This window comes from Pygocentrus nattereri, chromosome 22, assembly GCF_015220715.1.
Source record: "Pygocentrus nattereri isolate fPygNat1 chromosome 22, fPygNat1.pri, whole genome shotgun sequence".
NCBI classification, from domain to species: domain Eukaryota; kingdom Metazoa; phylum Chordata; class Actinopteri; order Characiformes; family Serrasalmidae; genus Pygocentrus; species Pygocentrus nattereri.
Window position 1 is genome coordinate 33,235,439 of NC_051232.1, and position 215,000 is coordinate 33,450,438.

The 215,000-nt window shown below is 43.2% G+C and overlaps 5 protein-coding genes across 8 annotated transcripts in view; 3 read left to right on the forward strand and 2 right to left on the reverse strand.

Moving 5' to 3' along the window:
* The window catches only part of efemp1 (EGF containing fibulin extracellular matrix protein 1), a 64,311-nt gene extending 60,050 nt beyond the window's left edge, over window positions 1–4,261 (forward strand). For all 3 annotated transcript variants that reach the window (XM_037533088.1, XM_017715245.2, XM_017715247.2), the window contains 2 exons: window positions 558–750; window positions 1,951–4,261. In XM_037533088.1, coding sequence (XP_037388985.1) covers window positions 558–750; window positions 1,951–2,112 — 355 coding nt within the window. In that variant the 3' untranslated portion in view covers window positions 2,113–4,261. The remainder of the gene's footprint in view (window positions 1–557; window positions 751–1,950) is intronic.
* A 27,002-nt stretch (window positions 4,262–31,263) lies between these two features.
* Window positions 31,264–129,135, forward strand: LOC108414040 (serine/threonine-protein kinase MARK1-like). Of its 2 annotated transcripts, none has more exons than XM_017686808.2 (18): window positions 31,264–31,651; window positions 46,037–46,240; window positions 62,106–62,159; window positions 91,352–91,400; window positions 91,809–91,874; window positions 93,703–93,773; window positions 97,644–97,700; window positions 98,002–98,238; window positions 99,648–99,767; window positions 99,890–99,989; window positions 102,360–102,472; window positions 107,580–107,757; window positions 111,352–111,533; window positions 113,695–113,783; window positions 114,393–114,548; window positions 121,160–121,411; window positions 123,154–123,198; window positions 126,893–129,135. In XM_017686808.2, exons 1-18 carry the CDS (start codon window positions 31,601–31,603, stop codon window positions 127,233–127,235), a joined length of 2,367 nt encoding a protein of 788 aa, XP_017542297.1. In that variant the 5' UTR covers window positions 31,264–31,600; the 3' UTR covers window positions 127,236–129,135. The 2 variants fall into 2 exon arrangements, with proteins under 2 accessions (XP_017542297.1, XP_017542298.1); XM_017686809.2 differs by having other exon boundaries at window positions 107,580–107,736.
* A 4,819-nt stretch (window positions 129,136–133,954) lies between these two features.
* lgi1a (leucine-rich, glioma inactivated 1a) lies at window positions 133,955–148,801 on the reverse strand. Its single transcript, XM_017685712.2, has 8 exons — window positions 148,436–148,801; window positions 147,595–147,666; window positions 144,431–144,502; window positions 142,790–142,861; window positions 136,588–136,659; window positions 136,324–136,493; window positions 136,066–136,230; window positions 133,955–135,437 (listed from the first exon to the last, which is right to left on the reverse strand). The coding sequence occupies exons 1-8, from the start codon at window positions 148,621–148,623 to the stop codon at window positions 134,620–134,622; spliced, it is 1,629 nt and encodes a 542-aa protein (XP_017541201.1). The 5' UTR covers window positions 148,624–148,801; the 3' UTR covers window positions 133,955–134,619.
* Window positions 148,802–168,519: 19,718 nt separating this feature from the next.
* LOC108413271 (centrosomal protein of 55 kDa-like) lies at window positions 168,520–184,556 on the reverse strand. The gene is made up of 9 exons (XM_037532815.1): window positions 184,386–184,556; window positions 183,989–184,261; window positions 180,800–180,865; window positions 180,457–180,607; window positions 178,528–178,832; window positions 176,745–176,816; window positions 175,775–175,900; window positions 170,006–170,137; window positions 168,520–169,599 (listed from the first exon to the last, which is right to left on the reverse strand). The coding sequence occupies exons 1-9, from the start codon at window positions 184,554–184,556 to the stop codon at window positions 169,240–169,242; spliced, it is 1,656 nt and encodes a 551-aa protein (XP_037388712.1). The 3' UTR covers window positions 168,520–169,239.
* Window positions 184,557–191,325: 6,769 nt separating this feature from the next.
* On the forward strand, window positions 191,326–212,414 carry cilk1 (ciliogenesis associated kinase 1). Its single transcript, XM_017685713.2, has 14 exons — window positions 191,326–191,457; window positions 194,689–194,911; window positions 198,744–198,798; window positions 200,211–200,332; window positions 200,430–200,509; window positions 201,625–201,757; window positions 202,732–202,903; window positions 203,707–203,874; window positions 205,450–205,803; window positions 207,751–207,956; window positions 208,033–208,169; window positions 208,704–208,820; window positions 210,145–210,243; window positions 211,507–212,414. The coding sequence occupies exons 2-14, from the start codon at window positions 194,811–194,813 to the stop codon at window positions 211,662–211,664; spliced, it is 1,902 nt and encodes a 633-aa protein (XP_017541202.1). The 5' UTR covers window positions 191,326–191,457; window positions 194,689–194,810; the 3' UTR covers window positions 211,665–212,414.
* Window positions 212,415–215,000: the final 2,586 nt, after the last annotated feature.

The following is a 215,000-nucleotide window of genomic DNA, read 5'->3' on the forward strand; positions in this document are numbered from 1 at the left end:
ACTTATCCATTGGAGTATCTTTAACCACGCAACAGTAGCCAGTAAACTAGCTAGTGGTTAAATTAAAAGTGATTAACTTTCTGGTTAAACTTACAGTCAGATATCACTTTGATTACGGTTACACTGTCAGAAAAGTTCCCTCAAAAAGTAAAAGCAAAAGTTTTAAGGTTCAACTGTGCATCTTAAATACGCTTTTCTCAGGATATTTGTATCTTATAGAACCTGATATGACTGCAGTGGAATCGACTCAACTCGCTTTTGGTTCCAGCTACTTTGTTTTCCACTGCAAATTTACTGCTGCAACTCTAAACAAACATTGACGCAGTCTGATCTGAAAAAATTAGTTATGCACTGCAGTTTCTCATTAGGCTGAATGGGATTTTTTCCAGTGTCAGGCAAAGCCTGTCCAGCACTATAACAGTCAACTACGAAAGAGCGCCTTTGCGGGTGGTGCAGGGACAGATCAGGTATCTTGTGCCTTTGGGAAGGTGAAGAGGGGGTCAGTACAGACTGCCAAACATGAAAAAAGGTTAAAGTGTCTTCTCTCTGTCCTCTAGCCGATGTGTCTGCCAGCCCACAACTGCATGTCGCGGAGGTCCACAGTCCATCGTTTATAAGTACATGAGCATTCACTCGGATCGCACTGTACCAGCAGACATCTTCCAGATCCAGGCCACCAACATCTACCCCAACACGCACAACACCTTCAGGATCAGAGCCGGCAACGAAAAAGGAGAGTTCTTTCTGAGGGTTAGTGATGCATTTTAAATAGTTTGAAATATTACCTTCCGCTGTTTCTGTTCATACAGTAAAGCAGTTTTAGACCCAGGTCTTGACTTTTAATGAGTAATTATATTGACACACATATTTTTTTGCTTCTACTACCACTACCATGGCCAAAAGTATGTGGACACCCCTAGTTAATGGGTTTAGCTATTTCAGCCGCAACCATTAGTAACAAGTGTATGATATCAAACAAAATGCAATGCAGTGGTTTAAAAGAGCGCATTAACTAAGGGGCCCTACCATAGGCACCGTCATAGACGCTGTGGGTAGCACTGTTGCCTCAACTGCCAGAAGGGGCTGGGTTCGATTCCCCGTCCGGACAACCAGGGTCCTTCCTGTTTGAAGTTCCTCTCATGTCTGTGTGGGTTTCTTTCCAAAGACCATGTAGTCAGGTTGGCTGGGAGATACTAAATTGGCCCTACGTGTGAATGTATGTGCCCAGTGAGCAGGGTAGTTTCCAACCCCCCCTAAGTTTGGTAGAGGAGCAATAATGGGTCTGGGGCTGTTAATTACGGTTTGGAATCCTTATTTCCAGTGAAGGGAAATCTGCATGCCACAGTGTCCAGAGACATTCCAGAGAATTGTATGCTTTTAACTTTGTGGCAACAGTTTGGGTGAGGCTCTTTCCTATTTCAGCATGGCCATAAAGAAATAGTTTATAAAGAAATGGTTTGTTGTGTTTGGTGTGGAGGAACTTGACTGGCCTTGACTGCCCTATCCAGCACCTTTGGGATGAACTGGAATGCTGACTGGGAGCCAGGTCTTATCCCCCCAACATCAGTGCCTGACCTCACTAATGCTCCTGTGGATGAACCTAAGCAAATCCCTACAGCAGTATTCCAACATCTGTCGGAAAGCCTTCCCAGAGGAGTTCCCAGCAAGGAGGACAAACTGCATATAAATAGTCCATAGTTTTGGAATGAGCTGTTCAGCAAGCGCATATGGATGTGATTTTCATGTGTCCATGTACTTTTGACCATGTGGTGTCCTATGTAACGCAGTATCATTACTGCAGTATTCTAAAGAAAGAGTCCAACAAGTGAGGATAAGTGAGGTTTAGAATAAAAAAGAAACATCAGGCAGCTTCGGGTTGGTTTATCACTAGCTATATTGGCATCGAATGACTGAATTATGCCTTTAATTTGATGACCTTGCTTCTTGCAGCGTTCCAGTAACGTCAGTGCAATGCTGGTGCTGACCAAGTCCCTAGAGGGCCCTCTGGAGCTGATCGTTGACCTTGAGATGATCACTCACCACACCGTCGCAAACTATCGCACCAGCTCGTTATTACGGCTCACCATCATCGTAGGACCGTACGCCTTCTAATGGTCACCATAACCGCCGCTTCACATGTTTAAACATATCCAGTACGCTACATTCTAGCTCCCCACTGCAACAATGGCGAGACATTACGAACTGCTTCATCGGGTGCGAGTTGAGAGTCTTTACGGTCTTAATGCTGAAATCCAAAGACAGCTGTAGTTGACCCCCCAGCTACTTTGGGAACAGCTAAACAAGTATGTTGATCTGGAAGCGGCCCACAACCGTGTACAAGTTAGAAAGCTAACCAAAATAGTCTAGAAACCTCCATAGTCTTAATGGTGGAAGCGCATTGGACAGGTCCAAGACAGGATAAGTAAGTTATGAACTTCTGTCAAAGAACGTAAGGTTGTGTCTCCCAGGCGACAGGGATTGACGCTATAGTTGAAACCCAGCCGCAAGGTATAGCCGTTAAATGGTGTAGGTGCTTGTTTCCTCATTGAAGTTCATGCAAATAAATCATACAGGTTAAAAAACATTTTTAGGTTTTACATTTACGTCATTGACTTATTGGCAATAAAATCGACAACACCAATATTTGGCTAGTCAGAGCGTCTCATGAAAATGTGCCACCAAGTCTCCTGCTTGTTATGTCCTTTGAGCTATCAGTAATAGGAAATGCATGAATATGAAATGAATAGTAAACCCATGGATAACATATTTCAAAAGACAATTCCACCAATTTTTCAATCGTTCTGTCCAGTTCAGGCATCAAAACAGCCATTCAGAGTGGTTTGATGTGCAACGGTTTACTGTGGGGAAACTTACTGGTTTCTTTACAGTGGTGATAGGAAACACGTCAAGATATCTACGCAACACGTCTTCTGAGTGTTTATGTAAAGTGTTGATGATGGTAAAATGGTAAAGTTTTCCGTGGGCACTATTTTTGCCTTATAATGCCCTACATGTACCTCCCCACAATAAATGGAGGCCAAAATCTTGTCTCAAAACTATCGTGAAAGGCATCAGGCCGCGCATTAGTTACCATTTAATTTAGTGCCTATCTGTGAGGAAGCTTTTAGAGGTGGACGTCTGGTTCCTATCACCGCCACTGGTGAACAATTCTGACTCTACGACAACACATTTCACATCAAACCAGTCTGATTGACTTTCTTTACATCTTACAAATGGACTTATCCAGAAATGCTGGAATTTCCTTTTAAGTTCACCCTGTTTAGGCATAGCGCACTGGACATGAGGGGGGGGGCTAACTCTTCAGCACCCCCTGTCAGTTCCAGTGTTTTTTGCCCCGTCACTATTGAGCAAGACGTTGTCAGTCATCAGGACTAATAAGGCGAAGTCGTGTTTGGGGGACAAACTGTTAGTGTTGAGGTATTCTCAAATCTACACAAGCGCTTGATGAAAGAGTTATCCGGAGCTGTTTATGTGCTTGGAAGATTCCACTTTAATAAACCCAGATTAGTTTCCTATTCATTTGAGCGCCGCTCTTTAACTACCCTCAGTGGCAAACAGGCAACAGAACAAAAAAACAAAAAAAAACGGCCAGGAAATGATGGCAATGCCGCGGTCTGGCAGAGCTTATGAGTATTTCACACAAATGGACCGAATGGGCTAATGCAGTGGAAAGCGTTTGATATTGGTTCCAGTGGGGTTACCCTGGAAAAAGATCTGCTTATGTTCTTGATCCAAGACGTAAAACATAGCCAAGCATCGTCGCATGCACTTTGAGTGTTTCTATTGACGAATCCAGTTCAGCACAGCCATAACCCACGCAAGAGTCCATTGTTTTATGGCTATATTACAACCCTTTTCATGTACAGCGCTGATGAAGTGGAAATAACCTACTTCAAGTAGTTACATTCTGTTTTTCGCTTCTAAATCCATAATAGCCACTGGTCTTCAGTCCTAACATGAACATAAACACATTTTGTCTTTAATCACTACTGTAGAGAACATGTAGCCCAATTTCCACAGTCTAACACGCCGTGTCTTATATATGACTACATTAATAACTGCAATAGCTGCATTTTTGTATATTCTCAGTGCCATTCAGTTTAAAAAAAGGCTCTATGCAGTTGATCTTCTGAGATGCTCTCTTTATTTAAAACTGGTTTCTTACGTAATCATGAATGTTTTGTATTCTGAAGATGGATGAGGATTGTTGTAAAGAAATAAAGATTATATTTAAGATTAATATTGAATTTTTTATTATTTTTTTTGGTGTCTGTTCAAACTACAGTTAATGAAAGTCAGGATCTGTCGGTCTTCATCTATTGTTGGCCATGCTGGTAGTCTTGGATCACAACTATGTGCTGTTTGAATTGTGCCCAAGCAAAGCTTCAAAGACTTCAGTCACGACTGGGTTGCTGACATGCTGGAGCTGTTTAGGTGCTGCAGAAGACTTACGTGTTTTGACACGTTTTGCACCGGCAGCCAAATCATAATAATCTACAGGCAAAATTAAAGCTGAACTCTCAGGGGAACAAAATGCCACTTCAGGGTTTTTTTTTAATCGCTACATGCTTCATGTGGAATCATTTCCTTTTGGAGATCTTAAGGGTTTCAACATAGGGGCACAGCAGTGTTGATCACTGTGAACAAACTACAGATCAGTTTGTCTGCATCCACCAAATGATGGCTGGAACTGAGTTTATTTAACCTGTTTTTCCAGATGTGACAGCACATGTGTTTTACTCTTAGGAGAGTCCCTGTGCAGTACTGTGCAAAAGTCAGAGGCCACCCTTTGTTTATTTAATTCCCAATCAAAGCAGGCTTTAAGTAAAATCAGAATTTTCTGTTTAACAGAAAATTCCTTGATAATTGAATGTATTATCCCTATTGTTAGTCTCTGTTCGGTCACTCTCTACCTTCATACCAGCTCCCATTCTTTTCAAGAGCCTCACTTTAGTTCCTCAAACAATCTGCAGACACGCCTCCAAAGCTCAGTCTGAGAAGCCGGTTGATGCTTCAAACCCATTCATTGGTGCTGAGGTCTGGACTCCGGGGCACTCAGCCCATCGTCCAGCTTCTTTGTTTGATGTGTCCGTCTCCTTTTCTCAGTGAGGTTCTTCTTGATCAGCTACACGTCCTTTCAGACCCACAGCGCTGAGTGGTCTTCTCACAGTGGAAGGATGGACAGAAACACCTGTGGATGTTTTCAGATCTGAAGCAGCTTGATCTTCTCCTCTCCTTTAGAGATCAAAGCTTTCAGTGCTGTTTATCTGATGGGGGCAGTTTTGGTGTCTAGCAACTCTTCCAGGTGATTGTTAGGAGTCACATCTCCTTTTGGAAACTTCTTTCTCCTTCCTAGAAATTAAAATACATCAGAAATGAAAAAAAGGCAGCTTATTGATATTATGATGGAAATGTCTCTTTGAGTCATGATGTTCTAGCATGTCCTACAATTCAGACAGAGTCAGGCTATATGGATGAAAACAGTGAGTATGGAACTTGGATAGCATAGTTGCACTCCAGTATTCGAACCTAGAACCTTTACAAATGTTTATCTCAACCCTGCAGAACACCACCTGATTTGGTAAGTAGGTTCTTTTCTTTGCTAAGGAACTTGGTCACAGAGGTACTGTTGCTCCTCAGGTGCTGTAGCAGAAGAATGGATGGATATCTGTTCTTTCTATGATGCCATAAAGAACCTACCTTCATAAATAACATCTGAGTCTGAAGATCCTTCTGAAAGTTTAATGAACCCCCACAAAATGTTGAGGTCCTGAGAAGCACACTGAAATAGGTGCAGTGTACACTCTTAAAAAACATGGTTCTTCAAGGGTTCCATATAGAACTATGAACACTCAAAGAACCATTTGCATGCTTAAATTGTTCTTTGTATGGAGAAAGGATTCTTAAGACTGTCGGAGACTGTGATGTATATGATTCTATGAAGAACCTTTTTAAAATGTATCTATATAGCACCAAAAAGGGTTCTGTTATTGTTAGGATGTCAAGCTTGTTTACAATAGAAGAACACTTTTTGGTGCTACATTAAGCCCTTTTCAAAAACGTTCTACATAGTACCATCTACGGCACATTCTGCATACCTGAAAAATGCTGTCATCATGCAAAGGACCCTTTAATCATGCAAAAGGTGCTTTGAGTGGTATTGTTTCTATATAGAACCATTTCCTTCACTAAAGAACCACTGAAGAACCATAATTTTGAAGCGTGCCCCAGTCTAAAGAATGTTCTTTGAGTGCTCATGGTTTTATATAGAACCATTTTTTTTAGTAAAGCACCACTGAAGAACCACAAGAACAATCATTTTTAAGTGTGCATCAGTCTGAAGAATGATTTCACTACAATTTTACTTTGAACCATTTAATCATGCCAAAGGTTCTTTGAGTGTTCAAGAGTCTATATAGAGCCATTGTCTTTACCCTTAAAGAACCATCTTTTTTCAGGAGTGTTGGCCTGGATGAGCGCCGTTAATGGAGCATGAAAGGTGCTAGATCAGTAAACGTGCCTTGCCTTGCCAACAAGAAGAACAAGAATGATCCCCGACATTTGTTCCAGAGTCCCTCGAAGATCTCACTACCCTAACAATCAGATGTGAAAGTGGTGAGGCCTTTCCTGGAAAGGCACTTGGTCTGTTCCTGGTCACCAGGAACGTGGCTCGTTAATGTGAACCAGACTGCTGTCAGCTCTGGGTGATGAATACCTCTCTGTTCCATGTCATGATGAGTGGCTTACTCACGGACACCCACTGGGTCTGCTCGGACTGAGCTCATGTTCGTGGCAAAGAGAAAGAGAGCGCGAGCAAGAGGCCGATCTCTGCTGGGTGCAACTCCCACGGAGGAACGGCTCCAGATCACACTCAATCATGCAGGGCGTGTCGACCATCGCGCTGCTGCGTTGTGTGAAACGTGATCAGTCACTGCCCTCTTAACTTCACGCTGCGCTTCTGCTTGCCAAGCATTATTTGGTGCTCCTGAGACCGGGATGCTTGTGCGCTAGGTCGCAGGAGAGTGGATTCCTTCTGAATCATCTCCTGCCCAACTGTATTTATCTGAGCTAGGACTTGACAGATCCTCCAGGTCATAAATAGTGGGCCAGGAGGGAAGAGGCCGGGTTAACCGACAGAACAAACGATGTACTGGAAGCATACATCACTGTTATGCCCAGAGGAGTCGACTCATACCTGCAACAACTGGCATATCTACAAAAACTGGAGCAGGTTTAGTCCGATTTGCGATCCCAAATACCACATGCTGAGGTTGGAAACCTGAGCTGGGTGTTGATAGTGCGATGGCGTCTTCCTCAGATTGTGTAAAAGACGCTGAGCATCCAGAGTCATAAAACATGGAAAAAGTACACTCAGAATTTCCATAACAACGCAGTTTGATGGGAATCTAGAAGAAGTCTCTGAAGACCCTGTAATGCTAGCACACAGTGAAGTTTAGGGCTTTTTGTAAGCAGGCAGGAAAGACATGGTTTTCAATTTGTCTTGCCCAAGACCTGCTCTAGACCTCAGGGGCTGAGCTACACACCATGGAGCCCAGGTTTGTACGTATTTGTCAGCGAAGTTTCAGGGTAGCAGCCACCCTGTAAAGACACTTCTAATGCGCAAAGTAGGCAGTTGGATGCTTCAGTAAGCGCACTAGTGTAATGTTAGTGTACAACTCACTGGAAGTTGTTCCACCAAGATTATTTTGGTGCCCAGATTTTGGGTCATGAGGAGTATATTTCTGACAAAAAATGGAACACAGACTTGATTTAGGACACAGTATGACCTACTGTGATCTATGAAAATAATCAAAAGCTCACCATGTAACTGAAACGCTGTGGATGAATCCAGTTCCCCTTCACATGCACCCACATCTCGCAGGCATATGGACACGAGATTATACACAAATTATGCTGTTTTGGTCTGGAAATACATCAGGCAAAGAAGTTTTGTTTTAGAAGAACCAAACATAACCTGAAGTGTACACTGTGTATCCACCACAACACCTCTAGTTGCCTATGGCCTTTGGCTACACCAACATACGTCTCTTCTACTGCCCTGTTGCGGCTCCAGAGCTGAATTACAACCCCAATTCCAATGAAGTTGGGATGATGATTTGCAAATCCTTTTCAACGTATATTCATTTGAATACACTACAAAGACGAGATATTTAAGGTTCAAACGGATAAACTTTATTGTTTTTTGTAATTATTCACTCATTTTGAATTTAATCCCTGCAACACATTGCAAAGAAGTCGGGACAGGGGCAACAAAAGACTGGGAAAGTTGAGGAATGTTCAAAAAACACCTGTTTGGAACATTCCATAGATGAACAGGTTAACTGGAAACAGGTGAGTGTCATGATTGGGTATAAAGGGAGCATCCCTGAAAGGCTCAGTCGTTCACAAGCAAGGACGGGCGAGGTTCACCACTTAGTGAACAACTGCGTGAGCAAATAGTCCAACAGTTTAAGAACAACGTTTCTCAACGTGCAACTGCAAGAAATTCAGGATTTCATCATCTACAGTCCATAATATCATCAGAAGATTCAGAAAATCTGGAGAAATCTCTGCAGGTAAGCGGCCAGGCAGAAGACCAACACTGAACGCCCATGACCTTCGACCCCTCAGGCGGCACTGCATTAAAAACCCACATCATTCTGTAACGGATATTCCCACATGGGCTCAGGAACACTTCGGAAAACCACTGTCAGTGAACTCAGTTCGTCGCTCCATCTACAAGTGCAGGTTAAAACTCTGCCATGCAAAGCGAAGCCACATATCAACGCCACCCAGAAACGCCGCCAGCTTCTCTGGGCCGAGCTCATCTGAGATGGACTGACGCAGAGTGGAAAAGTGTCCTGTGGTCTGACGCGTCCACATTTCACACTGTTTCTGGAAATCATGGACGTCGTGTCCTCCGGGCCAAAGAGGAAAAGGGCTGTCCGGATTGTTTTCAGCTCAAAGTTTTAAAGCCAGCATCTCTGATGGTGGGGTGGGTGGGGGGTGGGGGGGGGGGGGGGGGGGTTAGTGCCCATGGCAGGGGTAACCTGCACATCTGTGAAGGCCCATTAATGCTGAAAGGGCCATACAGGCTTTGGAGCAACATCTGCCGCCATCCAAGCAGCGTCTTTTTCAGGGACGTCCTGCTTATTTCAGCAAGACGATGCCAAGCCACATTCTGCACGTGTTACAACAGCGTGGCTTCATAGTAAAAGAGTGCGGGTACTAGACTGGCCTGCCTGCAGTCCAGACCGTCTCCCATTGAAAATGTGCGGCGCATTATGAAGCTCAAAATACGACAGCGGAGCCCCCGGACTGCTGAGCAGCTGAAGCTGGACATCAAGCAGGAATGGGAAAGAATTCCACCTACAAAGCTTCAACAATCAGTGTCCTCAGTTCCCAAACGCTTATTGAGTGTTAAAGGAAAGGTGATGTAACACAGTGGGAAACACGCCCCTGTCCCAACTTCTTTGGAACGTGTTGCAGACATCAAATTCAAAATGAGTGAATATTTGCAAAAAACAATAAAGTTTATCCGTTTGAACATTAAATATCTCGTCTTTGTAGTGTATTCAATTGAATATCGGTTGAAAAGGATTTGCAAATCATCGTATTCTGTTTTTATTTATATTTTACGCAACGCCCCACCTTCATTGGAATTGAGGTTGTAGATCAGTAGGTAGTAATAAAATAATCCTCCTCTAAAGTAAAATAAAGCTCTGCTGATCCTTCAACACAGTTTAACAGTAAATGGTCTTAAACGCTGGAGTTAATGTAGAACTGCTGATTCACCCTTTAACCCTGAAGATCAGCACAGACGGCTGGTCACCATAGCAACAAAGATAATGATCTCGGCAAAGAGAGAGATTTAAGATGAGCATTGATCATTTGGAGACTTATTTGTGTTAATATTCACTCCAGTCACACTCAAGTTGCGTGTTGACTGACTTGCGACTCAACTCAGCTGCACCAATGCAGTTAATTAACAAAACCTTTTGTTTAATTATTGTTCAGGATTAAAACCTGATGGTTCCGTTTCCTAATGTGAATTGGCCTAATGATTACTAGTGGTTAGAGGTCACTAGTTTCCTGCAGGACACTTTTAGATTCCATTAGGAAGCTATCAAATGCATCTAGAATCAGATCACCTGTTAAACCATTGGCATCATTTACACTGTGATATCAACCCATCAGGAAAACGTTAAATACCATTACTGACTCTTGGACACCACAAGGAACCCACACAAATGGCTTCACAATGTTCTCCTCAGCTCACAGTGGGTTCATTGAGGTCGGATAAAAAAAAAAGCTGAAGTGCTACAAGCAGAAAATTGAGTGCTGAAGGGAAAGAACAGCAACTTGAAAAGGTTGGTAAGTCCGTTAGCTAGCACAGCTGGAGGTCAGGGAACCAGCCCTGCGACCAGAAGGTCACTGGTTTGATCCATGACTGAGGTGCCCTTGAGCAAGACACCTAACCCCCAATTGCTTCCCGGTCGCTGAGGCAAGTGTGCTCACTGCCCCCTAGTGTGCATGTATGTGGTGTTTCACTGCACGGATGGGTTAAATGCGGAGGTCTAATTCCACAGTGACAAATAGCTCTAAATTCTATGATGTGCTACTATCAGCTGAAGCTGTTAGGTAATCTATCTTAAGTATCTTAAGGAGCTGGATTGGCTGTTGCACTTGCTAGCTGGCATACATGTGGTGTAAACAGACTAAGCAACTGTTTCAAGTTGTAATGGGTTCACTGAAGTCAGACATTAAAAGAGGCATCAGTTTTAATGTGGAGATCCACAACCGAAATCGGAATCCATGAACAGGCCAAAACACGGAAAAGATCAAAACACGGAAAGGTAATGACGGGAGCAAAACAAACCAAAGGGGCAGTCCAATGTCGTCGCCGTGATACACAAATGAGGGTCAGAGCACAAAAGCGAAATCTAAAGAGAAAACTAGTCCAATGGAGAAATCCGAAAACAGAGTCGTAGGAAAACAAAGCGCAGGTCATTCACCGGAAGGCTGTCCGAAACACTGGAAGGCTGTCCCAAACACGCTCAGTGATTGCCATTAAACGACCAACACCTCGCGAAGGTTCTATCTGAAGCCCGGGGCTTAAATACTAACTCAAAACATCAGGTGATACACACTGGTGGAACCAATCAATAATCAGGTGATTGAGAACACTGATAGGCATGTGAGGGAGACTCTGGAGTCAGCTGATCTCCCAGTGAGTGTCTTGGGAAGAAGTAAGAACTCCATGGCGACTGTGATTTCCCAGGTGATTCTGGGAAAGTGAGTTTGTTTCCTTTGCTGATTTGCTTTTAACACCACATTTACTGCATGTAGCGCTTAAGTTTAGTCCCTCATACTGAGGGCCGTTCTTCAATAAAAGGCCCAGTATCTGAAGCCGTACGGAGCCTGACAGGTTTTAATGTTAATAATGAGATCAAGCTAAAAAAATCTCTGCTAAAGACTCGACTTTGCTGGTTCACTGTAAGTCAGTGTGACCTTAATGAACACTTGGATGTGAGTGAAGTGGGAAGTTTTGAGAATGTACGCTGAAAAGATTTGGCTTCTGATGTTTGTTAGCGACGTTAGCCTCATAGCTCCAGCTGAATTGGACGCCAAGCATGACTTGGCTGATTAACTACATCTGGGGTAAGTGGAAAAGTGTGTTTTTCACTTTGATTTGTCACCAGATTGTTCCTTTAGCGAGTGGACACAGCGTGACACCATTTAATGTTACAACATCATAACAGAAAAGGGAGTGGCGTATCACTACTTGCCAGCCCTCAGCTGGAATAATCTGTGAACTCATGAATGAACACAGAACGTATGTCCAGTGCCAGCTGGGCAAAGTCAGGAGAGGGCTTGTTTAGAGAAACAAAATACAGAGAAGGTGAGAAATTGCTTTATTGGATGGTATTTGAAACCAGGCGGTTGGGGGGCGGGGGGGGTTAGATGAGGTCACTCGTTACTTTTGGCAAACGTGGCTTTTGAAAGTGGCACACAGGCCTTCTCGCTCTGAGGAAAAAGGCCTATTTATCAAGCTACTGTTGTGCCAGTATGAACTCCCTTGTCTACTGACGCTATGGTGTATTGCTTGCATGACATACTACTACCACTGCACATAAAAGAACAGCTTAATATGAGCCCGATTAATAGCACTCCCTGCCCGGTGCTTGAATCTGAGGTATATAGCTATCCAATTATCTACATTTGCCTAAATGTACTTAATTTGGTAGTTCCTGGAACCTCGTCGCACAGTCACCTGGAACATCTGATCAAAGAATCTCAGTTAAAATGAAGTTGTGGTTTTTCTGAAGGTGTCAGGCCACCGTGACCTGCTAGAACACCTTAATAAAGAGTCTACAAGTCTCTGGAACTATACTGGAGGGATGGAACATCATTCTTCTGAGGGATTTTCCCTCAGTTGGGTGTTTTGATGATGGTGGTGGAGAATGCTGTCTGATGCATTAGCCCAAAATCTCCCATAGGTGTTCAATGTCATACTCATCAAACCCTTCAGTGACCCCTCGTGCCCTGGAAGACCTGATCGACTTGTACCACACACCACCACCATGTCATTGTTACTGCAGTGCTGAGAATGACCCACCACCCAAACAGTACCTGCTCTGTGAGGGTCCATGGGGGTGCTGACCACTGAAGAACAGGGTAACAGAGTATCAGAGAAACAGATGGACTACAGTCTGTAACTGTAGAACTACAGAGTGCAGCTATACGGTCAGTGGAGCTGATAAAGTGGACAGTGAGCGGAGAAACGAGGAGGTGGTTTTAATGCAGTGGGTGGTCAGGGCTTATATAAATGTACCGAACACATAAATGAGGCTCCTTGAGAGAGCATCAAAAACACAGCAGTAGCTACAAAATCTTGAGTTTGGGTGGTGCAGTGACTAATACAGAACGAGTAGAGATCAATGTGTGAAATATGCAATCCGTCATATTTATAAAAGGCCTAATGTCACATGCATCAAAGCGAAAAAAGACCTGTGGATGTCCTTTTGTTGTGCACTCCATTGAAATCTCATGACAAACGGCTTGCCTTTCAGACAATCGTCCAAACATCATGTGCATGTGCCTTTCCCCGCAAAGGATGATACTAATAGCCCCCCACCCCCCCCCACCCCCCACCCACACACACACACACACACACACACACACACACACACAACTGGCCTGGATTTTGAGTGCAATGCAGCACTTCTTCAAATTTTCCACTCTCTCAAAGCCCCGAGCCCCGGAGGGGAGCTGGAGAGTGATGGACAGGCTGGCAATACCGGCTCCAGAGTGCTTTCCCCGTCATTGATTATTTACTTTAGTCAGGGGTGTGTTTTTCGGGCATGTAGGACTGGCGCTGTAATAGCGGGATCACTTTATCCCTGATTATATTCCTCCCCCACCCTTCGCGTATCTCGCCTTCCAGAGATGTTCGGCATACCAGCGGGTTTTATTGACTTGTTGGAGCAAACAGAGGAAGCAAGCTCTGCCTTGTAAAGTGCACTTCAGTGGAGCTTACATTCAACCACTGGCGTTACCACAGTGCGGGGGGGGGGGGGGGGGGGGGGTTAGAGATACAGATACCGAAACCTCGTGTATCGGCTGATACCGATACCAGCGCGGTGCTTTTTTCACTTAAAGCTTTAAACCGAGCCGTTTTTAACGGAATCACTTCACATTTGTCAGAAGTATGTGGACGCCCCTCATAATTATCCAGTTCATGGGAGTCAGCCACACACATTGCTAACTGGTGTGTGAAATCAAGCGCAAAGCCATCTCCACAGACAAACAAAGCCAGTAGAGTCGTTTGATTAATGCATGCTGGGTACTGTAGTGAGAGAACATTTATGAATGAAAATTTTGAAATATACATATAAAAGTGTAAAATCTCTAAGGATATAATGCTGTAATACAGAATACTGCATAACATGACAAAAGTTACAAATAATTGACTGGAATTTCTGACTGGAATGCCCCTTTACCAAGCTCAACCTGCTCAAACAACCCATCTACTACACTGCAGGATGGAATACATGGCCAGTAACATGACTCATATAAAAGCCTGGTTATTTTTATATATACTGTATTTAAATACCAATAATAAGACTAAAAAAGAAAACAAGGATGACACTAATAATTCATGCACATGGCACTCCAATACAAAAGTGCTTATTTTATTGTATAATATACAATATACAATATTGTATATTGTATATTATATACAATAATCTATTGTATTAATCACACAGTTACATTGTTTTGCTCTCTTACAAAAACTAAGCTGTTTTGTTTCTTTCACTTTCATTTCAATTTTAACACTATTATATTTGGTCACTAGGGGGAGCAGTGCACTCACGTCTTGACCTCACGCCACCGACACGCACAGCTGTTGGCTCATGAGCAGTTGAGGACTGCTGCTTTATTGGCTCCTTACTATAGCATCTGCATGGATTTGGCTGTGCCTCATGCAAATGATATGCCACTGAGGTGCAGGGAGGTCGGCGCTTGATTTCACGCACTGAAGCTGCTTCATCACTTGCGCTTAAATCTCTGCTCATTTCTACACCGTACAAAAGTTCCAGAGTAGTTAGTATATCATTAAAGGCAAATCTGTCAAACCTGTGCTCTTTTTTTCACAACTTTGGTGAATAAAAGCAACTAAAGGTAATGAAGTAAGGTTTAATATTTCTATATTGGAATCGTGTACTAAGGGCACTTTCAGTGGCCTGTAATTTGTGGCTTTTTGGAAAATGAGTTGCTTTCCTAGCTCACTTGGCAGCACATAAATGACAAGGTTATTGGTTGTTGTTGGTCCACTCCATGGCAGGAACAGCAACATCCACACAGCCTTGAATGAAGAATTCAAGTCCAATCAAGTCAAAATCAAGTTTACACAATTTTCCCCTTACGCCGAATGAAGTTGATTAGCCAACATAGAGTCTTCTTTAGTTTTGTACTGAAGCCAGAAAGCCGATGTAAAGCAACAAAAGCACCAATTAGGGTCACGGAAACTGCAAATAAATCATCACACAGTTGTCTAAAATCATGTTATCTCAAACCTCAGACTTGCTTATGTGGCGCTGTATGACGATCGTCTACGAAAATGGCCAAAAGTATGGACAAGCTGGTGAAGTTCAGGCTTCAAGACGACTGCTACTACAGTTTTTGGCTATGCAACAGACCTTTTGACTACAAAAGCAAGTCTGTTAGGGATTAAATATGAACTTGGAGCACTTTGATTTCGGGATGGTGCTGTTGAGATGTCCAGTAGGTTTCTGTTAAATGTTAGCGATATTACCTTCATAACATAAGTGCAAAACTAGCCTGATATTGCCTTTGCAAGTTGGCGATATTTCTGTGGGAAAATTTTGCGAATTTTCTCCAAGCTATTGTTTTAAACTACCTCAAACTATCCCAGTTATAACCAACAGCAATATTCTGGGGTTCAACTGCATTTAAAGCTGCAGTCAGGCACTGAATCCTAAAGTTTACCCTTTTAAGTCAATGTGATGACAAGACACAGAACACCAGGCCTATTCCCTGACCGACATCAGTGAATTACAGCGCAAGAGCCATGTGGCTAAACCGCACAGAGCCTGCTGTGAAAGCGGTCAGGCCATTCCAAGGCAATAATTCTGTCAGGAAGGGCAAACACGAGAAAATAATCGCCTATTAGGCCGTATCAGCTTGCCTTCCATTCTGTTTTATAAGGAATCTTACAGGTTGAAAACGCTTCCATCACGATGGCTGGGTGCCATTAAGCTTCTAAGACTTCTCTGCTTGGTTCAAGTGAAAGTACAGAGCATTCTATGCAGCAATACAATGGTTCAAATGGTGACCGGCCAGTTAAAACAAGAAAGGAAAATGTTGCTTTATGCAGTGTGGCGATGCTGTATGTTCCTGATTAGTGCAATGAGCTAATCGTGGGAAGTCCTCACCTCAAATCTGGCAAAGGCCACCTGAGTATAGTTCATGTTATTGGAGACCAGCTTGTAATCCTTTTCACCAAAGGGTTTGGTGCTGCCGCTAGAGGAAAACGCACCGTGACTCCGTTTCGAGAGTCCAAGGTCTCATTTCCAGGGTCCTATTTTCCTAGGGTCCTATTTTTTCAGGGTCCTGTGCTCCCATTTGTGTCGATATGCGTCTCAGAAAAGAATCTTGTCTCTCAAGTTTGAACCACCGCAATCATACCTTGTTGTGGAAGGCTTGAAAGTTTGTGAACCCTTGTGAATTTTCTATATTTCTGCATAAATTTGACCTAAAGCTTCATCAGGTTTTCATAAAGTGCTAATAGTAGATAAAGAAAACCAAATTGGGCAAATAAGACAAAAAAAATTCACTTGGTCATTTATTTATTGAGGAAAATGATCTAGTATTACATATCTGTTGATAGATAGGTCAAATTTAGGCAAAGATAAAGAAAATTCACAAACGTTCAAGCACCACTGTACACACACACACACACACACACACACACACACACACACACACACACATATATATATATATATATAAGCACGTACAGTAATACTGTGATAGTTAGAAACCACCATTCATTTTTTCGGTTTCCAGTCATAACAGGCATTGAATGCAAGTTTCAGCCTCTAAAAATCAGGAAACATATTGAGCAGAAAAATGACTCAAAGCTCTCCAGCATTAAATATATCAAAGTATTTTATTTGTGCGCTCGTTACTTTTGTTCACTCTGCTTCCACTTTAACTCTCACCTACAGTTTTTAGATTTCAGACGACTGTTTGAGTGTATCTCTGTTCTCAGGGCGCTGGATTCCCAGGGTCTTATTATCCCAGGGCCCTATGTTTTCAGGTGTCCTATTTTTCCAAGGTTCTTAGCTCACAGGGTCCTATTTTTCCAAGGTTCTTAGTTCACAGGGTCTTATTTTTCCAAGGTTCTTAGTTCACAGGGTCTTATTTTTCCAAGGTTCTTAGTTCACAGGGTCCTATTTTTCCAAGGTTCTTAGTTCACAGGGTCTTATTTTTCCAAGGTTCTTAGTTCACAGGGTCTTATTTTTTCCAAGGTTCTTAGTTCACAGGGTCTTATTTTTCCAAGGTTCTTAGTTCACAGGGTCCTATTTTTCCAAGGTTCTTAGTTCACAGGGTCCTATTTTTCCAAGGTTCTTAGTTCACAGGGTCTTATTATCCCAGGGCCCTATGTTTTCAGGTGTCCTATTTTTCCAAGGTTCTTAGCTCACAGGGTCCTATTTTTCCAAGGTTCTTAGTTCACAGGGTCTTATTTTTCCAAGGTTCTTAGTTCACAGGGTCCTATTTTTTCCAAGGTTCTTAGTTCACAGGGTCTTATTTTTCCAAGGTTCTTAGTTCACAGGGTCCTATTTTTCCAAGGTTCTTAGTTCACAGGGTCCTATTTTTCCAAGGTTCTTAGTTCACAGGGTCTTATTTTTCCAAGGTTCTTAGTTCACAGGGTCTTATTTTTCCAAGGTTCTTAGTTCACAGGGTCCTATTTTTCCAAGGTTCTTAGTTCACAGGGTCCTATTTTTCCAAGGTTCTTAGTTCACAGGGTCCTATTTTTCCAAGGTTCTTAGTTCACAGGCTCCTATTTTTCCAAGGTTCTTAGTTCACAGGGTCTTATTTTTCCAAGGTTCTTAGTTCACAGGGTCTTATTTTTCCAAGATTCTTAGTTCACAGGGTCTTATTTTTCCAAGATTCTTAGTTCACAGGGTCTTATTTTTCCAAGATTCTTAGTTCACAGGGTCTTATTTTTCCAAGGTTCTTAGTTCACAGGGTCCTATTTTTCCAAGGTTCTTAGTTCACAGGGTCTTATTTTTCCAAGGTTCTTAGTTCACAGGGTCCTATTTTTCCAAGATTCTTAGTTCACAGGGTCTTATTTTTCCAAGGTTCTTAGTTCACAGGGTCCTATTTTTCCAAGGTTCTTAGTTCACAGGGTCTTATTTTTCCAAGGTTCTTAGTTCACAGGGTCTTATTTTTCCAAGGTTCTTAGTTCACAGGGTCCTATTTTTCCAAGGTTCTTAGTTCACAGGGTCTTATTTTTCCAAGGTTCTTAGTTCACAGGGTCTTATTTTTCCAAGGTTCTTAGTTCACAGGGCCCTATTTTTCCAAGGTTCTTAGTTCACAGGGTTCTATTTTTCCAAGGTTCTTAGTTCACAGGGTCTTATTTTTCCAAGGTTCTTAGTTCACAGGGTCCCATTTTTCCAAGGTTCTTAGTTCACAGGGTCTTATTTTTCCAAGGTTCTTAGTTCACAGGGTCTTATTTTTCCAAGGTTCTTAGTTCACAGGGTCCCATTTTTCCAAGGTTCTTAGTTCACAGGGTCTTATTTTTCCAAGGTTCTTAGTTCACAGGGTCTTATTTTTCCAAGGTTCTTAGTTCACAGGGTCTTATTTTTCCAAGGTTCTTAGTTCACAGGGTCTTATTTTTCCAAGGTTCTTAGTTCACAGGGCCCTATTTTTCCAAGGTTCTTAGTTCACAGGGTCATATTTTTCCAAGGTTCTTAGTTCACAGGGTTCTATTTTTCCAAGGTTCTTAGTTCACAGGGTCCTATTTTTCCAAGGTTCTTAGTTCACAGGGTCCTATTTTTCCAAGGTTCTTAGTTCACAGGGTCCTATTTTTCCAAGGTTCTTAGTTCACAGGGTCCTATTTTTCCAAGGTTCTTAGTTCACAGGGTTCTTAGTTCACAGGGTCCCATTTTTCCAAGGTTCTTAGTTCACAGGGTTCTATTTTTCTAGGGCCAAATGTTTTCGGTTCCCCCTCATACAGACATTAACAACCACACAAACAGCCACCCTCGCTCACCTCAGCTGCCTTGTACTTTTCTTTCTCATGTGCATCTAAAATGGCTAAAAGTAGACATTTCGGAGATTTGATATAAGATAATCCTCTTCCACAAGGAGAAATTCAAAGGAAAAATAGGATTTTCCGAAAGTCTAAGGTCAAAAAAGCCCACACAAACCGCCCCAGTACTTAAAACTCTCATCTTTGAGCCTAAATTTGGAATTGAGATTATTTGTATGATTGTGAGAAACAGAGCATGCAACCAACTTCTGAGACTGAACTTTGGAGGTGTGAGGAAATTTCCATGAAGAGAAACTGAGAAACACTAAACACTGAAAAGCTTCTGTTAATTTCCTGCTAAACGTGATTTCTACTTTTTGTCTGACCCTGAAAACTTGTCCTTAATGTGAAAGGTGGTCTCTTCCAAAACGCTCGCCTCTCAGAAACAACATCTTTCATTTAAGACCAAAGACAATTAACTGCACGCCTAATCACGTTCACAGCAGCCGTAACTCAAACGTCTTCATGTATATTTTGTCTGTGTCTGTGTGTTCAGACATGATTGCAGTTCATCTGTGGCTTGTTCTCCAACTTCATGAAGGCTTTTAAATGCACACTTTGGCGTGTCTGTGGTTTCTTCACTGATTTCACCTCACAATAAAACCTCCACCTCAGCTCAGGGCTGACAGGTAGTCTGTTTAATTTACATACAGGCTTAGATATTTCAGTGACTTACTTGAAAGGAATAGTTCAGCAAAAAAAAACATTCAGTTTATTTATTCTTTACCACAGATGTAGTCGATCAGCCAAGACATGTTGGTGTTGGCAGTTTGCTTCTTTATCTTTGTACTGGAGCTATGAGGCAAACTATTATGGAGTTGGTAAGTAATTGCAAAAAGTCTTATTATCTATAAATATGAACAAAACAACAAAAAAAATTAGAATTAAGACGACTGCTACTGCTGTTTGGGAGTGTATCGCTGTTCTCAGGGCCCTGGATTCCCAGGGTCCTATATTCCCAGGCTCTTATTTTCCCAGGGTCCTATTTTCCTAGGGTCCTATGTTTTCAGGGTCCTATATTCCCAGGCTCTTATTTTCCCAGGGCCCTATGATCCTAGGGTCTTTTTTTATAGGGCCATTTGTTCCCAGGGTCTAATTTACCTAAGGCACTATGTTCCTAGGGTGTTATTTTCCTAGGTTTTCTTTTCCTAGGGCCCAGGGTTTTACTTTTCCATGTTCCCATGGTTTTACTTCCGAGGGTACTGTGTTTTCAGGATCCTCTGTTCCCAGGGTCCCAGTTTTCAGGGTCTTATTTCCCAAGGTCTTCTTTTCGTAGGGCCTATGTTCCTAGGGTTTTACTTCCAAGGGCCCTATGTTTTAAGGATTCTCTGTTCCCAGGGTCCTATTTTCCTAGGGTCCTATTTTCCTAGTGCTCTATGTTTTCAGGGTCCTATATTCCCAGGCTCTTATGTTCCCATGGCCTTATGTACCCAGGGTCTCATTTTTCCAAGGTTCTTAGTTCACATGGTCCTATTTTTCTAGGGCCTTATGTTGCCAGGGTCTTATTTTCCCATGGTCCTGTTTTTAGGGCCTTATGTTTTTAGGGTCCTGTGTTCCCAGGGTCTTATTTTCCTAGGGTCCTATGATCCTAGTGCCTTGTTTGTCTAGGGTCATATGTTTCCAGGGTCCTCTTTTCCTAGTCCCCTATGTTTTCAGGGTCCTATATTCCCAGGCTCTTATTGTCCCAGGGCCCTATGATCCTAGGGTCTTTTTTTTCTAGGGCCATTTGTTCCCAGGGTCCTATTTTCTCAGAGTCTTATTTTCCCAGGGCCCTATGGTTGTAGTGTCTTATTTTCCAGGGCAATATGTTCCTAGGGTCTAATCAGGGTCATCAAAGGTCATACATGGAACAACAATGAAGAGCAGGTTTTACAATAGGGCCGCACTTTGCCGGACTGAGAATGATCCACCACCCCGATGGTACCTGCTCTGTGAGGGTCCTGTACGGGTCCTGACCACTGAAGGACAGGGTAACAGAGTATCAGAGAAACAGATGGACTACAGTCTGTAACTGTAGAACTACAGAGTGAAACTATGTGGTCAGTGGAGCTGATAAAGTGGACAATGGGTATGGAAACAAGGAGGTGGACTAAACATAGTGGCCATTCTGTGTATAACTGATGTGTCACAGGGAATAACGAGGGCAAGAAAAGGAGAGGAACGAAGTGTTTCCCCTGTGGAATTGCTGGTATCTAACCTTTCAAGAAGTGATCCATGCAGATCAGATGTAGAATTCCAGCAATGCTCGTCTCCCTGCCAAGCTGCAGGGTTTCTCACCATGATACCACTCTTTGTTCGCTGTTTCTAATAAATGCACGTGTCACGTTAATAGCAACGGAAAAAGGCAGCTGGAATCTGAGCTTTGAAATTAATACCTTCCCTGTAACTCACAATCATTATAAGTGAAAATGATCAGCGCACTGATAAATTGCTATTGCTGTTCTGTCCTCAATGGCTGTTTAGTTGTAGATGCTGTGTAGTGTGGAGGAATTTATTGTAGTGTTTGTGTAATTTTTTGGGATTTATGGTGCACCTGTGTTTAATGTAGCACCATGTTCTGGAGAAACTCCACTCCACTCCTCTAATAACAGAACTGTGGTGAGGAGAGATGACAACAAAGCTGACTTTGACTTCCACTTTGAACTGTAATACAAAGCAGATTGCTCTCTTTCTTTCTCTCCTACCCCAAAAATGTGTGAATATAATTATATTCATCCTCAGCTTCCACTAAACTGAATCCGTACAGGCTTCTGCATATGCTGGGGTTGGCAAATTTGTTACAAATACAGAATTTAATGTTCTAGTTTTCCAGTTCTCAGCAGATTCTTTACTCCTGTCCTCCTGTAAACGTCCGTAGCTGCTCAAATAAAGGCAAACTCTGCCACCTGGTGGGCAGTGCCAGGACATACCTATCACACAAGAACTGTGCTTGGAAATGAACCCAGGTCTTGTCAATGCTGTGACTTGACTGCAAGTGTCAAAAGAAGATTGAAAGAAGTGAAAAAGGTCAAGACGTCATAGATGAGTCAAATGAACAGTCAATGAAGCAGCTTCTATTGTGGCTGGGCGGAAATTTGTGAAATAATTATTATTTTTAAACCTCTATAATTATGTGTAAGTGAAGCAGAATGATTTAAATGTAAGTTGCTGTGCCACGTTTTCATGTCACTAGTAAAACACAAAGCTTTAGTCTTATTTTGGAAACACCCAGCAATTTACACACAGCAGGTAAAAGTGGCCCAAATCTGATCTTCTCTCCAAATCCGATTTTTTCTGTTTGGCTGTCCACGTTATACTTTAAACGTGATTTATACGCGACATCAGTCTGAACAGATCAGCTCCTAAACTGACCCTCACGCGCAAACAGAGCGTCACGCTGCGTCTCGGCTCATCCAGAGGTAAACAATCACAACCGCCAACCAACGCCAGTCAAGATCAGCTTCATCTTCACCATCATCACAGGAGCCACCATGAAGCTTCACTGACTGACAGCTGGGATCATCACCCAGAACGTGATTGAGTCATAAAAAGGGCGTGGTCACTTCTTTGATTCGTGTCCTTGAATTCTTTAAAAACTTCGCTTTCAGACTTTTAAGTGTTCTTTGATGCTCCAGCCTCGTTCTCCTGCAGCCGCGTTCTCCTGCAGCCTCGTTCTCCTGCAGCCTCATTCTCCTGCAGCCGCGTTCTCCTGCAGCCGCGTTCTCCTGCAGCCGCGTTCTCCTGCAGCCTCGTTCTCCTGCAGCCGCGTTCTCCTGCAGCCTCGTTCTCCTGCAGCCGCGTTCTCCTGCAGCCGCGTTCTCCTGCAGCCTCGTTCTCCTGCAGCCGCGTTCTCCTGCAGCCGCGTTCTCCTGCAGCCACGTTCTCCTGCAGCCTCGTTCTCCTGCAGCCGCGTTCTCCTGCAGCCGCGTTCTCCTGCAGCCACGTTCTCCTGCAGCCTCGTTCTCCTGCAGCCGCGTTCTCCTGCAGCCGCGTTCTCCTGCAGCCTCGTTCTCCTGCAGCCGCGTTCTCCTGCAGCCTCGTTCTCCTGCAGCCGCGTTCTCCTGCAGCCGCGTTCGGATATTTTTTTCAAAACCTCTTCAAACATGGAGCGGCTGCGATGAGTCTCCATCCATCCATTCCATCCATCCATTTTCTAAGCCACTTCTCCATCAGGGTCACGGGGGGGAGCTGGAGCCTATCCCAGCGGTCATCGGGAGGAAGGCAGGATACACCCTGCACAGGTCGCCAGTCCATCGCAGGGCAGACAGACAGACACAGACAGTCACTCACACCCAGGGTCAATTTAGCACGTCCAATTGGCCTGACTGCATGTCTTTGGACTGTGGGGGGAAACCGGAGAACCCGGAGGAAACCCACGCAGACACTGGGAGAACATACAAATGATGTAAAAAAGCTGCATGAAATCCGATCTGGCTGTTCAGACCGAGTTGCATCGCCGCAGGTCGGATACGGATCGGATTTCAGTCCCACACATGAAAGCATCTCAAATCAACTGAAAACGTCAGATTCAGTGTGTTTATCTGTTCACACTCACACACAGACACACATCTGTGCCACACATAAGGAAAAAGATCCGATTTGGGCCACTTTTACCTGCTGTGTGAACGCGGCCTCAGACTGCATCCCTGTCCCTCATGGCCACGTGGCGAGCAGTTAGATCCCACTCTTTTGAAGTAAATGTCTCAAAGTCTGAAAGTCAGTTCGGGACATTGAGTCACTACAGAAACGCAGATGTTCTGTGGTTACGTAAACTTTTTTGCGTTTTAGTAAAAGAAAAAGATGATTTTATGTGTGAACAGCTGTTCAAAGCTGCGTTTGTAAGTTAGTAAGTAAAATTTATTCATACAGCACTTTTCACAGACGTAGGTCACAAAGTGCTTTATAAACACAAAAACACAACGTTAAACAAAAGACAAACACAACACAAATACACATAGGATAGAAACCTAATACAGACCAATTACCCAAGTGCCTGTTTAAAAAGAAAAGTCTTCAGCTGTTTTTTAAAAGAAGCGATAGAATCGACAGACCTTGAAAGAGCAGGCAGAGCGTTCCGTAATCTAGGTGCTATAATCTAGTAATCTAGTTTACAAGTGTTTCTGAGTTCTGCTCAAAATGGTCACTATCAGAACAGTAACTACTGGAACATTTGGGAAGGTTTGGGTAGCGGTATGGAATGTTCAATCAAACTATTGTCCGGAAAGCAATGAGTAAAGTCATCCCATTACAGTGTGAGATGTAAAGATAATTAGTAATTGATTCTCTTTGTTCTAGGAAGTAGCCCAACACCACCAACAACAGACCTAACAGCTATGTATGATATGCTGAGTCTGAAACTTATAATAAATTGAACTTAGTTATTGTTTGAATGTTGAATCGGAATGAAATTAAATTCAAAATAAGAGGCTGTCAGAAAAGATTCGCAAAAAATGTTAAATTTCGATACTTTACTCTACATTTTGGATGTAATTTTCTATATATTTCTTAATAATGTATTGAAATTGTTACACTTTTAACTACAATTAATATTATTATTATTATCCAGGCTTTAAAAATACTTGCTACTTAATTCCCATTCTTAATCCATAGGGTTTAATATGATGTCGGCCCACCCTTTGCAGCTATAACAGCTTCAGCTCTTCTGGGAACTCTTTCCACAAGGGTTAGGAGTGTTTATGGGAATTTTTGGCCGTTCTTCCAGAAGCGCATTTGTGAGGTCAGACACTGATGTTGGACGAGAAGGCCTGGCTCACAGTCTCCACTCTAATTCATCCCAAAGGGGTTCTATGGGGTTGAGGTCAGGACTCAGTGCAGGCCAGTCAAGTTCTTCCACACCAAACTGGCTCATCCACGTCTTTATGGACCTGCTTTGTGCACTGGTGCTCAGTCATGTTGGAACAGGAAGGGGCCGTCCCCAAACTGTTCCCACAAAGTTGGGAGTGTGAAATTGTCCAAAATCTCTTGGTTCTGAAGCTTTAAGAGCTCCTTTCACTGGAACTAAGGGGCCGAGCCCAACTCCTGAAAAACACCCCCACACCATGATCCCCCCTCCACCAAACTTTACACTCGGCACAATGCAGTCAGACAAGTACCGTCTCCTGGCAGCCGCCAAACCCAGACTCGTCCATCAGATTCCCAGACGGAGAAGCGTGATTGGTCACTCCAGAGAACACGTCTCCACTGCCGACCACTTCGTGGCTGAGTTGCTGTCGTTCCCAATCGCTTCCACTCTGTTATAATCCCACTGACAGTGAACTGTGGAATATTTAGTAGTGAGGAAATTTCACGACTGGACTTGCTGCACAGGTGGCGTCCGATCACGGTACCACGCTGGAACTCACTGAGCTCCTGAGAGCGACCCATTCTTTCACTAATGTCTGTAGAAGCAGTCTGCAGGCCTAGGGGCTCGGCTTTATACACCTGTGGCCACGGAAGTGACTGGAACACCTGGATTCAATGATTTGGATGGGGGAGGGAAAACTTTTGGCAATGTAGTGTAGATTGAAAAAATCCTAATATGAAGACTTTTGAAACACCTTTTTGGTGTGCACCATTTTTAATGATTATCACATGCATACACAGTACTGTGAAGTCCCTATGCAGTACTGCTATTTGAAAAATGATATACAGTGGGGTCCTAAAGTCTGAGAGCTCCGGTGAAAATGCTTCTGTCTTGCATTCCTTTCGAATTTATTACTATGATTTTATTACACATGACACTATCAGCATAACAACTGAATTTCAGGATATCTTCACATTTGTTGGTGCGTCCCGCTTTTTCTTTAATTCCAGTGTGCCTCAAGCTGCATGGGTTCGCATTAAAACCCCCGATGAGCAGATCAGATCCGCCCGTAAGGCGGCTGAACACGGGCTTTACTGGGAAAGATAAGACTGCAAAAATAATCTGGCCTTTTTGTTCGCAATCAGTTTCACAGGTTTGCCTCAGAGCTAAAAATAGCGCAGAATTTTGAATATTTCTGCTTCATTTTCATCGACAGAACATTTTTTCTGAAACATTCTTGCTCATTTCCAGGTTGAAACTTAAACAAAAAAGGAAAAAACAAATCGATTTTCCATGTAGTCTCAGACTTTTGGGCTGTACTGTGTCTCTGAGGTCATTTTTAAGGATCTGATATTGTGATAACATCATAAACTGTGATAAGAGGTGAGATATTATGGTGCACTTTGGGAAATTTGTTTTAAATCGGCGCAATACTTGTTTACACTTTTTTCCTTTTTTTTTTTTTTTTTTTACAAATTTTATATCTTTTCCCTTGTTTTTGTTGCTTTTAGACACTGGTCAAAACTATGTGCGAGCACCAGTTTCACGGATTAGTCACCACCAAACACAGAGAATATGCAAATTATCTGTCAAAATGTTTACTTTTTACTTTTAAATACTAAATAATAACAAATTTCTTCTTTCTTTTTACTTTTATTGTATGTTCTTGGCTTCATTTGCCACTTTTTGTTGACTGTAAATTGAAATGGTGTTTTTTTTACTCATTATTTTTATTAAATCAGAGTTAAATCAGAGGCTGGTTCGTTTACTGTTCACTACACTGAAACAACTGAACTGGGCAGGAGAGATTAAAGCTCCAGTGAGGAGACATCAAAGCAGGCAGGTGTTCTCAGAGATGACAAAGGCGAGTGGGCGAGTGAGGACAGGGACCAGCCTATATCAAAGTAGGTGTGGGTGGTCATGAGACGGGCAGGTGTGGACAGGATCAACACTAGGTTTCATGGCTGTGGGCAGGTGTGACGTGGTTTAAGTGAAAAAGTGCGGGCATCAAAAATCGAGCCTGCAAAGGCCTCTATACTGCGCCCCCTGGGGGAGTTTTGGCCATTGTACAAACCCGTACAGGGAGGCCACTGTGACAATGCCTGTTCTCTCCTCCTGAAAGCAGCTCTAGAAGACTTCTTTTAATTCCTACTTATTTAAGTCATTTAGATGTAAACAAAGTCTTTCAGAGCGGTTGGGTTTAACTGGGTCATTCTAGAGAATGACCTTTAAAAGCTCCCTTGCAGAAAGTTCCTACATGAAATAGTTATGAATGCACTGCCTGGTGCCCGAGACACTGTTTTACCATAGTTTAAGAAGATTTTGGCCTAAAACCTGGGCCTGTTTGCACTGGCTGAACTGACTGTGTCTGCTGCACTGGGCCTGTTTGCACTGGCTGAACTGACTGTGTCTGCTGCACTGGGCCTGTTTGCACTGGCTGAACTGACTGTGTCTGCTGCACTCGGCCTGTTTGCACTGGCTGAACTGACTGTGTCTGCTGCACTCGGCCTGTTTGCACTGGCTGAACTGACTGTGTCTGCTGCACTCGGCCTGTTTGCACTGGCTGAACTGACTGTGTCTGCTGCACTGGGCCTGTTTGCACTGGCTGAACTGACTGTGTCTGCTGCACTGGGCCTGTTTGCACTGGCTGAACTGACTGTGTCTGCTGCACTCGGCCTGTTTGCACTGGCTGAACTGACTGTGTCTGCTGCACTCGGCCTGTTTGCACTGGCTGAACTGACTGTGTCTGCTGCACTCGGCCTGTTTGCACTGGCTGAACTGACTGTGTCTGCTGCACTGGGCCTGTTTGCACTGGCTGAACTGACTGTGTCTGCTGCACTCGGCCTGTTTGCACTGGCTGAACTGACTGTGTCTGCTGCACTGGGCCTGTTTGCACTGGCTGAACTGACTGTGTTTGCTGCACTGGGCCTGTTTGCACTGGCTGAACTGACTGTGTCTTCTGCACTGGGCCTGTTTGCACTGGCTGAACTGACTGTGTCTGCTGCACTCGGCCTGTTTGCACTGGCTGAACTGACTGTGTTTGCTGCACTGGGCCTGTTTGCACTGGCTGAACTGACTGTGTTTGCTGCACTGGGCCTGTTTGCACTGGCTGAACTGACTGTGTCTGCTGCACTGGGCCTGTTTGCACTGGCTGAACTGACTGTGTCTGCTGCACTGGGCCTGTTTGCACTGGCTGAACTGACTGTGTTTGCTGCACTGGACCTGTTTGCACTGGCATTGGAACTGACTGCATTGGCTTCCCAGAATGACTGTTAGATATCATGCTTTGCAAAGAAAAACACTTTTCAGATTCAGATTAATGGACTTTAATGAACACAAAGCCAAACAAAGCACAAAACAGGCAAAGCTTCACGGGAGAACATCATCACTGCAATACATTCAACCCACACCAGCATCACAATGCATTTTAATCTCATACCATAGCCACAGCAAGTGCTGACAGCAGAGTTGACCTGGTCCTCAAACCAGTGACAGCAGAGATGACCTGGTCCTCAAACCAGTGACATCAGAGATGATCTGGTCCTCAAACCAGTGACGTCAGAGATGACCTGGTCCTCAAACCAGTGACATCGGAGATGACCTGGTCCTCAAACCAGTGACATCAGAGATGACCTGGTCCTCAAACCAGTGACATCAGAGATGACCTGGTCCTCAAACCAGTCACATCAGAGATGACCTGGTCCTCAAACCAGTGACATCAGAGATGACCTGGTCCTCAAACCAGTCACATCAGAGATGACCTGGTCCTCAAACCAGTGACATCAGAGATGACCTGGTCCTCAAACCAGTCACATCAGTGATGACCTGGTCCTCAAACCAGTCACATCAGTGATGACCTGGTCCTCAAACCAGTCACATCAGAGATGACCTGGTCCGTAAAGAAATCATCAGATGGAATTCAATGTTGGCATTGCAGTGGCAAAGAAGCCGTTTTGAATCGGGGTATTTTAGAGATCTATAGCACCTCCCAGAGGGCGAAAGCAGAACAATGTAGCACAGAGGATGTGTGAGGTCAGAGATCATTTTCTTTCCTCTCTTTAACTGCCTGTTTGCGAGGATGTGATCTGGTTGATAGAGGAGGGGGGGGGGGGGGGGGTGACAGTCAGTGCTACTGTACCAGACTGTTATGGATGAGGTGAGAATGTGTTCTGTGATAGCTGAATAGTAGCAGAGCAGTATTTATTTGAGTTGTTGGAGGAAGTACAGTCTTTGCTGGCTGGTGCTTCCAAACAAAGGAACATGAGATCAGCTGTAATTACTGGGCTACGTCCATGCGGTGGCCAGTGAGCGTCAGTTCAGCCGATTAAAACACAAAGTTCAGCTTTTAATTAACGGGGGCAGTCGTGGGCTGGAGGTCAGGGAACCAGCCTCGTGACCAGAAGGTCGCCGGTTTGATCCCCAGAGCCGACAGCACATGACTGAGGTGTCCTTGAGCAAGACACCTAACCCCCAACTGCTCCCCGGGCGCTGCGGATTGGGCTGCCCACCGCCCCGGGCAATTGTGCTCACTGCCCTCTAGTGTGTGTGTGTGTGCTCACTAGTGTGTATGTGGTGTTTCACTGCACGGATGGGTTAAATGTGGAGGTGAAATTTCCCCGTTGTGGGACTAATAAAGGGTCTCTTAATCTAATTGCAATGCCTGTTCAGTTCCTGCCATTTCATTATTTATTTAGTTGTAGGTTGGAATATGTGCTCATGAATACTAATTAGGGGACAGTTAATTGACTTATTTAGACACTCAATTGTATTACATGGCTGGGAAAATGAGCTGGGTTGAATGTGTAAAATGTCAAGTTGAAATTTCTAAAGGCGACAATGTGAGCATCCTGCTTTATACGCCCGGGTACTTTTCTTCATAAGCACTTCAGGACCTGAGTGGACACTTCTCATGAAGTGCTTGCTAATCAGCTGATGAGTTAAAACAGGTTAGAAATTGTAAATGTAGAGGACATGGGGGTCTGGGATTAGGAACCACTGTTTTTAGGCCTGAACTGGGCCTAATAACCTGGAACATGGTACACTACATCACTGCTTACATCCAGCAGGTGGCAGGAATGTCTCTCTTTAAACCGTCACTTGTTCGTATCGGAGCGTTTCGGATGGTGACGAGTTGAACAGCCGTTAAATGCTAAAAAGTGTTAGGTAGAAGTAAAATAATGTCCATAGCGTCACACAAATGGACTAACAGGCCAAGATCCCACTACATAGTGTCCTGTTTCAGGGTCTTAAGGACTGAACTACAGTATGTCGGTGTGAACTGAAGAAGAGCGACCGGGGCTGTGTGGAGTCTGCATGTTCTCCCCGTGTCTGCGTGGGTTTCCTCCGGGTTCTCCGGTTTCCTCCCACAGTCCAAAGACATGCAGTCAGGCCAATTGGACGTGTTATATTGCCCCTGGGTCTGTCTGTCTGCCCTGCGATGGACTGGCGACCTGTCCAGGGTGTATCCTGCCTTCTGCCCAATGACCGCTGGGATAGGCTCCAGCACCCCCCCCCAACCCTGAAGGAGAAGCGGCTTAGAAAATATGTGTGTGTGTGTGTGTGTGTGTGTGTGTGTATGAACTGAAGAAGCTTGTGTGAAAACGCACTTTTGTAGGTTTATATACCAGAAACAGTCGCACCAAACAGGCTGTGTCTTTAAGACTGATGTGTGTAAAAGGCCTTTGTCCTGACAGGCTGTGCATTCAAAGAAGTCCTCCTTGTGACGTCAGTATGAGTGGGCGGGGCTTAACCACTGTTGGCTTATATATGTGAATACTTGGTTTTCAGGAAAAACAGGCTGCACGGACTGTGTGGACTGGGAGGTGAATGACTTTGACACATTAACAATGTTAAAATGATTTAATTTACAAAAAGGAGAGGGGAATTTCAGCCCTTTAAAACAGCCCCATTAAAGGGGAACTCCACCAATGTTTCCAAATTTCGCTTCGGTGTGAAATGCTCCGTTCCACAGACTAACAAGTCTAGAGAATCGTTCACAGAGGTGGTGATAGGAACCAGACGTCTTACTCTAAAGGCTCCTTCACAGAAAGTTATTACATTACATGGTTATGAATTCACCGCTTGATATCTGAGACACTGTTTTCTGATAAAAAATGTATTTTAATCCATTTACTTTAAGCCATTCTTGGCCAAAAGGTGCATGCAGGGTGTTGTAAGTCAAAGCAGTGCCAGAAGAAAACGTATTATTTTCAGATTTATGACTATTTTACCATCATCATTCCAGTTAAAAACACTCAGAAGACTCGTGTAGGTTCTCTGGTGGTTCTGGATGGTCAATAAAATGTCTATATCTGTGTTGTAGTCGTGGCGACGCCTGGTTCCCATCACCACCGCTGTAAAGACATCAGAGCCTCTACAGTCAAACATTTCACATAAAAACGAAAAAAAATTGTTCAGCAATTTTGAAAAGACGGTGGAATTCCCCTTTAAGACGCTTTTTCTTCTCCCCACCCGTGCTCTGACAAATCCCGCCCCTTTTCCAGGATTGGCTGATAGAATCCCATCATCTGCGCTGTGATAGGCTACACGGCGTTGACGTGTGTACTGTCAGCCAATCGCAGCGCTTGGCGGGCGGGTCTTGTAGGAATATAGGTGGGAAAGAAAACCTCCGCGCGTTGATTCGCTCCACCTCGGTTCGGTTCGTCGTCCTGGCTCATGAGATGAGCGTCCTGTTCTGGTCCAACACGTCCTCTCACCTCACCGGCATCTCCTCCACAGCTCCCCCTCGGGCTGGAGCCGTGTCCGTCCTTCGCGAGGCTCGTTTGGATAGCAGTAAGCGGCGATGAGCGAGTCCCGTCGGCGGCCCCGTCCGTCTGAAATGCCGTTAGAGATGTAACGGGCTGTGAGGGGGAGGAGAGACCCGCCGCCGCCGCCGCCGCCGCCGCCGCCGCAGTTTACACACAGTCCCTCGCCGCATCGCCTCCAAGCCCAAAATGTCTACCCGGACGCCTCTACCGACCGTCAACGAGCGTGACACCGAAAACGTAAGTGCGTTTTTGGACGGGATTTTGACGTTTGGCTCCGCCGCCTCTCGGCGAGGGGAGCCCCGCTACCGCGGCTGCTGTGTCACCGTTGGAAAAGCACGAGCGCGCGCGCTGCAGCTCGGTAGCTTGTGGCTAACCAAAACAACAGCGCGCGCTTGGGGAGATAGGAAAGCCTGTTCCCGCCAAGTGGTGGGCTTCGGGGGTCCGGGGGTCCCGGGAGGGGTGGGTGGGGGGGGGGGGGGTGTCTGTCGTCTTCTGACAGCAGTAACGCGTTATGTCAAAATTTTGACTTAGTGTCACAAACTCATGACATTTTCTCCAGATGTTTACTTAATATCTTGTAATACTGACTTATTTCCTGACGATGTCGACTTACCATGTCGAATCAGTGACTTTTGATTAATTTGACTTACTATGTCAAATTTATGACACTTGATGATTTACTCAGTATCTTGTAATACTGACTTATTTGTCATAATATTGACCTTGTCGAACCAGCAACCTGCTTTCTTAAGATTTGACCTATTATGTCAAACTATTGACATTTGTTTTGATAGGTTTACCTAATATCTCGTAATAATGACTTATTTTCTCATCGTATCGACCTTATCCTGTCAAACCAATGACTTATTTTACTCAAATTTGACTTACTATGTCGAACCAATGGCCTGTTTTATTAAAATTTGTCTTATTATGTGGAACGAATGACATTTTCTAGACATGTTTACTTATTTCTTGTAATAGTGACTTATTTTCTCATAATATTGGCTCACTACATCAACCCAGTGACTTATGTTTTTAAAATTTGACTTACTATGTCGACCTCAAGCCATTTTCTTGTAATATTGACTTACCATGTCAAACCAGTGACCCATTTCCTTAAAAGTTAAGTTATATCAAACTAGTGACATTTTTTCGAGATGTTTACTTATTTTCTTGTAATATTGGCATGCCATGTCGAACTAATGACCTGTTTTCTTAAAATTTGACTTACTATGTCAAAGTAATTACATTTTCCCAAGATGTGTACGTAATATCTTGTAATAGTGACTTACTCTCTTGTAGTATTGACTCATTTTCTCGAGCCGGTGACTTATCATCTTGAAATTTGACTCGCTATGTCCAACTCATGACATTTTCTCGAGATGTTTATTCAATATCTTGTAATAATGACTTATTTTCTCGTAACATCGACTTTCCATCTCAGACCACTGACTTTTCTTTTTTAATTGACCCACTATTTTCAGCTCGTGACATTTTCTCGAGATGTTTACATAATATTTTGTTTCACTCACTTTTTTCTCACAATTTCTCGGACAAACGACTCATTTTCTCAACGTCTGACTTTCTATATCGAGCTCATGATCTTCTCTTAAGATGTTTGCTTGATATCTTGTAATAATGACTCGTTTTCTCATGATATCAGTCTTACCATCTCAAACTGATGTCCTGTTAAAATTGATAGACTATGTCAAACTATTGACCGATACGATGGGGAGAGAATTTTCTCTGTGGCCACATCTTGGAGTGGAGGAAGCCGAACACCAGGCCTCTCGGTCTTGAATTGCATCATTTGTCCGGTCGGAGCCGGAGGGTCTTCCACAGTCAGGAGAAGTTTATGTAATGGATCTCGCTGTCATTTCTGGAACGTGGTAATGCAGTACAGGGGTTTGTGCCACAAGGGCCAGGGTATTTGTCATTTGGTGAGCGCTTCTGGGCCAGTGTCACCGTTTCACCTTGCTTTGTGCCGGGACAGGAGCGAGGAAACGATACCCGTCGGCATAAGTCGATCCCCCACTCGCCTGACGTACTCCCCCGGGAATGTTTGGGGAAACTCTGACCTCTTTTACTTTTTTAAAAACGGCGTTTTATCCTCGCCATGAGGCACGCAGCATCAAGGGCTTACCATGGGCCAGAGTGGAGATGCCCTGCTGAGCCTGTGAAGCTCCTGACCTGTGAAGTCTTGATCACAGAGCAAAAGAGAGAAGTACCGTCAGAAAGACTCAAGGCAGACAGATTTGGCCCCAACAGATCCCTCCTAGTGTTTCTCGTACCGGGAGTTTCATGGACGGCCGAGGTAATGCAGTAGGTCGAGTGTGGCTGCTTTGCCCTCTTCCAGAGGTTCTTGTCCTGCTATGACACTGGGGTCATATGAGCCAATTAACTTAATCAGCCTTCACTGATTCAGTCCCATTTAATTGCGGTTGGAAGGGAGCTGGCCACTGAGTGACCTCTTTGTGCACCACTGAGCCTCATGGAGGTAATGAAGGTCATGGCAAAGCTGTTGTTTGACCCCCTTAGTCTTTTTTTTTTTAGGCCACGTTTTTGCTGATTGCAGCACATAAACTGTGCACACAGGTTTAGGCTTTGGCTCCTTTTCGCTGACCGAGCATATCTGATATTCTTATTTATGATCGTGTTTTATTACAGTAGTTATTAGGACGTTCATCATTCTTGATCAGATGGGAATTTCTGTTTTTTGCTTAGAACAGAGACTCGGATTAACCGGCAAACCAGTTCCGTAAAGAACGATACGCGCAGGGTGATTCGAAGAGATGAATCTGATTCCCTAGCACCGAATCTTTACAACCGTGAGGCGTTTAGGAACCAATCACAATCCAATTGAAAGAGGGAGTCATAGAGTTTCTGGCTGTCCGTCTGGCAGTGAACCTCCAACAGCTCAGGAGTCTGTTTAAGTGGCACTCCCAGAAGAAGCGGATGATCTCCGAAATCACACTTGGGCTATGTTTACAGAGCAGGCGAAAGTGGCCCAAATCTGATTTTCTCACCAAATAATTCCGAAGAATAACAAACTTCCCGTGGCTCGTCCAGAGAACGCCTGCCACTCCCGGAGCTTTCAGGTTCGTCTTCGCCAGCATCACAGGAGCGATTATGACAGCTAGACTCTTCACCCAGAATGTCTTTGAGTTCGCCAGAGGAAGGGCACGTTAATCGGCCACGGTCACTTCTTTGGTTTGTGTCCTGGGATTCTTTAAACTCTTCCCTGACCCTGCAGCCTCGGCTCCTCTTCAAACACGGAGCGGCTGCGAAAATTAGAGTCTCTTCTAATTTTTAATCCAGAAACATCAGCCTAAATGTTTACGAGTCTCAGCAGCGCGAAATGATGGCGAACGTGGAGCTGGTTTGATGTGAAAGTCGGACTTCCGGTCTGGATGTTCAGACTGAGTCGCATCGCCGCAGATCGGATACGGATCGGATTTCAGTCCCACATCTGAAAGCGTCTCAAATCGGAACTGAAAACGTGAGATTTGGTGTGTTTATCTGTTCACACTGACACACAGACACACATCTGTGTCACACAAAGACCAGATTTGGGCCACTTTTACCTGCTGTGTGAACGCGGCCTTAAAGAGCCGTGAGAGCGGCGACGCCCGACACGCTCAGTCCAGTCTGGGATGAGTCTCACTGTGGAGTTGATGTCGTCCGTCCAGCTGGAGGAGGTTCAGACCGAGACCTTGTACAGTTACATAATAAACTTCATGCTCAGTTAAACCGTTTACAGCTCACTGCACTGATCTGTGATGATTTACAAGAGAAATACATCGTTCTGAAGTTGGACGAATCTTTTTGAATCACCCTGTTTAGTAGCAGCTCAGATATCAGTATAAACGGTTATCACAGATGGGCAAATCTGTGAAGATCTTGTTTTTGAAGTGTAAATAAATAAATAAACAAAACTGAAAATTCTGTTTGTGAAACACGCTGAACAAAAACATTCTGTTTGGCCTCTACACTGACCGCCAGACGAGCTGTAGCCCACGCAGAGGCCTTCATAAAGAAGCGTCTTAAGGATCTATGATAATTCATTTATTTTAAAGAGTAATACGCCTGTACTTCGGCTTTAGGCTAACCCAGTTAAACCTTAGTCGGTCTGCCGCACATCCTGTGTTACTGCACACTCCCTGAGAACAGCAGAACTGTTTCACACTCCTAAAAGCATGGTTCTGCAAGGGTTCTTTAGGAAAGAAAATGGTTCTATATGGAACCACGAACACTCTAACAACCCTTTGCATGCTTCTTTCCTCCTTCTTTGCCTCCTGAAAATGTTCTTCAGACTCATAGAGAATCTGCTGTAGGTTGTTCTGTATAGAACCTTTTGGAAGATAGTTATGTATAGCACCCAAAAGAACATCCCTATCTCCATTATAAGGGGCAAATTCGAAGAAGAATCTGGAGAATCTCTGACTTCAGCTTCATATCACTGAAGAATTAGGGGGGGTCATAATAAATAACTGCCCCCCTCTTTGAAGGCGTATGACCCCTAAATGTAACTAAAGCCCAGCAGTGAGGAGCTGAACTTTCCCCTCCTCTGCTGTCCCTGCAGACGGGCAGGGTCGCCTACAGGGCGGCGCTAGTAGCTGTTAATGAAGTGATGCTCTTTTTATTAGAGGGTCTCATTTCAGAGGGAAGATCTCAACCACTGCCCTGTAGCTCAGGAACAAGGGGTGAGGGTGACACTTGAAAACAAGGGGTAGGGGTAGAAAGAAGAAATGGGATTGAGCCGAAAGCAGTGGTGAAGATTCCCGGAGTAAAGCGGCCTGAAAAATACCGGTGTTCGTTTATTCGTGAGGTGACTTGCAGAAGGGATATCACTTTTCTCATAGCAGAACTGCTGAGCCAGTGTAATATGCTCCTTTAGCATATGCCTGCTTGGCCAGTTGTAAAAAAGCGAAAATACGAGTAGCAGCATCAGTATCAACAGATACAGACTCAGAAATATTGATTATTGGCCCGGGCCCAGTTTCCGTATTGCTGCATTCGTGGCAGTTAAAAGCTCTGCAGCACCTGACACGTCAGAGATGAGGGCAAATTGGTATTGATTGTTATGCATCTGTGACTGAGTGCAATACACTTTTGAGACTTATGCTGATAACTTGTCGCCCCTACAGACGTCTGTGCTGCGCTGTGGTGATAATCTAGTCTCAGGCGCTTGTGAGGTTTTGCATCTGGCGGTGTAGAGAAGATAAGGACCATAAAAAGTTCTCAAAGTGTTTTAGCCTCTGTTCCTGCGTTCTTATTGACCGTAGTAGCCCATGCGATTTTGGCTGAGGTGCTTCTGGGGCGTTTCACGAAAAGCCATTACATAACCAGCGCTGCGTTTTGTGATGAGAGGACTTAAATGGTTTTTATTTATTTATTTATTTATTTAAGTCGAGTGGATTTGCTTTTAGGCAGAGACGAATTCATTGCCTTTGGTACAAATTCAAAGATTAGAGGTTTCTTGGCCAAGTTGTTTATGTGAGTAAAACATGATGAACAAGATCACCTTAACAGCGGAGGTCGAAAAGAATGGCTGTATCACAAATCATCAAAGGTTCTTTCAGACTGTTCAGACAGTCCAATTAGAATAAAATGAAAGCATCACCAATCGGGGTGGGAATCACAGGGCATCTCACGGTATGATACTGTCACGATACGTTGCCCATAATGATGATACCGCAATACTGCCATTCTCTGATACTCAATGGTAATCATTAATTATGGTACATAATTAATAAGGGTCTCTTAATCTTAACTGTGCCTCAATAAAATCTTTTCTAACTATGTAATCTATTTCATTCGTCCCTTCAATGCTGTAAAATCTGAAGTGGCCTGTACGAATCACGCTTCTCCGTCTGGGAATCTGATGGACCAGTCTGGGTTTGGCGGTTGCTAGGAGACGGTACTTGTCTGACTGCATTGTGCTGAGTGTAAAGTTTGGTGGAGGGGGGATCATGGTGTGGGGGTGTTTTTCAGGAGTTGGGCTCGGCCCCTTAGTTCCAGTGAAAGGAACTCTTAAAGCTTCAGCTCCAAGAGATTTTGGACAATTTCACGCTCCCAACTTTGTGGGAACAGTTTGGGGACGGCCCCTTCCTGCTCCAACATGACTGAGCACCAGTGCACAAAGCAGGTCCATAAAGACGTGGATGAGCCAGTTTGGTGTGGAAGAACTTGACTGGCCTGCACAGAGTCCTGACCTCAACCCCATAGAACACCTTTGGGATGAATTAGAGTGGAGACTGTGAGCCAGGCCTTCTCGTCCAACATCAGTGTCTGACCTCACAAATGTGCTCCTGGAAGAACGGTCAGAAATTCCCATAAACACTCCTAACCCTTGTGGAAAGCCTTCCCAGAAGAGCTGAAGCTGTTATAGCTGCAACGGGTGAGCCGACATCATATTAAACCCTATGGATTAAGAATGGGATGTCACTCAAGTTCAGATGGATGTGAAGGCAGACGAGCGAATACCTCATGATGATGTTCTGGACGTTTGCTTGAGGATATTTTCTCTAACTGGACCTTATTGAATTTTAATTGAAGGCCTCTGGTTTAGAGCATTGGCAGTGCGTGCGTGTTTCAATAAATGTATTGATATTTGGTCCCAGTGCATCGATATGATGTATCGCCATATCAATATTTTATCCATCCCACAGTCTTGTGTATCAGGAGAGGTTGACGGAACCAATTGTTGGCAGTTTGAAAGAACACAGAGGTCTGCACCAGATCCTGGCTCAGAAATCAAGAAGTGGGCTGAATTGTGGATTTGGAGAGTTGTTCCACCCCGAGTATCCATGGGTATTAAATCTCTTTAACTGTTGTGACTGGGATGTTGGGCGTTAACTCTGGTTTACCTGACGTCATTGGTGATACAGTGAGAGTGAACAAGTATTCAGACGCTTTGTTTTGGTTGTTTAATGTACTCACAGTGCATATGCCCACTTCAGGTTTACACGCAAAGTATTTTGGCTTTCTGCTTATAATCATCAACAGAAAATATGGATCGAATTGGGGGGGAAATTCAAACACCGTGAATGAATAACATTGGGCCTCATTCATCGACCGTTCTCAGGAAGAAGGTGCGCTCTTATTTGGGTTTTGTTCTCAGGTAAGAACAGAATCTACACGAAGGTGTGAACAGTTCTCCGCTTTAATAATCAGACGTAGACTTTTTCTTAGGACCTTTTGCAAGAACACATTTAAGAAATTTGTGGTGAACGAGACCTACAAGTACTTCATCGCGAAGCCGCTGTTGACTTTGAGACGACCGCCGTAAGATATATTTAGCTTTTTGCAGTGTCGTCATTCAGTGGTGACCTATTGACAATTACTCGAGGTTATGAGGGTCTCTCTGGGCTCAAAACGATTCACAATTTTAAATGGGATTCACACCGGGAGATTGGCTAGGCCATACACCATATACCTCCACCTTCTCATTTTGGCTGCTGGAGGTCAATGTAGGGCTGGGCCGTATAATAACCTGTGATCAACTGCATGTTTCCTTAGAAAGAGAACATAATTATTAGAATAAACGCTCAAATGTAAACCGGCTCCGACCATACGTGGGTTTAATTGTATGGACACGAATATGGGCCAGTGTATGTGTAAATATGAAGCGGACATTAGTGTCTGAATACTTCCCCTTGCGTCTCATCCAGAGTCTTAAAATCTGGAGCTGTCGCTGTAAAAACACCCCGAGAGTGGACCAACCATGTATACACTCACCTTAGAGAATTCCAGCTGCTGTGTTTCCTATCACTGTGTAAGAGAAGCATTCATTCCTTACTGCATTCATTGTTGAATGTATTGTGATGGTTTGTAAAGTGTGCGCACACTTTGGGAGCAGAATTTAGATTTATTTTTCAGACTATAGAAGGGTGGGACAGAAGTGTGAAATACACTGTGGCTCAATCCCATTTATTTTTCCTCCTAGTGGATGAGATCTTCCCTCTGAAATGAGCCCCTCTAATAAAAGAGCATCACTTCATTAACAGCTACCAGCGCCGCTCTGTAGGCGACCCTGCCCGTCTGCAGGGGCAGCAGAGGAGGGGAAAGTTCAGCTCCTCACTGCTGGGCTTTAGTTACATTTAGGGATCATACGCCTTCAAAGAGGGGGGCAGTTATTTAGTATCACCCACCCGGAATTCTTCAGTGATGTGAAGCTGAAGTCAGAGATTCTCCAGATTCTCGTTTGAATTTTCCCGTTCCACCTTAAACGGAGGAGGAGTTCTAAAGCCTGAGGCGCCAGAAAGTAACTGCTGCACCTTTTAAGGTGGAACGGATTTTTTAATCGTGGCACTCCGTTTGGAGAGTCTCTGAAAAACCTCTGTTTGGAGGGTCATGTGGTCCCAACACTTCACCCTGTGAGGCGTATCTCAACGAGAATCAGGACACCCTTCCATTGGTAGGGGCCAGGAGTGAAATGGGATTGGGCCTTAGTGTACAAAAGTTTGTGGACACCCCTTGGTCAGCTTGGCTGCTTCACATGTTGCTGACCCAGGCGTTCAACTGCTGGAATGCTGCTTGTATAATCTTCAGGGAAAAGCATTGTTTGTAGATCTGGAGCAGCATGAGGTCAGTGGGCTGTAAAGCCCCCCAGTATTATGGAGCAGTGAGGATGTGTTATCTGGAGTGATGGAGCTCCATCGAGAACCTTTGGGATGAGCCTGAACTGACCGTCCAGCATCAGTACCTGACCTCGTTGGTTGATAGTGTTGGGATATTTTTTTATCTTAATCAGTGGCTGTTATTCTTTTTTAATTCGGTTCTCCAACCTTGCTAGATCGTGTACTTTTACATGTCGGATTTAATGTGTCAGCAGCCTTGAGTTTACATCCTTAAAGCCCAGCGAAAGGCAGAAATATCTGTTTATTTTGACTGCGTTAAACGGCTGGACTGTGCTGTCAGACGCTACAGCAGAGTGCGATGGCTGGGCAGCTCTGCAGGCCCACTCTCAAGGATTTCATCCACTAGGAACAGATCATAGACATGTTCGCTCATGAGTCATCCTGCCGCACGTCCAGCTGGCTCCGCTCCAGAGCGGCTAAATCACTGATGAGCTGTAAGCCGGAGTGGTGCTGGACACTCAGGTGATTTTTCCATTGGTCTGCCTGGCTAGTAGGGGCCTGTCAGCGTTGAGGAGCACCCTGATCATTTCCAATTAACACTTATATTTAATAACAATTAGGATAAATGTATAAAATACCAAGGGGTTTCTTTTCTCAACACTGGTGTTAATATATTGTCAGTTTCACAGGTCCATTATTGTGTCCGAGTCGAGTGTCTGGGATGCGAGGCTTGTGTTTTGTGTAGAGGGAAAATTATAGGGTGAACAGTAAACTTCACCTGAACTGGGCCAATGGACTGAAAGCTCACTGTCCTTAAAAGAGAGAAGCTCACAATTCGGCTTTGGTTTTTTTTGGTGGGATGAATTTGGCCCAGTCTTATTTCTTCTTTCTACCTCTACTCCTTGTTTTTTAGTGTCACCTTGTGCCTTGGAACTGAGTTATGAGAGGTAGTGGTTGAGATCTTCCCTCTGAAATGAGACCCTCTAATAAAAGAGCATCTCTTCATTAACAGCTACTAGCGCCGCTCTGTAGGCGACCCTGCCCGTCTGCAGGGACAGCAGAGGAGGGGAAAGTTCAGCTCCTCACTGCTGGGCTTTAGTTACATTTAGGGCAATACTGGCGCCGCATTATATAGGTTGTGTTTATATGTTGCATTTAGAACAAAAATTTTAGATACACACCAACCGGGTAGAACATTCTGACCACCTCCTCGTTTCTCCGCTCACTGTCCATCTTATCAGCTCCACTTACTGTATAGCTGCACTCTGTAGTTCTACAGTTACAGACTGTAGTCCATCTGTTTCTCTGATACTCTGTTACCCTGTTCTTCAGTGGGCAGGACCCCCATGGACCCTCACAGAGCAGGTAGGAACAAGGAGGTGGTCATAATGTTATGCCAAAACTTGCACAAGCACAGTGTTAGTAGACGACACGGATACACAGATGTGGAGCCACTCGCTGCTGAGCTCTGTAGGTCTCAAGGAGTGGGCTTGGTCAGCAGTGCTGTATGTCATTGGGCCTCTAGCCATACTCTAGTCAAGTCATAAACTGAGGAGTTTAGAAGAAACAGGGACGACTGGCAATTTCAGAATAAACATCTCAAGTAAATAAATGCCTGTGATTATTTAGACATCACCATAATTTGGATTTGTCAACTTGAGCTGTTGACCAGTACTGCCAAGTCAGCTCTAGCCCACTGACCCTGAAAGCAGCTGCAGCACCAACAGGCGACCAGGACTGGACTCAGTTTACATCAGCAGATCAGTTATTGGTGTTACGCTGTTTAGCGTCCAAGAGATCCGTTACCATGAAGCTGTGCTCTTACAGTGAAGCTCCTTGAGCTCGTCCAGTCCAAACCATGGAGAACATGAATGCTTAGGTGTCTGATTTACACTCAGAGGTCTTTCATGCAGCCACATTTCGGCTGTGTCGTCAACAGTTCGACAACAGTTCTTCCTCGTCAGATCGGAAGCTTAAACATGCCGTTTGGCAGGAGGGATGATGTGTTAAAGTAGACCCTCAGAGAGGCCTTACACATTGCTCAATCTCAACTACGTGACGTTTGTGATGACAGGCCATGTGTTTGTTGCCCCTCATGTAACCAAGAGTGTATAAATCCCGTCCAGGAAACTTGTACCTTAGTACCTTAAAGTCCCTGGCCATTACTTAAGCCTAGACTGAATATCATTAAGATGCAGGTTTAAGGAACGGAACCTGCCTCTGTGTGATTTATGGTGCTTTAGTGGAGAACGTAACGGCTCTGAGGGTGCCTGGTGATATGTGTTAATGTCGCCGGCTCGCTCAGGGCCATTAGTGTTGGGATATTAGCATTAATAGGCGAGATGCTGATTTATTCCGACGCAGGGACTTTCCTGCATTAAATCTGATCTCTCTCTCGCTCCCTCGGTCTCTCTCGGCCTCTCTCGGCCTCTCTCGCTCGCTCTATTGTCAGAGGCTATTAATCCTCCCAGAGGAAGCCGTGCAATCTCATGTTTCACTGTCATCGCAGACACACTGTGTGTCGTTCTCTCTAAACCTTTCCTTCGCTCACACACCCACCGGCGCTGGTATGCATCTCATAACAAAGGGTCAGATATGCACACGTCAACGAGGCACATCCCCACGTATGTTTTGACAGCCACCCCACTACCTGCGTCGTATCACATGCGCCACTATGTTAGTACTCTTGAACTTGCCCTATTCTGCGCTACAGGATTGTAGCTGAGATGCAGATATTTGCAGCGCACTGCTCGGTGTAGCGTTACGACGCAGCAGGATTGTGGCAGCGGTGCCGTAACCCGACCCAGGTTTTGTTCTGTGGGTGTGGCAGCTGAGGGCGCAACGGCCAGACGGACGGCAGCAGCTGCCCTGGCGGTTCTTCTGGCAGAAGCAGGCCGATCTTGTTTATCTTCCACCCTCTACTTCTACAGTTGGGCACCACGGGGATCCAACCTGGACTCATCTATCCCAGCATGCGCTCTGCTGTTCGACAGGCCTGTGCAGTGTAGCATTCCGCCTCTTTAGCTCAGTATCTTTTCCCCTCGGGCTATGGCGGCGGAGGCAGAACCGCGGTTTAGTCTGAAATCATCATTACGGCAGTTACGTCCATCAAAAAGTTTTGAACTCTGAGGACTTTGTGAAACTAGCTGTGGAGAGTAGCCTTTTCCTCTGGGCCTTTACTTCTGCTTTATGTCAGTGACACTCTCTGCCCAGATGTGGTTAAGTCTTAACTCATTCCCTTCTCTCTCACTGTAGCATTTTACATCTGGGCAAGTCCACACTTGAGCACTCAGGCTGCCGTTATTGGAGGCTGGAGTCCCAGAGCACTTAGACAGTTCCACTGCAGTGTATAGCATCAGGTGTTCAGCTTCGGTCTCTCTGTAATGCAGTTTACCCCATTTGGACTATTGGATCAGATAACGTCACAGTATTTCAGCCTGAATTTCAGACTGTCGGCTCCGGTAATGCTTTTGCAGTAGCAGAATTTCCAGTATGCACTCCTTTCCCTTTGCTTTTTTCTCAGAAGCAGCAAGTCAGCCTAGCTTTTGGCCTGTCCTGTAAACGTGTCCCTCACACAGTGAGCTGTTACTATTTTATATATAGTTTGGCTATATTTTGTGTGGAATGGTATCATTACGTGCTAGGGTTGCACGATAAATCTAAAATTAATATTTTTGTCTTTATCACGATAGGAGTTTCTACGATAAACACATCGTTAGAGCGGCGGTAACAGAACTGATTTAATTACCGAATACACGCAGGGCCAGAGAGACGTCACTACATTACCAGCACAAGCTGTTCCAAGCCTGCTTCTCTGCGCTGGGACTGAACCTGCTCTCCCACGAGTGACTTAACCATAAGGCTGAAGAGCCAACTACAAAACACACACCCTGAGGCCTTAAAATGTCCCCAGAACTCGCTGTCTTACACCCCCAGTATCATTTTGAGTCTCGGACCAGCATAAAACCAAGGTGCCTAGTTGCATGAAAGCAAGAACAATGTTATTTTTAAACTATATACAACCTGGTATATACGATACTACATTATCTAATACCTAAAAATTTGTGATTATACTAAAAAATAGTAACTAGTAGTAGTATTTCATATATGTTTATTTGGTTTGTAGCCTTTATAGTAAAAATGGTTTAGGTAATCCTGGCTGTTTCTCAGCCCTTCAGAGCACAGAAAATGTGCTGGCTGTTCTGATGTAAGTAGTTGGTAGTATTTCATGTCCTTTGCCACTATTTTAATAGTAAGTTGTCACCTCTCGTATTGTCATTGTGATACCTGACAGCTTTTTCAAACATTTCGTTTTGTTTTTAAATTTTTACCTTTTCTTCCCAATTTAGTCGCCTAGAATTCCACCCACTAATTAGGACTCCCCCAATCACACAGGAGGGTGAAGGCAACACAGGCTTCTTCTGAGTCCTTTGAAGCTCCACTGCATCTTTTTGAGCTGCCGCTCACGCAACGTCATTGGCCAGCTGGACACGCTCGGAGGAAAGTGGCAGCTGCCAGCTCTGTTACGTCAGCTAACAGATGCCTGCGCTGACTAGTGTCGCGTTGAGTAATAGGGGGAGACAGGGGGCCATCCTACCCACCCAGAGAGCGAGGCCAGTTGTTCTCTCTTGGACTCCTGGCTATGGACGGCTGTAGCATCACCAGGGATCGAACTCGTTATCTCCTGATGACACGGCCAGCGCTTAGATGACTGCACCACTCCGGAGCCCCAAACATCGCGTTTTATGTCCGGGTCACGTAGTCGTAGTGGTTTCTGTGAAAATGCGATCGAGTTCAGAAAATAATGGGCGACCACAGAATTTATCATATAGAAATGCCGTATTGTGTAGAATTAGTAAGTCATTCCTGCTTCAGTTTCAGCTGATAAAGACAAAGGTGCTTTTCTCTAATCAGTCTCTTGTCCTAGAGGCCCTTCCAGCAAACGATGCCAAATTCAAGTCAGCAGTAGTTTCCAGGTTTATTAGATTAATTCAAACTCCTCCTGTCATTGGCTAATGTAAGTAACAAGCATCAGCTAGACTTTCTTGGATCCTTAGACGTTTTCCCAGCTTCAGTCCTGGAGATTCACATTATCCTGCACCTGTTTGAACACACTTGATTCAGCCCACGAAGGTCGTGAAAGACATGAAAATGAAACTGTGCTATAGCCTCCATAAATCGGTAATGCTTTATTGGGTAGTCCACTTTAGAAGCTTTGTGAATATCTACTAAACTGACCATCGTTTTCTTTTACTCTAAACCTGGCTCTAATCCTAATCCTAAACCTAACCTTAACCTCAACCCAAAACCCTAACCCTCACCCGTTCTAGCCCAAATCCTAACCCCATCTGTAGATAATCTATAGGGGACAACGGTGGACCATCCAAATAAAGGTAAACGAATCTTTAACCTGCATGCTGTCGCCTCCTTGCTTCCTGGGGCTGCTTCAATGCCAGGGGTGGAATGAAAAAGCATTGAGGTCATTTATTTATTTGTTTGTTTGTTTGTTTAAAATAAGTGTGGACAGTCCCTTCACACGGTTGAAAAGTTTGCTGCATTGGTTTCCACACAGTAATCCGAAAGAGAAGACCTAGTCAACCAAAGTAGATGCAGATTCCAATAATGCTTTTATTAGAAGCCTCCCGCAACTAGGACACTTGTGGTAAAGTACGTAAACATGTATTACGCTGATATATAACCTCGTTGTCGTTGTTTATTTATGCACATTTTGCCTATAGTAGATCTTTTTGTGAACTGAGATGTGATGTTCCAGATCAGGAACTTGACACCATTGTCTCTTCACTACACAGCTCGGATTGGCAGAAAGGGTTTGAGGCTTGAAACAGCACCCACTAGATCGCGTTTCCAGATTCAAAGCCTGCCCAGCGGCCACTATCTCAGCAATGCCAAGGATAACTGCTGCAAAGAGCAGCTCGGCGTGTGAACCTGTGTGTGTCAGCAATACGTCCGTGACTAAGCAGTCTCTCTCCAGGTCCTAACCGCGCTCCTTCTTCTCTCGGCCTGTGTGGCTCTTTTCCAGCACACCTCCCTGGACGGTTTTCCGGAAGCGCCTGTACCACCCGCCAAATCGGCCAGCCGACAAAGCCTCCCACGATGCAGGAACTCTCTGAGCTCCAGCGTGGACGAGCACCCGCACGTCGGCAACTACCGCCTGCTGAAGACCATCGGCAAGGGCAACTTCGCCAAAGTCAAGCTGGCTCGGCACGTCCTTACAGGACGAGAGGTGAGAGCTTTATCATAATCCCGGTTCTCGTCCCCAGTGCATGTGGTGCCTCAGGGTACGATGGTCAGAGATTGCAACCACGTGGTCCAATGTGTTGGGGTCAGTCAATGAGAATGTTTATTAGGTTCTTGTCTCTTGTTTCAGATCTGTGAAGGACTAATGCACGATTCTGTTTAAAGTGATAAGGGTCTTCTTGTGTGGGCTGTTGTCTTCGACATTCTGTCCAGTGTTTTATGTCATACTTGACACTGTATGACTCTGAATCATTTCCAGGCACTGCCGCTCTCCTTATATAGGTACACTGCACACTCACCCTGACCCGTGTAAGAGAGGAATAAGTGAATGAAAGTGCTGTCAGTTTCTGCCACCATGCATAACTCCTTGGAGGGGTAGTGCCACAGTTCCATAAGAGGTCGCAACCCAAAAGCTGAGAAGAGCCGTTTTGTCCTTTGAATAATTTTCAAACCACCTTGGGAGCCACAACATTTTATCTCCATCTTATTAAAGTAACGTTTCACCGTCTTGGCTGTAACTATGTCTCCGTATGTGCTGATGTCCTTGTATAGGCTAATATATAGAAATAAAAATGCAGACTAACTGTGTGCTTTTAAGCTTTCGCTCAGCTATACTCACTTTTCTCACATCTCTGGCAGGAAACCTTTCCTCAGAGGTGGAATAGTTTCTCGTAAAATCTCAGTGTTCGACTTTTTATGAGGCTGAAGTTGCTTCTAGTACGCCAGCTTCTTATTATAACTAAAACTGACTTTCAGCACTTCACAAATATCGACATGTCTGGCTCACCCTGAGCAGGATGAGCTGTAAAAGTATTCTTAATTGCTTTCCCTTTTATTTAAAACATTTGCAAATATCTAAGCTTTATTTACAGTATAATGATAAAAAGGGGCTACCCAAGTCCTGTGGCCTAAACCCCATAGACATCCTGTGGGATGATCTGAAGAGGAGAATCCACAGTGTGGGAGCTCTGAAACTGAAGGTTCTGGAGAGGTTCTGTGTGGAGGAACGGTCTCAGATCTTTTCCCATGTGTTCTCCAGTCTAATTAAGCGTTACAGAAGAAGGTTCAGAGCTGTTGTCGTTGCAAAGAGGCTTTATTTTTTTGATTGTTGTGCTACGAATAAAAGCTAGATTGTGTTAGTATTTTGAAAGTTTTACTCCTCTTTACCAGGGGTGGCAATATATGTGGAGGACCACGTATGTTGTGGCGAAAATACAACGTCACAACAAACCTTCAGATCTGAACAGCGTCAGCGTTTGACCCTGCAGGCCTCAGCCTCCGCTTAGATAACTGGCCTTTAGGGCTGGCTCGAGAGGCATTTTACAGGCTTCCAATACTCTTTGATATTTTTGCTTGAGTATGTGATGCTCATTCTCAACATTACCCTTAAAACCAGTAAGATTTTAGTCATTTTAGTCGTGCGTCTAATAAAACAGATATAAATTTAATCAACGTTTCAGTCACGCTGGCTGTGCTAGACACCACGTCTCACACCTGTCCAAATACAGGCCTGTTTTTTTACCTGTGTGTGAGCGAAGTATAAACGTCATAGACGTCCTATCGAATCCCACACTCCCACTTTTACTCTGTTCTGTCCTATATTTAACACTGAAGTGTTTTCCCTCATCTAAAATGCTTCATGAAGCGCTTGCCCATATCTGGCGAAAGCAGAGAACGAATGAAAGTGAAACTGCTGTGCAGGTGGGCGTCCAGGACTGCACCTGAGAAACACTGTTGTGGGCTCCGGTGTTTGCTGAACTTTAAACTGTATTTAAAATAACATTATTGGTGTGGTACCTGATCCTTTAGTATCGGCTAATACGGAGTACCGATATCGATACTAACTCTGCCTAACCTAACTCACATAAAAGTCCTGATAATTATACTATTATATTTTACAGTTTTTTGTTTTGGTAAAATGGAGCTTGGTTAGATGACATTTACTTGTTGGATGAGCATCAGGACGCACAGGCCCAACTTGCGGGCTGCTGTGCTAAAGGCTAAATCAAGGCTTAATGCTATCATTACGCCCAGAGTAATGGTATCAGTACTGTGTTTATGTGCCAGTATCAACACTGATGCTCGTGGAGCAGCTCCAGCGATGTAGCCCTACAGCAGTACCAACAGCTGTGTAAAGTAGGGCTGTGCATGCAGACTAATTTTGATATTTGAATTTCTGTAAGGACTAACAAACAGATAATCTCTTAACAACTGAGACGGAAAAAACAGCACTAAAACGTTTTTAGGTGGCAGCACTGGTGTTGCACTAAAAACAGCACACAGAGATTGGTAGGTTGCTGTCTTGGATAACTAATATGCACAATGACAAAGTTGAATCTAATCTAATCTAATCTAATCTAATCTAATCTAATCTAATAGAGGGTGCCTAAATGAGCTAAAACTACAGCTCAGCAGTCCAGTGCTGCATGCCGATAAGGCTGTCATCTAACTGGTTCGTTCTCCTCAGCCACCATATCTATCAGAGAAAGGTTTTCACATTTTCTTGACTTGGACCTTCTTCTTGACTTTAGCCTAGTTAGCAATAAACTTACGATGTTTAAACCCTAACAATGCGTCCTTGGAAACAGACTTGCTCTTAACATCAATCCAGCAAGTTCCATCCTGCACATATAGACTTGACATCTTGCGGTATCTATCCATATGTTGTATAATCTGGAAAATGTGTGTGTGTGTGTGTGTGTGTGTGTGTATATATATATATATATATATATATATATATATATATATATATAATGTAAATGTGTACAACTGTATATATCATATCTTTTTTAATAATTGATATTATTGTACAAACTGTACATTGGAAATCCCAGTGCAATACTGGTGTATATGTGTATATATTTAGGGTCTAGTGTGTATACACACACACACAGACACACACACACACACACACACACACATATATGTCTATATATATATGTATGTGTGTTTGTGTGTGTGTGTGTGTGTGTATTTATTTTATATATTATTTTGTTGTATATGCACAAATTTATATTTGTGTTGTGTATGTTTTTGTATATTTTAGTACTACAAGTGGGCTACACACCTTAGATTATCTGTGTAAATCTGTTGTCACAATAAACGTGATTTGATTTGACGTTTACTCACGAATATGTATAAACTTGACCAATTTCATCATCCTAAAATATACAATTGGCATTTTTCTCATTGTATTAATGGAATGATTAACTACACCTTGTCCTTTCCTTTTTTGTCCATCCCAGCTTTAGTGGCGGTGTGTTGCGCTCTAAGGCAAGATAACGTGCCATGAACTCATGATGCTTTTAACTGAACCCGGTTTCTTTATTTGCACCATTTTCAATACGTGAACAACTCCTATATCTAAAGATCTTTACTGATAACATTTAATAACCTTGTTACTTGTAAGCATCTATAAAGACATTTATAACGTTATAATGCATGAGGCATTCATAAGGAATTAAAATACATGCTTATACATTTTTATAAAAAATTACTATGCTGAATTACACTTTAGCCATGTTTATTATGCATTATGAATTATTAATGTAATGCATTATAAGTAGTGTTAATAACATGTTATACTGTCAGTGCCAGGCTTCAGTCCTGAATATTCAGATGTTCCAAACAGTCTAATATTGGATATGCAGTGTTAAGTTAGTGCCAGGCTAATGGTGGTGCACATTAACAGTGGTGCACATTAACAGTGGTGCACATTAATGGTGGTGGACATTAACAGTGGTGAACATTAACAGTGGTGAACATTAACAGTGGTGAACATTAACGGTGGTGAACATTAACGGTGGTGCACATTAACAGTGGTGCACATTAACGGTGGTGTACATTAACGGTGGTGAACATTAACAGTGGTGAACATTAACAGTGGTGCACATTAACAGTGGTGCACATTAACAGTGGTGCACATTAACAGTGGTGCACATTAACGGTGGTGAACATTAACGGTGGTGCACATTAAAAGTGGTGCACATTAACGGTGGTGTACATTAACGGTGGTGCACATTAACAGTGGTGAACATTAACAGTGGTGAACATTAACAGTGGTGAACATTAACAGTGGTGAACATTGACGGTGGTGGACATTAACAGTGGTGAACATTGACGGTGGTGGACATTAACGGTGGTGCACATTAACGGTGGTGAACATTAACAGTGGTGCACATTAACGGTGGTGAACATTAACGGTGGTGAACATTAACGGTGGTGAACATTAACAGTGGTGAACATTAACAGTGATGAACATTAACAGTGGTGAACATTGACGGTGGTGGACATTAACAGTGGTGAACATTGACGGTGGTGGACATTAACGGTGGTGAACATTAACGGTGGTGAACATTAACAGTGGTGCACATTAACAGTGGTGCACATTAACAGTGGTGAACATTAACGGTGGTGCACATTAACGGTGGTGCACATTAACGGTGGTGAACATTAACGGTGGTGAACATTAACGGTGGTGAACATTAACAGTGGTGAACATTAACAGTGATGAACATTAACAGTGGTGGACATTAACAGTGGTGAACATTAACAGTGGTGAACATTAACGGTGGTGAACATTAACAGTGGTGAACATTAACAGTGGTGCACATTAACAGTGGAGAACATTAACAGTGGTGAACATTAACGGTGGTCAATATTAACGGTGGTGAACATTAACAGTGGTGCACATTAACAGTGGTGAACATTAACAGTGGTGAACATTGACTTTCCCACATTAGGTGAAACTCTGATGTTGCTCTAGTTTAAACTCTGACATTTGAAGCCTGTAATGAGCTTTATTGTGTTTTAGTGTTTCAGTAAATCCTTCAGTAAATTCTTCAACTTGAAGCCTCAGTCTGAACCCTGGAGGAGGCTTTAGTCCAGCACGCTCCACTTTACTCAGAGCGGACTAATACAGCTTATGAGCTCTTATAATGTGTTATGAACGCAACTTATAATGCACTATGCTAACAATTCATAATGCATAATAGACATGGCTATAACATAAAACACATGTTTATAAACATTTATAGCCATGTTTACGATGCCTTACGAATGCATTATAACATCCTATGAATGTGTTTATAGATGCTTACAAACATGACATTCATAGGACGTGTTACCATTATTACAAATTGCAAATACTGAGCAAAAAACTGAATATTAACGTAAACGAATGCTTTACTAGCTCACCTCTCTGAAGATCATCAAGTCTTGGCTTGATGCAGCGACAAGAACTGCTGCGACTGACATTTAGGGCACTTTACAGCGTGGAGACGTCGGCTGTAAGACTGTAAGAGCATTAGCTTGCAGTTAGTGGATTAGTGAGCTCAGTCGGCCTCACTTTCACTTTGAAATGGAGATTTTAATTGGTTGTGCCGCTGAGTTTGACTGACTCCGACTCTGTGCCTGTAGGACAGTGGTGGGCAGAGTCAGGGAGAGTAAACTGTCTGAGCTCAATCCGAACGTTGTTGCTCCAGCGCTCCGACATTTTGTTCCGTGCAGTCATGATTCCGTGTCCCGTTTATCTTACCGCTCACCTTCCGAATTTATTTTACCGTTAAAGCTGTTTTTATTGGACATTTTTAAATAGAAGAGAGGCACATCAGGGCTGGCTTGGATGACCTGACCGAGGACAAAGCGTCTGATTGCAGTATTGATCAGTTTGTTGATTGTGTTTTGTTTCTTTTTTTTTTTTTTTTTCTGTGATGACCACAGATGCTTTAAAGATTTTTCCTTTACTGAACTTTCATGTCTGTAGGCTGTTAAATATACAGTGCGTTAATTTCATTGAAGATATTAGGTGCATATTAACATCTTCATTAACTCTATTAGTATGAAACGGTCAGATTGTAAGACATTTATTATCGTTATGAAATATAAAAGTCATAACAGGGCAATATATAGCTTAAGAACAGCTTTCTGTAGTGAGTGATCGTATTTATCTGTAAGGACAGCAGAGGAGGGGAAAGTTCAGCTCCTCACTGCTGGGCTTTGGTTACATTTAGGGATCAGACGGCTTCAAAGAGGGGGGCAATTATTTATTATCACCCCCCCCTAATTCTTCAGTGATATGAAGCTGAAGTCAGATATTCTCCAGATTCTTAAGAATTTTTCCCGTTCCACCTTAAACGGAGGAGCAGTCACATTCTGGAGCTTCAGATGTCAGAACTGCTGGACTATTTAAGGTGGAACGGGAAAGTTAGCCAGCTAGATACCGAGACATTTGCGTACTATTAGAGATTTTTTTATGCTTGTTATGAAGAAAAACAACCAAAATACACTGAAACATCATTAAACTAAGATTATACAGTGTTTATCGTCATTTTTGGAGGGTCATGTAGCCCCCAACACTTCGCCCCACCCCTCTATCTCAACAAGAATCAGGACACCCCACCCCTAGACGTGAACATGCAAAACGGAGGGCTTAGGGCTGAGTGGTAGGGGCAAGGGGTGGAATGGGACTGGGCCAAAGTAGCCTTGGCGAAAAGGTGACTGGCTGGACAAACGCAGTGAAAGATGTAGTTGGTCCAGTAGCTTCGCTGCTTGTAGAGAGGCTGTTGTCCAGCTTGTGGCTTTCATCTACTCTGTCTGCATCAAACAGGGCCAGAAAGGTGGAGCGCGGACGCCTTTTTCTCACTTCACCATGCAGTAGCTCTCACACATCCACAGGACTCAGTGAAGCCCGGTTCCAGTAGCCTCACACTGCAGACTGTGGACTCTCTGAAGACCTTCTCTGGCCTTTTCTGGAGAGAGGAGAGTTGAGGGTTAACGGCTATTGCTTTCTTACGTATGTGAACGACAGAGAAGAGCAGCTTATACTTGAGACGTGGACACGTTTTCGCATCTGCCTTAAAGGGTTACGTTTTTACTGGGGTTGTGACCGCTGTTGTCACCCGTTACTGGATGCAGGTCTAGACGCTACACCATTTCTGATGTATTGCGAGGCGCATCTCAGTCACAGTGGCTGCCAGTTTAATCGCAGTACTAGTGTTTGGTACCATATGGTGCATCTCTAGTAGTTACTCTGAGGAGGTTACGCAGGAAGATGCTCGATGATGCAGACGCCAAACTCTGGAACTCGCGGAGAGACAGTGTCTCCCTGACTGTCCTTCTTTTCTCCGTACTGCACGTGATCTCCATGTCGTTATACACTAACAACACATGCATCTACAACGTAAGGACTGATATATTAACTGCTACAGATGGGTTACAGTACACTCTTACATTAGGGCTCTTCAAGGGTTCCTTACGAAAGAGTAGAACTGTGAACACCCAAAGAACCAAAGGGTGCTTTGCATCATGAAAGGCTTTCAGGTTGACGGAGAATGTGCTATAGATGCTGTTACAACCGTCAAGCTATACATGTCTAATATCAATAATGATAATGATAATAATGATAATAATCATCTTTAATTAAAAAGCAAATTTCATGCAGTAAAAATGCAACTCAAAGTGCTTCACGATACAAAGTAACAGCGGAAGAAGAAGAAAAGAAATAATCAAAAATAAATCATTTTAAAAATCCAACAATTAAAATAGAATATAGTCATAGTTAAAATGCACAAGAAGAGAAAAAGTGAAAATAAGACTATAATAACAGTATAACGAGAAAGTAAAAGAAAAACTCCGGTAAATAAAAACAAAAAGGGAAACAAGAATAAAACTAGTTAAACGCTAAAGAATAAAATTAAAGTTATAAAGTTATGTTTTTAATATTGACTGAGATCTTCGGGGAATAAAAACAGAACCTCTCTGCTCTTTTCAAGTCTGCTTGGAGGATGGAGAAGCAGCGCTAGATAATCTTAAAGCATCGTCTATCAGCACTCGGGGAATGTGCGAAGGAGCTAAAGCATAATAAAAATAAAACTTTATAGCTGATTCTGAAGGAAACGGCCAGTGCAGTGCGGCTACAACTGCTCTCATATGATTATGCTCTCTAGTCTGTGTTAATATTCTTGTTATTGTAGTTGTAGTCAGTTTGTTGTACGAGTCCTGAGAACAAAGCATCACAGGAGACCCTCTATAATTATGAGATTAAGAGATTAAGATTAAGAGACCCTTATTAGTCCCACAACGGGGAAATTCCACCTCCTCATTTAACCCATCTGTGAAGTGAAACACCACATACACACTAGTGAGCACACACACACTAGGGGGCAGTGAGCACACTTGCCCGGAGAGGTGGGCAGCCCAATCCGCAGCGCCCAGGGAGCAGTTGGGGGTTAGGCGTCTTGCTCAAGGGCACCTCAGTCATGTGCTGTCGGCTCTGGGGTTCGAACCGGTGACCTTCTGTTCACGAGGCTGGTTCCCTGACCTCCAGCCCACGACTGCCGACAAACCGACATAAGCAACACGGCTGTAGTCCTGCTGTTACGTTGGTAGTTACGTTGTTACATGTGATCATTATTATTATGTAACTACAGTTATTGGAGGCACTTAACATGAAGCGGGATCTGTGTGGTTCTTCTTTCTCTAGTTCTTATGACTAGAGCGTCCGTGGGTCTGTGCCATTGTTATTATTATTGAGACAGCTCGTCTTCGTACCTCACACCTACCGTCCTTTTCCGCTCGATCTGTTCTGACCTTTTGATCTTGTGTCCACAGATCAGGCGGAATCTGAGTGCTAGCACTCGTTCGTCTTGCCGGACTCTGGGCCGCAGCTTCTCTAACCGTCCCTATAATGCACTACCCTCTAGCTGGGGTGGGGGTATCGGTATATGCACCATGTGTTCCTGCCTCCATGAATAATGCAGCACAGCGAGCACGTTGCCCTTCTGTTGCACGAAGGTTAAATAATTTAGCTTGGAATACGTTGACTCTGACGCACGTCGATGTACAGCCTGGCTGCATCGGATGAAATGGCCCTTATGTAACGGTCCGGTGTCCGCGGTCCGGAGTGGAAGGGGAGGCCTGACCGTGCTTGTTCAAGTCCAGGCCTGGTTTTTTTCTCTTCCTTTGAGGGCTGTTTCAGAAGCATAGCGAGCAGCGTTTTGTGAGCAGCGAGGGACTGTGGTCGGACTCCGAATGTGGACATGAAGGCTCGTTATCCCACAGCCCACCCCAACCCCCAACCCCCCACCCCTCCCTCCCCATTCTGCTCTCCTGCTCCTGCTTGTTATGAGCTCTGCTGCCGTAGGCTGGAGCCACAGAGAGGAAGCGCGCTCTGCTGTCTGTTCACCTGCCCACCTAAGAGGAGCTGAAAATAGCAGCCACCTGCGCACATCGTGCCTCTCTCTCTCTCTCTCTCTCTCTCTCTCTCTCTCTCTCTCTCACGCGTTCTTTCTGTCTCTTTCTACCCTAGCCCTTCTGTTTCATACACAGCCTCTCTCTTGTCTTTCTCCTCCATATATACAGCCTCCCTCCCACACCCACACGCACAGCACTGCCTACAAACAGCTCATCACCAGCCTGGCATCAGCCCCCACATTCGAGGAAGGAGCCCGTCATGTAACCACTCAGACCTGGCAGTCAGATGTCCAGCACATTGAGGCAAACTGTCTGACTGTGGTCTGCGGCAAGGATGGCGGAACATTCAGTCTTCATCCCGAAACATTGCTCCACAGTATGTTTCAGATGTGCATTACTCAATCATCAGCATCATCATCATCTTAAACCGCTTAGTCCAGAAATGGTCGCGGTAGCAATTGGGAGAGCAGAGAATCCTAGACAACCCTGTCCCCCGCAACCTCCTCCAGCTCGTTCCGGGGGACTCTGAGCCGCTCCCAGTGGTTGGTGTGGTGTGGTGGGTAATAACTCTGTCTTCCACGCTGTAGACTGGGGTTCAATCCCTGCCTGGGTAAACACCCTATACTACACCAATAAGAGTCCTTGGGCAAGACTCCTAACACTGCCGTCTCCTTCCTGTGTAAAATGACCAAATTGTAAGTCGCTCTGGATAAGAGCGTCTGCCAGTTGCCTTAAACGTAAACTTGGAGATATAGTCCCTCCAGCAAGTCCTAGGACGACCCTGGGGTCTTGTCCCAGTAGGCCGTGCCTGGTAAACTCCCACCGGGAGGCAGACAAGGTGCATCCTGATCAGGCACTCAAACACCTCAACTGGCTCCTCTTAGTGCAGAGGAGTAGCGGCTCTACTCCAAGCTCCTCCCGGATGACCGAGCTCCTCATCCTGTGAAGTAGAGTGTAGCGCCACCCTGCGAAGAGGCTCATTTCCGTGCTTTTTATTCGCAATCTCATTGTTTCAGCCATTACCCACAGCTCATGACCACAGGTGAGGGGTGGGATGTAGACTGACCAGTAAACAGAGAGCTCTGCCTTATGGCTCAGATCCCTCTTCACCATCAAAGTGACCACATTACTGCTGCCGCACATTCGAATATGCGGCTTTTCTCACCAGGGGAAGGAACATCGAGAGGAGCCAAGACTCGTTCTGTTCCACCTCACGTCCATCTCGCTGTTTTTATACTCATTGTCCATTTTATCAGCTCCACTTACTGTATAGCTGCACTCTGTAGTTCTACAGTTACAGACTGTAGTCCATCTGTTTCTCTGATACTCTGTTACCCTGTTCTTCAGTGGTCAGGACCCCCATGGACCCTCACAGAGCAGGTACTATTTGGGTGGTGGATCATTCTCAGCAGTGACACTGACATGGTGATGGTGGTGTGTTAGTGTGTGCTGTGCTGGTCTGAGTGGATCAGACACAGGTGTCCACTCACTGTCCACTCTATTAGACACTCCAACCTTGTCGGTCCACCTTGTAGATGTAAAGTCAGGGATGACAGCTCATCTGCTGCTGCACAGTTTGTGTTGATCGTCCTTTAATCCTTCATCAGTGGTCACAGGACGCTGCCCACAGGACGCTGCCCACAGGACGCTGCCCACAGGACGCTGCCCACAGGACGCTGCCCACAGGACGCTGCCCACAGGACGCTGTTGGCTGGATGGTTTTGGTACTCGGTTCAGCAGCGACACTGAGGCACCACTCATGGTCACTAGCATACCTAGAAAACTGACCATTTCTTTCTTTCTTTCTCTTTTTTTCCACTTTCACACTCAGAGTGGAGTAAACTACACATTTAAAAAGCTTAGATTTTCCTCTTTTAGCCTGAACATTTCCTTCCCCTGCACTCTGGAGACTGAGCTGCAGCACTTCTTCTGTGAGTCATTTCCTTTAAGGGGTTTCTGTACAAGTGACCGTAAAGCGGTGTTCCGCTGATTTGCTGATAAGCGCTAGCAGTGTCTGCTCGTAACGTGGTATATGCTGTGTGAACCACAGTGGGGGAGTCATGTTCATCATGTGGCATGATGGCTGTCATGTTGACTCAATTAAACTTGATTTTAGAAAAGAGTCAAGTCAAATTTACCATTGGACCATTTTTGCCATGTCGTGTTTCCAGTAAAGTGTTTTGGGATGTTTGAAAGGCCCTGGATTGTTACTGTCATTTAAGTCTGTTTCTGTTGTCTGACCTTTTTTAAAACTCATATAAACACAATCAAAACAAGAGCAAAAGTACTGCCATACACTATTATACAGGTGGATAAATGGAAGAAGTAAAGATATATAATAAAATATACTAAAACAGCCATAAAATATAATGCGCAGTATGTATAGATGTGTAAACAAAGCGGCAGAGCAGTATGTATAGATGTATAAACAAAGCGGCAGTGCAGTATGTATAGATGTGTAAACAAAGCGGCAGTGCAGTATGTATAGATGTGTAAACAAAGCGGCAGTGCAGTATGTATAGATGTGTAAACAAAGCGGCAGAGCAGTATGTATAGATGTATAAACAAAGCGGCAGAGCAGTATGTATAGATGTATAAACAAAGCGGCAGTGCAGTATGTATAGATGTATAAACAAAGCGGCAGTGCAGTATGTATAGATTTATAAACAAAGCGGCAGTGCAGTATGTATAGATGTATAAACAAAGCGGCAGAGCAGTATGTATAGATGTATAAACAAAGCGGCAGTGCAGTATGTATAGATGTGTAAACAAAGCGGCAGTGCAGTATGTATAGATGTATAAACAAAGCGGCAGTGCAGTATGTATAGATGTGTAAACAAAGCGGCAGTGCAGTATGTATAGATGTATAAACAAAGCGGCAGTGCAGTATGTATAGATGTATAAACAAAGCTGCAGAGCAGTATGTATAGATTTATAAACAAAGCGGCAGTGCAGTATGTATAGATGTATAAACAAAGCGGAAGAGCAGTATGTATAGATGTATAAACAAAGCGGCAGTGCAGTATGTATAGATGTATAAACAAAGCGGCAGAGCAGTATGTATAGATGTATAAACAAAGCGGCAGTGCAGTATGTATAGATGTATAAACAAAGCTGCAGAGCAGTATGTATAGATTTATAAACAAAGCGGAAGAGCAGTATGTATAGATGTATAAACAAAGCGGCAGTGCAGTATGTATAGATGTATAAACAAAGCGGCAGTGCAGTATGTATAGATGTGTAAACAAAGCGGCAGTGCAGTATGTATAGATGTATAAACAAAGCGGCAGTGCAGTATGTATAGATGTGTAAACAAAGCGGCAGTGCAGTATGTATAGATGTATAAACAAAGCGGCAGTGCAGTATGTATAGATGTATAAACAGAGCGGCAGTGCAGTATGTATAGATGTATAAACAAAGCGGCAGTGCAGTATGTATAGATGTATAAACAAAGCGGCAGTGCAGTATGTATAGATGTATAAACAGAGCGGCAGAGCAGTATGTATAGATGTGTAAACAAAGCGGCAGAGCAGTATGTATAGATGTGTAAACAAAGCGGCAGCGCAGTATGTATAGATGTGTAAACAAAGCGGCAGCGCAGTATGTATAGATGTGTAAACAAAGCGGCAGCGCAGTATGTATAGATGTGTAAACAAAGCGGCAGCGCAGTATGTATAGATGTGTAAACAAAGCGGCAGCGCAGTATGTATAGATGTGTAAACAAAGCGGCAGCGCAGTATGTATAGATGTATAAACAAAGCGGCAGCGCAGTATGTATAGATGTATAAACAAAGCGGCAGCGCAGTATGTATAGATGTATAAACAAAGCGGCAGTGCAGTATGTATAGATGTATAAACAAAGCGGCAGTGCAGTGTGTATAGATGTATAAACAAAGCGGCAGAGCAGTATGTATAGATGTATAAACAAAGCGGCAGTGCAGTATGTATAGATGTATAAACAAAGCGGCAGTGCAGTATGTATAGATGTATAAACAAAGCTGCAGTGCAGTATGTATAGATGTATAAACAAAGCTGCAGTGCAGTATGTATAGATGTATAAACAAAGCGGCAGAGCAGTATGTATAGATGTATAAACAAAGCGGCAGTGCAGTATGTATAGATGTATAAACAAAGCTGCAGTGCAGTATGTATAGATGTGTAAACAAAGCGGCAGAGCAGTATGTATAGATGTATAAACAAAGCGGCAGAGCAGTATGTATAGATGTATAAACAAAGCTGCAGTGCAGTATGTATAGATGTATACACAAAGCGGCAGAGCAGTATGTATAGATGTATAAACAAAGCGGCAGAGCAGTATGTATAGATGTATAAACAAAGCTGCAGTGCAGTATGTATAGATGTATAAACAAAGCGGCAGTGCAGTATGTATAGATGTGTAAACAAAGCGGCAGTGCAGTATGTATAGATGTGTAAACAAAGCGGTAGAGCAGTATGTATAGATGTGTAAACAAAGCGGCAGTGCAGTATGTATAGATGTATAAACAAAGCGGCAGTGCAGTATGTATAGATGTGTAAACAAAGCGGCAGTGCAGTATGTATAGATGTGTAAACAAAGCGGTAGAGCAGTATGTATAGATGTATAAACAAAGCTGCAGTGCAGTATGTATAGATGTATAAACAAAGCGGCAGTGCAGTATGTATAGATGTGTAAACAAAGCGGCAGTGCAGTATGTATAGATGTGTAAACAAAGCGGCAGAGCAGTATGTATAGATGTGTAAACAAAGCGGTAGAGCAGTATGTATAGATGTATAAACAAAGCTGCAGTGCAGTATGTATAGATGTATAAACAAAGCGGCAGTGCAGTATGTATAGATGTGTAAACAAAGCGGCAGTGCAGTATGTATAGATGTATAAACAAAGCGGCAGTGCAGTATGTATAGATGTATAAACAAAGCGGCAGTGCAGTATGTATAGATGTATAAACAAAGCGGAAGAGCAGTATGTATAGATGTATAAACAAAGCGGCAGTGCAGTATGTATAGATGTATAAACAAAGCGGCAGTGCAGTATGTATAGATGTGTAAACAAAGCGGCAGTGCAGTATGTATAGATGTGTAAACAAAGCTGCAGTGCAGTATGTATAGATGTATAAACAAAGCGGCAGTGCAGTATGTATAGATGTGTAAACAAAGCGGCAGTGCAGTATGTATAGATGTATAAACAAAGCGGTAGAGCAGTATGTATAGATGTATAAACAAAGCGGCAGTGCAGTATGTATAGATGTGTAAACAAAGCGGTAGAGCAGTATGTATAGATGTATAAACAAAGCTGCAGTGCAGTATGTATAGATGTATAAACAAAGCGGCAGTGCAGTATGTATAGATGTGTAAACAAAGCGGCAGTGCAGTATGTATAGATGTATAAACAAAGCGGCAGAGCAGTATGTATAGATGTGTAAACAAAGCGGCAGCGCAGTATGTATAGATGTGTAAACAAAGCGGCAGAGCAGTATGTATAGATGTGTAAACAAAGCGGCAGTGCAGTATGTATAGATGTATAAACAGAGCGGCAGAGCAGTATGTATAGATGTGTAAACAAAGCGGCAGAGCAGTATGTATAGATGTGTAAACAAAGCGGCAGCGCAGTATGTATAGATGTATAAACAAAGCGGCAGCGCAGTATGTATAGATGTGTAAACAAAGCGGCAGAGCAGTATGTATAGATGTGTAAACAAAGCGGCAGCGCAGTATGTATAGATGTGTAAACAAAGCGGCAGTGCAGTATGTATAGATGTGTAAACAAAGCGGCAGTGCAGTATGTATAGATGTATAAACAAAGCGGCAGTGCAGTATGTATAGATGTGTAAACAAAGCGGCAGCGCAGTATGTATAGATGTATAAACAAAGCGGCAGAGCAGTATGTATAGATGTGTAAACAAAGCGGCAGCGCAGTATGTATAGATGTGTAAACAAAGCGGCAGAGCAGTATGTATAGATGTGTAAACAAAGCGGCAGCGCAGTATGTATAGATGTGTAAACAAAGCGGCAGCGCAGTATGTATAGATGTGTAAACAAAGCGGCAGCGCAGTATGTATAGATGTGTAAACAAAGCGGCAGTGCAGTATGTATAGATGTATAAACAAAGCGGCAGCGCAGTATGTATAGATGTGTAAACAAAGCGGCAGAGCGGTATGTATAGATGTGTAAACAAAGCGGCAGTGCAATATGTATAGATATGTAAACAAAGCGGCAGAGCAGTATGTATAGATGTGTAAACAAAGCGGCAGTGCAGTATGTATAGATGTATAAACAAAGCGGCAGAGCAGTGTGTATAGATGTATAAACAAAGCGGCAGAGCGGTATGTATAGATGTATAAACAAACTGGCAGTGTAAACAAACAGCAGGCGAGCATCATTAAGGCGTTTGAGTTTTTGACCTCACTCATTGGAAAACCAAACCCCGGTCAGCGTTTGCTTGTGACCTCTCCTAGTCTCCTGAATTCCAGTGCGGCTTTGAATGACTTCATCTCTTTTGTCCATCAGTGCAGTCAGTGGCTTGAGCCTTGTGTAGATGCGCAGAGGTGCGTAAGAGTCTCTGTGGGCGGTTCTGTGCATCATTAATTCAGCGTAGTTCATTAACACCATCTGTCTGTATTTAACACTGAGGAACTGTAACTTCATTTCCATTTTCTCTACAGGTGGCTGTCAAGATCATAGACAAAACTCAGCTGAATCCCACTAGCCTACAAAAGGTAAGTCTTGTTTAACTTTGTCTCCTTATCCTGTCGGCCCTTGCTATGAGCCTGATGGAGTGGCCGAGCTCCATTTAGGCTCTTTCAAATAACACTGCTTTTCTGGTCCTCCAGAAACGGCCAGCTGAATGAAATGAGCAACAGCCAAATGATTAAATCATTTAATTGTGGGACCATTAAGGCTCCAGCAGTTAATCGAAATATCAAGTGTTTTCCCTGCTTAGTGTCTGAAATGTTGCCGTTTGCTCCCCATGTCACAGAACAGCCGGGTATCTAATTTCATTATCTCGAAGTGGATGCCTTTTATTGCTGCTACATGAAAGGACTTGGCTGGTTGTCCCTCTGTTGCACAGATTTACCACTGTTCCTATTGTCCGACGTGGAGATGAAAGGACCCAGAGCAGCGCTAGTAGGACAGTGTGAAATTCACCCTTTTTTAGCTTTCCTAACTAAGTATAACGTTTACTAAAACAAAATCAAGTGCACACATTATCCGAACGTTTTAAGGAGGTTCCGTGATCTCCGCATTACGGATGTCCCAGTGGCCTACGCTGATGCGGAGCAGAACTGTGTATCTCCAGAACGGTAGCTTTACCGACAAAGAACGGTCAGGACTTTGAATGGAAGTTAATGTAAATGGACTTTATTCCAAGCAATTTTGGAGCATTTCTGTCAAAGCAGGAGATTAAAGAATGAGAGTGAGGGCTCGTCACGTGTTGCGCCGACACGTCTGAGGCGAGAGTCAGTCGTATCTTCCCGCACTGTGTTGCTGTAGCGTGTAAGAGCTGCAGAGGCAGCTTAGCAGCACGTCCCACTTTAACGCCGAACGCTCCTCACATTATCTGCATTCGAGTCCGTACGGTCTCAGTGTTTGACCTGTTCCCGTGACTCCGCAGCCCGTTGTTGTGCTGTTGCTGTAGCTAATCCTGCCATTTGTCCTGTGTTTACTAATGTATGTTGTTCCGTTCACCGAGGCAGCTGCCGAATGGTGTCCTCGTTACACACTGACACTAGTGTTACACTGTGTTGTGCACTGCTTGTGAAATAATGGGGGAAATATTGAGAGAACAGTTGTAGGCCTGTCATGATCTTCTCAGCTGTAGCTGGTGGTTAATTGCCATGTAAATTATTTTGATTAACAACTTGTCTATTAACAGCGTCACTATATCATTGGGCTTCTGTCAGCGCTGCATTGTATAGGTTGTATTTACACACCGGCCACTTTATTAGGTACACCTGGCCAGTAAAAGGCTGGACCCCCTTTCGCCTTCAGAACTGCCTTAATTCTTCTTGTCACACTTTCAACAAGGTGTTGGAAACGTTCCTCAGAGATTCTGGTTGGTTATTTGAGTTCCTGCTGTCTTTCTATCATCTGGAACCAGTCTGCCCATTCTCCTCTGACCTCTCACATCAACAAGGCATTTTCGTCCACACAACTGACCGCTCACTGGATATTTCCTCTTTTTCGGACCGTTCTCTGTAAACCCTAGAGATGGTTGAGCGTGAAAATCCCAGCAGATCAGCAGTTTCTGAAATACTCAGACCAGCCCGTCTGGCACCAACAACCACGCCACGTTCAAAGTCCCTTAAATCCCCTTTCTTCCCCGTTCTGATGCTCGGTCTGCACTTCAGCAAGTCGTCTTGACCACCTCTACACGCCTAAATGCAGTGAGCTGCGGCCGTGTGATTGGCTGATTAGCTATTTGTGTTAACAAACAACAGGTGTACCTAATAAAGTGACCAGTGAGTGTATAATAAAGTAGCATTTAGAACAAAAATTTTAGTTATACACCGGTCAGGCGTAACACTCTGACCACCTCCTCGTTTCTACACTCACTGTCCACTTTATCAGCTCCACTTACTGTATAGCTGCACTCTGTAGTTCTACAGTTACAGACTGTAGTCCATCTGTTTCTCTGATACTCTGTTACCCACTTTGATTAAGGGCGACACGGTGGCGCGGTGGGTAGCGCTGTTGCCTCACAGTGAGGAGGGTCTGGGTTCGATTCGGGGTCCTCTCTGTGTGGAGTCTGCATGTTCTCCCCGTGTCTGTGTGGGGTTCCTCCGGGTTCTCCGGTTTCCTCCCACAGTCCAAAGACATGCAGTCAGGCCAACTGGACATGCTAAATTGCCCCTAGGTGAGTGTGTGTGTGTGTGTGTGTGTGTGTATATATATATATATATATATATATATATATATGTGTGTGTGTATGACAGAAATGACAACAAACATTTTAATAATATTCTCAATATTAATAACATTATGCTGTGATAAAAAGGAAATATTGCAAACAACATATCACTGTTGTCGGATAGAAAACCTCACATCCATTTTTGTCATTTTCCAGTTTCTGACATAATTTGAAAATACCAGTTTCCCTTCACATTGTCTGTAAATCTTATGATGAATGGACCAAAAGAAACAACCCAAAATGACTTGGAAAGACGTCTGGTTCCATTGACTTCCATTAAAAACACAGTATGTTTTTTCCTTCTCCTGTAAAGTTACTGTTTTAGCTGACTTGGAATCCTTTTGCTTGGAGTGACCCTGTAGTTTAAATATGTTTATTTTATTAAGACGGATTGAACTTTTAATATTGTCACTACTGGAAAACGGCCATAACGAAACTTTACAAAATGTTTCAGTTGTGACTTTTTTTTTTTTTTTTCTTTAGCATAATTTTAAAAAAACTACTCAGTACATGACTTGCAAACACAACTTTGAACAGCTTATATGCATAAGAATCTGAATATTTTTGTTAAAACGCTAAAAACGGTTACTTACTTTCAGAAAATCTGTTTGGGTAATGACAGTTCAGACTTTGGGACACATTTACTTCAAAACAGTACGATCTATCTGCCCACCATGTGGCCATGAGGGACAGGGATGCAGCCTCATGTCCTGCTCTAAAATGCAGGGGCGTGGCTAAAACAAGGCCCCGCCCACATACAAAGATTCTGTATTTCGGTAATGTGAAATGTGAAAAGGTGGGACAGCATTTCTGGATTAGTTTTTAAGTTTAAAAGTCAGCTTGTGATGAATCTGAATTGTTCCGCTTCGTTTAAAAGTAAAAATAATTTCCACAAGTGTAAATTTAGGGGGTAGGTTTTGGGACAGACTTCTCCCCATGGAGAGTATCTTTGGGCTTAAACAGATCATAAATATCTAAAGTCTATTTTAATAGCTTGGACAGAAGTTTGAAGTCATTTGTCGTTTACCTCAACCCAACGAATGAAACGCACCCAAGTCAGACGTGTTCTTGAGGCAGCCTAGATGCTGAAATGCTATTAATATGTAAAAAATATCCAGCTGCATCTGTGAGATCCTCTTGAGTTCTGCTTTGCATGTCTTTTTAGCTCTGATCTTTGGCTCTGCCTCTCATGCGTTAGAGGATGACCCAGGCTTTGTTGAGGAAACTACGAGGCTTGTCATTTCAGGCGCTTCACTTCCAAGTCTCTTGAGGTTGAAGCGGCTAAAAATAGCCCGGCCAGCCCATCAATTACTAAGCCATGAGAGAAAACAGCAGAGAGAGAGCGACACTGAGAGAGTGTGTGTTTTACTCACTCAGAGTTTTGCTAATTTTAACTCAGTTTGCCCACCATCACCATCTGCAGGTATTCCTTATGGAGGCTGTCAGCCTGAGGTTTTCAGCGTTCCTGTCAAGTTTGCCTCTGAAAACAATTGCTGGGCCTTTGCTCCACTGAAATATGATTATGAGTATAGCTAATGTCAGCAATTAAGGTGTTTTGATGTAAGTTTGAGCATTTTTGATTAGTAGCCTGAAAAGTGCTGGCAATTTTTAAAATCTGCTCTTAAAGGGGATAAGCCTAAAATCGAAATGTTTTAGGACTGACAGGAGAAATTTGGTCTGGTCGTTTCTGCAGTTGTACAGAGTGATTCAAAAAGATTCGTCCGGTTTCAGAGCGGCATATTTTTCAAACCGTGAGGCGCCGAGGAACCAATCAGATTCCAACTGAAAGAGGCGGTCATAGAGTTTCTGACCGGCTCCCTTCAGTCTGAGAGGAGCTGAGACCCCTGAGCAGAAAGCGTTCTCCACGTCAATAAGAGTGAATCTGTTAGAACTCTGAAGCCTGATTTTCAAGGGCAGTGGGGCTCCAGCAGCTCAGAACGTTCGGCGCTGGTTCCACAGCACTGGATGATCTCCGAAATCCCACTGAAAGAGCCGTGAGAGCAGCGACGCCCGACACGCTCAGTCCAGTCTGGGATGAGTTTGACTGTGGTGTTGATGTCGTCCGTACAGCTGGAGGAGGTTCAGAATGAGAACTTGTACAATTACATAATCAACCTTATGCTCAGTTAAACCGTTTACAGTTCACTGCACTGATCTGTGATGATTTACAAGAGAAATAAATCATTTGAAATTGGACAAATCTTTTTGAATCGCCCTGTGTAGTGTACAGTGTACAAAACCATAATTACTGGCAAAAGTGGTTGACATTGACGCTGCGTTAGACTCATTTACTCTAATAATGTCTCTTAAAATGAGCAAAATTCACTGCCTGGTAAACCTCCACTGGGCGGTGTCCAGGGGGCCAGAACAGCCTCAACTGGCTCTTCTCAGTGTAGAGGACTAGCAGCTCTACTCACCCTATCAAATAGAGTGTAGCCCGCCAACCTGCGAAATAAGCTCATTTCCGTTGCTTGTATCCGTGATCTCATTCCTCGGGTCATTACCTACAGCTCATGACCACGGGTGAGGGTGGGCACATAGACCACCCGGTAAACAGAGAGCTTTGCCTTCTGGCTCAGCTCCCTCTTCACCACTACAGTCCGGTACAGTGACCGCATTACTGCTGCCGCCGTTCGAGCCTGCGGCCGATCTCACCATCCCTCTTCCCGTCACTCGTCAAGACCCCCAGGTACTTGAACTCCACCTGGGGCAAGTCCTCTCCCCTTACCTGGAGTGGCATGCCATCCTTTTCCAGGGCTGTGAAAACAATAAAACCAAGAAAAAATGAAACCTTTTAAATAGGTTGAATTATATTTGGGCACCACAGAAGAATAACCTACGTGTGGGAGACACTGTATGAACTCAAGGCCAGTGGTTTCAATATTTTGGAAGCAGCGCCGCATGCAATTCAGCGCTTGCCCTGTTGTTACGCCTGATATGAATCATCAGCTAATTACCAAACCCCTTGTGATGAATCAGGTGTTACAGCAGCAAGAGTGTGAAACAGGATACACTGTACAAGGTAGTCAACTGTGTAATAATATGTGTGACTATAAATCCCGCACATATGCATATCGCTGCCATGGATATGTTAATAGGATATATTAAGAAAGCCTTGGATACCCCCTCCTTTGTCCTTAATGATGGCATAATAATAACAATTATCTTTTCAAATGCCTCCTTTCCTCTGTAGCTCGCAACTTTAATGAATGAGTGTGTGGAGCATCGTAGAAAGCATTCTGTAAGGGGGAAATGGAAAGCCAGCTGGGGCGTGAGTGTAGGATTGTATTGCACCGAGAACAGGTCCAGTTCCGGAAATCAAGAATGAGGCCATAGCCACTGACTGAATTTGCAACTGCGTGGGCTGAACACTGACTTTCATAATCTTATTTATTTTCTCTGACGTGTTGGTCCTTACATTCGTTCAGTCATTCAGTCTTTCCTTCATGCATTCGTTGTAGGGCTGCTCGATGAATCTCATCTTTACCCTTCTTGTATCCAGAATGAACACATCATTAAGGGCTGTGACGACAGAATGGATCAAATTATTTTACACACGAGGGTGGTAAAATTAGCTGGAAGCTTCTAACGTTAGAACAGCTGTATACTCTGTAAAATGGGTGACTTAACCACTCTGCTATAAGCCAATGACAAAGTGCACACGCATAAAAACGGACTTAGTTATTAACTTAAGCAATATGTAATAATACTTCAGTTGTGATGTTTGTTATAATTATAGATACTGTCACAACAAACCTGCATCATCATAAGCAGTGTTTCTTAGCTCTGGTTCTGGAGGTGCACTGTCCTGCACATTTGAGGGCTCTCCCTGCCTTAACACAGCCACCTTATCTCAGTTATCTCTGTTAATGAGCTGATTAGTTGGATCAAGGAAAACACTAAAAAGTGCAGGGCTTTTTCAAGACTTGTACAGAAAAGGAAATGCGCTTTCCCAGTTTACCCCCAGTTTACTTGTGGCCCTCTAACTCCCAATTCACATCACATTGGCTAACATACTAAGCGATTGGAGAGGGGGCAGAGGGTCATCCCAACCACTCAGAGAGAGTGAGGCCAATTACACTCTTTTGGACTTCCAGTCATGGTTAACAGAGGAACTGCCAGTTAATCTGATGCAGGGCCAACGATTAGAGCCTTGCACCACTCGGGAGCCTCTAGAACTTCATTATTTCACACCTTGCACTACAGTGAATGGTGCTTTCATTGTTTTGCATTGTTTGCTCAGGTTGTGTACTTGTTGCACAGCCAGACAGACTTTTTTTTTTTTTTGCACAGCCCTATTTAATTAGTTAATTCATTACTGAATTATTTCTTTAATTCTGTCTTTGCTCTCTCACTCATTGTCCATCTTTCTTTCTTTCTTATTTCACAATGAACTATTGACTGGAATTGAGAGGGTTGGAATTTAAGAGGTCTATGAACGACTTGCCACATTTGCATGCATACAGCAGCCAAAGTTCTATGTTGGTTGAAGAGTTGATCGGAACTGTGAGCTGTATAAAATATTGGTCCATTTAGTGGCTACAGCTTTAGCAGTGGGTTTGTTTTGGTGTCCATAAAACTGTCAAAATTGTCAGTCTTTACATGTTAAGATCTACACTATATTTCCAAAAGTATTCACTCACACATCCAGATCATTGAATTCAGGTGTTCCAGTCACTTCCATGGCCACAGGTGTATAAAGCCGAGCCCCTAGGCCTGCAGACTGCTTCTACAGACATTAGTGAAAGAATGGGTCGCTCTCAGGAGCTCAGAGAATTCCAGCGTGGTACCGTGATCGGACGCCACCTGTGCAGCAAGTCCAGTCGTGAAATTTCCTCACTACTAAATATTCCACAGTCCACTGTCAGTGGGATTACAACAAAGTGGAAGCGATTGGGAACGACAGCAGCTCAGCCACGAAGTGGTCGGCCACGTAAAATGACAGAGCGGTCAGCGGATGCTGAGGGGCATAGTGCGCAGAGGTCACCGACTTTCTGCAGAGTCAATCACTACAGACCTCCAAACTTCATGTGGCCTTCAGATCAGCTCAAGAACAGCGTAGAGAGCTTCATGGAATGGGTTTCCATGGCCGAGCAGCTGCATCCAAGCCTTACATCACCAAGCGCAATGCAAAGCGTGGAATGCAGTGGAGTAAAGCGCCGCCACTGGACTCTAGAGCAGTGGAGACGAGTTCTCTGGAGTGACCAATCACGCTTCTCCATCTGGCAATCTGATGGACGAGTCTGGGTTTGGCGGTTGCCAGGAGACGGTACTTGTCTGACTGCTTTGTGCTGAGTGTAAAGTTTGGTGGAGGGGGGATCATGGTGTGGGGTTGTTTTTCAGGAGTTGAGCTCGGCCCCTTAGTTCCAGTGAAAGGAACTCTTAAATGAATTACAGTGGAGACTGTGAGCCAGGCCTTCTCGTCCAGTATCAGTGTCTGATTCCCATAAACACTCCTAACCCTTGTGGAAAGCCTTCCCAGAAGAGCTGAAGCTGTTATAGCTGCAAAGGGTGGGCCGACATATTAAACCCTATGGATTAAGAATGGGACGTCACTCAAGTTCATATGGATGTGAAGCCAGACGAGCGAATACTTTTGGAAATATAGTGTATCTTGAATTGTCTGGCCAGTCTGCATTACACTGTTGTTGGAAGAAAACCTGCAAAATGATAACTTTATATAACTTTTTCCCGTCATTTTTTGGTCTGTATATTGTGAAATTTACACACAATGTAAAGGTTAACAGGAATTTTCAAAAACTGAAATAGTGAAATTTCTTCCGACAACAACAATTACCTTTTAATCATGCTAAAGTTAGGTCTACGAAGACTTTCGTCAAGACATGACAATCAAACTGCTCTCTTTATGTCATCATATCTTAGATTAGACTAATTGTGAACTGTTGCTATGCATATAAATGTAGTTACTAAAGATTAATTACTGTAATCAGGTGCCAGAATGTCATCCGAACGATGTAAAATCATCCATGTTGGTAGATCAGAACATTTGTACTGCTGCCGTTTTAGAGCGCGCTGTATAAACTGCTGTAATTAGTCAATGAGAGCAAACTGAAGCACGTCTGTCTGGTCTCAGCTCTGAAGTCATGAGTCAGGCGTGTTGGGAAAGGGCCTCAGGTAAGGCCGCTAAGTCACGGGCCAATCAAGGACAAGTCTTTGCTCTTCAGCGGACGGGGTGACAAAGCTAGGCTCCTCATTCTGGATACAGAAAGCCATTGTGGCTGCCTGTGAGTCATCGCTGGGCATTGTTCTCTCATCTCCTGGGCCCACACTCGTTCATCCCTGAGACCGTCTTACAGTTCTCTGAGTCATGAGAGTGGTGATGAGCACACGGTTGGCTCTCCAGACCTACGAAAACAGATTTCCAACTACTACATATCACAGAGACAGGTTTTAATGGTTATTCTTTCCCATCAGGAATGAAGTTCTTTGGGCTAATCCGGCGCCAAAAGTAGTTACAGTGAAAGTGTGAATATAAGAAACTAAAATGATGAACACTCGCTTTTGAGCTGTACACTGATAACAAGCTGAGTGGTCTTTAGCCTGGAGGACACATTTACAGAAAAATGTTAAGTGATGATTTGCCGGACCACAGGTCACAGGTTTCCACTTCGCCTCAGTCCATTTTAAATGAGCTCGGGCCCAGAGAAGGTGGCAGCGTTTCTGGATCCTGTTTATATTTGGGTTCTTCTTTGTGTTTTAGAGTTTAACAGCGTTTGTGGATGCAGTGATGAACTGTGTTCATAGACAGTGGTTTTCAGAAGTGTTTCTGAGCCCATGCAGTGATTTCCACTACAGAATCATGTCTGTTTTTAATGCAGTGCTGCCTGAGGGCCCAAAGATCACGGCCAGCAGATCCTGGTGTTCAGCCTCGTCCCTCACAGACAGAGATTTCTCCAGATTCTCTGAGTCTTTAATGATATTCTGCACCGTAGACGATGGAAAGCAGAAGCTCTTTGCTGTTTTATGTTGAGATCGTTCTTCTTGAGCTGTTGCTCTATTTGATGGTGCAGTCTTTCACAGAGTGGTGACCCCTCCTCCTCTACTTCTGAAAGACTCCGCCTCCTTTGAGACGCTCTTTTTGTACTTTATCATGTTTCTGACCTGTTGCCAATCAACCACCAGGTGTTTTGTTGTGCATTGTACAAGTTTACCCCTCTTTTGTTGCCCCCATCCCAACTGTTTTTGGCAAATATTTTTCAGGAAAAAAATTCAACTTTTCAGTTTCAACATTTGATACGTCGTCTTTGTACTGTTTGCACATCATTGCATTTCCAGCGTCTCAACTTTTTTGAAAGTGGGGTTGTAGTTGTAGTTATTTGGCAAACGTCTGACAAAGTAATTAAGGCAAAGTCCACTGATTTTTCAAGACATTGGGGTCATTCAGAATGGTTTGTTGTGCAGCGGAGCATTGCAGAGAAACCTACTGACTCTGATTCCTTGACGATGACGTGGAACGTAACTACGTGCTACGTTTCTTCTGCTGGTGTGTGTTAGAAATGGCTTGGTGGTGTCGATCATGGGTGTCAGCTTCCTCTTCGCAGACACCAATACTGTACATACATTTCCTGTGCTTTCCGTAAACTGCCCAAAGGCGTCTGCAGCATATTTGGGTGCTGCTTTAGAAACAACACGATATGCTCTGGTGATATAAACATGGTAAATTTCGTTCTTTAGACCTCTGACCGATCAGGCGTAACATTCTGACCACCTCCTTGTTTCTGCGCTCCTTAATCATTTTATCAGCTCCACTTACTATATGGGCGCACTTTGCAGCTTTGCTGTTCCTGATCCACTCAGACCAGCGCAACACACACTAACACACCACCACCACGTCAGTGTTACTGCAGTGCTGAGAATGACCCACCACCCAAACAGTACCTGCTCTGTGAGGGTCCATGGGGGTTCTGACCACTGAAGAACAGAGTATCAGAGAAACAGATGGACTACAGTCTGTAACTGTAGAGCTACAGAGTGGAGCTGATAAAGTGGACAGTGAGCGGAGAAACGAGGAGGTGGTCAGAACGCTACGCCTGATCAGTGTATAGTTCTGTAATGCACAGCGTACACGCAGCGAAACCAGCCGTGACAACTGAACTCCGAAGAGTCTAAGCTCATAAAGGCCTGTGCGCATCATGTACAGCTATTTGGCTCAGCAAGGCCACTTATGCTACAGTAGTTCAAATGGAGACACGGAGACGGTAATGCATTGTGCATCACGGCCTCTCCCGTCTGCCCTCGACTCACGTATTGATCCTCTATAGCTGAAAAGCCTGAGCTCACTCATGCGCATGCCGCATACCAGTCCCTGCATCTCCCCACCGGCTCTCTCAACCCAAAGGCCACATCACAGCACATTAATCACGAACGCCACACACGGCCTGCCGTCCCCGAGGTGTTGGCCCTGTTTGCAAAACCGTGTTTGACTTCTTTAAAATTTGGACGGGAATCTGCAACCAGTTCCTCTGAGGCTGACACACCTATCGAAGCTCAGCTGCTCGGACGGCTGCTGACTCACGGCCTCGCCGCGAGGGTAAAGCGAAGGGTAAGCAGGGGGACGGGAGGGGCGGGGTGGGGCGGGGTGGGGTGGGGTGGGGGGGTACTGCGCTTAGTGGTGCTCGTGAGGTTGTGTGAGGGCAGAACGAAGGTGGAGTGGACAGGCCCCGAAATCTGGGCCTATTTACAGAGGTGGCGTATCGGTGTTTAAGTGTCGGTTGTTTGTTTGTTGGTTGTTTGTCTTCTTTACATGTTTGTTTGTTTGTTTGTTTGTTTATGTGTGTATTTTGTCATGAGCTGTAATGGAGGACAAATACATGTTCGGTTCTACACTTTTATGAAAACGGTTCTTCATAGTATAGAATAAGGTTCTATATAGAACCATGAACACTCAAAGAGCACAGAGCCATAATGGAAGACAAATATGTTAGGTTCCCCACTTTTGCATAGATGGTTCTTCAGGGTTTTTTTAGTAAAGAAAATGATTCTATCTAGAACCATGAACACTCAAAGAAGAAAATGGTTCTATATAGAATCATGACCACTCAACAAACCTTCTACACACTTAAAAATGATGGTTCTTCAAGGGTTCTTCAGTAAAGAACATGTTCTATATAGAACCATAAACACTCAAAGAAGAAAATGGTTCTATATAGAATCATGACCACTCAAGAAACACTCTACACACATAAACAGTATGGTTCTTCAAAGGTTCTTTAGTAAAGAAAATGGTTCTATGTAGAACCACAAACACTCAAAGAAGAAAATGGTGCTAATAGAACCATGAACACTTAACAGACCCTTTAAAATGATGGTTCTCCAAGGGTTCCTTGGTAAAGAAAATGGATCTATATAGAACAATGAACACTCAGTGAGCACAGAGCCATAATGGAAGACAAATATGTTAGGTTCTCCACTTTTGCAAAGATGGTTCTCTAAGGGTTCTTTAGTAAAGAACATGTTCTATATAGAGCCATTAACAATCAAGGAACCCTCTACACACTTAAAATTATGATGCTTTAAGAATTCTTTAGTAAAGAAAATGGTTCTATGTAGAACCACAAAGACTCAAAGAAGAAAATGGTGCTAATAGAACCATGAACACTTAGCAGGCCCTCTACACACATTAATATGGTGGTTCTGCAAGGGTTCCTTAGAAAAGAAAATCGATCTATATTTAAAAATGAACACTCAATAAACACAGAGCCATAATGGAAGACAAATATGTTAGGTTCTCCACTTTTGCAAAGATCTTTGATATAGAGCCATTAACACTCAAAGAACCCTCTACACACTCAGAATGATGGTGCTTTAAGAGTTCTTTAGTAAAGAAAATGGTTCTATATAAAATCATGAACGTTCAAAGAACCCTTTACACAATTAAAATAACGGTGCTTCAAGGGTTGAGGTTCGAGTTTAGTAAAGAAAATGGTTCTATATAGAGCCATAACCACGCAAAGAACCATCTACACACTTGAAAAATGGTGGTTCTTCAAGTATTTCTTACTAAAGAAAATGGTTCTACCTAGAACCATAAACACTCAACGAACCCTCTACACACTTATAAATGATGATGCTTCAAGGGTTTTTAGTAAAGAAAATGGTTCTATGCAGAACCATGAACACTCAAAGAACTTTTTAATCATGCAAAAGTTTCTGTGAGTGTTCATGGTTCTATATAGAACCATTTTCTTCTCTTAAGAACACTTGAAGAACCATAATTAAGAGTTTACATGATTGAAAGGTTGTTTGCATGGTGAAAGGGTTCTTCAGATTAATGGAGAATGTGCTGTAGATGGTTCTATATAGAACCTTTCTGAAAAGAGGCTGCACTGCTGTAATGAAACGACTGCGTTTTAGTGATTTTCCAGCGTTTGTAGCCCTTCAGGAATGAGTGTTATGTTTGTCCATAATGCCAATCCAGATAGATTCGGTATGGATGTTGTTTTTAGTGCAGCTCAGGTGTTTGTTGTTTGGCGTGAGCTCTTGGGACAGCAGGTTCATGTTCCTGAACAGACTGGTGAGGGAACAATGGAGTGTTAAAGGCAGAACCGTCAGTGGTCTGATCATAATTCAATTAAACGTGTTTCTCTGACCAAAGACACGACTGATTGTGAAAAGCCCGGCATTTGATGCTCAGCACTATATAGCCAGAAGTTTTCCCTCCCCCATCCAAATCACTGAATTCAGGTGTTCCAGTCTCTTCCATGGCCACAGGTGTATAAAGCCGAGCCCCTAGGCCTGCAGACTGCTTCTACAGACATTAGTGAAAGAATGGGTCGCTCTCAGGAGCTCAGTGAATTCCAGCGTGGTGCCGTGATCGGACGCCACCTGTGCAGCAAGTCCAGTCGGGAAATTTCCTCACTACTAAATATTCCACAGTTCACTGTCAGTGGGATTATAACAAAGTGGAAGCGATTGGGAACGACAGCAACTCAGCCACGAAGTGGTCGGCCACGTAAAATGACAGAGCGGTCAGCGGATGCTGAGGGGCATAGTGCGCAGAGGTCACCGACTTTCTGCAGAGTCAATCACTACAGACCTCCAAACTTCATGTAGCCTTCAGATCAGCTCAAGAACAGCGTAGAGAGCTTCATGGAATGGGTTTCCATGGCCGAGCAGCTGCATCCAAGCCTTAGATCACCAAGCGCAGTGCAAAGCGTGGAATGCAGTGGAGTAAAGCGCCGCCACTGGACTCCGTCTGGAAATCCAATGGACAGGTCTTGGTTTGGCGGTTGCCAGGAGACGGTACTTGTCTGACTGCATTGTGCTGAGTGTAAAGTTTGGTGGAGGGGGCATCATGGTGTGGGGGTGTTTTTCAGGAGTTGAGCTCGGCCCCTTATTTCCAGTGAAAGGAACTCTTAAATGAATTACAGTGGAGACTGTGAGCCAGGCCTTCTCGTCCAATATCAGTGTCTGATTCCCATAAACACTCCTAACCCTTGTGGAAAGCCTTCCCAGAAGAGCTGAAGCTGTTATAGCTGCAAAGGGTGGGCCGACGCATAAGCTGGACGTCCGTCCCACCGCCGTCTTTTAAAGACCAGAGCATGAACTTCGTCTCCTCTGCAGACCAGTTTCTGCTCCGCCGTGTTGAACGGTATAAACTCTCACTGTGACGCGACGCACATGCAGAACGGACTTAAACTTCCCGATAGGGAATGTAATCGGATTCAGGCGTTTACACGGATATTATTCTTCTATTTAACAGATTATTTACAGGATTACCCACCTTGATCAGTCGGATAGAAGCTGTATTCTGACTGGCCTCGGACTAAACTATTCCGATTGAGGTGTTTACATGGACGTACTCTATTCCAACAGAGCTATTAGTCAGATTATTAACGGGTTATCCGCGTCTTTATGGACCTGCTTTGTGCACTGGTGTGCAGCCATGTTGGAACAGGAAGGGGCCGTCCCCAAACTGTTCCCACAAAGTTGGGAGCGTGAAATTGTCCAAAATCTCTTGGTGCTGAAGCTTTAAGAGTTCCTTTCACTGGAACTAAGGGGCCGAGTCCAACTCCTGAAAAACAACCCCACACCATGATCCCCCCTCCACCAAACTTTACACTCGGCACAATGCAGTCAGACAAGTACCGTCTCCTGGCAACCGCCAAACCCAGAGTTGTCCAACGAATTGGCAGATGGATCCATTCCATGAAGCTCTCTACGCTGTTCCTGAGCTGATCTGAAGGCCACATGAATTTTGGAGGTCTGTAGTGATTGACTCTGCAGCTTTTAAGGGGCTTGCAGTGGCTCTGCCCTACATCCACGTACAAAAGCTCAGTTTCTGCATTTCTCGAACCCCCAGTTCTCCCCAGTTTCTTCAGAAATGCTGCCCTGATGTGTGTTTGTGTGTGTGTGCGTGGTCACATGAAACCCTGGGTCTGCCATCTGGCCCCTTTGGACGATGTGCTTGGCACCTGGCGAAAGATCACTTACCACTACAAACAGAGCCTGAGTCCTAGTCACCGCAGTGTGGACCTGTGCTTGGCCCCCAGCTAGGAAGAGCTTTCATTAAGCAAGAATGTCGCTCAGACTGTGATCAAACTGAACGGGACTCTGGGTAAAAGTCATTGACCACCCACCGTTTATTCAAAACAATCATAAGTCAGTACGTTATTCATTTTCAGGGTGTGTTTGAGAAGATTAGATGGAATCCACTTGGATGAGGAGAAAGTCAAAGAAGCAGGAGCTTCCAGAACCGCCCCGATCAGATGGACCGCTAGTAGAGAGTAAGGAGAAAATCTCCACCCACTCCAGAGTTCAGACCTTTACAGCATAATGTTTGGGATTATGTGGATGACGAGAGGCAGAACAGTAATGATAAAGTACTATAAAGCAGACAGTTCTGGTCCTAAAATCTGATTGGCTGGGCTGATCATCGTAATATCCACGATACACACCTGTGACCGCCTCACAGCGTCTCTGTGTCACTTCACCACAGCACGAAAAACCCTTGTGCTGCTAATGGAATAATCTCTGCCTCTCATGCTGCTCACGAGGAGCACCGAGTGTACCGATGAAGTAAGAACCCGTTTTCTGTTTAAACTGAGGGGCTGACAACTTATGTTGTTATCTAGAACTGGGCTGGTCAACTAGCTAACAGGCTAAAAGAGCCAACAGCCTGAACAGCTCCAACATTAATATCACGGCTTGAGTTAAAGCACTTAGTGTGATTTACTGTAAAACTCCAGTATAAAAGTCTAAGAACTGTCCCCTGAATGTCTTTCACACTTCAAATGTTGTAGATCAACATGTAGATGTAGCTGTAGCTGTTGATGTAGATGTTGATGTAGCTGTAGACATTGATGTAGATGTTGATGTAGCTGTAGATGTAGATGTTGATACTGATATTAAAGTTGATGTAGATGTTGATGTAGACGTTGATGTTGTTGTAGCTGTAGATGTAGCTGTAGATGTTGATGTTGATATTGATGTAGCTGTCGATGTTGATTTAGACGTAGATGTTGATTTAGACGTAGATGTTGATTTAGACATAGATGTTGATGTAGCTGTAGATGTACATGTTGATGTAGCTATAGATGTAGATGTTGATGTGCTGTAGATGTTAATGTAGATGTTGATGTAGATGTTGATGTTGATGTAGATGTTGATGTTGATGTGCTGTAGATGTTGATGTGCTGTAGATGTTAATGTAGATGTTAATGTAGATGTTAATGTTGATGTAGATGTTGATGTTGATGTGCTGTAGATGTTGATGTAGCTGTAGATGTTGATGTTGATATTGATGTAGCTGTTGATGTTGATTTAGACGTAGATTTTGATGTAGCTGTAGATGTAGATGTTGATGTAGCTATAGATGTAGATGTTGATGTGCTGTAGATGTTAATGTTGATGTAGATGTTGATGTAGCTGTAGATGTTGAAGTAGCTGTAGATGTTGACGTTGATGTTGATGTAGCTGTAGATGTAGATGTTGAAGTAGCTGTAGATGTTGACGTTGATGTTGAAGTAGCTGTAGATGTTGATGTTGATGTAGCTGTAGATGTTGATGTTGATGTAGCTGTAGATGTTGATGTACTAAACAGTGACCGTTTTAAAGGTTTTGTGACTTTTACTTCTCCTCACATGGGAGGACAGTATATAAAAAGGGTTATGATTCCTATGTTCATGACATTTATGTGCAGAAACCGTCAAATTAAAGCCACGTTTCAGTCCATGACTGCATGCATACTGCACAACAAGACTAGATACAGATTTTCCATCCACTATAAAGAATATTTCCACTTTTAATGCTGTATTTTTTAGATAGTGTTATCCGACACTCCGCTGTGAGCCAATACAGATATTTAACTTAATCTTAATTTATATAATTTACCACCCGTGTAAAAGTAAACAAGCCATTAAGATGATGTGGGTTGTTTTATCGTTGACTGTGGCCTCCTGCATTCAGAGGTAGAAGAAGGCAACACTTCCCCGTTATCATCCTCCGAGGTTTAGGAATTTCAGCGCTGGACTGCCACCTTTGTTCTGCTCAAATCCCTCGCTGTGGCTTTAATCCTGCACACAGCAGAGAATCATGATGAAATCCTATCATAATACGGCAGGTAGTGGAGGTCAGACAGGACCAGAACGGGAACCGTGAATAAAGAAGGAGGACGGCTGGGAGTTCATCTGCATATGTATGTATAACTTCCTCCCAAATCAGACAGTTTGGTGCTGTCTCCTGCTGTTGCCTATGTGCTGTATGTGTATTTTGACGGGACTCTCAGGTCGAACCCAGCTAGTGAGAAAATGTCACCAAAACCAATTTTAACCTCCTACGCTCCAGGGTGTATTTTGGTTTTTACATTTGAATTTAAATGACCAAATTGTAAGGCAAATTATTCAGTAAGTGCATGAAATAAATGTACGTGCTTATTTTATTTATTTTTTTGTAAAAGTTCCCTCAAATGAACAGAAAATGTGTTTTATGATCTACACATATTGCTAGACTATATTGCCAAAAGTATTCGTTTCTCTGTCTTCACACACATAGGAACTTGAGTGACATCCCATTCTTAATCTGTAGGGTTTAATATGATGTACTTTCACTGGAACTAAGGGGCCGAGCCCAACTCCTGAAAACACCCCCACACCATGATCCCCCCTCCACCAAACTTTACACTCGGCACAATGCAGTCAGACAAGTACCGTCTCCTGGCAACCGTCAAACCCAGACTCGTCCGTCGGATTTCCAGACGGAGAAGCGTGATTGGTCACTCCAGAGAACACGCCTCCACCGCTCTAGAGTCCAGTGGCGGCGCTTTACTCCACTGCATTCCACGCTTTGCACTGCGCTTGGTGATGTAAGGCTTGGATGCAGCTGCTCGGCCATGGAAACCCATTCCATGAAGCTCTCTACGCTGTTCTTGAGCTGATCTGAAGGCCACATGAAGTTTGGAGGTCTGTAGTGATTGACTCTGCAGAAAGTCGGTGACCTCTGCGCACTATGCCCCTCAGCATCCGCTGACCGCTCTGTCATTTTACGTGGCCGACCACTTCGTGGCTGAGCTGCTGTCGTTCCCAATCGCTTCCACTTTGTTATAATCCCACTGACAGTTGACTGTGGAATATTTAGTAGTGAGGAAATTTCACGACTGGACTTGCTGCACAGGTGGCGTCCGATCACGGTACCACGCTGGAATTCACTGAGCTCCTGAGAGCGACCCATTCTTTCACTAATGTCTGTAGAAGCAGTCTGCACCAGGGGACCAAGGACCGAGCTGAAAAGCTTACTTTAAAAAAGTAGCTGGTTGAAGGCCACTGAAAAGCGGCCAGCTTAGCAGAGCTTTGAGTTGGTCGTGTGTTATATTGTTTATTTGTTGTGTGATTAAAGAACATATGGTTGCTGTGACACTGATTCCTGCCTCCCCTGTCCTCCTTGAGCCTGGGCAGCACATGCCATGCTACAGTGGACAATGAGTGTAGAAACAGGTCATAATGTTATGCCTGATCAGTGTGCAAGTTCGTGCCATCTTAATAAAGGCTTTTATTAGCCAACGTGTGTATCAGTTGGTCCGTGGTTTAAAAGCTATGTGTCCCGGTGCCGTGATGATTAAGCTTTTGCGTGAGATTTCTTCCTTTTCCCTTACGTGAATAGATCCAGCGTGCAGCTCCTGCCTTGCATGCTCTCAGCCCTGTCTGTAGCGCGCTGATGTTTTTAGGAATATCGTTCTAAAAATAGTCTCCTGGCTCCCACGGAGCTTCACGCCACCATAAGCCTGCTGCTTTACAGTGTTCACCTCCTACAGCGACTCTGCCTCCCAACACAATGACAAACTTGAGCAAACTCCGCCGTGAGATGGTAATATTTAAAGAAGGGTTAAGTGATGGCGAGGAGCACTTTATAGGTGAAGCTTCAGTAACGTTTCAATCGTAGGCCAACGTTAAATCATTTCCGTATGATGGCCAATATGAAGATCCTATGGGTTTCTCATAAAAGCACCAAGAATTTTCCTGAAGAGTTGAAAGCTTGCTCGTTTTAGAGAGAGTTGACCATTTTGTGTTTTCATGTTTTCATTCATAACTCGGCATGAAAACTGTAAAACATAAAACATAAACTGTATAGTCAAAGAACGCTTTCTTCTTCTTCTTCTTCTTCTTCTTCTTCTTCGTCTTCTTCTTCTTTCGGCTGCTCCCTTTAGGGGTCGCCACAGCGGATCATCTGCCTCCATCTTGCCCTATCCTCTGCCTCCTCTACTTTTACACCAACCATCTCCATGTCCACCTTCACTACATCCATAAACCTTCTCTGAGGTCTACGTCTTCTCCTTCTGCCCGGCAGCTCCATCTCCAACATTCTTTGACCAATATCTCCACTATTCCTCCTCAACACATGTCCAAACCATCTCAACCTGGCCTCTCTGGCTTTATCTCCAAACTGCTCCACCTTCACTGTCCCTCTGATCTGCTCGTTTCTAATCTTGTCCAGCCTGGTCACTCCCAACGAAAATCTCAGCATCTTCATCTCCGCCACCTCCAGCTCAGCCTCCTGTCTTTTAGACAGAGCCACAGTCTCCAAACCAAACATCATATCATGACGCTTTGCATGATTAAATAGCTTTAGATAGATGGAGAATGTGCTGTAGATAGTTCTATGTAGAATCTTTTTGGAAAGGGCTCACTTCCAAGGGCAACACTTTTGGGTGCCATATATAACCATTTTAAGAGCGTAGGTTTTCAGAATTTCACCCCACCTTCGATGTATGTCTTCAGAGGGTGTTGCGGGTGTTCCTTGTCTTTAAATCCCACTGTGGCGTCGCCTTAAGACATGATTTTTCTTGTTGACTAGACTGTCCCATAAAACCATTTGGCAATTCCCAGAATCAGTCAGAAAAAGCACTGTTTAACTAACAAATCTCGTTTTTGACAGTCATGATTATTGGCTATCAGAATGTTCAGCTCTCTAAAATTGGTAATTGTGTAGGCATGTTCATATCGGCTGGTCTCACTGAATCTGCCAGGTCTGTGAATAAACAGATGAGCTCTGGCTTTTTGGAGCAGGAGCATGGCTCGACTGCTAGCCCAGGCCATTTCAGTGGACACCTAGGACAAATGACCCCAAAATTACCGGACAGGTCATGTACAAAGTCCGTTTTTGCGGAGTTTAGCAAATCCTTATAGAAGAAGGTGCGACTGTAGCGCTGTCGGTCAGACGTCTTTCGTTATCATCACCTGACCTAATTATTTTTCATCAGACTCAGTTTCACAGCTAAATCGTGGATTCAGTCACGTTTGCAGAAACGTAGACGATTTGAAGCAGAGGGAAACTGCTCAATGAAATGATGCACAGTCAGAAGCCCACCCGCTTTCCGTTTCAGCCAATGGCAGACGGCCGCCCGAGGGGGGGGTGCTCCTCTAATGGCTGCAGTTTTGCCCTTCTTGTGCCTGTCTCTCCCCATTAGCCCACCAGACAGCAACAGCCACAGTCACAGGCCTTGGGTGCCTTTGCTAGGGTGGGATTTCGGCTCTGGGTTAGAGTGTCTGCCAAGCGAATGCATCTACATGACTGTAAAGTTACTTTCCCCACTGCTCTGCTCATTGAGAAAAGTAATGACTAAATGGAAGTAGTTTCTTCGTCACAGAGGAAGACGATGCTGTAGCTCACAGAGACCTGGCTAGAGAATCTAGTGCTTTCGCTTGTGGTTATTATGGTATTATCATGATTTTCCACTGCATATTCAACAGGAAACCGCCAGAGCTTACAGTGCTACTTCTAGTTCGAGAGAGAGTTGATTCACAATTTAATTGTCCTTTTTTTAGTGGTTTTAAGGTTAACCTCTAGTTTTTAAACGCCCAGGTCCGTCTGTGAGACTACCCTGAGGCTCGTCTACTCGTGTGCTGTTGCTGTGGCTGTATTCCTTTCTTCAAATAGACCTTTTGAAATGACAAGTTCCTTTGATGTCTCTCTTAATAAAAGTTATTTCCAGCTACCACCATGGTGGGAATCTGTCTCACACCATTTCCTACCCTTTCATTTACGGGCAAAACACACAGCAGACGGGAACAATATATGCAAATTAGCTAATGTCAGTACTGGACGACACCAGTAGACCGCAGTGGACGGTTCTCGTGGGAGAGCAGTGGATAAATCTGTGACCTGCTAACTAATAAAAATGCTGCAAACAAAGTTGTTCCCTTCTTCCCGCCTCTGGAGTTCCCCTCGAAACAAGACGCATCAAGATATAAACAAGAAAGGGCTAAACTTTCTAGAACCCTGAATGTTCTATGTAGACCCTTTTTGAAAAGGGGTTCTTCTATTGTAACAATCTTGGCTTCGTGACAATAGACTAACCCTTTTGGGTGCTGTATAGAACCCTTTTTCAAAAGGGTTCTGTACTGAACCATGTACACCACATTCATCAGTCTCAAGAAACCTTTCATCATGCAAAGAACCCTTTAATCATGCAAAGGGTTCTTTGAGAGTCCGTGGCTCCATACAAAGCCATTTTCTTTTCTGTAACTTTCCTTGAAGAACCCAAAATGGTTCTTCTATTGTAATAAGCTTGATGTCGTAACAATAGAAAAACCCTTTTGGGTGCTATATAGAACCCTTTTCAAAAAAGCTCTATATAGAACCTACAGAATCTACAGCTCATTGTCCATCTAAAGGACACTTAATGCAGAGAACCTTTTTATCATTGAAAGGCTTCTTTGAATGTTCATGGTTCTATGTGGAAGCATTTTCTTTGGTGAAGTACCCATGAAGAACCTAAAAGGGATGCTTGACATCGTGACAATAGATGAACCCTTTTTGGTTCCATACAGATCCCTTTTTCAAAATAGTTCTGAATAGAATCATCTGCACCACATTCTCCATCAGTCTCAAGAACCCTTTCATCATTCAAAGAACCCTTTAATCATGCAATGTGTACTTTGAGTGTCCATGGTTCCATATAAAACCATTTTCTTTACCAAAAAGCCCTTAAAGAACCTAAGAGGGTTATTCTGCTGTAACAAGCTTGAAATGATAAAAACAGAAGAACCCTTTGGGGTTCTTCCAAAAGGTTCTATATTAAACCATCTACACCACATTCTGCATCCATCTCAAGACCCCTTTCTTGATGCAAAGAACCCTTTAATCATGCAAAGGGTTCCTTGAGTGTTTGTGATTCTGTATAGAAACATTTTCTTTACTAAAGAACCCTTGAAGAGCTGGAAAAGCCCCTTAAACCCCCTTTCTTCCCCGTTCTGATGCTCGGTCTGCACTTCAGCAAGTCGTCTTGACCACCTCTACACTCCTAAATGCAGTGAGCTGCGGCTGCGTGATTGGCTGATCAGCTGTTTGTGTTAACAATCAACTGAACACCCTAATAAAGTGGCCAGTGAGTGTTTTTCACACTTTGAATATTTGTGACTTTGTGGCCCTCAGAGTTTGTGGCCCCCCAGAGAGACACATGCACTCTCTGCCTGTCTCTCTCTCCCGGTCTGTGTGTTCATCATCATGAAAGCCCTGCGTCTAATGACCGCACCTGCTGAGCCAGGACAGAAACACCCTCTGAAGGTAGTTTTAAATGTTTAGTGACATTTCATTAATTAAGAGGAATCTGATGACTCGGTGCTCCTGGGTAGCTGTATGTAGGTCACTGGTGCAGCCTGGACTCCAGCGTGTGTGTATAAGAGAGAGAGAGACAGGGAGATTTGCGCGCCCGCTGTGTGTGTTTATCAGGGTCGACCTCTTTTTGCTTTACACCCATTGTGCGTGTTCACCATGCGGACGGAGCCGTGTTTGAACGGACTTGCGCTGTCTAATTGTAAATTGTGTCTAATCAATAGCCTGAAGATAGAAGGATACCAGTGGAAGTGTACGGGGGTCAGTGACATCACATGCAGCTTTAGAGTCCGAATAACTGGACGTCACATTGTACGACCGGGCATCCCATAAATAATCATCACATTAAATTCTACACCGCAGTGAATAGATTCTTGCACATTAAATAAGGAATTTGCTAAAAGAGAGGATTAAAAATCGGTTCTGTGTGTTTTTATGTTTTTACTCGAGGTGCTGTTGTTAATTTGAAGGGCTCTAATAACTGGCCTGCCACTTGCAGTGATTTCTAAATGTGAATCTTCAGAAAAAAAGAGTGTGACGCTGGGTGTGTGTGTGTGTGTGTGTGTGTGTGTGTGTGTGTGTGTGTGTGTGTGTGTGTGTGCGCGCCTTGTAAACAGCCTGTCATTCACATGACTCAGAGGGTTATTCATAGACTTGTACCCTGTAGCTTTGTTTGTGTTTGTGTGTGGTGGACGAGTTGCTCCGCGGCGCGTCCACAAATTCGAAATGACTGTTACAGGGCTGGGCGATAAAACGATAGCGATATTTATATTTATCGCCATATAACTTGCAATAAATGTTCGATATGTAAGCGATCTGGGGGTCTTGACCACCAAACTATATTTTTTTCAATGGTATTAAAGAATTACCAATATATAATATCTGTAAATACAGTGATTAACAGGAGTATCGTTTAAAATGTTATAGTTATATATATATATATATATATATATATATATATCTTCCACCCAGTGACTGCTGGGATAGGCTCCAGCACCCCCCGCGACCCTGACGGAGAAGCGGCTTGGAAAATGGATGGATATATATATATATATATATGTGTGTGTGTGTGTGTGTGTGTGTGTGTATATATATATATATATATATATATAAATAAGATAAGATAATCCTTTATTAGTCCCACAGCAGGGAAATTCGCAGTATATATATATATATATACAGAATATTATGGTGCCAGTTATTAAAAAAAAGAACTTGTTAGTTAGATGAGAGGTTTTTGTGCCTGGAGGCTCTTTACGATGTTCAAGGCTGTTTCTATCAAGGCAACGGGAAGATGTTATGTAGAACTTTAGGCTCCATTAAGTCTGCGCATCACAACACACACACACACACACATACGCACACACAGGCACCCACCTTTCATCTCAATTGATTATACTTCATCTTTAGCTTTATGTGGTATAAGAATCAGACATTACACTGTTCTCAGGTGTATTACAGTGTGTGTTTCCTGAGTGTGCAGTCGGGTCGTTCATCTCTGCAGGTCCTGACAGTGAGCGCTCGTCTCTCTGGCGAATGCTGATGGGGTGAAGGTCACTTCAGATGCGCAGGGTTGTTATACATTCTTTTGGTAGAACCTTAGCAGGCAGTTCGGGCAGGAGCACAGAGAGTTGGGACTTGGAGAGATGAGCGGGAACACTTTGTCTTGGGAGACGGGAGAAAGAGCGAACCAGCGAGTCCACGCTCAGGTTTACTGGGGTGATGGGGCCCTGAAGGCTCTCCTTCATCATCATAAAAACTGTCCAGCGTTTTTTCCCAGGAAACTTGCAGAACTCCTTTTGGACTCAGGTTGGGTTTTTTTTCACACCACAACGGACAATTTTTCCATTTTCGCAATCTTACAGATATAATAGACGAGTCTCACACTTGTTGTATTTCCTACTGCCAGGAAAGTGATGCTACTGTGAAGTGCGCCAAGAGAGGGCGCCCTTCGGAGTTTTTCAACATGATTAGAGAGGGAGGGGTGGACGAGTCAAATGAGTTGCCAAATACATTCTAGCAAGTCATACAGAGGTATATGTTCCCTGCCTGAGTGGAGCGACCGGCGAACTCTTCTCCTGTGACGAGATCGGTGGCGTAACTGTGTCCTACAGTGAACTCACCTCTTTCCGTACATCCTAACCAGTTTAGCAGCGTTCAGTCACGTCTGCTCCTCTCAGCTACAGCCCTGTTACAGCACTCAGTCATATTGTAGTCATTAGTGCATTCACAAGCAACAGAAGTGACAGAAAGAAGTGGGTTCATGCAAATTTCAGCACTGATTTAAATGAAAGTAAACTGAGGAAGCTGTGAGGCACTGGAGAGTGGGAGAACCCTGGTTTCCCAGACTGGCTGCTTTTAGCACCTGGCTAACCTGAGTCAGTGTCACTCACACAGCACAGCGAACTGATGATGCTGTAGATCAAACAAGACACAAAAACACAGATTTCAGTTTAAACGTCCCTAAAAAGGAGGTTCATACTGCAGTCAATGCTTTTACCCAGCGAGCGCCAGATATACTGCGGTTCACCCCTAAAACCACTACGACCGTACAGAGAAACCCAGTCTGCCAGCTGGTGTCTGAACACGGTGATGCGCTCTGATTGACCATATTTTAGATTCTTCTTAAGCAGTTTTGTTTAAGAAGGTTTGTAAGCTGCTTGAAAAGATCAGAGCATTTTTGATCGTTAGCGTAACCTTGACTCTTGGAACATTTACATTTGATTAAATCCTTCTCGATTACGTTAAACAAAAGGAAGAAAACGAAGCAAATAAACAGAAATTGGTGACATGATGCCTTTAATCCGCTGTGCTTTGTGAATGATTCGCCTGCAAGACGCGGCAGAAGCCGGAAACGACTGCACTGCACTGTGTAGTTCAGTGTTTCTCGCTCGTTCAGCTCCAGAAGGGATTAATCAGCTAGTAATATCCGATACTTTCACCAGGGAAACCGCAGTTACGTAGTGCGGAGAACCAGCAGAGCTTACGGAATCACGTCTGTGGAAACACGACGTCGTTCTCCGTCCCGCGACATTCAGTCTGATATTTAACGTCTGCGTTTCTCCATTCAGAGAGTAAAGCAGTACCGGTGGTCTGCAGCTCCGTTAGGGGGACGACTGTTCATCTCTCGGCTGTTAACATCAGCTAAAGTTCTCTAAAGCTTAATGAGCCGATGCCGTTTACCTCCTGTGATCACAGTGTGTTTTCTCCTCTTTATGCAGCACCATGGGATCCTTAACCCCCCCACCACCCTGTAAAGAGCCTGTGGGCTTCTGTGCTTTTAAGTGCTATGAGTCTCCTGAATAGGGAGAGGGGCTGAGTATGAGATCAATATATCAGGAAAACACACTTTTGGTAGCTTTTCCTTCCGTTTAAGTGGGACCAGGTGTTCAGGGGGAAACCGTACAAGGATCACAGCCTGTTTTATCGACTTTGTCCAGGTAACGTTTTTCTCTTCCAAAGTAAGGAGAGTTCTTTTAGATATCTTTCATGTCTATTTGCGTTCATGCAGAGCAGTGAAGCCAGAAATCCGGTGCCAGATATGGGAAATAAGAGAAAACACACTGGCCTGAAGCCGGAGGATATTTGAAAATGGCCAAAGCGAATGAACCCTGTTACTACTCGGTCAGTTGCTGAGATTTTGTCCTGACCAAATTGTTTGTGGATGACATTTTTAGGACAAGCTGTGCAGTGACGTCATTGCAGTTGTGTGTGTGTGTGTGTGTGTGTGTGTGTGTGTGTGTGTGTGTGTGTGTGTGTTCAGCTGCAGTGGCGGAGTCTGCAGGTCTCTGTCAGAGAATGTGTAATTCCACTCCTTATCTGCGTACCGCAGGAATTAGAGCCCGCATCCCATAGGATCCTGCTGCTCCACTGAGGCCTGATCCCCACATGTTTTGTCACTAATCCCGTTCTGCTGATGAGCTGAGCCTACCGGTCTTGGATCTCCACACTGTGGCTCACCTAATGTTGGCTTCCGTTTTGGGCCAAGCTCGTTTTGGGCCAGCCTCTGAGTCAGCTCCCTGCTCGCTCGAAGAGGCAGCGTTCTCTGCATCTTTCGTAGGGATGCTGATGGCATAAGCAAGCAAAAGTTCTAAGAGCATAGTTTGATGTAAGGCTGCGAAGACTATTTAACCAAATTTATTATTAACCCCCCCACACACACCTTTTCTCCTCACCCCCACAGCCCCCCACCCCCCGTCATGCAGTGCTGCCAAGCTGGGGGTCAATGCAAGTCACTGTGTTTTCAGACTGAGACTTATTTGACCCCTGACTTTGCTTTGAAGAGAACAAGGGCTAGAGGATGACCAACACAATCTGCAAGCTGTGCAGCAGAAGATGAGCTTTACATCTACAAGGTGGACCAATAAGGAAGGAGGGTCTAATAGAGTGGACAGTGAGTGGACACAGTGTTTAAAAGCTCCAGCAGCACGGCTGTGTCTGATCCACTCAGACCAGCACAACACACACTGACACACCACCACCATGTCAGTTTTACTGCGGTGCTGAGTGAATGTGTGTGTGTGTGTGTGTGTGTGTGTGTGTGTGTGTGTTTAATGGCCTCTGGCTGTTGAAGGAGGTGGTTCTTGGCCATGTTAAGTGACAAAACCCACTGGATTCTCCGTGATAGGCGTACGATTGTTAATAAGGGTTCTAATTTGAGCCGATACCTCGCCCGGTGCAGTCCAAAGAAAAATGAACTGTGGTCACTCGCTGCATCGCCCATCACTGACCGTTCTAACAACACCAGCAACTGCTTGTGTTACCAGATTGTGTGGGATTGGCATTTGATGTACCTTTCTATAAAAATATTTATTTATTAATGAGGTTTTTTTATCTTGTTGTACTGAAAATACATTTCATTAAAACTCACAAATACAAAGCAAAATAAATTAGTAGAACTTCACAATCACAAAAAAGCAGGCATTTCTTATCCTAACGGAATATTTGAGTATTCGGTGTAATATCTGATATTAGAAGTGTTCATGCATGCGTGTCTATGTGGGCGTTTGTGCTGTGGTTTATGAGTTACTGAGCTGTGATCTGGATGCTGAAATGAGATTTTCTGTGTATTTTTTATTTTTTTATTCTGTCATTTCTGGTGGCAAACTCAGCAAATCTCTGGGCCGGTGTTAGTATTTCATTTTTACTCAACGTTTTGACCTGAACTCAAACCTGCAGCAGCAAAATGGGCATTAATACTTATTCCAAAATGATTCTAAATAAAAAACTATCGGAATAGGATACGTCCATGTAAACACCTCAATCGGAATAGAGTAGTCCGATTGAGGCCATTCAGATTACGGTTTCTATCCGATTGAACGAGGAGGCTAAACCTCTAAATGATCCGTTAAATAGAAGAATAATATCCGTGTAAACGCCTGAATCCGATTATGTGTCTCAGAGCACGATGTCTTCCTTTATAAGTGCATGTGAAGGACGTTTCTCGGAGCCGGACAGATAAACACCCTGAATCTGACGTCTTCAGTTCCGATTTGAGACGCTTTCATATGTGAGACCGAAATCCGAACCGAATCCGATCTGCAGCGATGCGACTCGGTCTGAACAGCCAGAATTCCGAACAGCCGGAATTCTTGCGGCTTTTACGTCAATCAAATGCGACATTCGTCATAATTTCTCGCTGCTGAGACTCAGAAACATTTAGGCTGATGTTTCTGTACAAAAATCAGAAGAGACTCATCGCAGCCGCTCCGTGTTTGAAGAGGTTTTGAAAGAAATGTCCGAACGCGGCTGCAGGAGAACGCGGCTGCAGGAGAACGCGGCTGCAGGAGAACGAGGCTGCAGGATAACGCGGCTGCAGGAGAACGAGGCTGCAGGAGAACGCGGCTGCAGGAGAACGCGGCTGCAGGAGAACGCGGCTGCAGGAGAACGAGGCTGCAGGAGAACGAGGCTGCAGGAGAACGCGGCTGCAGGAGAACGAGGCTGCAGGAGAACGAGGCTGCAGGAGAACGCGGCTGCAGGAGAACGCGGCTGCAGGAGAACGAGGCTGCAGGAGAACGCGGCTGCAGGAGAACGAGGCTGCAGGAGAACGCGGCTGCAGGAGAACGAGGCTGCAGGAGAACGCGGCTGCAGGAGAACGCGGCTGCAGGAGAACGCGGCTGCAGGAGAACGCGGCTGCAGGAGAACGAGGCTGCAGGAGAACGAGGCTGCAGGAGAACGCGGCTGCAGGAGAACGCGGCTGCAGGAGAATGAGGCTGCAGGAGAACGCGGCTGCAGAAGAACGCGGCTGGAGCGTCAAAGAACAGTTAAAAGTCTGAAAGCGAAGTTTTTAAAGAATTCAAGGACACGAATCAAAGAAGTGACCACGCCCTTTTTATGGTTCAGTCACGTTCTGGGTGATGATCCCAGCTGTCAGTCAGTGAAGCTTCATGGTGGCTCCTGTGATGCTGGTGAAGATGAAGCTGATCTTGACTGGCGTTGGTTGGCGGTTGTGATTGTTTACCTCTGGATGAGCTGAGACGCAGCGTGACGCTCTGTTTGCGCGTGAGGGTCAGTTTAGGAGCTGATCTGTTCAGACTGATGTCGCGTATAAATCACGTTTAAAGTATAACGTGGACAGCCAACCAGAAAAAATCAGATTTGGAGAGAAGATCAGATTTGGGCTACTTTTACCGGCTGTGTGAACGAAGCCTATGTTGCACTGCATGCTGGGGACTGTAGTGCATCTCAGGGTGCAGGCTCAGTAGGACTGTCTCACGGGCCTGACTTGTGCTTGACTCATCATTTTGAGTTGATTAATGAACAGTCAGTGAAAATCAGCGGCGCGGTCTGAAATGAGTTGTGAAACTTTGTTTTTGAACATGAACACGCTTGAGGGAACATTACCATGAGATGTTGTTTCCATCCCTTATTGATAACCTTTCATTTCAGCCAGGAGTGACCACAGCAGTAATTTTTCATTGTTTCCTTCAACAGCTCTTTAGAGAAGTCCGAATAATGAAGATCTTAAATCATCCCAATATCGGTATGTGCCTGTTTATTGGATTTTATCTTTTAAAAGCCTGAAGTTGAGGTCTAGTAAAAAACGTTGTAATACAATGTTAATGGTGCTGTTGTCAGAAGAAAACCTCGTATCTCCGTTTTTGGTCGTTTTTGCCATGGTTTAAAAATGCCTGTTGTTCTTTACATTGTGTGCAAATTGTATGATGAATGGACCAAAGGAAATGACAAGTCGGCAGTTTGTTTGCCCAAAATGCCCGTCACTGCTCTTAATTACCCAATTAATTAATTAATGAATTGTTGTGGTGCTGTTGTCTTAATCTGATTATATTAACATTTCGTGAAGTGATTAGCTTCCAGTGAGTGTTCTGTGCTCCAGCACGTTCTCAGTGCGGTGCTGTTTGTAATCATGTCGTCTTTTTTTCACTTGCAGTTAAGTTGTTTGAAGTAATAGAGACGGAGAAGACGCTGTATTTAGTGATGGAATATGCCAGCGGAGGTGAGTTCGTTCAGTTACTGTCTTAAATGATGTCTTTCATAAGTCTGACAGCCCTGCAAACGACAGGACACGACATAGAATTAACCATTAAAACTAAGACCGGAACTATTTATTTTAACAATGTACGCTCACCGGCCACTTTATTAGGCCAGTTGCTCAGTTGCTTGTATGCATTTGTATGCAACTCACTGCATTTAGGCGTGTAGAGGTGGTCAAGACGACTTGCTGAAGTGCAGACCGAGCATCAGAACGGGGAAGAAAGGGGATTTAAGGGACTTTGAACGTGGCGTGGTTGTTGGTGCCAGACGGGCTGGTCTGAGTATTTCAGAAACTCCTGATCTGCTGGGATTTTCACACACAACCATCTCTAGGGTTCACAGAGAACGGTCAGAAAAAGAGGAAACATCCAGTGAGCGGTCAGTTGTGTGGACGAAAATGCCTTGTTGATGTGAGAGGTCAGAGGAGAACGGGCAGACTGGTTCCAGATGATAGAAAGGCAGCAGGAACTCAAATAACCAACCAGAATCTCTGAGGAACGTTTCCAACACCTTGTTGAAAGTCTGCCACGAAGAATTCAGACCGTTCTGAAGGGAAAAGGGGGTCCAACCTTTTACTAGCAACTAAATTAGGTACCTAATAAAGTGGCCGGTGAGTGTATAACTTGAACCTCTACACTCTTAAAACATGGTTCTTTAGTAAAGAAAATGGTTCTATATAGAGATATAAACACTCAGAACCCTTTGCGTGATTCAGATGCTCTTTGCATCATTGAAGGGTTCTGCAGATTGATGGACAGTGAGCATGAATGTGCTATAGACAGTTCTGTATAGAAGCTTTTTGAAAAGCTTGACGCTGTAACAACAGAAGAACCCTTGTGTTTTTATATAGAACCATATACAGCACATTCTCCATCAATCTGAAGAATTCTCTCTTTGAGTGCTCACGGTTCGATATTCGTTTTTGAAAAGGGTTCTTAATAGCACATAAAAGGGTTCTTCTGCTGTACCAAGCTTGACACCGTAACAATAGAAAAACCCTTTTGGGTGTTATATAGAACCAGTTTCAAAACGGTTCTATATAGAACCATCTACAGCACATTCAACATCAGTCCGAAGAACCTTTTCACGAGGCAAAGAACCCTTTAATCATGCAGTGATTCAAGGTTCTGTATGGAACATTTTTGAAAAGGGTTATTCTGTTGTTACAAGCTTGATACCATAACATTAGAAGAACCCTTTTGGGTGCTTTATAGAGCCATTTTCAAAATGGTTCTTCATAGAACTCTGTATATGAGTGCTCGTGGTTCCATATAGACCCATTTCTTTACTAAAGAACCTTTGAAAACACCACGTTTTTTGAGTGTAGATGAAACACTGTCAGAGCTCTGCTCAGATCCAGATCCCAGATGTTCCGTGTGTGGTTCTGGTCTTTTTTGGAAACACCGTGGAAGTGCAGGTTTTTAGGTGTTCTGATGAAAAACGCCCTTTGGTTTCGCTGCTGTCGGAAGAAAACCTGGTATCTCCATTTCTGCCGTTTTTCAGGTTTTGACATGGTTTGGAAATACGCATAGTGCCGTATGTTGTATGTAAATTCTGTGATGATTGGACCAAAAGAAATGACCTAAAATGACTTGGAAAGATGTCTGGTTCCATTGACTTCCATTAAAAGTAGACTGTGTTTTCACCTTCTCCTGTAAAGTTACAATTTTGGAGATAGGAGGTTTTGATCCGGCAGCCGCGGTCACATTTGCAGGTCACAAATGTGGTGGTGTTAAATTTTTCTCATGCTTTTAATTTGACGCTCATATAAAACCATCTCTTCTTTGTAGGTGAGGTGTTTGATTACTTGGTGGCTCACGGCAGGATGAAAGAGAAGGAAGCCCGAGCAAAGTTTCGGCAGGTAAAGCATCACCAACCTACAGTTAGGTCACCACACCTTAGCTCCTTAGACTGGGGGTCTCAAACTACCAGCGCACAAACCACATCCAGCCCACCAGGCAGCTTCATATGGCTCATCATAGATGTACAGTTTATCCTTCAGTCCCTCCTGCAAATCCTGGTTTTGTTTTGTTTTGTTTTGTTTTGTTTTGTTTGTTTGTTTGTTTGTTTTCTGCAGCGAACTCACAAACTCCTTACAGTTAAATGCTTGATTCAACTTATTTTACTACACTCTTGAAATGATGGTTCTTCAGTAGTTCCTTATTAAAGAAAATGGTTCTATGTAGAGCTATAAACACTTAAAGAACCCTTTGCATTCTTGCATTGTGAAAAGGTTCTTCAGAATGATGGAGAATGTGCTGTAGATGGTTCTATATAGAACCTTTTTGTATGTCTGTTGTTATAAGGTCAAGCTTATATAGAACTGTATAGAACTCTAGGTTGTATATAGAACCATCTACGCACATTTTCTATCAATCAAAATGGTTCTGTATAGCACCCAAAAGCTTGACATCGTATCAATAGAAGAACCTTTTTGAGGGTTTTCAGAAAAGGCCCTACATAGAACCATCTGCAGCACATTCTCCATCAATCTGAAGAAAATTACCGTATTTAATCGTGCAGAGGGGTTCATGGTTCTATATGGAACCATTTTCTTTGCTAAGGAACCCTTGAAGAACCGTCTTTTTTGAGAGTGTATATCTACTATATATATTTATAATAAAAATAATTATTATAATAATAGCAGTGGTGGTTTGTGGTTATGGTGGGATTTTTACTACACACTAAGTTGTGCACCAATCACTGTATATGTAATTAATTAATTGACCCTTATTAGTCCCACAACGGGGAAATTTCACCTCCGCATTTAACCCATCCGTGAAGTGAAACACCACATACACACTAGTGAACACACACACTAGGGGGCAGTGAGCACACTTGCCCAGAGCGGTGGGCAGCCCAGTCCGCAGCGCCCGGGGAGCAGTTGGGGGTTAGGTGTCTTGCTCAAGGACACCTCAGTCATGGACTGTCGGCTCTGGGGATTGAACCGGCGACCTTCCGGTCTCGAGGCTGGATCCCTGACCTCCAGCCCACGACTGCCCCTGTAATGTAGTTACAGCTCGTATGAGAAATAAAATATATAATTTTCTCATATTTTAGTTTGCAGTATTAATTATTATTTTAGTTTGACAGGGACAATACAGATAACGATTGTGATGTGTACACAGCACCTAGCTGCAGCCCCTCAGATCACCTGGGGAAAAGACCACCTGGCTGATGGCCCACAGGAGATTCTGTGAATCCCTCCACCAAATTCATACAGTTCAAATGAAATACGGGACTTTTTTTTTTCTTCAGCCACCCCTTTGGAAAAGGCCACCTGGCAAGTGGCCCCCAGGTGATTTGAGTTTGAGACCCCTGCTTTAGACTGACACCTAGTGGTGCAGAGGTAAATTTACAAGTTAAAGATCTTCTAAATGGTCATTTACATCATCCGTCAGCTTCAGCTGCTGTAACTGCTTCTCCTGGTGCTCCACGGCTGCTCTGTCTGCTGTGACTCAGAGGAAACGTGAGTCAGCGCGTAACCGGCGTGTCAGCGTGAGCCGCGTGTGAACCTGCTGCTGACAGGCAGCGTCTCGGCCTGATTAGCTTTAATAAGGACAGTGAATCAGAGAGGTGGTGGCGTGTGTGTGTGTGTGTGTGTGTGTGTGTGTGTGTGTGTGTGTGTGTGTGTCCACCGCACGTCGCCTCCCTCACACTCTAATGCTGCACTTCTGCTGCACTGCGTAGACCAGCAGCTGCTCTCTGTGACTTTAGCTCGTCCTGCCTCACCTTTCCCGCGCAGCCCACCCTTTTCCAGGTTTTGAATACAGGCCACTGTTTCCTCAGACAGACAGACAGACGTCCTAGGCTTATTGCCGTTTTAAATAAAGGATGAAAATCATTTTGAGACCTTTGTCATTGTTGTATATGGATGATTCTACCAAACTGGTTTAAAGTCTAAAATGAAAACACATTTTTTGAACTGATTTGGCCTTCAGACTGAAATCCTTATGCCGTGAGTGACTCTGTACCTTAATTATTATTTCATTTATTTAACAAAATGATTGAACGTTCCATTATGGCGCTTTCAAAACAATCATAACTCCACCCAGCCTTATGTTGCAGTGCTGACTGTTTCGGTCGTGAGAATTGTAGGTTGGTTTGAGTAGAACTCAGAAACCCTACCCAGTACATGACCAGCAAACACAGCGATGAGTAGCTAGACGCACATAAAATCGTCATATCTTTCATTAAAACACAGAAACAGTTTATTTTACTGCAGATCATGTGTTTCAGTCGTGACAGTTACTAAAGTTCCACCCTGATTTCCAGACTTCGGGACACATTTGCTTCAAAGCAATGGGCTCTGACTGCTCACCATGTGGCCACAAGGGACAGGGATGCAGCCTCACTTCCGGCTCTAAAATACTGGGGCGTGCTAAAATAAGGCTCCGCCTGCTGACTAAAGCTCTTCGTTTCAGGGGTGACATGGTAGTTTTGGTAGTTTCATCAAGATCACTTTAAAACGCCTCCTTATAGGGCCCCATCAACGATGATTATATATCAGTTATGCGTTGGGTTTAAATGGATCATAGCGAACTACATTACATCCACATTTCAGAGTCTAATATCCGACTTTTTCCTCCTACATTTTGAGAAATCTGTCGTTCCTTTTGGTTTCTGTGTGTATAAAAACGTAACATGTCAAAACGAAAGAAGCGCAAAGCCAGAGCACCAATCAGGGCCCAGCGGTCACTTTGTTTAGAGCTGGTTTTGACCTGTTGGTCATACCGACCCAGTGCAGCACGCGGTTCAACGTCAGCGCAGCAGCGTAAAACTTTGGGAGAGTCTGTTCAACATAAATGATGAACTAACCTAACTTTGTGTAAATAGAGCTCAATATAGAAATATGTCCACATATGCAGTCGAGACTGACGCGGCTTTTTTCTGAATTTCTACAAACACCAGTTCATTTTATAGTAAATGAGTTTGGGCTGGTTTATGTTTATGAACAGACGCCTACAGATCAACATAGTAAAGGAGCTCATCTGTGATCCTGAGTTTAAAGCCAGTTTTTATTCAACTTAAACTTGGAACTAAGTTGTAAATAAATCTGAAACTGAAACTTTGCTTGTGTGTAAAAAGTGATTTCAGAGCCACTCGGTTCTCCCTGATGGAAACTGTTTACCTTCAGTGTTTTGTGCTTCTGATCATTTTAATAGACGTCAGCGTCACTAATTAATGACGTTCTATTAAAAGACTGGTTTACCAAGAGAGACGCTGGAGGACTTTCACCTGAAATGAGTTCATGAAGCCAGTCTGGTTATAAAAATGATAACAGGACATCAGAGCCAGAATTCCTCTTTTAGTACTTTTACTTTATACTTAAGTACATTTGAAGGGAAATACTTTAGTACTTTTACTCCAGTGGAGGTCTAAAGGAGGAACTTCTACTTTTACTGGAGGAATATTTTACCTTGGGTATCTAATTTAACTCAAACAAAGTTTAAACTCTGGAACTGATTAAGGTTGACAGTGAAAACATCTGCTCTACACCAATTATTAACGAATGTTTTGTGGTGCAAAGTTTGCATGGCTAGCTGATTGGCGCACTATGGCTGTCCACTCCTCACCGTCTCCTCCTCCCCTTGTACTGCGAGTGGCCAGTGTGACGTATAACCAAGTGGCAAGTCAAAGCTGGAGAAGTTTTATAAGGTTATAAAAGTGCTGAAACATGTCCCTGAGATAGTCTTCAGAACGTTACATGCAGGTATCTGCTGTTTTTCAGATTGTGTCTGCAGTGCAGTACTGCCATCAGAAGAAAATTGTACATAGGGACCTCAAGGTAAGTTTGCTGGTTGAGTTTAGTATCAAAAGCTACTAGACTTAGAGGTTTATATACGTTGATGTACGCCTGTATATAGAGTGTCTACACCTTTTCAGACGCTGTTCAGAATAAGTCATTCTAGACAGGTGTGATCCGCTACTCTAGGTATTTTTTATGCAAGCCTGGCTGTACATTGGTTCAATAATTTGTACCATCATTAATATTTATTCAGTAGCTGTTAATAGGTCAGTTCAAAGTCCGGCTTAAGTACCCGCTCCTCTCCCCTCTTCATTCTCTTCTTCACCTCTCCCCAAACAAGGCTGAGAACTTGTTACTAGATGCTGACATGAACATCAAGATCGCCGACTTTGGCTTCAGTAATGAGTTCACCGAGGGCAGCAAGCTGGACACATTCTGCGGCAGCCCTCCGTACGCCGCCCCTGAGCTGTTCCAGGGCAAGAAGTACGACGGGCCTGAGGTGGACGTGTGGAGTTTAGGGGTCATCCTGTACACCCTCGTCAGTGGATCGCTACCTTTTGACGGACAGAACCTGAAGGTGACCCTCTGGATACATTGCATTTGTGACGAACAGTTAGGCTAAAGAAGGTCGTTTTAATGTAAAATGATTCTTTGTGGAAAAACTAACCAAGCCAGATTTCTGCATTCACAAGGGTGGTGATAGGAACCAGGCTTCACCGTGTCTAAAATATAGTTACACTATATGGACAAAAGTATTGGGACACATCTCTTGATCATTGAATTCAGGTGTTTCATTCAGTCTCATTGCCACAGGTGTATAAAATCAAGCACCTAGCCATGCAGTCTGCCTTTACACACTGTGAAAGAATGGGTCGTTCTAAAGAGCTCACTGAATTCAAGCGTGGTTCTGACACCATTGCAGGTCAGTTCTCAAAATTTCTTTCCTCCTAGACATTCCATTATCAACCGTGAGTGGTATTATCGAAAAGTGGAAGCGTTTAGGAACCACAGCAACTCCGTAAAGCTACAGCGACCGTGTAAAGTTACAGAGCGGTCACAGAGTTCTGAGAAGCATAGAGCATAAAAGTCGCCAACACACTAATAACTGCAGAGTTCAAACCTTCTCTGGCATCAACATCAGTGCAAAAATTGAGCCAGGAGCTTCATGATGGCTGAGCAGCTGGATGCAAGTCTTACATCACCAAGCGCAATACTAAGCGTCAGATGGAGTGGAGTAAAGCGCCACCACTGGACTCTGGAGCAGTGGAAACGTATTCTGTGGAGTGAAGAATCAGCTTCTCTATCTGTCAGTCTGATGGACGAGTCTGGGTTCGACGAATGCCAGGAGAACGTTATCTGCCTGACTGCACTGTGCCAATTGTGAAGTTTGGTGGAGGGGGGATGATGATATGGGGTTGTTTTCAGAGGTTGGTCTAGAACCCTTAGTTCCAGTGAAGGGAAATCTTAATGCTTCAGCACCAAGACATTTTGGAAAATTTCAACTTCATTTTGAGGAAGAACGTCTTCTGTTCCAGCACAACTGAGCCCCAGTGCACTAGTCAAGTTCCATAAAGTCATGGCTGGATGGGTTTGGTGTGGATGAACTTGGCTGGCCTTCACAGAGCTCTGACCTCAACCCCATCCTCAACTAGAACAGAGATTGTGAGTCGGATCCTCTTGTCGAACATCATTGTCTGACCTCACAAATGATCTTCTGGATCAATGGGCAACAATTCCCACAAACAGACGCAAAATCTTGTAGGAAGCTTCCCAGAAGAGTGGAAGCTGTTTCAGCTGCAAAGGGGGACCAACTCCATATTAATGTGTATGGATTAGGACAGGAGGTGTAGGTGTCCCAGTACTTTTGTCCATAGTGTATTCTGGTACAACATTACCATTTAAATGCATAGTATAGACTTGGAAAGCTTGGGTGTGGAGAATGTGTGTAATTCGGTTCTTTACGCTGTACTGATCACATCCTTTCAGGAGCTGAGAGAGAGGGTGTTGAGAGGAAAGTACCGCATCCCCTTCTACATGTCCACAGACTGTGAGAACCTGCTCAAGAGGCTCTTGGTGCTGAACCCCATCAAACGTGGCAGTTTAGAGGTAAAATCCTTGGGTTTTCTTTCCACCAAATCTTCATGCTGTGATGGATTCACGTGTTATTTTTCTAGATCTCATGTTGACACCAGCATGTGTTTGACTTTATGGCTGATCTGTTTTGTTAGCAAGTCATGAAGGATAGATGGATGAACGTGGGCCATGAGGAGGAGGAGCTGCAGCCTTATACAGAACCAGAACCTGATTTTAAGGACAACAAGAGGATCGGTCAGTGCTTACTTTATGTGTTAGAAAAATGATGCAAACGGTGTCGTCAATTTTTTTTCATTCTAATGAATATTCAGTGTTTTCCACACGAGTTGTTCTTTGATGGTAGGATAAGAAAGACGTCTTCAAGGGTTCTTCAAGGGTTCTTTAGTACAGAAAATGGTTCTATTTAGAAAACTTCTGCATGTTTAAAGGAGTTTTTTGCATCATGAAAGGGTTTTTCAGACTGGTGGAGAATGGGCTGTAGAACCTTTTTAAAATGGTTCTAAATAACACCCAAAAGGGTTCTTCTGTTGTTACAGTGTCAGGTTGGATACTATGTAGGACCATCTGTAGTATATCTGCACATTTTGCTTCAATACAACAAACCCTTTCATAATGCAAAGAACCTTTTAGTATTTTTCAGTATTAATGGCTCTATGTAGAACTTTAACTTTAACTTTTTTATAGATCTTTTTTTCATAAAGAACCCTTAAAGAACCGTCTTTTTTGAGAGTGTAGTTGCAGTTACGCTGGTGATACATCTAACATTCACTTAACAGATCAGTTTTGAGAACGTTACTTTAACAAGACGCCACACAAAGAGCAGCTCAGGGAATCAGAGTCAGAGAAGTCATTTATGCAGTCATTTATTTGGCTTAAACCTCACTGAAATACATTTAGAAGAAAAGGCTGTGTCTCAGAGAAGTGCGCTTTGGTCATTTGGTCAGTGGTCATTGGGTAAAATACACTATGTGGCCAAAAGTTCAACCAATGTTTCTTCTGAAAACAAGAGTACTACAAAAAGGTGTTTGTTCCCCACTTTTGCAGTAAATGGGCTGGAGGTTGGGGAACCGGGCCTGTGACCAGAAGGTCACTGGTTTGATTCCCAGTGCCAACAGTACATGACTGAGGTTTCATGACTGCTCCCCGGGTGCTGTGGCTAGGGCTGCTCACTGCACGGGAGGTGAAGTTTCCTCAGTGTGGGACTAATAAGGGTCTCTGGTCTTTGGGGAAGGCTTGACACTAGATGTTGGAACATTGTGAGGATTTGAGTCCATTTAGCAGCGGAAGCTCTAATGCATATCGGGTATTAATGTTGGATGGTTAGTTCTGGATGACAAACGCCACCCGAAGTCGTCCCAAAGAAATTGGATGGAGCTCCATCACTCCAGAGAATGCAGTTCCACTGCTCCACTGCTCCACAGCCCAATGCTCCAGGGCATCCTGTTCTATGGTCAATGCGTCAGCGGTAAGTCGATGCAGCCGAGTTCACTAATAAGAAGGGGTGTCGGCAAACTTTTGGACATATAGTGTATGTTATTCAAATTTACAGCGCATCTTCATTTTCAACATTTGTTTAAGCAATTTGGCTTCTTCTGTCGGTCATAAAACACTGTTATCCTCCTGCAGAGCATATGAAGAAACATCTGGTAGGGCTGTAGTGCAACCGGCCAAAGCAAAAAGGCTCAGAAACAGAACTACGTCATAATATTTTACAGCACTGACGAATACAGCAGGTATATATTACGTGACAGTATATAGTTTCAGAGGGAAAATCAAATCACAAATCAAGCCTGTATATTATTAGTTTTGTAGTAATGATTGAATTTTTGAATATGTAATTAACTGACGTGTCTAGAAAATCTTCTTAATGTGTGTTTATTTGTGATGAAAGCCCTTGGCTATTATTTATAATATCCCAGTGCATTCATTGTTAAATTCATTCATCTTTCAGCTCCTTGCCTCAGCACCAGAGTATATTCCAAATCTGTGGGTCATGTTTGTTGTTTCTCAAGTGCATTGGGAACGTTTTTGTTGCTGCACGTTTGTTGAATTGCAGAATTCGGCTCGATTTGTGTTGTATTAAATCCGGCTCGTTTGAGGAGCGCAGTCCCTGGTTCAGTAATGGCACATTGTGTATGGCTCGTCATCGCCATCTTGTGGTGGGGACAAACACTGCAATCTGTTGGGCTGCTTGACGTCATGTCTATCGTTAGTTGTTGGCTAGAACCTTCCTTTCTGTTGACTTGAGACCAGTTTTACAGAGTCTACAGGACATACTTCATCCATTCATGTGGTAAACAGTAAATAAAACTTGGTAGGGAGCTGATGGCTGAATCATACTCGCTCAGTTCAGTCTGTTTTCTACACTCCTACAAAAGAAAATGGTACTGTGTAGAACCGTGAATGCTCAAAGAACCCTTTGCATGGTTAGGAGTTCTTTGCATCGTTCCTCGGATTGATGGAAAAAGTGCTGTTAGTGCTTCTGTACAGACCTGTTGTTCTAGAAGAACCCTTTTTGGTGCTATATGGAACCCTTGATTTGATTGCGGTGCTGAAAGTGGCGTCGTCTTTTCAGAGCTCATCTCTCTGTGGTGTGTTCCTCAGATCTGATGGTGACGATGGGATTCCCGAAGGATGAGATCACGGAGGCCCTTGTGGGACAGAAATACGATGAGGTCATGGCTACGTACCTCCTATTGGGCAGAAAAACCCCGGAGGTTAGTGTGCGAGAGGAAATGTGTGCTACTGTGTTAATAATAGCTTCAGAGATTATTGTGGCGATAAACAGTGATTTGCAGAAATCAGAGGCCACTGCTGATTTAATTGATTTCCATTCAGATTTTTTTAGGAAGTATTTCTGAGATGAGATTTAAAATAATCCACTTGCATAAAGAAGCAGAGTGTTAAACTGAAAACAAGTGAGAAAAATGAGAAAATTGTCCTCCTAACAACCACCTGGAAGAGCTGGTCGACCCCAATACTGCCCCCATCAGATAAACAGCACTGAAAACTTTGATCTCTGAGAGAGAGAAGATCCACGGGTGTTTCTGTCCATCCTTCCACTGTGAGAAGACCACTTAGAACCTAATCCTAACCCTCACCCTGGGCTAATCCTAACCTTAACCTCAATCCAAAACCTAATCCTAACCCTCACCCTGGGCCTAATCCTAACCTTAACCTCAATACACAACCTAATCCTAACCCTCACCCTGGGCCTAATCCTAACCTTAACCTCAATACACAAACTAATCCTAACCCTCACCCTGGGCCTAATCCTAACCTTAACCTCAATCCAAAACCTAATCCTAACCCTCACCCTGGGCCTAATCCTAACCTTAACCTCAATACACAACCTAATCCTAACCCTCACCCTGGGCTAATCCTAACCTTAACCTCAATCCAAAACCTAATCCTAACCCTCACCCTGGGCCTAATCCTAACCTTAACCTCAATACACAACCTAATCCTAACCCTCACCCTGGGCCTAATCCTAACCTTAACCTCAATACACAACCTAATCCTAACCCTCACCCTGGGCCTAATCCTAACCTTAACCTCAATACACAACCTAATCCTAACCCTCACCCTGGCCCTAATTCATCAGATAATAATCTAATAGCTGAATTCAGCAGATTCTGAACTATTAACTGAATTCACCAGATTATAATCTAATAGCTGAATTCAGCAGATTATAATCTAATATCTGAATACAGCAGATTATAATCTAATATCTGAATTCAGCAGATTATAATATAATATCTGAATTCCCCAGATTATAATCTAATATCTGAATACAGCAGATTATAATCTAATATCTGAATACAGCAGATTATAATCTAATATCTGAATTCAACAGATTATAATCTAATATCTGAATTCAGCAGATTATAATCTAATAGCTGAATTCAGCAGTTTATAATCTACTATCTGAATTCCCCAGAATATCTGAATACAGCACATTATAATCTAATATCTGAATTCAGCAGATTATAATCTAATATCTGAATTCCCCAGATTATAATCTAATAGCTGAATTCATCAGATTATAATCTAATATCTGAATTCAGAAGATTATAATCTAATATCTAAATTCCCCAGATTATTAGGTTTTCAGGCGTCCATTTTAAGCTATAAACTGTTTTCTGTTTTTTTCCTGATGCTGAAAAACTTGCAGTTGGCAGTCTCGGCTGGATGTTATATAACGGAAAGGTGGTCTCCAATTTCTACACAGCACTGTACATCTTGTTCACTGCTAAGCCATTTCTATGCCAGTCAGAGGCTAGATTCCCATAATGCATCATACCTAAACATTTACATTAAAGGGAACGTTGACATGCTAACATGGCTAAGTAGGAACAGAAACTGCCCTTAAAGTTGCTAATGATCTCCAGGTCAAGTAAAGAGCGGGTCATTGAGCCTTATTATATAAGTTATTATATAATTTAGATAGCTTCAGTAAGCTGCTCCACAGCAGAGCGGACCGGCCGGGCTGAGCTTTCCGTGCTATCTCTCACCCCGAGCAAGCTGATGCTGCAGGAATGATGGCAGTAGCGTGCTGAAGTATGCTATTGATTTTTCCAGTTAAGTCCAGTCGGACCACCGTGACGGAGGCGAAGCATTGTAGCTTAGGATTTATAACATGATGCTTTATTGGATGAGGCACAGGCAGAAAGGGAGTGATGGAGGGATTTATTACTGAATGCATGCATGGATTGATCTGCTATTTGATGGATGGACAGATTTAGTAATCCGTGGAAAGAGCTATCAATGGATTAACTGATTTATTAAAAGAATAGAGAGATCTTTTGATCTGTGCAAAGTGCAACATACAATATGTATAGATGTGTAAACAAAGCGGCAGAGCAGTATGTATAGATGTATAAACAAAGCGGCAGAGCAGTATGTATAGATGTATAAACAAAGCGGCAGTGCAGTATGTATAGATGTATAAACAAAGCGGCAGAGCAGTATGTATAGATGTATAAACAAAGCGGCAGAGCAGTATGTATAGATGTGTAAACAAAGCGGCAGAGCAGTATGTATAGATGTATAAACAAAGCGGCAGTGCAGTATGTATAGATGTATAAACAAAGCGGCAGAGCAGTATGTATAGATGTGTAAACAAAGCGGCAGAGCAGTATGTATAGATGTAAAACAAAGCGGCAGTGCAGTATGTATAGATGTATAAACAAAGCGGCAGTGCAGTATGTATAGATGTGTAAACAAAGCGGCAGAGCGGTATGTATAGATGTGTAAACAAAGCGGCACAGCGGTATGTATAGCTGTATAAACAAAGCGGCAGTGCAGTATGTATAGATGTGTAAACAAAGCGGCAGTGCAGTATGTATAGATGTGTAAACAAAGCGGCAGTGCAGTATGTATAGATGTGTAAACAAAGCGGCAGTGCGGTATGTATAGATGTGTAAACAAAGCGGCAGCGCAGTATGTATAGATGTATAAACAAAGCGGCAGCGCAGTATGTATAGATGTGTAAACAAAGCGGCAGTGCAGTATGTATAGATGTATAAACAAAGCGGCAGTGCAGTATGTATAGATGTATAAACAAAGCGGCAGAGCAGTATGTATAGATGTGTAAACAAAGCGGCAGTGCAGTATGTATAGATGTATAAACAAAGCGGCAGCGCAGTATGTATAGATGTATAAACAAAGCGGCAGAGCAGTGTGTATAGATGTATAAACAAAGCGGCAGCGCAGTATGTATAGATGTATAAACAAAGCGGCAGTGCAGTATGTATAGATGTGTAAACAAAGCGGCAGTGCGGTATGTATAGATGTGTAAACAAAGCGGCAGTGCGGTATGTATAGATGTGTAAACAAAGCGGCAGTGCGGTATGTATAGATGTATAAACAAAGCGGCAGTGCAGTATGTATAGATGTGTAAACAAAGCGGCAGTGCAGTATGTATAGATGTATAAACAAAGCGGCAGAGCAGTATGTATAGATGTGTAAACAAAGCGGCAGAGCGGTATGTATAGATGTATAAACAAAGCGGCAGTGCAGTATGTATAGATGTATAAACAAAGCGGCAGTGCAGTATGTATAGATGTATAAACAAAGCGGAAGAGCAGTATGTATAGATGTATAAACAAAGCGGCAGCGCAGTATGTATAGATGTATAAACAAAGCGGCAGTGCAGTATGTATAGATGTATAAACAAAGCGGCAGCGCAGTATGTATAGATGTATAAACAAAGCGGCAGAGCAGTATGTATAGATGTATAAACAAAGCGGCAGAGCAGTATGTATAGATGTATAAACAAAGCGGCAGCGCAGTATGTATAGATGTATAAACAAAGCGGCAGAGCAGTATGTATAGATGTATAAACAAAGCGGCAGAGCAGTATGTATAGATGTATAAACAAAGCGGCAGCGCAGTATGTATAGATGTATAAACAAAGCGGCAGAGCAGTGTGTATAGATGTATAAACAAAGCGGCAGAGCAGTGTGTATAGATGTATAAACAAAGCGGCAGAGCAGTATGTATAGATGTATAAACAAAGCGGCAGTGCAGTGTGTATAGATGTATAAACAAAGCGGCAGAGCAGTGTGTATAGATGTATAAACAAAGCGGCAGAGCAGTATGTATAGATGTATAAACAAAGCGGCAGAGCAGTATGTATAGATGTATAAACAAAGCGGCAGAGCAGTGTGTATAGATGTGTAAACAAAGCGGCAGAGCAGTATGTATAGATGTATAAACAAAGCGGCAGAGCAGTATGTATAGATGTATAAACAAAGCGGCAGAGCAGTATGTATAGATGTGTAAACAAAGCGGCAGAGCAGTGTGTATAGATGTATAAACAAAGCGGCAGTGCAGTATGTATAGATGTATAAACAAAGCGGCAGTGCAGTGTGTATAGATGTATAAACAAAGCGGCAGAGCAGTGTGTATAGATGTATAAACAAAGCGGCAGAGCAGTATGTATAGATGTATAAACAAAGCGGCAGCGCAGTATGTATAGATGTATAAACAAAGCGGCAGAGCAGTATGTATAGATGTATAAACAAAGCGGCAGAGCAGTATGTATAGATGTATAAACAAAGCGGCAGCGCAGTATGTATAGATGTATAAACAAAGCGGCAGAGCAGTGTGTATAGATGTATAAACAAAGTGGCAGAGCAGTGTGTATAGATGTATAAACAAAGCGGCAGAGCAGTATATATAGATGTATAAACAGAGCGGCAGTGCAGTGTGTATAGATGTATAAACAGAGCGGCAGCGCAGTATGTATAGATGTATAAACAAAGCGGCAGAGCAGTGTGTATAGATGTATAAACAAAGCGGCAGCGCAGTATGTATAGATGTATAAACAAAGCGGCAGAGCAGTGTGTATAGATGTATAAACAAAGCGGCAGCGCAGTATGTATAGATGTATAAACAAAGTGGCAGAGCAGTGTGTATAGATGTATAAACAAAGCGGCAGAGCAGTGTGTATAGATGTATAAACAAAGCGGCAGTGCAATATGCAATACATATACATAACAAGATTGGCAGGTCTGCCGTCGTTCCAATCAACATATGTTGTTGCTGTAGCGTTCCGTAGTAATCAGGTGTTATCTAGCAGATTCCATATGCTGTTGTAGTGAATCCCTGCCAAGGGCACTGCTGCCAGGTGGCGCCCTGCAGCCCTTTTCACTTATTCACTGAGCTTATCTGCCTCTGCGCCTTCATTACACCACAAATCCTGAAGTGTTACCACTCTCACAGCAAGAGACTTGAAAATCCCAGCTTAATTATTTGTCAAAAATATCTTTTATCCGAACACTAATTTGCTTTTCCTTGTTGCTGTCTTCTTCTTGTCAGTTTGAAGGCAGCGAATCATCGTCCAACAGCAATCTGTGTCCCAGGCCCCGCCCTACCAGTGACATCAACAACAGCTCCAGCCAGTCGCCCGCTCACTCCAAGGTTCAGCGCAGCATATCGGCCACTCAGAAGCAGCAGCGGCGGTTCAGTGATCATGGTGGGGATGACATGCAACCAAGTAAAGTAACAAAACCCCGGTTCTCTCTCCAGCTCTCTGTGTGTGGTCACAGTGTGTCTGGTGCCCCCTGCTGGCCGACAGCCTGGCAGCCCTTTAGAGAACGTCAGCCGCTAAGGGCTTACCTTGCAGCATGAGGAGGAAATGGCTTTATTGTGTCCCTGCTTGGCTTGGCTTTTACGTATTATAATTAGAGATGGCACAAAACCATGTTTTCTTTTCCAACACGCATATCCATACCTTGAGCGTGAAACCAGTCTAATATTATTAGTCTAATACCTCAATTACAAAAAAGCTGGAACAGAAATGCTAATAAAAACAGAAATCAGTGATCAGTAAATTCTGTTTGACCTCTATTCAGAAAAACATGGTACAAACCACATTATTTGATGTCTTTTTTCTTTTTTTTAATATACAATCATTGCAAATGTGATACCGAAGCATGTTTACCAGTGGGTTACATCACATTTCCTTAAACAGCTGTTAATAATAGTTTGTGCACTGAAAACATCAGTTGATCCACTTTTGAAAGCAGAATTTTTCATCATTTTTTCAGTGTATTTGATTTTTACCCACACCCCTAATTTTCCAGCGTCTCCTTGCCCATTAGAACTGAGTTACAAGGAGTAGTGGCTGAATTCTACCCTACAAAATGAGACCCTCTAATAAAAGAGCATCACTTCATTAACAGCTACTAGCGCCGCTCTGTAGGCGACCCTGCCCGTCTGCAGGGACAGCAGAGGAGGGGAAAGTTCAGCTCCTCACTGCTGGGCTTTAGTTACATTTAGGGATCAGACGCCTTCAAAGGGGGGGGCAGTTATTTATTATCACCCCCCCTAATTCTTCAGTGATGTGAAGCTGAAGTCTGAGATTCTCCAGATTCTTGTTCAGATTTTCCCGTTCCACCTTAAATGGTGCAGCAGTTACATTCTGGAGCTTCAAGCGTCAAATCTGGAGTTTTCAAATCCGACCTGAGCCTCTTTCATACGTGGTCCTAGATCAGATACGTATCCGATTCATGGCCATGTGACCTTAATGTGACCCTCAGATCGGAATTAATGAGCTTTTTCTCCATCATTCCGCATTACCATGGCAACAGCGCTGAACAGCCTTCAAAGCCTGTAACCGGTGGAAAAGCAGCTCATCTCACCTTTTTCTCCTCCGTCTGGCTCTAATAATGAAGCTGAGAGCTGATCAGAGTTAATGATCTTCTCAGCGAAGCTCGTTCTGCTCGTTAGTTTGTGCTGATGATGCAGCGATTCAGTCACGTGACGTTACTGAGTAGGAGGAGCTCATGAGGGTCAGATCTGATTCACTTACCTAAACGAATGTGAACCATCGAGTCAGAGGGATCAGGTCTGAGCAATGAGGCTTGTAATGTGAACGTAGCTTCAGATTATATGGCCTTGATGTTGTAATACATGCAGAAAGTGACTTGTCATTGTCATGTTGACGTGAGTGATACACCCCTCTGTACCATGACAGTGGTTAGCTTTTGAACTTTACACTGGTAACAATCTGTATAGTCCTTTTCTTCTTTCGCCTGGAGAACACAAGGTCCATTATTCCCATAATCTGAAAAGTTGACTCATCCGAGCACAATGCACCCTTCCTCTGTGCATCAGTTCATTTCAAATGAGCTGAAGAAGTCCAGTGAAGTTGGCAGCTGTTCAGGACCTTTGACATATGACGTCCAGCTTCTGCTGTGCATACTACAGTCTTGCGTTTGTGGATACAGTGGTGAATGCAGGGTTTATAGTCAGCAGTGTGTGAATGAATTTCCAGCCCATGAAGTGATCTCCATCACAGAAGCAGGCCAGTGTTAAACGCAGTGCTGTCTGAGTGGGTGAAGTTTTGGTTTTACACACAGAGATTTGTCTGGATTGCCTGAAATTTCTGAGGGTGAAATACCTAAAATCCTTGCGGTTGCTTGTTGAGGAATGTTGCTTTTAAACTGTTGGATTGTTTGTTAACTCGTCTTTGCTCTCGAAGGACTCTGCCCTTCCTGGATGCTCCTTTTACACCCAAACGTAATTACATGGCCTGATTCCATAACATTCCCAGAATTAAATTGCCCGTTCTAACTGTTTTTGGACGTGTTGTAAGTCCTTGCTCTGATTTTGTTTAAATGCAGGTCGACGTGGATTTACAAATCACTACTTTCTGCTTTTATTTGTATTTCACATACTGTCCTGACTTTTTTGGAATAAAGGTTTGTAGTACACTTTAAAATCAGCTAATTGAAGATGAAAATTATAATAATAATAGTATAATAGTAAAATGATAATATTTTTTTACATAACACAACACATTTATGACAACTCAAGGTGCTTTAAATAAACAAAAGAGAATGTATAAAAACACTTCTAAGATTCTTCTGAAACAGAGAAACAGAAGTGCTTAGAACAAAACAAATTCTGTAAAATACATCTAAAAGGAAAAAATAAAAATAAAAAAAGATTCTTCATAAAAGATCCAGTCTGTAGAACAAAGCAAAACGATTCGTAAAACAGGTCTAAAAAAGAAAACTCTTAAGATTCTTAAGAAAAGAGATTAAAAATCCAGAATTACTTGGAACAAAACAAAAATGAACATATAAAAACATGTTTAACAATAAAAATCTTAAGATTCTTCTTAAGAGATTAAAAATCCAGAATTACTTAAGACAAAACAAAAATTAACATATAAAAACATGTTTAACAATAAAAATCTTAAGATTCTTCTTAAGAGATTAAAAATCCAGAATTACTTAAGACAAAACAAAAATTAACATATAAAAACATGTTTAACAATAAAAATCTTAAGATTCTTCTTAAGAGATTAAAAATCCAGAATTACTTAAGACAAAACAAAAATTAACATATAAAAACATGTTTAACAATAAAAATCTTAAGATTCTTCTTAAGAGATTAAAAATCCAGAATTACTTAAGACAAAACAAAAATTAACATATAAAAACATGTTTAACAATAAAAATCTTAAGATTCTTCTTAAGAAAAGAGATTAAAAATCCAGAATTACTTGGAACAGAACAAAAATTAACATATAAAAACATGTTTAACAATAAAAATCTTAAGATTCTTCTTAAGAAAAGAGATTAAAAATCCAGAATTACTTGGAACAGAACAAAAATTAACATATAAAAGCAGTTTAACAATAAAAATCTTAAGATTCTTTCTAAAAAGTCTTAAATCTTAGATGAGCATAAAAAAAATAGGCGATCGTACTGAACTGCTTAACCCCTTCACTGCTGGCAATGAACATCACGCCATGTACAGTGAGCGAGTCCTGTTTCACGGCAGATTTGTTACAGGATTGAATCCGATTTCTTCTTCTTTAGCTCTCATATCCCATGATATCAAACCCCACTGATACTGATGTGCCATCTCTAACTGTAATATTTAATTAAGAGAATATTTCATTTTCATTCATGCTTTATCGCTTTGTCATTTCTGAAAAAAGAAACCGGCCTTTGCTTCAATCCATCAGTACTTTCATGATCGTTATTATTATCGTTTTAATTTAATATATCGTTAATATATATATATATATATATATATGATCTACGTGTCTGTTTGTCCGTGTGTGGTCTCCCAGTGGGTCCTTCCGTCCCGCCGGCCGTGTCCTACACTAAGCGCACCCCAGCCAGCTGTGTGGAGAGTGAGCAGAAGGAAGAGTGGGACAGTTCACGCAAACTGCTGGGCTCCGGCTCCAAGGCGGACGTGCCGGCGTCTCCTCTGGCTGCGCAGGACAGGAAGAAAGCAGCTGCTGCAGCCGGAGTAAGAATCCCTGCGATGCATTGATGCAGTTACTGCGACAGCTCTGGTCTAGTGCTCACCTCTCAGCCTCTCTCCCTCTCTCTCCCTCCCTCCTTTGATCTTCCTCCTCTCCTGATCTGATCAGGGTCTTCTGAGTTCCCTGCGCTCTTTGAATGAGCGGCTGTAAAGAATATAAAACAGAAACGCCTCTAATTCAGCCGTTCTGTCTGTTACATCTCTTTGAACGAAAGGATTTTGTATGCAAATGAACACTGCTTTTCCTTGGGCGTTTCGGTGGAGGGGGTGGGGTAGAGGGTGTGGTTAGTGTGCAGCGGTGAGGAGCTCAACAGTGGATGCTCCAAGCATGTCGTTACACATATTTAATACAGAAATCATGTAGATCACTTTCCAAATGGCTTTTGGTGGCCTGTTTGATAATGCTCACTTCTACTAGCCTGCTAATGGGATTTACAATGTTATGTTAGCATCAAGCCAACATTAATAATAATAATAATAATACTAATAATAATGCTCACTTCTACTAGCCTGCTAATGGGATTTACAATGTTATGTTAGCATCAAGCCAACATTAATAATAATAATAATAATACTAATAATAATGCTCACTTCTACTAGCCTGCTAATGGGATTTACAATGTTATGTTAGCATCAAGCCAACATTAATAATAGTAATAATACTAATAATAATGCTCATGTCTACTAGCCTGCTAATGGGATTTACAATGTTATGTTAGCATCAAGCCAACATTAATAATAATAATACTAATAATAATGCTCATGTCTACTAGCCTGCTAATGGGATTTACAATGTTATGTTAGCATCAAGCCAACATTAATAATAGTAATAATACTAATAATAATGCTCATGTCTACTAGCCTGCTAATGGGATTTACAATGTTATGTTAGCATCAAGCCAACATTAATAATAATAATAATACTAATAATAATGCTCATCTCTACTAGCCTGCTAATGGGATTTACAATGTTATGTTAGCATCAAGCCAACATTAATAATAATAATAATACTAATAATAATGCTCATCTCTACTAGCCTGCTAATGGGATTTGCAATGTTATGTTAGCATCAAGCCAACATTAATAATAATAATAACACTAATAATAATGCTCATGTCTACTAGCCTGCTAATGGGATTTACAATGTTATGTTAGCATCAAGCCAACATTAATAATAATACTAATAATAATGCTCATCTCTACTAGCCTGCTAATGGGATTTACAATGTTATGTTAGCATCAAGCCAACATTAATAATAGTAATAATAACACTAATAATAATGCTCACTTCTACTAGCCTGCTAATGGGATTTACAATGTTATGTTAGCATCAAGCCAACATTAATAATAATAATAATACTAATAATAATGCTCATCTCTACTAGCCTGCTAATGGGATTTGCAATGTTATGTTAGCATCAAGCCTGTCTGCATTTCCTAGCAGCTTCCTAGATGAAATTTGAAGCTTCAAGTAACGTAGCCTGTACTCTGGATGTGACAGTTGGGATGTTGACTATAAAGGTTTGAGCTCAGAGCCTGTCGCTGAATGTTATTGGAGCCTGGTGGCTTAGCTAATGTCCAGCTTTCTCTCGTGAGGACCAGTGAACCCACAGAAAGGCTTTTAATGCCAATGGTAGAGTCTGCCGAATTAGTCACTAACCCACAAATGTAATGTTTGTCATACATGACATTACATCACTGTTTTGAACTGAGCTGACGGTCACATATGTCTGTATGTGAAACCTTAGCTGTGACGGTAAAAGTGTGAAGGCTGGGTGAGTGGGTGTGTTTACTAGAGCGGAGCAGGACGTTTGCTGAGTGTGGTACAGCAGCGACAGCCTGTAGAATGGCTTGCCTTCAGTAGAAGGGAAATATGGCAAAACACCCAACACTGCATTTCACAGCGTCTCACATACTCACATAGAAGCTACAGTGGCAGGTAATATATATATATACATATATATGAACTTGCAAGGATAGTTTTGTTAGTTTTGTTGCAAGGATAGTTTTGTTTATGTCCCCTTTCATTCTCTCTCTGGACCTCTTATTAGGCAGCAGTGAACAAATCCCCAAAGTTCAGACTCTCAGTCCAAAGCTTCCGTGCTCTTCTATGCCTTCCCTCACCCCTTTCTCCTGTTCTTGCAGACAAATGGAGGCATGGCCAGAAGAAACACATACGTGTGCGAGCGCTCGGCTGACCGCTACTCGGCCATACCCAACGGCAAAGACAGCAGGTTAGCACGGCTGCACTGACATCATAGAAGTCATCAATAAAGCTGATGCTGGAAAGGGCAGGAGTTGGATTCAGTGCTGTAAAGCCTAGATACACACATGTCTGTTTATTTGAGCTGTTCTGGATGTTCTAGGAAAGTATGGGCACGTTTTGGAAAAGGTATGGAAGTTTGGAAGGTATGGAAGTGTGAAGTGCCAAGCTCCTGAATCTTCCTCAGAGAAAATATATCTTCAATACCTGGACATATTCCTTGCTCCTCTTATGCAGCGAATCTAATGTTTAATACATTTCCTTCTTACAAAAAGCTATAAAAAGTTTCTATTACTAGTTTTAGTAAAGTAGCTTTCAGTGTGTTTTCCTGTCTGTTGAGTACCTGAGCTACATCTTAGTATCCCCTCATCTCAGTCACAGTCCTGTGACCCCACACAATGCATAGATTAGATACAGCGCGCCAGATTCAGCTCATTTACTAATGAACAAGCTACTCGTGGACTGGGTCAGGGTCTAAAACATGTAGAGCATGGGGTCACTGGAACCGTCACTGGGGAAACCCTGATGTAGGTTTTAAGGTATTTATTTCTCTCTGCCTTTGCCCTCTCTCCCTCTCCAGTTTGACTGAGGTTTCCGGCAGCACTACATCGGCTTCTGGAACTGCGTCGGCCCTGGCGTCCACAAGACCGCGACACATCAAGTCTATGTCCACCTCCGGCGCCTCCTCAAAAACAGCCCTGCCCCCTATAGAAGACAACAGTGAATACAAACCAAGGTGAGGAAAAAAGCCTAAAAAACTTCACACTGTCTTGTATTTATTTGTACGCATCTTTGTCGGAGCTCAGTGGCAGCTTTTCCATCTTCTGGATGCTGGTCAGCTCTGTCCTTTTTAAAGAGCTACTGTGTACATTTGACTTTGCTGCCTTACAACAGCACTGTGGAAATGAATCTTACAAAAATGATCCCATAACCATGTGCACAAGTGTACACACTGCCCAAGTCACCTAGTGGTGGTCATACAAACTGTGATGTGCAGCTTCAGGTGTTTATGGTCTCTGTAGTCCATCAGGTAGTTCCAGTGGTCTAGAAAGAATCCAAAAGGGAACGCAGAAAGGCCCTGCGAAGTACAAAATGTACAAAAAGTTGCTCAGTTAGGGTCTTTAATATCACAAGTAAGTGGGTATTTTATTGTTTGCCCACTGAAAATTTTAGTCAGGCAAAAACATCTTTGCATTTGTCACGGTTGGCTCCTCCCACTACTCCATGCGCCCCTTTGTTTTGATCTTCCATGTGCATTTGTTTTGGTTTTCTAGTCCTACCCCTTGTTTCATGAGGCCACCCCTGATTGTCTCCACCTGTGTTTCCACCTGTCCCTCGTTTACCCTCATGTATTTAAAGCCTGTGTTTTCCCCTGTCTGGTGACTGGTCTTTGCTTGAATCTCTGTCTGTGTTTGGATGTTTATGTCTGTGTTTTTTTTTGTCATGTCTGTCTCTCCTGCTTTCCGTATTGGCTATTTGAACCTGGATTTGCCCATAATAAATCTGGCTTGTCTCCTCACATGTGTCCGCCTCCTCGCTCCCCGTCACAGCATTAAGCGACAAGGTTGCTCTCTGCTGTGATTACAGCCTTCCTTAACCTGCGTCCCTCTTTAGACTGATAGAATCTAGGGCTTGTGGGCTAAATTACCTTCTTTGGGACGAGTCTGAATTCGTATATTTCATAAAAAGAACATTTAAATTTAAAACTACTGCTTCTGTTTTGTTTTTTCTTTCTAAAATAACTTTGTTTCACTGTTTAGCTTTATTACTATCTAGAAGAATTACTGTGTAGGTTTTTGTATGTTCGTTTGTGATGCATCACTTGCAGCGTTCGTAGCACCAGTGCTACATGCTCAACAATGTATGTACAGCCCTGCTAAGGGTGTTTGGGTCAGCAGCAGGTATCATATCCATCCAGCACCAGGACATGATAGAAAAACGAGCTTGTTCTGAAAAGGTTTAGCAAGGTTCTCAGTGCATTAGAGTGAAAATGTGTAGATGCTTGGACGTTTATCTGCCTCTTTTTATGGACAAATCTGGCTTCAGTAGTTGAGCAAAACACAGTCATCTGTAAGGAAACCTCAAACCACAGTGCTGTGAAACACCGTAAACACCTGTAAGCAGGTCTTGATGATAAGTTGATGGCCACTGAGTTGAGGCCTTTTTGTAGTTTAGCGGCAGTGCTGGACAGTAACTGAGTATCTGAGTAAATGTAATTGGTTTCTGTACTTTAGTATTTTTGGTGTATCTGTACTGAAGTTTCTCCATTCTGGACTTTTTCCTTTCAACTTAAGTTCAACTTAAACTTGGAACTAAGTTGTAAATAAATCTGAAACTGAAACTTTGCTTGTGTGTAAAAAGTGATTTCAGAGCCACTCGGTTCTCCCTGATGGAAACTGTTTACCTTCAGTGTTTTGTGCTTCTGATCATTTTAATAGACGTCAGCGTCACTAATTAATGACCTTCTATTAAAAGACTGGTTTACCAAGAGAGACGCTGGAGGACTTTCACCTGAAATGAGTTCATGAAGCCAGTCTGGTTATAAAAATGATAACAGGACATCAGAGCCAGAATTACTCTTTTAGTACTTTTACTTTATACTTAAGTACATTTGAAGAGAAATACTTTAGTACTTTTACTCCAGTGGAGGTCTAAAGGGAGGAACTTCTACTTTTACTGGAGGAATATTTTACCTTGGAGGTCTCGACTTTAACTCAAGTACATTGTTTGTCCTCCTCTGTTTAGCGGTAATTCATCATCATTCCATAACATCTTAGTTGGCTGTGATTTTGTACTGTTACCCTGCAGCATTGGCCCGTCTTCAATCTGCACACTACATTTATATTCTTAAGCTCCAGGTGAAATGTTAGGCCTTCAGGATCTGGAATATGCGATGATATGATTTGGTGGAACTGAAGGAATGACAGAAGAGTGCTAGAGCGTCAAGTTAATCTGCGTATATTGTGAGTGAAAAATGAACAAACTTACATGTTTGAGGAAAAAAATATGCAGTATAATTTTGTGATATTTGGAATTTTAAAAGACAAACTTAAAAATTGTTCTTTAGGGTTTCTTTTGAAATGAAAACAGTTCTACATTGAGCCATGAACACTTTCAGAACCCACTGCATGATTAAAGAGCTCTTCAGACGGACGGATATGGTGTTGTATGTGTGTCTGTCTAGAACCTCTTTGAAAAAGGTTCTGTATGGCACCAAAAAGGGTTCTTCTGTGGTTACAGGCTTGACATTGTAACAGAAACATATAGAAACATATAGCATGTTCTCCATCAATCTGAAGAACCACTTCATGATGCCAGGAACCTCTTAATCATTTCTTATACACTCACCGGCCACTTTATTAGGTACAGTTTCAGTTGGTTGTATGCAGCTCACTGCATTTAGGCCTGTAGAGGTGGTCAAGACGACTTGCTGAAGTGCAGACCGAGCATCAGAACGGAGAAGAAAGGGGATTTAAGGGACTTTGAACGTGGCGTGGTTGTTGGTGCCAGACGGGCTGGTCTGAGTATTTCAGAAACTGCTGATCTGCTGGGATTTTCACGCACAACCATCTCTAGGGTTCACAGAGAACGGTCCGAAAAAGAGGAAACATCCAGTGAGCGGTCAGTTGTGTGGACGAAAATGCCTTGTTGATGTGAGAGGTCAGAGGAGAATGGGCAGACTGGTTCCAGATGATAGAAAGGCAACAGGAACTCAAATAACCAACCAGAATCTCTGAGGAACGTTTCCAACACCTTGTTGAAAGTCTGACAAGAACAATTAAGACAGTTCTGAAGGCAAAAGGGGGTCCAGCCTTTTACTAGCAAGGGGTACCTAATAAAGTGGCCGGTGAGTGTCGTGTTCAAAGATCTACATTTTCTCTACTAAAGATCCCTTGAAGAATCACCTGTTGTAGGTATGCAGTATTGAAACATGGACATCCAGGTATGAGTATTTATTGAATTAATGTGTTAGACTAAAATATTAAGACAGGCCGTTTCTTTCTACCTGTTTTGAGAGCTGCACGTCTGCCTTACAAATAAAAGCGTCCACATTCTGTTTCTGAGTTTTAAATGATCTACTTAGCAATAATTTGTAGTCAAAAGTAATAGATAATAATGTGTCATATGAAATTGTAATTGTGGCGTAATGTCATCATCGTGAATGTCATTATTTATTGTGGTGCCTTTAATAATTTTCACCCCATTAAAAGTGTAAATAATGCAGCACTTGTCTAAGAGAGTAGTTGTGAAATAGGGTTTTATCACAAGCCCAGACCAGCCTACACAAACGTGGAAGCTGCTAAAACCCATGTGTCAAACGCAAGGCCCGTGGGCCAGATCCGGCCCGCCACACAATCCTATCCGGCCCACAAAGTGGTTTTAATATTCTGTTAATAATGCGCTGCACTACAGTCCCCAGCATGCACTGCAACGTAATGTGCTCCGACTCTCCTACCCCAACAGCAGTCTATGGGACAGCAGTTACACCGGAATTCCACACAATTCCAGACCAGTCGTGTCACTAAAATGCATTTCAGCTGCAGTTCAGCCAACATCCTTCCTGAGGAGGCTGAGGTCCTTTAACATCTGTAGGAAGCTCCTGCAGATGTTCTATCAGACCATGGTTGCCAGCTGTCTTTTTTATGCTGTGGTGTGCTGGGGAGGAAGCATAAAAAGGAGAGACGAGAGAGTCAAGCTGGTCAGGCGAGTGGGGTCAGTGGTCGGTGCGGAATTGGACTCTGTGGTCCAGGTGGCTGAGACAAGGACATCACACAAACTGCTCTCCATCATGGAGGATGATCGCCAGCCACGCCACTGTACCATCATCAGGGACAGGAGGAGCATGTTTAGTGGCAGGTTGCTGTCACAGAGCTGCTCAACCGACAGATTCAAGAGATCCTTTGACCCCAGAGCCATCAGGCTCTTCAGCTCTTTCCAGGGGGACCAGCAGAGAAGAGGGATGAGGGATGACGAGAGATGAGGACTGACTCTGAATCTCATGTGAAATCACGAGTCGTAGGTCTTACATCTCAGGCTTAATCTTATGTTTCTCTATCCATCCGCACATCTGGACACCTTGCTGCACATATTGCTCTTTCTGTGCTTTCTGCATCTGGACAATAGACACTTTATTTTGGTACCGATGTCTGCAGGTCTTTATTCATTCAGTGTGGTCATTATATGCCGTTACCCGCAGCTCCGCGTAGTCATTGCTGCACTACGTCTTTCATCTCAGGTTATAGATCTTATTACTGATTGTTGTATTTTTCTATTTGTGTATCTGCCTGTAGAGAGAATCTTTTTATATTTATATTTATTCTTCCTGTTATGTTGTTTACACCCTCATTACTGTATTGTGTTGTGCGACTGCTACTGGCTGCTAAATTTCCTTCGGGATCAATAAAGTATCTGTCTATCTATCTATAAACGCAGAACATCAGCTTGAGCCCAAGTTTTAACAAAGTTGCAGCAAAGAAAGGAAGCCAGGTGTCTACTGCAAGCCAATAGGTAGGTTTTAAAGACTGAGCTCCTGAAGACATGTAGCCCCTTAAACTCCCTGGTGGATCCAAACCGCACTCGGTCCTGTTCTCCATAACGTTCATACTCCATAAGCTCCATTCAGAAGCTGGGCGTCGTGTGAGGCTGTAGCTCTTCTCTCCAGTCTAATAGACGGTGACGTCATTTTAAACCCTTATAATAAAAGAAGCTGAACTTTGTTTGTTTTTCTGCTGAAAGTCGAGCCGTTTTTCCCCAAATCTGGGCTCTAAACTATAAACAGACGGCGTCTCTTCAGTGATCTGCTCTGGAAACATCACTTTTAGAGAACAACACAAAGAGCGGCGCAGATTTTTGGCTTTCAGCAGTGAATTGTGAGCGTATAGTGACGTGTGGAGATCATAAAACACACGTTCTGTTCATTTTACAAAAGTAAAGAAATAAATGAAAAGTTATATTTATTTCATGCAGTTACTGAATAATTAAATTTAATATATGTAAAATAAAAAATGTAATCTATTTAATTTAATTTACGATTTGGTCACAAATTCAGATGGAAAAAACAAAATTCACCTTGGAGAATAAGTATTTCATGTAATATATATATATATATATATATATATATATATATATATATATATATAATATTCATGTAATATTTCAAGATCTGCTACAACTATTTATATTCCTCTGTTGAAGTTTTTGCATATTTTGAATAAACAGTGACCAGTTCAGGTTTTAGTACAACCTTTGTTAAAAAAGAAGTAAAACCTTTTTTCTCTAGTTCACAGATTTGATGAGATTTTTTAATCTGGTCCCTTTAGTGGTTGAGTTTGACGTCCCTGAGCTGGCCGTTTTCTGTCCTAATTAAAATGAATGTAGAGTGCCTGTCTGCCTTTTTGCTGCCCTATGAAGTAATGACACACAACAAAACCAAGTATGACTGCTGAAATCTGACCATGGGCAGCGAAACCTGCGATAGTAATTATTATAAAGCTTATGTGACTCTTCCTGCTTGAAGAACAACCTCAGAAATCATGAGCCAGTAAGCCAGATTCATGTTAAACAATACAACATAAACTTGGTTGAGCTTAAAAAATAAGTGAATTTTTTATATTTCATCAGGGCCGTTTCTGAACATCTGGGGGGGCCCTGGTGTTCCCCCACTCCGCTCCAGTCACTTTGTTTCTGTGCAAGAATGAAAATGCTTATGTTTCAGAAATTTCATAAATGCTGAAGGGAATTTAATACCAGTAAAACAATTTTGTTATCAACAAAATTTTTCATAAATTAGTAATAAATACATTAGAGTGTGTTTAAGTGATGGATGCTTCGTTTGGATCAAGAAGCTGGCGAATGAGAAGCAACTTCAGCCTTGTGAGAAAACATTGAGACACATTTTATAAGAAAATAATCTTCTTTTGTTTCCTACTAGAGATGTGAGGAAAGCTCTGAGCTAAAGCCTAAAGCAGAGGAACGTACGTCTGTTCTAGCCTGTACTAGAACATCAGCACATACTGAGACATATTTACAGCCAGGACGGTAAAATGGACATAAACGCTGTGGATCATAAGGTGATTTGATGTTTATTGAAAGGACATTTGGGGCGCCGACCTCTGAGAGTGCCGTTTACTTGCTTTGCTTGCTTTTGTTTCTCCTTTCATACACTAATCTGGAGACTGAGCATCAGTACTGATTCAGCGGCTTGATTACGCTGACCGGGTGCTGACTGGGGCTGACTGGCGGCATCATGAGTGACAGCTTGGCACAGACACTCAACAATGACTCGACAGTTGGCCTGATGTTTTGGAGCCTTAATATCTGGTCTATGTCTTCTTGGTTCTCTTCCAGCTCAAGCCCCAGACCCCCGTCTACCTCACCCTCGGCTCACAGCATCAGCACCCCGGAGCGCACGCGCTTCCCCCGAGGAACCACCAGCAGGAGCACTTTCCACGGAGCCCAGCTGCGCGACCGCCGGAGCGCTACCTACAACGGGCCACCCGCCTCACCCACGCTATCTCACGACACGGGGGCTCTGGGCCCGGCCCGCAGGGGCACCTCCACAGGCATCATCAGCAAGATCACCTCCAAGTTTGTGCGCAGGTCAGTGGACCACCTGCTTGGGTACTGTGTGATGGATCTTGCTGTTAGTTTACATTCTTCTTATGTTTCCTAGTTTCAGACAACTCCACCCCTAATTCAGCTCAGTACTCAACAGTGGGAGTGAAAAGGTTTTGGGAGTGAAGGGGTGGGCACTACAAATGGGGGGAAAAAACACAATATTTTTAAAACATGAATTTCCCCAAAACTGAGAGAAGGAATGAAACATTCTTGTTATTGGAATTGTCATTATTATTTTTATTGATTAGTATTATTGTTATTAGTAGAATGTAAAAGCAGCATGAGTTATTATTTCTGATGTGATTAATTGGCTTTTGATTTTAAAGGTAAATTCACCCAACATTCAGGCTGGCGAGATCCGTTTTCCATATTGCTTCTTGACCATTTGCCTCGTCACAGCACAAAGCGTGAGAAGACGGTGTAACACCTGTATGTCGTACCGAGAAAGTGACATGTATTATCATGTTGGCAATAAAAGTGCTTTCCTCCCAGATGTTAAAAACAAAGAATAACAAGATTTGTCTTTTATTTATCCCAATATATCAATCAATATTTCAGGATTCTGGAGTGTACAGAGTCAGTTGATGCCCAGTTCATAGTCCTTTTCCCCCTTATTTAGCAACAGCCTCGTTTACATGTAGTCTGATAACCTGTTAGTGATCCGACTCGAAGCTCAATCGGAATTGAATATGTCCATGTAAATGCCTCAAAAGGAATAGACTAGTCTGATTGATGGCATTCGGAATACAGTCTCTATCCTATAAATACAAGAATACATGGAACTTCCTCTCGGCCTTCTTTAATAAGGCACCTGTGAAGGATGTTTTCCTGAGTCTGACGTCATTTTAAAGCAGTTAAAAACACAGTCACTGCTCACTGCTGCTCATCTCACTCTGACTCTAGACTAATTGGTTCTTTATGAATGTGTGTAATTTTGGATCTGATTTCTTGTAGTGAGCATGTAAACAGAGATTTTTCTTCAGATTGTTGAGCAGAGTGACAACAAACACCTCAGTCTTAATCTATAAATCAGATTGAAGAAAATCTTTGCATGTAAACACAGACAGGGATGTAATCTATAATAAACAAACATGCTATAACACAAAAGTCCAGTTTGGCCTGAAGTTTAGCTGAACTGGGTTCCAGCTTCTTGCAGAACCCTTTACTGCCCCTGTTTTCTTCTGTTGTAGAACACTGTCTTTCAGGTCTTCCAGGAGGTAGGCGATCAGTTCAGAATGATCCATGTCTGTTTGTACACAATCTGCCCAAATTTCCCAAATTTGTCTTTTTTGTTTTTAATTTTTCGTTTAAACCCCCTTAATCGTGTCTCTCTCACTCCCTGTACGTCCCGGTCCTTTGTCACAACCTGAACCTGACGTTGCCCGGCATGTAGCCAAGGCCCAGCCCAACCTGCACGGTTATCGATCTGACCAGACCAGCATATCAGTCCGAGCGGATCTCCTCTGGGTGGCACCTAAATGTGCTAGTTACCCATTTACTGTGACTCTGACTCGTTTTTTTGTTTTAGAGCTCAGCTCTCGAAGCACGTCACACTGTTTTGAATTTGTCTTGGAGCACTGTGCTATGTGTGACTCAGGAGGCATGGTCCTGAATGACCCCTGTGGATCTCAGACAGCTCAGCACTGTGTGTGTGTGTGTGTGTGTGTGTGTGTGTGTGCCAGTGAAGTTGCGGTGCTAAATTGTGTGTTCTGGTTGCTTTTGAGGGTTCCGAGTGAGGGGGAGGCCAGTGGGAAGACAGAGACTCCAAGGTGAGATTTCAGGAACACCTCACTTGTACAGGCCTGTGTTTATGACTCATACGTGTGTGTAGTGCCAAACTGATCTGTTTACTTCATCTCAGCCACTCATTCGTTGTTTTACTGCATCGTAATTTATCGTCCTCTTGGAATTAAAAGGTTCTGTCCCTTTTTATCAAAACTGAATTCACATCCCCGCGACCCGAACCCCGGAGAAGCGGAAGCTAATGGATGGATGGATGGATGGATGAATTCACATGTTCTTATTCTGCGACTTATTCTCGACATTATGTGAGGTGTTTTGTAGGTTGTGTTCATTTTTGGATTAATTGTTTAGAAAACAAAGCGATTCTGACTCCGAAGTCAAGCTCTTACTTAGTTCTGTAAGGTTCGCCCTGTGAGCCAGTCGGCACTTTGAATATACACAAGAGGACCAATCACATTCTGCTTCTTTGCCATGCGGCCACTCTGGACAGTGACTGCGGGAAAAGTTTATAAAACTTTTTGAAACATGAAAACATGCTGCTGAAACTCTTTAAAAAGTCTAATTGTCTTAAATTTGATAAATATTAAGCCTTAAACGGTGTAACGCTCCAGCTGGCCCCACCTGCTGCCAGCAGAGGGCGACGGCAGCAAGGAGCCATGGACTAATTAGGGTCAACTCGACACACCTGTGGGCTCCACTACTTAAGGCTGCGGCAAACGGCAGCATTTGTCACACCTTTGTAGAGGGGTGACCGGTACGGTACTTAGTCGTGTTTAAGAAAAGAAGAAGAAGAAATTGCCCCAAAACTAAAAGTAAGAAAGGAAATGGGACCAGAAGGAGAAATTGTCCCAAAACTATTTAAAACCCACATAAAGGCTTGGGCCACAAACTGCTCCAAGCCCTGTACGAGTGATGCCTAAAGCCTGGCTTCTTCCTCTGAGATATCGAGGAGTCACTTTTGTTTTCTCATTTTCTTTTATTTCGCGTTCATTGTTCACCCTTCGTTTGAGACGTTCCCGCCTTTTCTCTTTTCCCTTCCCTGAGGTGCTTTACCCATTGTTGCCTGTGCGTCCCAGTGGCGCACCGGTAACACCACAGACCACCGGTCAGTACAGCGGCGGTTCCAACCTGGCTCACCTATTTTGTCACACACACTCCATTGCCCCAATAAATCTCCATACTCCTTTTTTTTTTTTACTTTTACTGGATTTCATTTCTGCACTTGGACCCGGTGATTAAATACTGATCATTTGAATTGACGGGGTCTTAATTACAACATAAGCATTATCAACATCCATCTCTTCTTTTTCTTCCTTCCATTCGAGTCTGATATAAAACAAGTCCTCTCACTGCCTTTAAACCGACCTGCTGTTATGATATTAGCTCATTCTCTAATAGGTGCATCTCTTCATCCATCAATTTGGCCATCGCATGATGAGCTCACTCCTAAAAACTGGTTTCAGCAGGTTTTCACCAGCCTGCTCTACCTTTCAAGGTCAACTTGCCCCTCTTCACTGGGTCAGTGGGCACACACAGGCCTCCATGTGAACCCAGCAGCTCGTCCAGTGTCTAGAATCTCCTATGCAGACAGACTAAGGCCGACCCCTTGTGAAGGAAACGATGTTCTCTGATAGGCAGTACTTCCCATTTGGTTATTGATTATAACATCTAATCAATTTAATTACTGATGAAGGGAATATTTAGTTAAAGCCTGCCGGTGCCCACCTGCAACGGACTCTGTGGTAGACAAGACATTTAACACTGACCTTTGTAAGCTTATTTGTTTTAAACGAGAAATAAATGTCATGAAGAATAAATAAAGAATAAATGTCCTAAATATGTCATAGAAAGCATTTCAGCATTAATTTTATGTTTTAAAACAAATTACAAGTCTAAACCACTTTCGTTCCTGCCAGATAGAACCTTATAACTCCAGGCAGAAGGTGAGTTCTCAGGATTAAAAGGTTCTCTCTGCGTTTGACCTGTTCCAAAAAACTCAATCAAAGCGCTGCTTAGAACATTGATAGAACCTTATAGTTCCAAGGGGGACTGTATGAGCTGGTCTCTGCAGAGGGCTTTCGTCTGAATCCTACAGCCTCATCAGTTTGACAGAGTTAATGGCCTTATATCATTTTATATCATCTTTTCTGTTCTGCTGTAGTCCATCTGTTTCTCTGATACTCTGTTACCCTGTTCTTCAGTGGTCAGGACCCCCATGGACCCTCACAGAGCAGGTACTATTTGGGTGGTGGGTCATTCTCAGCACTGCAGTAACACTGACGTGGTGGTGGTGTGTTAGTGTGTGTTGTGCTGGTCTGAGTGGATCAGACACAGCAGTGCTGCTGGACTGAGAACCAAAAATATCCAGCCAACAGCGTCCTGTGGGCAGCGTCCTGTGGGCAGCGTCCTGTGACCACTGATGAAGGACTAGAGGATGACCAACACAAACTGTGCAGCAGCAGATGAGCTGTCGTCTCTGACTTTACATCTACAAGGTGGACCGACGAGGTAGGAGTGTCTAATAGAGTGGACAGTGAGTGGACACAGTGTTTAAAAACTCCAGCAGCACTGCTGTGTCTGATCCACTCAGACCAGCACAACACACACTAACACACCACCACACCACGTCAGTGTTACCGCAGTGCTGAGAATGATCCACCACCCAAATAGTACCTGCTCTGTGAGGGTCCATGGGGGTCCTGACCACTGAAGAACAGGGTAACAGAGTATCAGAGGAAGTATCAGAGGCACAAATATTAGCACAGACAAAAGACGATCATCTGCAAAATAATTTTAATAAATGATTCAAGTTCAGTTACTAAGTACCACGTGAGCGTTATGGAGCCTTACCTTGTACCGTCCATTTCCCAGGTACCATGTCATATCAGCTGAGCTGGCATCAAAAATCACATACTAATTATAATGATAACTGTTTTCTGCACGGAGGTCATAACACTGTTAAGCTCTAAGATTCCAGGTTTATTTCATATAAAGGCTTATTATACAATAACTACAGGGCCTTCAGTGCAAGCTAATAGAGCTATTCTTAGGTTATAGACGTTTGTAAGAAAAGATCTAGTGGTTTTCTGCATTTGTTTATTTGGGGGAAAAAAGTTGACAAAAAATTGCTTCTTCAATTTGTGAAATTTTGGTTATAAGTCTATAAAAGTTAAAATTTCTAGGTTTTTTTTTTTTACTTTTACCCCTTAAGTTTTCATGTGTATAGTCATGTGTAGGGGGGGGTACATTTTAAAGAATAAAAAGGGGGGAGAGTTAGATGATGTATGAAATGATCTATAATTGGAAATTATTAGAAATTAACACATGCATGTAATGTCTCCATTGAGAAAGTACAATAAAAGAAAAAGGAAAAAACTTGCCGAACTGGCGCGTTGGCCCTGGTTCTAGACAAGCTTCTGCGCCTTACTCTTTAGTAGAGAGTAGATCCTAGTTGTACATGGCGCTTTGGTTCATTTTCAGCCCAGCTTTCTTTGCCAGGCTGCAAATCTAAATGTATGTGTTAATTAGTGGCTCATATTCTGTTTCTATAGCTTGTAATTCATTACATTTTTTTCCTGTTACATACAGGTTTGTAATCAGTGTGAGTTCATCTCATTAAGCATCTCAGAATACATAGATGCTCCAAAAAAGTATCTAGAATGCACTTCTTTAGAACCCAAAGCCAGCCTGTCCCACTGACCCTCTCCTCTCTGCGTACAGGAGCACGTCAGGGGACTCGAGGGAGGAGAGCCGGGACTCCAAGCCGCGTTCGCTTCGCTTCACGTGGAGCATGAAGACCACCTCGTCCATGGAGCCAGGCGACATGATGCGGGAGATCCGGAAGGTTCTGGATGCCAACAACTGCGACTACGAGCAGCGTGAGCGCTTCCTGCTGTTCTGCGTGCACGGAGACGCCCGCCAGGACAACCTGGTCCAGTGGGAGATGGAGGTGTGCAAGCTGCCCCGGCTCTCGCTCAACGGCGTGCGCTTCAAGAGGATATCGGGGACGTCGATCGCGTTTAAGAACATCGCCTCTAAGATCGCCAATGAGTTAAAGCTATGAGAACGGTAGAGGAACCCAGAGGAACCCGGACATGGCTCTGGTGGACTGGGGTGAGGCTTGCAGTGGTAAGTAAGCAGCCAGACCCGAGGAGCTGCCTTAACAAACCTGCGCGTTGGGAGGAAGAGAACGCGCAGTGCTCATTCTGTATAACTCTGTTCTGTTGGCGTTCGGTTCCAGACATAGCGTTAGGTTCATCATCTCGGAGTCTGATGACGGCAGCAGACTTTAATGTTATTTTCTAACTGATGGGATTGTAATTAGCTGTGTTGCGAGCGTGGCGTTTGGATCAGGTGGGTGTGAACGTTTTGTGCAATAGGCCACCATGTAGAATGTAACTGGTACTGCTTTGAGAGTATAGAGCTGCCATTGTGACCAATACAGTGGTGATGCTAAACGTGAAAACCCTGAGCTCTAATACAATTCAGTGAACAGCAACAACTCCTGCTCCTGAGTAACATTTGTACACATGCCTGCAATAAAGGTTTTACCTGCCTTCTTAGAAGGAAGAAAATGCCATGTAAAAAATGAATGAATGAGAGCAGCCACCAGTTACCATTATGCAAATCTGATACCCGGTAGTCTCAAGAGGGCCGACTTGATCTTGTAACAAGAATACACGTCTGAGGAGAACTTGATCAGCTTTTGGTGGTGGATTGCCGCTAAGGAAGGTGTGCCCACGGATATACATGCATACGTGCCAGGTTGTGTGAAGTTCTCGGCTGCTGTATTGGTCAAAATCCACCTGTAAGCAAAGACACCTGCATTGAGGTGAATAAATCAGACTTATTACTCATTTGCACCTAATTTGTTTTGATAGAGTAGTCGTGTAATAAGAATCGCCTAATCCTAAAGACATTTTCTGCATGTTGCTGATTAGAAATGGGAATTTTAAGTAAACTTGTAACGCCGCGGTTAACGCAAAGGTTCAGAGCTAAAATAAGGACGATCATAAAAGCAGTAAGAAGTGACTGAATATTCAGATGCATGTATTTATCTGATGTTTACATGAAGTGGAAGGATCCCTCTTAAGCAAAGAGAGAGCAGATCAAATGCCTCACAATCAAGATCTTAACATTAAGACTTAACAAGGTGTCATAAAACTATGAATATTAAAAATACATACCAAGCATCAGGACGAGTCACCATGGAGTTGTAACACAATAGTGTCACAAGTCAGCAAAGCTACTCACTTCAGCTTCATGCATATGGAAGTGCAAAAGGTTCTGGCTGGAATTACGGTGGATTTGCACAATCGCAACAGTTTAACCTCAATTTGACCTCGAGTTTAAAATAGTGTAAGTTTGGACTCTGTAATGCTGCCTGGCAGTGGTCTTGACCGCCTAATGATAGTGATGCCTTTGATGTACCTGGCTGAACCGAAAGTGGCATCTCTCTGTGTAAATCTATGGGTATGCCCTCACTTAAACCCCGCCCCCAAGATCCGCACATGCTCTTTTGACGTCTGGAGTACAAAAAGTGACACAAACAAAATAAGCTATCTCGTGTAAAGCTGTCGTTGGCCTGTATTTAATTCTACTCCATATATTCTTCAGGGGGTTCTTTTCAGCTATACTGACTAAATCCATGGGCTAACAATGGGCTTGTTGTCAGACACTGGCTACATCAACATGCAAAGATTTTTACTAATCCAATTGAACACATTCTGATTACAGATGAAGACTGAGGTGTTTGTGTTCTCACGCTACTCAACAATCTAATGGAAAATTCGTTTACATGCTCAGTACAGTTAAAAATTATGCGCATGTATAGAGAGCCGCTTAGTATAGACGTTACCATGACAACAACACGAGTCCAGTCAGAGTGAGATGAGCAGCAGTGAGCAGTGATTGTGCTTTTAACTGCTTTAAAATGACGTCAGACTCAGGAAAACGTCCTTCACACGTCCTTATTAAAGAAGGCCGAGAGGAAGACGTCGTGCTCTGAGACGCATAAGCTGGACGTCCGTCCCGCCGCCGTCTTTTAAAGATCAGAGCATGAACTTCGTCTCCTCTGCAGACCAGTTTCTGCTCCGCCGTGTCGAACGGTATAAACTCTCACTGTGACGCGACGCTCATGCAGAACGGACTGAAACTTTCCGATAGGGAATGTAATCGGATACAGACGTTTACACGGATATTATTCTTCTGTTTAATGGGATATTTACAGGATTACCCGCCTCATTCCATCAGACAGATGTTCCAAATGGCCTCATCGTACTAGACTATTCCGATTTGAGGTGTTTACGTGCATGTACTCTATTCCGATTGATCCAATCAGATTATCAGGCTTGATGTAAACGTGGCTGGTGTTGACGAGCGCATCTGGTGTTGGACTGGTTTAAAAATCTCACGCTCAGTTTGTTCCCACACATTTCTCACGGTTGTCCCCAGACGTTCTTGTTATGAGATCAGGCCAAGTGAGACAAACTACTTGGTAGCCGTTTGCTTTCGTTGACGCATTTAGCATTTTTGATCAAATTATTTAAAAATGTAAGAACATTTGTTTGTGTTACTGCCCATCAAACACACTCTCTTCTCACAGAAGCAAAATATCTGATCACCCAGTTTATCCAGAGCTGTGCTGAAGCTGCCTAAAAGCGAGGGTTGTGGCAAAGCGCTCAGTCATATTTGAGGTAGAGAACTTAACAATTACAGCACATTATTACTTGACGAAAACCGGGGTAGCTTCATCCACTTCTGCTGAAACATCGGCTTGACCTGCTTTACCTGACTTTCATTTGTTTGGCTGAGCTACCAAAATGTTGCTTTCCGATACGTACAGTTTAATATATAGAGAAAAGTGGCTGTTTTATCAAAGGCTCTGTGCTGTATTATATGAATATGCATATAACAACTGCAGGTATGCGTGTTTTCATTTCTGTACAGGGGGAAAAATATATATAAAATACCTTTTAATGTTTAGGTGCGTTTTCACAGTTTTAGTTTCTTATTGTTACTGCCATCGTTTAGAACCTTAATCTTTGCTGTGCAGATTTTGAAATTACTCATGCATAGATTTAAGATTTATGTTGTGAACAGGAATCGTAAGGCTGAGAGTTAAAGCTGGACAATGTCTGGAGGCGTCGGGAATAAGAACAGGAGTCGTCGTTTTCACTTCAGAACAAGAATTTAATGCACTACGTTTATGTGTTGAGTTGTACGAGGCCTCTAGCACACTTGCACAACCTGTTGAAACAGGAACATTTTTGATCCACTCTGTTCTTGTGTGTTTTATTTTTATTATTATTTTCTTCTGTTGTAGCTTTTTGGACCACAATGTGATTGTACAGTTAGTTTTCCGTTTATTTTGCTTGTCTGTGCTGCATATATTTAGCATTTCTTGTATTTATTCCATTACACTATGCCTGCAATGTGCTGCTTTGTATTACGGAGGCATTCACTGTGTTTGATAAAAAAAACAAAAAAAAAAAACACAAAATTGTAAGAAGAAAGGAATTTTATTTGTTTTTATTTCCTTTGTGGCTAGGTATGTTTCAGAGATGTATTGTCACAAGTGTTAGTATATTTTGTTTGATATTTTGTACTGAAACACGTTTTCGCTGCAATCCTGGAACGGTTTGCATTTCTCGTCTGTCCCGAGAGAGAGAGAGAGAGAGAGAGAGAGAGAGACAGAGAGAGAGAGAGAGAGAGAGAGAGAGAGAGAGAGAGACAGACAGAGAGAGAGAGAGAGAGAGAGAGAGAGAGAGAGACAGAGACAGACAGAGAGAGAGAGAGAGAGAGAGAGAGAGAGATTTGACATTAAAAAGTATCAAAAGCTACAACTTCCTGACCATAACGAGGAGGTCCAAGTTGTAACCGAACCCTCAGGGGTTATTAAGTTCTGCTGGAAGATGCTTCATAAATATAGTGAACGATGCACTCTAATTCATCTCAAATGGATCCAGGACCAGAACAGTTGTAAGAAGTGTTTGGATAGAATAGGTTGATGGGGTGATCATCAAGGGCTTGACGTACAGCGAAAAACAAAACAATTTGTATGATGCTCTTGCGGGGAAGCACTAATGAAATGTTGCATTCTGTTATCTTTGCATATACGACTGCTGTTCAGGACCATCTGATTCCATATCTCTGGTGCACAATATTAAACTTACTTGAATGAAACGGACCGTGGCGGCTTCTTTTTATGAAGATTTTTACCTGAGATTTACAACGATGCGCGTATGAACAGGTGCTGGTCTCTGTAATTGAATTCTGTCTGTTAAACATTTTCTCCTAACGCCACTTTTATACAGTCGTGTACGAAACCTGTGTATTCTGCTGAAACATCTTCAGTCTGTGTCTGTGGAATCTGTATCTTGTCTTCATTTAAATGTAGAGAGCACCAGAGGTCTGCACAAGCACGAAGTTGAGGCCTGAACCCAACCCGTACCCCCAAGACTTTGAGACCCGGCGTGAGCAGGTCTGACAGGTACTGTTAAATTTGAAACCCAGGAAGAGATGGATTATCTTGGGTGTTGTGGTCACAGTACGGAGTAATATGTTACACGTTACCGTAACATGTTACTATATAAAGTGGAGATACCTGGTTTTCTTTGGACAGCGACGATGTTTCCTCTATATAGATTATTCGTGGCTGTTCTTGTATGTTACTTGCTTGTGCTATGTGTAGTGTAGCACATTAGTTTAAATTATTGTAATCACGCTACAGTTACTGACTTAAGAATTATATTACTTGCTTTACTTATGCCTCTAACCCTGCATTCCTGCCGGCAGCAAAGTGACAAAGCAGCCGGAAGTCATTCATTTTCAATGAGAGCTGGCGATAGACATCGCGAACGCTGATGAAGCAAAGTCGGTGGAGTTGGCGATGGAACAAAGTTACCGTTATTAGTCCCACGGCAGGGAAACACGTTTGTGCAGTGAAACACCCACATACACTAATGAATGCAGCAGTGACTAGGTGCCTTGCTTAAGGGCACTTCAGTCACATTCTGTCGGATTCTGGGACCGAACTGGCGACCTTCTGGTCTCAAGGCTGGTTCCCTAACCTCCAGCCCCCCGTCTGCCCTCAGTTGAGCAAAGTTTGACTTTATGCAAATAACGACGAAGCCACGTGACAACAACCAACAGAAACTGACAATTGAGCAGCGTAGAACGCACTTTATCTCTGCCACTGTGAAACGGTACTCTCATTTTTTGATTCCCAGATAAATAGACCATAATCACAAAGACCAAATACTGTTTTCCTCATATATCGACTGCACAGACACTGGGATTAAATAAAAATAAATACACAAGCGATTCCTCACGAGGATGCTTCAGTTTTAGCAGGAATGTATCTGATTGGTGCTTGGCATCATTGAAACCATGGCAACCAACATCAGTTCCAGTTCACCCACCGCCGATGAGCGATCAAGTGTTTTTCCATTCCGTTTCCATTTCCATTGGTCCGTTCATGCTGAAATTTTAACACAGCGTAATTGACAGCTGGTGTGGTGAAATTATGTATGAATATTAAAATAGACAAAAATGGAGACCTTTTTTCCTTTGGTCAGTGACAATGTTTCCTCTATATAGACTGTTCATGGCTGTCTGCACATGCCTGTGCTACCGACGACAAGTTTCGACGGTGAATTTAAATAAACCCGGTCAAATCATCTAATCACGGTGAAATGAAACTCACGGATAGAGATGCCCATGCTGAAGAAGAGTTATCTCACCTGAATAGGCCAGAGTTGACTTTCGCTCGGGAAACGTCTCTGTAAACTTTACGTTTTATTCAAAAAGATTTTATTCAAGGCAGCTGTTTTCTTTTGGCTCGCCTCTCATTTTTCAAACGGCATCAGGCTGATCGCTGGAATATTGGCTGTTTCTGTCTGAATAAAGTACTGAAAGGATCACTGGGTTTTCCCTTGTACTTTCCAGTTGGTACAGATGTGAATGTGTTTGTAGAGTAACTTTAGACTTAAATTGACGAGTAATGAGTTTGAGAGAAGTAATTGGTCATTTGTAATGGATTACCTTATTGAGTAACTATCCCAGCACAGATTTGTATGAAATTTATGTAGGCCTAATCTTTCAGATAAACACAAACCTACTACACAAGAAAATCGCTCATTATAAAACAAATCCTAGCCTGACCTGAGCCTGATGTTGTACACGGAAAAACGGCACAAAACCCAATATTTGTCGGGCTTGGATTTGGGTGCAGACCTTTAGAGAGCAAATAGTGTCTTGCATACATATTTTGCTGATGGTACAGCTTTAAAACTCACCAAGTAAGAGGAGAATAATTTCAAAGAAACATCTGTCAAAGATGCAGAAGTGCTTATGCATTGCATCTATAACTTTTATTCCTTTGTGATGCAGCATCCCCCCCAAAGGATGAGGAACGAGACGTTCCCACAGGCAAGAGTAACTGAGCTATATACATCTTCGGCAACACTCTTGTAAGAGCATGGATCCTTCATGAACATGTCCTTTCCTGTTGATCATCTGAGGCAACAAGGCCAGTATTGTCTGTGTGTGTTAACACATCACTGCCAAGGAGTTGCAGGCAGTGCTCGAGTGCCTAGACTGTTTATTATTTAATTCTCACATAAATACACAGACATGAACTGTAGTTGTGTTAATTATTAAAATGTAATTTATATTTTTGGTATCTACCATAAACGTGATTTTCCCTGACCATCAAGCGAGCCATTGCTTTATCCTTTCGGGTTATTCCTTATTTTAAAAAAGGCGTAAAATTAAACACAGTATTGATTTACGTTTTTATTCAAAGTTAAAACCATGGCTTCGGTCTTGACCTTTGGCTTCCAAATAATGCAGGCATGATGAATTGCATACATGTGTGGCAAATGTGTTGGTCCATTAGATGTCATAGTAGCACTACTCGCGAGTCAGAATCGAACTGTTACTGGATCTTGTTGAGAAAAACAGTGTCATTAGTTGCGTTGTTCGAGGTTTACAGATCATACAAACCAACATCGATAAAAACGTGTATTTCAAAATGTTCTCATATCAAATTCTTCTACTAGCATGGCCCTACTTCTTACAAAACGCATAATACATATTCGATTCAGTTTAGAAATGGAAAGAGATGGAAAAAGTGTAAACACTTAATTTGGCAGATTTACTTGTTTGAAACAGGTTAATAAATAGAATAAAATGTGTATCTTCAGTAGCTCTATTTACAACAATCACCAAAATCTGCAAATACAGAAACTTATAGTGAAGAAAAGAGTACACTGAGTTAAGTGTTAGAGCATGGCTTAACAAGATGGACATTTCAAGCGATGGTGGACATCCTGATGGCTATACCTACTGAAAGGCATTGTCATGCATGTAGTCTGCTACCCAAGTCCTCCGTTCTCAAGCTATCGAGTATTACTGCTTTGTCAGTATTGCTCCCCTTCCCACATTCAATCACTCAAGTCAAGGATCAAGTGTTCATATATCCGAGTTTGCCCCTTGAAACTGGAAGCGAGGAGGAACTTCCGGTTGTCGATGGAAACGAGGGAGAATGCTCTGGGAGCCTGGATGTTCAGCTCTTGGAAGTGAATGAACTGGCCTTTCTTGGTGTCCCAGCGGTAGACCTGGGTGAAGGAGTAGTCGCTTCCCAGGATGGCGTACTGCCAGTTGTCCACAGAAAAAGGCTGGAAGACCATGGAGCCTCTTGACGGCATGGTCTGGATCTCGTTGAACATGTTCCCGTCCCACTTCATCACCTTGGAGTCGCCAATGAAGCGCGTCAGGCAGACATACAGCTCGACCTTGACCTTGAAGTGTTTGACTGCATAAACGTCCTCCATCTCTGGGATATCCGTGCGGCGGTCAAACAGCTTGGTTGTCTTGTTCCATTGGTAGATGACCGGCCGCTGGGAGCTGCTGGACAAGATCAGGTGCGGCTTGCCGGAGATTTCCAGGTACTCCACGTCAGTGTCGCGATACCACGGGTGCAAAGACTGGTGGGAGTAGAAGCCATTGCCATTCCACTTGTAGACGGTGGTGGAACCAGCTTTAGAGCTGTCAGCGATGATGAAGAATGACTCACCGTCCACCCGGAAAATCTCCACATCATTGGGCTTTCGTATTTTCAGAATGTCAATGTCTTGGATTTTGATGAATTTATTGGCAGAGATGTCTCTCTTGTAGATGTGCGAGCCGCCGAAGAGCTGCGCTACTATGATGAACAGTTGGTTGTCAATTTCCAGAGGTTTGCAGATGACTGTTGAAGTGCCTGTTAAGGAAACAATTAATAAGCCATATGAGATTTGTGGAAGTTTTGATTACAAATGCTGGTTGTTTCTTGGCAAATGTTGCTAACTACATATACAACAGATACAAAAAATAGCGGATTATCCACAGTACTGTGTAAAAACAGAGACCTTATAAACGAAGAGACCAGCCAGTGGTTGAAAGCTCAGTTCCACCCCTCAAGAAGCTGAGCCAATCAGCCAATGCTTGCTACGCCTCGATTGGGGAAAGTCCCCCTCATTTTGGGGATCTGCGCAAGTAGCAGCAACAATCTGAAAAAATGTTTTTTGGGCGTAGCTGAGCCAAGCGTTACAAACTACCTATGAGGTTTTTGTCTGATTTTATCAGTGATTTCTAATTTGTTTTTTGAGACGGTAATTTGGCCTTCAGTTTTTAATATTTAGGTCTGTTCCCATTCAACAGCTGGAAATAACTGCCCGGCGGCGTTGCAGGATGGCTGCTAAATGAACAGACTTTCCTATAAAGACTTTGGCAAAAATCAGAGACCACAGTACTATAGGACATCTCATTTTGACTCTTTTTTGCACACCGTCCTCTCAAATTAATTAATCAACAAGGTGACATCCACAACTGATCAGCAAGTCACTTACTTGTTATATTGTCGAAATTCCGAAATTCCATTTGAACGTGGTCCCATTCCATGAAGCTACATCTTCCGGTGAAAGGCTGGGCAAACACTACATACTGGTCGCCACCAAAGGTGAACGCTTCCACTGAAATGGACTGGAATTCGAGAGACTTCAGCAATGAGAAATCTGTGGGGAAAAAAAGGTAGTGTAATATCGTGATCTAACACCTTATTCACGGGATGTATATTTAGTAAATACTCCATAAAACAGTGAACTGACCTGTTGTTATGCAATCAAACGACTGTAGAGTGAGATCGTTAATTTTCTTTCCTTGATACGGAGGAGGACTGTTGCAGTATATCTGGTCTATGGTTGCATTTGTGTGGTAAATCCAGTCCACCAGCCATTTCAGTTTGCAGTCACAGCTGAAAAGATTACCTCTCAAGTCCCTGCACAGCACACAGTGGTGGACAGTTTTATCATTAGTCCGTCTTTCATAACATGTTGTTCTTGTATATTAATTTTTTTATAAAAAACACATACACTTTTGTCAAAGCTTCCATTCCCTTAAAAAGATCTTTCGGTAGAGACTCCAGGTTGTTGTAGGCAAGGCTCCTGTGAAGAGACGAATGAAAAAATGTTCAGAATACATGAACAAAGTAATCCACTGGTTTTGTGCAACAATTCATTTTATATGCAAATAAAAATAGCTTTTAAATAGCTTAGTAATTCTTATAAATAACATGTTATGAACATCTTCCCATTTATGTTTCACTTTTCAGGAACTCCCTGTTTCACTGGGATATAAATATGAGGTGACACAGAGGCCAAATTCCCTTAATGTCCATAGTTTGTTGATGTCAACAACATGCAGATCTGTAGGGGCAAGAGACTTTGATGCACAAATGTCTTTTTTTTATTTAAATTAACTATTTTGTTTAAAGCCACATTAGTCATGTCTTGGGATTTGGAGACCTCTCTGGTGGAAATGTGCAACTGCATGCACTGTGCAGAAGAACGTTTTGTAACGTGGGTTGCGCTTTGGTCCCCTTCCCCGAGGAGATGAATCTGATGATTGAAAGGGAATTCAAACGGTCAAAACTTGGGGAAGGATGCGTTTTCTGAGGATGAGTGAATTATCTACTACTGTCATCATATCTTCATCAGTATCATGTTAATTTTGGGATCATTTGAGGCCTAAACATCAAGCCAGACCTTTGCGTGTGACATTAATACATAAAAGAGGTATAACGTGGTCTTAAAATGTCCCTCTAAATCCGTCTCGACACGTGCATTATTATTATTTTCAAGGTTAACTCAGACACACATTTTTGCATATTTATTTTTCTCCTGACTCAGTGATGCTGCTTCTGTCAGCTTTAACGAAAAACAGCACATAGAGCAACAACAGTGGTTCAACTCGGATGACAAGCAATGTTAGTCAAACAGCTGTAAACAAAACCTTCCACTCTGATTGTTCCTCTCCTGTATCTCAAATCATTTTGGGTGAGAAACTACTAAGTAAGTACGCATAGATTAAAAATAATTCATAATAATTAAATTATTATTAATTTAAAAAGTTCAAACAACCAGAGTTCTAGTGAACCTGTGTGGAAGAGGCCGTGGCCCTGAGGAGGGCTAGAGAGGGTCATGGTTTGAGTTTGGCAGAAGACTGTGTCACCAAGTCTCCAAAACTACAATTAGATGCCATCTCTGTTCCAACAAACTAGCTGGAAAGCGTGCGAGAAGAAAGCCCTTTCCTTCACCGAACCACACTGGACTAGAACTGGGTTTTATGGTCAGATGAGACAAATAAGAGTTTTTTTTGACAAGAAAAGATGGAAGAATTTTACATTTATGACAAAAGAAATGTGGTAAATCCCAATAAACTCCAGCTGAATGTTTTATTTGGCAATTACAGACACAAGCTGGACCCATCTGCGGTTCATCACAGTGCCTGTCGCTAATGAGGCCTCTCTTTTCAGTCTGCTGAGCTAAAGTGCCTGTTGGGTACTTGGAGTACTTTTGGTCATGCTGTAGCGAGGAAGGAGATGACGCAATGCGCCCTGCACAAGTCCTTATTTTTGAAGCGCAATCATCCCTGTGGTGACGTGCCAGCCTAGCCACGGATCTAATGATGGTGATAAATACAACCAGTCTAGCTTTAGTGTTACTCTCATCTCAGATATCCAACAAAACCATAAAGAAAACAGCAATTATATTTTTATTCATCACAAATTTTTTTTTTCTTTTCAGGCAGAGAATAGTAGCCAAAGTGGCATAAAGCTGTTCTCCATTTTTGTCGTTTTTCAGTTTTTGTCATAATTTGAAAGTGTCTGTCGTCCTTTACTCGTCTGTAAGACTCACGATGAATGGACCGAAAGACACGGCTCAGAGTTACCTGGAAAAGTGTCTGGTTCCATTGACTTACATTGAAAGTAAAGTTGTTTTTTTCCTTCTCTTCTGTAAATTTTCCGTTTTGGAGATGCGAGGTTTCCTCAGCTTCCTTGCTAACTTTAGTTGTTCTCATCATCTGAAGAGCCTCTCCCTTGTAAAGATGTTTGAGGCCAGTTACTCCAGTTATACAGCTGCAGTAAGATATTCAGTGTAATGCCTTCTAATGCTCTGCGTTTTGCGATTACCAGCTAGCAAGCAAGCAGATAGATAGATAGATAGATAGATAGATAGATAGATAGATAGATAGATAGATAGATAGATAGATAGATAGATAGATAGATAGATAGATAGATAGATAGATAGATAGATAGATAGTTAAGGGTGGAGAGCCCTCTCTGGGGCGGGGATAGGGTGGAGAGCCCTCTCTGGGGCGGGGATAGGCTCTTGCCTCAAGTGGAGGAGTTCAAGTATCTTGGGGTCTTGTTCACGAGTGATGGTACAAGGGAGCGGGAGATTGACAGGCGGATTGGTGCTGGGTCAGCAGTGATGCGGGCTCTTTACCGGTCTGTTGTGGTAAAGAAAGAGCTGAGCCATAAGGCAAGGCTCTCGATTTACTGGTCGATCTACGTTCCCACCCTCACCTGTGGTCATGAGCTTTGGGTAATGACCGAAAGAACGAGATCGCGAATACAAGCGGCCGAAATGAGTTTCCTCCGCAGGGTGTCTGGACTCTCCCTTAGAGATAGGGTGAGAAGTTCGGTCATCCGGGAGGGACTCGGAGTAGAGCCGCTGCTTCTCCACGTCGAGAGGAGCCAGCTGAGGTGGTTCGGGCATCTGGTTAGGATGCCTCCTGGACGCCTGGGGGAAAGGGAGGTCTGGGCCTCATTGCTTAGGATGCTGTCCCCGTGACCCGAACCCCAGAGAAGCAGAAGACAATGGATGGATGGATGGATGGGTGGGTGGATAAATAAATAAATAAACTCAGCCTGCTCCCCTGCTGTCGCATGGCTAAATGACGCGAGTAAGCACGTTTACAGCAAACGTTGCGATGGTTAAAATGTAGAACTTTGGCTAGAATGGCAAAGGTGAAGGATTCCTGAATTGTACAAAATGGGTCTAATATAATAAAGACCTATTTGTTCTTGCAGTTGCTGTGGACTGCTGATTACTTACAATCAGTGCAATCAGCCGACATTATGATTAATTAAAGTAATCAGTCTTCATGATGGCTAATTAAGTTATGATTATGTAGATAATTGCAGACATAACTATAAAACACCACTTCTTACGAATGAGCTGCCATTCTTAGTAGAAGAGCGGATGGGGTACCTCTGTTATCGACGTCTTAATGTTATTCACTTTATAAGGCTTGAATACAGTCGACGAGAAGTTACGCTTCCATCCTTCACTGATCAGCGACAGCCTAACACTTTAATATAGGCTACATAACACCTACATTAGCCTTTCATGCCAAGTGAAATAACCCCCATAAACATTCAGAAAGGCTTACTTCAACAGCAGCTGTCAGACCACCAATGTATATTTATATATCTCGCTGCTGTCGGAACAAAACCTCCAAAATAGTAACTTTACAGGAGACATTAGTTTCAATGCATGTCAATGGAACCAGAATTTTTCCAAGTCATTTTTGCCCGTTTATTCTGGTCCATCCTTCATGAAATTTACACACAATATAAAGGCCAACGAGTATTTTCAAATTAACAAAAATGGACATACAAGGTTTTTTTTCCGGCAACAGAAATATGTGTGTGTGTGTGTGTGTCTGTGTGTGTGTCTGTGTGCATACATACATATATGAATAATCTACATAGAGGAAACATTTCATTGCATATTTCTCTTTTTCTACATCATTTCGACACACCAGCTCAAATTGCTATTTAAATCCATTTTAACTTAAATATGTGTCAAGCAGGGTAATTAGTTTTGAAATTTTCATTAGTTTTTATTTTTATTTATTTTTATTTTGATTTTTGTTTTCAGGGTTTTTTATGTGTATTAATACAGTACTTTAAGTTTTGTTTTCAGAAAATTTCAGAAAATTAATTGTAAATTAAATGTAATTTCAGAAAATTAACCATTTTACGTTAGTTTTTACTTAGGTTCAGTTCTAGTTCTCAGTGTTACGATGGTCTCTGTTGATAGCAGGTTATCTGATAAGAGTAAAATCTAAACAGCCGACTGAGCTCAGCACAGCTCCAAGTTCCCTTAAAGAAAGCCGAACGCAGAAGAGCTGCACTTCTTAACTCTCATTCACGCAACTAAACCAAAGGCGTTTTGCTTTGGTTAGTTGTGCAGTGGACAATGTAGCTTTAATATAATGTTCGTGTTTTTGACATCATTTTTTTCACTGCTTCTTTTCATTTTAGTCATAGGTTTAGTGAAGTATAATAAATCTGGTGTCTATTGGTTGGTTAGTGTAGTGGTTAACACCTCTGCCTTCTACGCTGTAGACTGGGGTTCAATCCCCACCTGGGTAGCCACCCTACACTATACCAATAAGAGTCCTTGGGCAAGACTCCCAACACCACCTTGGCCTCCCTGTGTAAAACAATCAAATTTTAAGTTGCTCTGGATAAGAGCGTCAGCCAAATGCCGTAAATGTAAATGTAAATATTGATGTAGCTTCACAAGTGCTACACTTAAGTGTTGTCGTCTCCAGGGCTGGTTGTACTTACAGAGCTGTATCACATCATGTGCTCCTACGTACATCAGCTACTTGTGATTAAATACAGTAGTTATATGTCCAGTCCTAATACTTGGAGCACATGGACGTACCATTAGTCAGAGCTTGTGCAGACATGCTTTCCTCCTCTGCGAAGCCTCATTTGTCTCAATGAGGGCTTAATAATGAGCCAATGAGTGTTACATCAGAAAAGACATTCATTGCTACAGTGCTGTGGTTCTCCAGGACTGGAGTCTGGTAACACTGTCGTAACACTGTCTAAACCGGCATTTTTAAAACTTCTACATAATTAGATGGTTAAAATGTTGGTTTGGTGTTTCTAGAGAAACTTACAGACTCAGAGCTGTTCACAGTGGTGGTGATAGGAACCAGACGTCCACCTCTAAAAGCTCCTCACAGACAGACAGTACAAGGGAATGGTTACAGACACACTGCCTGACGTCTGAGACGATAGTTTTCAGAAGGTTTATGTCTAAAACGTGTATTTTCTTACAGTCCATTTATAGTGGGGGGATATGTGTAGTGCTCTGAGGCAAAAATGGTCCACAAATGCTTGTTTTTTCAGATCAAAACCACTATTTTATCATTTTATCTATGCAGATTAGATTAGTTTACTTGGCTGTAATAAAGTTTTAGACGTAATGAATGGCAATATAATGACCGCAGGACGAGTGGGTTTCTAGTGGGTTGTATTTTCTACGAACTGGCATAAAATAGTCGTTGCTGTTTGCACGTTTGAATGTAAAGTAAAGCTTTATGTCCGTAGCCTTTATGATCAGTCTTCACTTTTCTGACTGTTTTATTTCTCTTATTTTCCTAAAGCCCTCCACTGTAGAGCTGGAGACTTTTTCCAAAGCACCCGTCATGCTGCGATTTGTGAAGTGTCTAATACGGGTGTAGCAGTCAAAAACCTTTTGTCTGGAAAATCGGAGCGATGTGAAAAGATCAGACCCCCACTCAGCAGGTAACTCGGCCTGTAATTTTCTCATGGGAGGAGAAAGCCCCCTTGTAAACTTAATCCCATCTGAATAGGGCTTTAGATGATTGCTGCTTATTTCCTCTTTTGGGGGACTCAGCTCAGAGAAAGGGAGGGTCTGTAGGCTCTAGTGTCCATGTCCAGTACCCTCCAAGCTAATCACCCCACCACCCAAAGAGGAACCTGGAACGCGGCCCATTGGATTCCCCCGGGGCGCCAATCAGGGATTCCACATGGTGTGCTTCTCCTGACGTATATAGGCAATCTGTTCACCGATGTGTCACTCAGGAGCTCCTAATTTGATGCGATTGGTTAGAAAGCTGTGGTTGTGTAATGCCCTGTGTGTTACAGCAATGGGAATAATCATCAAACATCTGCTGAGGTTTTGTCTTGTTGCCAGGGCGCAAGAATAAAACGACTTGGGGCGGCTTCCAGCACTCGGTGCTGTTTTGGGGAGCTTTAAAACGAGGCTTGTTAGGGACACGATTCCAAGATGAAAATTGACAGCAGATTTCATCTGAGAGCTTTCTCTCTAAGCCTCCCTGGAAACTTCAAATCCTATCAGGATGAATTTCTCTTGTTTTGGTGCTTTTTCCTGGAGAGCCTTTTGAAGAAACATAGTGAGCCTCGTCCAGAACATAACATGTTGCATAATATCCAGTACTCACAAGTGTATTAGGGACTTGAGACCTCGGAAGGCGAAAGGTGATATGGATTTGATCTGATTATTTTCAATAAACCTGTAAAAGAAAGAACAAACAAACAAACAAACAAACAAAAACACTGAATATTTATGCATCTTAAATGTAGCGTCTTGCAGGGCCAGATGTGATCTCGTAACAAGACCACACATCTGGGAACAACTTGGTAAGCTTTTGCTGTTGGGTTGCGGCAACATCCACCAGAATTAGGGACAAGCCCCTTTAAAAACCACCCCCAGACTCCTGGAGTCTGCTTATTTAACATCCAGAGCACGATAAAACCAACAAAAACAAGCCAGCAAAACGATCATTAGCGATTGGAACTGGTTTTCCATTACAAGATGTACCGTTTGGTTTAGCTCCTTGTAAACCCTCAGGATGGGAGCTTGAGTGGAGAATTTACAGCCATGGTAACTTACATTACATCGGTGGGCTAACGACAGGCTTGTTGTCCATTATAAAACGGATAGTCTGATTGGCTGAGCTGCGTTCGACGCCTTTGTAAAAATCCACAATACACGCACATCTACGACCGCCTCACAGCATCTCTGCATCGCTGCGCCACAGCACGACAAACCCCTGTGCTGTTAACGGAATAATCTCTTGACTGTAATGCTGCTCGTATGGACCACTGAGTGTACTGAGGGAGTAAAACCCGGTTCTGAGTGGCTGACAACTTATGTTCTTAACAGAACCGGGCTGGTCAGCTGGCTAAGAGGCTAAAAGATGGCTCCATCATTAAAATCACAGGCCTGAATTAAAACCTCCATGCTTCAGTCAGTAGTCGCGTCAACCCCAGACTGAATCCTAAACGGCTCCATATTCCCTAAATAGTGTTCTAGCTATGAAACGACCGTTTCTTAGCCGTATTTTGCTCTGTTGGGCTGCAGGATCCAGTATTTAAACTCCTGCATAGTGCACTATGTAGGGAACAGGGAGCTGTTTCAGATTCAGCCCCAGCGTGAGAAGAGAGGCGCCACTGGACCGTGCTAAATAAGACTCACGGTGGTAATTTGGTGACCAGAAAGTACTTAAAAAGCAAAGAATTTACGTTAAACAGTGCTGCGATATCACATGTTAATTGTTATATGACAAAATGTAAAAAAAAACGTTATTCTCCTCATTTAGTGGTCCATGGTCGCTTGGCAACAATACCACAAGCTAAAGGAAGTAGACTTGTTGGAATGCTTATGTCGATTGTTATTAATAATAACTAAAATCCGCTTGCGTCGTGCCTAACAACACTATTCCCCGTGATCAAATCGCGGTAACGCACAGCCTTCCGTGGCTTACTGCTTTACTGAAGTGTTGTCAAGCACACCCCCCCCTCCCCTCCACACCCCCCCTTTAGTTTGAGCTCCACCTTCACAATGGTGTTGCATCATTTCTCAGATCCCACCCTAATAAGATTCCCCACCCACATTATGCCCTGAATTTCTCATGCTTGGCCCCAGTCGTTCTCATTACAAGATCATGTCTGGCCCTGCATGACTACGTCATAGTAGTTTGGATTCCAAGAGTCTCTCGTAAAAGTTATTCCAGGCATACAGACAGGAACAGTGGTCGTCCGTAAAAACCAAGCAGATGAAAGATGAAAAGCAGACTTACAGGTATTCCAGATGTGGAAGACCAAGGAAGGCATCCTCATTTATAGAATCGAACATATTGGCTGTGAACAGGCTAAAGAAACGACAAGCACAAAGCAGATATTGGATTAGAGATGTCACAGCATCAGCAGCAATTCTACACTGTGTCCAAAAGTTTGTAGACACCAGGACTGGACTGCAGCAGGTTTGCGCAAGTTTATAAGTTTGTGCGTAAAGTCTTTACCAAGTCCTTAGTTACACTAGTTAGTCCCAAACTATCCTTACGCTGAATTTGGCTGCACTGAAAATCCTTGAATGAAAAGTCTTGTCTTAGCTAGCAGCAACTAACGCGTACGTCGCTCTGATGTGACAATAACGTTTTCAGAACCCGCGAGTTCGGCCGTTTGGGCTGCTGAGTCTCACTGAGCTGGAGCTGTGAGTGTTTAGCTTCATGCTCGGAGTTTAAACCAGGATGATGATTAGAGCTGTGAGGAAAATCACAGCGTATACCGTTCACAGTTTTTAGCTCGGTTCACCAAAAAAGGTCATGTTTTTGGTCTTTTGACATGGTTTCTGACGGCTTCCCCAACACTTACACCTGCTGAGGGGGGTGTAAATGTTTACAATTAGAGCATTTGACGCTCTTATCCAGAGAGACTCACAATTTGATCCTTTTACACAGGAGGTGTTAGGAGTCTTGCCCAAGGACTCTTATTGGTTTAGTGTAGGGTGGTTACCCAGGCGGGGCACTGAACCCCAGTCTACAGTGTAGAAGGCTGAGGTGTTAATCACTACACCAAACCAGTAACGACTAAACGCAACGTTAAAATTAGTGCAGCTCGTTCTCATTTAGTAGTGATGAATCTGATCTTAGTAAACACTGACATTACAAGCAGCCGACGCTGAACTTGAGCAGAGCTGGTGAAACCGGCCGCTGCTCACCCAGTGTTACAGGAGGACTCTCGCCAAATGAAAAATGCAGCCATATCTCCATCTGCTGTAAGCTTCTCCAGTCTCTGCAGTCTTAGGAGTGAGATTTGGTTTAAAGACTTTAAGTTGATTTTTTTGACTGCTGTCTGGCCAAAGCAGACGGAGGCCTGCTAGGAAGCCCAATATGGCATCTTTTTTTATTGGCCTCTACATCAGTGGACTTCTTTATCAGCATGGTGGGGATTCCCCACGCTTCGATTGCCCCTTTATTATGGAGTTTAGCCTCTGCTGTTCTGGGAAGGCTTTACACTGGACGTTGAACATTGCTGTGAGGGTTTGTATGAACATTAGCGAGGTCAGGTACTGACATTGGTCAGTTCTGGATCACTCCAGCTCATCCCAAAGGTCCTGGATGGAGCTCCATCACTCCAGAGAACACAGCTCCACTGCTCCACAGCCTAATGCTGCAGGGGGCTTTATACCCCTCTAGCCATGGCATTGGGCATGGAGACCTTAGGCTCATGTGTGGCATCAAATTCTATTGGTCAATGCTTTTCTATGGACGACAGTGTGAGCAGGTGGTGCTCAAAAAGTAGCTGGATTCACTAATGAACAGGGTGTCTGGACTCTTTTGGACATGCAGTCTATCTCTAAGGCTGGAAAGCTTCTCTTCTGTACTGCGTCTACACAATACAACAATACGTCCAATCTGTACTATACAAAACATGACTGTTCTGTGGACCAGCTGGTTCTGGATTCAGAAATATACCAGTTCTATTTGGCATAACCATGCCATTACAAGCCATAGTGGTTGGTATAGCTTGGTGGGTAACATCTCTGCCTTCCACACTGTAGGCTGGGGTTCAAGCCCTGCCTGGGCAAACGCCCTACACTATACCAATAAGAGTCCTTGGGCAAGACTCCCAACGCTACCTAACGCCTACCTGTGTAAAATGATCAAACTGTAAGTCGCTCTGGATAGGAGCGTCAGCCAAATGCCGTAAATGTATAAATCCCATATCCTACCTTTTTTATTTATTTTTTTCCCCTTGTGGCCTTGGGCTGGGCAATATGACAGTATTTATTGTTATTGTGATAAATAATGTCACAAAAACGATACGAAATGCTTTTCTGAACATACTGTGTTTATCCTCAGTGCTTGTAGACACCGCCCAACTGCATGTTTCATTATAAAGAGAGCAAAATTAGGCCTGTTTAGCTGGATTTGGTGCAGCACAGTATGACAAATACCAAATATACATCACTGTATCCAGTTTTTTATAATAATTTTATAAAAATGTAATTTTATAATGTAGCCCCACTGGCTCTTTTATTTCTGCTCCAGCAGATCAGATGTTTGTAAAAATAAATGATGTGGCGTATCGTGTATCGTGAAAAGGCCTCGTGATATTCGGTTTTCGCCACGTCGCCCACCTCTGCTGGTGCTGCACAGACAACACTTGTGTGATTTTATCTGCCGCTGCTCACCGTCCATCTACACATGACCTCTCTTTTTCCCTCAGGGCAACCTTTTCCGAGTTTTCCTGACGGATCTGTGGGGCGTGATGCACGATCAGCCTGTCGAGGGATGTTTTATACCGTACACAGTGGTTCGGGCACATTGGCACCTCGGCATTTTTCCGTGCTTTTGTGTCCGCCTTGTTATCGCCTTGTCCTGCGTTGTCAGCTTTAAACTTCATTTACGTCGCCAATCAACTGGAAGCACCTCTTAATGACGTATGCATGCACGAGGCCGTACCACGCTGACAAAGCATTAGTTCATAGGTTACTGTCTACCCCTCTTACACACACCCAACGCCCCCCCGCCAACCCCCCGTTTTACTGCCTGAGTGCGGAGCGCTAGCAAATGATCCATGATAAACGATGGCCTGGTGGCTGGGAAGCTGTGCCTTATTTAACAGGCTGCTGTTTCTGCGCCTTTATGACCGACAGATTTAAATGAGCTCTTTTCTGATTGGCCGCCCTCAGTCCAGGCTCAAACCCTCCTTACAGCTTCGGCGTGAACGGGCCGTGTGAATTTTCATATGTGGGCTTTACAGACTGCGGAGTCAAACTTTGTGCCTATTGTTTTGTTTGAGGACTGTTTTCCATGGTATGGTCCCTCGTGCCGTTCTACCTAATCTGTTCTGCCAGCCTGAAAGGAGAAGGGGGGTTAATGAGAACATGGCGATCATTAGGCTACTCGGTACAGTGGCAGCATCAATAACGGTCAGCTTATCTGAACGTGGACCTTACAGGAGGTGCAGCGCCGGTGTGTGGCTGAAGCTCTCCTTGGGGATTTCACTGAAGCCGGACTTCACGAACGATCTTGGAAGGCAAGAGAAGAAAAGCAGAAGCATTTTGTTACACCGCAAATACACAAGTGTGGGAAACTAATGGCCATACATGCACACACACACACACACATATATATATATATATATATATAATGTTATATATTGCTATCCTGTGTTTTATATAATGAGGGAAACAGGAAGAGGCCAGGCTCGTCATAAACAGGCTGGTTTATGTACCAGTGTTATATATAATGGACATATATCCACAATAAATGGATCTCATCTAAACTCTCTGTCTTGTATATGAATCTCATGCAAGAATTTTAAAGCCAAAAAATCTGCATGATATGCACCGGCAGGATACATGCAAAAAGACTTATATATAATTATATTATATATATATAATATGCAGCTAATATATGAGTAATAACCCATAAAAACATTAATATGGCATTGTTTTGATCAATGATACATGCGTTTTCCATGCGTATATGTGCGTATATGTTTATGTATGATGGCTGAAATATATACGTTCCATATTTGATCCATTTCCAATAAGTTTGCATATACGTCACGTGGATGGTCCGTATGTGACTGATACAGATCGTCCATAAGGGGAGTCCATGCATGCTAATGTAAGTCCTATATCAGGTCTCCCAGTGGGCTGCCGCCTGGCTACGGTCTCCACCACAACAGGAGGCTGTCAGTAGAAAGCGCGCGGCTGTCTGTGGCCCCTGCGGACGGGCGGACGGACAGACGGACGGGCGGAGGTACGGATGAATAAGCGCGCGGGCACTCACAGTGAGATGACATCCGACGGGAAGCTCCGGGGAATCGTGCCCCTGTTGGCGCACAAGGCGTTATCTTTGGTGCATGTGCAGGACGGGGGGCACCGAGGCAGTATCTTGCGGCTGTCGACCACCACCAGCAGAGAGGCCAGCCAGAGAAAGGCGAGGAACCTTCCCAAGACCCCCTCGGAGCGTCCCATCCTTCTCAGTGACCCGTGCGTGTCCAATATTCCTGAGCATGAAACAGATTTTCAGTGCGGGGCGATGAAACCGCGCGGATCCCGCAGCCTTTACTCCCTTTTCTCTCGGAGCGCGGCGGCGGCGGGGCACAGCGCGAGCACACGCTGCTGTCTCTTTTCTTGCTCCTTCTCTCCACCCGTATTCGGGAGAAACCCCGCCTGCTGCGCACGGATTGGCCAGCGGGGCAGCGCGTCCTGCGCTGCGATTGGCTGACGGTTCGTCTTCGCAGTCTCGGCTGGCTGTACAACTGCTGAGGCCGGACGAGCAGCACCAGAGCCTCTTCCTATTTCCCTCATTATATAAAACACAGGACTGCTGAACAGCAGAGGGCGCCTGCGAGCGAGGCCTCAGTGAAGGAAGCTAATTGGCTAAAAATGGAAGGTTAAAATAGTTTCTAATCACTCGCCCCTAACTTTCCTTTCATTTTAGAACGTAGAAAGACCTGTTTCACTAAGCGTTCTACTGCTGAGAGCTGATTGGTTAGCGTTACTGCTACTGAGAGCTGATTGGTTAGCGTTACTGCTACTGAGAGCTGATTGGTCGGCGTCACTGCGACTGAGAGCTGATTGGTCTGCGTTACTGTTCATGAGAACTAATTGGTTAGAGTTACTACTACTGAGAGCTGATTGGTTAGTGTTACTGCTACTGAGAGCTGATTGGTTAGTGTTACTGCTACTGAGAGCTGATTGGTTAGTGTTACTGTTACTGAGAGCTAATTGGTTAGTGTTACTGATACTGAGAGCTGATTGGTTAGTGTTACTGCTACTGAGAGCTGATTGGTTAGTGTTACTGCTACTGAGAGCTGATTGGTTAGTGTTACTGCTACTGAGAGCTGATTGGTTAGAGTTACTGCTACTGAGAGCTGATTGGTTAGTGTTACTGCTACTGAGAGCTGATTGGTTAGCGTTACTGCTACTGAGAGCTGATTGGTTAGCGTTACTGCTACTGAGAGCTGATTGGTTAGTGTTACTGCTACTGAGAGCTGATTGGTTAGAGTTACTGCTACTGAGAGCTAATTGGTTAGTGTTACTGCTCCTGAGAGCTGATTGGTCGGCGTTACTGCGACTGAGAGCTGATTGGTCAGCGTTACTGCTACTGAGAGCTGATTGGTCGGCGTTACTGCGACTGAGAGCTGATTGGTCAGCGTTACTGCTACTGAGAGCTGATTGGTCAGCGTTACTGCTACTGAGAGCTGATTGGTCGGCGTTACTGCGACTGAGAGCTGATTGGTCGGCGTTACTGCGACTGAGAGCTGATTGGTCAGCGTTACTGCTACTGAGAGCTGATTGGTTGGCGGTACTGCTACTGAGAGCTGATTGGTCGGCGGTACTGTTACTGAGAGCTGATTGGTTAGTGTTACTGCCACTGAGAGCTGATTGATTGGCGAACAGAGCAGCTCATTGGCTATTTGTCATGAACGTACATGAGGTGTTGTTTTACACTCCTATAACTCGGGTTTGAAAGCTCTTTAAAATGTACCAGTGGTGTTAAAATGTTTTGTGCTGCTCTGTGTTCAGGAAATGACTGCATTAGTTTATATTAAAATGTTTAAGCGTTTATAAAATATGATTTTGCTCCATTTTAATCCATTCATTAAAAGGGAGCGCCCTCTAGTGTTGAGAAACCTGAAAGACATTACAGAGTGGCAGTTCTCTTCACTGCAAGTTCTCTGGCAACACGACTGAATTTCTAATGAAAACAGCTCAGCTGCCACTCAAAGTCTTTTGGGTCTGAAATGAGCGATGATGTGAAGCTTTTGTGCAAAAACATTATTTGTATTTTTTGTGAAATAGTCATTTAAACAGAAAACTGCTTTTGGAACAAACCTTTGTGTCTTGATTGTTGTCATTTTTGTATTTTTTTTACCGAATTTGAAAATATCAACTGCCATTTACAATATGCTAAACTCTCTTAGTGAATGGGCCAATAAAAAAGCTTAAAACGTTGGAAAAATAACTTTTCTAACCATTCAAAGCTGAGAAGTTTTATCTTTTCCTGTATGGGACTTGCTGACGTTGGCACTTACTCAGCCAATCAGCTGATCCGCTCACCAGCCAGTCAGCGCTCAGTAGCAGTGGTAAGCTATTGTTTTTAGCCATTCGCCCCTATTTACCATGACCTCATTTACAGGCGCCCTCTAGTGTTTCGCAGTCATTATTCTGGTATTGATAGCATTCAATTAGTAACGCCGTCTGAATATATCCATGGTGAGTTGCATGCAGGCCCAGCTGTAGTCTTTTAGAGATCCTAAGCAGGATTTTCTGGGGGTGCCATCTTGCTAGCTGATGTATTGTAAACTTAGAAGCTAGCTAACAACAATGCCTACCACAAGCTGTGTAAATTACATGCATGTATAACTGGCCATTTGAGTGTTGCTGATGAACTGGAAGCTCATTTGGGTTTCTAATAAATTACAGTTTAACTTACATCCCAGATGCTGGTGGCTGCGAGAGCCCAAGCAGCTGCTTATGTCGATTATTAGGTAGAGCTGTAATGCTACCAAGTTTTACCTCATCAATCTCTCACGGCTAGACAGCTGGGAGAAGGACGAGTTCTGTAGTTTTGAGAACCATTCATGATCGATAATTCACACTTATTGATGATTGACTTGTGCAATTGGATTATGTATATCTAGATCTCTTACGTTTTAGCTGGACAGTTAGCGCAGATAAAGCTAATAACAAGCTAACTCTTTCACTCACCTTTAGCTTTTATTTCCGCTGATGTTTATGCTAATTCAGTATTTAGGTAATTCTAGCTGTCTGGATATGTTATTACAAGCGATAATTCATAACTGAGACTCAAAGTTGACTTATGAATGTATCTAGAATGAAAAAAATAGCAAGTGGCCCGGCTGTCCTTAAATGGCCTGGTATTAAATATCCTATCAAACCTTTAAAGTTGCCATTTTATAATCTACGTCATGCCCATGTTAGGATGTATGGACTGTATATGGGCTATATTTTTGATCCAGGTCTGTTTTTGTCATAAGAAAATCCAATTGTGTTTTTGAAAATCATAAATATTGTAAACAAAAAAGTCTCAAACACAACACCATTTGTTGTTCGTCGCTGGATCCTCTGAATTATGTAGTCATTGCTAAAAGCAAGCTAACACTGCTGCACACCACCTCACCAGACCTCACCCCACGAAACTGGCGAGCTGTCAAATGTGTCATGTTGCAGTGTGTTAAGGCACAGTGGTGGACTTACTTTCCATGTGTGTCAATGCACCGGTTCTCAAAACTACAGAACTCCTCCTTCTCCCAGCTGTCTACCCATAAGAGATTGATGAGTCCAAATTTTGGTAGCACTACGGCTCTACCTAATAATCAACATAAGCAGCTGCTTGGGCTCTCGCAGCCACCAGCAGCCCCTCTTAACAGCATCTGGTTTGTAAGTTAAACAGTAATTTATTAGAAACCCTCACACTCAAATAGCCAGTTATACATGCATGTAATTTACCCATCTTGTGGTAGGCATTGTTGCTGGCTAGCTTCTAAGTTTACAATACATCATCTAGCAAGATGGGACCCCCAGAAAATCCTGCTGAGCCATGCTTGTATTTAGACCGTCCCTTTCCACCCTTGAGGTGAGTATTATTATTGTCCACTCACTGCACTGTGATGTATTACGAAAACTAGAGGACATTTTAGAGGCGAAAGTCGTGAAATATTACTTTATATTATAAGTATAATATGGCCAATTCTGCTGTGAAATGAGCTAAGAAGTTAGTTTTGGCTCAAAAATGTAAAACCATTTTTTTATGTGCTTTTATTTTGAATCAAATATATCATTTACAATAAAAAACTCTATTTTATATGAGTTTGTTAAATTTTAAATTCGTTAAAAAGAGCTACAAATGATAGACAAGAGGTGTTAGCCAATCGTATTGCAGGACGCGCGACGCTACCAGCCAATCGCGGCTTAGAGGAGGAGGGGTTTGACGGAATACGGGCGGGAAAGAAAAAAGTAACGCAGAAAGAGCGACGCTGGGCTCCTTCTGTCGAGGCTTCTGGTGCAAAGCAGAAAAAACGGCCACAGAAACACTGACAGCTGAGATTAAACCCAGGGGAAATTTCCCGCGGGCTTACGGTCTCCCAGCCTGGGCTGGTGGAGGACAGGTGGACAGTGGAGATTAAAACGCAGCGGGGCTTTTTCCTCAGGAGCCGCGCCTCGAGTTTAATATTAATCCCCCCTCAGGGCTGTGTTGTGTTGTTAGCCACCGATGCTAACAAGGTCCCTGTCAGGAATCAAGTGGCCTTAGGCTAAACGTACAGGGCTTCCCCGTAAAGTTACGTTTTTAACGGCTCAAATGTCGTTTTATTTTACAGTTATGTGCCCGTTTAGGCTGATTTTTTAACGGGAAATATTACAAACACCTAATAATTCACCCCTTGAGGCGCGAACGGAGTCATTACAACACAACTGTGACTACAACACAAATATAGCCAATTTATTTACTGTCGAAACCCACCAGTGAACCTACGTGTACCTTCTGGGTGTTCATATGTAACGTTCATGGTGATAAAGTAGTGAAAAATCCGAATTTAATACATGTTCTACATTTTTTGGGGGGGACTATTTTACTTACAACACCCGGCATGTATCCTTCCGCCAAGAATGGATGACTATAAGTGGGTTCAAATACGTTTTAAGCCAAAACTTCATCACAAGACTGTCATAAAACAGTGCCTCAGACATCAGGCAGTGAATTCATAGCCATTTCATCTAATTATCTTCGTTCTGTGAGGGAGCTTCCAGAGGTGGACGTCTGGTTCCTATCACCACCACTGTGAACGATAATGACCACTCTGAATGGCCCCCTTCACAGCTTGAACACTGCCTAGTGCAGAAAGTTGGTGAAAACATTGGTGGCGTTCCTCTTTAACGATATATGTGCCAAAATATGACCCCCTATGCGGAGCTTTTGGCCGGGCCACAATGTTTAAAAGTCAGCACAAGTCTTAGGGAATGCAGCTAAAGTGTAATAAGGTCTTTAGTTTGATTGGTTTACCGCTTAACGTGGGATATGTAGCTGCATTTCCAATAGAAAGTGGTACATATAAAGTTAATCCCATAGGAACACGCAGTCATTACACCAGTGCTCCATATATGCATCTCGATTGGTTTACCTTTGTTTTAATTAGAGGCATAATGTTGGTGGATTTGGCTCCGCGGCTTCTGAGGCCTCGTCTAACCATGCGTTGAAGGTCAGAGACGTTTGCTAAGGACACTTTTATTGCTGTATGTGGTAAATATTGTTGTGAAAAAGAAAATGATCTGCTTGTTTTCAACTTCCAGGCTGTTTCAGTCTTTAAAATGTGCCTCATAAGAATCTCAAACCTGGTCATAACGTCTTCAGAGTGTGAAGCTCTTGGAGCTCGCCGCGTTGTTTGTGTGCTCCTTGGTCACTTGTTGAAATATTTCTTCCTCTCTGAGCAGCCGGATGTTCTCGGAGTTCTTTGGAAGACTGAGGAGCCAGGACGTGGGAGGAAGAGGTCAGGCTTCAGACTGATTCATCGTATTTACTCTGGCCCGGTGGACAGTTCTGGTAACACATGTTCCTGCTGCTCTCTTAAAGCATGTATCATATACGGTCCTCAGTGCTTAAAAACCCCAGAACATCTGTTCCAGCACAGCACACACTGTCCTCATCACTGCTGAGAACAGCCCACCCGTCAAATAACATCGGGTCCGTGGTGGTGGTCCTGGGGTGGTCCCTTTCTTATCAGTGGACCGGTAGAGGTTGACACTACATGGGCAAAAGTACACACTTAAAAATGATTGTTGTTCAAGGGTTGTTTAGTAACAAAAACGGTTCTATATAGGAACTATTTGAACCAAGAGTTCGTTGCATCATGAAAGGGTTCTTTAGTTTGGTGAATGGGCTGTAGACGGTTCTATATAGAACCATTTTGAAAGATTATTGATACAAGCTCGACATGGCAACAGTAGAGGAACCCTTTTCAGTAAGTTTCTATCTAGAACCATCTGCAACACATTCTCCATTGTCCTGAAGAACCCTTACACACCTTGAAAGGTGGATCTTAAGGGGGGGCGGTTCTTTAGTAAGGAAAACTGTTGTATATAGAACCATTTTACAAGCTTGACATTAACAGAAAAACCCTTTTTGGTGCCACATAGAACCATTTCCAGAATGGTTCTGTTTAGAACTGTTTACGGCACATTCTCTGTCAATCCGATGAACCCTTACACACCTAAAAAGGTGGTTGTTTCAGGGCTCTTGAATAAAGAAAATGGCTCTATGTAGAACCATTTCGAACAGTTATTGTTACAACCTTGACATGGCAACAATGGAAGAACCTTTTTTTGGTGTTACATAGAACCGTTTGAAATAAGGTTCTATAAAGAACCATCTACAGCACATTTTCCATCAATCTGAAGAACACACATTTAAAAAGGTGGTTCTTCAAGTGTTCTTGAGTAATGATAATGGTTCTTTATAGAACCATGAAAGAACCCTTTTTATGATTTAGGGGTTCTTTACATGATGAAAGGGGTTCTTAAGATTGATGGAGAATGTGCTGTAGATGGTTTTATATAAAGCTGTCTTGAATGGTTATTGTTACAAGCTTGACATCGCAACAATATAAGAACCATTTACATCACATCTACATGCCATCTACAGCATATTCCACATTAACCTAAAGAACCCTTACCTACTTAAAAAAAGGTGATTCTGCAAGGGTTCTTTAGCAAGGAAATGGTTCTATATAGAACCATGTTACAAGCTTGACATCGCAACAATATAAGAGCCATTTTAAAAAGGTTCTGTGTAGAACCACCAACATTACATTCTCCATTAACCTAAAGAACCCTTACCTACTTAAAAAAGGTGATTCTGCAAGGGTTCTTTAGCAAGATAAATAGTTCTCTATAGAACCATGTTACAATCTTGACATCACAATAATAGAAGGACCTTTTTTGGTGCTATATAGAACCCTTTTCAATCTGGCTTTATGTAGAACCATCTACATCACATTCTCCAACCTAAAGAACCGAGCCGAGTTCTTTAGAGCCGAGCCCAACTCCTGAAACACAACCCCACACCATGATCCCCCCTCCACCAAACTTTACACTCGGCACAATGCAGTCAGACAAGTACTGTCTCCTGGCAACCGCTAAACCCAGACTCGTCCATCAGATTTCCAGACGGAGAAGCGTGATTGGTCACTCCAGAGAACACGTCTCCACTGCTCTAGAGTCCAGTGGCGGCGCTTTACTCCACTGCATTCCACGCTTTGCACTGCGCTCGGTGATGTAAGGCTTGGATGCAGCTGCTCAGCCATGGAAACCCATTCCATGAAGCTCTCTACGCTGTTCTTGAGCTGATCTGAAGGCCACATGAAGTTTGGAGGTCTGTAGTGATTGACTCTGCAGAAAGTCGGTGACCTCTGCGCACTATGCCCCTCAGCATCCGCTGACCGCTCTGTCATTTTACGTGGCCGACCACTTCGTGGCTGAGTTGCTGTCGTTCCCAATCGCTTCCACTTTGTTATAATCCCACTGACAGTGGACTGTGGAATATTTAGTAATGAGGAAATTTCACGACTGGACTTGCTGCACAGGTGGCGTCCGATCACGGTACCACGCTGGAATTCACTGAGCTCCTGAGAGCGACCCATTCTTTCACTAATGTCTGTAGAAGCAGTCTGCAGGCCTAGGGGCTCGGCTTTATACACCTGTGGCCATGGAAGTGACTGGAACACCTGGATTCAGTGATTTGGCTGGGTGAGTGAAAACTTCTGGAAATGTAGTGGTTTTATTTTTTATTATCCAATATGACTGGCATACCTACATAATTTACCTCATGCCAGATGTTTTGCTGCAGTGATTTACAGAACCAATTATATCCACTGCTTCTATTTACACTGAACTATTTTCCCAAGAATAAACTTGATGCCTTCTTTCAGTGGTTTAAAATCGTTGCTCTTCATGCTGCTTGATGCTCTTTCGGACCTCTCAAGAAAAAATACAGCACATGTCTTACTGATATGTGATATTAGAAGAAATAATATTAAACGTTTACTCCTTCTTTCAGGGAATTAAAGCAGAGACGTCATAGCTGCTTTGTGTCCACTAGAAGGCGAGCTTTTTTCAGTCTTACAAATTGGCCTGTGGACCCAGGATGGCAATATCCAGTAATTTCCATATTCAGTGGCTGACACATGCGAAGGTACATAGAAACAGTGTCTGTAATGTGCTGCAGTTGTTTAATTAAGGTAAGTCTTCTTTTGTGTTTCCTGCCAACTGTTAGATCCTAATGTCAGCGCATACTGATCAATGCACAATCCTGGGTCCATGACTATAGCATGACCTATGGGGTTCAGGCCTATGGTGCGCATAAGGCCTTAGGGCTTGCGTCATACAGAGGCCTCAGCTGATGCTGGTGCGTTCATATGGTTAGTCGTAACTCATAGTGACAATGATATCTGATTAGCAATGTTCTAACACTATCTGTTGTTTAGGCTCCATGTTCCTGGACGTCATAAACGTTCTTGGGGGCCCTTGTCCACCTAAATCTCTATTTCATCCAATCCTCTCCCTCTATTGTCTTGTCACATGATCGCGCGATGGTCAAGCCATTTGTGTGTATATAAACTCTGCTATTCTGATTAATAAACGGGAAAAACCTTCTGAATACAGACCTAGTCTCTGTGGTCATTTGAGTTTCCCCCCAGCCGGCTGGACTCTTAGAAGGACGGAGGGCTTCTGGCTAAGTTCACAGCTTTGGTATTGTGGTCGATCCCCAGAACCTAAAACACGATCAAACGGTTCTAACACCAACCATAGTATTTATGTAAAGACTGAAGAAATATATCGCTGCTGTCGGAAGAAAACCTTGTATCTCCATTTTTGTCATTTTTCAGTTTTTGATATAATTTCAAGGGACCTGTTGCCCTTTACATTGTGTGTAAATTTCATGATGAACGGAGTAAAAGAAACGGCCCAAAGTGACTTGGAAAGACGTCTGGTTCCTTTGACTTGCATTGAAACTACAGTAGGTTTCTTCTCCTGTAAAGTTCTAATTTTGGAGATACGAGGTTTTCTTCCAGCAACAGCGATATGCTTTTTTCTCTTTCTCGCTCCGTGAGTGTCTGTAATTGTCAAGGTAACCACAAAACCAGGCATTCGGGTTGGTCAGTGAGCATCTCAGACATTCTGTGTGATGTTGTGGTATATTTGGCTGCGTAATGGGTATCGACTGTTTCTTAAATGTTTTAATTAAACATGCTCACTGTCCACTTTATCAGCTCCACTTACTGTAAAGCTGCACTCTGTAGTTCTACAGTTACAGACTGTAGTCCATCTGTTTCTCTGATACTCTGTTACCCTGTTCTTCAGTGGTCAGGACCCCCATGGACCCTCACACAGCAGGTACTATTTGGGTGGTGGGTCATTCTCAGCACTGCAGTAACACTGATGTGGTGGTAGTGTGTTAGTGTGTGTTGTGCTGGTCTGAGTGGATCAGACACAGCAGTGCTGCAGGAGTTTTTAAACACTGTGTCCACTCACTGTCCACTCTATTAGACCCTCCTGAAGTATGCTGGTTCCTACTTCACAAGGTTTTCAGTATTGCCTCTAAATAATCCATGTAGTTTCAGGACACATTATGTAAATGAATAATATGAATCAAAAAGTAGCTTTATTTGTTTGTATTTACAAGAGTAGCTTCATTCTATGTTGGTTTATACCCATAACGAGTTCTTCGTTCATACAGGACATCATCCTCCATCGTCCTGGCTGGACTGAGGCCGAATTCTGAGTACAAGTCTCTTTTGGGTCACATGAGGTCCAAATGCTCCATCATCCCACGTTCCACGTTGGGCTGTCGATGACACCTGCATCCTTTCACCTCACACTTTTAATGGATGTTAACATAAAATGCAGGTCTTTGATTTCTTGCCTGGCTCATCACTTTCAGAAGAAAAGAAGAGAGCAGACAGGAACGTCCTCTCAGGGTCCTGTACTTCAGGAAACAAGAAGCCCACTTCACATCCAAATATCATCTTCTGAAGTGTCCTTTTATAGTAGGATCACTGGTTTAGAGAACGTTTGCTTATTGGAATAAAGTGATTTAGAAGTGTAGTCAAGGGAAGAGGAAACCCTGCTCTTAAGATGTTGAGTGGGCTACTTTATGGCAACAAGTACTGTATGATACAAGCACTTCTGAATGTAGATCAAAGCTGACCTGGATTGTCCTCCAGCTTCTTTTGCTCCTCCTCCAGAGCTTTCATCTTGGCCTCATGAACGTCAGCCAAGGCCTTCCACTCCGCTCTGTTGTTTGTCATTCCGTTGAACATGGGCTGGATCTCTGAATGGAACCTTGCAAATTCCTGAACACAAGTGTGTTGGGTTACTGGACTGGTATGTGTCTCTAAAGCATTCAGAGCATAACCAAAGAGGTTCTCAGTGATGTTTTAATAGGTGATGGGGTAACTTGGGGGAAGAAGCCCCCCAGGGCAAGATCTCAAACACAACACATCCCAACACACAAAACCGGTCACGATTGGCCCCTCCCAGTCATGTCCATGTGTTTCTGTTGTGTTTTGGTTTAGCCCGCGTGTTCTTTGTTTTGGTTTTTTAGTCCAGCCCCCTCAGTTCGTGACTCCACCCCTGATTGTTTCCACCTGTGTTCCTCGTTTACCCTGTTATTGTTTAAGCCCTGTGTTTGCCTCTAGTTGTCGCTGGTCTTTGTTGTTTGAACTGTTCTGGCTGTGTTTATATGTTGGTTCGGTGTTTCCGTGTTTATCATGTTTGACTTTAAATCTATCCGTGTTGGCCATCTGACTTTGGACCGTTATGACCCTGATTTGGGATTTGCCCACAATAAAAGTCGCTTATCTCCGCATATGCGTCCACAACCTCGCTCTCTGTTACAAAACCTAATCCCAACACATTTAATGCATGGCTGGGTCTAACTCTGTCTAGAGTATGGCATTCCTCCTTTTGGGGTTAGTCTACTGCTGATCTGCTGGGATTTTCACGCTCAACCATCTCTAGGGTTTACAGAGAACGGTCCGAAAAAGAGGAAATATCCAGTGAGCGGTCAGTTGTGTGGACGAAAATGCCTTGTTGATGTGAGAGGTCAGAGGAGAATGGACAGACTGGTTCCAGATGATAGAAAGACAACAGGAACTCAAATAACCAACCAGAATCTCTGAGGAACGTTTCCAACACCTTGTTGAAAGTGTGCCATGAAGAATTAATACAGTTCTGAAGGCAAAAGGGGGACCACCTTTTACTAGCATATGCTGGACTGAGAACCAAAAATATCCAGCCAACAGCGTCCTGTGGGCAGCGCCCTGTGACCACTGAAGAAGGACCAGAGGATGACCAACACAAGCTGTGCAGCAGCAGATGAGCTGTCGTCTCTGACTCTACATCTACAAGGTGGACCTTCAACAGGCCAAAGGTGCAAGAAAAGGGTGGATTGGGTTTTATAGATTCTCACCATTAAGAGTGTGAACACTGTCTGGCCAACGTTATATCCATGCCTCCAGTTATGGTATGGTAGGAAAACTTCTCATCCTCATAAAACCAAACTGATCTCTCCACAATGGCCAGCCCGGAGGACTAAGCAAAATTTTTTTTTGCTATTTTACATTGAGAAACTTTATTCTTGAATTGTTGCACTATTTGTGCAGTCTTTCATGGAGTGGTGAACCCCTCCTCATCTTTACTCCTGCGAAGCTCTCAGAGATGCTGTTTTATATCCAATCACGTTACTGACCTGTTGTCAGTCAACCACCAGGTTTTATTTTAGCATTACACAACTTCACCAGTCTTTTGTTGGCCCCCATCCCAAATCAAATTCAAAATGGGCACATCATTTTCAAAAACAATACATTTTCTCAGTTTCAACATTTGATATGCTGTCTTTGTACTATTGTCGATTAAATATAGGGTTTAAATGATCTGGACATCATTGCATTTTGTTTTTTTTTAACATTTTGCATAGCGTCCCAACTTTTTTGGAAATGGGGTTGTATTTATAACAGGAAGTATAAGGATTTAGTAAGGATGAGAATCTCCTCTGCAATGCCCCTCCTGGACTCCATCCTCATCAGTTTGTCATACGTGTCGCAGTTCAATGTGGACCAACACAGAAACTTGGTAAGTGTCATTTTCACTAAATGACCATGTAAGGGACGGTATGCTATTGTGGCAAACAATGAAGGGTCATATGGCCGGTCATGTCAGTATTTACAGTTTTTGGTCACATTTTATTTTTTATGGGGCCCTGTAGCTGTATGCTAATATTCACATTGTTATTAGATTACTTGTTTAATTATCAACAGCATTAGGGTTAGGTTTTGGTTTTGGATTAGGGTTAGCGTTAAGGAAACTTTGAATTTAATGGACATTTAGCTGAAAATAAACTCAATGAGCACTTTATTAGGAACACTAGACCAACACTGGGCAGGACTTCCCTTCGTTCTCAAACTGCCTCAGTTCGTCGTGGCATGGATTCTACAAGATGATGGAAACATTCCCTTGAGATTCTGGTGTTGATGGGTTTTTAAGGTGAAATGAGCCCAAAGTGTGCCAAGAAAGCGTCTCCCACACCATTACACCACCTCCACCAGCCTGGACTGTTCACACAAGGCAGGTTGGGTCCATGGATTTGTGCTGTTGTTGCCAAATTCTCACCCTAGTTTCGGTGTACCTCAGCAGAAATCGAGGTTCATCAGACGACGCTACGTTTTGATTTTCAGTCCTTCAATTGTCCGGTTTTGGTAAGCCTAGGCCCACTGCAGCCTTGGCCTTCTGTTCTTGGCTGACAGAAGTGGAACCTGGCATGGTCTTCTGCTGTTGTAGACCATCCACCTCAAGGTCCAATGTGTTGTGCATTCTGAACTGCTTTTCTGTTCACCACAGTTGAGTGGTTATCTGAGTTAATGTAGTCTTTCTGTCAGCCTGAACCAGTCTGGCCATTCTCCGCTGACACATACAGAACCATCTTTTTTTCTATATAGAACCTATTTTGAAAATGGCACCAAAGGGTTCTTCAGATAGATGGAGAATGTGCTATAGATGGTTCTATATAGAACCTATTATGAAAATGGCACCAAAGGGTTCTTCAGATAGATGGAGAATGTGCTATAGATGGTTCTATATAGAACCTATTTTGAAAATGGCACCAAAGGGTTCTTCAGATAGATGGAGAATGTGCTATAGATGGTTCTATATAGAACCTATTTTGAAAATGGCACCAAAGCGTTCTTCAGATTGATGGAGAATGTGCTGTAGATGGTTCTATATAGAACCTATTATGAAAATGGCACCAAAGCGTTCTTCAGATTGATGGAGAATGTGCTGTAGATGGTTCTATATAGAACCTATTTTGAAAATGGCACCAAAGGGTTCTTCAGATAGATGGAGAATGTGCTATAGATGGTTCTATATAGAACCTATTTTGAAAATGGCACCAAAGGGTTCTTCAGATTGATGGAGAATGTGCTGTAGATGGTTCTATATAGAACCTATTTTGAAAACGGCACCCAGAAGTGTTCTATTGTTACGATGTCAAGCTTGTAACAGTAGAAGAACCTTTTACGAGTGCTCTGTTGAACCCTTCAAAAAATTTTCTGTATAGAACCATCTACAACACATTCTCCATCATCCATGAAGAACTCTTTGGTGCCATTTGGGACCCTTTAATCATGCAGAACCATTGAAGAACCAGCTTTTTTTTTCATGTGCAGCTATAAAATAAGAAGCATTGCATGTTTTATAAGGATTAGTCCAGTAAATATGAGGCTACCATCTTATGGGTCAATATAGGCCCAACCTATATCACTTGATCAGCACTTACGGGACAACTCTAATTTCCTCTTATCCTTCCAAAGGATAATCAATGAGCTTATAGAAGTTCACATCTGGGAAAGAGAAAGAAAAGAACATTCCAAGTGCTTTGAAATGAGAACATTAAATGAGGCAAACTGACATTTGGCTGCTCTTCATACTCATCCATCTGGAGTCCTTGGCCCTTTGTAAGGCTCCTGTTCTCCAAGCTTGATTGGCCACTCATCATAGAACTCCTCCAGCGCGAGAACGAGAAGAAAAAATATTTTCACAAGTGTTCAGCAGATGCTGGGTCCATTTCACACTTACGGTAACATTTCACATGGCTTCTTCTCTCAGGTCCACGAACCTTTTCTTTGGTCATGTCCAGAAGGGCAAGAGAATCTCTCTCACAGTTGAGGTAAGTCCTGACGGTGTACAAAGCTCTCTCGATATCAGTGATCTCCTCAAACACCTTGCTTGCAGACCACAGCAATATCTGATGAAGAAAAATGTGGATTCGTGGAAGATTATCTTGTTAAACGGATGGAAATATGGTAGTCAGTCTTACCTGACTTCTCCACATTGTGCATGCACACCACGTGCTCCCTCAGCGCCACCAGACAGGCAAAGCCCACATACTTTATGAAGGGCTGGAATGAGATGTTGGTTTGATGCAAATTCTTGTTTAAGACCATCCATCCATCCATTTTCTAAGCCGCTTCTCCATCAGGGTCGCGGGGGGGTGCTGGAGCCTATCCCAGCAGTCTTCGGGCGGAAGGCAGGATACACCCTGGACAGGTCGCCAGTCCATCGCAGGGCAGACAGACACAGACAGTCACTCACACACAGGGGCAATTTAGCATGTCCAATTGGCCTGACTGCATGTCTTTGGACTGTGGGAGGAAACCGGAGAACCCGGAGGAAACCCACGCAGACACAGGGAGAACATGCAGACTCCACACAGAGAGGACCCCGGTCACCCGGCCGGGGAATCGAACCCAGGCCCTCCTCGCTGTGAGGCGACAGCGCTACCCACCGCGCCACCGCGCCACCCTGTTTAAAACCAATACAACTTAAAATAGAAGGTTTAGTGTCAATACAAACTTTTTTCTTTAGGGAGGTTTTTGTAAGACCCACTGCTTTGAAAATGAAATGTTTGCCTTATTTCTGAAAACCATTTACTCATTCATTCATTTCATTTAATTTTCCACCACATCTGGTTGTTTCTGTATTCTGCTTAAAAGAAAATTCAACCAATTTTTCAGTCAAGCACAGCGGTTTGGTGTAAAACACTCCATTCTGGAGAAACTTACTGAGTCAGAATCGTTTACAGTGTTGGTGATAGGAACCAGACATCCAGCTCTAAACGCTCCCTGGTGTCTACACTGCCTGGTGTCTGAGACACGGTTTTGTGAAAATTCCCCGGTAAGGATTTGGCCTATTTGTCCAGATTTACCGCTGTTTTACCATCTTCAAGACACAAAAATATCAGTAACACACATGTAGGTTCATCACTGGTCATTGCGGGCTCTGGTTCCCATCACCACCACTGTAAAGAAAACTAGGTTGGTAAGTTTCTCTAAAATGAATCATTTCACATCAAACCACTCTGAGTGACTTTGTTTGAATCCGAATAACTGAAAAATACCGATATTTTGAGAAATCGGTAGAATTCCCCGTTAAAGACTATATCATGTTAAAACATAAGTACTTTCTTGTAGCACTGCATTTCCAGTAGACGGGCAGAGTAACTAGCTTCAGAGATACATAGGAGGTGGACAAAATAATGGAAACACCACATGAAATATTCATACTCAGTCATTTTATCAGAAACATCTACCATGTACAGTCGTGTGCGAAGGTTTTAACACCCACAGTCAAATGACATGTTTTGACCACGTCTTCTTCAAGGAGCTTAAGCTTAAATGTGGCATTTTTATGGCACAGTTTCTGTTTGTTTGTTGAGTTTAACTAATTGAGGAAAAAAGAAACATGAAAAATAAAATGTGCAGTAATCTTTTTTTTTCTTACCAATGTATTAAATTCTCCAAGTAAACAGTGACTTTATATTAAAATGTGCATTGTAGTGTGTTCACCGCAGAGAAATGTGTTCACTTATTTTCACTTAATACGTAATACACCCCCCCGAAAAAGGACCACCACAGGACCACCGCTGACCAGGTATTATGGTGTGTTACTCACATTTTTAAACACCATGTCCACTTACTGTCCACTCTGTTACCGTCTTCTGTGGCTTTGATGTGAAGCTTAAATGGTGAAATGATTCCTCAGATTGATGGAGAATGTGTTGCACATGGTTCTATGTAGAACCTTTCTGAAAAGGATTCTATATAAGACCAAATAGATTTCTGCTATTGTGTACAAGCTTGACGTCCTCACCAAAGAAAAGCCTTTTTTGGTGGTTTATAGAACCATACACAACACATTCCCCATCAATCTGAAGAACCATTTCAACCATTGGCAACTGCTGTTGTCAATAAACTTTGCTTGCAAAACCTTTAAGCATGCAAAAGGTTCTTTCGATGTTCACTGTCGTACACTATATTGCGAAAAGTGTTCGCCCATCTGGATTCTTAATCCATAGGTTTAATATGATGTCGGCCCACCCTTTGCAGCTATAACAGCTTCAACTCTTCTGGGAAGGCTTTCCACAAGGGTTAGGAGTGTTTATGGGAATTTCTGACCGTTCTTCCAGAAGCACATTTGTGAGGTCAGACGCTGATGTTGGACGAGAAGGCCTGGCTCACAGTCTCCACTCTAATTCATCCCAAAGGTGTTCTATGGCGTTGAGGTCAGGACTCTGTGCAGGCCAGTCAAGTTCTTCCACACCAAACTGGCTCATCCATGTCTTTATGGTGATGTAAGGCTTGGATGCAGCTGCTCAGCCATGGAAACCCATTCCATGAAGCTCTCTACGCTGTTCTTGAGCTGATCTGAAGGCCACATGAAGTTTGGAGGCCTGTAGTGATTGACTCTGCAGAAAGTCGGTGACCTCTGCGCACTATGCCCCTCAGCATCCGCTGACCGCTCTGTCATTTTACATGGCCGACCACTTCGTGGCTGAGCTGCTGTCGTTCCCAATCACTTCCACTTTGTTATAATCCCACTGACAGTGGACTGTGGAATATTTAGTAGTGAGGAAATTTCACGACTGGACTTGCTGCACAGGTGGCGTCCGATCACGGCACCACGCTGGAATTCACTGAGCTCCTGAGAGCGACCCATTCTTTCACTAATGTCTGTAGAAGCAGTCTGCAGGCCTAGGGGCTCGGCTTTATACACCTGTGGCCATGGAAGAGACTGGAACACCTGAATTCAATGATTTGGATGGGGGAGTGAACACTTGTGGTAATCACATTTAAAATGGTGAAGCAACTGTCAAAGATTTTTTGTCAACTGTCAAATTTATTTTTGACCCCCAAATCAAACATCAGCATAAAAACTTGCCAAAAAATGATATTCTGATTTTATCTGAGAGGTTATTTCTGTCATTGTTTACTTTAGAAGTCTTTGATTTAACTCTGAGTAAAAATCAAGTGTGGAGGCTGTACCTGAGCCTCACTAACCTTTACTACAAGTTATTTACATGCTTTGAAATGGTGCAGAGAAGGTGAATAAAATAATGTTATTATTATGTGACCCTTATTAGTCCCACAATGGGGAAATTTCACCTCCACATTTAACCCATCTGTGCAGTGAAACACCACATACACACACACACACTAGGGGGCAGTGAGCAGCCCTATACGCAGTTGGGGGTTAGGTGTCTTGCTCAAGGACACCTCAGTCATGTGCTGTTGGCTCTGGGGATTGAACCGGTGACCTTCCAGTCATGAGGCTGGTTCCCTAACCTCCAGCCCACGACTGCCCACCTCCACCCCCCTGATGCTCTTAATCCTTTGCCTTGAAATCCACAAAAAGGCTTCGTCTGTAAGTCTCTCACTGTTTGCGGTTATATTAATAGTTTTACGTTAATATTTCTTGGGTTGGGAGCACAATTTGTTACTGGTTACTTTACTGTCAGATACATGTAGATGTATTAGTGATAATTCTGATGTATTTTCATCTTTCATTACTTATACCAAAATACCTTAATTAAATACTTAAGTTCAAATTGTTTTCTCAGTAATTGCACTTTTACAGACAAGAGATATTGGTACTTATCAGGTGTATTTTGTGTTCTTTTTGCAGTTTTCCAAATTATGTACATTAAATCCTGCCAAACACAACAACTCGTCTGTTCCTTGGAGGATGCAGTGCTGGAGAATATATAGCTAGCTGTATAGCTGAAAATAAGGACAGCATACTAAGTCTGAAGTTGGCTAGGTGAAGTATCTATATTTTGGACTGGACTGTAACCACTATTAGCACGGTTAAGTAACCTAAATGGTCTGATTCAGCACAGATTGGTCAGTGATAAAAAATCCCAAAAACTAATTTTTCACCTTTTAACTGAAAAATCAACAAAAAAAATCCACAATTACCGCAGAAAACAAGAAGAAATGAAGCCTCTACTGTGTAAATATTGACCATTTCTCTTCACACTCCTGATATCTCTTAGGGGTCTCCGGCCTCCTCGTCACTCTGTCTGAAAAGCATTTGTAATATTTCAGCACTCATCTTCAAGAAAATTTCAATTCTCTAAAGTCTGACGTCAAATATTTAAAAGTTTTCTAAAGTCGGGTTTAAGCCTGGTGCTATGGGTCTCTAAGGCTAATCCCTGCTTTGACTGGATCATCTGGATGGTGTATTTAATTCTCTGGCTGATGACCACATCAAGACAGAAAACATGTTGAAAAAAGCTGCTGGACGTCTGGAGACACCGTCAGCTAATGTGCAGGCAACTCTGCACATGTTCATAAATGGCACAAAACACCACACATGGCACGTTGTTGGAAAGCTCATCTTCTCTAGTTTAACATGAAGTTGATTGATACGTCTGTGCCCAGTGACGCATTCATTCTTAGTGGGTTAATAAGATTGTTAACAAACGCATTTCGGCTCCAAACAATTACAGGATGCGACTAAAGTAGAGATAACACTCCGTTCCCTTTACAGCTGGTACCTTCATCAGATTTACTGCATCTAATAATGAGGGAAGGAAATTACATTTACACTGTAATGTAAACAAACTGTACACACACACACACACACACACACACACACACCTTCTAAGCCGCTTTTCCTTCTGGGTCGCGGGGGGTGCTGGAGCCTATCCCAGTGGTCATCGGGCGGAAGGCAGGATACAGTACAAACGCGTCTTTTTATTTATTCTTATTTATTTATTCTTATTTTTCTTGAGCATGAATGTCACAGTAAATCTCTTGGCCCAAGCTTCTTAAACCTGAGCAGCAATGATCAGCTAGAAGCACCTTTCTTGCAGTGTGAGCTTTGCTGCAGTAAATATAATTTCTTAAGAAAATGAATCCAAATATTCTGAGAATAATTATACCAAAAAGGACAGCATAAGGCAGGGGTGCCTGACTTGTTCGCAAAGGGCTGTGGATTTTCATTCCAGCAAAGCAGAAGCTCTTGTTAAAGACTGAGACCAACTGATTAAAGGTTCTATATGCGACATTTTATACTTAAGCAGTAGAACCTGAGAGGAAGTGTGTTATCACATAATACCATCCCGGCTGTGATCTGGTGGCCGTAGATCATCCCAGCCGTGATGTTATTGGTGATAACTCCCTCCTCGAGTGCTCTACTGCTTTAATACAGCAGTTAAATAAATACAGTAAGAAATGAATAAACTGGCCGTGAACGCGGCTTTAATATGTTTTAATGTTCAGATCCTTCCTCCTAATTAGAGCTCCTTAACGAGCAGCTCGTTGCTACGTCAGAGTAACGAGCTCCGCCCACTCGCTGCTCAGCCGGCAGTTCGTTCTCCAGCTCCTTACACTAAATTCCCAAACTGTCGTCTCCGCTGAGCAGCTTTTGTTTTTTATTGGGTCAGTTTTACGGCTCAGTCTGATTTGGTCCGACTCTGAAGATCAGACAAGTCTGGCGAATGGTGTTGGGTTCATTTCTGGCTGATTCCAGGTTGTTCAGCTGTTCTTCTGTCACAGCTGCCGACTGAAAAGCTGCTCAGTGGTGACGACAGTTTGGGAATTTAGTGTCGTGGTTTCTGAAAAACCACTGAAGGCCAGGTGTGGTTGCTTTGCTACTGAGCTCAATTATTAACAGTCGTTCTCTATTGCGCCTTCAAAAAAGTGGAGGCAGGATAGCTACTGCTTTGTTGGAATGAAAATCTAGCCACACCATCCCACTGCAGATAGGATGGGGTGCTCATAGTATAAAACAACACATATATTACAGGGAGATTCATTAGAAAGAGGCCCTGAATATCTTGCTGTTAGTCCTACTAGGATGAATCAATCTGAACCAAAAAATACACGACATACCTTGACGTGTGTGTGTGCTCGATTGCATTACATGCGACGCTGGAAATGATCTCCGTTTTCTGCCAAACACATAAAGGGGTACTGGGGGTGGGTCTGCACCCGGAGGAGGCAAACAGAGGTTAAATGTCGCGACGGCTGTCCGACACCTCCCTCGTCGCTCTGACTTGGGGGCATCCCAGCTTGGTCAAAGCTCCATATACCGAGGAGCACATTGCACATTGTTTGGTTCAGATCGCTCCATCCTTGAGAGAGTTATTACAGAACATTCGGGGCCTCTTTCAAGTGAATCTCCCTGTACAATCAGCATAAGAACTTACAGGCACAAAATAAACAAGATCTAGCATCTATTGTTCCCTAGTTCCCTTTGAGCTGAGGTGCCTTCTTTGGCACAGCAGAGCTTCTGCCAACTATGCCTCAGCTGATATATGCTATAAAGGACAGGGTTAAGGGCCGAGTTAGCCATAGTGAAGGTCACCACCCAGAAGAACATTGTGGGGGTGACGGGAATTTCCATGTGTAAGTTGCGTACGAGGATGAGAAAAGTAAAAATGAAGATAGGGCTCCACATGACGAAGAACGATACCATGAGGATAAGGAGCGTGCGGAAGAGTCTGTAGTCTTGTTTAGACACCGGACATATCTGGGCACAGCTTTGCGAAGTGGTACTTTGGAGCCTCTTTTTGGATTGCTTCCTTATCTGCATCAAGAAAAAGGAAAACAGTAAGTCAGCATTTCAATGAAATCCGTCTTATTGCTGCTATTTTGAGAAATCCTCCAAAACTGCACTCTTCATAGATGGGAGACACGGCCTAAAACGGTTCATTTAATAGCTCCCAGGGATATAAAATTATAAGAAGCGTTCACTTAATCACTGACATCTGGTCACTCTTTGCATGGATAAGTGGTTTTGTCCATCACTAAGAGGACCCGCTGTGATAAGGACCCGCTGTTCTTTTGATTGTTTGCCACAGTGATATAAAATCCATGCTGATAAAAAAATGGCCTGCTTGATGAGAGGGCAGTAATGGAAACAGGTGTTTGATGTGGACACAATGATGCATATCAGTAAAAGGAGATGCGTTATACGGTTAGTGCTCTTTTACCTGCAGGATTTTGCTGTAGCTGATCACAATACTAAGAGCAGGAAGAAGGAAGCCAAATGCAATGAAGACGGCGTTCCATACGATCTCACCCGTCAGGTGCGGCCACATAATGGTGCATATCTGCATTTCTTTCTGTGAACGAAAGCAGAGCCGTTTGGTTGTTTGCAGTCTTGGTGGGACAGCATCTTGTTCCATTGGCCCTGCTAGACAGTCGCACTAGAACAAAGCCTCAGTGTTTGCCTTCAGGATTGAAATTGCATCTACCTACCCTTTTGACTCTGCCCTCCATCCGTTCCACTGCTTTCTGTGAGGGAACCATTGGTTGGTTTCATCATTGATGGAACAACCTGTCTACCTCCAGTTATCTCAGAGTCTCTTGCCGCCTTCATAAAGCCTCTGAGGACCCTGCTCTTTTGTCAGCACTTGATCATTTTATCCTGTCACGCTCAGGATAAAAACTTTCTCACCAACTTATTTTACAGTACGGTGCAAAACACCACGATTTATTTAATTCCCTGTCAAACGTACTTCTGTTTTAGAAGATGTTGCTGAGGAGTTTACATATAAGGGAAGAGAAAGTCAAAGGAAAATAAGTAAAGAAAAACAGGAGTTTCCAAAACCTGATTTAAAAACCACAGAGAAGATGGGCCTCCTAACAACCACCTGGAAGAGCTGCTAGACACCAAAACTGCCCCATCAGATAAACAGCACTGAAAGCTTTGATCTCTGAGAGAGAGGAGAAGATCAAGCTGCTTCAGCTCTGAAAACATCCACAGGTGGTTCTGTCCATCCTTCCACTGTGAGAAGACCACTCAGCGCTGTGGGTCTGAAAGGACGTGAAGCTGATCAAGAAGAACCTCACTGAGAAAAGGAGACGGACACACCAAACAAAGATGCTGGATGATGGACTGACCGCCCCAGAGTCCAGACCTGAGCACCACTGAATGGGTTTGATCACTTCAGAAAAGCATCAACCAGCTTCTAAGGACCAATTCACACATACTGTGTCCGCCCGGCATCAGGAAAGTCATGCTTTTCATTTCGGTGCCCATGTTAACTGGTCAGTGCTTTCCCACGGGCTGTTTTATTTAAATTAATTCATGACGAAACACTAAACAATACATGCTGCAAACAGATTTCCCGGGTGGTCCACCAGGCTTGAAACTTTTGCCTAATCACAAGTCAGAATGCTGTTGAGGACAAACAAACATACCGTGCATAAGTTATATTTCTATTGAGCAGAGTAACTGATGTGACCATTCATCCGTCTGGAAAAAGGAATGTTTGTACAACTTTCTCACCGCTCTGCTCCGCAGCACATGTGTATTATGATGGGCCAAGCCATGTCGCTCATGCCACACAGTATGAGAGAATAAGTCCCAAGACTAAACTTTGGAGATGTGTCTGCAGATTTCTTTGAAGAACTGAAAGTGAGTCTCCTGAAATGAGTGGAAGCTGGAATAAAGGTAAAGTGTGGACACACTAAACTCTGAAATATGTGTATATTTAATTGTTATAATATGCAGCTGACAAAGTGAATAACTTGTACATAACGTATGTTTTCAGTGGAACTTAAAGAAATGAAAGGTGAGTGTTGCACATTTCTGCAAGTCTTTCATGGCTTGTAGCTTGCTGCCCTACTCTGGACCACCATCTCTTACATCCTATAACTTGGCTCACTAAGTTGCTCTGCCAGCAGTAAATACTAATGTATATGGAATAATAATAAACAATGGTAACCTGTTCATGCGAGATGATCGTCACCACCCTGGAGAACAAACACAGGGGGAACAATGCGATAGCGTTGAGGAGCCAGATGATGAGCAACCCTGCAGATGCCCGTTTGGGATTCAGGCTGGGTGTAGTCTCCATCTTCATGATGGCCAGCAGTCTCTCGATACTGATGGCAGCCAGTGTGATGATGGTCACTCCGCCGCTCAGGCAGATGAAGTACATGACAATGTGGCAGGTGGTGGAGCCGAGCCTCCAAGACTGGGTCCACCTCACGGCGGTGACCAAAGGAATGGTGCTGACAAACAGAAGGTCCGCCAGGAAGAGGTTCAGGGTGAAGAGTGTGTTGTCAGCTAGCCGCCTCTCTCGGAGAACCAGTGTAAATGCCCCGATGTTGCTGACCACTGAAACCAGAAAAATGGCCATCTGAACCAACGTCTCGATCGTGGTCACCAACCAGTGAGAACGCTGGAGTTCAGAGAAGAAAGAGAAATAGGAGATGTTCTGCACATGGGAATGGAGGGGATGGTGCGGAACATCTGTCAGGAGTAACATCTTGGAGAGTGATATTCTGGAGCCGGGATTGCTTGTGGAGTCATGTCAGTTCAGTTGACCACGCCCACTTTTAATGACCGCACACTAGTCATCACCTCCTGTTTCCTGCCAGGGAGCCACACAGTCTTCTTACTTCTTCTACACTCTGTTTCTTTGAGGGTTCTTTAGCAAAGAGAAAGCTTCTACATGGAAAAATGAACACTCCAAGAAGCCTTTGCATTGCCGAAGGGTTCTTTGCATTACTAAAGGGTTCTTATACTGCTACAAGCTTGATAATGTAACAACAGAGGAGCCCTTTGGGTGCTATATGGTGCCATTTTCAAAAAGGTTCTGTATAAAACCATAAACAGCACATTCTCCATCAATCTAAAGAACCCTTGCATGATGCAAAGATCCCTTTAATCATGCAAAGGGTTCTTTGAGTGTTCATGGTTCTATATAAACCATTTTCTTTACTAATCATTTTTTAAAATGTGTATAGAGAAGTAAATACGGTTCTGCCTTTATTTCTCTGTCAAGCTTTTAACAGTAGAAGAACCCTTTTTGGTTCCTTACAGAACAGCACATTCTCCATAAATCTGAAGCTCTGTTTCACCATGCAAAGAACCATTTAAGCTTTGAATGGTTCGGTATAGAACTCATCATTCTAAATGTAGCCGTTCCCTTTACTAGAACCCTTCAAGAACCGTCTTTTGAAGAGTGTAATCAACACTTTGTATAGCCGTTCTCTCAGGGTATGTGGAGACCCGTACTGCCTGGGACAAACGAGTGTAGTGAGAGGCCTTTATTGAGTTTTATGTTTTCACCTCACTGATATGAATTCAATAAGGTTCGGCTTCACTTACCGTTCTATCTCCTCTTAGGGGCAAAACAGGGAGAATCACCTTGGCAACAGAGAGGTAAAGAGTGGTCAGTTACTGCACTGACTCTGTTGGGTAAATACATTATTGCTTTAATGTACCTCTTGGATATGTACAGAGTATATTTACACACTGTCTATTTATGGCCTCCCTACTAACTGTATTTTAATCACCACGAGAGCCACGGCTGTTTGGAATGCAGTAACTCACATTTTTATGATATTAGTCTTCCTTACACTGTGATCTTTACACTGTGATATAAACGAGTCTGCGCTGTTAGATTCAGTATTTTGGGCTTTTATTTATGCGAACCGTACACTAGAAGACTACTGATGGACGGCCTCTCGCATCTAAAGGCGATGTCAGAGTTTTTAGTCACACACTATGATTTAGCAAAGACTGGTAGTCTTGCAGGGTCAGTATTATTTGCAAGGCTAGATTTTTGAGACGATTTCCCATTGTAAAGTCTGGCAGATCATCTCACGCACGGCCTGGGGCATCGCTATTTGCATGAACGGACACTTAAGACTGACGATACTGTTATCACTTCATTGGTTGCCTGTTAAATCCTGTATTGATTATAAAATTCCTTTATTGACTTATAAAGCCCTACACGGGCTCGCTCCTGAGTACCTGCAAGACCTTATTTCCTATTACGAGCCATCACGACCACTCAGATCCCAGAGTGCTGGCTTATTAATAGTTCCTAGAATTCCTAAGGCTGCAGCTGGGGGAAGAGCTTTCTCTTATAAAGCCCCCAAACTCTGGAATGGAATGATCTTCCAGAAACTGTTCGGGACTCAGACACAGTCTCAATCTTTAAGGCTAGGCTGAAAACTCACTTGTTCAGTTTAGCTTTTGGTAGCTAATGTTCCCCCCTAGATAAAGGCAGCAGATCCAGGGGTCCATGGACACAGGGAATTATAGTAAACTGAGACGCTGGTGCCGTCGTCCCACCGCTCGCACGCGGTCACTCAGGTTTGTGGACGGTGGAGCAGAGGGATGCCAGACTGTCTCAGAGTGCTGCCGTGTCTGTGTGTCCTTCTGGTTCTCTCCTTTTAGTTAAGCTGTCATAGTCGGATCTGCCGGATTCGTTAGCCACACTCTGGAAATGTTCACATTCCCTGTTTTACGTACAGACAGAATAAAACTAATTCCCTCTCCCTGCCTTTTTTCCGAGTATACAACTGCCCACATGTCCGACCGGACACTGAAGGACGACTGACTGTCGAGCCCTCCTGCTGCCCACTTCAGACCAGCTGCCCACGCCCCAGCTACCGCCACCTGCCTTGGACTAGCTGCCCACCCTGCACTGATGTTCTCATGGACTCCCAGCTATTCCTACTACTAATACTACTGCTATTAATATTAGTCATATAATCACTTGGTAGTCTGACCAGAGGAGGACGGGTCCCCCCTGGTGAGCCTGGTTCCTCCCAAGGTTTCTTCCTCAGCTCTGAGGGAGGTTCTCCCATCTGTGCTGATCTTCAGGGTTAAAGGGTGGATCAGCAGTTCTACATTAACTCCAGCGTTTAAGACCATTTACTGTTAAACTGTGTTGAAGGATCAGCAGAGCTTTATTTTACTGTATGATTTTATTATTACCTACTGATCTGATTCAGCTGTGGAGCCGCGACAGGGCAGTAAAAGCCTGGAGCCTTCTGTGAATTGACCTCACACCTAACCACAGTATCTTTGTATAAAAACCCTCAGTCATCAGAGGACTCTACACCGTATGCCTGATCACCCTCCAGCCATTCGTGTCTGAAGAAAACACTACAAGCCCTCTGATACTGAAATCATTCCCTTCCTTATCTCTGGCAAGTTGCTGCAGGTCATACAAGGTAATCAGGAGGAAAAATTCCAGGCTTATCTTTAATAGACTTCCCTTTAGAAGCCTCAAAAGACCCGAAACCTTATTTGACTCTCACCACTGACCAGTGATTCTAATTCCCTGCCTTAAATAGTACGGGACAAAGCCTTTTGCTGATTTGCAGAACCTAAATGACTCAAAGTACAAGAAAAGGAAAAAAACAACCAACCAAGTAACCAAATAGTGTTTAATTGACTCAAAACTGAAACGATCAAAAGGTGCATACAGCAAAAAGTGTTTTTCGAACGTTGCTGCATAATTCAAACCTGAGACAAATACTGAACAACTACACTGTACCTCTTAGAGAATGGGACATTTCTCACTTTTGTAATAAGGAAAAAATTACCTTGAGTAACAAAAAGGTATTTTAAAATGACCAACGATAAGAAACCTCAAAAATAGATATTAGAATCAATAACACAGTAACAGGTCATCGAGTGTTTTGTGCAACTTAATCAAGGCACTGGTCAATATGTACGAGAAGTTCTCTGTGGCGACTGGTGGGGTACTGGGCTCTGCAGTTGGGACACTCCAGAAAGCTCTCGTCCAGCAGACTGTGTGCTCTTGTCGGTGAGATAAAGCTCTGCTGACCTTCCTTGCAAGCTTTCTCCACCTTACTGTAGGCCCTGAGCTCGGACGAGGGAGGCTCTCTCTGTGCGTTCTGCGACCCACAACGTACAGGACTCATCAGTTCACACTCGACATGTCTAGATCCATGTGGTGGACGTGGTGCGCCAGCCTGTTTCTTACCTCGCATTCTAATCTTGCCACTCTGTCCTTGGCTTTTCGCAGCTCCTTCAAAATTTTGTGAAGTTGCCGTTGGAGATGCTGATTATCGCGCTTCTCGTCCTCCAGATCTTTGGCAGACAGCTGAATCTGTGGGTGGGTAAATAAATAATTATTGCCCTGTCGTAGAACAGACGGATGAAACACGTCCATTAGGGATTCTAGCTTTAAATTTAGACTTTCAGATGATCTCAGCTTTGCTTATCCAGTAACAAACTCAACTGGATAAGGAATAAGAGACCTGGTCAGAGGCAGTTAGAGTTAGATAGGCAGCACTGGCTGACTGTTTCAACTGCTTGCTTTACCCTATCTGTCACTAGGAGAGGGTGGTGAACTTTAAGGCTTTAATGGTTTAGCCATGTCTAATTTAAGCCTGTAGACAGAGGTAATAAGCTTGATGGCTGAACAGAGGCTATTGTAATCGTACGCATTGTGCACTGGCCCAGGTAGGTTAGTCAGCCACTATGCTAAAGAGCTTGGTGTCACTAAATGAGCATGTGAAAAACCTTGGGCTTACGTTTAAACCACGGCCACTTACTGTGGGTGTAAGTCATTGATCTCTTTTCACAGCAGCCATAAAATGCCATTTTTGGAAGTCCCTCAAACTCTGTTTACTGATGGAACATATTTTGATGGAAAGGTGTATGATTTTGATAATGATCTTGGCACGGTGGTCTTTGTCCCCCCCTTTCTCACTCCCTCTGCTTTCGTCCCTCATTGCTCCCTAGCAGTTCAACGATGAGTCACAACAATTTCCACACAGACAGACATCACTGACGTGGTTAATCTGGTAACGGTGTTGCGCGGACATTTCTGTTGACCGTATTTATTCCATATAATTAAGTCAGTTTACTATGCTGCCAGTGGACTGGCCACTAGTGGGCCTGCTAAAAGAGGGACATTGAGAACATTGTAGAGATGCCATCGTGCGTACCTGTTCCTCCAAAACTGATATTCGCTTCTGCTCCTCGTGCTGAGTCAGTAGAGATTTCTGGAGGAGGTTCACCTTAAAGAGAGGAATATCAGCACAATTCCAGGTGCATTTAAATACACCGAGCAAATGTGATGCACACTGCACATTGATAATGTGGTACCAAACACAATACAAATACAAGAAAACAAGAAACAAGAAAACACTTCCATCAAAATAACTACGTCTCACGAACGCAGCGTAAAACACAGGCAACTTCAGAAATACTAAGCCAGTCACGGCACAGCAGGGATGTTTCCGGAGGACAGAGCCATTCAGACTTTTAAATTCTAGGCTGCATAAACATGCACTGATAAAAAAAGGTTAAATTTTATTTGAGCAGATTATTATTTCATAATGGGAACTATCTGTAGAGAGTAACTGTAAACATTTAAGTAGTAATACCAGAGAAGTGCCACAGTGTCACGACTGGCCCCTCCCAGTCCTGTCCATGTGATTTGTTTTGGTTTTGTAGTCCAGCCCCCTTGTTTAGTGACTCCAGCCCTGATTGTCTCCACCTGTGTTTCCACCTGTCCCTTGTTTGCCCTTGTGTATATAAGCCCTGTGTTTTCCCCTGTCTGATTGCTGGTCTTTGTTCTGGTTGTACTGCTTGTATGTTTGATTCTGGTTTGTCTGTCATGTCTGGCCCCCGATCAATCCGTGTTGGCTCCATGACCCTGAATTTGCCCATAATATGGTCTTGCCTACTTCTGTTAGGCAGTTCCTTTCCGTTGTGTTGTGGCTCACTTCTCAGAGCGGTGGGCAGCCCTATCCACAGCGCCCAGGGAGCAGCTGGCGGTTGGGTGACTGAGGTGTGACACCTCAGTTATGTACTGTCGACTCTGGGGTTCGAACCAGTCACCTCCAGCCCATGACTGCCCCAATAGTGGAGGATGTCACTCAAGGTCATATGCGTGGGAAGGCAGACGAGCGAATACTTTTGGCAATATAGTATATCGTCTTCGCTACATCACACATAACCTAAAAACACCCAGCAAGTTAAACTTTACTAAGCTGTGCTAAACACAATGGGCCAGTTCTGAGCCAACCCCTCTGCGGTATTAAAGGGCTCATATTTCTCATTTTTCTTAAGTCAAACAGATGTAGTTTGTGAACATAAAGTTCATAACCCACCTTCACTGTTTGTGATGTGACGCACCTTGACATACATTACATTCAGCCTACAGCATTTTGGCTCCACCCACTCACACTTAAGTTATAAGGAAGTTTCAAACCTGGACTACTTTTTGAATGAGGCCCAATCCAGGACTGCCAGTAAGAACAGAGCTCAGTTACATATTCCAGTGTCAAAGGCACAAGAGCAGAAACAGCGTGTTTGCGAAATGTGAAAAATGACTGTTTGTGCTACATAAAACTTCACAAATATCATAATCAGACTAATAATCATACAAGAATCACGCCGGATGTGGACCCTTTAAACTCTGGCTGAGGGCACTGCCAAAGCGCACGTCTATAAAACGGGACAAAAGTATACGGCATAGATAAAAACAGGAGTAGTCGCCAATTTCCATCACTTTTCACTCTAGCTCAAGTACAACCCGGCCAGCGCGCCGAGTTTTGTCGTGGCTCTTCTGCTCCGTTTGGGTAAAGGAGAGAATTGTGTACATGAGATTTGTTTTTCTGATTGATCCACTGCTTTGATGCCAGAACCTACCAAACTCAAGCTCTTAGTCATGCAGTGCTTGTTTAACCAGGAGTTTTCTCTTTTGAAATGCCAGCCTGCTACCTGTTGCCGAAGCTCTGCCGACCTCAGCCTCTCGTCTTCCAGCCTGGCAGTGACGCCATCAAGCTCGGCACGCAGACGTTCGATGTGCCTCCTCTCTTCCTTCAGCTCATTCTTACAACTGAGGTGCACAGCCTGCAGCTGCTGCCTCATCTCCAGCACCTCTCGCTGCCTCTCCTCGCACTGCTGCTGCAGCTGACTCAGAAGCCGTCTGCCCTGAGCCACTCGCTCCCGTTCTTCCTCCAGCTCAGCACGGGCCGAGCGCAGGAGCTCCTCGTAGCAGCGCTGCGTCTCCATAGCTTGCTTTACTGCAAAACATGAAGGTGCGTTGGGTCTGTTTGATTTGATGAGGGCGTAGCAATCAGCCAAAAAGCCTATAATCCTAATTAGTGCTACTAACTCTAGACTCTATATATGCAACAGTATGTGCTCATTTACATAAACAGGTCCTCCAGGTTTCTAGACGTTCATACCAAAGCCATCAAATCAAATAGTCAGCTTACTATTTCATGATGCCTCAAATTGTTTGCAAAATAATTTTAATCGAATCAAATTTACACCCCTAGTATAAACTGACAGATGACAAAAATGTAGGTGCTTCCAAACAGGAGGTTTTTTGATCAATATGGAAAGAGAAAAGCATCTAGGCGACTTTGAAAGAGGGTTTTGTTAGAATTATTAGAGCATGGATGGCAGGAGCGCCAGTCACAATAACTTCTCAACTGGTTAGTGTTTCAATAGGAACAGCTGCATTAAGATCTGTGTAGAAGACCTCCGTTGGCAACTGGTCAAAAGGACGCTTAACAAAAGTGATTCTGATGAAATGGTGAGATGTGTAAGGAAAAAGAGAAGAGCAGTTGTGTCCATAAGTGACTGACAGTACAACACCTGATCAGAATGAGATGTGGAAAAAAAAACAACAATATGCTGAAATTCACCATGTTCTCTGCAAGTGGGTGAGCGCATGTATCAACCCAAAAATTTAGGAAATAGTGTCTGGAAAAATGCTGTTCCACCTCAGCAGTACTGTTCCACAGACATTGCCATAGAAACTGCCAAGTTGCACTGACTCTGTTCTGGCGGTCTGTGGTGGCCTAACCCTTTACTCCCATCAGGCCTTATTCCTCACGGCGGCATATGGTCAAATTTGCCTTTAAAATGAGTGGACGCAAATTTCACCGAGCGTTTTGCCATTCATCAGTTCCATCCGTATGAGCCTGTGTCTGGCAGGAATGTGTAAATTTGAGCGTAATAGTTTAACAACCTGAAATTCAAATTGCTTAATTTGTATTAGACTAAACTACACTATTATCAGCATCTATCGTGCCAAAAATAACGATTAAAAAACCTATAATTTGTGCACATGGCAGTCCATTACTTTATTATGACTTTATGTGCATATCAGAATAAACAAATACTGCAATTACCGCATTAAACTTGCTTTTGTTTTATGCCTCTACCAAAAAATAAAGAATACTGAACGCAGCGAGTGCAGAAGCATCTCATAAACTGCAATAATACAGCGTTTAAGTGTTATTTTAGGAAAATAATCACACTATCACATTTACATAATTCTGCCATCTTAAAAAAACTAAGCCGTTTTGTTTCTTTCGCATTTTATTTTTTCTAGTTGTAATTCTAACACTATGAAGTGTGGCCAGTAGGTGGAGCGGTGCACTCACTGCTCAACCTCAAGCTCCGCTTACGAGCTCAGCTATTGGCTCTAGAGCCGCCGAATCCGGTCATTTTATTCACCCCCAACTGAAATTTTGTGCAAGTTAGTTTTGTGCAAGTTAGATGATTAAGGGCCTGATTTTTCATTTGTCACATGTCTGTAAGTAACCATATAATAGAGGTAGCACAACCTCACAGATTACACTCTGAGACCGGTCACTGAAATAGATTTTCCAAAACCCTAGCCCTGCAATCGACCTTCTGAACTGGCCTCTTTGTCTTTCTGCTGAAGGGCCTCATTTGCTTGGTTCAGCTGCTGCTCCAGGATGCATGTTCTTTCCAGCACTGCCTTCACGTAGGCCTCCCTCTGCTGATCGTAAGCGAGCCACTGCAGGTTCTTCTCCAAGGCCTTTGGAACAGCAAAAAAGAGAGACGGGCACAACAAAGGCCCAGTGAGGCACCATCTCCGGTAGAGTTCTTGCACCGAGCATCACGCATTCCTATCACACCAGAACAGGATGTTGTGATTATGTGATTATGTAAGAGATGGAAGCGGTCGCCATGGCGAGGAGGCGCCTCGGGAATGTGACATCACACTCACGTCTTTCAGGTGTTCCTGGATCACTGAGGCATCCCTGGTGGTGGTCTGACCATCTGCGGTGCCGCTCTGCTCGAAAAACCAGACTAGTAATGCAGTTAATGCAGTTACATAGAAACCATTACATACAGTATATAAAATATACTGTTGGTGCTGTAAGAAAACACAAGGGTTGATATGACAGTAGCGCTACATGACAGCGTCAGGGTGACTGGAGTGGGAGGAAAAGCCAAAACAGTTACTTCATCCTGCTCAATGATGCCTTTCAGCTGTTTATGCTCCTTTCCATGGGTAATCAGCACTGCTGTACCGAAAACAATAAACACAAGTCACTGCAAATGCTTCTTCCCAGGCACAGCTTAAATGGACCGTGCTAAATAACGAAGGGAACATTCCAGGGCATCCAGTCAAGGAATGTGAACATTGTTCCTGGCAATGAATTCCATGACTTCTCACTTCTCTCCATCATCATATCTGTGCATATAAATATTGCCATCCTTGATGAAGAAAAGCAAAGACAGCAATGAAAAATGTCGTTGCACTTCGTTAGATTGACCTCACACTACAAATATTAGACATGCACTGTAGAACTTTGCACGTAAAATTGTCTTAAACATAGTCAGCAAGTCTAATATCCCTCCCGGCTGGACTGCTGCAAGCTTCATTTAAGATTATTTACCTTATTTCTAGACACTTTGCACTTGTTTTTAAGTAAAGTTATCTCACTACATTTGGCAGATCATTTTCCATGTTTTAAGAATAAATGGAAATTAAATGCGCCTGAAACCAACAAAATGATCTGCCTATATAGTGATTAACTTGATCAAATACATGATAACGTTTAGACATAAGCTACATAATCTTATAATTAGTGCACAACCATCTTTGAATGGGAAACATTTGGTATATAGACCAGATTTAAGACCATTTCAATTGACAAGACACTATTTTTGCAGTGAAAGAAGAAGCTGAGCTGCAGTACTAACAAACATAACTGGTCCATAACTGAGGTTTTTACCACTAAAATTCAACTAGGGCTGTTACTGTTGATTACATCAGTACGCATGACTGATGTAATCAGTTTCGGAGGCTAAACAATAAAACTGGGCTTAACTGAACAATATCAATTAACTGACCTGAACAATGAACAATTGCGTGCAGGTCCGTGTTTGGCCACCAGGGGGTGCCCTTATGTATAAAAGACGTCACCAAACACCCTGGCTTGTTCAGGGCTGACGTGACCTTGAAGAGCACCTGTCCAGACCAGCCTGGCACTCTTCACTCCACTCTTTGCTTGTAAACTTCATGAAAGTTCTGTTGGAAACGTTTGGGAAGCAGAAGCTGGGCGCCTTTTGTTTTCCGCCACCTTTTCTCCTGGTTTTAAAGCCGGGTGATGGGTCAGCTTTTTCTACTTGTGCTTCGTTTTGCTTCCAGGTTTAGCTGGTCTTCAAAAACTTCAGCTGGTTTGTTTATTATTTTGGCATACGCTCATCCCGGAAGCCGTCGTTCAGCTCCCATAATAAATATGAGCTGGTTTGCTGATTTAAAAGTGTCCAGTGTTTGGTCTGGCAGCAGGTTTGGGGCGAGAGCCCGCCCTCGTCTTCTGTTACGACCCGGTCTGGCCTTTAAGCGTGGCCTTTAAAACCCACTTAAAAACACTCCACCTGTTCAGGTTGATCATCGTCACCGTCCACTTCGCCTCACCATTTCCCCAAGGGAAATCCCCAAACACCATTTCAATGACCGTTCCATTATCTCATTAGCCCCGGTGAAGTGAAGGCTCTGGATGAGCCTCCGGAGGGTTGAGATACCGAGTAAACACAAGTACCGCCTTCAGCAGCAGAAGTGGCGCAGGAATCATTTCCAATCTGATGCATTTCCCTTTTTTAATCCCATAAATAACGGCGGACAAAGAGATTTATAAGCCATAGCAGTATAATACTATAAAATACTCCATATCTCAAGACTAAGTTTATTACTGGGATTAAGCTTCCTACCCCATCTAGTATTCATGAGTGCTATTTATTTATTTGTTTGTTTGTTTTATTTATTTATTTTTGCTCATTTTATTTTTAATAGTTCTGTATCACTACTTTTTAATTTGTATTATTGTATCATTACTTTACTAATCTCTCATCTTCTTTTGATCTGATTCTCTTATCATTTAAACCTCAAGTTCTATTTTTATCTACTTTTATCTTTTATTCACTATGATTTTAAATTTTCTTTTCATTTAAAATGATTAAATGTAGTTATTATTGTTTTCTTTGTCATGTCAATCCCTGTTTTTGTAAATGCTCGGCTACATTAAAAATGAGGGTTGCCCTCAATGTACTTCAAAATAAAGGTTGATTGATTGATTGATTGATTGATACGATCCCTTTCCACTGCTGGCTAGTTAAATAGTCAAAGCTGTTATTTACGCATTTTATGTGTTTTACGTTTTAAAGTTTGCGCGGCTAGCTGATTGGCTCACTGTGGCTAACCTGCCCAGGGCCACTGCGTTCCCACCTTGGCCCCTTGTGATGTTCATCTGAGAGTCAAAATGGGTGAGTGCATGTTAAAAAGTACTGGATCAGAGCAACTACGTGACAAAAAAGCAATTTAAAGGTTGCGTCCATCCGTCTCTGTTTTATACTGCAAGCGAGAGCACCGGTTGAACCAGAGATGGTTCACGAGGAGCCTGGCCTCTTCCTATTTCCGCCGTTATATAAAAAACAGCAGCGCGTCCTCCACGAATGGGAGTAAATGAAGCTAAACGGATAAAAACGAAAGATTTAGAATAGTTTCTAATCCCTTTCACAGAACTTTCCTTTAATTTTAGACAGTAGAAGAATGCATTTCACTAAAAAAGAAAACTTGAGTAACTCGAGTTCAGAAGCTCTTAAAAATACAACAGCGCTGCTGAACTGTTTTAGGCTGCTCTGTGTTCAGAAAATGTATTACTTAAAGACGTTTAAGCGTCTATAAACTATGATTTTACTCAAGTGCTACATCTTAACCCCTTCATTTGGGGCTTGCTTGAGAGCGCCCTCTAGCGTTTGAGAAACGTTACAGAGTGGTACAAGTTCTCTGGTTGGACTATCACATGTACAAATGCTGCCACCTAGTGTTCAAGCTGTGCAAAGGTTCCAGCGCCTTCTTGACCTGCCCTTTGTTTTACTGTGTATGTATCTGTGTGAGATGTTCTACCTCAGCCTGTTCCTGTCTGCTCTCTAGGTCCTGGCATTTAGCGGATACGGCTGCTAACTTGTTCTTCACCTCTTCTGTCTCTTGTTTCAGGGACTGAAATAGTTTCTCTCTCATTTCCGATTCGTGCCGCTGCTGATTCAACTGGGCCTGCAAGCCGGCCACAACCTCAGCAGTGTCCGGTCGAAGCTGCTGCCTCAGAGACGCGATCTCCTGATCTCTGGACAGGATCTGCTGAGAATTCTTCTCTCGTAAGGTCTCCAGCGCAAGGATTCTCTGTGAAGGCGGAAGGATTAGGTGGGGGTGTAGTCTGGTACATCACGTATATGTGATTGTTTGTTTATACAGTGAATATTTGAGGCCTCTAAAAGCTCATTACTGCAGCTCAATAATCTTTTACCTCTAAGAGCTTGCTGTTTTCCGAGTCTGATGGCGCCCCCTTCTGGCGACCAAGTTCGTCAAGTGTCTTTTTCAAGTCAGCGTTTTCCTCTCTGAGCTGACCGATTTCTCTCTGGGTTTGAGGGCTCGGCGACTTTTCCACAGTCTTTCCTCTCAAAAATTTAGATGCCATTGTACTGAGTCTGTAAAACAATATCAGTCCAGCAGGCATCAGCACAAGGTTAACAAGCTGCGGTCATGGCAGAAAATGGACAGACAATCGGCCGTGGAGTTAGACAAGCCTGCCTAACATCACTATGCAAGTTTACCCGCATTCGCTGCAGCTGGGACGAAACCTCGGATCATTTTTCAGTTTTTCATTTCAAAGTACCTGTTTCTGTGGAGCCCATAGGTAAATTGTGGCCACAACTTAGAAAGGCATAGGAACAAGATCCCAATGCGTGGCCACGACTTAGTAAGGCACAGGAATGAGATAATTAGTTGTGGCCATGACCAAGTAAGGCATAGGAACAAATTAATTAAACTGTGGCCACAACTTAGTCAAGGCATGGGAACGAGATAATTAGTTGTGGCCATGACTAAGTAAGGCATAGGAACAAATTAATTAAACTGTGGCCACAACTTAGTCAAGGCATGGGAACGAGATAATTAGTTGTGGCCATGACTAAGTAAGGCGTAGGAACAAGATAATTAGATTGTGGCCACGACTTAGTAAGGCACAGGAATGAGATAATTAGTTGTGGCCATGACCAAGTAAGGCATAGGAACAAATTAATTAAACTGTGGCCACAACTTAGTCAAGGCATGGGAACGAGATAATTAGTTGTGGCCATGACTAAGTAAGGCGTAGGAACAAGATAATTAGATTGTGGCCACGACTTAGTAAGGCATGGGAACAAGACAATTAGTTGTGGACATGACTAAGTAAGGCGTAGGAACAAAATAATTAAATTGTGGCCACAACTTAGTCAAGGCATGGGAATGAGTAAAGTCCCCATTTCAGAGGTAATGCAATATACAGTGGTCTTTACAGTGGTGGTGATGGGAACCAGGCGTCGCCATGACTACAACACAGATATAGACACTTTATTTACCATCCAGAACCACCAGAGAACCTACACGGGTCTTCTGAGTGTTTATATGGACTGTTGTCATAATTCTGAAAACACATTTTCTTTGCGGACGATTTTGCCTCACAACACCCTGCATGTCCGTCTCCGCCATGAATAAATAAAAAAATGATTAAGAAGACATTTTAGGCCAAACCTTCATCACAAAGCTATCGTCAAACAGTGTCCCATGTATCAGGCAGTGAATTCAGAACCACTTCATGTAGGAACTTTCTGTGAGGAGCTTTTAGAGGGGGATGTCTGGTTCCCATCACCACCACTGTGAGCAGCTCTGACTCGGTCAGTTTATCTAGAACAGAGAGTTTCACAGCAAACCGCTCTTAATGGCTCTGTTTACATCTCAACCACCGGCTTATGGAGAAATTGAGAAAAATCAGTGGAGTTCCCCTTTAACTTATCCGCACAGCAGCAGCCTAAACGTGGCTAAACGGCACGTTTTTTCGTCCTGCGTGCCATAATAAATGTTCGTGTGAATACAGTGAACAGCTTTATGAAGTTAACAAGCTAAAGTGCGCCGTTTGACCATTTATCTGTGTTTGTTTACACGCTAACGCGTGCGATCCACCGCTAGCCAGCTAAGCTAACAGAAACAAGTCACTTGTTTATGAATTAATATCATATTTAGTGACCAGTGTCGCTGCGTACTGTACTGCTTGGAGACAGAGGACCTTCAAAACAGGCAAGTCTTTGTCCTTTTCCTAATTCTTTCCTGAATTGTGCTCGTTACGGTTAACAAAAAAAAAAACAAAAAAAACCGCTTCGTCGGCCTCTTTGGCGTAGTGATGGGGAGTCGATTCCTAAAGATTCTTCGGCCACTTTGGCGTAGTGATGGGGAGTCGATTCCTAAAGATTCTTCGGCCACTTTGGCGTAGTGATGGGGAGTCGATTCCTAAAGAGTGGATTCCTCGACTCCAGCACGTCTGCCAGTTGTGGGCGACTTCTTCGGGATTTGGGTCGCAATAAACACTTATTAGAAACGGAGCAAGGAAGGAAACCGATAAACAAACAGTGTTTTTCCACAGTGTGTTGTGGAAAAGAGAATGAAGCTGAGATGTGCTCCTTATCTGCCAGCTTCTTAGTTAAATTTCCGTTCCACAAACGCTGAATCATTTAAGGTGGAACGGAAAAGTTGAACGGGCTGGAAAAGTTGAACGGGCTTTGTGTCACCTTGTCGAAATGTTAGGGAGAAAGCAACGATATTAAACCGAGTGTGTACCGAATTAACGTTTAAAACATGAAGCAAGTTAATGCGCTGTAGTGATGAAGCGCGCATGCTCAGTAGGACCCCATCGAGGTGAATGGGAGCGAATGGAGCTCAACGGCTAAAAACGAACCGTTAAAGTGGTCTCTAATCACTGAACCAGAACTTTCCTTTAGTTTTAGACAGTAGACGGATGGATTTCACTAAAAAACCAAGCAAATCTCACCGATATGTTTCCTTTATTTCTACAGCAAACGGGTTTCGGGCAGCAGGAGGCGGGCTTTACTGCTGGAGCGGGATGATTGATGGGCGAGCGGAGCAGCTCATTGGCTGTTCGCGCTCACTGAGGTCATGAATATACATGAGGCGCCGTTTTAAACTCCTATAGCTTGAGTTTAAAAGCTCTTAAAAACATAACAGCGATGTTAAAGTGTTTTTATGCTGCTCTGTGTTTATAAATATATAGTTTAGAAACTAATTTTGTTCAAACCCTCCATATCAACCCATTCATTCTGGACTCGCTCGGGAGTCGTGATTCAGTAATGATTTTATCACTCAGAATTTCTCCTTCTTCTGTGAAATAAGCCGAGTTTTTGTCATACCACTGTAATCTGTAGTAATTCTAAACTCGGTTAACTAATTGGACTAATCTCTGCCGTCACTCTGGAGCTGCAGTTTTGAATGAAGTAGAGTCGAAGAGCCGACTCACTCGATCCGAGAGTCGGAGTCGACTCCAGAAAATCCGGATTACTAAGTTTAGCTAGAGCCGTTAGGAGGAGACAGTGAGGTGTAAAGGCTGCTTGGCGGAGGAAGCCGCCGAGACGGTTCCTTGGGCAGGGTTGCCAGATTGCTTCTAAAGATTCCAGCCAAAAAATTGACCAAACCCTCCAAAATGCGTGAAAGAGCGCCCAAAAACACACAGGCCCATTTTAATCACAGTACAGAATAATATTTAATTTAACCAAATGATGAATATATAATTTATCCAATAAATACCGTCTTAGTTTATGAATAATTTTACTTCTAAGATTTTTCGTTTTTTCGAGTCGTCTGTTATCGTAGCTGGTTCTTTTACTTAATCTATAATTTCTTTCTAGCACAAATATTATTGCTGTTTTATGTCTTATTTGAGCTTTTTATATCTTTATAAATCTTATTCTTCTTATTCAGCACAGCACAGCAGAGCACAGCAGAGCCCAGCAGAGCCCAGCACAGCCCAGCACAGCCCAGCAGAGCACAGCACAGCCCAGCAGAGCCCAGCACAGCCCAGCAGAGTCCAGCACAGCCCAGCACAGCCCAGCAGAGCACAGCACAGCCCAGCAGAGCCAAGCAGAGCCCAGCACAGCCCAGCAGAGCCCAGCACAGCCCAGCACAGCCCAGCAGAGCACAGCAGAGCCCAGCACAGCCCAGCAGAGTCCAGCACAGCCCAGCTCACCATCTGCCCTGTCCCTTTCTGTAAGTAACTGTTTATATTTTTCATAAAAATCTGGAAGAAAAAAACTATAAACAGAGTAAATACACCACTTACACTACAATATGTTTAAAATAAAATATATAATATTAATATTTAATAGGTTTAAAACACAACCCCATTTCCAAAAAAGTTGGGACACTGTGCAAAATGTAAACCCCAAATTATTGAACGATGTGCAGATCATTTAAACCCTATATTTCACTGATAATAGTGTCTAGTAATGCTTGTTTTTTCAAAATTAAATGATAATTTATGGTATTAATTATTTTATATATGTATATATATATATATATATGTATTTTTTTTTTAATTTCCACATTATTTATCAAAAAATGATCAAATTTCTCAGTTTCAACATCTGTTGTGTTTGTAGTATTTTCAATGAAAAATATGATTTAAATGATCTGCACATCGTTGCATTTTGTTTTTGTTTACATTTTGCACAGCGTCCCATCATTTTTGGAAACGGGTGTAAAAAAGCGAAAGAAAGATGTGAATACATGCATAAAACGAATATAACGATAATAATAATAATAGTCTTTATTTATATTTCTCAGAAAGAAATAATAACAAATAAAAGTAACGATGGGAACGGGGCACAAGTCAGGGAGGGTCATATAAATAAAAGAGTGAAGCCCTTTAAACAAGGAATCATCGGAATAAATCAAAAGAACAGATAAATAACATTTTTTATAGGATATTATGCCATGAATATTTCTTGTTTTGTTCTTAGAAGAGTAGCCCAGTGGCTAAAAGCACCATTTAAAGATAATTAGGGGATAAAGGCAGATTTGTAGGCCAATACTGTTCCTCCCTTTTCTGTACTGTGTTGTTGAATGACTCACGGGGGGGGCGTCCCATTCAGACACTATTCTGACTATCCCCTACTCCCTACCCCCTTCTCCTGTTCAGAGTAGTGACACTGTAACCCAAATACGATCTCTGGGTCTAATCAGATCTCACGCTCCTGTGGATTAACATGATTAAGTCTACTATTAAAGGAGAACGCCACCAATTTTTGAAAATTTCTGCATAAGTAAACGTTTGAGATGGAAGCAGAGTCGTTCAGAGCGGCTTGGTGTGACGCTCCGTTCTAGACGACCTTGACTCAGAACTGCTTACAGTGGCGGTGATGGGAACCAGATGTCCACCTCTAAAAGCTCCTCACAGACAGTTCCTATGGTAACTAGTGATGAATGCACTGCCTGATGTCTGAGACAAAGTGTTGATCCAAATCTTCATTTGAATCAATTCATGGCGGAGGGATACATGCAGGGCGTTCTAAGGAAAAACAGTTCCCAAAGAAAGTTTATTTGTTTAGATTTACGACTTTCACCATCATCATCAGTCCATATAAACACTCAGAAGACTCGTGTAGGTTCTCTGGAGGTTCTGGATGGTAAATAAAGTGTCTATATCTGTGTTGTAGTCATGGCGACGCCTGGTTCCCATCACCACCACTGTAAATGACCACCCTGAATGACTCTTACACCTCAACCACTAAAGTTAAGAGAAATTTTGATAAATTGGTGGAGTTCCCCTTCAAGCATACAATTACATTATATACCAACATCAGCTTCTCAAACTGTGAGCTGTTGAAAGCAGTGTAATTACCACATTTCCCTGCTAGGAAACCGGCATATTCCATCTCACTACTGCCCACATGTCCGACCGGACACTGACAGACGACTGACTGTCGAGCCCTCCTGCTGTCCACTTCAGACCAGCTGCCCACGCCCCAGCTACCACCACCTGCCTTGGACTAGCTGCCCACCCTACACTGATGTTCTCATAGACTCCCAGCTATTCCTACTACTAATACTACTGCTACTAATATTAGTAGTATAATAACTCTGTAGGTAGTCTGACCAGAGGAGGACGGGTCCCCCCTGGTGAGCCTTGGTTCCTCCTAAGGTTTCTTCCTCAGCTCTGAGGGAGGTTCTCCTGGCCACTGTCTCCCCTGGCTTGCTCACCTGGGTTTTTACATTCCTGTTAAAACTCTGTCTTTACTGGAATTCTGTGAAGCTGCTTTGTGACGACATCCGTTGTAAAAGGCACTAAAAATAAATTTGGTCCGATTTGTGTTTTTGACCATGCTGGGTGACCAGCTTAGACGAGGGTGGAATACATTTACGGCATTTGGCTGACGCTCTTATCCAGAGCGACTTACGATCTGATTATTCTACACAGGGAGGCGAAGGCGGTGTTGGGAGTCTTGCCCAAGGACTCTTATTGGTATAGTGTAGGGTGCTGCCCAGGCGGGGCACTGAACCCAGTCTACAGTGTAGAAGGCAGAGGTGTTAACCACTACACTAACCAACCACACTAACCAACCACACTAACCAACCACACATGCTGATCTCAAAACTGAATTGTCTCATTCCCATGCCTTACTAAGTTGTGGCATTAGGACCTTGTTCCCATAACTTACTAAATCATGGACACGAATGAATTATGTTGTTCCCACGCCTTAATAAGTCATAAACACACATTAGAATCTTGTTCCCACGCCCTTACTAAGTCATGGACATTAATTATGTTGTTCCCACGCCTTACTACATCATAGCCACAACTTAATTATCTTGTTACTACACCTTACTAAGTTGTAGCATTAGGTTCTTGTTCCCACGCCTTACTAAGTTGTGGCAGTAGTTTTTTGTTCCCATGTCTTACTAAGTTGTGCATTAGGATCTTGTTCCAACTCCCTTACTAAGTCATGCGCGTGAATTATGTTGTTCCCATGCCTTACTAAGTCGTGGCCGCAACTTAATTATCTTGTTCTCACGCTGTGTCATGGCCACACATTAGGATCTTGTTTCCATGCCTTACCAAGTCATGGTCACAACTTAATTATCTCATTCCCGCTCCTTCCTAAGTTGTGGCATTAGTATCTCGCTCTGACGCCCTTACTAAGCCGTGGACGTGATTTATGTTGTTCCCGCGCTTTGCTAAGTTGCTGCCACGCATTAGGATCTTGTTTCTACGCCTTACTAAGTCGTGGCCACGCGTTATTTCATTTAGCTCCATAAATGTGTGGTTTCCACAGGGCGCGATTTGTTTTCACGCACTCGAGTGAGGACCGAGTCTGCAAAGCGAGCGTTGCTCCCTTCGAAGTGCACTAAGTAGGCTGCGTGTGCGCCGTTTGGAGCGCAGCCTCGCACTGTTGTTGGAGACGCACACATCGCTGTTGTTAGCCGTGAGCTTCCCAGAGCCTTCCCTACACACCGAGACTGGCTTGTCAGGAATGCACACGCCTCACGAAGGACAGGTAAGCGGGATAAATGAAGTGCCTTCGGAGGTAATTTCCCACAGCTGTGGGTGAAGCTCTGCCGCCGGAGAGTCGCGGAAAAATGTCGATAAATCACACGGCTAACGGCAGCTAACGGGAACGTTAACCGTTAGCTAGCCTAGCTAGCTTAACCCTTTCTACCCAGCAGAGACGCTTTTCATCGCTTTAACGGGCTGGAAATGCAGTTATAGCGCTTGTCGTCTTGTCCTCGTGGTTGTCCCGAAGCTACAGCTTAACCGTTCGCTGTTTTGACAGTTAACAGGATATCTAGCTTCGGCTTTAGCTGCGGGATGTAGCCGTGCAGCAAAGTTACTGTTAACCGTAGCCGTTAAAGGGGAACTCCACCGATTTCCCCAAAATTCAGCGTAGTTTAATCGTCAAGATGTAATCAGACTCGTTCAGAGCGGTTCGGCGTGAAACGCTCTGTTCTAGATAAACCAACCGAGTCAGAACTGCTCACAGTGGTGGTGATGGGAACCAGACGTCCCCCTCTAAAAGCTCCTCACAGAAAGTTCCTACACGACGTGGTTCTGATGACTGAGACGCTGTTTTGTGACCAGTTCTTTGGCTTAGAATGTATTTTAGTCGATTGACGGTGGAGGGATACATGCAGGGCGCTGTGAGGCAAAATAGTCCCCAAGGAAAGCGTTTAACATCATCAGCATTACACACATAAACACTCAGAAGAGTCGCGTGGGTTCACTAGGGGTTCTGTATGGTCAGTAAAGTGGCTGTGTTTGTGGTGTAGACATGGTGACCCCTGGTTCCCATCACCACCACAGTAATGACCACTTCACGCTGAAGCTCTGTGAATGACTGTGTTTTCATCTTATGGACTGAATTAAACAGAAATTTAGAAAGATTGGTGGAATTGCCCTTTGCCTCGTGTCCCTATGTAGAGCTGCTCTCCTTCTTTTCTCATGATTACCACCATTAACTCAATTAACGCGATGCTCCCTGATAATAAACAGTGCTCAGCCTGCTAGCTGTCAATCTACAAATAAAACATCACAATGATTCTCGAAGTCATGGGCCACGACTTAATAAGGCGTGGGAACAAGATAAGTGATGGACATGACTTAGTAAGGCGTGGGAATGAGGTCATGCCTTATTAACCTGTAGTCAAGGCTTAATTATCACACTCGCGTCCCGTGCCTTACAGGGAATGAGATCATTAATTCGTGGCCACAACTTAGTAAGGGGTGGGAATGAGATCTGAATGCGTGGCCACGACTTAATAAGGTGTGAGAGTGAGATAATTAAGTCTTGACCCCAGCTAAGCCTTGACCTTACTAAGTCGTTGGCACAACATAATTAAAGTGTGGAAACAAGATCATGTCCTACTAAGTCGTCATCTTACTAAGTCATGGCCACATATTAGTATCTAGTTCCCACACCATACTCATTTGTAGACACAACTTAATTATCTCGTTCCCATACCTTATTAAGCTCCCATATAAATTAAAATAACGCATGGGCACGTCAAATTAACACGTGGGAATGACACCCTAACGCGTGGGAACAAGATAATTCAGTCGTGGGCATGACTTGGCAAGGCGTGGGAATGAGATAAAACCTTATTAAGCTTACTGAATTGTAGCCACTCTTTATGATCTTGTACCCTTGCCTTACTAAGTTGTGGCCACTACTTAATTATCTTGTTCCCACACATTACTACATCGTGGCCATGTGTTATTTTTATGTATACGGGATGTTACCAGCAGGGCTCTGTACAAATCAATATATAGAGACCACAAATCAATATATTGAGGCCACGAGGAGCCTAACTTGTGGCCTCAATGTATTAAATCGTGGCCACACCTTATAAAAAATATTCACCGTGTCGTCTTAGGGAGTCTGTAGTGTTACGGCTGCTGTTATTGTGCTACTGCATGCCTTAGTATTGAACAGCAGCGCGTGTAGCCGATGGCTTTATCACAGTCCCGGCCCTCATCTTTCCATATTTCAGTATTCCGTGACTAATCCGTTCATTATGAAGCCGTTCCTGAGCACCGGTGAGTGTGCCGAGGGCAGGAAAACACTACAGCAGAGAGCAGGTTTGGGAAATCCTGTGTTATGGAGATCCAGACGGAGTGGGAGCTCAGCAGAACCGAGTCGCCGCGTGAGCTTTTAAACTAAGTACGCTGAATCAGGAATTACGCAGCCTTCGTTTTTACATGGTTCAACGCGAGGAGAGCAGCGCCGCTTTGCAGATGGGGCTGTGAGCCGATCCTGATGGCATTAAACCGGGATCTTTCTTTCACCTGCGTCGTGCGACCTGGTCCAGCATAGAGGACTGTTACTCGTTTATTCTCTGACGCCAAACTGACACGTCTCATCACCACACAACCGCGTCCGCTGCCCTGTGCTTGTATATTGGTGCTGCACTGGATTGTTGGTTGTTGATCGTTATCGCGGTGTTGACCTGCAGTACTGACTCCATATAGATACGAACCTGTGGGGGGGCATTCTGACCTAAGGGTGGGTCACTTTGAGGGAGCTCACGTTTATGTCGCTGGGTTTTCGGCTGTGCTCGCAGTGCTGAGATGATATGACTGTAAAACACTACAATAATAATAATAATAATAATAATAATTGTGTCGTTGTTGTAATCGGTAATCCCACCAGTAATATATGAATTTTATAGGCACTTAAAAGGAAATAAACTGTAGGTTTATAAAAGCAACACCAACTGATTTTCTGTCTAAAATGATGTTTTGTCACTGTAAAAAAAAAACCAAGCAAGTATCTCAGCTTTTAAAAGTTTTATTTCATTTAATAATCGTTTTAATTTTATATCATTTAAGCACAACAGCTGCTCTTTATGTCGTGTGAGCGTTTTATGATGAACCGGTTGGCAGAAATGCTCCAAAGCTGATTGGAAGAGAGTCTCTTTCCGTGAACTTCCGTTAGAAATGAAAACAGTTTTTGCTTTTTCCTAACTTGCCATGCTGGAGCTCTGCCCTTGAGTTTCATAAGCTTATCCGTCCTTCCTCGTCTTGCTCAGCAGTTATAGTATCGTAGCAGTGTAGTTTCGTCCCAAAGAGCACAACAAAAGAGGGGAAGAATAAATATTTGTGGAGCTAATGTGCCGCAGCAGTGCGGTGCCGTCACAGCTGTGCCCTGACAAGTGTTTCTTTGATGGTTGTGGTGAGTTCAAACGTTCAGCTGATCCAAAAAACGACTTTTCCTCTCTGTGTGTGTTTGCAGTGCAGGGGGAGGTAAGCCCGTAGCACCATGAGGCCAGCGCCTCTCCTCCACTGCTGCCATCACCGCAAAACGTGGCTGCGCTCGGCCGGCTCTGCTCTGGCCGCGCCCAGCCAGGAGGCACCATGAACCGCTACGCTGCCCTCAGGCAGCTGGGCGACGGCACCTACGGCTCGGTCATCCTCAGCCGCTGCCTGGAGTCCGGGGAGCTCGTCGCCATCAAGAAGTGAGTGAAGCGGCTGTTATTTCTGTCTCCTGAACGATGTCACTGACCTTCTTTCTGACGCCTTATCTTGATTTCCTCTTCATGATTACCGTTAATATTTCAGTCCCTCTTTATTTCCATGGTTCCCGTTTGATCTGCTGTGTTTTAAGTTTAGTTTTTAAGTCCAGACGCTTACAGGTGGGGAGATGGACCAGCGCACCTTACTGACATGAACCCAACCAGCCTGGTTCAAGACCCGCCCCCAGACTGCTGTGTATCGGACACTCTGTAAAAGAAGCACTGTAGGTGCACTCACTGGCCACTTTATTAGGTACACCTTGCCAGTAAAAGGTTGGACCCCCTTTTATATATATATATATAATATGAAACAAGCACAACAGGTGCAATGGAAAATCACATTATTTATGATAAACTGTAGATAAAGTGGTAGAAATGATTTTTTTAGTCAGTCTTAAAGGGTTACCTGATTAGAAGGAGTGTTTGGCTACTTTTGGGCGTGCTGTGAGACAGACAGACAGACAGACAGACAGACAGATTAAACCCAGTGGGAAAGCTGTGCAAAGTACAGTAAAAAGCAAAACGAGAACGTATTACCGCTGCATAAATAGAAGAAGGTGGTTATCAGCAGAGTTAGGCTGAGAGCCGGGTTTGGGTTTAGGTTTCCTGGTTTGTAGTTGAGTTGTAGCTTTAGGGCAAAGTCGGGTTGAATGCAGTCGATATTCCGCTGAATGCCAGTTAGGAAAGAGCCTGAACAGTGGAGCATCCAATTATAGCAACTGAATCCAGGTATTCCAGTGAAGCCTCACCAGCGTTTACGGTGATATGGCCATTATCCCTTTCAGGATTTATACTGTACATGTTTCCAGTTTATCAGGTAGGTGCCCGGTAACTACACACACTGGCCGTTTTAGCAGAAACACCTGCTGCATAGGGGCAGTATGTAGATGTATAGTAATGCATAGTATATATGCATGTATAGTATAGCTTAGCGTAGTGTAGATGTGCAGTGTATATAGAACTGTAGTGCATACGTACCTCACTGAGGTCTTATTATTGGTTAATATTATTTATTATTATTTGTTGTTTAACTCCGTAACTTCCCAAGCTTATTGCATACTGAGGCGTATTGTTCAGTAAGCACAGGGACCTCCGTGCAGACAAATGGAGCTTTTCTGATGTTTTAAAAGTGTGTAATAAACCTTTGGGCCTGTGGGTTGGGAAGCGATTATTACGGAATAACGATTTATCTAGTGCTTTCGGTTCTGTGGTTTTTATTGAGTGAATTTGAGTAGGAAAAGTGGCCTTCAACATTGCCATTGTTAGTAGCAGCCGTAGGATTATTACTGGTGTTATTATTGTCTTTTTTGATGTGTTAAAGCGTAATAAGTGTCCTGAAGGTGCGCTGTGCGATAACTCTGTTGACGAGTCATTGACTCGTGCGTGTCTTGTTCAGAAACATCCCGATCACTGCTCTGGAACGCTGCAGCCATCCAGGGAGCCGCCTTTAAGCTGACAGCTGGCTTTACAGCTGGGGACCAGGGAGAGGGAATGAAAAGTCAGGTCCTCCCACTGAACCGATTACTGAGACATCTGTCAGGCTCCTGAAAGCGAAGCCTGAAATAGTGCCTTCTGTTTTCAGCTTAAACAGGGCGTGTCTTTGGGGGAAGGCGCAACACGTTGGAGTTATCGAAGCTGCCAGGCCTGCGTGAGCCTTCTGTAGATTTAAAGTGACTGATGAGCGCTTCCTTTGTGAGGCCTGGGCTGATGTGGGATTACGCCATCTAATCTGAAGGTGAATTCAGGTGATGAGACAATCGCTGCTTTGCAAAATGCATTGGTGACCAGGTCCAAATAACACAGTCTGAAGGGTTTTAATCAGGATTTTGCCCCTGCGTTCTACAGTATGGACCAGCATAGTGGACGCTAGTCTGACACATCTTACCTTATATGATAAATTACCTTATATGACATCTTATATGATAAATAGCCTGCTCTGCGTCTGTCCTATTGATTTTAATGGCCCGTAGAATGAAAAATGAAGCTGTATTTCATTCGCTTCATTTATGACCATTTTCCAGCTCATATTTTGAGTTTAACAGCCTGGTTTTGTTGCTGTGTGTTTAAGGCATAGCCGATTGGCCCGGATATGGACCCTTTAAGGTGGAGGAAAAGAAAACGGCGTCTTTTTATCACAGCTGTCACGGTTTCCCCTTGTTCCCCTGTGTTGTAGCCATGTGCTTTCTGTCATATGCTTGTCCTTTCCCCACCTTGCCCATTAGTATCCTCACCTGTCTGTAGTCTCTGGCTCCTCCCCCGCCCAGGTGCTCCCCATTTGTTGTAACCTTTATCAAGCCCTCTGTTTCAGTCAGAGTTCGTCTGGTCTACTCGTCACTTCGTCTGGTGTAGTGGTTCGTCCCCTGCCTCGTGTTTTGTTTGTGCTTCTTTTTTAAGCCCTGTAGTTTGGTAGTTTGCTGGTTTGTTTTTGTTATTAAAGTCTGCTCGCACTTCTATCCAGCCTCCCTGCGCATCCAATACATGGCAACCACCTGTTATTTAGCTTCTACAAATGTGTGTATCTGGCCAAGCACAATCCTTCACATCAGATCATTAAAGAAACAAAATCCCCACAGTTTTCCATCAACCTATAAGGGCTTAAATGATTAATATAATCTTATAATCTTCTGATTATTCAGAATCCTTTGTTTTCCTGATGTTTTACAGCGCACCAGTGGGCAGGGAAAAATAATATTCCCCAGTAATGGAGTAGAACCGGTCAGCTAGCCTAGAGACCCTCCCTATTACTGTATTTCACTCGTTACCACACAAAGGAAAAGGGGCCATGAGGTCTGATTCGCACTGACCACAGTAGGAACCAATCGAAGGTCTGTGTGCAGCGTTCTGACCAGTCACGGATGTTTGGGGAATAAAAGCATTCATGCCATCCAGTAAATGTTATTAAATGTTATTATGGCCCAAATACATCAGGCAAGTTAAAGTGTTCACACTAGTCACAAGGCATGTCTCAACAGCAATATGTAGAAATAGAATTAATAATATAATGACAGCAATAATAATCATTTTTATGAATAGAGCGATTTTAATGCCGGTGGCAGTTCAGAGTGCTTTACAGACAGGAGATGAAGCTTAACAGTAATACAAGAAATTACAGGCATTCGTTTACAACCGTATGAAAATGACACAGGTCAAATTAGAAGATGAACAGAGTGAGATGTAGAGTTTTAATTAAAGTCTAGTTAGAGAGATATGTTTATAAATGTTTATTAACTCTGAGCTTGACTGTCTAATAAAAGGTGAGCTGAGTTCCACAGTTTAGAAGCAGAATAACTGAAAGAGTCTGTCCATAATTTCCGTGTTTGACAGTTTTTGCAGAAGGTCCATATCTGCAGATCTAAGATCTGTGATGTAAGCAGCTCTTTAAGGTCATTCAGAGCCTAAAAAAATGATTCAGAGCTTTAAAATCTGTCCTGAATGATCCAGGCAGGCCGTGCAGCTCTTTTAAAGCGGGACTGATCTGATCTCCCTGTTTGGCTTTCGTTAGGATGCTGCAGAGGATGTGTTGTTTTTTAGGAGGTCCAGTAAGAAGACCATTACAGTGATCAACTCTGCTTGCAACAAAGGCATCAACAAGTTTCTCCGAGCCCTCTGAGAGATAAAAGGCCGAACTTGAGTGAAGTTTCTCTGATGAGTAAAAGCTACTGTAGTGTCTGCGCTTACATGCGGGATCACCACCGTGCAGCCCTGGTATTTGAGTAATCACGTTCTTTGCCTGCACAGCTGATGTAGGACTTCTGTTGTTTTCACTTTTTTTCAGAATGAAAAGAAAATTCTATTCCTGGGAAGAGTGCATGAACCTTCGAGAGGTCAAGGTAAATTCCGTCTCCAGCTCAGGAAAACAGAACGTTATGTTCCAGCATCTCATCCTTACCTTACCCACATATGGAAAACTCTCACACATGGTTTAATCACTTTAAAGGCATTTTATTATGTGCACCATCTCTGTCCATCGTTTATTATTGCCATGTCTGTTATTGTTTTTGTTCCTAACTGTTGAGAATTAAAACCCGTCACTTCTCATTCCTACAGCAGCACAGTGGAAGTAGAAGGTGACTCTTGTGTGTTTTCAGATTGCTGTGCTTCTAGTTCCCATTTTCCCCTCCAAATCCTGTCCTGATCCAAGAAAACATTGTCCTGCAGGCAGCCTATCAAACTGCATTGTGGTTTACCTGTAGGCTAGTATGTATTAAGCTGCAGTCACACTAGAAATTTTCAATTGGCGCCACCCTGCGAAACAGGCATGACCAGAGCTGGACCAGAAGATTTGTACTGACAGAAACATCCTCTGATTTGCTGCGATTAGCAACTCAGAAACGATGAAGAGTAGAAACATTAAACACCAGGTGATTACGTCTTCGTGACCGCAGACCATGTTGTAGTGGCAGAGGTGTGACTGGTGTGCGCAGTAGCCCTTAGTCAAGCACCTAGTGTGCCTCACCAACCATAAACAACTAAAATACAGTTATAGATGATTAATTATGTACATGCACTCTAAACACTAAACAACTAGATAACCGAGTCGTTGATGGCAGTGGGGTGACAGTAGAAGTGAAATGTGGTCAGCTCACCTATCGTTAACAGTAACAGCATCTAATACAGTCCTGTCACTGACTGCATATCATGCTGCACCTGTTTTATGTTTCTTTTTAGCCAGTGGGCATGAAACGTTTTGGCTTAGAGACTCTAAATATAGCGTTTCCTTCGCCCGCTGTGAATCAGACCAAAGCAGTAGCGCTGTTGGTTGAGGATGCAAATTTATGTGTAGAAGTTGAAAATTTCACCCATGAAATATATTCATTATATATATATATATATATATATTATATAGTCCCATTAAAATGAATGCAAGTGCACTTGTGAAATTTTACTGATATGAAGCTAGTGTGACTGGGCCTTTACTCTGCAGTAGACGCATGGCCAGTGGCTGTGACCAACCTGAGATTCACCCCATCTCCTGTTAACGTAACGATGAGCAGGATGAGTTCATGTCCTTTATTCTTTCCAATGCATGACTGTACAAATAATGGGATGTTGCCTGACCTCACTCTCCTCTGTAGGTTTCCTGCCGTAACAATAAATAGGGACTCAGAAAAGTCTTCACTCTGCATCGTTACCGCCTTTCTTTTCAGGATCTCTCTGTTTTGATCTCAATCTTCAGATGCATGGCTTTGTTGAGAGCATATCAGACCTCACTGACGAGTAATAGTGTTTCTTCTGCTCTCAGTCCCTGAAGAAACTCAACCATGCCAACGTCATCAAACTAAAGGAGGTCATCCGGGAAAATGACCATCTCTACTTTGTGTTCGAGTACATGAAGGAGAACCTCTATCAGCTGATGAAAGAGAGGTAAAAGGTTCAAACGTTGCCTGTTTTTTTTTTTTTTTTTAACATTTTTAATACGTACATCACAAAAACAACAGCCTTATGCTTGCTTTCCATACAGGACACGGCTGTTTCCTGAGTCTGCAGTGAGGAATATCATGTTTCAGATTCTACAAGGACTTGCCTTCATTCACAAACATGGTAGGACGGCTGGCTTTCAAAAAAAAAAAGATTACTCAGTAACGTAAGGCTTAAAGCTTGGCTGCATTTACATGACTGGCCAGTGTCTGGCTACCTCGTTTTCTGCTCAGCTCAAGTCGTTTGGTCTTGTGTGTAATAAGTGCAGACAACCTTATTGGCCTGGATCCTCTAAGTTTTAAATGGGATTTTATGGAAATCCAAATTTCCCTTTTTCCCCCGTGAATTGAAATAATTGAATTTGATGTAAAACTATTTATTTAAAGTTTAGTAAACAAAATATACCTTTCATTCCTTTCAACCTTTTCTACCTTTCAAGTCCATATATCGCTGCTGTCAGAGCAAAACCTTATATCTCCATATTTAACGCTTTTCAGTTTTTGACTAATTTGAAAACGCCTGTTACTCTTTATATTGTGTGTAAATTTCATGATGAATGGGCCAACAGAAACGACCCAAAATGACTTGGAAAGACGTCTGGTTCCTTTGACTTCCATTAAAAGTAAAGTCGTTTTTTTCCTTCTTCCTGCAAAGTTATCGTTTTGGAGACGTAAGGTTTTGTTCCGACAGCAGCGATATGGAAAACAACCTGTATGCAAAAGAAAGACATTTACACACTTTTCCCCAATTTTACCCAAAACGTTTTGTGTAGCTTATGTCAACTTGGGTGATACTTCCATTACCTGTAAGCGACATTAGCACTGCAGTAAAATAGGCAAGCTTCAGTGAAAATAAGCAGGAAATTGAGTAGCTTTTTGGTGAAATGTTGCTTTTATACCCATGAACACACTTACACATGAGCCTAGAGCCGATTAGCCACTCGTTCACAATGGATTGATAAGGACTGTTGTTACGGTTACTGTCACGTCTTGAAGGCACAGTTATAAAAAACTATTTTTAGAGATAAAACGAGGCAAAAAATGGTCATGTAAAATACATCTGTCTGTTTTTTTCACATAAACCAGCAGACGTTATTAGTGTACTTCATAGAAAACTTTAAAATATAGAATACAGCAACAAGTAGTGCTGTGATGCTTCACGCACTGCTAATTTTATAAAGGGCTACTCAGAAAAAGCACACGGACCCCTTAGACTTTGTTTCCCCTCCTTTGCTTCAGGCTTTTTCCACCGGGATATGAAGCCAGAGAATCTTCTGTGCATGGGTCCTGAGCTGGTGAAAATCGCTGACTTTGGGCTTGCTCGAGAGATCCGATCCCGTCCTCCTTACACTGACTACGTGTCAACCAGATGGTGAGCTTAGCTTTAATCCCTTATGTGACACTTTGGGTGGACGGTCTACAAATTTTTCCCCCTCTAATTAAAACTACAGCGGTCTACATGGACAACAGTGCCTACGGCATTTGACATACAGAATCTCGCCCAAAAGAAAATACATAAATGTTTGTCACATGTAATTTATAAACTTTCAGCATAGCCATAAAACAGTGACCACGTTGTGCCAGTTAGTTGTGTTTATTAGATTTTTATTATGTTTATTGATTTTCAAAGATATATCTTTATGATAACAAATTGTCAGTCGCCATACCAATAACAGAAAGAGGCAAAACAGTAATGAAATAACGTTAAAAACAAACGAAAAGGTTCCTGATTACAGTTAGAAAAGAAAAAAGTTATTTATTATTTAGTAATAAATACAAAATAAGAATACATTTTTTAAAAATTAAAAGGGGATATGACAATGTAAAAAATCAGACAAAATCAGAAATGTGAAGACCGTAGAGAAAGTATAGTTCACGTCCCGTCTTATACTTCCCATACTGGTGTCCAGGTTTTGCTAAATCTTTGGTCTCTGTGATGAAGTTTTTCAGTAAATTTTTCCAGTGGAGGAAGATTCAAGATCTGTGTCAACCACATGTTTAGAGAGGGAACATCTGGAGACATCCACAGCAACAAAAGGCATTTTTTTTGCCAAATGTGTTAGAAATGTAGGCTCACACTGGGTTCACCACTCCAGGTATTCAAAACGTGATGTCAAATGGACTAAATGATGTTAAAAATGACTAAAATCTGAAACTAGCTAGATGAGGATGGAGTTGAGGTTGTGCCCATTGTAGAAGTCGTGTGCGGACTAATGAAGCACTATTGTAACAACACAAACTACAGCATTAGCTTCTCATCAGATACTGTCCTAGATTTACTCTTTCATTTTGCTTGGTCTCAGACCCAGTAAGCAATTCCTGATTTGTTATTTGCTTCTCATTTAGGTACAGAGCTCCAGAGGTTCTCCTCAGGTCCACCATCTATAGCTCTCCTATAGACCAGTGGGCTGTGGGCTGCATCATGGCCGAGCTCTACACCCTCAGGCCTCTCTTTCCTGGCTCCAGCGAAGTGGACACTATCTTTAAAATCTGCCAGGTCTTAGGAACTCCAAAAAAGGTCAGTAAGCATGTTTAAAATAGGGATGTACCTGAAGCTTTAGTCTACAAAAGTGTTTAGAACAGACAGGAAAAGAATGCAAGTTAAATAAGTGTAAATATTTAGGCACCTTGTCCCAGTCGTATGTTCTATGTAATGGGTATTATAAACTATGTGTGTTGAATATAAACTCAGTTTAAAGAAATAAGGATATCCTAATCTGATCTGGTGTTGAGGCTGGGATCAGAGCCAGTTAGGTCTTACTTTAGCAGATAACTTTCAGCCGTGTTAAGCCTGTTGTAACTCCTGTCCTTTGTATTAATGTTGGGTTATTTTACCTTTTGTACCATTTTTCTACCATTGTAAGGGACAGCAGGCTGAGCTCGCAGGAGGTAGCAAGCAGTTTAAATGGGGAAAAAAGAAAAAACTTAATAGCCACTTGTGATTCGTGATATCTGCGATGACACTTTTATCCGAAATGTTAAAAGAACTTCAGAAGAGAAATCTAAATATATATTGCAGAAATTTTGAAAGAAATTGGCAGCCGGCATTTATGTTTCATGAAGAATGGACCAAAATAAATGACTTTGGAGCACCATTTTGGAGGTACGAGGTTTTCTTCCAACAACAGCGAAATGCGGGTGTTGCATTGGACACTCAAGTGTTGGGGGGGTTCAGTTGTTACTGGGATTGGGGGACAAAAAAGCTGATTTGGGACATCCTTTGTTGAATTTATGCTGAAGTGTTTCTGAATTGTTTCTACTGAGACAATTTCTGAGAACATTTGCTTCATCCTTCTTTATCACTGTGTCTGTGCTTTGTAGAATGACTGGCCTGAAGGGTATCAGCTGGCCACCACCATGAGTTTCCGCTGGCCACAGTGTGTCCCCACCAGTTTGAGGAGTCTGATACCCAGTGCCAGCACTGAGGCCATTCAGCTGATGAGAGACCTGCTGCAGTGGGACCCCAAGAAGAGACCGGCTGCCAGCCAGGTGATACACGATCAGTCTTTAGATCAGATTTAGGCTCATGTTCACATTCGCAAGATGAAGTGGCACAAACTGAGCATGGAGTTAGTTCATACAGGGCTGGAAAGTCAACGTTAGGCCCCAGTTTCAAATCACCAGCTGGTATCAGCTGATCCCCCCGCTACACATACAATTGTCTAAATCTGTCAGGGTGTTTATTTAAGCTGTGTTAGCCGGCCTATTCTCGCTGTTCCTCTGCGGGCCACTTTGCAACCCCTGATAATTTCAAAACAGGTCTGAGCCACTTTCATATGTGGTTTTAGATCAGATACACATCTGATTTGGGCCATGCAACTTCATTTATGTGATGTTATTGATTAGATTGTGCCAATGCAGATCCTTTCAGGACAGAGATCTGTTCACATTTATGACAAATTTGAGTCATTTGAGCCAGCGTGAACCATTAAGGTAGAAAGATTGGATTAAGCGCTGAGGCTTGTGTTGTAAACATAGTTTTAGGTTTTGATTGAATTGTAATTCATAGGTATGTCTGTCCACTGATATCACAACATATTCAGAAATAGGCCTCCTGCAAGGCCACCTCCAGTCATTAAGAGGAATCATAGAACCAGGACGAGCTGATTGAGGCTAATCGTGTGCAACTTTGAAGACTTTACTTAAGTAGAGCTCTCCCACTGCTTACTGCTCAGTCTTGAGTTTATGATGCCACGTGCACGTCTCTCTGCTGAGCCCTGTATATGGTATTTTTCTCAGGTCTTGATTGTTTGTTACCCTCTTGCTTAAAAACTACAAAAAAAGTTCAGTGTCCTTTTCTGTTGACTACTTTCCCTCTCAGCTTTAAAATACTTTTGTTTGAGGACGCTAGCTTAGCAGTTATGCACTTAACCTGGCACCATGAGGTTGTGAGTTTGAGTCTCAGGCGATACAACCTCTTTTTTTTCCCTGCTCTCAAGTTTGTACTGCTGTGTACTTGAGTTGGTCTCTGTTCCTGGTCAGTGTCTTATCCCCTTAGCCCACAGGGTTTCTGGTCATGGGGTTTGCCAAGTCAGTCCTCATGCGGGATAAGCCGACCTCCACATTACAGAAACACATCACAGCCAACTAACAGCAAATAGAACCTGCAAAATGACTGTGAAAGTTATGATGCCAGTGAACATAGTCAACAGTGAGGGATGTCAGGAGCTCATTACCTTCTTCTAGCTTGAAGCATATCGGCGTTGGTCAATGCTTAATTGATTACATTTAAAATTTTGGTAATATTAGCAATAATTTATTAACAAAATATCTTGCAACCTTATTGTCAACCCTATGTAACTATACTGCTTCTTGGAAAAGTTGTTCATTGCAGTTGTTATTTGTAATAAATGGTTTATTGATCATTGGGGTGTTTAATCACGTTGTATTAGATCACAAACAATAAGCCATTTGAAAATGTCCATCACTGAGATTTTACCAGTTTTTCAGCACTCAGCTTCACTGATTTATTAACGTGGAGCAAGAGCATCTACAGTCACTGATTTCCACTTTCCCCTACTGTGTGTTTTCTAACCCCTCACTGATCTTGCTGTTCATTCCCAGGCCCTACGCTACCCGTACTTCCATGTAGGTCAGGTTCTGGGAACGCCACAGCAGCTGCAGGAACAGAGTCGACCGCTGCCCCAGCCGCCACCGCAGCCACAGCCTCCGGCCCAACCTCAGCCTCCACAGCTCAGGCCTGTTCCCCCTCCTCAGCCTCCACAGCCTCCTCAGCCACATCTCTCCCCAGCACGGCCACTTCAGCAGATCCAGCCCCCGCCCAACCTCGCCTACCCCCAACAGCAGCAGCAGCCCCTTTCAGAGCTGCATAAAAGACCCATCAGACCAGGCGCAGACGCAGACCGAGTCCCGCAGACCCGATTCCCTTTAATATGCGACAAAGGCTTGCAGAGCCAGGTGAGCAACACTGCTGCATTAGCACAAATGACTCAGTGCATTCATGTACAGCGTATTATGTGTTAATATCACGTCCCACTTGTAGTGAACATGTGTCTAGACAACATTTTATACAAGAGCCCATGTTTTACAATTTGTTTGATTTTTCCCTCCCTTAACTACATGAATCCAACGTACCAGTTTAAATCTGCTGCCAGAGGAGATATGCCACTACATAAAAGATGCTCTCTTTCTGCGTCCTATTTAGAACGATATTTGGGTTGATAAGCACTTACTATTTATTCATTTTTAAATCAGAGTAAAGATAAAGCACGACTGATGTGTGATTTTTTTTTCTTTTCCTAGTGCTCATAAACTGAACAAACATCTACAAATGTTTGGCTTTGCTGAGTCACATTAAACATAATAAATGCAATAACTGCACTCAGAAACCACAGAGCAGGCACAGCATTAGAAACAGACGCCTTTTATACGACCATTTTCCCACTTTTTTGATATTATACTGGGCTTTTGTCTCTGTGGCCGACATAGTAAATGACCTCTGTCCTGATCTGGTGCTGGCATGTATTGTGTAGCTGTCCTCAAAGTCCAGTCTGATGAGAAATGGGCAGTTCCACATCAGTGAGCTGTGCAGTTTGAATGGGCAGGCTAGATTACTGTAGGCTGAATATTTGTATGAAAATATGCTTTAAAAACCTGAGTCCATGGAAACTAAGCTGTGTAGTTGTGACCTCAACAGTCTTTGGTTTTTGAGTCTAGTTTCCATGGACTGAACATTTTAAAACCCTAACAACGTTTACAAAGTGGGCGCATGGTTAGGACTGGTCAGTGTAACCACCCTATAAATTATTATTGTGATAAATCATATCATGAATATCGTCAGTGCCTGTACACACACCAACTGATGTTTCAAACTGAGGCCTATTTAACTGGATTTAGAGCAGCACGATGTGGAAAATACTGAATAAAAATCAGTGTTCACTGTTTTCGATAGTATTTTTGAAATGTAGCACTACTGGCTCTTTTTTTTCTCTGGTCCAACTGATCAGATGTCTGAAAAAGTAAAGATCATTACTGTTTATCGTCAACATTACATTTTCGCTTCATCGCCCACTTCTAGGTCTGGACGAATAATGAATTCTTAGGCACGTCACAGCTCTCTCTGGGAAAATTTTGTATCAATATACAAAACATGATAATCAGACAAATATTCAGACACCCAGCGACATCATAAGGTACAAACTTTGGTGTAGGTCAGTTTGGAGGAAGAAGGAAAGCAGGATCTCACTCGTGCATGTTTACAGTCACAAATTGGTCCCAGTGTTTATAAAATGAAAGAACCAAAATCCTAGAAAAACACTACTTAATGACAAATGCAGAAAAAGTCACAATGTAGACTATAGAAATGTGAAATAGAGATGCATCGAGATTCATTGACAGCATTTTGTAATCACACCTTGGCACCCTGAATTGAAATGCATTGAATTGTGAAGTGCCTTGTTTCCAAAAGCAATTTGATTTTCTATTAACGCTTTAAGGTCGTGATAGACTCCCAAAAACTGAATTAAAAGAAAAAAGGAAATCAGCTGTAACGTGTTGGTTCACTGCTCAATTAGGATAGTAACTAAAGTGGCTGTAATTGAGTAGACATCTCAACGTCCGGTTTCCTGTTGTAAAGAAATCTATAGGTCAAGAAGTTTGTTCACAATAAAGCATTTATCAGAATTACTTTATTTACTTATCAGAATTAGGCTGAAATTTTTAGTTGCCCTTTAATGTGTATTTGTTGCCATGCTTTTAGATCAGGCTTGTAACTCCCTCGCTCATGTTTAGCAGACTGAAGATCCTCCACAAGGGGGTGCTATCATCACTTATATAGCTGTGTGTCCTTGTTTTTAATGATGCATAAGTGTGTGTGTGTGTGTGTGTGTGTGTGTTACGTGTCAGTTAACTCCAGAACCCGAGAATACAAATTTCTCCAGTTACACAACGAAGCCCAAAGTCGGCCGCAGGAGGTGGGGTCACGTCACAGGCACCTTAAAGGGAGACGACTGGGATGACTATGAGGACGTGGGCACCACGATCTCTGCCCTGAACAAACCTAGTTACATCAACAGTGACAAACGGTGGCAGGGAGACAGCAGCCTTAACAGGTCATTTGGTCACCATGTTCAGCTGTATTCGCTGCAGCGAAGCCGTTATCGGTAACTTTTGTCTGAATTTGTGCAGGTTGGGGAACGTTTTGGATTTCAGCCCTTCCAGAAACGAAGGTGGAACGAATATGAATAACGTGCTGCCCTTTCAGGAGCCATCGAGGACGGCCTCAGCCAAACAGCATTACTTAAAGCAATCAAGATATTTACCAGGTGACTACAGCCAACACGTACCGAATCACACGGACGCTGCGTCTGATCCACTCGCACCAGCACAACGCACGCTAAAACACCACCGCTACATCAGTAGTGCTGAGAATGATCCACCACCCAAATAGTACCTGCTCTGTGAGGAAGAGAGAAACAGATGGACTTCAGTCTGTAGTGTATATTAGACTGTAGTCCATCTGTTTCTGTTCAATTAGTAAGTAACTGGACAAACTAAGATAAGAGCTGTAATTCCCACGTTGTTCACCTGATATGGCCACCCAGTAATCTGAGGTGCCGTGCCTTACGGGCTACTCTGTCGATAGACAACGTGCTGTAGTTCCCGCAGTTCATCTAGGAGAGGGTGACGGCCCCGTGGGAGATGGCGCGCTGCTCTCAGGGATGACCGGAAGAAGATAGCAGAGGTTTAAAGACCTGCAGTTTGAGTTCTGAAGACACCAGCTGTGATCATGAGTGGCACTTTAGTTTTAATGCTTTCAGTTAAAGTGTAACCCACACCCGTGTGTTCCTTTCTGTAAGGGTTAAGCACCAAGAAGAATGTAGCAGTGAACGCGACAAAGGACTTGAGTGGGAACAACCTGTGGGGGAGCAGCAGCGTTCCTGTCGGAGGGACACTTCCTAGCAGGGGCAGCCACGGTAAGAGGCGAATCCCGTTTGCTTAGTGTTGCATTTAATACTGATGAACGAGGTCGTTTAGTCAAGTCTTGGTGGAAACCAAAAACTGAAGGACAGTGTTCGCTTACGGATTATTTCTCATATTATTTATGCTTTTAAATTAACATGACAATACCGAAGATGCTTCAAAGGCCACATTCACCAATTCAGGAAACAGGAATGAGAGGATTAAATGACTTTCATTTAAAACAGGCTAAATAATATTACACGTTTTAAAATGATCAAACGTCCATCTAAAAGCATCTAAAGCTGATTCCAGAGTAATGAAAGCATCTTGTTTTTTAATATGTAAAGCTGGTGAACGTGGCTTTGTAATCTGACGTTTCTCCACCAGATGGCGCCATTAGCGCAAATTTCAGTTCAGTGCTCGTCTTATAGAAAAGCAGCAGCCATGAACCTCAGCAGGATCTAAGACACACGTGTTCACAGTATTTTTGAAATTCAGTAAGGCAGTAAATGCTGAAAAGCATGAAAACTAAAGATGGGATGCAGCTGCAGCGGATCGCTTTGATGTTACACCGTTTATCTGTTGGGACACATCTGTGCTGACCAGCGCAGGAGAATGCAAGAAACCAAGCGTTTTAAATCACTGATTCCCCTTTTCTTTACCATGCAAATCATTTTAAATTGATTTTAAAACTTCACTGAACTTTTCCTGCCAAGATTTTCAGCCTTTTTTTATATAAAAAATGTAAATGGTTGTAATTTCAGTGCATAACTGTTACTTCACACTAACATGCTGAAGTTAATTAAGTACTGAACTGTGAATTTATTCTTATGAAGCTGCTGAGTTTTGGGGATTTGATGACCATTTGGTGTCATACAGTAGCATTAAAAGGCAGCGTCATTCCAGCACTACGGTTAGAGCGTCCAGATCGTTATGAGATGGCAGATTTTTCACCTTTTCCCTTTTCGGAGTTTCACAAATATGGTCACTGAGAAGGGCTTTAACCCCATTTGACCCTGAAATTCCCAGGCTTATGAAAGCCTGAGTCTTATTATTGAGTTTAAGTAAAGAATGGAAGTCTGGACCCACAGACAGCTCTGAGCGTTTAAAGAGTTAAGTTAAACATTCTTTAATAGGCAGAATTCTTTGATTAATACAATTTGAAGTATATTGTATCAAATTTTGGCGAATGTTTAAATTATTGGTCTACTCACTACTGGGTCTATGTGTAGGATCATCATCGTCGTCGTCGTTAACCGCCTAGTCCAGATAAGGTCGTGGTATTTGTAGGATAATAATGTTCATCTTTTCATGACTCACTTTGTAAATGTGTTGCAGGCACTCGTCCAGGTGGATACGTCCCCTCGTTTTATAAGAAAGAGACTGGATCAGCTGGCCAAAGAGTGCATCTAGCACCAATAGATTCAACACTGTCAAGTGAGTCACAACGCTGGATATTTCTTACATGCCACCGTGCATTTTAACGGGTACACCTAAATCATCACACCATGTCCTCAAGCTGTTTCGGGTTCTTAGGCCCAATCCCGTTGCTTCCTCTACCTCTACCCCTTGTTTTCGAGTGCTGCCCCTTGTTACTGAGCTACAGGGCAGTGGTTGAGATCTTCCTCTGAAATGAGACCCTCTAATAAAAGAGCATCGCTTCATTAACAGCTACTAGCGCCGCTCTGTAGGCGACCCTGCCCAAAATTCAAAAATTCCTGTTCCACCTTAAACGGACCAGCATTTCTGATGCCTGAACGTAACTGGGGGCAGTCGTGGGCTGGAGGTTAGGGAGCTGGCCCTGTGACCAGAAGGTCGCCGGTTTGATCCCCAGAGCCGACAGTCCATGACTGAGGTGTCCTTGAGCAAGACACCTAACCCCCAACTGCTCCCCGGGTGCTGTGGATTGGGCTGCCCTCTGCTCCGGGCAAGTGTGCTCACTGCCCCCTAGTGTGTGTGTTCACTAGTGTGTATGTGGTGTTTCACTTGACAGACGGGTTAAATGTGGAGGTGGAATTTCCCCGTTTGTGGGATCAAAAAAGTATCACTTACTTAACTGCTGCACCATTTAAGGTGGAACAGGAAATTTAGATACCGAGACATCAGCATAGTACTAGTGATTTTTCGTCTTATTGTATGAAGGAAAGGACCAAAACACATTGAAATGACATTTTTAATAGTACAGTGGTTATCATCATTTATAAACAGAAAATTCTCACCTTTGGGTTTCTTTGGTGTCGGCGTGTGGCCGTTTTTTCTCATGTCTCTCTGTTTGGTGGGTCATGCAGCCCCAACACTTCACCCCACCCCTCTATCTCAACAACATTCAGGACACCCCACCCCTGTAGCTCGGCTTGGACGGTGTCGCAGGCGGAGAGTCTTAGGTAGAGGGAGGGGAATATTTCGGTCTTGATTTTCCAATCCTGCCTCCTTGGTGCCCAACATAACACCCACAGTTGGTGTCATACAGGCATTTTAAACGTACTATACTATGTCCTGCGGGTTCTTCTTGGTCAGTAATGGAGAAGCATACACTCCTACCGCTTTTATCTATACAGTGTTCTTTTTATAGGAATAAATGTCGTTTTTGATATTTTTCCCACACAGCTTGAGGCGGCCGTGTGATGATCCGCCACATTTTATGTCCTCTCAGTCACTTTGTCTGCCACAGATATTAAATGCTTGTGTTCCACTCCGTAGATTATGCAACATGGAAATCGAGCAGGTCGAGCAGTCAGGTGGGCGCATCGTCCTACTTGTCTTCTCCCACCAAGAGCACACCAGGCCTGCGGCCTCGTCCTCCGGTTCAGCCCGTTCACGGACGCACGGATTGGTCCGCCAAGTACGGCCATCGATAGGCCATTCTCACGGGACGTGCACCAGGGATCCACATTTGAGCCCCGTGCTGTGATTTTTATCTACTATGTGTGTACATTATTATTATTATTATTATTATTATTAATATACAGCAATAACCTGTTTTGTATTCCTCTGTGTAAACGGTTCATGTACGATTTTTATATTTGTTTTGCATAATATGCACAAGAAATCTCAGTGTTGGTGTCGGTGTATCTAACGATATTGCAAATTTATCCTTGTATCCTCTATGTAATCTTTCCAACTTCCTAAAGGGTGCATTAATATATGGTTGGTGCGTTAACTTTTTATTTTGGTTTGGTTTCGTTTTGCACGCTCCTTTTTTTTGGACTTAAACTGTTTCCTTCTTGCTCTTTAAGTATGTGTAATACCTTTATTTAAGTTTTTATATGGTTTTCCAATGTTTGTTTTATAGCGATTTTTACGGAAACCCTTGCCAATATATTTTGTACGTCTGCCAAATGACTGAATTTGATTTTTTGAACTTTCTTTGCTCTGAAAAGTAACCCCCCCCCCCCCCCCCCCCCCCCCAAATATTATGTATATTACGCTATTATGCAATGCACAATATGTAAACTGGTGGGTTGTCAATCTGCTTGTGTTACCACTCTGACGCTTCAGCAGGGTGGTCTTTTTATTGTGAGCTGTTTTGGTAACGTCGTTGTTTCTCAGCACACTGTCGCAGTTCTTGATTAAAGTATTAAACGAAAAGAAGTTATTTTACCAGCTAACATGTTTCTGTCTTTTTGATGACTTTTTGAATGTGACAGTCGTCAGATTTTGGAATGAAAGAACGAAAGATTTAATTTTCATTTTCAGACTGATAAGTTGGTCCTATAATGTGACCGATGCCTTTTTTTCTAAATGTATATGAGGTTAAATGTGGTCGTCCCACTGAGAGAAGACCAGACATGAAGTGAGCTACGTTCATCGATGCATTTCTCAATAATTCAGAGTAATAATCTACAGTTGTAGTTTTTGGAGTGCTGTGTGTCCAGTGGCGCCCTCTAATGGCACTCCTTGCATGATGAGTGGAGAGGGGTTGGAGTTTGATTCCCAGTCTGTGCGCCAGTAATACGAATAAATGCTATGTGCTGCTTTTAATAGGAGCATTGTGGCTGCTGCATCACTCGTTTGGCATCACTGGTACTTTACATAATTCCTCTGCAAGGTTTTTTGGGGGTAGACCTGAAGAAATGCGAGGTGATGTGGAAGAGCCGGTCACTTCAGGCAATAAAACACCATCTTAAAAATACAAAAGTCCTCCTTTGTACACAAACCTGGAATTAGTGTTGAAATTTCAAGGCCAAAGCTGAAATCCTGCCCATGCAATAGCTGCTTATCACAGCCGCCTTAGGCTCATACGGGCGTCAGATGAGTCCTGAGCGAGAAAGGGACTTAAACAGATAACCTTCCATATTAGACTACGTAGGACTTTGCTCAGTTCAAACTAATACGGCCTTCAAAACTTCCAAAAAATAAAAATAAAGAGTACAAGCGCAGCCTTAGACCTCAAATGGATATCAGGAATCTCAACAATATCCAAAAACTTCAGGTCTTCAGGTTCAAGTCCTAAGGCCTTATAGCTTACTGCTTTTAGCCATGCTTATTTGTCAAGCATCTCAGAGTAAGCACCATGATCAGGTCTCGTCAGTTGCAGATTCAGCTGTTCAATGAAAGGCATAAGCAAATCCCAGATCAATATCGGTCCTCTGAGAAGAAGGCAATCAGTTCAAATCATGATCAGGTTTTTTGGGTTCATTTCTTGCATGTCTTCATTGTCGAGCCTTGATCTGAAAGTTAAATGTTAAAAAAGACACAGACCCTGTGTCTCTCGGAAACATCAGGAGCTCCAGGTCATGACTAGAGACAGTTTATATTCACTGCATTTGAAATGTGAGGAAGGCCAGAGAGGAGGATCACAGCTCCAACAGGCATCTAGAGTGAGGACTGACCTTGCGGACCTGGATTTCTTTCAATCTGCTTTAAGTGGGAAGACCACGGCTTGTGTTTTCCCACTTCATTCTCTGCTGTATCTCCTTCACTCCATCGCCAGTCCCACCACACCACAACCTAGGCTGAGACTAGGGCAGAGTTAGACCAGCAACCTCCTGGACTCTAGGAAAGAGGCTCCTCAAAGAGTCAGCTCCCCTCACTGATGTAGAGTTCTTTGGCCTAGGGTGGGTAGTGGGGTCTAAGGGAGAACAGGTGCTCAGCAGTCTCCTCCTCGAGTGATCCCGGTTTAAGCAACTAAATGTGATGAGACACAACCTGGGAATATCGAACTCAAATAACCAAAAAAAAAAGGGAAAAACCTGAGCACAAGTGGCTCAGTGGTAGAATCCTTGCCTTTAAAAGGCAAGGTCATGGGTTCAAACCCTGCCCATGGCTTTTGCACATGCTCAACGTGTGGGTCCGAAAAACGAAGACAAATTTCCAAAAAAAAGCAATGTAAGTGTGAGACCCTGTGGCTCAATGGTAGAGACCATACCTCCAAGTGCAGGAGGTTGTCGGTTCAAACACCGACCAGGGTCTCCAGACTGCGGTTGTGGAGTGGTGAGTTGCATGTGAAGTGCAAAGAGGCAGAAAGATGACAAGATGACAAGGTGGGTGAGACCCTGGCCTGAGAGTGACCCCCAAGAAATAAGGGGGAGCAGAAACCCCAGGGGCTGGAGAGAAGGAGAAGAGGACAGGGGGTTATAGAGCTGAAAATAACTGGGCTGCACTTTTAAAGACTCTCTCCTCCTCCTCCTCCTCCTCCTCCTCCTCCTCCTCCTCCTCCTCCTCCTCCTCCTCCTCCTCCTCCTCCTCCTCCTCCTCCGTCCACCTACCCCCTTACCTTGCATCCCTACTACCTCCTCACCTAACACCTCAACCACCAGTTAGCCTATGCCAGATTTGAACCGGCATCCTCAGGTACACAAGGCAAGGCTTTTACCCACAAAGCCACCAAGTCTCACACTTTCCAACCTTTTTTTTTGGGGGCTTGTCTCGAAAAATGGAACACCAATACCAAATCCCAGCAACTTCTGCCTGAGTGAAAAGAAACCTTCACACGGCTCTTGGTCAAGGACCAGAGGGGTTATAGGGGGTCAGGACAAGCAGTGATATCTTCTCCGATCAGTTCTTTTGAGTTTTGTTTAAACATTGAAATTAGTGACCAGTAACCGCTGACAGTTTTGGGGATGGTTACTTCTTGTAAGTCAGCCAGCTGGCTCTTTGTGGCTTGACATAGGCAGAGGAACCTCAGTATAAGCATGGCTCTATGACTGGAGCGGATCAGTGCTGGGCAGGATGAAGACCAGAACATAAGCTGG

Excerpts from the sequence above, each read along its gene's own strand:
- LOC108414040 (XM_017686808.2), top strand. The coding sequence starts at position 31,601 with ATGTCTACCCGGACGCCTCTACCGACCGTCAACGAGCGTGACACCGAA. Across the intron at positions 97,701-98,001 it reads TTGTACATAGGGACCTCAAG|GCTGAGAACTTGTTACTAGA; the intron begins GTAAGTTTGCTG and ends TCCCCAAACAAG. Across the intron at positions 102,473-107,579 it reads TGGGCAGAAAAACCCCGGAG|TTTGAAGGCAGCGAATCATC; the intron begins GTTAGTGTGCGA and ends TCTTCTTGTCAG.
- LOC108413271 (XM_037532815.1), bottom strand. The coding sequence starts at position 184,556 with ATGGCATCTAAATTTTTGAGAGGAAAGACTGTGGAAAAGTCGCCGAGC. Across the intron at positions 175,901-176,744 it reads TATCAGTTTTGGAGGAACAG|ATTCAGCTGTCTGCCAAAGA; the intron begins GTACGCACGATG and ends ACCCACCCACAG. Across the intron at positions 169,600-170,005 it reads GCTACAGCAAAATCCTGCAG|ATAAGGAAGCAATCCAAAAA; the intron begins GTAAAAGAGCAC and ends TTCTTGATGCAG.
- cilk1 (XM_017685713.2), top strand. The coding sequence starts at position 194,811 with ATGAACCGCTACGCTGCCCTCAGGCAGCTGGGCGACGGCACCTACGGC. Across the intron at positions 202,904-203,706 it reads TCTTAGGAACTCCAAAAAAG|AATGACTGGCCTGAAGGGTA; the intron begins GTCAGTAAGCAT and ends TGTGCTTTGTAG. Across the intron at positions 210,244-211,506 it reads AATAGATTCAACACTGTCAA|ATTATGCAACATGGAAATCG; the intron begins GTGAGTCACAAC and ends TCCACTCCGTAG.
- lgi1a (XM_017685712.2), bottom strand. The coding sequence starts at position 148,623 with ATGGGACGCTCCGAGGGGGTCTTGGGAAGGTTCCTCGCCTTTCTCTGG. Across the intron at positions 136,494-136,587 it reads ATGGAAGCTTTGACAAAAGT|GGACTTGAGAGGTAATCTTT; the intron begins GTATGTGTTTTT and ends TGTGCTGTGCAG. Across the intron at positions 135,438-136,065 it reads GAATTTCGACAATATAACAA|GCACTTCAACAGTCATCTGC; the intron begins GTAAGTGACTTG and ends TTTCCTTAACAG.